The sequence below is a fragment of the Erpetoichthys calabaricus genome, chromosome 7 (genome assembly GCF_900747795.2).
Source record: "Erpetoichthys calabaricus chromosome 7, fErpCal1.3, whole genome shotgun sequence".
Lineage (NCBI taxonomy): Eukaryota > Metazoa > Chordata > Cladistia > Polypteriformes > Polypteridae > Erpetoichthys > Erpetoichthys calabaricus.
Genome location: NC_041400.2, coordinates 164,497,620 through 164,758,011, shown reverse-complemented (window position 1 = coordinate 164,758,011; position 260,392 = coordinate 164,497,620). Strand labels below are relative to the sequence as shown.

General features: G+C 37.9%; 4 protein-coding genes across 9 annotated transcripts in view; all 4 read right to left on the bottom strand.

The window, feature by feature from the left end:
* Positions 1-1,157, bottom strand: part of tmem174 (transmembrane protein 174) — an 8,308-nt gene extending 7,151 nt beyond the window's left edge. The window contains exon 1 of the mRNA XM_051929481.1: positions 463-1,157. Within this exon, the coding sequence (XP_051785441.1) occupies positions 463-1,106 (644 nt within the window). The 5' untranslated portion in view covers positions 1,107-1,157. The remainder of the gene's footprint in view (positions 1-462) is intronic.
* A 34,998-nt stretch (positions 1,158-36,155) lies between these two features.
* Positions 36,156-45,953, bottom strand: LOC114655152 (transmembrane protein 171-like). Of its 2 annotated transcripts, none has more exons than XM_028806013.2 (4): positions 45,837-45,953; positions 41,246-41,818; positions 38,399-38,531; positions 36,156-36,498 (listed from the first exon to the last, which is right to left on the bottom strand). In XM_028806013.2, exons 2-4 carry the CDS (start codon positions 41,634-41,636, stop codon positions 36,321-36,323), a joined length of 702 nt encoding a protein of 233 aa, XP_028661846.2. In that variant the 5' UTR covers positions 41,637-41,818; positions 45,837-45,953; the 3' UTR covers positions 36,156-36,320. The 2 variants fall into 2 exon arrangements, with proteins under 2 accessions (XP_028661846.2, XP_051786153.1); XM_051930193.1 differs by lacking the exon at positions 45,837-45,953 and adding an exon at positions 42,614-42,634.
* A 10,306-nt stretch (positions 45,954-56,259) lies between these two features.
* Positions 56,260-200,344, bottom strand: fcho2 (FCH and mu domain containing endocytic adaptor 2). 3 transcript variants are annotated; one of them, XM_028805664.2, is made up of 27 exons: positions 199,895-200,344; positions 160,727-160,818; positions 129,946-130,020; positions 129,708-129,849; positions 127,302-127,454; positions 116,973-117,077; positions 107,771-107,869; positions 106,051-106,147; positions 97,853-97,897; positions 93,078-93,147; positions 90,622-90,646; positions 90,229-90,282; positions 88,811-88,868; positions 87,272-87,450; positions 85,369-85,380; positions 82,524-82,548; positions 81,806-81,845; positions 81,573-81,667; positions 75,177-75,292; positions 72,294-72,423; positions 67,970-68,081; positions 67,557-67,712; positions 67,056-67,188; positions 64,562-64,761; positions 63,999-64,063; positions 59,227-59,391; positions 56,260-57,020 (listed from the first exon to the last, which is right to left on the bottom strand). In XM_028805664.2, the coding sequence occupies exons 1-27, from the start codon at positions 199,925-199,927 to the stop codon at positions 56,998-57,000; spliced, it is 2,499 nt and encodes an 832-aa protein (XP_028661497.2). In that variant the 5' UTR covers positions 199,928-200,344; the 3' UTR covers positions 56,260-56,997. The 3 variants fall into 3 exon arrangements, with proteins under 3 accessions (XP_028661497.2, XP_028661496.2, XP_028661498.2); XM_028805663.2 differs by having other exon boundaries at positions 90,229-90,285; positions 199,895-200,343; XM_028805665.2 differs by lacking the exon at positions 85,369-85,380 and having other exon boundaries at positions 90,229-90,285; positions 199,895-200,343.
* Positions 200,345-237,894: 37,550 nt separating this feature from the next.
* The window catches only part of tnpo1 (transportin 1), a 168,742-nt gene continuing 146,244 nt past the window's right edge, over positions 237,895-260,392 (bottom strand). Inside the window, exons 20-25 of one of the 3 annotated variants that reach the window (XM_028805662.2) lie at positions 257,431-257,526; positions 248,427-248,502; positions 247,306-247,405; positions 246,414-246,488; positions 245,157-245,296; positions 237,895-241,923 (exon numbers count right to left, since the gene is read on the bottom strand). In XM_028805662.2, coding sequence (XP_028661495.1) covers positions 245,189-245,296; positions 246,414-246,488; positions 247,306-247,405; positions 248,427-248,502; positions 257,431-257,526 — 455 coding nt within the window. In that variant the 3' untranslated portion in view covers positions 237,895-241,923; positions 245,157-245,188. Of the gene's footprint in view, positions 241,924-245,156; positions 245,297-246,413; positions 246,489-247,294; positions 247,406-248,426; positions 248,503-257,430; positions 257,527-260,392 lie in introns of those variants that run through there. The other 2 variants (XR_003716763.2, XM_051930192.1) reach the window with 2 other exon arrangements.

The window sequence follows — 260,392 nt, the reverse complement described above, 5'->3', positions numbered from 1 at the left end:
AAATTAGTTTAGCAAGAGAGCAGAAAAATGTATAGTCAAGATCTTTTGATAATTGTCCAACCAAGACTTTTGAAGATTTTGTTGAGTTTTCCATACAATGTGGATCTGTAGTCAGGTTGTCTGGGTCAGTCGGAGAGATGAATCGATTTTGCTTGTCATTTCACTTGACTTCTAACACGGTACAACACCCTAGTACTTTATGATATTTAAAAATGGTATTTAAAAAGTATTTTATAAACCCCACTAATACATGTATTTTTCAATATGACTTATTTTTACTAAAATACTGCATAAGCAAAAATATGATGTGCATGGTTTTGATGAAGTTAATAAGCAATAATTAAAAATGATCCAATTTTTCAAACAGTTAACAAAGTCCCTCAATGCATGTGAATGTTACATCAGTTCCTACCTTGGTTAAAAGAACATGACTAATTTAAATAATAAATAAAATGTACCTACCTGGTATCATCAGTGGTGGAGGCCTGATATGAGAAACAGTTTTCATCACCCAGAAAGGCAGGGTTATCCAGAGCATATATTGCACAGTATTGTGGGGGGCACACAATAGTCCCTACCGATCCATTTCGTTGACTAACATTTTGTGATGGGAGGCACGCTGGGCTCAGAGTAATGCCCTCTTGTGCTAGACTGGCAGCTGTAGTGGGTATGTATTGTACCAAAGTAGCCCCATGGAATGTGATTGGTTGATTAATGCCTGTAAAGACAAAGGACTGTCCATAAGGTGTTTGATCGGCCTCAGAGACTCTGTCCTCACTCTCCTTGCAAAACTTGCAGGTCAACATCCGAAATCTACACACAGCAATAAATACAAAGGTTACTCCCACTGAGAGCAGGATGGGACCCAGCAGTTGCGTCCACTCAAAATGTGAAACAGCATCGTATCTGATCCATCCCATAATAGTGAAAGTTATTCCAACTAAACTCAGAAAGACACCAGAGAATATCAAAGTGGCTCCTGCCTTGTCTCTGTCTGTTACTTCGGTATCATATCTATTAGGTGGGTAAGGACCCATGGAAAAAATGTTCATGGAGAAATCTCCACTGCTGCGATTGCTTCTGATGCCAGTATTGTCAGTAGCCATGGTGGAGTAGTAAAGCTGTAATTTCTTTGAATAATCCTGGCCCAACTTTTGTTTTTCAGTAAAAGGCACATAAAACTCCAGCTGTGGCTTATATATAGAGAATCAAGGTACAGTTTGCCAAAAAAGATTCATTTAAGCCTCATTAGTTTAACGATTAATTTACAGGGCTAAAAGATGGAACAACTTGTATGGGTGTCTGTTGCTATTCATGAAAGGTCACATCTTGTAAGTCATCCATGTATAAAATCTCTAAAATGACAAAGTTCACATTCCTCACAAAGCACAACGTAGAGGCGGCTGTTACTGAATTACTCATCGGTTTAGAGAGCAGTGGAGCAGCGCCTCTAACGCAAACATACAACGTCAAAGCTTTTGACTTCATAATACCACTTCTGTTTATATTATAATAAGCTGTTGTGGTAATATTAACAAGTAAAGCAAGAAGGCACACCAAGAAAAAAAAAAAAAAAACAACAGGGTTCAAAACATGTAACCACTTACTCAATACTCTGAGGAAAGAAACTCAATACATTTTTACAGAACCTATAACAGATCAAGAAAATTTGAGGAAAAACAAACAATTCATTCTAAGAAGTGACAATTGTGTAAAGAGTCCAAATGAAGTTCATGAGGAGCTAGTGCCCATCCCGGCAGCACTGGGGGGCAAGGCAGGATCAGATCCTGGACAGGTCACCTGTCTATCGCAGGGCACATTGAGTCACGTCTTTGAGATGTGGTGCTGTCCGTTTCATAGCATTCAGACATGCACACCTAAGTGTTACAGTCCACGCTGCCTCCTCATGGCATAGGGCTCTCAGCCTTTTGTCTTGGCATACCATCCACAACAATTTAAATGTTCTAAACTACCACCGTTTTATTTTTTGGTCTTAAAATGTTAAGTACTGAACTGTTATCAGGAAAACTAAAGGTGATATTTATCTGTTCAAAAATCTTGTATTTTTCTGCTGCTACTGCTGCTGCCGTGCCGTGTGATCGGCACTTCAAACTTTTAAAAGCCTGTACAGCAGCTGTCCTTTTGTCTCACTGCCTTGTCTCTCTTTTCCCCCAGACATCCTCTGCTCCTGATGGGGGTCCCACTCCCGAGACACATCCCTATGAAGAGAAAGATTTTCTTTTCTTTTAATTGAGAGATGGAACTGTCCCCTCTGACTATAGACGGAGATCGATTCACTCCTGAAAGAGACTTATGTTTATTTGAAGTGTTTGAGTAACAAACGTTTCTGTCTCTAAAATCTCCTGTGTATCTGTGCAACTCTGTGATCCAAGCATGACAGCGTATGTGGATTTCACTTTCACCAGACAACAAATCTTTTAATTCTCGCAGATACACCTCTTCATTGGGAAGAAACACTACTTTTCCCTGATGGCAACATTAATTAGCCGATCTATATGTCTTCAGCTTAAAGTTTAAATCCGAACAATATATTCGATCTCTTTTCGCTGTTCCATTATTTCATCGAGTAATAATTTTCATTTGTTTGGGCTAATGCAATCTTTACTATCATTTTTTGGAGATGGTCGAATTTTCGTACTTCCATTATATCTAACCTGCTATGCATGTGTATCGCACCAATGTTTTTGAATTCTTTACGACGTTCTACTTTGTCATCTATTCTTTGTCTCGCGGGACTTGAAAATGTCTCTCTGAGAAAGTCACGTCTCGTCTCTCTGAAAAAGTCTCGTCTCATCCCAAGATTTTTTTATATAATAGAGAGAGTTCCTAAAGTATGAACAATAGTGTGTTTTGATATTGAATTAAAGTTAGAAAGCCTGAAATTTTCATACTTTTAATATAGATAGATAGATAGATAGATAGATAGATAGATAGATAGATAGATAGATAGATAGATAGATACTATAGCCAACCCCTCAAGAAAATTGAGGTGTCCAATAGCACAAATACATCAATAAAAATTATTAAAAATTATTATAAAAGCAAGGAGAATAAACCTAATTAAATATATAATAAAAAGTACAAATGGGTCAGTTGTTACAGTGTTGGAAGGTAGAGAGGTGATCAAGTCATTCGTTACTTGTATTGACAACAACATTATAAAATCTCACAGCCTTGGAAACAAATGACCTTCTAAAGCATTCTGTTCTACACAGATTATTATACAGCTTGGTGATTGAATTTCATGCTTGGCACAGTGGTGGATTGTTTTCCACAGGGTAATAACAAATAGCATTTGTGGGATTTCAGTGCAAGTTTAATAAAGAATGATATGATCATCATGGGGCGGCACGGTGGTGCAGTGGGTAGCGCTGCTGCCTCACAGTTAGGAGACCCGGGTTCACTTCCCAGGTCCTCCCTGTGTGGAGTTTGCATGTTCTTCCCGGGTCTGTGTGGGTTTCCTCCCACAGTAGAAAGACATGCAGGTTAGGTGCATTGGCGTTTCTAAATTTTCCCTAGTGTGTGTCCTGGGGTGGGCTGGTGCCCTGCCTTGGGTTTGTTCCCTGCCTTGTGCCCTGTGTTAGCTGGGATTGGCTCCAGCAGACCCCTGTGTTAGGATATAGCAGGTTGGATAATGGATGGATGATCATCATGGACTATCTGATTTATCCTGCCATGTGTTCATACTAAATTTATTTCTTTGCAGTTTCTGTCCTTTAACTGAGAAACAGATAACTGTTTAATTCCAATGCTAAAAATTCAAACGTTATTACAGTGCTACATGAAAGGGTGGCCACCCTTCACACTGTGAACCTCTCCAAGTGATAATCTGCCAGTCTTTTATCAGCTGGGGAAGTTGTTGCACAATATATTTCTTTCATAACAAATATGTTTCTGCAGTTTGACTTCTCAGCAGTCTTTTTTTTTTTTTTTTGTTCTATATTTTAAAGGGCTTCCAGTGGTGCCAAAACTGGCATTCATGGCAACACTTAACATCCACCCTAGAATAATCGCAATAAATGATGTTCTATCAGACGGTTGTGGCGAGCGCCCTCTTCTATGTGGTGGTGTGCTGGGGAGGCAGCATTAAGAAGAAGGACGCTTCATGCCTGGACAAACTGGTGAGGAAGGCAGGCTCTATTGTTGGCATGGAGCTAGACAGTTTGACATCTGTGGCAGAGCGAAGGGCGCTCAGCAGGCTCCTATCAATTATGGAGAATCAACTGCATCCACTAAATAGTGTCATCTCCAGACAGAACAGCAGCTTCAGCAACAGACTGCTGTCACTGTCCTGCTCCACTGACAGACTGAGGAGATCGTTCCTCCCCCAAACTATGCGACTCTTCAATTCTACCCGGGGGGGTAAACGTTAACATTTAACATTATACAAAGTTATTGTCTGTTTTTACCTGCATTGTTATCAATCTTTAATTTAATATTGTTTTTTGTATCAGTATGCTGCTGCTGGAGTAAGTGAATTTCCCCTTGGGATTAATAAGGTATCTATCTATCTATCTATCTATCTATCTATCTAAAGGGCTGTTGTTAAGTGCTGCCCCACTTTCCATATATCAGAAAAATTAAACAAAACAACAAAACGGGTAACAGGAAAACAAAATGTACTATATGGCTATTATATAGTGAGAATGATATGTATGAACTGAGTCTTTCCCTTTTTTCAGACTTTGTCTTTTTGGTACTTTTCAAGTATACAGTATATTTTGTCTTAATGTTTTCTTTTGAGTATTTGTCAAAGAATGTAGTTTAGTAGCTAAAGTTTTATCAAACACCAAAAGGTTGACACTTAATGGACTGCACCCCCTAACAACCAGGAGTTACGTCCTGACAATGAAATTCAAGTAAAATATAATAAATTCTAACAACTTAAAACTAACCAAATAGTAATACCAAATTGTTACTTTACATTCAAAATGTAATAAAACTACATAAAGATCTCACAAAATATATTAAAGGCTTAACAAAATTTTAACAATGTCAGCCCAGTTACAAAAACAAGATGAAAGTAACCTTGTAGCAGCGATACATGAAAGAGATTTCATTTCACAACATGCAGTGGGATCCCTCCGCCACCTGATTGCTTCGGAGCTACTGGGGAGATGCCAGTGAAGGCACAAGATTTAAAAGTACGCTGGTTTAACAGAGGATGGCTCTCATTTTACACCTGTATATCAAACCTACAGCAAATTATTTTCCCTTCACTTTTCTTGGATTACAAAAACCACTTTACTGAAGATTAAAGTTCTTTCCTGTATTAATGTCATCATGTTAATTGGGTTTGTTTGGTTGGCATCATTGTCACACGGAGTTCACTAATTCCATCAAATCAACACTGAACATTTGACAATATGGTAGGACAAGATTAACATTGTTCCAAAAGGCTGTTTACTTGGGCATTTTTCCATACCTCACCATAAATTTCCTCTGGTAATCTGCACTGTGTTTGTGTTGTCTTAATGTTATATCTACAGGGCAGATGAGCTGTGGAGTAACCAGGAGCTGGACGTGAAAGCAGAACCATCCATCATAGCCAACAACAACAAAGAGGAAAGTTATACAGTCATATGAAAAAGTTTGGGAACCCTTCTCAGCCTGCATAATAATTTACTCTCCTTTCAACAAAAAAGATAACAGTGCTATGTCTTTCATTTCCTAGGAACATCTGAGTACTGGGGTGTTTTCCGAACAAAGATTTTTAGTCCAGCAGTATTTAGTTGTATGAAATTAAATCAAATGTGAAAAACTGGCTGTGCAAATATGTGGGTCCCCTTGTAATTTTGCTGATTTGAATGCCTGTCACTGCTCAATGCTGATTACTTGTAACACCAAATTGGTTGGATGAGCTCGTTACGCCTTGAACATCATAGACAGGTGTGTCCAATCATGAGATATAAAGGTATTTAAGGTGGTCAATTGCAAGTTATACTTCCCTTTGACTCTCCTCTGAAGAGTGACAGCATGGGATCCTCAAAGCAACTCTCAAAAGATCTGAAAACAAAGATTGTTGAGTCTCATGGTTTAATAGAAGGCTACAAAAAGCTATCTCAGAGGTTTAAACTGTCAGTTTCAACTGTAAGGAATGTAATCAGGAAATGGAAGGCCACAGGCACAGTTGCTGTTAAACCCAGCAGGTCTGGCAGGCCAAGAAAAATACAGGCGCGGCATTTGTGCAGGATTGGGAAAATGGTTACAGACAACCCACAGATCACCTCCAAAGACCTGCAAGAACATCTTGCTGCAGATGTTGTATCTGTACATCGTTCTACAATTCAGTGCAATTTGCACAAAGAATATCTGTATGGCAGGGTGATGAGAAAGAAGCCCTTTCTGCACTCACACCACAAACAGAGTCGCTTGTTGTATGCAAATGCTCATTTAGACAAGCCAGATTCATATTGGAACAAAGTGCTTTGGACTGATGAGACAAAAATTGAGTTATTTGGTCAGAACAAAAAGCGCTTTGCATGGCAGAAGAAGAACACCGCATTCTAAGAAAAACACCTGCTACCTACTGTCAAATTTGGTGGAGGTTCCATCATGCTGTGGGGCTGTGTGGCTAGTTCAGGGACTGGGGCCCTTGTTAAAGTCGGGGCTCGGATGAATTCAACCCAATATCAACACATTCTTCAGGATAATGTTCAAGCATCAGTCACAAAGCTGAAGTCACACAGGGGTTGGATATTCCAACAAGACAATGACTCAAAACACAGTTCAAAATCTACAAAGGCATTCATGCAGAGGGAGAAGTACAATGTTCTGGAATGGCCGTCACAGTCCCCTGACTTGAATATTATCGACAATCAATGGGATGATTTGAAGCAGGCTGTCCATACTCGGCAGCCATCAAATTTAACTGAACTGGAGAGATTTTGTATGGAAGAATGGTCAAAAATACCTCCATCCAGAATGCAGACACACATCAAAGGCTATAGGAGGTGTCTAGAGGCTGTTATATTTACAAAAGGAGGCTCAACTAAGTATTGATGTAATATATCTGTTGGGGTGCCCAAATTTATGCCCCTGTCTAATTTTGTTATGATGCATATTTCATATTTTCTGTTACTCCAATAGACTTAATGTCACTGCTGAAATACTACTTTTTCCATAATGTCATATATTAAAAGGAAGTTGCTACTTTGAAAGCTCAGCCAATGATAAACAAAAACCCAAAGAATTAAGAGGGGTTCCCAAACGTTTTCATATGACTGTATATAAAGGACAGAACTGAAAGGTTGCTACACAAAAGAACAAAGCACAAAAATGTTAGCAAGTAATTATTGAATAGGGCTTTTTTTAATCTGTATCTCAGATATGGAAGGATTTCCCCTGAAGACTTTTTATTCCACTGTTTCGTAATACCCAGGTCATGACCTCCAAGGACATACCCATAACAACCATTACTAGTCCTAACAGTGGTAGCCCAAAATCACAGCAAACATGAACAAAACAAAATGGCAATGAGAATGGCCAAAAATTAATATGTGATTCTTAAAGAGTAGAATAGCAAAATAATATCAAAGAAATGAATTCAGGGGCCCCAAAAAAAACACAAAATGAGTGATGGATCACGAAGTTTTGAGGCCAGTAAAAAAATAAAAATTGGATAATTTCTTAAAGCAATTTGTTGTGTGACATTTTATGACATGTTATTGGAGTGAGTATTTGTAAACAGCTGAAGGTTTGCTTTGGTTTGTAAATAGCTTGTTTAATTTATACTTTTGAATTATTTTACCTCAATGTGGTGTGCCTCTGTGGGAGGGATGTGCAAGTCAGACCAAGCTATGCCTATTGGTGGTGTCCTGGCATCCCACTTTAAATTAAGCACATCACTGTTAAATCAGTGTGAATCGCCTCAGAGCACTATAACCTAACCCAAATGCTAATCAGAAGCGGACTTCAAAACAAACTTGCCAGAAAGTTGCTGCCCTAGAGTCTTTTACAAAAAAACGATTACATTACAAGATTCTTTTAATTATTCACAAACTTTGATGAAAGGTAACATGTTTCGCTGCTCTAAATAGTTAAGCAATAATGATGTCAAATAATGTGTACTGAGACCGAATCACATGGCTGCAACACTGCACCATTGCTACAAAGAATCCGCAACAGCCGCTACCAAAACAAAATTCAGAACAGATTCTTAAGAATCCAACAGGAATAACTGATAAAGAATTTCATCACCCAGGAGACAGAAGTATCCAACTCCCTAGGTGTGAGATAGGGAACTGTGAGGTTCCAAAGTAGACCTCAAACTCAAGGTGAAGTTCAAATGTTTAAGAAATAAAATTGAAAAACAATTTACAAGAGCGACAAGCAGACTTCCTTTGCAACTGAGCAATCAAGACCTTGGTCAAAAAAGTACTCAAGAATTTCAAGTTGGCTTAGTAGCACTGTAGAGTTCCATGGCCGAGATGAGAAGGTCATGCACTGGTACAGAACATTGCCACACCCACAACACAACGAAACAGCTTGGGATCCTTGGTGGCAACCCTCAAAGCAGACACACTTTCCAGTCCCACCCTCCAGAAATGACCATCTGTGTGCTGCAGCCAGGTGTTATGTGGGTGTTCCCTTGGTCTTGTCCAGCTGCTGTGAGACGGATCAACCTTGGGGAATCGCGCCACATGCCCACAGTGCCATAACTGACGCTCCCTCACAATGTAGGTAATGTGCCTCATTTGGGACTCTGTGAGAAACCACTCATTTGACACAAAGTCAAACCAGCAATGCCCAAAGGTTCTCCAAAAAGACACGGTACAGAAGGAGTCCAGTCTTCATCTCAGGTCACTGGATAGCGTCCATGTCTCGCAACCATCTAGCTAAACAGGAAGCACCAGGATTCTAAAGACTTGGATCTTTGTCCTTTTGCACAGATATCGGGGAACGCCACACACCCCTTTCCAGCGACTTCATGACTCCCCATGCTCTCCCAATCCGTCTACTGACTTCATAGGAAAAGTCACCAGAGACGTCAATGTCACTGCCGAGGTAAGTAAACCTCTCGAAGAGGTCGACACTCTCTCTGCAGACACACACACTGCTGATGGCTGTTCTTAAGAGGTCATTAAAGGCTTGGATTTTGGTTTTTATCCAGGACATTCACAAACCCAGACACTCAGACTCCTTGCTCAGTCTCTCGAGAGCCCCAATCAGAGCCTCCATTGATTCCTCAAAGATTACAGCATTGCCAGCAAAGCATCAGGAACCGTGGACCCAGAGATTTCCAGCTTCCTAGCCGGAGGATCAGCTTTAAACAGCTGCTCAAAGTAGCCCACCAGGTCACAACTGCAGCCTTATCCATATGGACCATTCCATCACCTGCCCTGAGTGTGACTCTCAGAGAATCAGATTCTGATGTGCATAATCCTTTGATTCCTCTGTAAGCAGGATGCGGGTCACTAGACCAGAGTTGTGTGTCAGTAGATCACAGATTCCTCTAACAAACACCTCTTTATCTGCCCTCAGACCCCTCACAGCCATCCTTCTCAGTTTCCAGTACAGATCGGAGTTGACATCAAGCACTGTGACTCCTCTTGATGATATCCAGGGTGCCCTGCGAGATAAAACACCTCCTTCTGGTAACATCTGCAACACCAACACAACCCTCAGCAACCTTCAGGGTCTTGTCATGGAAGGCCTCTCACCCGGAATGTCTCCCACATCACATTAGAATCAGCAGTCACAGCCAACTCTGCAGGTTCCTCACACAAGACTCATTAGAAACAGCCTGATCTTTGAGTCTGGCCTGGTCCAGACTCATTCTCCTAGTAGGTAGAAGCGTACTGGACTTATGCTGGATCTTCAGAGTAGCAACACCAAGTCTGTGGTCAAAATTCACAAACTAGGCACTGCTGTAGACCTTGTAGCTCTGTAGGAGCCCTCAGCGTCTGCCAATGAGGATGTGATCGATCTCCTTCACCGCACCAGAAGTATTGGAGAATCAAGTCAAATGATGGCGGCTTAGAGTGCTGGAACCAGGATCCAGTGATATGCTGTCCCTGACCTTTTGCAAAGTCAAGGAATATGGAACCACTTTCACTACGGCTGCCAGACCCGTGGGGACCAACACAATCCTCATAACCAGCCCTGTCAGTGCCAGTGGTCACACCCATGACCAGAGGAGTGTCATCTTGCAGGCACCCATCAACCACTGAATGAAGCTGCGGATAGAATGTCTTCCTCACAGAGACATTACTCACCACTGTCAGAGCATACACTGAGATAACAGAAAAGACACTGAAAGAGTGCCTTAATCCAAGTCTCATAATATGCTCAGTGAAAGGAGTGATATTGGACACCATTGGAAGGAGCTGATCCTGCCACAGCAATAGCTACTCCCTGAGTATGACAGCCATCATTTCCCCTTGGGATTAATAAAGTATCTATCTATCTATCTATCTCTATCTATCAGAGCAACCAAACCAATAAAAGGTGGACCCACCTACACAGATCTGGCCAGTCCCAGGTCTGCACACCACAGAGAGTGCTGCCACTGAAATGTGGAGTTTGCAAAGCTCCTCTGACAGTAGAGGAAGTTGATCATCATATCAGAGAGACAAAACATTCCATGCACCTACCCAGATGGGCCGCCTCAAATTGGGACCCAAGTGCTTCTGTGCAGCAGGCAACTACTCAGCACCACACCAGTTCTAATTCCCAACAAGCCTGACCTCATAGGCTCTCCGGTGGTTTCAACTCTTCCAGAGATGAGGCTCCCAAGGGCTTTCTCCCATCCCCTTCATAATGCGAGCAGCCTTTCTTAGAGGCAGCTGCAGCAGAGCTACTACCACGGAGAGCATAAAGGAATCCTATCTGTCTGCCATCTTGGGAGTTGTGTGAAGTTTTTTACGATGACTGGAGTGCCAATCCTGCCACCAACTCACAAGTTTTCAATCCAAGTTGGAGGACCACTTGCAGGGCCAGATGCAGTATAACGTCATACCCAGGACTGATGCGAAGGCTTTCCTAGTAAATGGCATTGTTTACACTTCACACATGTAGCCCTTATCGAAATATGGTAGAATGAAAACAATTTGTGCCAAAATATGCTACACAATAGCACAATGGACTAGACACTTGTAAGGACTGGAGTTTTCTGTTAAATGTACAGAGAGAGACACATTTTGTTCCAGGAACTAGAAAATGAAAAATATCAAAATAACAAGCCAAAATTCATACTAGAAAATGAATAACAATGCCAAAACACTAACAAAAAATATGTAAAGAACATAACATAAGAATATTTAAGCAAGAAAAGTGTACACAACTTTTTTAGCCTATTCTCACTCTCAAATAGCAAGAAAGTGCACAGCTCCAGCCTTTTAAATGTTGCAATGGTGATGTTACACACCCGACACCTGCAATCAGTTTCTATGCCTATGTCATGGAAGCTGTTCCATAATATGGCAGGAACTAAGGAAAAGCAAAAATGGTGGAAATGATTTAAAATATTTGTACCTATTAGAAAACAATAACAGAAACAAAAACTAAAGTTCTAAATGAAATCAAAGACCCCAAAAGACTCTTATAAGCAACTAAAACATCAGAAAAAGCGGATATATTTATATTTATTATACGCCAAGATCTATCAGTCTGATTACTTGTAAAATATTGGGTCTTCATCGGAAGATTATGACCTGATACATTTTGGAAATTCAAAAAATTGGATGTAGCTGCTACCTCGGCAAAGTGATCCGTGCTTGTGTGTTTCTTACAGCAAAGTGATTGAGAAAGAGACATGGTAGAAAGATAAAGAAGATCAGCAATGTCTGATGAGTGTCAAGCAAATTACTGAAGCTGATTACGTGACAAAAAGCCATAATAGGAAGAAGAAGAATTGCAGCACTGCCTTCAAAGAGTCAAGCACATCACAGAAGGCGATTAAGTGACGAAGACACAAGAAAGAAGAAGCAGTCTAGATGCTGACACACACACACACAAGCAAGAAGTATGTCTGTATAATCATTTTTACAGCAATACTGTGAAGCAAAACCATTTAAGTAGTAAACATGCATTTAATGAACAACCATGGTTTTTTTTGTTGTCAGTTGAGATTACAGTATTTCTAGTTTCTTTGGCATTGTCCTCTGACACACACTTGCATTTTATAATTTTACAAGGGAGCTCCGCCCCCTGTTCGCTTCGCTCGCCTACCCCAGGCGTTGGGTATCCTGAAATACATTAGACGACCCAAGCAGCACATTATTCCTAACTTCACTCCGCAGTAGTGCCACTCATAATATGGTGGTGACGCCTGCGCCTTCCGTACTTTATGGACCCGTTGGGCCTCCGTAGCCTCTTCCGTTTGAATCTGGGCTGCAGTGCAGAGTCCTCTTTTTTGTGTGGCTGTCGGTAGTCGTTAGCCATGGGCGCGTTGTTGCTTCATTTCTCATTCACGTCAGTTGAGCTCTTTCGTTTTTGGGCCGTGACTCCTTCGTGCGCGGTGGATACAACTTCGCGTGCGGTTTATGAGATGCGCGCTGTACGCGCCTGCGCAGTACGTCTCATGGTCCCATCGCCGTGTACCTGCATCCATGCCATCCGGTTTACCATTCTCGGTTAGTAATATGGATGAGCAACCATGATTTTATCGATCCTCACAAAGCATGAAATAAGGAATAGCCACTTCTGTTGGGATTGAATTTTTCTTTTCGTGCATGACCAACTTCTGTTTATAGTCTTTTACATGCACCCAGCACTATAAATCATCCATCCATTTTCCAACCTGCTATATCCTAACTACAGGGTCACGGGGGTCTGCTGGAGCCAATCCCAGCCCACTGCATGGCGCACACACACACACACACACACACACACACACACCAAGCACACACTAGGGACAATTTAGGATCGCCAATGCACCTAACCTGCATGTCTTTGGACTATGGGAGGAAACCGGAGCACCTGGAGGAAACCCACGCAGACACGGGGAGAACATGCAAACTCCACGCATGAAGGACCTGGGAAGCGAACCCAGGTCTCCTTACTGCGCTACCCAATGCGCCACCGTGCCGCCCACTGTAAATCATGATGACGGGTAATATTGACCAATAAATGACAAAAGGGTACCATATTAGGAAAAAATGCACAGAACTGCAGGTCTAGTTTCATCATATCAATAATTCAATATAGTCTAAAGTAAAAATGTAATTTATCATGCAATATTGACTTCACATGGTTTACTGTATGTTCTTGAATCACTGTGTACAAGTACCTATGGGAGGTAGAACTCCAGATCCTTATTTAGTCCATCCATTATGAGTAAGATTTCACATTTATAGTTTATGTTTTTTGTTTTCTTAACTTAGTTGTTACATCCCTGCTTTCCTCCATATTTTTTTTGTACGAGACGTTGTTTACTTGCCTTGGTGGCATGTCTGCATTTGTGCCGCCTATACTGTGTGCATGTATCATTTTTTGATGTTTCTGAAAATGTTTGCACATTGAAGACTTTGTTTGCAGCAGGTAAGCTGTTGGCTCTTCTGATCTGTTTGAATTACTTCATGCTTTCTTCCCGTTGTGTTTTAAAAAGTCTGGATTTTGATTAGGGTCTCTATTTAGTTTGTCTTTGATACTTCTTATTTTTAATTGCTTCCATTCCTCAGTGTACTGCATCCCATCAGCTTGTTGTTTGCCTTTTATACCTTTGCTTTGTTCTGAGCTGTTGATTTTCTTAGATCGGGGTCTTAGATAGGCCTTAGGAATAAAAGTAGTTCTTGTAGGCAGTTCTGTAAGCTACAGTTAGCCCGAGCACTCAGGCTGGCGAGGCACCAACCACAGTAAGTGTCACACTGATCCATAACTGCTACAAGAATATTTTTCCTTTCCTCATGTCCGCTGTAATTGTGACATTATGTGGTTTCAAGAATTCACTTCTGCTTCACCTAGAACTTCATTATTAGCTCTTAATTATTAAATGATCCCAGGCAGCCGTGTAGATGGACCTGATATGGACCGCAGTTGGGCAACTGGGGGGTAGAATAATTTTCAAAATGACAGAAATTCCAGTGTTAGTATTCAGATTTTATGTAACCTGCCAAAACAAAAGATTCACTTTTTTAACAGAAAAGCAAGTGTTTATCAAGGAAGATTCACTGGGCCATTTCAAAATGTTTTTCTACTTGGTTATTCAATCTGGGACTCACATTTGAGAGAAAAGTAGAGCCACCTGCAACAATAAAACTTGAGAAAGACAAAAAAATGAAGGGGATTACAACCTCCTTGAAAGTGTGCAGAGGAGCCAAACTGAACACATTTCTAAAAGATGGCAAAGGCAGCTGTAATGTCCAACTAATCTGAATAAACTAAACACTGAAAAGTTCTCTGTTGCAAAATCTCAACCACAAGAAAGTATGTCAGTTTTTGTCCCAAGTAAGTTCAAGAGTCTCACAATCTGCCTCCAGTTTTCCCTTATAACAACCAGATCTTCAAAAATTGCAGCTGTGATATATATCTCTGTTAATATGTGACCCAAGCATAATGCTGCCAGACATCCTCTTCAAACGATGACCTAATCTGTTGTTTGCCAATTCCCTTCAACAGCACAGCACACTGTAATGCATGGGAAAGTAGATGAGTTGTATCTTAAAGGCGATCACTTGGTGTGTTTACACAGGCAAAAATAAAGAGAGAAAAGTCTCCCATAACAGAAAAATGAGCACATCCTATCTGTAATAATGTGGTGAATGTCTGCTTTTTCTTTCAGGTGATGACAGCTTTCTGACTAAAGATGGACTTCTTTCATTTGAATTATCTACATATCAAAAACAATCACTAATACAACGTGTAAAATCATTTCAAAGGATGTAAAGTGTGCTAATCTCTTGATACGTCTGTCTCTGGCTATCATAATGTTGAAATCACAACTAAGGATTTCCAAACTCTTTCCAGGATAAGATCAGATTTGTGTATTGTAATTCATTCTTGTTTATCATGCTGGCGATGTGCTGTATGTTGGTCAGACAGGCACATGCATGGTAAGTGCTGACATACTTTTGGTGAAATCTCGGCCAGCTCAATCACTTCCATTGTCTGTACTGTAGTTGTGATTTTTATTTAGTTGCAGGGATGTTCAAAAAAAGAAGTTTAAGTTTCAGCATATAAATGACTCTACAGTTGAACATTGTTGTATACCTTTATGACGAGCTTCCAGTAAGTACAAGAATGTACTTAGTTCTCATAAATTTCCCTCCGAAGCGGAAACCTGATTTAAATGGATCATCACTATCTGGAGAGAGAGAGAGCTTTACGGATCGTCCCCACACCTGAATTTGCAGTTGGAGTTTTAACAAATAGGATTTTTTGCAAGCCAGGGTCTGAGATAGGGTGGTGACTGTTGAAGAAGGGAGTTGTTCCTGCGTTGTTTGAGGGGAACAATTTCTCTGTTCCACTTTCAAGACTGGGGGTTTGGGAAAGGAGAAAGTGACCGATGGAAGATGATACACCGGGCAAGGAGGAAGATGATAAAATTCTCGAGAACCATGACTACGCTTCAACTCCGGATCCAGCACTTGTTGACCTAGCGCTTGATGAAAACATGTCTCTCACAGAGGAGATCCTCCAGCTGAGAAAACAAACTGAGACCCTTACAATGAAGTAGTGGTTTGGCATTCACCGTTTTGCTGGCTCAGGCACAGACATTCACTTTTTTTTTTACAAAGTAAGATGTCCAGCAGACTCATGTTGTTATGTATTAACCTTACATACATATTCACCTGTCCAAGAATAAAGTTTAATGACTAATTATTGAGATTCTGTTTTTTAAGGAAGTCTAATATAATCACATATTTGTCTCATGTAAGTTTACAGTAGACACAAGGTTTCAATATGTCCAGATCTTACTTTTGTAATTGTGGCTGTACCTTGAAACCTATAGTTTGAAGCCCTTTTCCTTTTTAGCTCCTGACGTTTGGCACAATGTTTGAATAATGAGGCTTAACGTTGTTTATTGTAAGTCTGGTCATCTTGAAGCTTTCGGGACAAAAACGCAATAGCTAGACTGCTTTAACACTAGAATTACCAACGCCTACAAAAAAATACGTAAACCCGGCCCACCTTAAATCCATTCACACCTCTCCATTCAGCGTCTTTTGTGTTGTAAATGTGTCGATAAGCCCAAGCAGCAAGCAGCCTGCTATCCCATCCCTCAAAAACCGCCACAGAAACGGCAAAAAGCTCTCCCAGCTCAAGCCTTGTTTATCAGGGAGTCAGGTACCCAGAACTGTATAGGCTAAATAATAGATTGTTATGTGGAACACATGCATTTCACGTGTGTTCCGTGTCTACAAAGATCTATGTAAGTGTAGGATGACAGGAAATGCAAGAAATGTTGAACACATACCTAAAAGACCAACTGTTTTTATGTTTAGTACTAACAACAAAATTTTGATATGAAGTGTATAATGTGTGAAGATTGAAGTCCAAATATCAAATAAGCTTTTATTCTAGTGATAATATCAGCACCGGAAGTGAAGAAGATGGCTGACACAGAATGCAGAATAAACTGTGCATATAGCCTATATTACTATTACTGAAACTATTAAAGACATCTTCAAGTGCCTGCCTCTCTTGACCACATATCCAGATATACTCTCAGCCTAGATCTTTCTAGACAAGAATATTTATTTAAGATGTCTTTTCCAACAATTTTCAGTCATAGCTTTCATTTACAATACTTTACCTATTCAGAAGCAGTCAAAGCTAGGAATAAGGAATGCAGGTGTTCTGGACCTCACAAACAGAAAAGACGCTTATTTGTCTAATGACTTGTTTTTTAAGAACAATGAAGAAGCAGAAAAAATAAAAAAGAGCCGGAGATTATGGCTGAAATCTTTGTACCTATTAACCCTTTGTACAGCACCAGTTTCATCAGACAACACATTATTGGCTATCACAAAAAGGAGTGGGCATGACTGAACTGGGAGAACAGTAGAACTGTAGACTTTCAGTTGTGTAAATTGACATGGTCTGACAATGAGATGAGCAACTACAAGTCTGACATACCCAACGACTAGAAATCATATAATGTAACTTTTGTTTTGCTTATCCAGCAGCTTTGGGGTTATCATAAATTTCCACCTTCCAGATTAACTTCAGCAGGGATATTACTGCAAGATAAGGAAACCTTATCATAACAGCCTTTAAAACACTATTAGTTATCTGCTTCTTCCTTTGCAATTGGAGAAGTGCTTCCATGAATTCACGCTGTATTGATAAAAACATGTATTGTATTACTTAAAATTAAATAAAATTAAATGGACTATACAAGAAAAAATGCACAATTTGCTTCTGCAGTTTAGCAGCCTTTTATTATTGCCACCTTAGGCTACCCTTTAAGGTCATCAAGGTAGTTCTTGGCCATCCTTAATTTGTTTGAGCATTACTTTGCACTTCTAATTGATTATAGTGTATTTATATATGTTTTTAAACTTAGGAGTTGAAAGTGACTTCTGGGTAGTAATACTCACTGATTATGGTGCTGGAAATATTGTGACATGTTGCATGTTAATGTGACAATACTGACACTAAGAATCTATGAACTATGAGCAGAGTATGTAATATGTAACTCTAACTGATTTTTGTGATTTTTAATAGTTTATTCACCATACACAATTTCTTGTATTAGGAATTTGTCATTTTTCACATACCTCAAGTTACTATCCAGAGAGTTTTGGAGTCAGAGCGTAGGGTCAGCTATTTATACAGTGCCCCAGGAGCAAATGCACGTTAAGGGCCTTGCATAGGGTTGCCAGATTAGAAAATCAGAAATACGGGACACTCTTAAAATCTCTCTCTATATTACTATATATATATATATATATATATATATATAAATGCCCCCTACACACCCAGACCAATATATTATTTAAAAGTAGAAACATAAGTTAAAAGCATAAAGCAAGGATTTTAATGGGTTATGAGGAAAACAAAAGTAAAATCATTTGAAAATTATTTAATACAAGCTAAAAAACACTAGTTTCCTTGTTATATTTGGGTTATTTTCATCAAGAGAATCTGAGAAAAGAAAGCATAATTACTTGTAAAGCTACAACTAAGTACCTTAAGAAGGTAGTAAAAATACATTTTTATTATGAAATATAAAGGAACGTCTGGAAACCCTAGCCTTGCTCAAGGGCCAATGGAGTAGCATTCCTTCTGTGATGGTGTGGGTTGGTTCCAATCTTCCAAAACCATAATGGGAGCCTCTGGAACCCACATTTGATGATAGTCATAACTGAGTATTGGGCCATAACAAGTAAGGGCGACTGCAAGGGATGGGTGTTAAAGTGAAAGAGTTTTTATTTCATGAGCGCTTTTAAGAGTAATTCAAAGAAAAACAAAACAGTGCATTTTCTCATATTAAATAAATAAATAATCCAATAAATAATTCTTGTGTTCAAGGTGAAGTTTAAAAACCAAATGAATAGTTCAATAAATAATTTAAATAACCCTAAGTTGAAAACAAAGTCAAGATCTACATTTTTTTAAAAATCCACAGACATAAGGCATCCATTCTGCACCTCCTCCTCTGCTCTGCTACAGCAACCATCCTTCCACTTATCACCTTCTCATCCTGCTTTACCTCCATCCGCTCTTTTCTTCTCTCCTTCAGCCCAGTACATCTCTGTTCACTTGTCTTGCTAACTAATTTTTCCAGGTCTCGCAGTTGGCCGAGATGTCAGCAGTTGCGGTCCCTCTCAAACACGGCTTAGAAGTGGTGAGGCGGCCTTCTGCTGTTATGCACCTAAAATCTGGAATAGCCTGCCAGTAGGAATTCGCCAGGCTAATACAGTGGAGCACTTTAAAAAACTACTGAAAACACATTACTTTAACATGGCCTTCTCATAACTTCACTGTAATTTAATCCTGACACTCTGTATATCCAATTCATTATAATAACTATTCATTCAAAATTTGTACTAACCCCTACTCTCTCTTCTGTTTCCTTTTCCGGTGTCCTATTGGTGGTGGCTTGTGCCACCACCATCTACCCAAAGCACCATGATGTTCCAACAATGATGGATGGATTAAAAGCCAGAAGTCTGTATAACCATCAGCATCAAGTGACTCCGTGAGAACCCTAACTACAAAGAGGACTATTTCATTTATGTTAGGTAGAATGCCCAAAGGGGACTGGGCGGTCTCGTGGCCTGGAACCCCTACAGATTTTATTTTTTTCTCCAGCTTTCTGGAGTTTTTTTTTGTTTTTTCTGTCCACCCTGGCCATCGGACCTTACTCCTTATTATGTTAACTAAGGTTGTCTTATTTTAATTTCTTTTTTTGTCTTTTATTCTTTTTTTCTTCATTATGTAAAGCACTTTGAGCTACTTTTTGTATGAAAATGTGCTATATAAATAAATGTTGTTGTTGTTGTAGTCACAAATGACTCCCCAAGCCATCTTTTCCCATCTTCTCCCATCTTCCTCTCACAAATATTGCCGCCTGTTGGATCCCTAGGGAGACCTCCTATTGTCCCTCGCAATCCCATTGCTGTTCAGCGGGAACTGATCCACCCCAAGAAATCATCTGGGCTGACTGCATATTAACTTCACCTACTTTTATCCGGGCTTTCTCTTGTTCACCCCCTCTCTCTGTTCCAGTTCGAGTTACTAGCCCAGATCCTTTAGCCAGAGAGCCACCACTCCGCCCTATAAAGCCATCACTCTGCTCTATTTGTATTGATCTCTCAATTTTGTAATCCACTTATCCAGTTTGGGGTCAGAGACATTCCAGCGAGCACTGGGCACAAAGAGAGTACCAACCCTGCATGGGACACCAGTCTATCAGAGGACACCTTCATGCACACATGTATATTACTAATGTGCACATCTCTAGGTATGGGTGCCAGCTCTGCGAGTGCCCTGAAACCCCACTAATATTTCCGACTTAAACATCTAAAAATACCACACAGCCTATTCACCATTTTCTATTTTTCCATGACTTTTAGAAACTTAGTTGCCAGATGAAGAAAATCTTACAATTCATCTCATAGCAAAGACACCACCTATCTACTAGTGTTATGTGTGATTAGTTTGGTCTTGTGCACTTTAGTTGGAGACAAGTACACTCAGAGTGTGACATTCATTTGTTAGTGAAAGGTTTTTTGTTTCACCTTACTCATTTGTTTAAATAAGTCGAGTCATTTGATTCTTTTGATTCTTCAACAGGATCTAGAGCCAGAACATGCAAATACTGTACATAACCAAATATTTCATATCTCTGCCATGGCTGATGAAAAATATATTACACAGTAGGGGCACAAGCATGACAATGCATAATGTAAATAAGAAAATTAGTTAACTTTGTAATTCTACTTAGATGTATTTAGTCTTTGGTGTGGGACTGTACCAAAGGTTTTTTGAAAGTCTATGTAAAATATGTTACATGCTTTGCTTTTGTCAACTATTCCAGTTGCCTGTTGAAAAAAATCTAAAAGATTGCTTTGGTAAGGTCTTCCTCACATACAACCATGCAGGCTGCTATTTGGCATGTTATTTTCATACAGGTACTTTTCTATTTTACTTGTTTTTATAAAATTCATAAAAGACACTTATATGGTCTTTAATTACCAGGTTCCATTTCATATCCCTCCTTGAAGATTGGAGTCACGTTTGCAACTTTCCAATCCTGAGATATTTCTCCTTTCTCAAGTTGCTGCTCAGACATTCCTAATAAGGGTTTATAGATGACATCTTTCATTTCTTTCAATAGAACTCTTAAAAATCCCATCAGGCCCAGTGATTTTATTAGTCTTCAACGTAGTGAGGCCTTGAAGCACTTCTGACTCCTCTGTTTTAAAATCTATGAACTCAAAGCTTGTTTTTAGTTCTGCATGGAGCATTCCATTTGTTTCTTCCTTTACAAATTATTGGATGAAATATTTGTTCACCTCAATTGCTATTTCTTTCTCATTTTCAATTATTTCTCCTCTTGTGTCCCTGTGGGTTCTTAAATTCTTTTTCATTAAGTCACAAAAATGCTTGCGGTTTATATTTTTTTACTTCACTACCAATTTTGGTTTTTTTTTACCTTTCAAATGCCTCTGAGTCATCCTGAGTTAGGGAGCAATGAACCAATAGAAGCATTAATGAGCAACAGATATCCAGGATTGAACAGTGGTAGACCAGACCTCAATAGTTTCCATAGATGCTTTGCTATTTTGTGATGAGGATAACTCCATATGTATTAAATAGTAAAATGTAGGTAACCAATTATCATTTGTGACAGTCACAAGGGGTATTCAACATGGAGCAAAGCAAAGTTTACCAGTAAGACTGCCTAAACAGATAGGGTTCTGCTGGTAAAAACCATGTCACATTAGACAACTTTACCAGCAATTTTCAGTCATAGCCTTCATATACATGATCATGGCAAGTCAGAGGCTGCTGGTGGAGCATTCTTGTGAAGATAGTTGTGTAATGTGACATACTCATTGACTCACTCCACTTAATCCACAACTTTCTCTGTTTGTCTTTAGTTATAAGGACAGGCCCTGTGTGCATGAGAGCTGACATGCAATGAACGCTCATTCAGAAGTACAATCTCACAAAACAGAAGAGAAGCTTGTCTGTCTGATGTCTCATGTTTTACGTTCCAACCCAGAATGAAAAAAGAAAAAAAAAAAAAAGGCTGAGATTGTAACTGTAACTGTAACCATATTGGTTAACTCTTCATACAGCACAATATTGGCTGACAGAAAAAGGGGAAAACACAACTGTGCTGGAAACTCAAAATGCTGTTGCTGAATTGAACATGCCCGGTAATTTTCATTCGTGTGAATTGACATGATCCAGTAAGGAGATCAGCAACAGAAGTCGACAGATCTGACATATCCCACAACTAGAAGTCATGAAATGTGATATCAGCTTAAGATGTGAGATGTTTAGAGCTTCAGGCAGTAGTGCGATATCAACAATGGAAAGAAGACAAAAAGCAAGATGCACAAATCAAAAAAAAACAGGAAGGCAGAAGCAGACCAAGTAGATAAAAGTGCCTGGGACATTCAGTGAGCAAAAGTGGCAAAGAAGATCTCAGATTGCGCTTGTGGAGTTGGGTAAAATCTGACATTGAACTTTAATTGGGGTTTTTGATAATTTGCATTTTGGTAACAGCATTTTCCATTATGAAATATGACCATTAAGGCAGGAAGAGAGGAGTGAGGAGAGAGGTCTCTAAGACAAACTGAAATTAACAGGATTAGCTTATAAAATGAGTTGCACAATACAGTACAGAGGCTGGAAACTAGACGAATAGAGGGGGAGAAAGCACAAGATAGAGTCAAGAGGATGAGTAGGAAAGACAGATAATGCATGTTCTTAATGATGAACGAATTTGTAAATTTAAGGAAAAGGATGAGGAAGGAAAAAAAATGAGACTGCAGAGTTTAGAACATCGGGAGATGAGCATCATTAAATCCTGCAGCCTGCCAAACAGGATAAACACATGGGTGGTCACTGATGTTAAGGGCCCTGTTATGAAAAACAAGAGTGTAATCATGCAGTTTCACTGCTGAACCGGTATGTCTTCAGACAATACCAACTATGAAGGGCACAGGAATTAAGACCAAGGGAAAGCCTATACGGCATCAGTGGGGCAAAGACAGTATCTGCTAGTCGATGACAACTCTATTAGAATTCATGAACTACAGATTTCAGACCCCTCAGTAAAGCCCTCCTCCCCGCTAGAGTGGAAGTAAAAATCTCTCACTAAAGGATATAATTCTTCTATGAGTAAGCAACACATCAAAATACATTTCCTTTTGTAAAAAAGACAATCCCCATATTAATATTTTCATTCCTTTTAAACTGTCAGATGATGTTACAGTGACTTAGCCATGCAGCATGTGTTTCTGATTGCTCCCTTCACATGCTGTCCACGAGCAGAAGATCAAAAGGAAGTGTTAGGGGGAGAAGACTGCTTTGTTTTACACTAAAAAAGTTTTTTTTTTCTGCTGCTAGAAAAACAAGATGCAAACACATCACAAAGATGTCTGAAAGCAAATCAAAAAAGACGTTTAGCAAAATTCTGCTATATAGAGGATTTACATATTAAAAGAAGCTGTGCTTTTACACAGTAAGCTGTGCTATTTAGATCACAAGTTCATAAATGAAAGGCAGCACATTATTTGGAGAGTAAATTCAGAAGCTCTGTTGAAAAGATTGTTTAAAAATCAAAGGTTCACCTCTATTAATAGAGAAAACTTATTTATCTCCATGTACTGAGTTATTCGCTTTTTTTGCTCTGTGGAAGATGATGTGAATTGGAATATCAATCGATACTGGGGGACAATCTGACACCCCACCAGCTATGCAAGGGTCTCAACAAGTTAAAGACGATGGACTGGTTTTAAGAATTGAATAGAGCACTGAGTATTCAAAAACATTAATGGATTTGCCCTCTGAGCGTGAAATGTCATTTTGTGGAAGATCACTTCATACTTATTTTATCTATTTCAATTATAGCATGTTGTAAAACAGGGCAGTGCAATGGTGAAGTGGTTACCACTTGTGACCTTAATAATAATAATTTGCATTTATATAGCACTTTTCTCACTACTCAAAGCACTTAGCAATTGCAGGTTAAGGGCCCAACAGAGCAAAGTCCCTTTTGGCATTTATGGGATTAGAACCGGCAACCTTCTGATTGCCAGTGCAGATCCCTAGCCTCAGAGCCACCACTCCGCCCGACCTTGGTTAATGCTGCCAGTGAGTTACAATAGTGGACGGACAATAACTACAATAATAATAAAAATAATAATAATACCTGCCCTTGAATTAAAAAAAAAACTAATATTATTGATTGGTGGGATGAAACAGACAGCAACAAAGCCCTGCCACTTTTTAACTCAGCAGGCTTTAACATTAATTTTATTGAATCAGAACACAACCTATTATGCCATTACACTACTCAACTTTGAATTATAGAGCATCTCATATTTAACAACTTCATTTACTGGATTTTGTTGCCTTGAGGATGTCAGACTTCATGACTATTTTTTTCCCTTTCTCCATTCTGTTGTGGTACAAGCATGTGAAATTGAACAAACAAGTCCCCCCTTCTGTTTGCACACTCCAAAATATCTCCTTTTATTTTCTCATGGCAGCATTTCAACTCAGCAATCACTGGTGTTCAACTTTCTCACTCATGTAAGAATACAGAACATAAGAAACTTGACAGAGAAGAGGGGACCATTGTCTCATCCAGATTCTTTCTAAAGGTTGTCAGTATCTCAGTAGTTTGTTCCAGATTCCCATAACTCCTTGCATAAAGTATTGCTTCCTGGACTTCAGTCCTAAATGCACTTCCCCTTAACTTCCACTTCCATCCACGCATACACGATTCACTGTTAAGTCGAAAGAATTCTGCTGGATCTGCTTTATCGATGCCTTTAAGAATATTGATGATCTGGATTAGGTCCCCACACATGCTGCTATGCTTGAAACTAAACAGGTTTAATTCTCTGAGTTTGGCATAGTAGGATAGGCCCTTAAGATTTAGGATGGACCTGGTTGCTCTCCTTTGCACTGCTTCAAGAGCTGCTGTCTTCTTTTCAGAACTGCACACAATACTTCACATGTAATCTCACTAACGCATTATATACATCCCTTGATTACCCTTTTTAATAACTTCAGGACACTTAGATGATGAAAATGTGGCAACACTAACCTCTAAATCCTTTTAAGATGTTGCTTCCTAAAGAACAGTGCATCCATCTTGTATATATAATTAATATACAGATACAAACTATTTCTGATTCATTTATAATTAATGTATCCTTTGCCCAAATGTGCACTCTTAACTGTTTTACATTAAACTGCATTTCCAAGTGTTTGCCCAGTTCTCAAGCTTGTCCAAGTCATCTTGAGTTGTTTTTGATGCCTCCTCAGTGTCTGACATTCTTCCAATTTTAGTATCATCTGCAAATTTCACAAGTTTACTAACTATACCAGAATTTATGCCATTAATACAAAATCATACAAAGTACTGATCCCAGGACAGACTCCACTTATAATCTCACTCCACGTGGAGCATTCTCCTCTTACCTGTACTCTTTGTCTTCTGCCATTTACTCAATTTCAGATCCAGTTTTGTAGATTACCATTAATGTCTACAGCTTCTAGTTTCAGAATTAACCTTCGGTGTGTAATATACTGTATGAGCTGAGCTCTACATCCTAAAGGAAAATCAAACCTGTGTGGTTTTGTCATGGCCTACCATAGAAGGCTATGTCCTAGTTGCCACACGAATGGAAGTCATGTGCATATGTCATGACTGCTCACAACTCTCCAAGAATATATAAATGACAACCATTATCAAAAATTGCTGTAAAGTTGTGCAGTGTGATGTTGGCCTTAGGAAGTTCCTTTAACGTGAGCCAGTCTTTTCAAACATTCACTATGACACTATCTAAAAACCTGCTTTTCCATCTTAGAAATGTTGAAGATTAAGATTTTCTAAGCATGTTGGATACCAAAAAGTTAATCCATGCATTTACTTCTAGTGCAACCTATTACTGTCATGTGTTATTCGATGGCATTTCAATTTCAATTTGGATTGTTCTTTTTGTAACTTTTAGTAAATTGAAAATGTTACTGCTGCGCAAATCGTTACTAAAACTAGGAAGTACAATCAGTAAAAATTCTGTTCTTGAGTCTATACACTGGCTTCCAGATAAGTTTAGGGCTGATTTCAAAACCCTTCCAAAGCATTAAATGGACAAAGTCCTACTTACCGATCATGTAAACCAGAGCCCACATTTGGTCTCAAGTTGTCCTACTTATTCCATAGGATTAATGAATCAACAGTGGGAGGTCACACTTTTAGTTACAAGGCTCCAAGCTGTGAATTGATCTGCCTAGTTGTAAAAGAGATACCCCTTTGGTCTCAGTACTTAAGTCCAGGCTGAAACCCCACTACTTTAGTTTAGCATACCCTGACTAGAGCTACAGAATTACTGTGGATATTGCATCACTGTTTGTTAGTCATTTGTACAAAAATACAAGCATTACCATTATTATGAACTGATACTGAAACCTCTCCTATTCTGTTTCTGTTCTTGGCATCCAGGCATAGCACTCAGTGCCACTGTAAATTTTAAAGTTCATGTAAGTACTGCCTAATCTATTGAGACCCTTGGAATCCATGGATGTAAGGATTTAATCTTTTTATTGGATTGTCCTACATTCATTTTTAAAACAGTAAAATGCCAGGAGGGTATGGGCATCCAGTTAGCACAGGGGTGGGCAAATTCATTCCTGGAGGGCCGCAGTGGCTGCAGGTTTTTGTTCCAACCCAATTGCTTAATAAGAAGCCCTTATTGCTCTAGAAACACTTCTGCTTCATTTTAGTTATCTCCCTCGTTAAGATTATGAACCCTTATTGCTTATTTAAGTCTTAAACAGCTGCATTCTTGGTTTTTAATGCTCCTTATTAGCAATAAGATGCAAATGACAAAAGAAACCAGCAGTTATCCATTTTGCTTGTTACCCTTTACACCTGTGTGTATTTATCGTGCACTATTTGGTTTAATTAAATACTTGGAAGGAAAGAGAAGAGAAAAAAGTGAAGGATTGAGAATTACCCATCCATTTTACACTTCAAAGTATTTGGATGATATCCTTAGAATGGAAAAAAAAAATCTAGGATATGAGAATGACTTGACATAGCAGAGTTAAAGCACTAACAAGCCATGAAATGTAATTATTGGCAAGGATTGTTTTCTAATTAAGCAACTGGGTTGGAACAAAAACCCGCAGCCACCGCGGCCCTCCAGGAATGACTTTGCCCACCCCTGAGTTAGCATATATCACCTCAACTGCAACTGCTGTCTGTCTTCATTTGGTATAACCCACTGTGAAGTCGCTAAAGGATGGTTTCCTCCAAAAATGCTGTCAACTGAAGTTGCTGTTTTTCCTTTCCTCAGTTTTCAGCCGGCCATTTCAAAATTATAACATAAATGGACTTATTTTCACTTGGCTTCAAATACACGTTTCAAAGGAAAACAGAACAAGCTAACCTTATTTTCAGATTGGGATCACATATTTCTCCATGTCTGGCTGGCTAACTTTTTGATCACTCCCTTCATCTTCTCTAATGGCAGCTTTTTCTCACCTTTCTCTTTTCATCTGCCCTGGCTTTGATTGCTCCTTCCCCTAAAGTTTATGTTATTCGCTTTTTCCTTTTAGGTTGTACACCTGATGTAGAGTATACAGCCAAAACTTTGTCTCTTTGACCTTTTTTTCCTTTTCAGTGAGGAAATAACCTTTAACCTTTTCTTTCTTTTAAATGGGCTTCATATTGCAATGATTTCTATTTTAATCAAACTGAACTTTATTTTACTGTGCATTTAAATTAATTTGAATTGTATGCATGTAAAAGATGTTTCAAATCTTTAAACTTATAGGGCTCTGACCCTGTACTCAGTAAAGACTGCTATACAAAAAATTGAATCTGGTGTCCTGGGTTTCAATCAGTGCTTGGTCACTGTCAGTCTGCAGTGCTCACATTCTTCCCATGTCTGCCTATGCTTTTCTCCCACAGTAATGGATGTTGAGTTAACTGGTGATTCTCCCTGTGACTCAGAGTTGGATTAAGTGGGTTTTAGAGGCTTTGCCATTTTGGTCTAGATCTAAATTATTTATCACACTCCAGTTCATCGAGCCACATTACCAATAGTAGGTTACACTCATTATGACCCAAATCAGCACACATTCATTACAGCATTAATTTAATGAATTATCAAAACTGAACATAGGTGTGCAGTTACATGTCAACTGCAACTGTTCTCATATTTAGTAACTGGCTACTGATGTATCTCTACTTTAAATAGCTTGTTAAGTTACATCCCTTGGGTGCTTGGCTGGTTAAAATTTGGTGACTGGGGAAGCCACAGCATTAAGATGAGTTTCTAAGTCTCGTAAGTCATTCCATGATGGTGTGGCACAGGAATTAGCATAAGGAAAAAGCATGCTTAAAAAAAACACATACAGCTGCCCTGAAGGGATGCATCTGATCTACAATATTTTGATCATCCTGCTGTATTCAAAATTTCCTCTACTCATAACATTGGACTTAGTGCTTAATGAAACCCTCCTTACCTTATTAGACAATTAAAACCATCAGCCTATATTGATTATACCTGGTAGAATGGATCGCATGGAGCTAAAAGCCTTTGATATGTCCTGGACCTCATATCAACTTTGAATCAGCAGAATCAGGCATTCATGAGATCAGGGATCTCATTTAAAAAACTTTGTTGTGAATGTAAGCACGAAAATATGTGCATGCCAAAAACAGGAAAGTGCATCTACTGAAAAATAATCTGATTTACAAAACCTGGCATGCTCACATTTCTAATCAATTAACCTTTATAAATCACAATCTGCTCTCTCTCTATATAAAATCCTAAGCCTAAAAGTGCAACAATTTTGTGCAATGATTTTATGTGATGTTTTTATGCCACATTTTTTGTCATGCTTTAAATTGGGCTTATTTTAAAACCTACATATATGTTTGGTATCATTCTTTTCAGAATTTATCGAACTTCAATGTGATGTTGTTAGATGTTCAGATTCTTATTCCATTTTTAAATTATAAACTAAAAAATATCAAGAACTCATGTCCCGCAAGATGAGACTTTGTGCCAAGAGATTTAACCACATCCGGGGCCGGAAATAAAAGACAAAGAGTAGGGCAGCTGCTGTACACGCTTTTAAATGTTTGAAGCGCCGCGTGAGATGCAGATCACGCAGCATGGCAGCTGCAGCAAGCCAGCAGCTGATTGAGCAAAGAGGAAGTAAAAAAAATAAATAAAATAAAACTGTATTTGTTTCCCATTGTATCACCATTTAAGAAGGGGTTTCGGAGGAGCAACTACGTCTCCTTGGGGTGCGTTCAGCCCTCCTCTTCACAATGCGAGCGGCAGAGACGTGAAGTGGCTGGCATGTAGTGCAGGCTGGTGGGGTTGTTGATCGAAGAGAGCAGGGGGCGAACCCCCTAGTCATGTTATAAATGTGTGTATGAGAATGCACCTCAAGCTCCACCCGGTTGTCTCCCTGAAACAACCATATATGGACTATGCTAATGAACCTCATGCATAAGCAGTCACAATGCTGCATGGATGGATGGATGAATGCGGCAAACCTCAGACCTTCCCACCTGACGCATCCAGCCACCACCAATTGCATTAGAGGAGTTCTATGGTGTTCAGCACATAGCATTGAAGTGCTTTTTCCTCATTCCTCTGCACTCAAGGCATCTAGAAAAAGTATAAGGCACCATTGTCTGAGAGGGTAGCCACTATCACTTGGCTCATGTAACTACAATTTACAGTGAATGTATATGCAATTTGTGCTCATTTCAATGAGTGCTGTTAATTGCTGCGATTATGTTAATGAAACCAGACACTGCTACAGATTTCCTCTTTACATTGGCATATACAACCAAACCAGAAAGAAAATGAATGTAGTGCCTTGTTAGTTGTTTATGGCTTACAGCAAAGCGGACATGATGGAGCTGAAGCTGTCTGAGACATTCCTGGCCTGTCGACCAATTATTTCTGGTAAGTGCCCGTTGACAGAAAGCCAGCCATTGTTAAAATCTGGATATGAACAGGTAGAGCCCAATTATAGTCACTTCTCTCTTTCTAAGTCAGGGTTCAACTCAGTACAAAGTTCCAAGAGAATGACTCTTTAAAGTCTACTCTGTTCAATAACCAGTCGTCATCATGCTGGGCAAAAAAATCCAACTGATCTCTAAAAGCTTGTTCCCTTCATATATAACCATTCACTCAGACTTCAAAGAGTGCCAAATAAGTTATGTTGTGTCAAACCATTAGACCAAGGGTGTCGAACTCCGGGCCTGGAGGGCCGCAGTGGCTACAGGTTTTCATTCTAACCCTTTTCCTAATCAGCGAGTAGTTTTTACTGCTAATTAACTCCTTTTCCCTTTATTTTAATAGCCCTGTTTTTAAGGATTCAGTCCTCTGAATTGATTTGTTTCTTCATTAAATGGCAGCCAAACAGAAATGAGACGTGAAACGAGCCAACAGATGACCAGCTAAACTGGGATTTCAAACTCCAACCAATTTCACTACAACCAGTCTCTTAATGAGAAGCTGATTCTTGCTTTTAATTAAGCCCATTATTTAATTCAATGGCTTGTTGCTGCTCTCATTCTGCCACAGCAGACATTTCCAAATCTGTTGAGTTTTCTGTTTTTCTGTCATATGGTGGCTTGTTTGATGTCTCATTATTGTTTGGCTACTAATTAAGGAAAAAGAGACAATTAAGGGGCCTGAGTCAAGTTAATTAAAACTAAAAGAAAAGAAGTTAATTAGCAGTAAAAACGGCTCACTACTGAAGAAGATGGTTAGAATGAAAACATGCAGCCACTGCGGCCCTCGAGGACCGGAGTTCAACACCTGTGCATTAGACTATAAATAGGCTGTAGAGTATGAGATCGAGAGCTTTCTTTATGCAGGGAGTGAATTATGTGTGTGTTTTTACTGTGCTTTGACTTCTAAACCTTAGAAGTGACAACAGGTAACTGATATAAATTTACGATAAAACAAAACACGTCTTCAGTGCAAATATGCAACATTAGCACTTTTAAAAGGGAACTAAAACAGTCTATAATATTCATCACTTTTTATGGTTTAATGCTTGTCATGTCAACGAATATTATGATAACAGTTCAGTAGTATAAATTATTACACACGTGAGATGTCATTTAGCTGGTTTGCTGCATTTTCCTACATGACCAAGAGTGTGGTCAATTCCCAATTTCTCCAAAATGTTGCATATGGATTGGTCAGAGTTGCCATAAATAGTTGCCACCTCAAGCCTTTTTATATGAATCATGATGTTTGCATGGGAAGTTCTGTACACACATTTCAAGCCTCTTTTTGTGTGTAAGTTTTATAATTCTGATCCTAGGTCGCTAGGATTATGCTCCTCACCCATTGAATCCACAACTTCTTACTTTTGACTGCCACAAGTTGCTGGATGCCAATGCCATACAAGGTGTAGCACAAACAGTTTTCCATTCTAGAATTCTATAGTTGTATTCAGTTGTTGGCACACTGATGGTAGCTTGTCCGATAACTTGTGCAGGATATGTCAGCCTCAATTGGCCCCTTTCATTAATGGCATTTCTTAATAAAAACCTGGGACATATCTGTGTTCAAAAAAAACAAGCAGGGTTGTGGTTGCAGACACTAATAACAGTGCTTGTGGCGCCCAACAAACCAAGTATTATTAAAAAACATTTTAGTTGTGTCAGTCTCATCTGTGCTCCCTTTTAATGTTGCGCACACACACTCTCAATCCCCTGGCACCTGTTTATCTGCTTTAAATAGAACTCTGCTAATGTGAGTTTATCACTGCCTGAGCAGTCAGTTAAACAAGAAGGGTAAGTGCACTTAGTAAAATTACCACTTGCTACATGTAACCTCTCTAAATACAACAAAGGCCCCCAAACATAGCAGCTATGGTTGAAATAGTGTTTGGGCTACAAATAGCAAAGTAGTATCTCTCTATTATATAAAAAAAATTCTGGGACGAGATGAGAGTTTTTAGCCTGGGGCGAGACAAGACTTTTTCAGAGATTTAATTTCATGTCCTGCAAGATGAGACTTTGAGCCAAGAGATTCAACCATGCCGGGGGCCGGAAATAAAATAAAAGTAGATGACAAAGTAGAACTTCGTAAAGAGGTTCAAAAACGTTGGAGCGATACACATGCAAAGCAGGTTAGAGATAATGAAAGTACTAAAATTCAAAAGTCTCAAAAAAACAATAGCAACCATCGTATTAGCGCAAACAAATGGAAATAACAGAACAGCGAAAAGAGATTGAATATATGGACATAGGTGATATGACTAAAGTACAGTGGAACCTCGAGTCACGAACATCTTGGACCATGTACAAATCGGGTTACGACCAAAAAGTTCGCCAAACTTTTGCATCTGTTCACAACCACACACTCAGGTGACGAACAAGCCAGTTTCACTTCCGGTTCGTACACACCAATGATTTCCGCACATGTTCATTCTCTCCCTGTGCAGTGAGCGAGCGAACGTATATATATTTACATACAGCTTGTACGGTCCGGAACGGATTAATTGTATTTACATACAATCCTATGGGGGAAATTACTTCGGGTCACGACCAAATCGGGTTGCGACCACAGTTTTGGAACGAATTACGGTCGTGACCTGAGGTTCCACTGTATGTAGATATTGTTCAGATTTAAACTTTAAGTCCGAGACTTGTAGATCTTCTAATTTGTGTTGCCATCAGGGAAAAGTAGTGTTTTTTCCCCAATGAAGAGGTGTATCTGCAAGAATTAAAAGATTTGTTCGTTTGGTGAAAGTGAAATCCACATATGCGAGTGGAATCTCGTAGCGCAGGATGGGGGGTTGCGAGAGAAATGAGCAGTGGGTGAAGCCCCCTAGTTTTTAAGACAACAACTTAAAAATCAATCCTTTTAGTTGCTGGGTTAAACCAGCTACAGTTCTCTACCCTTTATTTCTTAATTGGCATCCAGAAAGGGGAAGGGGGTCACCTCTCCACATTTTTTCTTCACAAATGGTGCTGTGTTATGCAAATAATGAACCCTAATTTACATGAAAAGTGGTGCAGTTATGTACCAATTAAACACAAAAACACATTTCATTGTAAAGGCATGGACACTATTACTTTAAAGGTTGTGAAAAAAAACTCACCTGAAATGTTTAAAAACAGATAAAATCAAAGCACTCCAAAACAAAATTGTTTAAAAAGCAAATCAATTATACAAAAAACATGCAATCTGACATCTCTATTTAAAATCAAACCCGTGTATAAAATTAATTTTTTGAATCTGAACATACTGCCCCTTGCAGAACAAACATTTTGTTTTCTGGAAGAAAATTCTGATGTGGGAGAAGATATTTTAAGACTGAATTTTTTGCTTTAGAGCCATCATGAGTTAAACTATCCAATTATCATCTCCTACTTAACAATAATACAAACTTAAAAGGGATAAGAAAATGAAATGGATGTGATAAGCTGAAGGCACAGACTATGCCCATTTAAATAAATGGAGAACTTTGTCAGAATTCATAAAGCACATTGCTCACCACCGAACAACGAGAGATGCACCTTTTACTTTTAATAGCTTTGTCATTAAAATGCTGGCAGCCTCTCCTGAGTGAGTGCCTTTCTTCAGAAAAATGCTGCCATTAATGATGTGAATAGAAAGACTGATGAATTGTGGAGGTAAACTGGTAGCTGCTAAATCCAGGATACTTTTCAAGACAAGATCTAGTCAAACACTGTCAGAATTGGTTCCAGCTTCCATTTATACCAAAGCTGAAAAAATAAGAATAGGAAGCAAATGAAGTGGATGACTAAATCTAACCTGCATTCAATTAAATGAACTAAAATTTTCACTCACTCAACAGGTCAGGGAGCATGTAAAGAGTGTTGCTACATCCACCATATGACAAAACATTTTGGGATCCTAGCTGGCAACTCCCCAGGCAGGCATGCGGTCCAGTTCCATCTTTTGGAAATGACTGTCTGCTGCAGCCAGGTGTTATGTGGGCATCCCCTTGGCCTGGGCCAGCCACTCGAGTCCCTTAGGGAATTGCACCAAATGGCTGTAGTATGCTTCCTCACAATGCAGGTAATATGCTCCATGTGGGACTCTGAGCAACTGCTCATGAGACACAAAGCCAAACAAGTAGAACCCAAAAATTCTCTGAATATACATGGTACCGGAGTCCAGTCTTTGTCTCAGGTCACTGGAAATTTTCCTTGTCTCGCAACCATATTGCAAAACAGGAAACACTAGAATTCTAAAGACTTTCGTCGTTTTGCAGAGATATTGAGAGAGCCACACACCCTTTTCTAGTGACCTCATGAACCCCCATGCTCTTCCAATCCATCTAGTGACTTCATAGGAAGACCCTCCAGAGACATGAATGTTGCTGCAGAGGTAAGTAAACCTCTTAAAGTCAACATTCTCTCTGTAGACAGACACACTGCTGATGGCTGTTCCCAAGAGGTCACTAAAAACATGGATCTTGTTTAACCAGGACACTCGCAAGCGCAGACACTCAAGACTTCTCAGTCAAGTCTGATAGCCCCGATTAGATCCTCCATGCAAGTACTGAAGAGAGTAGGAGCAAGAACACACCCCTGACAAAGCCCAGAAACGACTGGGTTAAACACAGGGGTTCTTCCTCCACTCTGCACAGCACTCACAGTACCGGTGTACAGGCTGGGCAGGACATCCAGCAACTTCAGGGCAGCTCAATCAACTGAGTCAAACACTTTATGAAAATGAACATCTACCTCTAAAAGTAGTATAGAAGGCAAAAATTATCTTGAAATTCTGTGTATTATATAATGTATTCATTTAGGATGCAAATGTTTATTTTTAATAGTTGAACTTTCCCAAAATCAGTTTTTGGGAAACTTGGGCCTTTTAAACAAATGCACAAAGGAAATATTACTTGTTCTGTCCAGTCAGGTACATAAAACAAACATACAGGTTACCCATACACAACAAAACAGGAGCAAGACTATACAAATACAACACTGCACACTTAAATGACTAGGTAGTATATTGATGGATTATTATTTTTTTTTAATGTACAGTTTGCTTATTTTGACTGTGGTGCACATTATTGAGAAGACAGACTTGAGAAGGGCTAAAACCGGTCCTTGAACCAAGAGATGCTAGCTTTATTACAAGCATACCTATGGTTTGACCTCAGTTTGGAAGACAGATTGTGACTACCCTGTGCAGAGAATTGCATCAGTCCTATTTCTGCAGCAGTTGGTATATATGTATTTGTGGGAATAGAGCCAGTGATAGGATGGTGAAGCAGGCATAACCTTTGTAGAGATTTGTGTTCCCAGGCTCTGGTATTCTCATACCTGACTGCGATCGCTCCTGTCAGGAAACTCAATTGTCCTGCAGTTGTGGTGGGTTGGCACCCTGCCCGGGATTGTTTCCTGCCTTGTGCCCTGCGTTTGCTGGGATTGGCTCCAGCAGACCCCCATGACCCTGTGTTCGTATTCAGCGGGTTGGATAATGGATGGATGGATAGAAGCTCATTAGTACAATAAACATTCTGGCACCAAATTATCATGCTATCGGGCATCAAACAAAGAAAAACAAAAAACATTTTTGAACAGTTGAGCCAAGACATACTACATGAAAAAGGTGAGTCTGCTACAAGCCAAGATTCAAGACAATTACACTTCATCATCACTATTTGCCACTAAATTCAGTTTTCCCTGAAGTTCAGCAAAAACAGAAAGGTTCACAAATTGACAAACTCTGCAAAATGAATGTGAACTAGTGAAGTTGATATTAATGCAATGGCCTAAAATTGTCTGAGGGCTAGGAAAGCCTGCATGAACCATACTTGGCTGATTATTGTAGCTAATAAATTTAACCGGAGAAGCAGCAGTGCTAACCACTGCACCACAATGCCTACCCGAGAAGAATAATCCAAGGTCTGTCTCTCCCCCAAAATTTCCTTGAGCTCCTATCACTACAACCAACACCCACAGAGCCAGGGATGCAAGGAATCCGCATTAGATACTGTATCAAGGTGGGTGTGGGGGAAAATTACTAGATAACAAGGAGCAGAACATTCTTAATCTTGTAGTGAAGACCCAACAAGTCTATGCAGGATGAAGTATTTTCTTAATATTCACTATAGTTAGCTAAATGTACCCTTCAAATGAAAATAGTGCAAGTTGAGCATCCACATGAGCAGTTCAGATCAGACCATGCCATAAAGTGCAATATTTCTTTGAACCACAGATGTGGCTCCAATTCCAGCTACAGTTCTGCTCAGGAAGAGACATCCACACACTGAATTGCTCACACATGCGCAAAGCAGATCAATCAACACTGTAAAGTGAGGTGGAATATGCTTACAGTACACAAGTTCTGTGCCTGTGTAATGCAAGATGTGCAGATTGGAAGGAGACATCCCCCTCATTCTACATTGACTGCTACGGCTTTGTGATGTTATGCTGCCCTGACAAAGTCTCATGGGTAGTGATACTCCACTTGTGAGAACATTATACAAAAAACCCACAAAGAACTGCAAGGTTTTTTTTTTTTTCTATAAATAGGATCTTTATTTTGAAACACTGTACAGAAGTTCAAGTGCAGATGCTTAGTGTAATTAAAGAAAAGGCAGAGCCACACAACATAAAATATACAAATCTTAAAAACAATGATATACAAAATATACTACTAAAACAGAAAAGTCTGTTATGAGATGGAAGTTCTTTGATCAAGATCACTCTTTTCATAAGCTGGTGGGGCCTCATAAAAGTCATTGAAGTGACACACACTATCCATGGATATACTTGGTATAGTAATAGTGAAAATGGAGCCTGCACCTGGGGAATAAGCAGATCTTCGCCCTTCAGACACAGGAACTTGAAGCCTGGAAAGGAAAAGCATAACATTGGGACTGAAATCCACTAGTATTTAGGTGGTAGAAGTTAGATGCCATTTTCTTCATACAAACCACAAAAAACAGCAAACTGGGTCATTGAATAGATTAATTTTTACGGAGGATTAGACTTCTAGCTTGTGTGTATAATAAAAGTAGCCTAAGTAAACTGTTTTGCTCCATTATAAATGCCTGAATTAAGAGAAAGTACATAAAAAAATGTTTAGTGTAATGCTATTGTCCAGCAGTTACTGCAGTACTGAGGTATTAATGTGGTTGCAAAATACTTTTGCTAAGATCCAAGTTACAAAAGTTTATGGCAGTATTGGTCACATGATCAGGGTTACAACAGTTACTCTGAATTTGCCATGGTTTGGAAATGTGATTATAGTTGCTCTGTTGGGCGAATGTCTGTCTTGTTACCATGGAAAGGTTAAACTTGCATAGGGTGCAATTTGTGGAACCACACACAGTTATTGGATTGGTTAGGCAGGATAACAAGAAGCTGAGAAAGAGGATAGATATGTGAAACAAAAACCACCCACGTTACTACCTAGACAGTCATTTCATTTTGAAACAGAACATTTGCTTTGCTTTTTCTTCACTGCACTCAGTCCTGTTTCAGCATAATCTGACTGAAGAGAACAATTAGACTCAAGTTGATTTTTGACTCCAAATTAGCTTCTTCCAACCAGTTATATGCAATCAACATTAAAATAAGTCAAGCTGTATGCAGGTTTAGTTTCACATTTTACTACTTAACCGATTTAAATTTTTTTTTTTTTTTTTTTTTTTTTTTTAATTGAGGGAGCTTGTGAACCTCAGACAACATACTGACACTGGAACACAATACAAAAAAAATCTGCTCAATGGGAGACAAGGTATGAAATTTGCCCAAAATTGAATACCTTCGACATTTCCCTATAACCTCATGTTAGACAATTCTCTATTTCAAATGTTGAATACATTTGCCTCTACTTATTTTTGGTGGCAAATAGCTCAGGCTAGTTTTTGGCAAGTCTAAAGAGCCATCCTTGTAATAAGAGGCAGACTACAGGCTATGCTACAGCTTAAGTATGAACTGCTGGTGTGCCTTGATGCAGATACCATATATTCATTGCAAGAATAAAACAGATTTCACAATAACTAATTATGTTACACCCCTCTTATGGGAGGGGGTACAGATCTCGGGAGAAAACCTGATTTGCAATATGTTTTGACGAGTTTCACCTCCAAATCTATGGACCTGAAGGATTTGAAATTTAGTGAAAACATTAAGCGCAAGTATATTTGAGGAAAGCTCATGCTTTCAATACGACTTCTCTGTTGAGTACCAAACTTTGAACATTAGACTACAGTGACATATCATCTGGTAGTCAAAAGATGAACATTGTTCAGCTGCCGTTAGAGCCTGGAGTTTAAACATTGATCAATCTGCTTAATGCAGCTGCCAGGTTGTGGAGTTTGCTAAAAATGTTCATTTATTTTAGCATTGTCCAAGTATTGCGGAAAGTATAACTTTAAAAGTGCAAGATTTACATTTCATCTCTTCAGTGATAAAAAAAAAAAAATCGAAAAGTATATAATCTATTTGCATGAAACACTAGACTTACACATTTTAAAATCACTTCACCTCAGAGCACAGAGCTTTTGAGTTCTGGTCTTTGACTGGGATTCACATACCTTATTCCCACAAAACATTAAAAGGACTGGACAAACTTTTCTGGAAAGTTTGTTAAATATGATAGGGAATTTATACTTTGAAAAACTAAAGCCAAAATTCTGCACAGCAAGAAAAAAAGGTTGGGCTCCATTACATTAAGTGTCTGGTTATGGTTAGAATAGGGCAACATACTATCAGGCATTGCATGGTTAATGTCATGGTTCCTACCTTTGATTGAATGTACTGTAATAAGATGGTGGGCTGCTATATGTAGACTGGGCACTGCCACCAACATTCCTTAAGGGTGGCGCATCAGGAAAGTACGCTGGGGGCGGAGGTGGAAAAATAACCACAGTCTCACCTAAGAGGAAAGTTTATTAAAAAAAAAAAAAAAAAAAAAAAAAAAATTTGAATGCAAACACATACAGTGACCACTTGGATGTACAGACCTGCTGTGAGCTATGAAGAAACCTTACTGGATGCCGTTTAGGACCTAAAACAAACAAGTGCATTTTTAAAAAACCTGCACCAGAAATACAAGATGAACAGATTTTGTCTAAGGAGGTACTGTAGCTTTGAAGGCACATGGAGTCGGGGGACGACCAACCCACACAAAACACCACGGAAAGTCATTAAGACTCACTTAAGGTTGCTAAACAGAGAAGGAGGTCCCTACACTTGGCTATCATGCTTGCACTGAACATGTATGAAGTAGTTATGTTACACTATAAACATCCTTGGCTGCATTATTTTTAGATTATGACTCAATATTTTACCGATGCTATAGTTTACCAGCCAAGTGCTGCAACATGCGATTGGTCAAGATCAACACTGGGCACTTTGTACTTCATATGCCATGGATGTAAAAATTAGTTACAGACCCTCCTCAGCCAACAACTAACAATAGTACAATATTTTTTATCACAAGCCTTTTTGGGCTTAATTTCTAACTAATAGCATTTTTTCAGTATACAGTTTTGCATAAGAGTAAAAAAAAAATTGCTCTCATTACACAGATTTTTTTTTTTTGACAGCTTAGAGTTCTATCACCCTCAAACAACCCCCCCCCCCCCCCTTGCTAGTTCCTGTCAGTTGTAGGTCTTTGCATTCCTCTTACTCTAACTTTATGATGGCGTATCTCAAACTCCGTCCTGGGGACCCCCTGGCAACAGGTTTTTTTTTTTTCCTCTCTCATTTAGTTAGCTGGTCTATTTTTCCTCTTATCTTGCATTCAGAAAAGCACAGCAGTGTGATTTTACATTTATTTTTTTGCTATAGCTTTAAAAGCTTAACATTGGTTTTCTTCATCCTCCCCCCCCCCCCCCCCCTTTTTTTGTGCAGTCTACTCCCTTCATTGTATTCCAACAGTGACAATTAAGAACAAGCAAAACACCGGGGAAGAACACTAAATGGTGAAAGGCTGCAACTGCATCAGCTTCAGACCCACTAATTATTCGGTAATGGGAATCAAGAATGGAAATCTGATGAACACAAGTTTATAAAAAAAAAAAAACATTGTAAAACAAATTTAAATTGAAATTAAGCATTTAACACACATTTGCAATTTCTTCATTGACACCAACACACAGAAATTGGGAAATAGTTCATTTAATTAGGCTATGAGTCAAATTAAAAACAGAAGTTGGAACAAAAAACCTGCAGCCCCAGGACCAAGTTTAGGAACCACTGCTTTATGATATTAGAACAGGCCATTACAGCCCAGAAAAGCACACCAATCTTATCCACATAATTATTCCATATCATTAAGTAACATCTATCACTCCTTATCCTCAAGGAGGAAGTTCTACAACATGAGATTGATTTGTTAAGGATATGGAGGCAACTTTGCGTCCAATGATCTTCCACGGTTTACTTGACTGGGACCAGAAGAATTTTACACTGATTCCAAAAAGCCAAAATTATCAATTGTCAATTTAAAGTGTACATTACCTATAACAACTCCATAAATTTGTTAGGCCTTTCCAAGGATTTTTAGTCCCCCCCCATGTTCCTTTGAAACACCTAGGCACACTCTTACATGCATACTGGAAAATTCCCATGGCTTTAGCCTTTTGGCAAGCCATGTCAGTTATCCCGGTCATCCTAAACATTGGCAGAAACTTGAAACATGAGCTCTGTACGGTTTGTGTTCCTTACATGAACACCCACGTCTTTAAATTTTTTTTTTTTCTACTATGGCAGCAGATTTGATATGCAGGCTACAAACATGGAGTACATAAAGTTTACAATGCTGCCTTAAGATTTCCTTTTTAGCTGGAACAACCAGAGTCCTACTGAAATGGAACTGGCTTTTCAAGCAGCATGTGCTCGTCTCAAACTTAATGCAAGGATGGGAAGTGGAACACCAGGTTCTGTCTCAATGGAATAGCAATGGCTCCTGGTCAGTATATAGAACTGAATGTAACTGCAGTGTGAATTTTCTGCCCAAGGCAGGAAGTAAACTCTCAGGCAACAAACATGGGGATGGGGGGGGGGGGGGAGAGAAACACACAGCAATATGAAAATTGTCCCTAGGTAAAATTACAGAATAACCATGTTTGACCTATATCTAAATTTATCTTGTTTATTCTATATACTACAGTATATAGCAGAAACTTAGCATACTGACAAAGTTAAAAATTTACCTTGATAATTATAAAGCATTTCCTTCACTAAGTTTATGTTCTTAACCTAGATTTTGATAAATGTAGTGTGTTTTTCAACACTTCTTGCATTGCAAAAACAGACGAAGTAAAAAAAGAACACAAACAATCATGATCCACTGCTGCCTATCTAAAAGGAAGTACCCACCAAGTTTTGTGACAAGGACTAACTGGCTTCTCCAATTACTTTCATGGAAAACTTTATTAAGGTGGCATAATGTAAATATACTGGATATACAAAAAAAAAAAAATGAATTTCAGGACAGAAAATTCCACTTTGATCAAAAGCATTAAGAACTCCCAGCATTTTTAGACTCTACAAATTAAATTTTTAGTGAGCCCTCTATTTTCAATTAGAAACAAGATAGAGGGCAGTCCTCACCGCTAATCCCCTTAAATATGCTACACTTACCTATTGTAATCTGACAGGGCTCCAAGGAGTCTGGCTGTTCAGCAGGCAAAGGTGCGTCCTCTTGTGATCCAATTAAATTCTGTTTTCTGCGAATGCAACCTATAACCAACAGGGCTATCCCTACCGCAGACACTAAAGGGCCAAGTATCTGCAAGGTCAAGAAGTTGCAGGTTTTGTTTTCAGTCGCAGGACTGGTGCCATCACCAGAGTGCTCACCACTTGCTTGTGTGTCACAAGGTGGGAACCAGAAGCCAATAACTGTGACCAAGAGTCCCACAGAAAGTAAAAGAAAACCAAATATTAAGAAACGAGCAAACCACTGCTTCTTATCACACATGAGAAGATCGAGCCAGCCCTCAGCACTCTGTAACCAGCTGTTCAGCCCCTTCATAGACTGGGTGGCAAATGAAGTACTGTAAATGATCAATCTCCACCACTAAACAAGCCTTGAGGTCAAACAAAAGGATATCACAAGAGTGGAAGCTCAAATTGGAACTTGGCAGAGATGTCACCTGAAGAGGCGTTAGGAAGGCTGCCCAAGATCACGGATTTAGTTCAATGCAATGTGGATATCTTTGGTGGGAGGAAAAAAGAAAAAGTAGTTAATAATCTACAAATAAAAGATCCACTGAATGGTAGACAGAGGAGTCAATAAGGAGATATTCAATTTAGAAACATTTGTTAAGTTAAAAGCTAAGCTGTCCCCAATATCTCATCCAGATGCTTCTTAAAAAGGACGTCAAGATGTCTGCTTTGACTACAAGGCTTGGTAGTTTGTTGCAGTAGTGTTATTAACCACTTTAATAAACTATTCAGCGATGGGAAAACCCAAGTAATTCTTATACAAACTATGTGGGAGTACGGTGAGGGCACAGTTCACAGAATTAATGAAAACTTTTTTATATGTAGTGTTTTTTGAACTGCCCAAAACTAAAACACATGGTACATTACCGTGAAGGTCTGTTTCCTTGAAGACAATTATATCAAACATTTAAAAAATGGAACTGGTAGTTCTTGGCACTACTACTTCCAGGATCCAGCAACCACCGGCTTAAGACCCATGCCAAATTGTTCTCTGTGAGGAGTTTGTATATTCCCACCCATCAAGGGGTGTCTTTATATATGGCAGGGTTCAGGACAGACCTGTCCTAAAGGGCCAATCCTCAGCTCCAGCCTCACGATGTATTAGCCCCAGGTACTAACAGATTATGGTGTATTTCAGAAGATTAAACCAAATGCAACACATTCTCAGCATGTCTAGTTTTGTAATTCAATACAAACACAAGATTAAAACCTAAAAAAAAGAAAGCAACAAAATCCTTTTGACATGTAAAACTAAGGTAAATAATTCAATTTTACTGCACTAACTTTAAACAATCCACCTTGAAGCTTTCAGCCACAAAATTCACTTCACACAAGTTCCTATTGGATGGGAAAAAAAAAAAAAAAAAAATTATACTTCGGTCGTTCATGGTACATTGCTACACAAGTAATTTCTTATGGATTTCAGACCACTATCTTTAAAAAGACCAGTCAGCCAGCAACTGTGGAATTGAATGGAAGTCTAGATGAGGTTGGTGGGGTAACCAGTTGCCCTGTGATTGGCATTAACACCACCCATTACTGCAGAATAGAAAGTGGCCATGATAACCACAGAGTTTTGTTCTCTGTAAACAACTTTAACCTGCACCTGGCTCATACTGACATAAAAGATGATGGCTTTAACATCTTTCCTTGTTTTCCCACTTCATCCGGTTCCTATTCTTAAAATTTTCACCAGTCACATCTGCATTTCTTTAAGACACATTTTGTAAGAGGAGGCTTACTACTGGTATACTGGGCCCCATCTCCACCACACTTCAATCCTGCTTTCATGCCATAATCCCAACTGTTACAACAATAACAAAATACATACTTTATTGCCAGCCATATTTAAAATCACTTCTGTTACCCCAAAGTTAAAGTCTGGTCTTGATGCCGACAATCTTAATTTTCAGCCAATTTCTCACTTACCTTTTCTGTCAAAAGTCCTTGAGTGTGTTGTGGCCTACCAAATACTTAACCTCTAAAACTGATGGAACCCTTTCAGTCTGGTTTCAGGGCACAGCACAGATGTGAAACTGGTCTGCTTTGAGTAAAGATTTGCTTACGGCAGCAGACTCTGGACAAACCAGTGTATTAAATTTTGTTAGATCTTCGTGCAGCATTTGACACTGTTAGACATGACACTCTACGGTCCAGAACGGCCGGTATCCCTGGCATTGCCCTCCAGTGGCTTATAGTTCTGACCGATAGGCAAAAGCTTGTTAGTCTTGGCAAGAGCAGATCCAGCTCAGCACCAGTCACACAAAAAGCTCCTTAGGGCTTTGTCATTGGCCCTCTGCTCTTATGTATTCATATGCTTCCCCTTGGCCATATTTTCATAACTTTGGACTGGGTTATTGTTAAGCAGATGAGTCATCTGTGTTCCAATGTTAAAAGCAAAACTTCAGAGCTTTCTCAGCTCACTGTGTGTCAATGAAATTAAAACCTGGATGGAGCAGAACTCAAACTGCAACAAAACTGAGTAACTGAAAACTGGCACTAAAACGCAACTTAAGAAAACGAGCTCCTTTTCAGTCAGTCACTCTGATGCCTGAATGCCGATTCATTTTCTAATGCAGAGAAACTTGACCATGCTTTTAATCACATCCCACATCAATTATTGTAACTTCATACTGGAAGATGTCCCTTCTAATCTTATCACACCTCCAGCAGATTCAAAATTCTGCTGCAAGAGTCCTTGTATGAACCAGCAACAGTGAGCACAAAACCCCCATCCTGCTTTACCATGACTAACTTACACATCTTTAAATGGCCTTGCACCAGACTACATCAGTGACCTTCTCCATTGCATGGCTGCCGCTCGCCCACTAAGGTGCACCGATTCTGGCAATCTTTGTGCCCCACACTAACCTGCACTCTATGAGTGACGGGGCCTTCACTTGTTTGGAATGACCACCCAAAATTAATTAGAACAGTCGACTCCATTCCTAAAAAAAAAAAAAAAAGTGCAGTACAAAATTTATTAAAACCGCCCCTTCGCCCCCAGCGTGTACGTTGTTACCGACAACAGCAAGCACCTCCAAGAGAGTAGACCTCCAGGTGTGACAGTATGAAGCCTCAGACCGATTCAGCGACCCGAGACATGCCGAGTCCCGTAAGATGACACTTGTCGCGGTATCTGACTCCGCCCACTTTCCAAGAGCCGTACCCGATGTTTCGGAGGTGAACTGACGCCTATACGGCATGCCCGTCATATCGATTTCAATTCCTTTAAGTTCCCGCTTTCAAACCTGTGGAATCGGTAGTTTGGATGCCGGTGTATTCAGCATTTATTAAACTTCAAAACTACGGAGTTCTCTCAGTTGTGCATCTGGAACAAAACGACTGAATGGAGGTGTCCTTTTTAATTGGTTATATATTATATACACACACACACACACACACACTTTTTTCCATAAATCAACGTAACTTGTGAAAAAAATAATTTTCTAGTAAAGCAACAGTAAGTTTAAAAATTTTACAAGTACAGAGGTTAGGAGCACGCGCTGATACGGCGCATTGCCGCACCCACCACATGACAAACCAACTCGGGATCGCAGATTAGGACCCAAGTGCAGCCATGCAACGGATGACACCTCAGCACCACACTAGATCAGATGAAATGGAACAGCGTTTTTTTTTGGCAATTCTGCTACAATCCCTCAGGTTTTTTCCCCTGCAGGTTGGATGGCCTACATGCAGAGCTGGATGCTGATTAACGTCATACCCAGGACGCGAAGGGCCTTGCTCACGGGCCCAACGAGGTAGAGTCACCTTTACGGGATTTGAACCAGCAACTTTACGCTTGCCAGTGCAAATCCCTAGCCTCAGAGCCACCACTCCGCCCTAACAGTTATACACGAGGTAAAAATAAACGTCGTCGTGTTTTTCACATAAATACAAGGAGGTTCCGGGCCCTCATAATGTGTGAAGTCCTCGGATCTGTCGGAGGCCTAAAACTGTCCCGACTGCAGCTGGATACTTCGCAGTATCTTCGCGAAAAAACGCATTAAAAAAGTATTGGCCGGAAACAGCTATTACTCACAAGTCGTCACTTCTATGTTAACAAAACAAAAAAAAAAAAAAAAAATAGAAAAAAGCGATTCCTTCAGCAAGTAGTCATCCACTACTTTTTTTACTATTGTATTTTGGCGCCGTTTACACATGTGCAAACGGAATTTTGCACCGTTTATTTGGCAAATTTGACGCGCTCTGGAATATTCGTATCTGCCCAAGAAAGTATTGATACATACAGTTAGCATTGTTTAAATTAAAGCCACTTTCCGGAAATTGCTTTATTGAGGCTGCGTTTAATGTTTTGCTTTCTCTGGGTAGGGGACCCAACGTCGAACGCAATCCACGTCCAATCGTTTCCAAGATTTTACATCACTGCATACGTCCAACTAGGAATCACCATAAAGTAGGTCTGGCGAATGGCTAACATACAAGAAGCTCCAAATCGAATGCACTGAATACTATAAAACAATAATAGAACGAGACGCCCTACCTGCACTGCCCTCAGACTCACTCCTGTTGCTCCGGGCTGCTGTGTGAAGGCGGGCCGCTCGCGCCGACTTAACTGCCACACGAGTACTTCGAGGCTCTTGATCTGCAGATTAGTCGCGTGCGGCTTTAATTGGCGTTTTAAAGATGTAGATTTAGTGATTCTTGCACCTGAATGGCAATTCCAGTCATTTAACATTTTATGTGGTGGTAATTTCGGTAGTTTTGGTAAGTAACCCTTTTTTATTAAATCAGGCGCGTTTTCAATGATGGTAGCGTTTATGCTTCTTGGGCACGTTAGTGTAAAGGTACTCTCTGTAGTTTCTTAAAATGGCACTCTATACACGCTTCAGTAAATTCTCCCCATTTATTCATCAGTTTTCCAGCTCGAGGTGTTGCATTTGATTCAACTTTTATTGTGCAATATGTTTGCCAGTTTCAGTCTGGAATAAACGAATTTGGAAGATTAATAAATATTAGCTTCATTACAAAATTATTTTGTTTAAGTGATCTGCACAATTATGTTTAACCACCGTGTAAACACCAATTAATCTGAAAAGACTCCCACATTGTTGATGCCCATACTACTGATTCCAATCACCCAAGCAAGCAGAAGGTAGTGATGGGAAAATAAAGCCTCCCTAAGCTTTGAGGCTTTCTTTCTATTTGTGCCCGAAAAAGATTCCAAGCTTTGAAGCCTCAGCCACAGTATGAACAGCGACATCTGGTGGTTAACTGAGGTCAAGGCAAGCTCTCAAGAGTGCAAGTGAAGCAGCACTCACTGTTTCAGTCTCATGTCACCAGTAGCAGGTCAGAAAAACCTAGGTTCATTTTATTCTGCTAAGGTCATTGTCCATTTATACATTTAACTTTTGAACGCCGTTTTCCACTGTTAGTCACCATCTGTCAGCAAAGCTCTCCAAATCTCTCTCTCCACACAACCCAACATTGTTGAATGAGAATGATGCATTTTATATAACCTACCTGTTAATTTAGCACCAAAGCTGTCAAACCAACAAAATGCTGTCAAACAAAAAAAGCGCGCTTTGAAGCACTGATGATGTTCAAAGTTTCAAACATCACGGGTTACGTGACAGCGGAGTTTTGTACTTGGACACTGATTCGACTCATTACGCTTCAGATTGACTGGCACAAGCTTTGACGCTTCTGTATCATTTTCCCATCTCTAGCAGAAAGGCAACAGGATTTGCAGGGGGGATGAAATTTATAAACCTTCTAAAATTAATGCAGGTCTCTTTGTTTCTGCTTCTAAATTAGCTTACTCCAGACTGACTGACATGTCTTTTTTTATGCATCACATTTGCTGCTAAATATTTCATGCTCTTATAGTTATTTTACCCATCTGTCAACCTTCTAAATTCATTTATTGTCCATCCATCCATTATCCAACCCGCTATATCCTAACTACAGAGTCACGGGAGTCTGCTGGAGCCAATCCCAGCTAGCAGAGCACAGGGCGCAAGGCAGGAAACAAACCCCGGGCAGGGCACCAGCCCACTGCAGGGTGCACACACACCAAGCACATACTAGGGACAATTTAGGATCGCCAATGCACCAAACCTGCATGTCTTTGGACTGTGGGAGGAAACCGGAGCACCCGGAGGAAACCCATGCAGACATGGGGAGAACATGCAATCTCCATGCAGGGAGGACCCGGGAAGCGAACCTAACTGCAAAGCAGCAGCACTACCACTGCGCCACCGTGCCGCCTCATTTATCGTGATTCCGGTTTTTTTCTTAAGGAATGTACGCAGTCGTTTAGATGATTTCTCTTATTCTGTATTCCATATGTGCAGAAAGGAAAGAAACTTCTTAAAAACTGATCTTAACCTTAAACACACACACACACACAAAAGAAAAAGGTTGACAAGTTCAGCCAAGTTTGGGTGAAGTATCTGTACAATTGCATCCAGGATGATAAAATGATAAAAAAAACTGCAAGTTTCATTAAGTAAACTTAAGTAATCTGAACTCCCTTTTTAAGTTTTTAAGAACTTAAGCAATTAATCAGTTTTATCAAACAGATACAAAAATGCTTTTAAACTATACAATGTGAAACAGTTAATTTATGTTTTTTGTATGCACGGCCAACTGTGTATCAGTATGAGTATACGTATATCTTAGGCACTTTAGATAATTCACAAAAATATTTGCCTTGGACTGTTATTTTATGCCTTCTAGATCATTGTGTTTATAGAAAAGTGGACAATTTAGATTTGTATGCATTCCATTTACAAAAAGTGAAGCTATACAATAAGATAATAGATTTCTTAAAGAAAGAAGCTAACATAGTAATTTAGCACATTACACTTAAAAAACACAAGGCCGTCAGATAGATGTTATAGGCATTGATTAAGGGGCTAATGATCAGTGGCATTAAGTGATGATGGATAAACTGAAACAGAAACATTTGTGCAGCGGAAATAAAGAGTGGGCCAGGGACAGCCATACTAAAACGGGGAGGTTGTGGCAAATCTTAGACCATGGCTAAAATTAGCATAATGACAAGATATAAGGTGCTCATCCCGTGTCATCAACGTCTCTCCCAAGCAGAACATTTGTAGCAGACAGGCATTTCTAGATGTGCTCTCCAGGCTCTTCTACAGAAGCATTAATAAATGGCCAAGGTAGAGGACCAGAAATACAGCGGTTAGCCATGGAAACTGAGAGCAGCAAATGAGAAACACACAAAGCTTGCTTCCCTTTGACATCGGAACATATCTAGCACAGAACTGGCAGAAACCACCGGAACCCTGGTACACCCGTCTACATTATGGAGTCTTACCAGAGGTAATCTTCATGAAAGTGTTGCAACCAAAGAGCCACTCCTCTAAGGTGGAAATAAAGCCAAATGACTCACAAGAACTGGGGTGCAGAAAAACAGTAGCAGGTGCCCTGGAGTGACAAGTCAAAATTTCCCAGTTTTGCTCTTATCCATCTTGCTGTATCATCAGGGAGGCACCTGATCTGTGCCAGTTTAATTCTAGCAGCATGACAAGGACCTCACAGACAAGGCCAAAATCAATTAAAACTGTCTGAAGTGAAAAGAGGAACAAGGAATACAGTAACAGATGGCATGGCAACCACAGAACCCAGATCTTAAGGCATGCTTGGGATTAGCTGCAAAAACAGAAGCAAACAAGATGGCCAGAGTCTGCAGCTGAACTGTGGTAAGGTCTCCAAGAGGCTTAGAACAACTGAGCATGTGAGGACCTTCACAAAATGAATGCAAGTATACTTAAACAGAATTGCTACTGCTTCTAAGGCAAAGTCTACTCACACCAAGTATTGATTTCATTTTTCTTTTTGTTTACGACACTTTTTTGTGATGTTTAAAGATTAATAAAACTATGGCATTGACAGCATTTTTTCACCATTGTCCAAGTCTTTTCATATACATACAGTACATACATATGTACTAGAATTTTTGACTGGTGGGGCTGCTGAATTAACTGCTGCTGAATTAACTGTCACTTTTATTTAATTATTCTAGAACACTCCTAGCCTTAAGGAACAAGCAATATCTTTTTGGAAATGCCCATCTGCAGACTCCTGAAGGGATATACACCTGATTTACAGTGCCATTCAGGTATGTTGTTATCATTCAAGTATTGCTGTACTCATATTTTATGGAAACAAGCTCCACTCTACTCAGTTATGTAGCAATCCAGTGGAGAAGTACAAGAGAAGGAGAGATGGGCCTAGTAAAGTGGTCAGTTGTCAGTCTACATTAGTAGTGTTTTATAACAGAAGCACTGGCAGGCTAGATCATATGCTCAAGGCAAAACAACCTAAGCAGTACCCTTTTCCGTGCCACTCTTGTGTCCTCCCACCAATACTGCAGCAACACAAAACGTCTTAATCCGGTACGGGGTCATCAGGGGCCAAACTACATTCTGGAAATTTTAGATGCAAGGCAGGAAGTAACCCTGGAAGGAGAGGCTGTTTATCATAGGACCCACTTGCACATGCAGTCTAATGTACAGTGAGGAACATAAGTATTTGAACACCCTGCGATTTTGCAAGTTCTCCCACTTAGAAATCCTGGAGGGGTCTGAAATTCACATTGTAGGTGCATTCCCACTGTGAGAGACAGAATGTAAAAAAAAAAAAATTCAGGAAATCACATTGTATGATTTGTACAGAATTTATTTGTATTGCACTGCTGCACATAAGTATTTGAACACCTGAGAAAATCAGTGTTATATATATTTGGTACAGAAGCCTTTGTTTGCAATTACAGAGGTCAAACGTTTCCTGTAGTTCTTGACCAGGTTTGCACACACTGCAACAGGGATTTTGGCCCACTCCTCCACACAGATCTCCACTAGATCTGTCAGGTTCCGGGGCTGGCGGTGAGCAACATGGAGTTTCAGCTCCCTCCAAAGATTTTCGATTGGATTTAGGTCTGGAGACTGGCTAGGCCACTCCAGAACCTTGATATGTTTCTTACAGAGCCACTCCTTGGTTATCCTGGCTGTGTGCTTCGGGTCATTGTCATGTTGGAAGACCCAGCCACGACCCATCTTTAGTGCTCTTTTGTTGCTCGAAATCTCACAATACATGGCCCCATTCATCCTCTCCTTAATACAGTGCAGTTGTCCTGTCCCCTTTGCAGAAAAGCACCCCCAAAGCATGATGTTTCCACCCCCATGCTTCACAGTAGAGATGGTGTTCTTGGGATGCAACTCCTCGTTCTTTTTCCTCCAAACACGGAGAGTGAAGATTAGACCAAAAAGTTCTATTTTGGTCTTATCTGACCACATGACTTTCTCCCATGCCTCCTCTGGATCATCCAGATGGTCATTGGCAAACTTCAGACGGGCCTGGACATGTGATGACTTGAGCAGGGGAACCTTCCTTGCAATGCGTGATTTGAAACTATGACGGCATAATGTTCGACCGACAGTGACCTTTGAAACTGTGTTCCCAGCTCTCTTCATGTCATTGACCAGCTCCTCCCGTGTAGTTCTGGGCTGATTCCTCACCATCTGTGATACCCTACGAGGTGAGATCTTGCATGGAGCCCCAGTCCGAGGGAGACTGACAGTCGTCTTTAGCCTCTTCCATTTTCTGACAATTGCTCCAACAGTTGATCTATTTTCACCAAGCTGCTTGGCAATTGCCCCGTAGCCCTTTCCAGCCTTGCGGAGGTCCACAATTTTGCCTCTGGTGTCTTCCCCATGGTAGTAGTTGGAGTCTGACTGACTGTGGGGTGGACAGGTGTCTTTAAAGAGCTCAGACAGGTGCTACTAATTAAGATTACTAAGTGGAGTAGAGGTGCACTTCTTAAAGGCAGAGTAACAGGTCTTTGAGAGCCAGAATTCTTGCTGATTGCCAGGTGTTCAAATACTTATGTGCAGCAGTGCAATACAAATACATTCTGTACAAATCATACAATGTGATTTCCTGAATTGATTTTTACATTCTGTCTCTCACAGTGGGAATGCACCTACAATGTGAATTTCAGACCCCTCCATGATTTCTAAGTGGGAGAACTTGCAAAATCACAGGGTGTTCAAATACTTATGTTCCTCACTGTAGGTCTGAGTGAAAAACAGGTACCATATACATTGCTATAATAGAGATGAAAAAATGAGCACATTACCATTTTATCAGGATAACGTGTTTATTGGAATACTCAGCATGTTTAACAAATACATTTTTCCCCTGCTGGTGAAGTGATCCCAAAACCTTTTATACTATGGAGCTTTAGTACAATTATTTTGCATATACAGTGGAACCTCGGGTCACGAACGTCTCGGACCACGTACAAATTGGGTTACGACCAAAAAGTTCGCCAAACTTTTGCATCTGTTCACGACCACACACTCAGGTGACGAACAAGCCAGTTTCCCTTCCGGTTTGTACGCACTGATGATTTCCACGCGTGTTCAGTCTCACCCTGTGCATTCCCTGTGCAGTGAGCGAGCGAGCATATATATATTTACATACAGCTCGTATGGTCTGGAATGGATTCATTGTATTGTACAAACCATATGTTTATATGGTTATTTTTATATTGTCATGCTTGGGTCACAGATTTGCAGCAGAAACACAGGAGGTTGTAGAGAGACAGGAACGTTATTCAAACACTGCAAACAAACATTTGTCTCTTTTTCAAAAGTTTAAACTGTGCTCCAAGACAAGACAGAGATGACAGTTCAGTCTCACAATTAAAAGAATGCAAACATATCTTCCTCTTCAAAGGAGCACACAAATCAATAGGGCTGTTTGCTTTTAAGTATGCGAAGCACCACGGCACAAAGCTGTTGAAGGCGGCAGCTCACACCCCCTCCGTCAGGAGCAGAGAGAGAGAGAGAGACAGATTAAAAAAATCAATACTTGCCCGTCGTGCTTTTAAGTATGCGAAGCACCGTTCAGCATGTCATTTTAGGAAGCAGCTGCAGCTGCACAAAAGATACCAACGTGAAGATAATCTTTCAGCATTTTTAGACGAGTCCGTATCGTCTAGGTGGGGGAAATTACTTCGGGTCACGACCAAATCGGGTTGCGACCAGAGTTTTGGAACGAATTACGGTCATGACCCTAGGTTCCACTGTATATTTTATATATATATATATATATATATATATATATATATATATATATATATATATACACACCTTTGAGTAATACCATCTGTGCAATATTCTACTCACATAATTGACACATTGTGTCATTGTGACCAAGCTGCACTCAAGTAACTGAATATACCTTTTGATATCTTGTGGTTGGGGCAGGGTGTGCAGTTGGGTGCTGGTGGAACTGGGTGGGTGATATCCATTGTAGACATTAATTACAGATTATTTAGAGGCTACTCTGTATTTTTGATATAAAATATTTGTGCAATGATGATGCTGAAAATGAGTGAATACATATGAAAAGCATCCCATCACTAAATGGAGGATAAATAGTAATGTGTAATTAGAAATAAGATACCGCATATTAGAGAAGCGCGAGCCGGTTAAGGGGGAGAAGAAGAGAGAGAGAGAGAGAGAGAGAAAGAGAGAGAGAGAGAGAGAGAGAGAGAGAGAGAGAGTGAGTGAGTGGGCGGTCAGGAGAGCAGGCTTGCGTGTAGCTGAACAGTGAGCTGAACAGGCGAGCCAAACAGCTGAAGCAGGACGGTGTAGAGAAGGTCAGCTGCATTAAGAGTATCTCGCCTGTTGCAGAGCCCGCAGGTGAGATGCTAACAGAGAAGAAGCACCGGGGATTGTCGTCTGTTTTTTAAAGACTGCATCCTTTTGACGTTTTAACCTCGTGTTAAAGGATTGTTATTCTTGTGTATTTTAAACCTCCACTTCACAACTGTTTTAAGGATTATTTATTTAAACATTTATTGAATGCTCTACTGCACTTTGGACACCTGTTTTGATTCTTTTAATAATCAGTTATATTATTTACCAGTGTTATTTATTAAAGGTAGACTACAGTATAAAGAAATGCAAGCTATTTGGAGATCTCAAGTAAAGGTCTTTAGTAAAGAGAAAGGGCCACCTTGTGCACAATATGCAAGCATTTTCAGTAGTTGGAATGGTGACATATGGCATACATTCAACATTTTGTGAAAGGATTACAGAAGCTGGAACCCATCCTACCCACACAGGGTACAAGTGAGAAACCAGCCCTGGAGTGGGTACCAGTCAATTGGCAGGGCACTCTCACGTACCCAAAAGAGGGCAAAGTTAGAGTCCATCATCAACCTGCAAATCTTTAGTAGAAGGGAAGCCATTCACACTGCACAGAGATGGTGAATATGTGCCAAATTCAAACCTGCACCACATTACTACTCTGGCCAGAAACATAATAATGTATGCTTTTTAAATCCCATAACACCCTCCTTGAATTTAACACGTGAGGTCCATAGAACATTTTCATAGGACTTTTATTGTCACTAGAACGTTTACCTAATAAAGACAAACAAAATTTTAAATGGATTTTATATTTTTATTACATTATGCATATATGTATGCATATATATGCAAACATACATACAGACATACATATATAGCATGTATATATTATACATTTATTACAGGCACAATGAATTATAAAGTGAAGACAGGTGACAAGATTCAGAAAAAAATTTACATTTCAATAAATTGTATTTACAAAATTTTTTGTTTTGCTTTTGGTTAGAAAACAAAGTGTTTGCTAAATTTTTAACATTCACCAAGAAACATCTTACAATGTTAATTTCTAAGTGAAATTTAATGATGTTTGTGAGGTGCATACAAATAATGTGTAAGAAAGCAAAGACCAGCTTGCTTAATATATTCAGTTCTCTTAGGTATTTATATTTAATTGTGCACAAAAATGGTTGGGTTCCCAGTTGTAAACATATGATCAAATTGATCATTTTACAAGAAAAACATTAAAACATACATTTCCAAAGCCAGTCTGATTGACTAAAATGGACATATACTGTAAGGTCATTCTGTAGCATACAAATGCAGATAACTGATCGGGATCCAATAGTGTTTCCAGTTAAACTGACCTTTTTTATCATTTATCCTTTTTTTTTTTTTTTTAACATTTTTTTCTCTTGGCCTTTTTACCATTATTCTATTAGTAACTGTTAGCAAAACACAGGCCAAACATTTTATTGCTAAATTAGATTTTTAATTTGTCCCTGATGACCATTGCTAACAAATATCAAAGAATATTGCTGTTATATAAATCTAATTCTTGCATTGTGTACTTGATGTAAAACATATGGAGCTAGGTATTCAAATATAAAATTATCTATAAAAAATTCTAGTTAACTGTTCTCTGCACAATATTACCGTGACAGGGGAGATAGAAGCCCTTCTAGTCAGACAGTACTGCATTCATTCAGACTATTTGATGTCATATGAAAAAAGACAAAAAAAAAAAAAAAGATCTTTTCAGAGGCACTGCCTCAAACAGTCTTTCACATGTATTTGCATTTTCTTAACAAAAAAAAAAAAAAAAAAAAAAAAAAAAAAAAAAAAAAAAAAAATATATATATATATATATATATATATATATATATATATATATAAAACATGACTATTTTCTAGCATTTATGTTAATGCCTACCTTGAATTAATACAACATGCATTATCCTACTCCAGCCTCCCTTCGAGCTGCATAATTACATTATAATATTGTTGCTCAATAAGAATGCAATGCAACAGCAACAATATTACATAGTGGCTTATTCGCCCAAAAATATTTCCCATGCAGTCTGCTTTAAAAAACAGGACGGGCAAACTTGTAACAATATTTGCAACTAACATTTAAAAATCCATTTTTACACATGGCAGTGCTAAAGTACTGTTTAAAAATTTGAAAATTAGTCTTTTACAAATTTCTCTTCCAAAGGTATACAGACTATATATGTGAAATTAATCAATCTATACCCCTATTCCCCCTACCAATAAAAGATGTTTACATCCATTGCTCCCTTTAAAATGCTTTGGAAGATAACACAATTTATTATTATTGTTTTATTTTCCCCATTCAAAGATCTGAAATTTTGGTGTTTGTAGACCTCTTAAAGGGGAAGTGTTGCAGTATATTCATTTACAAAGATATTTAATAAAACGAAGGTCAATTCTTGGACTTTCTTTGTTAGAAACTACCAGCATTTAAACTGTAAATGACGTGTATGCTCCTCTTTGTTATGTGTATTGCATATGATGAAATGCAGTCTGCACACAGAAAACTGCAAGTAGCATAGATTATGTGCTTGAGTTAATACTTGTTTTAATCTAGCTTGGTCTCTCATTTAAATACCCACACATGTGAGTATAGTTAATAAAAGTGCATTTAGATTTCAAGATAGCCCTCAGATCTAAACGTGTAGGACCGTCACCACTTAAACATTTCCTACAGCAACAAAAATTATTACAGTGACAGGAAGGACTACTGAAATAAAAGAAGGAAAATGTGCACAATCAATGCATATAAAGAAAACCAGAACAGTTCTGACGTTAACTATACTGTAACCTTCCAAAATGCTGACCAGGAGTAGAAAAAATTAACAGTCTTTGCACAAATCATTTACTAAAAGTTACATTTCAGTGGCACTTGATATGGTGCACTACACACTGCTGACTACTAGACAACTATTAATAGAAATGTCTCTTGTAGTGGAAACCTGAAGGATAGAATACATGTTTAAAACCCGATGCTGACAGTGAAGAGCACACCAACATAGTTGATATAATCCTTGCTGTGTCATTCCTTATTTCCCTTCAAAATCCAGTTTTTCACCATAACAGGTACAGTATGTTTTATCAAAACTGAATCAAGGTTTAAAGCTAAAGAAATTGTAAAATCTATAAAGTACTAAAAGAAAATCAAGTTAGGCACATTTTAGACACAGGTAAAGAGACATAAAAATGTATTAAAAAAAAAAAAAACACAGAGGCACCAATTTGACAATCTAGTCAAGAAAAAAATAACTGACCAAGACTTCTCTAAATTTGAACTTTCAAATGCCACATCTTATGTCACAGACATTGCACATTAAACAATTACATCTGAAATTTTACTGGTATCAGAGATGCCAAACATATTCCAAAGATGTTGCATTTGCCAAACTCGTATGATTGCACAATAAAGAATGACACTTGGGAAGAACAAAATATTTCATTCTATTCAAATATTTACAAACAAGCTTGCAGTTATCTTCTTGTTAAATTTAGTAAAATTGTCTTTTGCAAAGTTATACAAATTAAGAAGTTTACATATTTTATTACATTGTAGCAAAGATGGTTAGTGCCAGTTTTCTTTAATAGCAGAACATAATATAATTACAATACATATTAATATCTATACAGATTTGACTACATAGTACAGGTCTGACTTTATAAAAGTCTAAGTTAAAAAAATACAAATACAATTTTGAATTTTTAGAAATCTCCTGAAAGCCATTTTAAAAAGTGTTCAAAATCACTTCAGTGCTAATTTCATGTGGTAAAAATATTTTTTCTTCCAGAAAACGGTGCATTTACATTAATGTAAATTTCCTTTAGCAAATGTTTTTGAAATAATGTTATTGCATAAAAATTGACAGATTTTAGAAACTATTTTCCCAATCATAACCATAAACAAATCAAAGTTACAGGTGCTACAGTGACTTGTGCTTTTCAGAATCCATGCTTTCAGTTACATCAAGAGTCAGCCATATACCGCCCTAAAAATAAGTACAAAGAAAAATAATGTTCATTATAGGTAAGCAGGCAGACTGAAATGTAAAATAATGATTCTGTATATTATTACACACTTAAAATGTCATAAGTACATCCTTTTCCATTCTCTTGTGCTATTCAATATAGGTTACAACCCCACTAAGGCGTTTTTAAACAAGAACAATTTCCATTCTTACTAAAATGACCAAAAGTGCATATGATCTAGATGTTCTCCTACATGAGCATATCTTTGGAAAAATATTCTTGAATGGACAATAATGCTGCCAGCTACAGAATTTATCTATAGAACTGTAGTGACTGATGATCATTAGCCTTTTGCGTATGTATGCAGCATTCAAACTGTACTGAACTTAGATGGATACATGTAAGCAACACAAGTGCTATGGAAAGCAACACCTCAATGCCTGTTATGTAGGGATAAGGTTTTGTTCCATGAAGGATGACTGACTAGGGAAAGAGACATTGTAATGGACAGAATCCAAACAGAAAAGTGCTATGTAATAAGCATGAACAAATCAGTGGGAGATTAGAGTCTGCGACTGTCCACACTAAAATGACGAGTAGGAGTTTTCAGAATTATACGGCCCTGGAGTTTCTGTTTTTGGGGAGTAAAAACACCGGGGGAAGTGTGAACGAAAGATAAAAATGGAGACTAATGTCTGCATTTTTAAACGAAAAAGCAGTAGTGTGGATAAATCCCTAGGATTGTGGCCTTTGCATGGTGGAAAGGCTTAGTGCCCCAATAATTCTTAAAAGCGCATTTCTGGAACATTGTGGTATTTGCAAAATAATATTTAGAAACAGCTTTAAGGAGAAAGGCTAAGGAAAAATATTTCTACAACAGACTCTCATTATGGTTCAAATGAGAAAATGCAAAATTTCATTCAGAGAAGGGGCGCCAGGGCACAGTGCCAGAAGTAGGTCTGGGGTAGCTGTTCACTAAAGGCACAGTGAGCTGCCTTGCATGCTTGGAATTGAAGAGTTGAGGTTAAGTGCAGTGCTCCTTAGGTATTAGGGATACGGGCAGAGCAGAGCAGAACTTGTCAGGCAGAGTGTCACATTTCACCATCAGTGGTGTACCAGTAATGACCAACTGCAAAGAGACCTAAATGTAGATTTGGGCCATGCTATTGAACTGTATCACTGAATTGACAAATTCCCAGAAGAACATACAAACTACTGTATGGAACATGAAAGTCTTACTTAACTTTTAATGGGCTGGAAAAAAAGACAAGACATACTAGGCACTTTATGCTTGCAATGTCCTGAGATGAAAGAGGGCATGTGGGTTACAATAGGACTGTTCAAAATGCATGTTTTTCAAAAAGCTGCATCTTGTTTCATTTATTTAAGTTACCATTTGATGCAATTGATTTTCACATCCTAATCTAAAGGACATTAGTTTTTATATGTGAACAATTTTGAAATGTATGTTTTAAAATTATGAAGTTATTTATGACAGTTTACAATAACCTGTTGTTGGTAGTTGAATAACAATGGCTTATCATAATATTTTCTGTAACTCTCTGCAAGTGTCCAACATGTAGAGTAAACTTGGCAAAGTCTGGACTGATTTTTCTACAGCTCTCTTCCCTGTGGCTAATGTTTCATAACAAGTGATATCTGCCAATATTCCCAGAGTTTCTTCAGTAACAGTGAGTCAGTTTCAATGTGTTCTGCCCTGGATCTTCATTTGTCTTTGTTGCTGCAGAGCAATGGGAAGCTTAGAAATGGTATTGACAAACAACAGTGCATACTTGGTTAATTTGTGCAGCAGAACAGAATAGAAATGTAGGGCGGTGCCTTTGATGTTCTGCCTCAAACAGTACATTTGTTTCATATATGGCACAACCTTACTGATACATAGCATAGTATGCTACTCCCACTCAGACTTTGGACCATCTCTGCAGCAATATATATGGATTCCTTTCATGCAAGAAAACTTATTTGCTAGTAATCTAATGCACCACGATTCCCAACATCCATTTAGTAGGTTCATTTCATGAAATAAATGTATATGTATGCTAAGCACTAATGTAAAACATAAACATGTTGATTTTTAGAATGCGCATCTGTTTTCAGTATAATATTAAAAACTACATATGTATTTTAAATGAAATCATGCATCAAATATATAGATTTCATGATTATTTCTGCAAAGATCGGTATAATTTGTACAATTATTCCTACCTGTTGCAAATCTTTTCTTAGTTAAGGAAAGTCTGTAGCCAGTACCTACAAGTTCTATATCCAGCCCTGACAGTGTACTCCCTTCACTTAAAAATTGCACTGCAAGAGTTGATGGGTTAGAAGGTCCCTCAGTAATGTCAAATTTTGCCCTGAGGCTTCCTGAACCTAAAAGAAACAGAGGGTAAAAAAAATCAACATAATATGAATAATTACAACACATATAGACATATATCACAAATGCTAATGATCTAACGCATCCAAATGAGTCTTCCCTAAAAACATAAGGTGCACCGAACACAGGTGGCGCAGTGGTAGTGCTGCTGCTTTGCAGTAAGGAGACTGTGGAAGATTGTGGGTTCGCCTCCCGGTTCCTCCCTGTGTGGATAGCGCTTTGAGTACTGAGAAAAGCGCTATATAAATGTAATGAATTATTATTATTATTAAGGTGTGGCACTATAAATATTAAAAGATGGTAGTAACTAATGCCACAGTCATCACCAATTGGCATTGTTGATTATTATGGGAAAAGTTCATTTGCAATGGTCAGAAAGCACATTTAACTGAAATAAACACAACAAAAGTAAATTAAAAAGGGTAAGACAAGGAAAATTCATTTCAGGTTAATGCAAGAGTTATTTTATTGACAGCCAGTCTAGAAATACTGAGATTCCTACTACTCCAACTGTTCTGTGACAATTGAAACTTTAAAAACTTCAGAAAAAAGAAAACACAATTGAAATATATTGCATCAAAACCATGTGCACACACTAAAGGCTGTAGGCAAGCATTCCTGCCATACATTTTATGTGTGTGTGTGTGTGTGTGTGTGTGTGTGTGTGTAATATACACACATACAGTGGAACCTCGGTTCACGAACGTCTCGGTACACATACAAATCAGTTTACGACCAAAAAGTTCGCCAAACTTTTGCCTCGGTTCACGACCACACACTCGGTATACGAACAAGCCAGGTTCCTTTCGGTTTATACATGTTCAGTCTCTCCCTGTGCATTTTCTGTGCAGCTTGCAAGAGAGAGCGAGACAGAGCCTGAGACACACACACAGGCAGCGTGAGAGAGAGAGCCGCACACACACACATAGGCAGCGGGCGCAGAGCCACGCACCCACACAGGCAGAGAGAGAGAGAGAGCCGCGCGCACACACACACAGGCAGCGCCAGACGCACACACACAGGAGCACGAGAGAGGCACGCACACACACAGGAGCGTGCTAGAGAGACACACACACACACACAGGCACTCCAGGCTCCCAAGAGAGAGAGCGAGTGAGAGAGGGAGGGACACATAAGGTAGAGAAGGCTTGTTTTTGTTTTCAGTTATTTACAGTGATCGGTTTGTAGCCTGCATTGTTGCAATGTTACTTTTCTTGGTGGTTTATTAAATTACGGATTTTTCAAATGTTCATTTTTTTCCCCTGTGCTTAAAACTCATTAAAAAAGTGTGTTTTTAGTGAGTGGTTCCTAGCACTATAGCACAAACTATTGCAGTGTTAGTTTTCTCTGTTGTTCAAGGTTTTCTCAGTGTTATTCAATGTTTTTACATTTAGTTTACTGTTACGCTGTGCATTCTATGGTATGATTAACTATACTTGTGCTTAAAAATTAAAAAAAAAAAAAAAAGATTTACTTACAGTTCTTATGGTCTGGAACGGATTAATTGTATTTACATACAATCCTATGGGGGAAATTGCTTCGGTCCACGACCAAATCAGTTTATGACCAGAGTTTTGGAACGAATTATGGTTGTGAACCGAGGTTCCACTGTATACGTACATATTCAGTCTTGTGAGTCAGGCTTGACTCACTGGAGAAGCGGGGGAACAGAGATCTCTCAGGAAGGTGCTTACTGCATTGCTCAAAAGAACACTATGTGAGGCTGTCTGTACCCTCGGCCATCAAGCTGTATAATGAGTCACCCCATTACCGAGGTGGTCTCGTTTCCTGTATCCTAAATGGTACTTTATAAACACTTTGACAACATATGTACAGATAATTCTTGTTACATGTTTATTTATCTCTTGTTAACATATGCAACGTTATGATAATATTGTTGTATTTATATTTGCACCTTTTTCTGTCTGTTGCTGTAACCCTGCCATTTCCTTGGGGATTGCTAAAGTATATAGTCCCGAAGAAAAGTGCCCCTACAGAAAAGGTTAACTTTTCTGAATGAAACCATATTACATTTTTTTCTTTTATGCATATATTGACTGCCTTGATTTGGGGGTCAAACAATACATACAAACTTTCTTTAGGCAAAGGAATGCAGAATAACATATTGATGGTATGCTTACAGTGCCTTTGCAGCGGTAACTCTAGAAACTTTGTTTTACTAAAAACATCAACCAATTCTGAATACCACATTGGTGTATTCAGTACTAATTAACAGGGTGAAAAACAAAGTGAGGACTGCCTTTTTAATATTTTAAAGGCAATAACAAATGCAATTTTCACTCTGTGGCCACATTTCTTTCTGTTCTTAGTTTGTCTTGGTAGTTGATGAAATGATTATGAGGAAAGAAACTTCTTCATGAGAAATACATGGAATTACTAGTAAAGGAGTGGGGTCGCAATGTACCCACAACTGAAAGGACCACCATCATTCCCATTCAGGTTTTGATTTTGTATTTGGGCAATATTTTATTCAAGCATAGTAGATGAAAAAGTAAATACTTAAATGTGTATGCACTACCAAAATCAACAACTGCCTAGGTATGAAGGAGACTGACAATTTTGAGTGGAACTTAAAATCTGGATGGGACATTGGTGTTGAAAACAGCCAGAACATTTTAAGAAACTTTGTATTAGTATGAGTTGAATAGGTTCCCTGGAGCTTCGGACTTTCTCTGAATAAATGACTTGAATCATCAGAATAAAAACACAAACCTTCCTGTATTATACACCCTATTTCTTACATTACCTTCCTATATCCATAGGAGCTTCAGTGTTTATTGTCAGGAAGCGATTTTTTACTGGACAAGCCTACTAGCTGTAGCTCTTTACACTTTTTTTTCTGTTATTAGGGTTCAAAACCAAAAAAAAAAATCTTCCTAATTATGTCATTTCAACTGTTCCCCATTATCATATTGTAACTTTCCAGATTCTGTTTTTCTAAATGCAGAAAATGGTGCTGTCTCATTGCAGCCTAAGTCTGCTATTACAGGCTTAAAAGTTACTGTGTCATCCTTCACTGATCATTTACCCTGTTGTATGTATAATAATGCCATGGTGGATAATAGTTTTCTTTCAAGATCTTTGAATACTAAAGGAAATTCCCATAAGAAGTATTCCTTGTTGCTACAACATTTACCAATAAGGATGCAAATAGTAAAAGTGATATTGTATTTTTCCATATCAGGACTACTGGGTTAGAGATCAAATATTAGTCTGCACGGATTTAAAAATCCTCATCTGCCATTGGAATCCTCTGACTAACATTTTGGGTGGTCAATCTATAATTCACACAAGCATAGTTACTGGCATATGTGTAGCTTTTTCCACTAAATATTGCTGCAAGTTCCAAGTTCCTCAATAAATTGTTGCATGGTAGTGCATAACTCAGAAACCTGATCTTGTAGTGATTTAAAGTCACAATTTTTGAGAATGCATACATAACTCCGAGTTGCTTATTTTTAATGATGCAAACTTTTCTTGTGCTTGAGTAGGGCAGGGAAATGTATCCTCTTAGACAGTTTCATTATTAAAGATATACACGTTTCTTTTAAGGGCTAGGTAAGTCATTGCAAAGGTCTTCCAAAACTGTAGTCAAAACCAAAAAAAACTTTTCAAAACAAAAACTATATTTTTTTAAAAATGATATGCATTGTATTAAAATAAATCAAAAGGCTGATTGATACATCCTACTTTTCTTTCAGTAAATGATCTTTTTATTTAAGTAAAAAATTTATGTATAGTAAATGGGATTAAGATGGCTATATGTAAGGAAGCACTCGCTTGATCTTTGCACTGGACAGTATAACTGAAGCAACAATAGCTGAAACTGCGGTCCAGGGGAGTAACAGTTACTAATTTGTATGTTTTATGTAAATTTAGTAGTACAGAACATGTGTAAATAATAAAATACTATAGATGTAGTTGTGATGGGTATTATAATTAATAAAAATTAATAAAATTACAGTTATGTGTGTATAGTACTAGATGTGACAGAGACACAGTAGTACTGGTCAAAGATATCTGACCAAAGCTTGGGAAACCAAATTAAGAGAGAAAATCCCATTATGTGGGCTATAGTAAGACTGATAGTGTTATATGCATTAAACTCTTTGGGTCATCAAAACAAAATACAGGTACAATATATAGGACTCAATAAAAATCTGGAGGTGAAATTATGAGGCCATGCAAAATAACTTCCTTGGAAGGTAACGAATAAAGACTGGGAATGAATGAATTATGGAATTGATTCTTAGAGACCATAAATGCAAGCATTGATAGACATGAGGAAGGTAGATGTTAAGTGTGTACAAGGCATTTGGTATATGAATGTGTAGTGTAATGTTGATGTATTTAAAATACTTTTATACAAAACAGGCATTTTTATGACTCATACTTCATGGCCAAATAAAGCTACAGGTAAATTCCTACTCTTTACAGCAAGACATGTAACTATCACAACAAACGTAACTTTTTCTTTTGTACAATATAAACATTATTAATGTTACCTGAAATCTGTGGTTACATTAATTCAATTTTACCTAAATCAGTTACACCATTTACTTCTAGATGTCTAGCATACCTCCATTATCGGATTTCTCTGAGACATCTGATAACTTCCATAAAGCTTTCTTCTGGTCCGCATTCCTACAATAAATTATAAACAACACAAATGTATTTAAAATTCCTAAAAGTAAACTGAAGCTCGTATGACATACGGTATAAAAGAAATGGCTTCTCTTATAATAAGCAAGCTAATTCAGCAGTTATAACTGATTATAAATGTAAATGTGAATTAAGAATAAACATTTTTCAACACAAGAGAAATTCCTTTTTTTTTTACTTTTCAAGAATAACTATGAAAAGGCTATAGAAATAATGCACATTAATTACAACTAGATGCTTTAAAGTTATGTATAAAAAAAACCTAATGAACCCGGGGTGCATAATATATTTTGTATCAGTGTTTCGCTTATTTAAGGTAGTAGTCCAATTAAAATGTGAGGTTGGCGCAAAGAAAATCTGCAACAACAGGCCAATTCTGAATAAAACTTGAGAATCAAAGTTGTATATTTTTATTATATCATCAAATTAACATGCAATTATAATCAAAAATAATTAACAGTTTTTAAGAAAAGGACTTACCAAATTGCTGCTGGAAGAGATTGCATATTCATTACTCCACCATCAACTGGTACCAGCACTTGGACATTGTTTAGGACTGCAGACGTCACCATTGACTCTGGATTGTATCTGTAATCAACTCTTACATCAGTAGAACTTTGAGAACACTTCCAGTATGTTGCCAGATTGAGAGGAGTGGATTGGATACCATTGGAAGAAACCTATAAGGCAAAGGTTCAACGAACATGGTGGGTCTCACAGTACCAAACATTAATTTTAAAAATGTAATTTTTGAAAGCTTACTGAAAAACAACAATCATTAATCCAGTCTCTGTATGGAAACAACATTTGTCCTAGATGTTTTCAGCATGCTCCCTGTGTAGATTTAACATGAGAACATAAAGCTGACTGAATTGACTTTTGAGCACTAAAGATCCAAGGTATGCTTCTTCCCAGGGTAACCCATACCTAACACAATTAAGAAGCAGCAATGATACAAAACAGTGTTTTATAAAACTGATAATATTAAAATATTTTTAAAGTTTTAGACTATGGAAAAATGTAGAATACAGAAGTGTTAAGATTCGTCCTACTCTGTACTAATTTTCACTTGCAGCAAATATTTTTCACAGTAAAAGAATGACAGAGACCAATGCTCTGTATTTGTTTATAGTTGTATAGTCATATACAGTGCCTTGCTGTAAGATCAAAATTTCTATTTAATTTATTTTTTACACAATTAATTTAGATTCCAGATAATGCTTTATCTCTGCGCATTTCTGTACATATGCTCAATGACTCACCTTTTTATCATTTATTTCATTAACTGCAGAAGCAGAGTCAAAAGACAAACCATCATTAAATTAAATTATGATTTTCCACAGTAATCAAAAAAAAATACCAATTTCAAAACAAACATGCCAAAAACTTTGAATAATTTGAAAATGAAAGTGAAAATGAAAAAGTGGAAATCATCACATTAAAAGTATTTTTCCTCTTGTCTGGTTACTGTACCAATAAACTTGTTCAGACACAATGTTTTACTTGCAACACTACTTGCTGACAGAATCTACCTGTGTGAAAATTAATGAAACATCTCTTTTACATTTACCCATTAAAGATAAAACTGCAGCCTTCGAGTGTAATGTCACACGATATGGCAGAGGTGTTTAAAGGAGGCAAATATGCTGAAAATAAAGCACACATCTAGAAAACTGTATAAAACATTTTAAAGGCATTGAACATCTCTTGAAGTCAATGCTATTCATTGCATAAAGTTGACAATATACACAACTACTGCCTCAGTTCCTGGAAAAACAAGGACACTACTGTTGGTCAGAATTGCAAGATGAGTAGTGACTCTGAAGGATATAGAAATTAGTGTCTTTAAGTACTGATTATAAGAATACCACACAAAAGGCACTTATGAGAAAGCAGCAGAAGTAAAATGAATAAAACAGATTAATTTCAGTGGCAACATCAGTGTTCTTACCTAAATGCTAACCAAAAACCAATCATTGTCCACCACTCATTCCCCGTTAAGTTTACATAGTGCAACTCTTTTAAAAGGGGGGAATGGGCTAGTATTACTTTAAAACAATGCATGCAATTAGTACGAGTTTTATCCAAACATTTACTGTTACAACTGTTAGCAATGGTTCAGAACGTAAAGGTTATGTTGTTACACATTTTTGTATTTACAGGCAAGGCTGGTGCCACCGTTAAGGCAAAGTAGGCATTCGCCTAGGGCACATATCTTAAGGGGTGGGTTGGGTAGAACCCACCCGCATGTGTTAGCTACTGAACAGTCGGTTGGTGCAGTAATCAGCTTGGCCAAGGGCACAAAATAACCTAGCACCAGCACTGTTTACAGGATTATATTGATTACTCTCTTCATTTTTGGAAAGGTTCTGTAAAGAAGAATGTTTAATTTACAAATATACATTCTAAATCAAATGCATCAAAACCTCAGCCTGTCAGACTGTGAAATAAATTGTTAAGAGCTGAATGCTTCTTCAAGACACTGTATAGTTATAAAAGGAATGCAACAGCATCATTTCAGCTATCACAAATGCCTTTTTGACCCTCAACTTATATTTGTGTGAAACTAGCTAGCATAATAAAAAATTGTTTTGTAATAATTCCAATATCCAAAAATGGAAGACAATTGTCTGTACTATTCTGACATATGAAACTTCGATTTAAAATCACAAACACACAAATAAACAATAAAAATGTGACTTTACTATACTTACTTTTTATCTAAACTGTCAACTATATATTGCACAATTATGGAAAGCAGTGAGATACAGTGAAATGGAACTATTCAAACAAAAAGACTCAAAGGTTTAAATAAAAAAATAATAATAAAAGAGCCAAAAATTTACTCTTGAGCCTGTTATGTTATTTGCTCCATTTAATTAATGCATGGCGCAATTAGTTAAAAATGACATTTTTTGCTATTAATGAATTGTTTTTATCTTGCAATAAAGTTAATAGCTATGCAGTATATTACCTGATATTTTAGAATGTCGACATTATAGTAGGATGCAGTGGGATTTTGTTCTGACATTTTTCTGAGGTAGGCAGTAAGGGCTTGCATGTTCATCCAGAAATCCTTGTTGTTTGAGTCACTTTGTGACAGATCACTAATTACAGAAAAAACAAATGTATGACTAAGTGGTTTTATTTTCCAGAAACAACACAAGTGGTTATTGAGATATTCTGTTTTCAAAATACTTTCTGTCAATATGAAAAATATGGTTACACAAAAAATCAAAGAAACAAATTTGAAAATGAACACCTCAACATTATTTACTTCTTTATCATGTACTCATTTCAAAAGTATATGCAACTCATGTCTTAGTTAAAAGATGCCACACTGTACTATACATATACAAGCACCAATGGAAATACAATTTCAGACTCTCTTTCAACACATTTTCATTTATTTACTTAATCTAAAGGGATTCAATTAATAAAGCAGTTTGCATATTGATTAATTTAAATAATCTACCTGGAAAGAAGCTGAGGATTTGGAAGAATCTGCTCAATCTTGCTGGTGTTTTTTAATTTAAAACTTAGTACTGCAGGTGATGGATTATTTGTAAATATTTTTATAACTCCACTTGGGAAGGATAGAGTCATGTCTCCAGTTATCTTTACAATGCATCTAAAAACAAAAAAAGCATCTGGTTTCATTGCTGCATTAAGTGCTAACAATTATTACCATTTAGACCATCATATGTGTCAAAGATGTACAACATTTATAATATATAGGTACACTATGTATTCTGGGTTCACCAATACACATATACAGTATAATTTGAAGGACAAAAAGGACTAGAATTAAATGGCTTAATTAGATGCAGTAATGCAGTTTTTTCTTAAAAATAAATAATAGTAAATGAATAGTTTAATGAAACTAACTTAGTGGGATCGGCTCCTTTGAAATAGGCATTAACAGATTCTGTAAAGGCAGCAGCAACTGGTAGAGAGTCCTGAGAACCCAGACTGACAGGACTGGGGCCACGAGATATTCCTGTAAAATAAATATTAGTAAAATATGGAACTTAATCTAAGTAAAATTATCAAAAAGTACAAAAAGGCTAAAGTCATATTAATGTAATAAAAAATGAAATACAGGAACAAGAGACAAATGGAAAACTTAAAAACAAAAAAAAGTAGTACATTCAAGCTGTTTGTGGAGACACATAATCCATGTAATTGAATATACTATATGTACTACCAAGCTTGTTGACCAAGTACTGTAATGTAAATATAAAATGTAATATAAACTCAAGAGAAAATGTGGTTATTTTATCAACATTGTACATTATGGAAAGCTGCTGGAAATACTATTTTGATCATTATGTGAGAGGAACGTAATGAATATTCTGCCATAACAGAACATTTATGTCTAAATGCTCTATTTTTAACATTAAAAACATTTCCAGTAGAGTTTTTCACAACATTTCAAGTGTCTGCTAGAATACAACAAGAAAAATATTTGTTAAATATTACCAACAATTACCTTTTCAGTTGCCTACGTCAATAAGCATTTTCAAAGCATTATAACATTTTTCACATAAAATCTTTTGGATGGAAACCTGGCTATTGAAGAGGTTTAAGTGAATAAGAAACTATATCTATTTCTCATATTTCTATTTCTATTTTTAATGGTAGTCGTTGGTTGTGTAGGGTTGTCTAAGCGATTGGCATGACCACGCAATATATTTCCACTCCCCACTTTGACGATTAGATTCATCAGCAGGCAAATTCCAAACATCCCCCCACCCCAACCCACCCCACTCTTTCATTCACTAACAAGGAGACTGAGGATTGTCTTAGCTTCACCAGGGTGGATAAAGTGGGTCACAAAGACACTTAAATATGAAAAAGTGGGTCAAAGATCAATAAAATAGGTGAGAAAAATTAACTAATCAAAAGATAGGCAGCATGATGTACAAAAATCATTATAGTGAGATTCTGTAATTATAATTTAATTTATTTATTGAAAGCAGTAGAAAAAATGTTAAAGAAACAAGTTGAATGACAGAAAAAATATGAATTACTACTTATCATTTCCAAAAATCCTAATGAGTTTTGCATGACTTTCTAAATGTATTTCAATGCATAAGTTAACATTCTCAGACAAGCTTAATTCAACTGAGAGTCTTGGGGGAGCCAAAGCCTTTTCTAGGAACACCTGCTACAAGATTGGAAAAAGCCCTGTACAAGGCAGTAGTCCTTTGCACGGCCTAATGTTAATGAAATTGAAAGGAATAATTTAATGCATTTTGTGTTTATTTTACAAAAAATTAAAGTCTGTATTAAAACATAAATGGTTATAAATACAGAAACTGTAAATATTAAAAAAGCAACTTCAGACCTGAACTCATTTTATTTACGTTTTGTGTTTTAAGAAGAGAATCAAAAGGCTTTGCCAGAAGGAAATAACAATCCTGATTTTCAAAGAATAATTAAGTGTAAAAGCTATTTACACTCTGGTTATAAAAAGTACACATTTAAAACAAATGTGAAACCAATATAGAATATCATGGTAACTTATATGGGGGGGGGGGGGGCGGCGAACGTTCAGTCAATAGCACAGGTGTTGGGTATGGTATTGTTTATAATCTTCTTAATCAGTTCATCAAGTGCAACTATTTTACGATGACTCGATGAGATTTTTTTGTGACATTTATTCTAAAATTGTGCACTTGACTTTGGCGAAAAGGATGTCAGGCCATTTTAAATATCAAAACAATGATAATTGTGTTTTTCAACATTAAAGTACTTGTTAATGAAGAGTTTCCCTTTGAAACAGAATGTTAAACAGCAACATTACATTAAACTGCAGACGCATTGTGACACAGTGTGGGTCAGCGCCACACTCCCAGTTGCTCTAAGGAGCCTCTTGAACCCGACACGGTCTGTAACGTTATCAAAGGATGAGCCTAGCCAATGAAAATGCATACAGCCAGATAAGGAGTCAAAACAATCAGTATTCAAAACAAAATGCAATGCTCAAAAACTCAAATAAATAAATAAATCTAATAAAACAAGTGAAAATCTGTGAGATTAAAAATCCAGTGTAAAGCGAGATTAAAACGATCAGCCATCGGGTCCTTAATATGTTGTCGGACATGCACAGCACCTCTCCAATTCCGTTTCCTTGCCTAACCCATTGCTCGTTCAGCCGACAGAGACACAAGCAGCCACAGTCCTCACCTTCCAAACCCCGACTTAGGTGCCTCGAGTGGCATCAGCCAGACTGCTCAGGGTCGTGTTTGCCTTCCCATCTTCCTTCTTGCTCCCCTCATGTACTTTGGAGCCCTGGGGTAGGACTCCCACTGGATCACACCCACTTTTCACCAATATTCAGTGGAATAGATCCTCCTCTAGAGCGCTGATCCTTCACTCCTTCGTGGGGCTCACACCCATGCCGCCCTTCACTACATTAGCTGGCTGGCTGGTCCTGCCTCTTCCCCCAAGATGCTGTTCTCATGGTTCTCTGCACTGTTCTCTTAGTTCTTTTTTCTTCCTCTCCTTTTTCTTGTGCTGGCTCCCCCTTATATACTTCCGTGGGTGCAGCGCCTCAATCACACACCACAGAAGGCAGATGAAGCAACTGAGATGGACTGCACCCTCACGTGCAGGTACATCTTGCCTCAATTACCTCACCAACCTCCCACAGCTGCACATGCATGCACATCCACAGAGATTGAGCCGGCCATTCAATAATTTATTTATTTAAAAACAGGCCACTAAAATGTTAAGCACAGACGCATTATACCATAGGCATCAGCAGGAAAGCATCAGGAAAAAACATCTGGAGCGGCAGCATTTTTTTGGAAACTGCATTTTTCAACAGATTTTGGCCAAAAACAATGTTGTTGCTTCAAAACCTCCCATATTAGCTAAATCTCACTCCCTGTGACGTTATCTTATGCCTAAATTACATCTGTGACTGAAATTGATTTGCTACCATTTTGGCAGGGGCAAATGAACCAACTTGGGCCCAGCCTCTTCCGCCCTTTAGACCTTTCTGTTAATATAAACGTCCCACCTCTCTGTACTTTACCTTCAGGCAGTGACCCATTGAAAGAATAAAATGGAAAGCACTGCGTAGTATTTGATGAGTTGTCCTGTTACGCAATGTAAAGTACATCTGTAAACTAAACAATATTTTAAAATTCCTAAGAAGTTATAGAAATGCCATTAAAGAAATGAAACCAGTGACTCCCTCCCCACATCATCACGTGGCAGAATCTTACAGTCAGTCAGGGTACCTAGGCTGCAGACTAGGGTAGCCTATTCATTAATTTGGCCCTGTGTTTTGGAAATCCAGGAAAATAAATTGCAGGAGGCTCTGGACACTTTAACAAAACAGGAGTTCTAGGAATGGAAGAAGCACTAGGACAAGTCTATTGCATCTCAAGAGGTTTATATTGATAGTATGGAAAAGTGAATTACTGCAAGTTGTATAATAAAGTATTTTTTTTAACAATTATGGGAGTTTTTTATAATCCCCCTCATATAAAAAGATCAAGAAATGCTAAAATGCTACTCAATTGTTTATGTGTTGCTTGTCATATATGGAATTCTAACAGTTCAAAAAAAGTTTGCAATTCCAGAATAAACAATGTCAAATTGTGGTCACACACTCATTTGTGCAATATGAAGTATGCAAGTAAATGCAAAACAAATAAATGCTGTTTTACCAGGTGTAACAAAAAGGCTCAGTTGATGGGACTGCTGAGTCATAGATCCTGAATGCAAGGTTCAAATGCCATCCCGACCACTGTCTGTATGGATTTTTCCCTCCAGATACACTGGTTTCATTCTCAAATTCCAACAACATATAAAAGCTTAATTGGCAACTCTAGTTTGGCCCTTTATGAGTAAGAGTGTGCATGCCGATGGATTGGTATCTAACACAGAGGTTGTACCTGCCTTCCTCCGTTGGCCTTGGCATCATCTTCCATAAAATGGATCAATCAGGTGAGAAAATGAATAAAAGTAAAGATGAATGTCATATCTGGACTTAGCTTTGTGTTATGAATAATAGGCAGCTAGACATGCTGGGAGGTGTTCCCCTGTTTCTAAAGACCCAATGGACATATTACAGATATTTAATCACTGTCTGAAAGTTACATCACAAATGTTTTACATTATAACAGTAAGATATCACTAAATATGACCACAAACTTAAAAGGAGCATCATAGAAAAATTGAAGAACACACTCACCAATTGTAGGTGTATTTGCAGCACTGAGAGACGCAGCTGAAGATATTGAAGATGTGCTTTCTGCACGAGCCAAAGGTGCAGATGGGGGTGGACTCGAATTTGAAATTTTTGGTGGACTGAATGGTCTAGCCTAAAAAGAAATGTAATAGTATTTAATTCATCCAGAAAGTACATTAATAATTTCACAAAACTAACATGAATACAAAATACTGACAAAATACAAGTTCTTTGGGCAAAAGGAAAATATTGCATTACCAATTAGCCATAATCATAACATCAAGAACTATCTGTAAAATAAGCATCCACCTTCTTAAAAATGTAAATGCAAATTAAACAATGCAAGAAGCCTAAATGAACGCAGGACTTAAAAGATGGTATTTTTAATTTTTTTTGTAGTCCTTAATCAGTAGACCTCAGCATGTAAAGTTTTGCATCATTATATTCTCCATGCTGGCAACCAACACAGCTCATCCATAGAGTTGTTTGCTTACCCCACTTCTGAACTCCACGTTCAATCACAGCTCCAGCTCTTACCATTACATTTGTTGATGGCACCACTATCATAGACCTTATCGTCAACAGTGAAGAGACAACTAATAGAGGAGAGGTTTACTGCCAGAACAACAATTGGATTCTTAATGTTAGAAGAACCAATGAGCTGGTCATAGATTTCAGGAAGTAGAAGGCAGACTACACTTCCATCTACATTGGAGGGGATGCTGTTGAAAGGGTGAGCAGCTTTACATTCCTTGGAATGACCAACAAAGAAGAACTGAAGAGGGAACACCACATTATAGGCTTTTGTCAAAAAGGCTCACTAGCACCACTCCTTCCTCAAACATCCAAGGACAGCTGGTATTTCTCTTATCTATTCTCACACACTTCTACAGGTACCCAGTGGGGTCCTTCCTCACTGGCTACATCATATTTCAGTGTGGCAAAGGCCTGTGTAAGATTGTAATGCACTATAGAGGATAGTGAAGGCGGACAGAATATTAACTGGTGCCCAGTTGCCTTATATTCATGACATATACAACACTTGCTGCCTTAGAAAGGCTAACATTTTAATTAAAGACCTACACCATCTTGCATAGCTTTTTTTCCCCCACATCTACCTTTTGGCAACTGGTACAGGAACATTGGCACCATTGGTATTTGCACCAGTAGATTCTGGGATGGTTTCTACCCACAAGTTGTAAGGCTGCTGAACATTTAATCATAAGAATACTGTAACATAACAAAAGCAGCAATCCCTGAAATCTCTCTACAGTGTCTAAACTCACTGTTTTAAGATAAATCATCTTTAACCCTTGTAGAGACTTTCAACAAACAAACAATCTTACATACCTAGGCATATATTTATATTTAAATCAAGCCACAAATAACCGTAACTGTTGAGGCATTTATTGAAAGACACGGGCACTTCAAGGGCTTCTTGTTGTGCTGATAAGCATCTTTGCATTTATTTTGTTCTTACCTCACTAACTAGTAAATGCTTACATAAACAGTAACAAAATATCATGAACACATATAGATACAAATAAATTCTGAAAAAAAGTTTTCTTTTTGTGCTGCTTTATATATGTAAACAGCACTTAAAAGTGCAGGAAAAATACTGTCACTTTACCACACATTTTAGGAAAATAAATGATCATAATAAAAACTATTTTTGCATATTTTTGGCATTAAACTGTTACAGTTAAATAACAGAGGCATATCTGGGGAAATGGCGGCATGGTGCTGCAGTGGTAGCGCTGCTGCCTCACAGTAAGGAGACCTGGGTTCGCTTCCCGGGTCCACCCTGTGTGGAGTTTGCATGTTCTCCCCGTGTCTGCATGGCTTTCCTCTGACAGTCCAAAGACATGTAGGTTAGGTGCATTCGCGATCCTAAATTGTCCCTAGTGTGTGCTTCATGTGTGTGTGTGTCCTGCCCGGGGTTTGTTCCTGCCTTGAGCCCAGTGTTGGCAGGGATTGGCTCCAGCAGACCCCCCGTGACCCTGTATTAGGATTCAGTGGGTTGGATAATGGATGGATGGATATCTGGGGAAATGTGTCTACACTTTATCATATGATCTCTTGAGAGCTGTAAACATGAAATTACAGTTTGCTAGAGACCCAAGGTATGTATACAAGACTCAAATATCCTTCACTATTACTTTAACATTAAGATCATATGCCTTAGTTCATTGATGTGTTTTATGAGGAACACAATTTCCCTTTTGCATAGTCCTTCCAAATCACTGTCAACAGTAGGATAGTGTGAATACCACTGACATGTTCTATCATCCAGTGAAAGCTCAGTCCATATACAGTAGTGAGATTGGAGAAATCATACTGAAATGGAAATACAACTGTATAAAACAGTAAAGCGAGTTAAAAATGTTAGATCAAACCAAACCCAAGCTATTTCACTAATAAATTGTTCCTTTTATGAAACACTGATTTGGAAAGAATGGCAGAGAACAGTGAGTAAATGCACTTTTGTTGACTATTGCATGGCATGAATAATAAACTGCTTTGGTTACATTTAATCTCACAGAGAAAATGTGAAAAGTGGAAAACAAGTATTTAAAAGGGAAATCAACTGCAGCCAAGATTAAAAAAACTGATTCCAAAGAAATCTTTAAGAGTGTGTGGCCCATCACTTATACCGATGAAAACCACTTTGCATTGGGGGGGGCAGGGTTTTTGTTACATAATGAATGTAATTTTAAGATTTAAAAAAACATTTTTTAAGTGTCTTGAGTATGGGAAAGGTATTATATAAATGTATTATTCTTATTCTTCTTATTATTATTATAAACTCTTTTAAGGAATTAAGGTTAAATAAATATGGAGATGTTAAGTGCTGATGCTAGGTTTTAATCGAGTATTTGTGCTTACTATTTCATTAATGCCACAAAGTTTTCCCGCAGAGAGCTTTGGTCTTGAAGATGGTCGTGGAGGTGGTACAATTCCCCCAGAGGCAAGTGGAGTGGTGGGTCTTGCTGGCTGTGTTACTAAAAGAAAGCAAGAAAATAGAAAATCATAAACTCAAAATTATTTTTTTAAATATATATGTGTAAATGCAAAACCATAAAAGACAACAAGCAAATCATGCCCAAAAAACACAAACCTGTGCAAAATACAGGAATGAAACATTTATTTTGAAAAAATTCAGACAATTTGTAATATATAATTCCCATGCCCTATGGAAAATATATTAAGAAAAAAAAAAAAAAAAAGTAAAAAAAAAATTCCAAGTATAATAGCACTAGACACAAGAAAAAAAAACCTACCATATACTGCATTTTTTTAACTATGATTATTAACATGCACACGTCTCATGCTTTTGCTATAGCTCCTACTAAAATGAACAGCATCGCACATTGCATGCTTTTTGTTACCATCATGTATGTGATTAAGAGCAGGCGTTGAAGTTTGAGATGAACGACTGACGTGTTCTTCAACCAACAACTTGGAATTGCATGTGGGATTGTTAAGGTCACTTGGGTCATCAGAAAAAAATTTAGTAGAAGAAAAGGCCGTTGGAGATGGAAAGTTTATGTTATGTTTAGACTGAAGTCTTTGGCGTTCTTTCAGAGTTTTCAGGTGTTTACAAGAGATCATTTCGTCATTAAATGATATCCATTGGCTCTGAGACCAACACACTGAAGACAGAAAATCCACACTTTCAGAAGGGGGTTTACTAACAGTGTTGAGATCAGGGCAGTCAAGTTGCTCTGTGGAAGGGCTGCTAGGCCCTACACCTGGACAAGATCCAGAGAATACTTCATCAACTGCACCCCAAGGTGAAGGATTGGGAGAACTTGAGAGAGAAGAGTTCTCCTTAGGTACCACTAGGTCAGCTGAAGGAAAAGGGAATAGTGGAAAGAGGAACAATGTAACAGTTGAAAAAAATGCATTAAGAACATAACATTTGCAAACTCCAGGACATCTAGTTTTAAATTATGCCATGTATATTATTCAAGCAATTAAACAGAAAGCAGTACATTTAAATTTAAAAATTTGTATAAATAAAACCAAGCAAACTGCTTTTGTACTTTGTATTAAAATACAAATAAGAAAAAAATATGGTCTTTTAAGCAGTTTGTAGCCAAAAAAAAAAAAAAAAAAAAACTATGTAAACCAATCAGTCAAACAAAGAAACACAATTAATATGTCAGGATAATGCGGGCCGTCAGAATGTTAGTGTCACAGATAGGACATGGCAACAATCCAGCAATTAATTTCAATTACTTTGGCAGAATACAACACCATTTGTTATTGATTACTGGGTCCAATTTTAAGTGTGCATCAAAGACAAGTTTCCATAAAATCACTTCTGGTGGTCCTTGCAAATTCTCTACTCTTCCAAAAATTATAAATTGCAATCAAATGGCTCCACTGAAAGGCTGGAACCAGTGTTCGCATTGGCAGTTGCTCTTTCAGGGATGAAGAGATAATCAGAGTTTGCCTTAGTTACGCTTTCCCTAAAAGACTAGCCAAAATTGTTTTTTTTCCCTTTTCCACTTCATTTACAGTATGAGTACACTGAAATGGTTTCTAACATAAAAACATTACTATATAAAGCAATGAAAATAATCAATTTGCTCATAAGTAAAGCAGCATGAGTTCACACTTTGCAAGAGGAAATCTACCATATTGCGATATCCCTCTAATCAACTGTAAAGCAAAATTAAATTAGTAAACATGTCCTCTGCAATTTTTATAAACAGTCAATACCTTAGGAAAACTGTCTTAAAAACATTATTTTCTATTAAAAACGCACACACACACAACTGGTAAGAATATTCATAGAACTGTTCCTTAATACTACATCTCAATTTTATTCACAAAATTAAGATATCCAGAGTTCCAGATAGAAATACATCTCATACTTATCTATCACAATAATGGCTGTACCGAAAGCTTTGCTTTATTTAATTATATTGTGTTCGTAAGAATAATTTAAGAATGATTTGAAATTACTTGTTATTTTTGTCTGGTGTTTCCTGACTCATAGGTTCTAGAAAACCCCCATAAAATATACTGTTTGACTCGTCTTAATGCCTAATTAGGCAAGGTTTCTAGCCTCTTGTGGTTATCCCTTATTTTTTTGGGCCTTTAGGCCATTTTTAGACTATATTTTGTGCAATACCATCAGGAAACAAGTAACTGGTGTTTTTTTTACCTCCTCTTTGCTCGAGAAGCTGTTGGCTTGCTACTGCTGCCTGCCACGTGATCTGCATTTTGTGTGGAGTTTTGAACATTTAAAAGCCATACAGCACCTGAATATTCAATCTCTTTTCAGTGTTCTGTTATTTCCCCAAGTAATATTTTCAGATTATTTACGCTAATGTGATCTTTTCTCTCATTTTTTGAGATTTTCACATTTTCCTACTTCCATTATCTCTAACCTGCTCTGCACATGTATCACGGGACTTGCGTCTGAAGGTTGTAAGTATGACGTGACTTGTCCATCTTGCGAGAAGTGAATGTGTCTCTGTCTCTTCAAAAGATCACGTCTCGTCCCTGGGAAAAAATCTTGTCTCGTCGCAAGTTCTTTTGTTTTTTTTTTAATAATAGAGAGATGAAAATTTTTAAGCTTTAAACATTTAAATCAAAGCACATATTTCAAATGTTTGATGCAGCTATTCTTGTTTATTATGTACTTCGACCTCAGAAGTAAATCATTACATTTCTTTGAACACCTCGATTAGGGCAGCTTACACAAATTCATACTTTTTATTACTTCAGCAGCAAGATTTCTTTATGAAATGGTAAAGGTTAAAGTATGGCACAGTAAAATCAAAATGTTTGTACTCTGTATTGTTGTAGTTAGCCTATTTATAAATCTTGTGGCTGTTTGTGTAAACCTTTCAACTGCATATTAAATAGATATACTGCAGAGAAGCTGATTCTTCCTCATGGGTCCAGAGTCCTGGGTTTGAATCACACTCCCATTCATAACCTGTGTTGAATTTCCATATTCTTCTTGTGTCTGTGTGAGTTTTTCTCGAAGTGTTTTATTTTTTTCTCCACAAACACAAATATGTTTATTAGAAACTACAAATTAGTCTTGTGTATCAGAGAATGTGGGTGTTCACACAAGTGGGTCCTCTAATGGACGAATATCCTCTGCCAGATTAATTCTTGCCTTGCACAGGATGTTGCAGAGATAAGGTTTAGCCTTGTGCAAATCGGTTTTGGATTATGCAGGTTTCAGAATGTTATGTGAAATTTGTTCTTATATGGTATTTATGGCATTAAAGTGGAACAATACTGCCTCAAAGTATTGAGACCATGGTTCACATCCTGGGTACTTCTTTGCATGGAGTTTGCATATTTTCTCCATGTCACTGTGGGTTTTCTCCTGATATTTCATTTCCTCTTAAAGTCTAAACACATGCAGGTTAGATGAACTGGTGTTGCTAAATTGTCATTAGTATATATGTGACTTTAGCTCTGCAGTGGACTGGCTTCCCTTTGATCCTGTCCTGCATATCTGGGTTAACACTAGAATCCCTGAAGCCTACAAAAAAGTCATAATGTCGGGCCACCTTAAATTCCTTCGCAGCTCTTCATCAGTGTCTTTGTTTTGCAAATGTGTTGATCAGCACTGGCAGCAGGCAGCCTGCTATCCCATCCCCCACTGAAAGAGCTGAAATCGGATTCAAAGTTCTCCCAGCATAGGTCTGTTTATCTGAGTGTGAGGTGTCTGGAACTGTAAAGGGTAAATAATATATCATTATTTGGAATAAATGCATTTCATGTGTGTTCCGTGTCTACAACAATATTGGTAAATGTAGGATGACAGGAAATTAGAGGCAAGAAATGTTGAACACAACTAAAACAGAAACATTTTCATGTTATAGTAATAATCACAGTACACGGGATACTGTATATTGCAAAAACTTAATATGAAGATCACTAAGAGCTCTGACTGTACAACCATTTTAGATATAAAAAAATAAATAAAAAATGGCCAAATCAGCACGAGTGTGTTAGGTTTTCTGATCTTATTTATTACTATATTTCAACAAACTAAAGTTCATCACATTTCTACCTGTGTTTGAGAACTTGCAGAATGTGCTCTGTACATAGCATATAGAGGAGCCCACAGGAAATGAGGAAGAAGAAGGTAACTTTGGCTGATGAGCAAATGCATTTCAGCACATGTTCATGATTTCAAGAGCACTCACTTATACCACAGCAATATAAAATCACATATTAATCTAACATGCAGATATGTAGGACGTGAAAGGAAACTGTAACACAATAGAAAAAAACTAAAGAGTAAGAGAATGTGAAAAGTCAACATAGAAAAAGTATATTTATTAAAATTATTACATACTAGCTGAAATACCCAACGTTGCCCGGGAGGAAAATAAAGTGTTTTTTTTTTTTAATTGTTTGAGAAAAACATAATTTAAAAAAAAAAACACAACTTTAAAAATAAAAATAAATTAAACAATAAAGACTCACTTGTTTTGTGGTCTTGTATGTATGTTATCATCCAGTTAACACTTGGAACCGGCCAACACTATTTAATTTGAAAAGCAACAGGGGCGCAGTGGTGCTCAAACATAAAGAATGCTGGCAGTTGCCTGCTATATACTAACTGTGGGATCCTAGAAAGTACTGAAATCGTCAGAACTATTCTGGGCATCTCTCTGCTATGAGGATTCGTATTGCTGACATGCTCGCATCGTTTGTGCATTAGCAGCTAAGCGACTATCTTTCTTAGGAGGTTTCCTTTTGCTGGGTGTGCTGGCTTCACTTGTGTATCCTCGGAGCTGGAGCCCTCACCCTGACTCTACGTCTCACTTCCAGGCTGGACAGACACACACACATTTGCACGTGTAGAACTCTATTTAATTTCAAAAGCAACAGGGGTGCGGTGGTGCTCAAACATAAAGAATGCTGGCATTCACCTCCATTATGCCCTCTGGTGGTCGTTTGGAGTGTCAACTGGATGATAACATGTATGTGTACATGACCGCAAGTTCACCCCCCCCAACCCTTCCCAGAAGGGGGTAGGTTAGGATTGATTTCACCCTAGAGTATTTTTAGTCGACCATTGAGAAACTTGTACCAAGTTTCATGAAAAACGCTCCAGCCGTTCAGAAGTGATGCTGGAACATACATACATACACACATTGACTTTTATATATATAGACGTTACTAATTTGATGCATTACAACACTTCCAACTATCCACTTTCTTACCCCAATCAGTTCAATTCAGAATCCCAGGTAGCAAGGGCTATCCCAGGTGCTCTGGATGCAAGTCATGAGTACATCTTGGATGGAATATAACACTATCATAAGGCACACTGATTCATATTGTATCATCTTACAAATAACAATTACAGTCACACAAATGAAACTGGAATGTTGGAAAAAACTACAGTATCAAAAGAAAGCCCATGCAGACACAGATAAAGTGAACAAAAAAAAAAAAAACAAATAGCCATTAGTTGTGCCAGGAGTTGAATTTTTAAGAAATGTCATGGAGGTACTGCTTTCATTTACACTTTGTTCTCCCAAATATTTGTGTGTAAAGTTTAAGCACTGAAGTCATAAAAATAAACTCCAAAAAAAAAAAATTCTCATATTCATTATGTGATCTCTTTCAATCTGAGTTTACAAATAAACAGTATCACATGCATGCTTCCTATAGATCCTTATCAAGTGGAGTAGTCTATCACAGTACAGTTAAAATAATGAATGGTTACTGTCACTTATGCTTAAAAAAATGTACAAATTTACATTACAGTGAAATCAATATCAATATTTTTAATTTTAGCTCCATAATTATAATTTGTTCCTGTGAATTAAATACACTGGGTAATGAAAACAGGATAATAGCTATACTATTTATCAGCTGGATACTTTTAATTACTGAAATGGAACTTTTTTGAAAAAGCATTCACTTTTCTTCACCATTTATGTTTTGCAGTGTTTAGCTATCTACAGTTTGCCAAGTATTGTTTTTGTATACTGTACATACTCACAGTGATTAGCTGGGGAAATTGTAAAATATACATAATAGTGCCCTTGATATTGCACAAAACACTACGACAAGAATACTTCACCTGAAGATTGCCCAACACTTCTAGTAGAGCATTTAAGAACTGAGCTATCTGATGTATGGTGAAGAACAGTATTTTTTAAACTTTGGTTTCTCTTTCATGAAACAAATAATTACTTTCACAGTATTATTATTATTACAATTGTGTATATAAAATCTTAAAATTGAACAGTTCAATAAAATCATATAATTAAATGTATTAACCTGTTGATGATGCAGAAGCAGACGAGGATGAAGACTCAAGTGGAGGACCAAATAACGGATCCAAAGACAGGAGGTCATTGTTGACTCGCTTGGTTCTACATATGTGTCAGAAAAGAAGAAGGTGAAAAAGGACTCTTCAAATTATTCTGCAACATATACAACATTTGGCCATGTACAAATCCTTCAATAAGTTCTTACAGACAGGTTAAAAAGGTATAAATTCTTTAACTTACTCATTATATGTTCCAGTGAGTCGAGACTTCAATTCTTCAGCTAAATAAGAAAAAAAAAAAGTATGTATGTCAACAGCCATAAAATACTCTGATGGGAACTGAAGCAGGTTCAGTAAATTATTAGACAGCTGGATGAATATTATTGTTGCTTGAAAGTAAGGGTAGAATTGCACTGTAAGCTGTTTATCATAATAAGCCTGTGTTCACACTGTACGTCCATATTTTTTATTTGGGTTGTAATTATCATTAAAAAAACCAAACTCCTCATAAAATAATCTAAAAAGTCTTACCACATTTTTAGAGCATTTGTGAAAAAAATATCATTACTTAATGGCTTCATCATGTAGGAAGGCAATCACGGTCCATACTTTCAAGACTACTGTCATCTTCCTAACAGTAAGTACACCTTTAGATGTTGCAAGTTTAATGAATTACTTCAGAGAAGCTCAGTGACACAGTTGTTTTGTAATGTCTCTCTTTGTCTGTTTCACTTTTAGATAATTCAATATCCCCGTATTTCTTATTTTTTACATTGTTTCATGTATACACTTCAGTCTTTCATCTCAGACAATCATTAAATTTACTACAAACAACTATCTACCAAATCAGGTGAATAAAATGCTGATAGTCACGCTTGCATTCATTGACACATCAGTTTTGCAATGTACAAGACTCATATACACTAGAGAATATAACAACAAACAACACTTATACTTACTAGATAAATTTCTTTTCATCTGAGCCTGGAATGCATTAAAAGCAATTAGTATATAAAGGACAGAACAGAAACTCAAGATATTTTTACAAACACAAGGAAACATTTCAAAATGTAATACCCCAACATATACTAAACTCCATAATTATTGCATAAAAAGGAAAGATTCAACTTTCTCCATACTTTAGTAAAAATCAATGTGAGCATCATTCATCGTTCAACAAATATCAAGTCAACATTCTATTTTACATGGTCTAGGCATCTCATCTAATGAAACTGCTAAATTGGCAACATTAATTATATCTTAAGAGATTGTTAAGTCCCTTTATTTTTAAGACTTTGTCGTATTTCCATATAAAATAACCCAGTATTATTTAGACTTCTGGACAGCAATACAGTATAATTGTTTTACATCATTTATAGCCCCACATGGGAAAACTTTCTTTTAGCAAAAATTGTACACATTGACTAATGTGATACTGGACAATATTTAATTGAAAAGCAATGGTGCCTTCATTTTTCACTAAATGTGAATTTGGCAAAATGCAAATTGTGCTACCAAATTATAGTTATTATTCTTGATGGTTGCTGAGAAAAACAAGGGAAAAAGAATGCAGTCTTGTATCAGTGTATACTACTCACACATACTGGTAATTTCAGTTAGCCATTTAGATTCTAAAATTTTGCAGCCATGGCAAAGTGGCAGCACAGTGGTTGAATGATTATTATTATTACAGCATATTTGGCAGACACATTTATGGATGGCAACTTCAAAAAATTCATTATGTATTAAATTGTTTATAATATGTGACTATTTTGTAAAGGACAGTACGAATGGTTGGTTTGCGTTAGATAAGAATTAATAGTAGTCAGAAAATTAATCAATGTAGTTTATTTATCTCATCTAACTGAAATGCTTAATGCTATTAACTAATGTCATGCTGAGAACTCCGTTCTAAAAACATTTCTCCCTTACAATATTTTCTAGCATTCTTGCAGTTCTCAATGGTCTAACAAATACCGTATGTCCATGAACTATCAGCAGACTATAATTTACCAAACCACTTTAAAATAGTGTTAGACTGGCCGCTGGAACTGCTATTTAGTATACAACACTGCCACGGCACTACATATACATACTCACCACCTACAACACCCTGAAAATTGTAACATCCTCATGTCTCCCTGCTATATACATGTGCATTAATTTATTGGAGAACAGGATGGTTTATAACTTGCACAGGGTTAACACTGACAACCCTGTGATTTAACGTTCAGTGCTTGAGCTACTACATTACACTGCCCCCTTGATCAGCGCTGCTGCCTTAGAATTCCAAAATGCATTATTTGAATTATGGCCCAGTGTACATTTTGCACATTTTTTTTTTGTTTTTCTTCTCCAGTTTGTTTTCCCCCCAAATATGCCAAACACATGCAGGTTAACTGGCAATATTAAATATACCCATTGTGAGTGATTGTGAGTGATTATGGATATGTGCAGGCATTGTTTCTACATTACTCCCAGTGCTGATGACAGTATTGACACTAACTTCATGACTTAGATTGAGTGTGCAGGCACTGACTAGATAGATTGATAGTAATTACAGTGTTTTCTTATGTAGCATGTACTGTCTATTCATCCTGTAAAAAGTAACATCACAAAATGAAATTGCTGCAAACTGCCTTAAAATGTTAGTTTATGAAATGGCTTTACAGTACTAGTGTCAAATAGTGTAACACCTCACATGACAAACAAAACTAGTCAAAAAGCATATGGAAGGGGTTTGCTTTTAAATCACTCCTCATTTTAATCAATTACTAGGAACATTACTGTGGTATGCATCATATGATATTTTCTATAGCAAATCTACTACAGTAGTTTCAACTCAGCACCTTCAATCAATGTGATGGTGACTTTATTAATAACACATAAAAGGGAATCATCTTATCTAATAAATCTTTTTCTTGGTTTAATTGTAAAAATCCCTGGAACTATCAGGTTATTTATTCGGCCACTTTCTGGGTGTTAAGAGTATATACTGTTGCAAAATCTGTGTTAAATATGGTAAGCATTTTAAGTAGTCTTTCATAATAAAAGCATTACTTAAAGAATAAATAAATAAAAAGGAAATTCTGATTTTTTTTCCCCAGTCACATTTCCTATAAAACATGGACATTTGACAGAAGTGGAATTGGCAAAGAAAGTGGATATTATTAAGGTTACATTATCATTCATCTTTTTTTCTTATCTACGTTTGAAAACTATTGAATGCAAGAAAGGTAAAATAAATCAATCTGTAAGTCTATGTATGTTTTTGCAGATCTGCAGAATTTGCAGTTTGTAACAAATGTCAATAAAACAGTGAGGATGGCATAATAATCAGAAACACAAACTTAAACTATTACTTTAGTTTTATTGTTGAAAAACTATACTCAGGTTAATGTTTAGGATGACATATATGTAGACATTTAAATATGTGTAACAATAACACTGCAATATTTTTTTTTTTTTTTGAAAAATGATTAAAAACAGAAGCCTCATATAGTTTTATGGTAGTCAGGGAGAAACTGATAGTTATCTTTCATCGCAAAATGTGAGCTTCATTAAGCAGAGCAAAGCCTTGCAACACAAAAAGCAGCTACACCATTTAAGTTAAAGAATTTTAAGGAGTAAATTGTCATAATAAGAAACACTTGAATGAAATGCAAAAAAATACATAAAGATGTAAAAAATAAAACTGCTTGGCATTAAAACTAAGAATATGGTCAAAAGATACAGTACATCAATGACGGCAAAAAAAGCTTTCATCATGCAAAAGCATCATAGATACAAACTATTTTCACTTACAGGGCTACTTCTCTGATTTTTGGCATGTAGGGAAAGAAGAAAAAAAATAAATTGTAAATCTTCAAATACCATTTATTTTTACATCATTTGATCAACAATTTGATCATTTCTAACCTGTGAGCAGTGTTGGCTCTAGTAACATGCATTTAGACTACACAGTATTAAAGTCACAAGTGACAGATACCCTGTGCATTTAAATACAATATCAAAAACAAAATTAATTCTGAAGCAGACTGTCCACTTCAGAAGTACAGAAGTCCTTGAAAGTCACAGCATTGTCTGGTTTTCATTTCAGATTAATCAACTTAATTGGTCTAATATTTGGTCACATACAGTAGGTATACTTGGCATGTTTGATCATTTTGTGTATTTGATGATGTAATACATTTACTAAAATAAAAACAACATGGTTTTCATTAGTGGCATAAATTGATGATTTAATACTGTCAGTAACTGTATAGCTTTCAAAACTATAATTATGCAAAGTATTTAAAATTTTCTGTAAACTGCAAAGTGCTGAAATGCGTAACCACAAATGTTAACATTTTAGTAATATAACACTGTTTTTGGGAATTCAGTATTATATAACAATATATATAAAAATATTTATCACTGTTTTTATTCAAGCATGATTGTAAAAATGAACAGACATTAGCTATTCTCTTTTGCTGTGACATGCTGAAACATTTCACTAGTACTCAGATAAATTCATCCCTTCATAGATGGTAAAATTATGTGCGCAAACATGTTCATCCTGTTAAAATAGCTGTATGCATTGAAAAACTCAGTACCAAAATTATCAGAAATGTAAATGTTTAGATTTTGGAAATCTTGCAGCACAAAAGCACTACGAAAGGTTATATACCTGCCACTCAAAAAAAGCTTGCATTACTTTGTAAAAGATATTGCCAGGTATGGTCAGTATCATTATGCTTGCGCTTGATTCAGACATCCTGTGATGGCTACCGTGCTTACCTAATACAAAGTTACTAATGGTGATTGTTTTGATTTCTGACTAATACATTTTTAATTTGGATTTACAAACTTTCTGTTAATATTGTTTGTACATGACTTTGCCTCATCAGGGCAGATCTGTTTGTTATCATGTTTGTTTTGTCCCAGCTTCGCCCAAGTCATTTTTTGTAAACTCTCATCTATGAGAAATAGATTTTAATGTGACATTTTAGATTTAGATCCAATATAATCCAGAACTCTAATTAATTTCAAGTCTGATATGTAAATTAGCCATCTAAGTATTTTTAAAATAACTAAGATTAAGATATTTGTTGAGAAAAGAAGAAAAAAAAACACATTAAAAAGTATTATAATCTAAAGATGTTAAAGAAAAAATTATTCTGTGTAAAGGGAGCTTTAATCTTTTTAACATGTAAGTTGATCCTACCACAATACCAGAACTTGTAACAATACCTCAAAGTGTTTTTTATATCTGAAGTCTGGATTTGTCCCAAGTGCTAAATTTTAAAGTGAGTTAATATGTGTACAAATATCATTGACTTACTGTGCTATTAACATTGTGCCAAACATTTGACATTATATTTTCATATTATGTGTTTATGGTCAACATTTAAAATAAATAAATAAAATTTTAAAGGTGTGTGTTTGGTAGCAAACCAATATTACCTTTTAGACATTTTCCATCTTACATTCTTTTTTTTTAATCTTTGTTTTCACCCACAACTGAAAAATTATTATTGTTTCCCAAATGATTTCAAAAACTATAGTATCTTTAACAATTACTTTTGTATTAAAGGTTAACACAAATCCTGCAGGGATTTATTAATTCTCAATTCATTAAAATAATAGTGCAAGTCAATTATTTATCCTAAATTCAAATATTTTTTAAAAATACTAAGTGCAATGTATATGAATTAAACCTCCTTACTGAGACAGAAGGGGAGAGTGTAATGGCTCCTATGGAGGCTTTTAGTTCATCTATTGAAGACAAACTCTGATGGTTGCCATTATTGGGCTGTACAGGTTTGATTTCCACATGGAACTTTCTTGGTTCATCTTCATCTTCAGAATCACTGGATGAATAGAAATTGTTGCCTTTTTCATGCTGTTTAAAAAAGTTAAGGGTCCTGGCTAGTTTTGATAAATAAGGGAACAGTCTAATTGATTCCTTACAGAATGCTTTGAGTTTAACCATAGATTGTCCTGCTGTAGAGCAATTTATGAGATTTCAACTTTCATACATACACTGACACCTAGTGGTATAGCAAGAAAATGGAAGTGCTATCAATGAAAAAGGAGGCGATGGTAGCATGCATCTCTTTCATTTTAGGCATTTCTTTCATTTATACAAAATTAACTTTAAATTAAAGGAAAGCAAACTAATATATTGTGTGAAGAGCAGTACTATGTAAAAATTATACAACCAAAATATTATGAAAGTCAGTAAAGCAATATAAAACCAGGTGTCCAAAGTACATTTCCTCCAATCAAACAAGATGATTTTGCACATATTTATTACACACTAAATAAATTATAAAAATCTTGCACAGCTGTAACTGGATGGGGGAAATAAGGTTCAACTGAAAATGTAATCTTAATTCTAAATATTATTCACAAACACACACTTATTCATATACATATAAAACTCATCTCTACTTTAAAATATCTGTTCAATAGTACTAGGGTGTTGTACCGTGTTAGCCATTATGAATGTAGAGAAAAGCCAAGTAAAATGACACCTTTTATTGGCTAACTAAAAAGATTACAATATGCAAGCTTTCGAGGCAACTCAGGCCCCTTCTTCAGGCAAGTCTTGCCTGAAGAAGGGGCCTGAGTTGCCTCGAAAGCTTGCCTGAAGAAGGGGCCTGAGTTGCCTCAAAAGCTTGCATATTGTAATCTTTTTAGTTAGCCAATAAAAGGTGTCATTTTGCTTGGCTTTTCTCTAATATCTGTTCAATAAATTAATATATAATTCATAAATTTTAAATGCCTCATAATATAAAAGATACTGGCTTTTTGTCATGGTGTTTGACGCTTTCCTCATTTAGTTAATTGAAACTGTGAAGTTTCATACTTAATACCGGAAGGCATAAGGGGGGGGGGGGGGGGAAAGTCTTTATACTCATTCCTAAAAATACTTGCTAAGAATAGTATAAAGTTATTTAAAAATTAAATGTTTTCCGAAGCATGTTCCATGTGAGTAATAATTTCGTTTCTTTATTTTATTTGTACTGTAGAATTTTCGCTGCTGTAGCATACAGAAACAAAATATAAAACTTAATTTGCTGTTTTTCTGAAATAATATATATACCTACAATTGAAATGTACACAATATTAAAATTTAAGAACAACAATTTATAATGAAATAAAATTGCTGCACTTTTAGAATACAAAACATTTATCCTAAAACAATTTGAAATTACAATTGAAGTTATTTTCTCTATTTAAAATTCAAAATAAAGGATATCATTTTCATTCAGTTCTGGACGGATGCAATATCCTTCCTCATCTACCTCTGGAATATTCTGCAAGCAAAAGGAAATAGTTATTGAGCACTTTTTTTTTGGAAAAATTGTCACATTCTTAATTGCCAATTCCTTTTCAACTTAAAGCATGCAGAACATATCCTTTTAAATAAAAGCCAAAAAGTTCCAGAACACCCATGTCTTAAGATTAGAAATAATTCTTATTTTTTTTAGCTGACGAGTTTAGAAAAAGAACAAATGTTTATATCTGAAAGTAAGTTTCAACTACTAAAAGTCACAACAAAAAGCATGTGATGAGCAAGCAAGAGAAGCTGATAGTTTTCAATGGTTGAGACCAGCATCACATACAAGTAACAGGAAACTGAACTGAAGCATACGCACTCACTATTTGCTTAATAAAGTCCAAATTATTTTAAATCTGCATTAAGCACTTGGTGGTCTGAAGAATGTAAGATTAATATTCTACTGCATTTAAGCTGAAAATAAAAATGCTTTGTATATTTACATTAACATATTAGAACATAGTTTAAATGGTCAGATATAAAAGGTATTTTTTATACAGGATATTTTATGTCATTTTAAACTCGGGAGATATTCGGTATCTGCGATTTTACCTGTATCAAAATATATTTACTCATGTGTTAAGTGCACAATAGTGGCTAAAAAAACAAAACTGCTGGTAAGGACAGATTTAAAATGTTACCAAATAGTGCAGTATGGTTTTAGAAGATATAAAAGCAATTATACCCAAATATTTGTATTCTTCATTTTGCTAATCCATTGACAGTATTCCAAATTTCTGCTAATATTAGAGTAAATTATTAGTGAACTGAAAAATCTGAAATGTAAAAACAATAGTATTTGCCATATTTTTAACAAATAAAAATAAAAACTTGTTTCACGTTTAATGACTGAGACTGTTGTTTTACAGCACATCTGGGCTAGCCATACAATAACAAAACAGTTTTTTAAGTTCATAGAATGACAATGAAGAATCAGGTGTATTTATAGACACTTAAACTTATTAAAGATAGAAGATTTCAATTGTTTTCACAATTGTGGTTTAATAACTTTTGACAAAATTGGCCCCTGTGAAAAACCATCAAAATCATAACTTGCTGATTCATCAAGAATGACACGCTACTTTACAACTTAAAGTCTGTGTGACAATTCATGGTGACATTCTACAATTTATACTACTATTAAGGACTTATTAGAATATCTGAAGACAAGGGTGTGTTGGTAAATGAAACATAATTCTAATGATTTGCTGTTCATTAACATAAACCATAACGTCTCTAATTTCAAGCAACTGATTACAAAAGAGAAAGCAGAAGTGAAATAATGACAAGAAGTTCGCTAATAAGAGAAGCTGATGGCACCTAAAGAGTTTACTTACGGCATTCTGTATATCTATTCTCCCATAGTACCCAGATGGTGTTCCATTTGATGTCTTCTTGATTAAGAACATAGAGCAATACAGATTTAGAAATAGACGCAAAACATATGAAGAGATATTTAAAGTGACAGAACACGCATAAAAACATGAAAAAGAAATCTGTTTAAGTATGTGATCATGCACCTCAAAGGTTATAAATGATATTTAGTTTTAAAATTTACAAATCAAATAATTTATTCATATTATTATACAGAATTCAAACACATCAAGTGATTTTTCCTTTTTTTAAACACAGCATGAAAGCTAGGACAGTACATTTTCTTTTAATTTAAAGAAAACAGCAGCAGCACATGGCACATTTTTTATGTTATTGGTATAATTAAATGTACTTACTATATTATCAGACTCTGGAGACTCACTGAAAAAAATATATTTCAAGAAATGTGTGTGAATGTTACAGAAAGCATAAAATGGTTTCTTAGGGTTTAAAGAAATGTTGAACACACAATTAAAAATGCAGATGAATCAATAACTGCTGCAACAGGGAACGAAAAGAATTGAATATATACTGCAAATATTCACAGTGAAGGTATTATACATTCCTTTTCATTTCAAAAAAGCATACTGGTAAAATGCACATAAAAATGTAAACTTCAAGAAAAAAAATGGTGATGATCACAGTTCATGCCTTTTTAATAGAGGAAACAGAAAATATTACCTTACTAAATAACTGAGGCTGGATGATGTGTTTTGAATTTCACTAAAACAATCCTGTACGCACATTTAGTTGTATGTAAAGCTAAAGATGAGACTATGATATTACACTCTGCAGGCAATGTGGGACAGTGGTTAAGGTTTTGAACTTCAAACCCTGAGATTCATACACCATTACTGACACTGTGTGACCATGAGCATGTTACTTCACTTGCCAGTGCTTGGAAAAACAAAAGAAATGCAGCCAGTTGTATCTCAAATGTTGTAAGTCACCCTGGATAAAGGTTTCAGTCAAAGAACTAAATGTACCACCCTGTGCTTGCCATAATCCACATAGATTTTAGAGGTTGATTGCAATTTATAGCATATAGGGATGTAAATTCATAGTTCATTCAAATTTACAAATTATAGTAATTATATTTCTTAATTATTGAGTAAAAATAATGTTATTACATTGAAACCCACAAAACACAGTGGGCTCTGGGTCAAAAATTATGAATGGCCCATGATATTCTAATTTTGTAGACAGCATGCACACTTGTGATGTAACATGTAGTAAGTTGAGTAGTTCTGGAACAAGGGGAAACAAGCCTGACACTATGCCAATCATTTAAGGGAGATATTTCAAAAACAGATCTTTGAAGACTGTAGTATTATGTGGGTTTTTATTCTATAAGCACTTGTAATGATGAACATTTAACATTTTTAATGAAAAGCTTTACTTAAGTAGGGATCTAAATGTTATTTAAAAACAAAAATGTCTTATTTCATAAAATGTGTATAGGTACATTATTATATAGTGTGTATAATTTATATATATTATAGACACACATTCTCTCTCTCACCGGCCATTTTATTAGGTACACCTTGCTAGTTCTGGGTTGGACCCCCTTTTTGCCTTCAGAACTGCTGTTAATTCTCCATGGTATAAATTCAACAAGGTGCTGGAAACATTCCACAGGGATTGTGGTCCATACAGACACAACAGCATCTTGCAGTTGCTGCTAATTTGTTGGCTGCACATCAATGATGCAAATCTCCCGTTCCACCACATCCCAAAAATGCTGTACTGGATTGAGATGTGGTGACTATGTGGGCCATTTGAGTACAGTGAACTCATTATCATGTTTAAGAAACCAGTTTCAGATGATTTGTGCCTTATGACAATGGGGGATTATCCTGCTGGAATTAACCATCAGAAGATGGGTACACTGCAGTCACAAAAGGGATGGCAATGGTCAGCAACTCAGGTAGGCTGTAGCATTTAAAATAAATCTCAGTTGCTACTAAGGGGCTCAAAGTGTGCCAAGAAACTATTCCCACACCATTCCAACACCACTATCAGCCTGATCTGTTGATACATGGCAGGATACATCCATGCTTTCATGTTTTTGATGCCAAATTCTGACGCTGCAGTCTGAATGTCGCAGCAAAAATCAAGACTCTTCACACCAGGCAACAGGTTTGCAATCTTCTATTGTTCAATTTTGGTGAGCCCTTATGAATAGTAGCCTTAGTTGCCTGTTCTTAGCTGACAGCAGTGGCACCCGATGTGGTCTCCTGCTGCTGTAGCCCATCTGCTTCAAGGTTCAATGTGTTGTGCCTTCAGAGATGCTCTTCTACTTATCTTGGTTGTAACGAGTGATCATTTGAGTTACTGTTGCCTTTCTATCAATTCAAACCAGTCTGACCATTCTCCTCTTACTTCTGGCATCAACAAGACATTTTCACTCAAATAACTGCCACTCACTGAATATTTTCCTTTTTCGGACCATTCTCAGTAAACCATAGAGATGGTTGTGTGTAAATGTCCAGGTGGAGCAGCAGTTTCTGAAATACTCAGACTAGCCTGTCTGGCACCAACAAGTATGTCACGTTCAAAAATCACTTAAATCACCTTTCTTGTCCATTCTGATACTTGGTTTGAACTGCAGCAGGTTGTCTTGACAATGTTGTCATGCCTATATGGACTGAGTTGCTGCCATGTGATTGACTGAACAGATATCTGCATTAAGAAGCAGTTCAACATGTGTACCTAATAAAGTGGCCAGTAAGTGAGTGTGAGTGTGTGTGTATGTATATTATATTATATACACGCATACACTTACAAAATATCACCTGTTCATTACGCTTACTTTGAATCAGTATCCTTCTCTTTTCTTCGACCTGGTATTCCAAAAGTTTTTCTTTTACGTGGCTTTGCTCCTGAAATATAATATCATTTTCATTATTTCAATATACATTCATACAAAAATCTTCCTAAAAACTGCAAAATTTGTTAGCATAAAATATAAACCTAATTTCCAAAAAAAGTTGGGGCATTTTCTAAAAATACAATAAAAACTAAAATCTGTAATTGGGTAATTCACTTGAACCTTTAACAGGCAAAAGGGCAAAGATAAGATTTTCAGTATTTTCACTGACAAACGTAATTCTATATGTTAAACAAAAATAAATGGTTTTGGATTGTTTTAATGCTTTAGGATTTTAGTTTAACAATAAAAGTACTACTTGTAAAAGAAATCAATCTCAATCTAATGGATAATAAAACTCACTATTTCTAACATAATGTAAGCAAAAATATATTTACAGTACCTAGCATGAAAATATTTAAAGTCTAAATAAACAGTAGGGAGTTTAATACAATTAATAATCAAATACAATGTTCAGATTCTAGAAAATTTTTTATAAAGCAAGCTAACAATTTTAATGTTGCTGACAATATTTGCACACTACAGACTAAATGCAATTTTGTGTCCATGCAAAAGGCTGAAGAACAAGTTTTATATTACATTTCTACAACAACAAACATTACTCATGCATTGAAACTAAACAACATATCTGCGAAGTCGGAGGTAAAGAATTTAGGAGTAATTATTGACTCTGACCTAAACTTTAAATCAAATATTAACCAGATTACTAGGACTTCATTTTTCACTTAAGGAATAAAGCAAAAGTTAAAACTTTTGTAACTTTACAAGACACTGAAAATTTAATTCATGCTTTTGTTTTTAGTTGACTAGATTACTCTAATGCAAACCTAATAGGACTACCTAAGAAAGACATAAATTGGTTGCAGTTAGTGCAGAATGCAGCAGCCAGAATCTTAACTAGAAAATTTGAGCACATCACAGTACTTTTAACATTGTTACATTAGTTACCTGTGTAGTTCAGAATTGACATTAAAATACTAATGGTTTATAAAGAATTAAATAATCTTGCACTGCTGTATATTTTGGAATGCCTGTTCCAAGTTCTTTGAATGGAGGTCTGCTTACAATTCCAAGAGCCAAGCTTAAAAGAAGTGGTGAGGTGGCCTTTTGCTGTTATGGACCTAAAGTCTAGAATACTTTACCTGTAGAAATTCTCTAGGTAAATACTGTATACCATTTAAAAAAACTACTAAAAACCCAGTTATTTTAATATGGCTTTTTTTGTAGCTACATTTAAGTTGCATTCCTAATAGACTATATCGGTACAAAATTATCATACTCGATAGCAATTACCAAATGGAACACCAATAACCTGCCTTGAAATATGACCAGTTTGTTTTCATTGATTTCCAGTCAGGTTTATTATACCTTAACCTGTGAATTAGTATTTGTTAGCAATGGCTAATGGATGGTAGAACAACAAAAGCATGCAGGACAAAAATGCACTGACAGAATAATGAAATGATAAATGGAGAGGCTACAATTACAGGCAGAAATAAATGTGCACTACTAGTACAGCTCATTTTATTTATTGGAAAAATATATAAACTAAGTTAAATACAAATCTGGACAAACAAAATTTAACTCTTTATACAGAAATGAATAGCAAAATGATGTAAATAGAAAGGTATCTGTACAATTCATGTGTAAATCCTTTGCAACAAAAGTGGCAAATGTCCATGTGTTGTTAGTAACTGTTGCAAGTGGCAATTAAGCTGAACATACCTTAATTTGGACTTTGGAGTGGGTGGTATGGCCAAAAGTTCAAATCACACTTCAATACAGTCTACAAAACAGTTTTGCTTGATATTGATAAACTGCAAACTTGTTAATGCTTTGTAATTCAAATGGGTTTAATAACAGGTATTCACCTCTCTAGCTTGAACTGATGAAAGTGCATCTTCTTTCTCTTATAATTATGTCACTGCCAAGGAAACAAAGGACAAGACAACTTTTTCTTGTTCCCTCTCCCTTTTTCAAATCGCTGGTTTTAAATATGAATACATTGTCTAACCAGATTAACCCAATGCAGTTTCAGAGGGCTGGAGCCAGCATTGATTCACCCATCATTCTGAACCATAGGTAATAATTTTTTTAATTTTAGTTTTTTAATAGCAATTTAAGCATGGGAAATGTGCTACATAAATAAAATGTATTATTATTATTATGATTATTAATAATAATTTTTAAAGGATTTGGCTCACATACAAGACCATACATTAAGATATAATCTTTAAGATGCTAATATACCAACAAAAATCACATTTAGTGACAGGACATCTTTATGTTTAAAATGTGTTCATAAGTTTCCATTAATTTTTAAGCCTATCAGTAAAATGTCTTTTTTCTAAATCCATCTATACACTGTATCAATTGGTTTATCATCCAGTTCAATATGGACATCTCTGGCTCTGGAGGCAAAGTATTCACAGGCACTTCAAAAGCAGCATGCATGTTATCACAAGGCCCAGAATGTGAAGCTAATGACATTTAAATATGCAGTGGAACCTCCTTGTCATTTTTGTACAAGTCCACTAAATTAAATGCCTGTACTTTTCTCCAGAGCAACTGTCTGAAACAGAAAGCTGTGTGAGTTTATAGCTGCACAAATTTGCCAACTCTCACTTTTTTCAATACACCCTAATAGACTATGGAAATTCATTGCATGCAGTTCGGCTTTTGTTAAAGAAATACTTAATTGCCTATGGATACACAGTGACAACATTATTTTCTAGGGTAGGGTTGTCAAATCATCATTTGTTCTAATCAATTCCCTAAATAAGCTTTTTTTTTTTATTTATGAAACATAACATTTTAATTAAATATGCCGCCCCTATACAGGCAGTCCCCGGGTTACGTACAAGATAGGGACTGTAGGTTTGTTGAATTTGTATGTAAGTCGGAACAGGTACATTATTTTAATAAATGCTGTTGTTGACCGACTGTAACCAAGTGCTCTGTCAATGAACGAGAGTTTCACCTCTCTCTGAACTTTTTATTATTTCTACCTTATTTTCCATGGTGATGTTTTTTCTCTTCTTTACTGTATCACCAGTACTTGCATCAAATTTCTGTTTCAGAGACATTGTTGAAGGGCGAAGACAAAAGGTTAAGCACTGTACACACTATCACAGTAGGAAGGCACCCCTTGTCAGAACGTCTGGCGTACTGAACGAGAGACAACTTCCAGCTATGTACGTAACTGTACAAGCAGGCTTTCTATTGAGAATGAATGGGGGCGGTGAGGGCGATTCACCATTTACCCACCACACAGTCACCTCCACTTGCATACATTATGCTGTCTGCAGTGTCTGCCCACTGAGAACGAACAGGGTGCGGCCAAAGGCGGGTAGTGAATCGGCCACCACCGCCCCCATTTAACAGGCAGCCACCTGAGGGACACTATACAATGCTGCCCCCTTCTGCCCCATTCACCCTCGATGGCCTCCATTCAGCCACAGCCGGGTCACCGCTTGCAGCATCACCAGCCACCCACCGAGAACGAATGGGGCAGTCAGGAGCAGTAGCTGCGGCAGCATGGTGGGCGGGTAGCGTACTGCCCCATCAAGCCTCCGTCCTGCACACGAGCGGTAGCTGTGGCCCCGGCGGCTATGGACCCTGAGTCACCGCTTGCCGCGTACCCAGCCGCCCACTGAGAATGAATGGGGTGCGGCTCCCACCCCCCCATTCATCAACCGGAGCCGCTCAAGGGACGCTACACTGCGCAAGCAGTGAAACCGCCCCCTCCAGCCACCGCTTGCAGAATCCCCAGGCCAAAGATGACAGAGCGGCAGTTACTGAGGAGCCTACGTTGCGTCCCCCAGACAGGTGAAGGAGCAGCTGTAGCCCCGTTCATAAGTCGTATGTCCGTAACTTGGGGACTACCTGTACTTTACTTTTTGATGACAAAAACAATAAAATAGGCAGAGTAGTATCCAAACCACTCAATTCCTAGTAAAAACAATATTATTAACTGTGAAGACAGCTAGTGTGTATTGTCGGATTAAACAAAGAGGTTAATTAACTGCAAAATTGACACTGAATTATGAAACTGGTTTGAGCAAGAGCCTACAGCCACTACAACAATCCGAGACCAGGATTACTTTATCTTCCTTTAGAGCACCATAATAAGAAGAGACTCTCACAACTTGCCTTCTAACACTCATTGTTATGGATCTACCTAAATGTTTTTTGAAGACATTGGCAACCTTTATTAAACCTTTAGAATTTTTGCACAATAGTATTCTTGAAACTTAATCCAAGCTAAATCCAATTAGGTTCTCCAGGCTCTTTTCATGTACTTATTTTGCAGTATGCATGTTCAAAATTATTTCAGACCTAACTGAGGAATTCCACATTCCACAAACCCATTTTACTGCCACCAAAGAGGCATCCTAATGTCTTGGTAGGATATTGTATATATTAACCTTTCAGATGTTGAATGAGGTAATCAGTGTAGTGATGTAATGAAGATCCTAATGTGTATTTTGTGCTCTTTTTTCCTTGTTAATTGTGCAGAAGTAAAGCATAATGATAAAAATTATTAACCAAAGATGAGTAAATGTAATGAATTACCAAAACAAGAAAATTTAACAATTGAAATTTAGCAGTTCAGACTTAGATATATATGATGTAAAAAGAAGTCAGTATGCATGTACAGTATAAATAAAATACCATTTCATACATATTGTACATACCTTCTACTGCGTTAGCCGTGTTGCACTCTTCAAACTCAATGGGTCCTATACAGAACATGAAAGACAGTGATTATAAAACATCAGTTGTTATGCTAGTTCCATTTTCCCAGCCATAAAAACATATTGACCTTCTAATGAATTTATCATGTAATATGAGGGATTACAAAGAGCAGTAACCTAGTTTCACAGCTTGTCACTAAACATTTTGGAACTATAGGATGCTGTGACCTCGACATTCACTTTATTGTACCATAGGACAATCAAACTCCACTAGTGAAAAAACAAGAATGATTTTAAATACCTTGTTAAAACTATCTAAATCACTCATTGCTACATAATTGACATTCATTTTCATGATCATTAAAATGTAAGAACATTTTAAGAAAACAAATGTAAACATTTTAATTGTATATATGAAAAATAATTATAAATCAAAAAATTGCTATGGTGCACAATTTAAGCTAATAAAAAATGTATTAATTAGGTGAACCAAGTAATTTACCAGTCAGTCAGTACCAATGTTTGCAAAATTTTATATTTTCAGGATGTTTGCTGATGGAAAAATTGTCATCATTACATTAATCTGTACTGCTATTATTGCTAAATATTCAATAGCAGAAATCATTTGAACTTCATAACCCCTCAGACCTGTCAGATTGTGCTTTTTGCAGGTTTATAATGTTGCTGTCTACTGTAACTAATGTTTTTTAATTATTACCAAAGCTCAAATGTGAACCTTATGAGAAGGACTAAGGAATCATAGTGAACTCATCACTGTCCACATTCAGAAAGGGTACAGATATGTTAAAAGAAGGGAAATTGTATGCTAGATTACATAACACACTACATATAGGACAAATCTACATCTTTCTGCAAGTCTACAAAGTTTAAACAAATATATTCTGAGGGCTCATCTGGAATATTCTTTGCAGGTTTTCTTATTACAAAAAACACTAGAGAAACTCCAGAAAAGAGCAACTACACTAATTCTAGGACCTGGGGGTATATACTATGAAACAAACAGAACAATTTTGAGGTGATGCAAATGGAGATTAGGAGGAGAGAAGAAAAAAGTTATAAATTATGAAGGCAAATAGTATGGTCAATTCCAGCTGTTACTTTAAAATGAGTTCAAAGGGCACAGATGGGTGAAGGCTGCATTTCACACAAAATGTTGTAAGTTTTTTTAATGCACCAAGAACCACGTATATGGAATAAATGATAGTATATTGGAGCATTTTCAAAATTCAGCGGAATAATATTTTCCAAAAGTTACTTTAATACAGATTTGTGAGCTATGCCGGACTGAATGGCCTATTCTTATTTAGTATGTAAACAGTAGACTAACTATACTAAACAAGTGCTAACTAAAACATGGTATAAATAATACTCAAGTACAAATTAACAACTTCGGAAAAAACTTAATATCACAATTTGCATGACAACATTTGCACCTATGTGAATGTGGGTGTTTGCGTGAGTGGGCCCACTGATGAATCAGCTTCTTGTCTAGAACTGGTTCCTGCTTTGCACCCACTGCTATTAAGACAGGTACTGGCTCCCCAAGAGCTAAATTCAGTGGGTTTATGGTATTATGTTTAGGTTACTTTTAGCAACTATGACATTACACTTTCACTGAGAAATAAATCCCTACATTTACAGATTGTGGCTAAACACTTCACCTTATTTATACAAAATTCAGTAAAATTATTTATCAATCCAAAACAGTACAAAAAAAAAAAAATCAGTCATCAAGGACCTTCTATCAATTAGTTTGTGTGGGTGGATGTTTAAACTGGGTTCTGCATTATGTGGTTTCTAAACTTTTAAAAATATCTGCATGTCTGAAACCAAAAGGCAGTTCCAATACTTAGAAGCAGGGTTAGAATTTACCAATTGATGGTATCCCATTGTGCACATTAGATATAAGAACTAAAAGATAATTATTTTAAGCCTACTTATCAATATGAAAGAGGAAAGACTGCTAATCCCACTTACTGCATAATTTTCATCATACAAGCAGAAGAAATTATTCAGCAAATGGTACAGTTTCTGGTAAGACAAACACACTGCCTTAAGGCAACATTCTTGATTTATAAACTGACCTGACCTGAAAAAATTAAACTGACTTCTGTACTGGAAAAAGAATACAACAGCAGTTCAATATGGCTTCCCTTGAGGATCATAGTGAAATGTAGAATTAATGCATTGTTCAAAGAGCTATTCTAGGGCAATAAGCACAAGAGACAGGCATCGTCAAGTGAAGTGCATGATGCAAGGCAATGTACAGTGCGTCTCTCCCATACAAAATGAGACCTTTGTATTTCTTCCCACAAACTCTTAAACACTGTAAATAGTTTCACAGTTTCTGATGTAAATTCTACTGTAAAAATACCTGTAATATTTAATTAATATGCTCATCAACAACATGAAAAATAATGTTCAAACATCAAAGTCTTCTCTGTACAAAAACTTCAACTGCTGAATGTTGAGATTTTCATCTTAATTCTCTGTTCTAAGTATTATTAACTGCCACTATATTAAAATCAATGTATAAAGACATACAATCAGTTTTATATGACTAAAAAATACATGTGTACATATGTACATTTGCACACACACACATACACATTATATATACACATACACAAATTCACACACTTACATGTAAACTAGTCAACTCTACCTTCTACCTTATACAAAGTGCAAGTTGACAATTAAATTAGAAATTTTGTTGAAAGGCACGAAATTGTGCATGAAAGAAGGACATTTTTTTTAATTGCATATGCTTCACATGGTGCTTGGAGCGACTAAGGATTTGCGTGCCTGGCTCTGAGCCAGTTGACAGCTCTGCTGGATATCAATGCACATTCTGACCCCCCTTGCAGTGTGTCACTTTGGAATTGTTTCTGCAGTAGAAAGTTTATTCAACCTCTCTCTCAAAAGCACTGGACCAGCCATCATTCTGCTATTTAATCATAGTAGAAGAGGTTATTTTTCTGACAGCACTGAGGCCTGAGTGCAATTTCTAATGAACAGCTTGATACATGTGGAATTTCGACTGTTTTAGCCTCAATTAATTCTGCTGTCAAAACAAATGATCAGTCCTGGTGCTTGGATGCTGAGCCTGAACACAAAGGTCAACTTATGTGTGCATACAAACATGCTTTATTTTCAGTGCCTTATGCAAAGTAAGTCAAGGGCTGGCAAACCACAAGTGACTATTTGATTGCTAGAATACTGATCAAAACTAGAACTAATGCAAAAATGTATGTACTAATATACTGAATGCTTTGACTGGCCTTAGACATTTATTTAGATGCTTATGTAACATTTCTGTTATGTTGAACAGTTAAAATCATATCTTTTTAGTAAGTAAATTCAATTAAATGCTGTAAATTGACTGAAAAGCAAAAAAACAAGCAACAAGATATCCTTGAGAGATACTGGATAGTATATTACTAAAAACGTTTACCTTGGCATTTTGGTATAGACTTTTGCACTATTCTATATACCCTGTAAGCACTATACAGACAGCTTACAGACTTTAACAGAAGACGTTAACAAAGAGGGGTACTATTCTCACAGCACATCGGGACTACACAGAAAACTGCTTACAATGTATACAAAACAATCACTTTATACGCACACTGAAAAAAAAATAGTAAACTCCCCTGTGGACCTGAGTTGAAATCAAACATGTAGTTAATCAGCTGCAACAAATTAATGAAATCAAATCAAACCTCAAACACACAAAAGAAGTGACTTAAACTGCAGAAGCATATTAATGGTATAAACTATTTAATATAATACAGGGTGGGGTAGAAATAACTCCCACATTTCGAAAAATCACTATGGGGTCCCCAAAGCAGGTAGAGGGGTGCGGTCCGTTCTGTTAGGTAGGGTACATAATAAAGTTTTCAGTCGTCACCATGCCGTGGTCGGGTGAGCATCGAGGCTTTGTAGTGGAGGGTTTTTTCAAAAATGGCGAATCTGTAACTGCGCTGCAGAGGGTGTTTCGCACGCGGTTCAGTTTACGTACTAATGAAAGTGTTCCAGACCGGAAAACGATTTTGCTGTGAGTTCAAAGAGTAAGGGCAACAGGATCTGCACTGAAGGGAGTACCTCAAGGCCGAGGTTTTCAAACATCGTTCTCGGTCCTTGGACCAACTAAAGGAGGCCATTAAAGAAGAAATTGAAGGAATTTCATGACATGCTAGTGAGAGTGATGGAAAACCTCCAAGAATGGCTCCAAATGTGTATCAGCCGTCAAGACCACCATTTGGATGATATAATTTTTAAAACTTAAAGTAAAAAAACTTTTTTATATCTACATTTGGGAAATAAAAAGTTTTTGGTGATACCTCGTACCGTTTTTTTCCAATCCCCCTTTGAAATGAGGGCGTTATTTCTGCCCCACCCTGTATATTGCAAATGTGTTAAGCATCTTTAAACTTTACAATGTAGGTAAAAATTATATTGGAGTAACATATATAAAAAAATAGGATAAGCCTATCTACTAACAATCTTTCATAAGGTAATCATTAACTAAACAGTTACATTTAATCTGTATCTACATGACCACATACTGTACTACTTGTTCCCTGATACCTCGGAAAATCTGATTTCCCCTGTCCAGAGCTAAACAAACTTACTAGTCAGTTTACTTATAAATGTGTTTATCGCTATCAAAGGATTCATCACAAGAAAGTGTTCCCAAGCATACCTCTTCATATTAAAATATGGCTACAGATGAAAGCAATTTCAGCCACCAAAAGTCAAACATCAAAATATTGTAAATTACTATTAAAAATCATTGATGTACTCTGCTAATAAGTGTATTTACATTCCATTGTTACTGTTAATTTGAGATATGATTCAGTGTTACAAAATATGTGATATATATCTTTGATATAGTAAATAAAAAATTTAAATGTTCCAACTTTGAAAATGAATATTATACGCCATGTGTACATTTTCTAACTTTCTAACTAGCAGACTGATGAAGGTCAAGATACATGTTATGGTTAAAATCATAAATTTCATTAATATTTATGCAGGCTTTCTAGCAAAAGTACCCTTACGTAAAACCATAGTAAGTGGAATATTTATATCAATTACCGATGACAAATCTTAAAACTCACAGATTCACTCAAATGATGAATGAAATGGTTGAGTAATTTCTACCTAAAATAGAAGCATGAATAGGAAAAAAATAAACCTATCAGCTTCAATAGGTTTAATCTCCTCACAGGGCAGGCAGCTTTGACATTCCATTTACCATGTGACAAGAAATATAGCTTTGCCTGAGTGCTACATTAATGCGGTCAAAACTAGCTTTATGGGGTCATGGCAAAATAATTACACTTGTGTAAACTTTGCTATGGCATGGAAATCAAGAGACTTACAGGAGTATGTCATTACATTTTATAGACCATAAGCATGTTCCTTATGACTTATATTCAAGTAAGCAGCTCCTTAATCTGTGGTTGCACAATTTGCCAATTTTATAGCTATTATAACCGTGTGTGTGTGTGTAAGTGTAGGGGTTTACCAGTGGTCATTAATAATAATGGTAAATAATAAATCGTTATTTGGAACACATGCATCTCAACTCAGGCAAAAAGTTCTCCCTGCACAAGTCTGTTTATCTCAGACTTATTTGGAACACATGCATTTCATGTGTGTTCCATGTCTACAATGATCTAGGTAAATGTAAATGTGTTCCAAATAACGATTTATTATTTACCCTATACAACTCCACACACCTCACACACAGATAAACAGACTTGAGCTGGCAGAACTTTTTGTCTGAGTTGAGCTGCGGCATTGGGGGAATGGGATAGCAGTCTGCTTGCTGCTTGCTCTGATCGACACATTGGAAAACAAAAGATGCTAATGGAGAGCTGTGAAGGAATTTAAGGTGGCCTGGGATTGTTTTATTATAGGCTTCAGGGATTCTAGTGTTAATAGAAGTAAAAACAGGAAAGAAGCTGTACACATGCTGAAGAAAAAACAATATAAGAAGGTTTGATACACAACATTTTGGCAAGTGTATTCCCTTGATTAATATATATATATATATATATATATATATATATATATATATATATATATATATATATATATATATATTTATATACACACACACACACACACACACACACACACACACACACACACACACACACACAGTACTGTGCAAAAGTTTTAGGCAGGTGTGAAAAAATGCTGTAAACAAAGAATGCTTTCAAAAATGGAAGTGTTAATCATTTATTTTCAATCAGTCAACAAAATGCAGTGAATGAACAAAAGAGAAATCTAAATCAAATCAATATTTGGTGTGACCACCCTTTCCCTTCAAAACAGCATCAATTCTTCTAGGTACACTTGCACACAGTTTTTGAAGGAACTCGGCTGGCATGTTGTTCCAAACATCTTGGAGAACCAACCACAGATCTTCTGTGGATGTAGGCTTCCTCACATCCTTCTGTCTCTTCATGTAATCCCAGACACACTCGATGATGTTGAGATCAGGGCTCTGTGGGGGCCATACCATCACTTCCACGACTTCTTGTTCTTCTTTACGCTGAAGATAGTTCTTAATGACTTTGGCAGTATGTTTGGGGTCGTTGTCTTGCTGCAGAATAAATTTGGGGCCAATCATACGCCTCCCTGATGGTATTGCATGATGGATAAGTATCTGCCTGTATTTCTCAGCATTGAGAACACCATTAATCCTGACCAAATCTCCAAGTCCATTTGCAGAAATGCAGCCCCAAACGTTCAAGGAACCTCCACCATGCTTCAATGTTGCCTGCAGACACTCATTACTATACCGCTCTCCAGCCCTTCGACGAACAAACTGCCTTCTGCTACGGCCAAATATTTCAGATTTTGACTCATCAGTCCAGAGTACCTGCTGCCATTTTTCTGCACCCCAGTTCCTATGTTTTCATGCATACTTGAGTCGCTTGGCCTTGTTTCCACGTCGGAGGTATGGCTTTTTGGCTGCAACTCTTCCATGAAGACCACTTCTGGCTAGACTTCTCCAGACAGTAGATGGGTGTACCTGGGTTCCACTGGTTTCTGCCAGTTCTGAGCTGATGGCACTGCTGGACATCTTCTATTTCGAAGGGTAATAAGTTTGATGTGTCTTTCATCTGCTGCACTAAGTTTCCTTGACTGACCACTGCGCCTACGACCCTCAACGTAGCCCGTTTGTTTGTTCTTCTTCAAAAGAGCTTGAACAGCACATCTTGAAACCCCAGTCTGCTTTTAAATCTTTGTCTGGGAGAGACCTTGCTGATGCAGCATAACTACCTTGTGTCTTGTTGCTGTGCTCAATCTTGCCACAACATGAAACTGTCTTCCACAACCTCACCTTGGTAGCAGAGTTTGGCTGTTCCTCACCCAGTTTTAAGCCTCCTACACAGCTGTTTCTGTTTCAGTTAATGACTGTGTTTCAACCTACGTGTGACATTGATGATCATTAGTGCCTGTTTGGTATAATTGGTTGATTATACATCTGACTATAATCCTACAAAATCCCTGACTTTGTGCAAGTGTACCTATAAGAATTGATGCTGGTTTGAAGGCAAAAGGTAGTAACACCAAATATTGATTTGATTTAGATTTTTCTTTTGTTCGCTCACTTTGCATTTTGTAAATTGATAACAATAAACAATCATTATTTATATTTCTGAAAGCATTCTTTGTTTACAGCATTTTTTCACACCTGCCTAAAACTTTTGCACAGTACTGTATATATCTATATATCTATATATATATCTATATATCTATATATCTATATATATCTATATATATATATATATATATATATATATATATATACACATACATACATACATACATACATACATACATACATACATACATACACATACACACACACACATACTAGGAGGCTCTGCACCCTGTTCACTTCGCTCGCCCACCCCCTACCCCCAAAGCGGATGCGCTACACGCCAGCCACTTCGCGTCTCTGCCACTCATGTTGCTTCGAACATTTAAAAGCCTGTACAGCGGCTGTCCTTTTCTCTCACTACCTTGTCTCGCGGGACGTTGAAGTGTCTCAGAGAAAATCACGTCTCGTCTCCTTCCAAGATTTTTTTTAGATAGATAGATAAAGGATTTTTTTCTCTCAAAATACTACCTTAATCAACAAAGTGGCTTACCAGGTCTTTCTTTTCCCGTCCCTTTAGTCTCTGCAAATTTCTGTATTAAGTTTTCAACTGTAGTGTTTTCCATATTATTTACAAACTCATTGTGAACCTAAAACAAATAATATGCAACTTTCATTATATTGATTTTATACTTTAATTATATCATTCAATTATTCAAAGTAATGGAATTTAATTTCTACTTTTTTCATTAAATGTTTGGTTATGCAAGGTCTCAAAAACTGTTTATTAGTTATCACAACTAATTGTTTTTTCCAAACTACCATGATTAAAAACACAAATATAGTAGCAGATTAATTATAATAAAGTTTTCAGAGTTCATTATTAAAAATGGAAAACCTTCAGGATTCTCTTCTTTTTGTATGTCCATATTTTGAATTGAATTAAATAACTTAGCAGCACACCAGAATATTTTATCTAACATTTACATCAATAGCTTGAGGATGGCATAGTGAGTACAAGAGTGATTGTGCCTGTGAGTGGGCTTTGCAATAGATCTGTGCCATTTTCAATTTTGTCTCCTGATCTGGGACTAATGATGCCCCCATAACCCAAGTTAAGCAAGTATAAAAATATGTTATAAATATCAAGAATCATATTTAAAAAAGAGACAGAATTACACTTGTCTTCCAACAGTATTTCTTCATGCAGAAGTAACAAGAAATCTTCTTTCTTTTATATTATTTTACTAGATTTGATTAATGTTTAACATGTATACCATATATTATTATTTTCATTAAAGAGGTATCTTATAAACTTGAAAATAAATATTAGCTCCTTTTTAAAAAAGAGACAGAATTACACTTGTCTTCCAACAGTATTTCTTCATGCAGAAGTAACAAGAAATTTTCTTTCTTTTATATTATTTTACTAGATTTGATTAATGTTTAACATGTATACCATATATTATTATTTTCATTAAAGAGGTATCTTATAAACTTGAAAATAAATATTAGCTCCTTTTTTCCACACCTTATTCAATCTATGATAGTTTACCAATAAAATAAATTTCTTTCAACTTTAATAAACTTTGCTTTAGCTGCACTTTCTGACAGCTATAAACTGATAACAAACACAAGCATGTGTTTAAGAGCTCTTGTGGAGTGGTTTTACTTCTTCCTTCTGTTCGTCTATAACCCTGTTGTATACGCTTTCTTAATCCCTTCCTTGTCACCTGCAAAGTGGGAAGGAAGCTAGCATAATATGAAGGTTTTTCAAAGAAAGAGGGATTTTTTTTTATTGTATGAGCAAACCCATCTGTTTTACAAGGTTCTGTTAAACTTTGCAACAGTTGAAAACTATTCTTTAATGTGGAAGTCTCTTTTGATGGTGTGGAAAAAGTACTGCTTCCGAGGCTCAGGTTCACTCCACTCCACAGTGGAAGTGGGGTCACAAATGTATGTAAAGAACATCTTTACACTGGTGCTTGGTACAAAAATTACATCAGAATTTTTAGCAATTGCTACAGTGTGAAGGAAAATTTATAAATAGGCATTGCTGTAATAAACAAAATTATCAGCATCATAAAATAAGAAAAAAAGAAAAGCCTGCTGAAAAACAGACAAGGTGGAACACAAGTACCATTATGGTCTCCAACAAGAATGAAATATAATTTTGATTGTAAAGTCTTTAAAATCAGCCAAAGAAGCTTCTTGAATATTACTAGCTAGTTGCAAACTATGAAACATAAGCAAAATGATTAAAATGTACTCACCTGACTGATTTGTAAATGTGTTTCCTCTATTGCTACTGAATAGCACTGTATTATTTCCTTCATCTGTAGAACATGGGCTTCTTCAATATCTTGGAATTTCTAATAATAAACAATACAAATATTCGAAAATTCCATCATTAATTGTATTAAATAGATCCTCCATAAAATTAAAGCATCTTACAAAATATTTAGTTAATAATTCTGCAAAATAATAGGATCAAGATTTTGGTTTGTTTTGGCCAAATGCTGTATAATAAATGTACAGTACAAAATGTCCTGAAGAACAGATGAGCAATTTAAGAACAGATTTAAAGCAATTCAGAACTTATTTTAATCAATCATTAATTATTAATTACTGAAGGAGAAAAGCAAAATAGTTTTAAGTTTCCAGTAAATCTGAAACATACATAAAACTGAAAGGATTATATTATGCAACTATCTGTATGATCTTTGTGTAGATTACATTAATATCAAGTACAACAGAAAGGATCAATTATTTGTGAGTGGTCCGTGTATCATAAAAAAAAAAATGAAGAAATAGACTGTGCTTTCAGAAGGAAAAACCAAAACAAAAAATGTAAGCAAAAAGTAAATTGTTTTTCAGAAGGAATTAAAGAAGAACTGCAATAACATAATATCCATTTAAGTCTGATATGACCTGTTAACTTCTATTTATGAATTTATTTAATACATTGTACACAGTTAAAACATTTAAAACATATATATACTAGGGGGCTTCTCCCCCTGCTCGCTTCGCTCGCCAACCCCCTGTGTTCGGTTTTCCGGATACACACTTAAGATTTTTCCTATTTCATTAATTTCACTTTTATTTCAGAACTTACGTAAAAACAATATTTGGAATCCTTCGAGTTCCAATGTGCTGAATCCTTTAAATGAGGTCCGTGAGACCTGTGTTTAATGACTTTGTACCATAATTCAGGATAGGTTTTGGAATTTCAGCACATACAAAGCGATCTACATCATCAGCAATTAATAATTTTTTTTGGAAAGTAAGCAATAAATGCATGTGAGGTAAAACAGCCTTACAATATTTACATACTTCTGACATATCACCTGTGTCCATATATTCGATCACTATTCGCCTTTTAGTTATTTCTTGGAGTAATAATTTCTCTTTTTTTGCGCTAATGCAATGTTTACTTTCTTTTTTTGACACTGTCGTTTTTTTCTGCTTTCATATTCTGTATCTTGCTCTGAATGTGTTTCGTGCCTACGTTTTTTTTTTGAGTCTTTTGAATTCCAGTTTTCATTCTCTGTAACCTTCTCTGCATGTGTTTGGCATCCTTGCATTATAACCTCTTTATGACGTTTTACTTTGTTTTCTACTATGTCTTTCGCCTACCCCCGGCGTTTTGAACCCGTGCCTGCTGTTTACCGTTAGTAATATGGGTAAGTAATATGGATGATTGCACGTACTGTTAATATGGAGCGTTTTCTGTGGCTGTACTGTTAATAATGCATCACTGTAATGAGATTCACCTATGCTGTATAGTTTATACGTGTGAGGGTGACGTACGTTTAATACGGATCGTTCGTTAATTCTTATTACCCATCAGGTGTTGCGCCTGTGTTATCTGTGGTTGTACTGTTAATATTGTATTACTGTAATGTGATTCAAATATGTTGTTTTGTCCGTATTTGTGGGGTTTCTGTATGATGTCGGGTGTTTGCCTGCAGTTTTTTAGAAGTGCGTGGATTCTGCTGTGTAGTGTTCACGTTTATTTCAGTTGTGCGTTGTAGGCGAATACGCCTTTTGTAGTTTCTGGCGATTTCCGTACTACAATTCGCTTTCCGTACTATCTCGGGCTTGATTTGTGAAACTTTGTGGAGTCCGTAGTCTATCCCGTAATACTCTGGGGAGGGGATAATGTGATTCAAATATGTTGTTTTGTCCGTATTTGTGGGGTTTCTGTATGATGTCGGGTGTTTGCTTGCGGTTTTTTAGAAGTGCGTGGATTCTGCTGTGTAGTGTGTACGTTTATTTCAGTTGCGCGTTGTAGGGGAATACACCTTTCGTAGTATGTGGCGATTTCCGTACTACAATTCGCTTTCCGTACTATCACGGGCTTGATTTGTGAACCTTTGTGGACACCGTAGTCTGTCCAGTTTCACTCTGGGGCGGGGATAATGCGATTCAAAAATGTCGTTTTGTCCGTATTTGTGGGGTTTCTGTATGATGTCGGGTGTTTGCTTGCGGTTTTTTAGAAGTCCGTGGATTCTGCTGTGTAGTGTGGAAGTTTATTTCAGTTGCGCGTTGTAGGCAAATGCGCCTTTCGTCGGTGGATCGCGCTGTTTCGTTTTTGAGTTTGAGCCGTGACTGTTGGCGCCTGCGCACTATGTCTCCTGCGTCCATATCCGGTTTACCATTCTCGGTTAGTAATCGTAGTCTCTCCCGTTTCACTCTGGGGAGGGGGGCTTTGTGTGGCGCCTGTGCACTATGTCTCCTGCGTCCACGGGCAGGTCCCTGCGTCCATATCCGGTTTACCATTCTCGTTTAGTAATATGGATACTGTTGTATTATATTGTACCTACAGTATATACAATGTTTTGATAGGATGGTACATCTAGGACAGTAGATATCTACTATATCTACTAAGAAAGAACATTTTTAAATATCAATATTAAGGGTTTTACAATAAATAAAACAACCTAAATACTTCAAAATTTCAAATATTGCCTTGATGGATTTGATGGAAATTTGGTGGCCTTGTAGAACAATGAAAATTAGATATGTTTTTTTTTTGGTTAATATTTCATTAATAATGCTTTAACAAGTGGGACATTCTAACACACCATGTTCCCAGATTTGCAACAGCGCTGACAGGGTTTGGACAGAGAAATGGGGCATGCTGGTTTATGCAAATGTTGTACAACACTATATACAACTTAAAAATCATTCCACTTTGGGTTCTGCCTTTGAAAGCTAATTTCCTCCACGTAAATCTGTTTACAAGATTTCTTAGGTATGCATGCTGATGCCACTCCCTAATTCAATCTGTGGACTAGTGTGCTAATTTAAGTTCTAACTAGTATTACTATGCTGAGAGTTCAAATGAGTCTTTCTGTTAAAAAACAGTGTATAACAGCTTTTTTGGATAAAAGCCCTAATAATACTTTTCCACTGCTCTTTTAATGGTTACAACCTCCTATACCCATTTAATAAAGCAGTCATTAAATACTGTAAATCTATATTAAGTCTGCCTCTATATAAGTGGCACATTATGCATTACAAAATTGTGCTTAATGCTCTTCTCAAGTAAACAGAGCAGTAGCATCTATTCAGTGTAATTTAAGAGCTGTTAGAGTCATGACTGGTAACTCCACATGGCTTTTCAAAGCTGTGGTCCATAGAAAGTATACTAAATCCCACTGAAAAGGAAAACATTTCTATTTCTGTTTTACCATTACTATTTTTTTCAAAGTGGGTATTTTCAAGAAAACTGCACTCTTTTAATTATGCAGTCAGTCAAGTTTATTAAAAAAAATTTTAAGTGTTTTTATTTTTTTTTATTCCTTTTTTGTTTTTCTCAATGAGACTGTAACATTAAAAATTATATACTCACAAAAGTCTTGGCAGAATTCTACAAAGCTGTACAGAAGCAAGTCCTCATATTTAAACACTTGAAAGCCTCAGATGTTTATAATTTACTGCCCAGACTTAACTACTATCTCTAAAATAATAATTTAATGCATGCTGTCATCACTATGCTGAGGCTACTGTAAAAGCATCTGAATGGTCTGGCATAATCTCAAAAGGATTCCAAATTTTAAATTACTGGTAAGTTAAATACTAGCTTAAGTGAAGATTTGCATTTCATAACCTTGTATTTAAATGTACAGACAGTATCTGAAACACTTCTGTATATGCTATATGGATTTAAATACTAATATTATAGCTAGTTTTTAAATTAATCATTATAGATATTCAGATAGGAATGGCTTACTGTTTACAGACAGAACATTCACCATTCATGGTACTACTTAAATAAAAAATAAATACATTTCTTAGCCAGTCTGAATGCCTTCAATGTGGATGGACAGGGGGAGGCAGCATGCACAGGGCACTGTCACTAGATGGTTGCCCCCTGGGTTGCAATAGCACCCCAGATTCCGACAGGGTATCATGGGAACTGGAGTTCTTTGGCTCAGCCCTGTTGGGTTCTGTGGGTGCTGTGGGGACTACCAAACCCTATTTTGTGGGGCTGCCGCCTTACCTGGAAGTACTCCCAGGCCAAGCCTTTGGGATGTCTGAAAGTACTTCTAGGGATAGCATAAAAGGAACTACCTTTAATAACTCTGTGAGCCAGAGCCATTAACAGGTGGACAAAGCTTGCTGGGCGAAGCAGAGAAAAAGGCAGTGGAGTGAGAGAGAAACAGAAGAAGACACAGTGTTGTTGTTCTGCGTCATATTGTGGTTGGGCCATGGGAAATGCTTATAGGAATAGATTCCCACAATAAAAACCTATTTGTGCTTGCAGAACATGTGTCCATACCTTTGTGTGGGTGATTGATGAGCTTCCCCCGGGTGACCTATATATATAGTCATATGAAAAAGTTTGGGAACCCCTCTCAGCCTGCATAATAATTTACTGTACTTTCAGCAAAAAAGATAACAGTGGTATGTCTTTCATTTCCTAGGAACACCTGAGTACTGGGGTGTTTTCCGAACAATGATTTTTAGTGAAGTAGTATTTATTTGCATGACATTAAATCAAATGTGAAAAACTTGCTGTGCAAAAATTTGGGTCCCCTTGTAATTTTGCTGATTTGAATGCATGCAACTGCTCAATGCTGATTACTTGCAACACCAAACTGGTTGGATTAGCTTGTTAAGCCTTGAACTTCATAGACAGGTGTGTCCAATCATGAGAAAATGTATTTAAGGTGGTCAACTGCAAGTTGTGCTTCCCTTTGACTCTCCTCTGAAGAGCGACAGCATGGGATCCTCAAAGCAACTCTCAAAAGATCTGAAAACAAAGATTGTTCAGTATCATGGTTTAGGGGAAGGCTACAAAAAGCTATCTCAGAGGTTTAAATGGTCAGTTTCAACTGTAAGGAATGTAATCAGGAAATGGAAGGACACAAGCACAGTTGCTGTTAAACCCAGGCCTGGCAGGCCAAGAAAAATACAGGAGCGGCATATGTGCAGGATTGTGAGAATGGTTACAGACAACCCACAGATCACCTCCAAAGACCTGCAAGAACATCTTGCTGCAGATGGTGTATTTGTACATCGTTCTACAATTCAGCACAATTTGCACAGAGAACATCTGTATGGCAGGGTGATGAGAAAGAAGCCCTTTCTGCACTCACGTCACAAACAGAGTCGCTTGTTGTATGCAAATGCTCATTTAGACAAGCCAGATTCATTTTGGGACAAAGTGCTTTGGACTGATGAGACAAAAATTGAGTTATTTGGTCATGACAAATTGCACTTTGCATGGCAGAAGAAGAGCACTGCATTCCAAGAAAAACACCTGCTACCTACTGTCAAATTTGGTGGAGGTTCCATCATGCTATGTGGCTGTGTGGCTAGTTCAGGGACTGGGGCCCTTGTTAAAGTCGAGGGTCAGATGAATTCAACCCAATATCAACAAATTCTTCAGGATAATGTTCAACCATCAGTCACAAAGTTGAAGTTACGCAGGGGTTGGATATTCCAACAAGACAATGACCCAAAACACAGTTCGAAATCCACAAAGGCATTCATGCAGAGGGAGAAGTACAATGTTCTGGAATGACCGTCACAGTCAAGAAGATCATCGAAAATCTATGGGATGATTTGAAGCAGGCTGTCCATGCTTGGCAGCCATCAAATTTAACTGAACTGGAGAGATTTTGTATGGAAGAATGGTCAAAAATACCACCATCCAGAATCCAGACACTCATCAAATGCTATAGGAGGCGTCTAGAGGCTGTTATATTTGCAAAAGAAGGCTCAACTAAGTATTGATGTAATATCTCTGTTGGGGTGCCCAAATTTATGCACCTGTCTAATTTTGTTATGATGCATATTGCATATTTTCTGTTAATCCAATAAACTTAATGTCACTGCTGAAATACTACTGTCTCCATAAAGGCATGTCATATATTAAAAGGAAGTTGCTACTTTGAAAGCTCAGCCAATGATAAACAAAAATCCAAAGATTTAAGAGGGGTTCCCAATATTATATATATATATATATATATATATATATATATATGGAAAACATTAAATATATGGGGTAGATCCCCCCCAAATCTTTATCTTTTGTTCTCATCTTTCTACTATATTATATATATATACTGACTAAGTCAGTATGATCAAGGGGGGGTGGGGTGGGTGTATTGTTTAATTAAAGTGCATATGTCCTTCTTAAGTTGGCATATGCTGGGTTTATGTCCAAGTGTCTGTTGATGGCGTTTTCATCTGATAGCCAAGACTCGGCCAACTCTCTGGCACTTTTAGTACTGGCCTTAAATTTTACTTTTACGTTGTCCCAGTTGAATGTGTGTCCTGTCGATTTAGTATGTGCATATATCAAGGATAGTGCGTCCTTTCTTCTGACGGCGTTGCGATGTTCCTGTACATGTGTTGAGATTTTTTTTGATGTTTGTCCTATGTATACAGCTGAGCAAGAATTGCATGGAATACTATAAACTGCGTTTCGTGTTTCGGCTGTCGATTTCTTGTTTTTAGCATTAAACAGGACCATGCGCAGATTGTTGGTGGGTTTATGTGCTATTTTGATGCCCCACTTGGTCAGGGTGCGTGCCGTGCCTTCTGACACATTATGGTGGTACGGGAGTGAATGCCAGGTGGGGTGGGGGTTCTGATTTACGTCGCTTGTATGCTGATTCCTTTGGCGTCTGCTGTGTAGACTCCGATTAATGAATGATTTTGAGTATCCGTTCGAGGTGAAAAGTTGAAACAGATAGCGTCTCTCATTAATTTTTGTTTCCTTGGTATTACAATGCGTGTGGACTCGTTTAAATAGGGTTTTCACGCAGCTCCGTTTATGAGATACCGGGTGGTTGCTGGCGTAGTGTAGGATCTTGTCTGCGTAGCATTGTTTGCGGTAAACACTTGTGGTCAGGGTGGCGTCACTATTTCTTTTGATGTAAATGTCCAGGAAGTTGATGTGTCGATTGTTTTCTTTTTCCATTGTGAATTGGATTGCAGGGAATATTGTGTTAATATGATTGAAGAACTCATTCAGCTGGTTCTTTCTTAATATGACGAATGTGTCGTCTACATAGCGTATCCAAATTTTGGGTGTAATCTGGGATAAAGCTATGTTTTCATATCGTTGCATTACCAGTTCCGCTAGGAGTCCAGATAACGGTGATCCCATTGGCATGCCTTCTTTCTGTGTGTAATACTTGCCGTTGAAATGAAAGTGCGTTTTTTGGCAAAGTGATATTAGGTGCATTATGTCTTTGATGGACAGTTTGGTTCTTGTCTCTATGGTGGGGTCACTATCCAGTTTCATTAATAATGTTTCTGTGGCCAGTTGGATCGGGATCGTGGTGTATAGCGATGTAACATCAAACGAGACCATGATCTCGTCCTCGGCGATGGATACGTCATTCAAGTGCTGTAATGCCGACTCCGCGTTGTTGACGGAATAATCTGAGTCGTCCGTTAAATGTTTAAGTAGTTGGAAAAGTCTTTTTGACAAGTTGTATGATGGTCCGCATATTAGGCTAACCACTGGTCTGTATTTTAGTGGTGTTTTGTGTATTTTTGGGAGTCCATAAAATTCCGGGCAGTTAGCATCATTGGATTTCATTTTGTGAAAGTTCTGTACATCCAGGCGGTTACCATTTCGGAGTTTGGTCAGAGTATAGTTTATTTTATTCTGTGTGGTTTTTGTTGGGTCGTTATTTAGCTGTTGATACGTATTAGTGTCCGAAAGCATTTCTTCCATAGCTGTGGAGTATTGTTCTCTGTCTAGGATAACAGTTGCGCCTCCTTTGTCAGCTGGTGTAATAATAATGCTGTTGTCATTCCGTAAAGATCTTAGAGCTTTCTGTTCACTTGCTGCATACGTGTGGTTGGTTGCCTTGTGTGTAGCTGGCTGGCGACGTTGCATCTTATTTCTTGTGCCTGTTCTGTTGGTATTTTTTTTCAGTTGCTAAGATATGTTCTAACGAACCGAGGAAGTTCATGTTAGATGCGTCCTTATAATTGAATTTTAATCCTCTGGAGAGAATATTGTGTTCTGTGGTGGAGAGCCGTCTTTTGGATAGGTTGTGTACTCCGGATTGGGGGTTGTTCATATATTGATTTTCAGTGAGTTTACCCCATTTTTTGTTGAGTGTATATATATATATATATATATATATATATATATATATATATATATATATATATATATATATATATTGTGATGGACGACCGGCTATGGACTCCGGTCGCCACCCCCAGGCCGCTAGGAGGAGCCCTCCGGACAGCATGATGGTGCCCCGACTTCCAGCAGGGCCTCATGGACTCTGTAGTTTATACACACAGCCCTGCTGGATACCTTGGGGGCCACCGGGAGTCGCTGTAGGGGGGCTAGTGGGCTCTTGCGTGCCCTATAACCCGGGAGTGCGTCACAGTCACGTGACTGGAGGAAGCGACGTGCTCCCGGGGTGAAGAAAAGGACTGTTTACCCTGACCCGGAAGGAAAACGGACTTGTGGGTTTGGCCAGGAACCATTTCCGGGTCAGGGTGTATAAAAGGACTGTGGGAAGCCCAGAACACTGAGCTGAGCTGGGAGGTAGGGTGGCAAAGTGTCTGGGCGAGGAGGATTGGTTTGTTTAGAGAGAGAAGTATTGTTATATGAGTGTGGAGTGGAGGGTGCTTGGTGCACTGTGTGACAACAAAATAAAAGGTTGTTATACTTTTACCTGGTGTCTAGAGTGGTACCTGAGGGTTCAAGAGGTGGACAAAAGCCTCTACTGCTACAATATATATATACACACACACACACACACACACACACACACACACATAGTATATTTCTGCCTTTCCTTCAAAATGCATCATAGTTAACTAAGGAGAATGATTCCTTTCAGCTTCAGCAGATTCTTAAACTGCTGGTCTACAAATGTTTTGCCCCAAAGAAAAAAGCTAATTAAAATAACTACATACTGTATATGCACTAATAGAAAACAAGGTCTTTGTAAAAGATTACATAGCTTTGTAAAAAAATACCTGTGCAGTTTCTGTCATCTTCTGTTCAAAATCTATTTTTGCTGAAGCATACTTTTCTACAAATGCCTTGTATGTTTCTGTGGCTTTTTTTGTTTTGATTCCTGCCTGTATGTGAAGAGGAACAAAAAAAAAAAAAGCTTAAATACACAATCATACAATATAATGGCGTTATACATTGTACTTAATTTCCTCTAAAATCTAATTTCGTTTATCACATGACATTTATATTCAACTTTGCTGCTCTATTCCACAGAGTTTTATAATGCTGAATTAAACGTTTCCCTATTCAATCATGCTGCTTGTACTGTGAAGTTACACACAACTGTTATTTATTGCCCACACGAAACATTATTATAAATAAATTCAATACATAAAAATGATACACTTCATAGTTTAACATGAGTGACATTGTAGCTCAGTGATTAGTGCTGTTACTTCAGGGATCCAGCATCCTATGCAAAAATTCCTCACCCAAATGTTTCAGTGGAGTTTGCATTATAATCATTCCTTCTTCAGATACATAACCAGGACAAGTTAAGTTAACCTGATTAAGGCACAAACCTGGTTTCTTAAAAACCTCCATTTATATGTAGGACTAAACCTATGGAGTGCTCCCTTGGGCAAACACTCCTCTCCGAGCAGTGTGTGGAATGTTGCTTTTAAAAGTAACGTAGTCATATTACTCATTACTTACAAAAAATGAAATTAAACATGTTATATTACTTATTATAAAATGTACTGTGTACAAAATACATTATGTTTGTAGTAATTTTTTTTTTTTGTATGAAAAAACGCGCAGTTGACTGGCCAGTAATTTTTTATTTATAAATAACAACCATCGCCTTTTCACCTCTCCGGTCTAAGCTACTGATGATTGATAGTATGGACACTGGTGGCTGAGTCACCCGGTCATTCGGTTTTAACATCTTTAAAAAACAGCTAGATTAAAACTAAACTAACAACTTTATTAATATATTTTCTGTTACCAAATTGCATTCAGCACATTCTTTTCTGCTTGGCTGTGCAATTGAGTCCTGCCAAGGAGTGGTGTACATGTACATATGCTTCTTGCCTTACACCCAGTGATACTAGGATAATAAAAAAGCAGGTATTGTCACTTCAATAAAATAAGTATTGTATTAGGTTACTTGCTACTTTAAAAAGTATCTGGACTATATAATGCTAGTTTCTTTTAATGTGCTACTTCAAGACTGCCCCAAAGATTGTGCTGCCAAGCTTAGGTATGTTCAGCTCATCATCATAAATTTAGTGATTTCTGGAATGTTGAGAAAGGTTATTTAAACCAGGAGAAGGAATAATGCGATCACCCAAGCATTTGCCTCAAGAAATGCTTCTACCCTTGTCTATTGAAAAGTGTATGCAAAGCTAAGCAGGGAACAGTGTGCAGCAGACATATGCAGACTCTGAAGTCTTTAACTGTAAGCTGGTTATGGGTTTTCATGGCCAAAAAACGGACTTACTTCAGGAGGAGTCTGCATATGTTTACCAGGTTTCTCAGTGACCAATAACCCAGTTTCTGTAACTGGTATAAGGTTTACAAGGAAGTAACCAGGTTTCTGCAAATAACTGGGTTATTAAATTGCATATAAACACATTTCATGTTGGGCAAATTGGTGATTTAAATTTTCCCTGTGTGAGTGTGAATATTTGCAGGTGTGTACCATGCAATGGACTGGTCCATGATCTAGGACCATGCAATTAGTGCTGCCAAGAATTATGGAAACCCACAGATACTAAATTTTATTAAATGGATTAGAAAATGTTGTTGTACATTGACACTTTTACATTGGATACTATATGACAGCAGATGGTACAAATATTAAAAGGGACAAACAGCTGCTGTTCTGAGTACAGTATTTTCTTTTTGCCATTTTGCAGTCTATGTCATACTGCTGTGTAGTAAGTATATCTAAATAGCTATCATCCATTTTCTGGACCCCTGTATTCCATTAAAGGGCCACAAGGTCTTGAAGCATTTCCCAAGCATGAAGTAAGAAACATGTACATTTTAGGTGTTTTTCCTTTTTTTAAGCATATTATATATATATATGAAAATATATGAAATTTATATATATAAAAATATATAATAAAAATATAAATGTGTGTGTGTGTGTATATATATATATAAATATATATATGGAAGAGAAGGTCTGTGATACAGTTTGCATATTTGCAGCTGGAGATTCAGTAAGGGAGAAAATGAGTCACGTATCAGAAGGAAGGACGGACTCACGATCACTGATCTATACGCATACAAAATTAACAGGACCTACATTTAACTGGGACAATGTACAAGTAAGATTTAAGACCAGTACTAAAAGTGCCAGAGAGCTGGCCGAATCTTGGCTATCAAACGAGAACGCCATTAACAGACATTTGGACATAAACCCAGCATATGCAAACTTAAGAAGAACATGTTCATAATAAATAAAACTTTACGACCAATACCCGCAACCCCGCCCCCACACCTAATTTTTTGATATATATTATATTGCCTTTGATTCTTGTAAGTCCAAGCATTATCCTCCGATGAAGGCCCCTGGCAGGGGCTGAAAGCTCAGGAATAAAAACTACTTTATGATACGTGATTCATTTTCTCCCTTTGTGGATCTCCAGCTGCAAATATATATATATTATAGCATTAACAATTTATTTTACACTGCACCTAAAATTTTAAGCAATGCATGTTTATGATATGATTTTTGATTTTAGGACACTTCTATTTACATTTATTATGGGAAAGAAGAATTACAGAATCAAACACAACACGCTCCCAAATGCAACTATGGAGAGATTGTCATTATTTTAAATGTGGAAATGTAAAAGTGTGTAGAAGATTAGTTACATGAATTATTAATCTCATCAGTTCAGGGTAAGATAAAAAAGTTATGGACAAAGCAAATAGCACCAAAAAGACAGTGATATAAGCTAATGAGAAGCAAATGTAAACAACAAAACTAAAGAAAACATTTGAGAAGCATATTTGTCACATTGCTGAAATTTAGAATTTGCACAGATTGCTTTCAGATTTAACATTTAACAATAGAACATTGCTGTACTGTTGGTATTATTGTGAACACAAACAGTGTGTTGGCAAGCATTTGCTAGCCAGAGGACCAACATAGCCTGACAGGATTCAGTTTGAATGAACCACTAAGCATGGATGAGACAGCTCTACACATGCAGTACAAGACTTGGGTTCTCAGATACAGTCCTGGAGAGACGCACTGGCTACAGATTTTCAGTTCAATCTGTTTCCTAATTAAAAACCAGTCCTTGCTGATAATGAAACCTGATTTTTTCATTACATGGCTTGTTAAAGCTTTCGCTCTGCCAAATCAAATATTTTTTTTATCATACTGTAGATGTTCATTTTTAGAGAAAATTATATACATATCTTGCTGACCAGAACAGACTTTTTCATCCTTTCACTTTCTCTTTTATTGATTTCTAAATATTTTACTAGCACATATACTTCATGATGCATATACACAGGTGTACATGGGACCAATTTGGCTGGAAAGCTGGTGGTTTCCTTGTCATTTGCATCTCATTATTAACTGTTGGCTGGTTAATAAAAATAGGAAACACTTAAGACCTAAATACAGCTGTTTAAAATTAAAATAAAAAATTAAGGATTCCTAATCATAACAAGTGAGTTATCTAAAATTAAACCCAAAAAAGTAGATTGCATTAGCAGCAAATACATGGATTCTAATTAATTAATTAATTGATTAAAAATGTAATGGGTTCTAATGCAGCCACTGCAGAACATATGTTTCTGGCAAAAGTGAATGAGTGAGACCTCATTCAAGAAGATAAAAAAATAAAAGGCTGATATAGTCAAAGTCACCTCTATAAAAAAGCATTAGCTTTTTCCTTAATCAAAGTCAGTCTCTCTCCTGCTCTAGACTTTTCCAACAGGAGAAGTCTTGTGTAGGAATACCCAGCTACCTTGGTGAGCGCCAAATACTTGAAGTTTGTACAAGTGAATGGGAGGATCACCTAAATATGAGTCTGAGTCACAGAAGGGAAAAGTGACTTGTTGTGTATATATTCAGACCTTTAAGAAACAGCTGATTCAGTCTTTCAAAGAATGCATTTATAAAAAGAATTTATAAAAACGCAGCAGTGCAAGATTAACATCTGTAAGAAATTAATAAATTGTATTTTTATTCTTGTCTTAACTTTTAATGCATAACACTCCTGTATCATTTTAATATTAATTTGCCTTGTTTTGCAGAGTTTGTCCCATAATGACAGGTAAGGTAGACACAAGAGCAAACAACATTGATGGCTGAAATGATCCAACTACTTCAGTGTCAGACACACGAACATGTTCTTTAGTAAATACCAGTTTGACTAACAAGAACCAACAAAACCTTTGCAAACCCAGTTTTTTAATTTCTGAATGACACCGAAATGTAGAAACTGGGAAATTACAGTTTGATTAATTAATGTACATTTTCTGGGATGAAAACATGTACCCACATAGGCCTCCATGATTGAACTATTTAAGCAATGGACACGTGGACACCAACACTTAATGTGTTGAATGACATGAGTTCCTTTAATGTGTGTGATAAGGAGGCCTACTTGATCTAAATCGGAGATGTTAATTGTTTTGGATTTCTGTAGTATTCAAGAACTGTTTGCACACAAACATATTGGGTGCCAGAAGGTGCTAATGTCATTGATTGATTTACTTTGGAACTATGTTGTCTGATCTGAGGGTGTATTTTGAGAATATGGGAAAAGGCACCAAATGATGGTGAGGTGGCTCAGATGGACAAAGTGTCTGCTAGAATGTCCTGAAAAGACAAAAAAAAACATGTTGTGAGCATGTACAAGTAATGGCTAAATGTTCAACCTTCACCTCTGGAATAACTTCTCATGCATCTTGGTGTAGGTCAAGAGCAAGAAGTCCTAACTGGTCCCGTCTAAGACCACAACAGTTGGCCATCTACAAGGAGCTCTAGCCAAAAGGTGGTTGGTCCTTTTACAAAACAGCAGGTGAGGGGACGCTGGCACACGCATGTTGTTGCCACTCCTCCCTGTTAACAACACTTTTCGCAAAATTCGCCTTAATTCTACACTTTCTTACGCTTGTTTTATTTATTTTATTGTACGTATAGTTCGTGGATACTGCTGACTCGAATTGTATGGATTTGGCTTAATATTTACAGATTTTATGGACTCTACTTTGACTGGGAACAGCTGAGTCTGTGGATCACGGGACGAGAACCTACGAACATTTCTTTGTACCTGGCAATCTAGGACCTCGGGATGATCTGTCTCCGTGATTATATTAAATTCGCTTTGCTGATCTGCTCCCATTTCATCTTACAGTACTCTATGACTGGGAACTGATCAGATGTTCATACTAATCTGGCTTTTGGCTCTGGGGCGATCATGCCTGAAAATACCAAGCGTTACTGTTTGTGGCTGTGTATTGGAACCTCCAAATCCTGCTACCTCCTCCTGCTATGCTTTCTGCTGCTTGCTATCGCCGCTCACCAATGCTACCACACCCGCCTGTCCTACCGGTTCCACTGTGCTGTGCTGCTTCTCCACTGCTTTTCAGATAAGTATTGCCCAGTATCATGCTAAAATACTCTCATGACAAACTCCTTCTTATTAAACAGTTTGCCCAGAGCAAATAGTCTGACTGGAACATCCTAAAGGACGCCGGTATTTTGCAACGGCCGAAATATATACATCGCGGGTCAGGTCGCTGCCACCGCCAGGCTGCGAATGAAAAGACCAATGGCAGCATTTGCTCAGGAATACGCCGTCCTTCCCATGACCCTGGAAATAGAAGTGTCAGTGTGCCAAATTGGCATTATGTGGAAATAAACCCTGATTGCGGCTCTGTGCAGAAAGAAGCCTCATTAACTACTATTGCACTGTTTAACTCGAGGTCTCTTAATGGAAAAGCATTGGTGCTGTCAGAACTCATCACTGACACCAAACTTGATATTCTGTGTTTAACTGAGACTTGGCAAAAACCAAACGAATTTGCGTCTCTCACAGAGGCGACTCCAATTGGTTTCACTTTCCACACAGAGCCTCGCAGCTCAAGACAAGGCGGTGGGCTTGCAGTAATTGTCAGAGCAGACTTAAACATTAAACGAATCCCAATTGACTGTCCATTGTATTTTGAGTGCCTGGCTCTTAAACTAATAACGAAATCAGGTCCTGTCTCACTCATTGTTCTTTATCGTCCCCCAAAATACAATGCATCCTTCTTATCCGATCTGATTGAACTTTTGACCCACCTAAGCTCTTACTCTCAGAGAATTATCCTACTTGGTGATTTCAACATCCATATTGACACCCCACATCTAAAGTGAGAAATGAATTCCTATCCTTACTGGACTGTTTTGACTTGACACAACATGTTGATTTTCTAACCCACTCTGGCGGTCATATATTGGATCTGATCTGCACTTCTGGACTATCTGTTGCCAACATTTACAGCACTGATTTGGGACTCTCTGACCATAAAGCAGTATTTTTCACTGTTTCACTGCCTCTCCCTCCTCTTACCTGTAAAAGACAAATTTCTTACAGAAACCTTGAAAATATCTGTCCCTCTATCCTTTCTGGATCCATTTCTGATCTTTTACTGTCTGCACCTATTCCATCAACACTAGATAGTCTTGTTGACCACTATAACTCAGCCCTTCATTCAGCATTAGATAAAACAGCTCCTTTAAAACATAAGGAGGTTTCCTTTAAACGCTCAGCTCCTTGGTATAACTCAGAATTGCGATCTATGAAAGCAGCTGGCCGACGCCTTGAGAGAATGTCACGTAAGACTGGCCTCACTGTGCACATCCAGGCTTTCTCTGACCACCAAAGAGCTTACAGAGAAGCACTAACTTCTGCCAAGAACACCCATTACGGCAGAATAATAGAAAGTGGCCACAATAACCCAAGGGTTTTGTTCTCTGTAGTTAATAAACTACTCGAACCCGCATCTGGTCCAACTACCTCTTCTAGTGAAGTCTGTGAGGAATTCCTCCACTTTTTCCGTAACAAAATTAAAGATCTAAATAAGTCAACTAACATAAATACATCATCTGTTTATATCTCTCCCTGTTTTCCCACTCCATCCAGCTCCTTCTCTAAGTTCTCACCAGTCACATCTGTGTTTGTTAATAACCTGCTTTGTAAGATGAGGCCGACTACTTGTGTACTGGACTCCATCCCCAGCACACTACTTAAATCCTGCCTTCATGCCATAATCCCAACTGTTACAACAATAATAAACTCATCCCTTGACACTGGCTCTGTGCCGCTCACTTTTAAAATTGCTTCTGTAACCCCAATGTTAAAAAAGTCTGGCCTTGATGCTGACAATCTCAACAATTTCCGGCCTATTTCCCATTTACCTTTCCTGTCAAAAGTTCTTGAGCGTGTTGTAGCTTCCCAACTCACCAATTACCTAACCTCTAATAATTTGATGGAACCCTTTCGGTCTGGTTTCAGGGCGGGGCACAGCTGTGAAACTGCTCTGTTACGGGTAACCAATGATTTGCTTATGGCAGCAGACTCTGGACAAACCAGCATATTAATTCTGTTAGACCTCAGTGCAGCATTTGACACTGTTAAGACATGACATCCTACTGTCCAGAATGGAGAACATGCTGGGTATCTCTGGCACTGCCCTCCAGTGGTTCAAGTCCTATCTGACTGATAGGCTAGAGTTTGTTAGTCTTGGCAACAGCAGATCCAGCTCAGCGCCAGTCACACAAGGAGTCCCTCGGGGCTCTGTCCTCGGTCCTCTGCTTTTCTGTATTTACATGCTTCCCCTTGGCCATATTATCCATAGCTATGGACTGAGTTATCATTTTTATGCAGATGATACTCAACTCTACTTCAATGTTAAAAGTGGAACTTCATTAGAGCTTTCTCAGCTCACAACCTACCTTAGTGAAATTAAAACCTGGATGGAGCAGAATTCTTTAAAATTAAACTGCAATAAAACTGAACTCCTGCAAATTGGGACTAAAATGCAACTTAATAAAATGAGCTCCTTCCCAGTCCATCTTGGCGGTGATCTCATCAGACCTGCCTCTACTGTAAAAAATCTTGGTGTCATTTTTGATTCCTCTCTCTTTTATTCCGCCCACATAAATCACATTAAGAAACTTTCTTACTTTCACCTCCGTAACATATCCCGTGTTCGCTCCTTCCTCTCCTTCTCTAATGCTGAGAAACTTGTCCATGGTTTTATCACATCCTGCATCAATTATTGTAATTCCCTACTGGCAGATGCCCCTTCTAATCTTATGTCACAGCTCCAGCTTATTCAAAACTCAGCTGCAAGAGTCCTTACTCGAACCAACAGCAGCGAGCATATCACACCCATCCTGCTCCATCTCCACTGGCTCCCTGTGTCTTACAGAATCGAATATAAAATCCTACTAATAACCTACAAAGCTTTACATAACCTCACACCAAACTACATCAGTGACCTACTCCATCACTATGTGCCTGCCCGCCCACTAAGGTCCTCTGATTCTGGCAATCTTGTTCTACCCCACACTAATCTACACTCCATGGGTGACTGGGCCTTCAGCTGTATAGCGCCTAGACTCTGGAATGACCTACCGAAATTAATCAGATCAGCTGACTCCATGAATTCTTTTAAAAAACAACTCAAAACTAATCTGTTCAGGAAGGCTTTTAGCTCTACTTGACTTTATTACACTTCTCTCAGTTTACTTCTCTGTCAAGATGCTAATGTAACCTGTGTGTGTGTGTGCTAGACCATCAATTATGTTGTCTGTTTTTTTTCAGAATTCACTGTCTTAATCTTCTTTATTTTTTTATCTGGTTTGTACAATGCTATATACTGTATACGCTGCCGTTCTTTATTATATTCTGTAAGTGCCTTGAGCATGGGAAAGGCGCTATATAAATAAAAAGTATTATTATTATTTATTATTAATGGCAGCAATGAGAGTGCTCACTGGTGGACATCAATTGTGAGCAAAACCATTAAAGAATAAAGCCTTCAGTGCAATCTTATCTCTTTGTAGTACTAAAAGGCACTAGCATATCAAGGAAGTAGCAGAAGCAAAGGACCATTTATGAAACAGACTGAATGAGGCCACAAAAAGCTGACTTTGAGACAGCCTCAGACACATTAGGGAAAACCATTTAAAAACACGGGTAGAGAATAGGTATAGCGTCACTAAGGCGGTTCTTTGCCGCAGCATGGCAGCGTTGACACTGGTGAGAATATCTCATCACAAGGTGGAAGGAGCACTTTAAGGAGCTCACAAACTACGTGAATACAGCTTCCATTTTAGATAGCAGTGCCAGAATTACTGGTGGGAAATGGATTTGTTTCTGTTGCTGAAGTAACTGCAGGGGTTAAAAGGCTACAGAATGGGAAGGGCAAAAAATAAAGCTGGACGGTATCCACTTGAAAATATTACAAGCATTGAATATTATGGGATATCTTGTTTAACAAATCTCTTCAGTTCTGTGTGGAAGACTGGCTGACTACGGTGGTGGTACCCCACATTGCTCTTAGATTTGCAAGGGGTAAAGGATTTTATTGTTTAGAGCCAAGCTAGGATACATAACCACCAATTCCACACTTTAATTACTGTTAACCTTTTCTCAATAATTACCCCTTTATAGTTCAGCTGGTTCCTTGCTGCAGTGTAAATGTTTTAGGCACAATAAATTGTTTAACACAATGGAAAAGGTGGCTGTGTCTGTCAAATTTGACATATAGTCACTGTAACTCTTAACCAAATCTAGCTTGTGGTAAAACAATCCTGACGTCAAAGATATTAATTAGTCTAAGTTATAACGTACAAGCAACAAGATAACAATAATAAAAAAAATAGTCAATGATTTGACCTGAGATTCCACACACAGTTCTATGAAAAGGTTTTGCCTACTTCCTGATACCCTTTATTTTTGTATATTTGTCACAATTAATGTTTTCATATCATTAGATAAAATGTAATATTAGATAACAGGAATCAGTGTAAACATTTAACACCATTTCTAAATTACCACTTAACATACTATATTTAAATAGTAAAGTTATCCAGCATACATATTACCTGTGGGAAAAATAAATAGCTCTGTTAGTTACTCACTTAGACAGCTGACCAAATTAAACTGTTGAGTAAATGAACATATTTCACACTAAAATTAAAAATAAAAAAAAAATAAAAAAGCCTACAACTTTAGCAGGCTTCAATAATTAAATTGTATATATAACTCTTAAAACCTGTACCATTTCATGTATATCAATTAAGCTCATATGGTTTTTACCTTTTCAATTTCTTTTTGCGTGGCTCCTTCTTTCTTCAGTCTTTCCTGCTCTACACTCTTTACATTATAATTTTCCTTGGATTTTTGTAATGCCTGAGTGATGCTCTGTATATTCTGCACAGATTCCAGAGTGCTTGATACTTCTTCCTTTGTCTGTTAGCAAAGTTTAAATAAAAAGGTAGACATAACATAAAATATTTTCTCTCCATTTTGGATCAAAATATGTCATGGGAATATAAACATTATGCATTGTGTTGTACCTGTAAACTAACAATAAGAAAAACTGCTAAATAAAAATACAATAACTGTATTAAAAATAATTCTGAACATTAAAAATTAAAATCAGTTTGCCATTAAGTCTATAAGCTCTTTCGCTTGGCCTAACGATATTATTCAATCTCAGTATTAGACAGCGGTTATCAAGGTCTCCATTTCAAGTGCATGACTTTGACGCTTGCTCTGCTATGTGAAGAAGTCCTTACTTCCATGCAGAAAACAATTTTTCTATTACATTTCAAAAGATATCTTCTATCTCACAGATAACACCATAACTATTTCAACTACATGAACTTTTATGAACAACCAATTTAGTTGTCTGGAATGATTTTGTTTAGTGTAAGGCTTTCTTTTTTAATTAAGTTACAGTTATTAAATGTAGATTGGAATCAAAGCAAAGCCTATACAGTAACAGAAAAAACACTATTTTCTGTGTGGTTAAGTATACAAAAATTTGTCAATAATGTTTGGTATAATTAATGTCCAAAAGAATGCTTCTTTTAGAGCTCTTGCTTATGCTGAAAAAACACATGAAATCAGTCTGCCAGAATGGCCCTTGTTCCTAGCAATGGAAATGGAGCATGTTTCTTTTTTTCTTGATCAGAACTGCATGTAGCATGCAGAACTATACACACACACACACATTTATATATATATATATTTATATATATATATATCTCTATTATAAAAAAAATCGAGACATGAAAAAAAAAAATCGGGAGATGAGACATGACCTTCACGTCACTTAAAAGACCCGCAAGAGGAAAGAGATTGGCCACGGAACGTCTCGCGGGGACCTTAAACATGAGACTTTGTGCCAAGAGATTGACCCAGGACCGTCACGGGGACATAGAACATGAGATTCTTGCAAGACACGCCCTACTTACAACCAATATCAAATAAGACCACGGGCAGCAAAACACTCAGTCATGTCAAGGCTTTGAGCACATACAGATCCATGGCTCTCAGCGCATATAAAGCGTTTAAGGACAATACGTTATAGATGAAACGTCAACGGCTAAGTGAAGAAGAAAGAGCAGTGCGGAGAAAAGAGACTCAAAAGCGTTGGAGAGAAAAAAATGCGAAAAAGAAAAAGAATAATCTAGGTGCAAATTCAGAAAATAAGGAAAGTAATAATCAGTCCGGAACAAGTGGAACTGAAAAAAAAGCAAGTCCAATCGGGCTCAGAATTAAAAGACAAAGTATAACTTCATAAAGACGTTCAAAAATGCTGCCGCTATACACATGCAGAGCAGGTTAGAGATTATGAAAGCAGTGGAATTCGAAAGTCTCAAAAAAAAAAAACGATGGCGCAATACACATGCAGAGAAAGGTAAAGAATATGAAAGCAGGAAAATTTGAAAGTATTGTAGCATCCCTTCCAGGTTGAAGCCTTTTTTTTTTTGGAGTGACTATTAGGTTCGATTGAGGAAGGGCGGAGTACAGCAAGGAAAAATGACAGCATGGTATTGATTGATGCAGTAGATGGGTCCCAGGATAGGAGGAGGGGGTTGGACAGGGTGCTAGAAGGTTGTGTTTGGGGTTACGAAGTCGGCATTCTTTTTCTTGATTGTTCAAGTAAAACTTTTGTGAGACTTTACTACGTCTGTCTGTTTTTTGTTTTTTTTTTACTTCTCTTTTCGCGCCGGACACGGATGTCGCTACAGTATCAAAAAAGATAGTAAAGATTGCATTAGCACAAATAAAAGGAAGTTATTACTCGAAAAAAGGGAAAATAATCATCACGGACCAGTAGTAATTGAAAAAATAGCAGGACAAAGCGAGGTCAGAAATAGAAGACAAAGAGTAGAAAACAAAGTAAAACATCATAAAGAGGTTTAAAAACATGGGGGCCAAACACATGCAGAGCAGGTTAGAGATAATGAAAACAGTGGAATTCAAAAGACTCAAAAAACGTAGGCGTGAAACACGTGCAGAGCAAGATACAGAATATGAAAGCAGAAAAAAACGAAATTGTCAAAACATATAAAGTAAACATCGCATTAGTGCAAACAGAAATTATTACTCGGAGAAATAACGAAAAGGCGAACAAAGATTGAATATATGGACATAGGTGATTTGTCTGAAGTATGTAAATATTTTAAAGTTTAAGTCGTGTAAAAAACATACCTTTTTGTGTGTTTTTATTTGTTCATCTGAATACTTCTGAGCATCTTTTATTAATTCTTGAAGCTTCCTGACTAATTCTAAATGGCAGCTTGCCAATTTTTCTGTAGATGTTTTAAAAACCTCCCATACTGGTGCAAATGTCCTAATGAAAATATAAAAACATTATTCTCAAAGGGTTAAACAGATTAAAGAAAATCTACATACAATGTATGAATTAGAATGTATGAAAACTACTCACCCTAACTGAGAATAGTTGCTAGCTGTTTTGGCCAGTTTAGCCATAGACCGTGCATATGTTTCTTCTATGGTAGCCCTGCAAAAATAAAAGGTATTCTGATATGTCATCTCAATATGATGTGCAACATAAACATATAGTACATTTTTAAAGTCAGTTAGGTTTAAATAACATCTATAAAGGTACAGGGCATAATTTAAATCTAATATGATAAATACAAAGCAATTACAAATATCCCATCATCCAATAGCCATTTCCATGTCAGTCACAAGGACTCAAAGCTTTGCTTGGCTTCATATTGCAGATAGAAGTTTTTATGTATGTATTAAAATAAAATTTTACATAATGGTAGTATTAAATCAGCACTAACTGCTGTGTCATCCATATCCATATTACTAAACGAGAATGGTAAACCGGATATGGATGCAGGGACCTGCCCGTGGACGCAGGAGACATAGTGCGCAGGCGCCACACAAAGCCCCCCTCCCCAGAGTGAAACGGGAGAGACTACGAATGTGCGCAGGCGCCACACAAAGCCCCCCCGCCCCAGAGCAAAACGGGAGAGACTATGAACCGTCTGACATGCCGCAAGCAGGATAAAGCGAGGTCAGAAATAAAAGACAGAGTAGGAAACAAAGTAAAACGTCATAAAGAGGTTAAAGAATGGGGCCAAACACATGGAGAGCAGGTTACAGATGATGAAAACTGGAATGCAACAGCTTCAAAAAAACCTAGGCACGAAACACATGCACAGCGAAGGACAGAATATAAAGGCGGAAACAATGACAGTTAAACGTCCATACCACACAGCGGAGGCAGACCCGGAAGGTGCAGGCGCCTACATCGCGTATAGGAAGGCGCGGGAAAGTACGAAAGACAAAGGCGCCTACACATCATGGTGAAACCCGACATAATACGGAAGGCGCAGGCGTTGCCGCCATATTGTGAGTGGCACTAATGCGTAGTGAAGGTGCAGGCGTCACCGCCATATTGTGCGTGGAACTACTGTTGAGTGAAGTTAGGAATAATGTGCTGCTTGGTGTGCCACACAAACCCCCCCACAGACTACGGAGTCCATAGAGACTACAAACGACATAACCACACAAACAACAGGAGTCAGCGCCCAACCCCAGAGTAAAACGGGACAGAATACGGAGTCGAGAAAGGTTCACAAATCAAACCCGACATAATACGGCACCCCAGAGTAAAACGGGACAGACTACGGAGTCCAGAAAGGGTCACAAATCAATTGGAGTACGGGAAGCGCAAGATAGTATGCAAACACACTACACAGCATGATCCACGCACCTCTAATGACCCGCAAGCAAAAACACGATATAGTACAGAAACCCAACAAATACAGACTCCACAACATATTTGAATCACATTACAGTGATACAATCACACAGACAACAGGAGTCAGCGCCCCACCCCAGAGTAAAATGGGACAGAATACGGAGTCGAGAAAGGTTCACAAATCAAACCCAACATAATACGCCACCCCAGAGTAAAACGGGACAGACTACGGAGTCCAGAAAGGGTCACAAATCAATTAGAGTACGGAAAGCGCAAGATAGTACGCAAACACACTACACAGCATGATCCACGCACCTCTAATAACCCGCAAGCAAAAACATGATATAGTACAGAAACCCCACAAATACGGACTCCACAACATATTTGAATCACATTACAGTGATACAATATTAACAGTGCAACCACACAAAACACAGGCACATCACCTGATGGGTAATAAGAATAAACGGACACTCCGTATTAAAGGTTCGTCATCCTCACACGTGAAAACTATACAGCATAAGTGAATCATCACATTACAATCATACATTATTAACAATTCAACCACAGAAAACGCTACGTATTAACAGTAAGTGCAATCCATTATCCATATTACTAACGCTAAACAAGGAAGAACTAATGGAGTTACGCTCACGGCTCCAAAACAATAGACCAGATACCACTGTTAACGCAACGGGTTATATTATGTCCAAAGAATACTGATATTGATCACATAAATAACCAAGTCATTGCATTACTTCCTGGAGAAAGCCGCCTCTTTCTAAGTACTGACAAAGTTGATTCTGAAGATGAGATTGAACATCTTAATTTCCCCTTAGAATATCTGAACACTATTAACCCAGCCGGATTACCACAACACAATCTTAACCTTAAAATCGGAACAATTGTCATGCTATTGAGAAACCTTAATACTAAACAAGGTTTATGCAACGGTACACGTTTAGTCATCAACACCATGACAAACAATGTTATTGAAGCAAAAATACTTACAGGATCACATACTAACAATACTGTTTTAATTCCTAGAATTGACCTTACAAGTTCTGCCCTTGAATTACCATTTACACTTAGGCAACGCCAATTTCCCATTAAACCTGCATTTGCCATGACAATCAACAAATCCCAAGGACAGACCATGGACAAAGTTGGCATATACCTCTCTGAGCCCGTATTTGAACATGGACAACTTTATGTAGCCTTCTCATGAGTTCGGCGTTCATCTGACATTAAAGTTAAAGTTATAAATACTCCAAACCAAGGAAAACTCATTCAAGGACAACAAACCATCTTTACTACAAATATTGTATATAAAGAGATATTCCAATAAATCTTTGTGATTTACCATACAATACGTTCTTTACTTCCTATATGCATCATCAACACCTTTACACTCTAATGTATCTCATGCATACATCGAACGATTTGATAGATAGATAGATAGATAGATAGATAGATAGATAGATAGATAGATAGATAGATAGATAGATAGATAGATAGATAGATAGATAGATAGATAGATAGATAGATAGATAGATAGATAGATAGATTTCGCGTTACCCAACACCAGGGGTTGGCGAGCGAAGCCCCCTAGTTTTATAGATAAGGAAGATTAGGTTGGAATGCAGGCCCAATCCCTGTCTGTGTGCCATTTACACTCACCAGCCACTTTATTAGGTACACCTTGCTAGTTCCTGGTTGGACCCCCCTTTTGCCTTCAGAATTGCTGTTAATTCTCCATGGTATAGATTCAACAAGATGCTGGAAACATTCCTCAGGGATTTTGGTCCATATTAACATGATAGCATCAAGCAGTTGCTGCATATATGTCAGCTGCACATCCGTGATGTCAATCTCCGTTCTACCACATCCAAAAGGTGCTCTATTGGACTGAGATCTGGTGACTGTGGAGGCCATTTGAGTACAGTAAACTTATTATCATGTTCAAGGAACCAGTTTGAGATGATTTGAGCTTTCTGACTTTGCACGTTATCCGGTTGGAAGTAGCCATCAGAAAATGAGTACACTGCAGTCATAAAGGGATGGACATGGTCAACAATAATACTCAGGTAGGCTGTGGCATTTAAATGATGCTCCATTGGTACTAAGGCGCCCAAAGTGTGCCAAGAAAATATCCCCCATACCTTTACACCACCACCACCACCACCACCACCACCAGCCTGAACTGTTGATTCATGGCAGGATGGATCCATGCTTTCATGTTAATGACAACAAATTCTAACCCTAATATCTGAATGCCACAACAGAAATCGAGACTAATCAGACCAGGAAATGTTTTTCCAATCCTCCGGTGTTCAATTTTGGCAAGTCAGTGCCAATTGTAGCTTCAGTTGCCTGTTCTTAGCTGACAGGAGTGGCACCCAGTGTGGTCTCGGTCTCCTGCTGCTGTAGACCATCTGCTTCAAGGTTCGATGTGTTGTGCATTCAGAGATGTTCTTCTGCATACTTCACTTGTAACAAGTGGTTATCTGAATTACTGTTGCCTTTCTATCAGTTCAAACCAGTTCGGTCATTCTCCTGTGACCTCTGGTAGCAACAAAGCATTTTTGCACAGAGAACTGATGCTCACTGGATATCTTCCCTTTTTCGGACCATTCTCTGTAAACTGAAGAAATGGTTGTGCGTGAATATCCCAGTAGATCAGCAGACCGTGCCATCTGACACCAACAACCATGCCACATTTGAAGTCACTAAAATTAGCTTTCTTCCCCATTCTGATGCTTAGATTAAACTTTGTCTTGACAATGTCTACATGCCTAAATGCAATGTGTTACTGCCAATGCAACTGGCTGATTAGACCAGGCAGGTGAACAGGTGTACCTAATAATGTGTCCGGTGAATGTACATATTCTTCACGTCTGTTTTCTTTTTCTCCAGATGCTGTGGTTTTCCTACCCGCAACTAAATTTTGTGCATGCTAAATTAAAATGCTGCCTTGAAATTAACTGTGTTAGCAAGGATGCATATAATATACATTAGCAAGAATAATAGATACAAAAACCAAGATACTGGTTAACAGAGCAAAATTAGTATCTTGAGGCAAAAAGTAACTTTTGCTTTTTGTTACATTATGTGCTTTTAATTAACAGGCCTATTGTTTGACTATCATTATTTTTCTGCTCTTATAAATCTGTTAATGAGACACAAGCGTCTGAAATAAAAAAACAAATACTGTATATGAATTTTTGAAGCAACTGACTGGTAAAAAATCAAGTATGAAAGGCAATTCTAAAAGTGATGAACCTACAATACATAATCAATGTGTTATCAGCTTAGAACATTCTTTTTTGTTTTGCTTTCTATAAATAGTACATGGAACTATAATGAAATTAACAAATAATTACAAGAATCCCATCAATTCTTGCATCTTCTGCTGAAATACATCAGAAAGTAAGTTAGCTCTCTCTGCAGGGTATTATTCTCTCTTAGTATGATTTGGTCACATGAGTAAGCTGGGCATAGTTCCATTGTTATGGAAAAATTGTACTCCTTTGCTATATAGATGCAAACCATCTGGCTGCAAATTTATATTTTATATATATATATATATATATATATATATATATATATATATATATATATATATATATATATATGGAAAGTCACAGAACACAAAGATCTTTTCCAAGAAAGTGTGCTCAAAAATTGTAAACATAAAGAAAATATTCTTTACATAATTCAAAGCTGCTCTTCTGTAGGATTGGCTAGGCAATTTGCACTCTCTCCTGGCATCTGCGTAGGTTTTCTCAAGTACTCCAGTATCCACACAAATTCCAAAAGATTTACAGTTTAGGTTTATTGGTAAAACTAAACAAGCCCTGGAAAAGGTAGTGTGGGTGTGTGGAATAGTGTGTACTGTGCTGGACAGATGCCTAATCCAGTGATGCTTTCTGACTTGTACTAGATGTTGTTGGAGTAGATTCTAAACATCTACAGTCCTGTAATAATGGGAAAAAAAAAAAATAAAAAAATAATAATCAGAATCAGAATCATGTTTTTGGTATGCAGAAGCAATAATATGTGTGATGCATATTAAACTATAGCAGATAGCCACAGTTCAGTTCTAGTTGATTCTAGGCAAATTCTTTTCCATCTCATCCACTATAAAATGCAGTATACAGTACTCCACAAGTTGTGACTCATCTTATGGCGATATCACATCTAATTTAAATCATTCTGTGCAGTGTCTATGGGCCATTGTACGAAGAACAATGCATGTCCTTCATTTAAAAGGAATGAGTGAGAGCTGCCCCAGCCACATAGAGAGTGACTTTTTGGCACAAAGATACAATACACGGAATACAAATAGTAATAGAGTAAACAATGAAAGAAGACACATACCAAATGGAAAAAAAAGCTTATGAATTAACATACTTTTTGTTTCACGTTACAATTTACCACAGAATACATGGTTTGTAACAAATTAAATCTACTGTATAATGTCTTCTATCCTTTCCTAGCTTAAGCTGTAGAGAGCCACTGTCTTTTAGCTTATTGAGCATGTGATGGTTAATGGACCGTGTTCTGATAAGGCTAACTGCTGTCTCATTCTCAATTTATGTTAAACTAGCCACCAAAACTTTCAAAGACAGGCAACAGAATAATTAAAAAATATCTGCTACCTCCTGCCCCTTTCCCTTGTATTTGCACGTATGTGAACATCTCTTCTCTCAAGCACATTCTGGTAAAACCTGCATCTCAAACTCTCATTATTTTCAAGGTGCCTTTCATATATCCTGTTTGGTTTTACACTTGCTGTCTTTGAAGGCAACTCTCTCAACACGATTTATGTGCCTTTACTCCTCCTTGCGCATTTCACATTCGCACTTCCTCTTTTCTTGCGTCACTAAAGTCAAACTGACCAATCAGCTTATTCTGAGGGACTGGACACTCTGACCTTAGTGTTTCATTATATAGAAAATTAGTTTAACATCAGTTTTGTCATTGTTAGCACATTCTGTAGTTATATATGCCCCGGTATTCTCTAATTTGACAGATTCCAATGGTAAGTGTTTGCATCATCATTAAAATTTTACAGTTTAAAGATATACTAACAAACCTATTGATTGCAAGTTTTATATATGCAACGTATGCTTGTTAGTATTGCAACTTTGACACACAGACATGAAAAAGTTCTATTTTAAATATACTGCCTAGGCAAAAAAAAAAGGTTGCTGTTTGAATTTTAATGTGCAAATACTTAAAGTAAGAGTCAATAATGGTATCTTTACTGCAGTGATTATGGGTTTTATCTAGTAATAATTCCTTTAACTGTAACCGATAAAGTGTGTGGCTTCTCAATTCTTAAACAGCCATATTTGAAGATGTTTCCTGTGGTTGCAGAAAAGATTATGCTGCATTTACAAAGGGGAAAATTATTGGCCTGCATCAAACAAAGAAAACAAGTAAGTAAATTGCTGAAGTTAATGGAACCGAGTTAAGAACTGTCCAACTCATTATTAAAACCTGGAAGGATAATGGTGAACCATCAACTTTGCAGAAGAAATGTGGTCAGAAAAAAATCTTGAATGATTGCAGCTGGAGATCACTAGATGGTGAATTCAAATCATAACTCATGACTAATGTTTAATAGTGAAAGTAACAGCATTTCCACACGCACAATGTGACAAGAACTTGCAGGATTAGGACTAATCGGCAGTGTGGCCACAAGAAAACCACTTTTTAGTTAGGCTACATTGAGGATGAAGTAAATAACAGTTTGCTAGAGAGCACACAGATTGGACTGTGGAACAATGAAAAAATGTTAACATTGGTCTGACGAGCCCATATATACCCTATTCCAGAGTGATGGCTGCATCAAGATAAGGAGGGAAGCACAAAAAGCAATCGGCCCATTATACATAGTGCTCACTGTGCAAGCCTCTGGGGCAGTATTATGATCTGAGGTTGCTTTAATTGGTCTTGTCTAGGCCCAGCAACATTATGCAGCAATAAAATTAAGTCAGCTGAGTACCTGAATCTACTGAATGACCAGGTTATCCTATCAATAGATATTTTTCCACAATAACATCGCAGGAATACCAATGCCAAGAGCGCAAATTGTGAAAGAATGCTTCAGAGAGCATGAAGAATCATTTTCACACATGAATTGGCCAGCAGAGAGTCATGATCTTAACACACCAAATGTCTTTGGGTTGTGGTGGAGAAGACTTTACAGAAAGGTTTGACTTTCCTGTCACCAATCCAGGATCCTAGGGAAAAAATAATGTAAAGATGGATGAAAATAATTGTTGATATGTTGCATAAGCTCATCGAAACAACACCATAATGAATTCACGCCATAATCAAACCTAAAGGCAGTTCAACAAAATATTAAAGTATTTGACTTTTTTTGGCCAGGCTGTGTGTACTTTGGGGAAAAATGCCATTAAGTGAAAGACACATTCATAATTACAAGCTATAAACAAGGGGCTTTGGAACTAAATTAATTATTTCATCTATAACATTTATTTAAATTTTTTTTCATATATTGGTTACTTTTCGTGCATATTTGCATGGTTTGTCTAGCAGCATTTTAGCAAGATTTAGCCATAGAAAGACACACTAAGTGCCCCCACTGCTTCTGTTTGTGGATCTAACAGAGTAAAAATTCTGACAGCCTAGTACCACTGGGTACCACAGTGCTGAAATAATTAAAAATACTGAATCACCAGTTATAAGCTGGTTGAGTATACTCAGCATGGAGCAAATTGGAACAGAATAAAACAATTCTTATTTCCACACTTAAGGTTGCTCTGCTACCCAGCTTTGGAACTCATTACCATCCAAGCTTGGAAATAATGATTCATTCTCACTTTTCAAATCTAAACTTAAAACTCATCTGTTTAAGACTGCTTTTTCTCTTTGATTATGATTGCTCTGTCTGATTTTAGTTTTTGTATTTTTAGTTTTTTTTTATAATATAGTTTTTATTTACTCTTTGTTCAGTGTCCTTGAGTGTTTAGAAAGGCGCCTACGATTAAATCTCTGTCATTGTAAACTTTTTCTTTAATTTCTTGACAAAGCACTTTAAGCTATAGGTTTTTCATGAAAATGTGGTATAGAAATAAATGTTGTGGTTGTGCCAGTCTCACATATTTAGGCTTTTAAATAATGACCACATGAGCAAGTCATATTAATGGAAAACTCCACCCAAACATTTTTTATGTTACTTGCATGTTTTGTAGTGATGACTGACAAGAACTTTTAATCTCATGTTTTCATGGAGAATGAACTTTTACAATATAATACAAGCCAAGGTGACTAATGCTGTACAACAGCAAACAATAATAAATGTGGATTAAGAAACATGAGTAATGACAGATATCTTTATTCCCCTTGGATATTTTTCATATCTTTTGCCATTGTACAGAATTGGCTTGTATTATATCACAAACTTTATCGTCATCCTTTAAACACACTAAGTAAATAACATAAAAAATACATTTTTGAGTAGAATATTCCTTTAGGGGAAAGGTCCTAAAAAAACATTAAGAAAGGCATCAAGTTTGGTCGGTTGGTCGATAAGAGAGATTTTTTTTAAATAAACTTTATTTTGCTCAATAATAGAAAACACGACACATCAATATTATACAGTTAATAAAAAAGCAACAATTTCACAAAAAAATGACTCCACCACTACTCCCCCAGTACACTTCTCCTACACTAAACATACAGTCAAGTCAAGTCAAGTTGGGGAGCATGCACTGGTACAGTGCGTTGCAACACCCCCTACATGACAAAACAACTCGGAATCCCGGTTTGCAACCAACCAGGCAGACACGCAGTCCAGTCCCACCCTCCGGAAATGACCCTCTATGTGCCGCAGCCAGGTGTTACGTGGGCGACTCCTTGGCCTGGTCCAGCCACTCGGGTCCCCAACAATGAGGATCTTATGAGCAGAATCACCTTTGGGGAAACGTGCCACATGGCCATAGTGCCGTAACTGATGCTCCCTCACAATGCAGGTAATGTGCCTCATTCGGGACTCCATGAGCAACCGCTCATTTGACAGAAAGTCAATTCAGGTCACTGGATAGAATCCATGTCTCATAACCACATAGCAAGACAGGAAGCACCAGGACTCTAAAGACTTGGACCTTCGTCCTTTTGCATAGATATCGGGAGCGCCACACACCCCTTTCCAGTGACCTCATGACCCCCCCATGCTCTCCCAATCCGTCTACTGACTTCGTAGGAAGAGTCACCATAGACATGAATGTCACTGCCAAGGTAAGTGAACCACTCAACAAGGTCGACACTCTTTCCGCACACAGACACATTGCTGATGGCTGTGCCCAAGAGGTTATTAAAGGCCTGGATCTTTGTTTTTATCCAGGACACTCACAAGCCCAGACACTTAGATTCCTCACTCAGTCTCTTAAGCGCCCCGAACAGAGCCTCCATTGACTCCGCGAAGATCACAGCATTGTAAGCAAAGTCAAGATCCATGAAAATTTCTTCACCTACAGATGCCCCACAGCCGCTGGACCCCACGACCTTGCTCAACACCCAGTCTATACAAGCATTGAACACAGTAGGAGCAAGAACACACCCCTGACGAACCCCAGAATCAACTGGGAAAAACGCAGAGGTCCTGACTCCACTCTGCACAGCACTCACAGTACAAGTGTACAGGATGGCCATGATATCCAGCAACCTCGAGGGGATCCTGCAAGCCCTCAGGATGTCCCACACGGCAGCTCGATCAATTGAGTCGAACACTTTGTGAAAATCAACAAAACTGCAAAGAAAATCTGCTGATATTCGCATCTGCGCTCCATGAGAACCCTCAGTGTCAGGATGCGGTCGATGGTAGACTTCTTAGGCGTAAAACCAGACTGTTCTGGTCTAGGGTAGGTGAGCAAGTGACCACGGATCCTATTGAGGACAACCCTAGCAAGGACCTTACCCAGCACCGTAAGCAGTGTTATCCCCTTGTAGTTGCTGCAATCTAGGCAATCACCCTTCCCTTTCCAGATAGGGACGACAAGTCCCGTTTACCAGTCAGCTGGGATAATGCCAGTCTCCCAAATGGAAGCAAAGATTGCTTGAAATGCCAGGAGGACAGCCTTACCACCAGCCTGGGGAAGTTCACCCCGGATACCACAGATCCATGCAGCCTCCCCCCCAGACAGCTGGTTCACCACCTGTGCAATCTCAGTGAGATTGGGTGGTTCACAGCTAATTGGAGGATCAGCCTCAAGAACTGTGGACCCAGAGATATCCAACGTCCTAGCCGGAGGATCAGCTTTGAACAACTGCTCAAAGTAGCCAGTCCAGCGGGTCACAACTGCAGTGTCATCCGGAAGGACCGTTCCATCAGCTGCCCTGACTGCGACTCTCCGAGGAACAGATTCAGATGTGAATTCCTCTGTAAGCATGATGTGGGTCGCTACACCACAGATGGTGTGTCACTTGCTCACAGATTCCTCTAACAAATGCCTCTTCATCTGCCCTCAGAGCTCTCGCAGCCATCCTTCTCAGTTCCCAGTACAGACCAGAGTTGCCATTGAGCCATGCGCTGCGACTCCTCTCGATAATATCCAGGGTGCCCTGCAAAATGAAACACCTCCTTCTGGGAACACCGGTAACACCAACACAACCCTCAACAACCTTCAGGGTCTGGTCATGGAAGGTTTCCCACAACACATTAGGATCGGCAGTTATACCCAAATCTGAAAGTTCCTCACACAAACTACGTGCAAACTCATTAGAAACAGCCTGGTCTTGGAGTCTGGCCAAGTCCAGGCTTATTTTCCTAGTAGGTGGTAACCTACTGGACCTAAGCTGGATCCTAAGAATAGCAACAACAAATGTGTGGTCAGAATTCACAAACTGGGCACTTCTGTAGATCCTGCAGTTTTGCAAGAGCCTCCACAAATACATTCAAATAATTATCTCTGATAAATAAATAGATAGGCACATTTATAACAAGAAAGAAACCATTCATACTTAGTTAATTAGACAGGCAGACAGATGGAGCTTTATTTGTCCCCATTTTTTTAAATTTATGTACAGTAATCCCTCCTCCATCGCGGGGGTTGCGTTCCAGAGCCACCCACGAAATAAGAAAATCCACGAAGTAGAAACCATATGTTTATATGGTTATTTTTATATTGTCATGCTTGGGTCACAGATTTGCGCAGAAACACAGGAGGTTGTAGAGAGACATGAACTTTATTCAAACACTGCAAACAAACATTTGTCTCTTTTTCAAAAGTTTAAACTGTGCTCCATGACAAGACAGAGATGACAGTTCCGTCTCACAATTAAAAGAATGCAAACATATCTTCCTCTTCAAAGGAGTGCTTGTCAGGTGCAGTGACTGTCACAGAGATAGAGAGAAAAGAAAACAGATCAATAGGGCTGTTTTTCTTTTAAGTATGCGAAGCACCGTGGCACAAAGCTGTTGAAGGTGGCAGCTCACACCCCCTCCGTCAGGAGCAGACAAAGTGAGACAGAGTTTGTTTTTCAATCAAAAATCAATACGTGCCCTTCGAGCTTTTAAGTATGCGAAGCTCCGCGCAGCATGTCGTTTCAGGAAGAAGCTGCACAAAAGATCACAACGTGAAGATAATCTTTCAGCATTTTTAGACGAGCGTCCGTATCGTCTAGGTGTGCGAACAGCCCCCCTGCTCAATCCCCCTACGTCAGGATCAGAAAAAGTCAGCGCAAAAGAAAGAGAAAAGTAAGCTGGGTAGCTTCTCAGCCATCTGCCAATAGCGTCCCTTGTATGAAATCAACTGGGCAAACCAACTGAGGAAGCATGTACCAGAAATTAAAAGACTCATTGTCCGCAGAAACCCGCGAAGCAGCGAAAAATCCGCGATATATATTTAAATATGCTTACATATAAAATCCGCGATGGAGTGAAGCCACGAAAGGCGAAGCGCGATATAGCGAGGGATTACTGTATTTATTTAGTTATTTGTCTGCTCCCATTTATTGTTCCCCCTCCCCAAATAAAACAGAAGGGGAAAAAAGAAGAACCCTTTTATGGAAAAGGAAAAAGTTTTTGATAGCTTATCACATCCACGTGTACTAAATGCATTCTACAAAATTTTTGACTCAAGATTAACCTAAATATGGCCATATTATTTCCTGTGAATAGCTATGTGTGTCATCTTAAACATGAACAATCTTCTTTAACTGTATCACAACAGTTCACATACCAAAGAATCACAGCTAAGAAATTATGTCAAGCCCTATTCAAATATAACTTTGGTAACCTGCCTAAATGAGTCAACCAACACATCATCAACTGGCTACGTATTCATCTCACATTACCTGGCAGAATTAACACTGTTAAAACTAATACCTTCCTGAAATTGTAATATATTTTGTCAGTGCATTCCAATATACATTATATTAAGAAACTGACATTTAAGATACTGGACACAATAGAAACATTGATTATTTGGTATGCAAAAAGGCAATGGACAAAATAAAACTAACAATAGTTCTTCAAAGAGCTACAGCAGAGAGAAAAGTTCAATACACTACCAAACTTTAGATTTCATTGTGTTGCAAACATATGTATTATGAGACTATAGTAGGAATCAGAAAGAGACAAAACTTGCACTGGTTTGTTTAGCCATGCAGAGGAAATCCTGTATGAATTCCTACCTCTATACCTTGAGCTGTTCATCAGTTACTATTAATTACTGACAACTATGTGGAAATCTGAAGGCAAAGGTTTTACTATCAATTCCACCCTTATAATTAAGGCAAATATATATATTTCATCTATTCATAAAGTACATATTATTTAACATATGGAATATTGTCAGTATTTCAACATTTAGAGATTTGCATAATAATAAATAAATTTACATGTTTTGAACAGCTTAGCATTAAATATAACCTCTTATCAAAACATGTAATTTACTTTATTCTAATTAGAGATATTGCTTGGAAAAAAGAAAGACCTTGTCAAAATCCCTCAGTTTGGATTTTGTAGTTGCTATAAAGATATACAGTGCATCCGGAAAGTATTCACAGCGCATCACTTTTTCCACATTTTGTTATGTTACAGCCTTATTCCAAAATGGATTAAATTCATTTTTTTCCCTAGAATTCTACACACAACACCCCATAATGACAACGTGAAAAAAGTTGAGATTTTTGCAAATTTATTAAAAATAAAAAAATTGAGAAAGCACATGTACGTAAGTATTCACAGCCTTTGCCATGAAGCTCAAAATTGAGCTCAGGTGCATTCTGTTTCCCCTGATCATCTTGGAGATGTTTCTACAGCTTAATTGGAGTCCACCTGTGGTAAATTCAATTGATTGGACATGATTTGGAAAGGCGCACACCTGTCTATATAAGGTCCCACAGTTGACAGTTCATGTCGGAGCACAAACCAAGCATGAAGTCAAAGGAATTGTCTGTAGACCTCCGAGACAGGATTGTCTCGAGGCACAAATCTGGGGAAGGTTACAGAAACATTTCTGCTGCTTTGAAGGTCCCAATGAGCACAGTGGCCTCCAACATCCGTAAGTGGAAGAAGTTCAAAACCACCAGGACTCTTCCTAGAGCTGGCCGGCCATCTAAACTGTGCGATCGAGGGAGAAGGGCCTTACTCAGGGAGGTGACCAAGAACCCAATGGTCACTCTGTCAGAGCTCCAGAGGTCCTCTGTGGAGAGAGGAGAACCTTCCAGAAGGACAACCATCTCTGCAGCAATCCACCAAACAGGCCTGTATGGTAGAGTGGCCAGACGGAAGCCACTCCTTAGTAAAAGGCACATGGTACATGGCAGCCCGCCTGGAGTTTGCCAAAAGGCACCTGAAGGACTTTCACACCATGAGAAAGAAAATTCTCTGGTCTGATAAGACAAAAATTGAACTCTTTGGTGTGAATGCTAGGCGTCACGTTTGGAGGAAACCAGGCACCGCTCATCACCAGGCCAATACCATCCCTACAGTGAAGCATGGTGGTGGCAGCATCATGCTGTGGGGATGTTTTTCAGTGGCAGGGACTGGGAGACTAGTCAGGATAAAGTGAAAGAAGACTGCAGCAAAGTACAGAGACATCCTGGATGAAAACCTGCTCCAGAGCGCTCTCGACCTCAGACTGGGGCGACGGTTCATCTTTCAGCAGGACAACGACCCTAAGCACACAGTCAAGATATCAAAGGAGTGGCTTCAGGACAACTCTGTGAATGTCTTTGAGTGGCCCAGCCAGAGCCTAGACTTGAATCCGATTGAACATCTTTGTAGAGATCTTAAAATGGCTGTGCACCGACGCTTCCCATCCAACCTGATAGAGCTTGAGAGGTGCTGCAAAGAGGAATGGGTGAAACTGGCCAAGGATACAGTGGTGTAAAAAACTATTTGCCCCCTTCCTGATTTCTTATTCTTTTGCATGTTTGTCACACAAAATGTTTCTGATCATCAAACACATTTAACCATTAGTCAAATATAACACAAGTAAACACAAAATGCAGTTTGTAAATGGTGGTTTTTATTATTTAGGGAGAAAAAAAAATCCAAACCTACATGGCCCTGTGTGAAAAAGTAATTGCCCCCTGAACCTAATAACTGGTTGGGCCACCCTTAGCAGCAATAACTGCAATCAAGCATTTGCGATAACTTGCAATGAGTCTATTACAGCGCTCTGGAGGAATTTTGGCCCACTCATCTTTGCAAAATTGTTGTAATTCAGCTTTATTTGAGGGTTTTCTAGCATGAACCGCCTTTTTAAGGTCATGCCATAGCATCTCAATTGGATTCAGGTCAGGACTTTGACTAGGCCACTCCAAAGTCTTCATTTTGTTTTTCTTCAGCCATTCCGAGGTGGATTTGCTGGTGTGTTTTGGGTCATTGTCCTGTTGCAGCACCCAAGATCGCTTCAGCTTGAGTTGATGAACAGATGGCCGGACATTCTCCTTCAGGATTTTTTGGTAGACAGTAGAATTCATGGTTCCATCTATCACAGCAAGCCTTCCAGGTCCTGAAGCAGCAAAACAACCCCAGACCATCACACTACCACCACCATATTTTACTGTTGGTATGATGTTCTTTTTCTGAAATGCTGTGTTCCTTTTACGCCAGATGTAACGGGACATTTGCCTTCCAAAAAGTTCAACTTTTGTCTCATCAGTCCACAAGGTATTTTCCCAAAAGTCTTGGCAATCATTGAGATGTTTCTTAGCAAAATTGAGACGAGCCCTAATGTTCTTTTTGCTTAACAGTGGTTTGTGTCTTGGAAATCTGCCATGCAGGCCGTTTTTGCCCAGTCTCTTTCTTATGGTGGAGTCATGAACACTGACCTTAATTGAGGCAAGTGAGGCCTGCAGTTCTTTAGACGTTGTCCTGGGGTCTTTTGTGACCTCTCGGATGAGTCGTCTCTGCGCTCTTGGGGTAATTTTGGTCGGCCGGCCACTCCTGGGAAGGTTCACCACTATTCCATGTTTTTGCCATTTGTGGATAATGGCTCTCACTGTGGTTCGCTGGAGTCCCAAAGCTTTAGAAATGGCTTTATAACCTTTACCAGACTGATAGATCTCAATTACTTCTGTTCTTATTTGTTCCTGAATTTCTTTGGATCTTGGCATGATGTCTAGCTTTTGAGGTGCTTTTGGTCTACTTCTCTGTGTCAGGCAGCTCCTATTTAAGTGATTTCTTGATTGAAACAGGTGTGGCAGTAATCAGGCCTGGGGGTGGCTACGGAAATTGAACTCAGGTGTGATACACCACAGTTAGGTTATTTTTTAACAAGGGGGCAATTACTTTTTCACACAGGGCCATGTAGGTTTGGATTTTTTTTCTCCCTAAATAATAAAAACCACCATTTAAAAACTGCATTTTGTGTTTACTTGTGTTATATTTGACTAATGGTTAAATATGTTTGATGATCAGAAACATTTTGTGTGACAAACATGCAAAAGAATAAGAAATCAGGAAGGGGGCAAATAGTTTTTCACACCACTGTAGGTGTGCCAAGCTTGTGGCATCATATTCAACAAGACTTGAGGCTGGAATTGCTGCCAAAGGTGCATCGACAAAGTATTGAGCAAAGGCTGTGAATACTTATGTACATGTGATTTCTCAGTTTTCTTATTTCAAGTAAACTTTTTTCATGTTGTCATTATGGGGTGTTGTGTGTAGAATTCTGAGGAAAAAAATAAGTTTAATCCATTTTGGAATAAGGCTGTAACATAACAAAATGTGGAAAAAGTGATGCGCTGTGAATACTTTCCGGATGCACTGTAGGTAGTATCTTAAGAATATACTGTACATAATCGGAGATATATTTCAATTACATTTTCAGACAATGAATGGAAGTCATCTCATGGTAAAATGTACTACTTTTCAATTTGTATGAAACTTTGTTTCAACTCTGCTCAAAATACACTGCACATCTTTGCCGAGTCATCCCATTTAAAAATGAATCTCCGTGTAGAACCTAATTATTAGTAATGCTATCAGGCCCCTGCTTCACATAGTTTATATATTTTGAGATTACAGCCTGCACAGATCTTACTAGAATGAAACTATTGCTTATTTAGCAGGGAGTCCTGTATTCACAATATTTCCTCTTCTTCCAACCATAAATCTGTTCGGGGTACATCCAATTATAAACAATCTATTGTGACCAATTACACAATACTGCTAAGCATGCTGTCTTATTCTTGATAAACTGCAGTACTAGGGTGTTGTGCCATGTTAGCCTTTATGAATGTAGTGAGAAGTCAAGAAAAATGACACCTTTTATTGGCTAACTAAAAAGATTACAATATGCAAGCTTTTGAGGCAACTCATGCCCCTTCATCTTGCATGAAGAAGGGGCATGAGTTGCCTTGAAAGCTTGCATTTTGTAATCTTTTTAGTTAGCCCAGGGGTGGTGAACTCCAGGCCTCAAGTGCCGCAGTGGCTGCAGGTTTTCATTCTTACCAACTTCTTAATTAGTGACCAGTTTTTGCTGCTAATTACTTCTTTTAATTAACTTGACTCAGGCCCCATAATTGTTTCTTTTTCTTTAATTAGCAGCCAAACAATAATGAGACACAAAACAAGCCACCACATGACCAGCTCCCCTGTGCCCATTACACAATATCTGAAATTAAAGAGAGGTGATGTTCTTGGTAAGGTTGATCTCTCAGGTCACCAAAACATTTTGACGGTGTTCTTAAAAAGAACAGAAAAACAACAGTTTTCGAAATGTGTGCTGTGGCAGAATGAGAGCAGCAACAAGCCATGGAATTATGTAACAGGTTTAATTAACAGCAAGAATTGGCTTATCATTAAGAAAGTGATTGGAGAGAAATTGGTTGGAGTTTGAAGCCCCAATTTAGCTGGTCATCTGTTAGCTCGTTTCACATCTCATTTCTGCTTGGCTGTCATTCAATGAAGGAAGGAATCAATTCAGAGGGCTGAACTCTTCTAACAGGGCTATTAAAGTGATGGGGAAAAATTAATTAGCAGTGAAAACTGGTCACTGATTAGGAAAAGGGTTAGAATGAAAACCTGTAGCCACTGCGGCCTTCCAGGCCTGGAGTTCGCCACCCCTGTTAGTCAATAAAAGGTGTCATTTTGCTTGACTTCTTGATAAACTGCACACGTTCTCACTAAACTACTATACACAATAGGAATTTTTACTTTAACTATTTTTTTAAATCTCTTTAAAATTGCTACAAATTTCTTTAACAGAAACAGTTTGAATTTAATTTAGAATCGGATGTTCATTTATTAAAGCTTTCCTCAATTAATTCATTTGGATGTTTCAGTATTTCTGAGTTAATACTTTGCATTAGATTTTTTTGTATGATCTGATTTTATCTGAATAATAGGTGCTGCTGTATGTCTCACTTATTAGCAATTTATTAATTCTAAGTCAAACCTTAAATTTAGCAAAATATATCTTAAAAAGACAGCAAATAACAAAAATGCCTCAAGAAATATCTATAAATTGATCATAGAATGAAATTCTATTGTAAAGAGGTAATGGCTTAGATAACTGAAAAGGCAAAACTTAGTTTACTCTGCATTTTCTCTTAATTTCTAGCACTAACAGAGAGAAAAAATATTAGGTAACACTTTACATTAAGTGTCCATAATTACACTGTAACTACTATGTAATTACCTGTATAAGTACAGTGTAACTACGAGTTATTACTCTGTACTTACTGTGTAATACAAAGTAACACTATAGTTAGTTACTCAGTTGTCATTGTTATTCCACTGTTTATATAATTACAATGTAACAATTTATCACTGATCCAAAAACAAGTGTACTTGCATAGTTACATTGTATCTATACTTTCAAAATGTAATAAAAACATGAGGGTATGTAACTACTGCTATGTAACAGATGTTACATGGTCTAGGCAGTTGTAATGGAGAATTGAATTGAATTACAGTCGACCCTTGATATACGACCGGCCTGACATGCGAACAACTTGCTTTACGACCAAAATTTTTGTTTTGAATTACGACCAACATCTTGCGTTACGACCCGAATGCGGTCACGTGTATCCACTTGTGCGATTGTAAACAAACAGCCGAGATTGTTTGTGGACGTAACTTCGGTCAGTGCAGTGATTTATAGAATTTATTTCGATAATTGCTAAGGAAGGAAGCGAAGGTAAAGAAAGCAATCACAATCGAAACGAAGAAGAAAATTGTGTGGAAATATGAGAGTGGCGTTCAAGTGACCGATCTCGCTAATATGTACAGCATGTCGAAATCGACCATCTCGACAATTTTACAAAGAAAAGATTTGTATAAGGAAACTCCTTCCAAACAATAATCACGTTCCATTTCATTTTCCTCCTCCTTCCTTCCTGCAAGCCAAAGATGTCAACTTAAACGGTGAGTACAGTATGAAATTGTTGTTTTTGGTAGGCTAGGCACTTTTTATAACTTTTTGGTTACTACATTAGAAAAATTATTGGTGTTTTTGGTAAATTATGCACATTATACAACCCTTTTCTATTAAAAAAAGTTAAGTAAGTGTTGCTGTGGGTGGTTCAGAACACATTAAGGGAATTTCCATTATTTCTTATGGGAAAAATAGTCTTGACTTGCAACCAACTTGAGTTACAACCAGCCCTCGCGAATGAATTTAGTTCGTAAGTCAAGGGTCCACTGTATTATACTCATCACTAACATTATACTGCCAGACTTGCATCATTCAATCAAGGTAAACAGGGTCGCAGAGCAATTCCAAGCATCACCGGGCACAAAGCAGGAAATAGCCCAGGATGTGGAGCCATCACATTGCAGGGCCCACTGACAAACATACCAGCACTCACGCTCACACACATATGGCCACGTAACCCAACCTACATGTCCATGGGATGTGGCAGTAAAACCCATGAAGAAGACATAGGGAGACATGGGTAGAACGTACAAATTTTACACACATATCTCCAGACAGAATTCCATCTCAGGATAATGGATCCGTGAATGCAGGTTCTGCTGACATTTATATACAAATTACAGAAAATGTAGTAAGGATTTTCTTATGTGTTTATTAGCACATCTCATCAATGCTTAACGTAAAAGCTACAATGATTCAGCTGTTCAGTAAAATAACACTGCAAAGTGTTCATATATTTTAGAAACTTCAATTGTAAAGTAATATAACTTACTGCTTTGATGCCATGTTTAGATGCACATAATTCTTGACTGCCACAAGATATATGCATAATGTACCATAAATATATAATAATGGCAGACAAGCATCTTAAATTCATGCTACTCCTGTTATGGCGCTGTCATGCATTTATCTTCTTTAGGAAATGTTAAAATAAACCCTCTCACTTGGCACATTAGATGTGTGCATTGAATGGTATATGAGGGGGCACTCAGAAATTCCTGGAATGGCTTAAAAAAACAAAACAAAAATCTTATTACACAACCTACAACATTTCCATTTTATTCAGTATCTTTGTTCCAGTGCTTCTTCAATTCCTGGAAACACTTCCTGTACTCATCTCTTTGTTGCCTTGTCTAGTACTTCCCCTGTGATTGTTTGTTTTTTTTTTTGTTTTTTTTTTACCAGTAGGAAATTGTCTTCCCTCTAGTCTCAATTTTAATTTTAGGAACAAAAAGAAGTCACAGGAAGCAAAATCTGGCAACTTCAGGGACTGCATAGCAACAACCACTTTTTTTTTTTTTTTTTTTTGTCAAATCTCTGACTGACAAAGAGGTGTGTGCAGGTTTCACGGTCATTGAGGAAAAATGTATATTTGCCAGCAACGCTGCTTCTGGACATTTTATTCCCAATGTTTTCCTACAGATGCCTCAGCATTTCCCTGTAATTTTGTGGATTAAGAGTCTATTCATGCAGAACAAACTCTTTATTAACATGTCTGTTAATGTTGAAAAAATGCAATCATTGTCTTTATATTCTCCGACCTTTTGTAAATACTGTTTCTTTTTGCTGTGTCTTGTGCAATAATTTATTTCATTTTTTAGTGTGCTTGTATTTTTAATGGATAGTCAAAATTTTCTGTTTTTTTGGAGAATCCATTGTAGATGGAAGTTTTTAAGCAAAATTCTTAGTGTTTTGTAACTTTAGACAGACTATTGTTTCATGGCCATTACAGACTGGGCAGAACAAGTAGCTTAAAAAGCTAAAACAATACCCATTAATGTGGTAGAAAAGTATACTTAATTTGAGAAAAAAAAAGCCTTTGTTTCAGGGTAACTCTGCAATTGCTCTTTCTTTTTTAGTATTTGGTTGTCAGAAAGAAGGGCATACAGTAAAATTTAGTTAAATGTGTATTTGTTGTGATGTTTCCTTATGTCTGTTTTGTGATGGTACTTTTTCTGTGCTGACATAATCAAATTGCTTTAAATTATGAAGAGAATTAGTATGGTGGATCCAGGCTGATTCTTTAAAATAAAACTTTTAACAAAAGCACGGGGATGCAGATAGAAACTTAGTAAGGGAAAATTGTACACAGACCTTAGACAGCTTTTCTTAAAGACAGAGAACTAAACACATAAGAAATATATTACTGTGTAATGTGGTAGGCAGTAGGACTTTAGTGTTCTTCAAAACCTGACCTGATGTCATTTGAAGAAATTAGGCCAATGGGATTAACAAGCTTTCTGGGCTGTATGACCTGTTCTCATCTGAGTTTTTCTATGTTCTAAAGACAGTTATTTACAAAAACTACATTGGTACTGGATTAAAACATTAAAATGGTCTTAAATATCAGATAATGGGAAAGCATGTTTATTGTATTAAAAGATGCACAATACTTTCTGGTCATGAAAGGAGCTGTAAAAGTCTGTTGGTCTAATGTTACAGTCTTTTAGCACAGCCAAGACACTACCTCACTCTGGCCATCTCTCCAAACTCACTGACTATGCATTATACCAGAACCATGTTGGTGCTAAATGGTCTCTACTTGTGTTACACAATATGGACAAAAATGTATCTTGTAACTGTATTACAGTGTATACTGATTACCATGCTTCCAGTAGAAGCAGTTCAAGGATGATCAACTATGATTAATTCAGTGCTTTTTATTAATCTGTCCATCCATCCATCCATCCATATTTCCAAGCCCTCTTATCCAAAGAGGGTTGCTATAAGGGGAAATTAATTTCTTCTAGTAGCAACACAGAATATATTGACATAGTGCACTAAAAACTAATAAAAAATTGCAAAAACAAGACGTGTTTCATATTAAATTTTATCTGCTAGAAATTTGCCAAAGCCTGTATACTATCCAAGTCCCTCTATAGATAGATAGATAGATAGATATAACAATTTAGCTGATTCTACATCATATACTGTATCCTTCCACCTAGTTTGTTCTCATCTGCAAATGGAATCAACTTACTGAGGGATCAGACTTCTGAAAATCAAGATAAGTAATATTATATGCACCTCTCTGATCATGATCTTTTGAAGTTTCCTTACAGAATTCCACCATATTAGTGAAAAATGATCTTCCTCATCTGAACCCACGTTTAGTATTTTCTAACACTCCCTATAGATTTTTTCCTAAATAGTTCTTTCATTAATTTGCATGCTAACGTATCTCCTATAACTGGCAAGGGTGGCACAATGAGAAGAGGTATTGTGCAGTCTAATGGTTATAGGCAAGAAATCTGCCCAAGCAGTACCTCTTAACATACCATAGCGAAAAAAAAAAGCCAGTAGCAAATATAATCTAGTGCAGTATATTTATGGTGATCATGGTCATGATGGTTTCTAATTTTAAATCCAAGTACAGAATGTCAGTAATCAAGTCATGCCATGCATGCAAAAGTTTGGGAACCCTGGCTTAAAATGTCTGTTACTGTGTATAGTTAAGTGAACAGAACATGTTCATCAAGAGGCATAAAGTTAAAGATGAAAGATTTCTTTAATATTTTAAGCAAGATTACATTCTTATTTTCATAATTAACAGGTACAAAATACCAAAAAAATGACAAGAACCTGCATCAAAGGTTTGGGCATCCAGCATGGTCTGTATTTAGTAACACACCCTTATAAATGCTTTTTGTAGCCAGCTATGAGTCTTTCAGTTCTACTGTGGGTATTTTTGCCCATTCATCCTTGCAAAATGCTTCTGATTCTGCAAGATTCTTGAGCCGTCTTACACGCACTACTCTTTTAAGGTCTATCCACAGATTTTCAATGATGTTTAGATTGGGGGGACAGTGAGGGCCATGGCAAAACTGTGAGCTTGCGCCTCTTGAGATATTCCAATGTAGCTTTTGAGGTGTGTTTCGGATCATTATCACATTGTTGGATCCTCTTTTTAACTTTAATATTTTTACAGATGGTGTGATGTTTACTTCCAGAACTTGCTGATATTTATTTGAATCTTCCCTCTATGAATGACATGTTCTGTATGCCACCACCATGCTTAATAGTTGGAGGGATGTTCTTTTCCTGGAATTGGGCACATTTTTTCTCCAAACATACCTTTGCACTTCTAGCAATCCAACGAGCAGTTCTTTCAGAAAGTTTTCTTGGTCTTCCAGACCTCAACTTGACGTTCACCGTTCCTGTTAACTGCCATTTCTTAATAACATTATAAATTGAGACCTTGAGAAAAGATATTTGAGGCCTCAAATATCTTATGGTGCCCAAACCTTTGCATGTGTGTATATGTGTGTATATATATGTATATATATATATATATATATATATATATATATATATATATATATATATATATATATATATATATATATATATATATATATAGATATATACACACACACACACACACACATATACACACACAGTGGAACCTCGGTTTGCAAGCATAATTCATTCCGGAAACATGCTTGTAATCCAAAGCACTCGTATATCAAAGTGAATTTCCCCATAAGAAATAATGGAAACTCGGATAATTAATTTCACACCCACAAATATTTATATAAAAATAATTAATACAAAATCTTCACTCTAACGGAATCACTGCTATCTGTTCACTCATTGGAGTCTTTTTCTTTTTTTGCGACTTTAACAAGAAAACCTATCCAATGACAGTTGCTTCTGCCTGAAAAGTCACTACACTTGGACACAAAATAAAAAAAATGCTTTACGCACTGTAAGGTTTATAAACTCTTTTGGGATTCCCCCCTTGCATAACAACATGTGAGCGTCCCAAAGCAAGCAACCGCAGGCTCCCAGCGCTATAGCAGTTCGCCGTAAAAGAGAATCAGAAAAGATCACGGTCAAGCTATAAGCGCTTGCCGTCGATGGGTGATGCAAGGAACATTATAAATGCAAGAGCACAGAATTACTTAGTAATCAGGCAGGGTCGTGACCAGGTTAGTGGCTGTCTCTCTGCATAGGAGAGCGGTAGATCCCGCTACAATAAATAACCGTGCTGTTCCTGTTTCACACTGAATAAAGCTGGTTTTGCTAAAGTACTGACACTCAGCCTCGTGGTTTGGGGTGCATGACAGGGACTCGCACGTTACAGCACACATACACGTGGTCACCATGCTATAGTAAACAGTATACGCTCATATGGATGTTGACTATATGAGTGAGGCACGCCTACTGAGAATGAGTATGGGAGACAATTACCCACAATCCCCACGTGACGCTCGGCAGACAGAGTAGCATATACATACTACTCATATTGCAAGACCTCGCTTGTTTATCAAGTTAAAATTTATTAAAAATTTTAGCTTGTCTTGTAAAACACTTGCAAACCAAGTTACACGCAATCCAAGGTTTCACTGTGTACACATATATACACACACACACACACACACACACACACACACACATTATATATATATATATATATATATATATATATATATATATATATATATATATATATATACACACATACATATACACTAACTGTCCCCCGCGGCTCTGCCCACGTAGTAGTGAATCAGGACAAATTTTAAAAATCAATACAAAAAATAAAAAGAAATGTAATTCTAGCCAAGCGGAAGGTAGGTACACTCCAACGTCAAACTGTTTCTGATTGTGTTCAACTCTGATGGGACAGAGACCCCCACGTAGGGAGAAGAGCACATGGTCGTGATATCTCTGCCAATCAGCAGCTACCCTCTAAAACACAAGTAGCTCTAATCTCTCTCTCAATAACGTCAAATGTTACTCCTTAACAATCCGTAGATAATAATGTCTGTTGAACAAACAGGTATCACTAGCTAAGCAGAGGCAAGATACGCTCCAGCATGTCAAATATTAGTATGAGATTGCCTATTTCTTTCTGTTTTTGACTTTTTATTTTATTCCTTTTTATTTATTTAAACAACTTCTGTAAAAAGCCAAATTCCAAACATCCTGGGACAAATAAAGTTAGTTTGTTCATTCATTCCATTCAAACATTCTTTTTAGCTATCTAGTGTGAAGAGAAGACTTGAAATGCCTTTTATTGCCTTGCACTCAGTTCACAATGCCTATAAGGCAGCAAAATGTAGTAAGACACCAAGTAACACCATACCAGAGTGAGCACAAGGGTTGTTAATGTAAATAGTGCTGTGTTTGCAAGTACACAAGAAAGATATAGTAACCTATTACAAAACGAGAAATTCTCATAGTTGAGTACAGATTGGTTTGATGGATGCACAGCAATGCATTTACAGTGAGCTCTGTACTATACTTTTTTTAGGCAATGCAGTTAAACATTCCCAAACTGCAAAGATCAGAAGCACAATCTGAGTTAAAGTTTCACACAGATGTTGCTTTGGATGCAAGACAATGTACAATAGTTAAAGTAAAAATTGCTGTTGCTTGTTCTGCAGTTACTTTGAGTTAACAGTGAAGGACAAATGGTGAATGCCAAAAGTATATATGCTTTGCATTCTACTAGTTTCTTTCACAGTGATGTACCACATCACAAAGACGCGAAGCTCTGTAGATGGAGCTCTCCAAAATATAAATCTTTCATATAAATATCTTAATGCAATAACAACAGCTCCAAAATTTCTTAATGGTTTATTAACGAAGAAAATGAATGGTGAAATATTCCTATCTTCAACCAAGTAGACACTGCATTAGAGGTAAGGTGCTCACGTTTAGACACAAGAAGCTCCTGAATATTTTGCATGCTAGGTATAGCAGTTATTTTAATCCAAAACAATTTTGTCCAACTTAGAAGAAATAAATGCTCAAGTTATAACAGAATCTTGATGTTCTCAGATGCCTAGGACACAAATGTTCTATAAGCAATGATGTAGCAAATACCTAACCTTCACTGACTTTCAAAAATGTTGTTTCATTTATGATTCTTGAATTAACAAACACCTAACCTAAAAACACAATGAATGTCCTATCTTAATGCAGTGCGGTGTCTTTGTCCAGCCAACATATCTTCCCAAATGTTCAACATGAAACAGACATACTCTGCATTTTTCAATCAATAAGAATTCAATACAAAGTGATTTGATATTACAAAACAAAGTTGAAGACTGAAAATTATTTAAAGAGCACATTTATATAAAGAAATATTGCATGTGTGCTAAGTGCATTATTATTCCACATTCGTAATAATGCCATTTGATACATTACAGACAATGTAATAATATTATTGTGAGCCTCAGAGTAACTTAAACGTCTTAAGATAATATCAGAAATGTCCTATACTTTGTTAAAACTATTTTCATGCTCAATAAATATATGCCACCAAGAAAATCTAACTTTTTAAACTTGGCCACCACCTTTATACAGTATTGTGACAGTGTAAGTGAGGTTTGTGAAATTTGATAGCAACTTTTCTTATTCTAAACAATTTTTAAATTTTTTTTTTTATAAAGATAAGGGTAACAACCAATTAAGAAAAGTTCATCATCAAAAAAAGAATAAGGACCCTAGCCCACCAGCACCCACCTCACCCCATTCAGAGATGGCTGAAAAAAAAAAAAAAAAAACACTGTGCTAAAAGCATGCCATACTCATCCAGGTTAGAACAAAATTAGTTTTAATAAGTACTAGGGGGCTCTGCCTCCTGCTCACTTTGCTCGCCAACCCCCAGGTGGGTGCTATGCGTCAGCCACTTCGCATCTCTGCTGCTCGCATATGTGGATTTCACTTTCACCAAACAACAAATCTTTTAATTCTCAAGGATACGCCTCTTCATTGGGAAGAAACGCTACTTTTCCCAGATGTCAACATGAATTAGACAATCTACAAGTTTCCGACTTAAAATTTAAAGCTGAACAATATCTACATATTTCTGTCATATCACCTATGTCCATATATTCGATCTCTTTTCGCTGTTCCGCTATTTCACTGAGTAATAATTTCCGTTTATTAGCGCTAATGCGATCTTTACTATCAGCTCTTTGAGACTTTCGAATTTTAATACTTTCATAATCTCTAACCTGCTCCGCATGTGTATCACTGCAACGTTTTTGAACCTCTTTATGACGTTCTACTTTGTCTTCTATTCTTTGTCTTTTATTTCTGACCCCGCTTGCGAGCTGAGTGTGCAGGAACTGTGTCCGACGATAGCATTCACACAAATGAGAAGTGACTGGACCATGGGCGTGGTTGTACATGTTTGAGAGGAGGGCGGGACTTGTCAAAATCTCTTGGCAAACAGTCTTGTCTCACGGGACATGAAATTCTCTCTCGCAGGACTTGAAATTATCTCTGAGAAAGTCTTGTCCCTTTTATAATAGAGAGAAAATTCCTTTTTCTAAAGAAGATATAGTGGATGGAGAAGAGAAATTAATGCAAGCAGCTGAAACTTCAAAAGGAAATAAGTTATAAAATAATGACTAGGATAAGAGAAGAAGAAAAAAATTTAAGAAGTAAAAAAGACTGTCAAGAACAAGGAACAAAAACATCCAAAATGAGCAAAAAGGAGGGGATAATGGAATCCACAAAGATGCAGCAGGAGGGCAGAATAAAAACATAAGAAAAAAAGAACCAGGCTCTTTAAGGGAGCATTAATTACAAACTGGGTCAGGGGGCCATTAAAAATCATTTTAAAGAAGTTGTACAAATCCAGTGGAAAATGTTATATTGAATAAACTGGTGATTAGAATTTTTAGAGCGATTTTTGACTTAATTGAAGACTGAATCCCAGTTCAAGGCTGAAGAGGGATGCAGATCTGAAATCCACTTAACTGAAATAGGAAGAGGCCTTTTATATGCTGTCATGCATGGACTTTAGAGGACTTCCTCGCAGGCTCAGTCAAGGTATGTAGTAACCCACCGAGACGAGAGGGGACGCTGCTGCTAATGCTGGCATCTCCTTCTTTCCCCAGAATGCTGAGAAGTTGCTTAGTGAAGGCATCTGTCCCATGCCCCTTCCAGTCCAGATGCCATAAAACCCTGGGCATCCGAGAAGGAGGTATCATTACTGGCTAGAGCTACACACCGGACAGTGCATTGCTAGAAGCGGCTGCAACCCTGCAACTCTTTGTTTCCTGAATTCTTGCATATGGAACACACAAAAAAGAGCATTATTTCTTTTGTTTCGTTTTTATCGCTGTCCATGGACAATAAAAGGGATGACATGTTGGCACCCCAAAATTTCCTCACTGTTTTTTTCAAGCCCCTTCATTCCTGCACCCAACCACAATGTATCATGGAGACATGCATAAATCATGGACACTGGTTTGACTAGTAAACAAAATTGAAAAAAGGATAATATAAGATAGGAGAGGATAGAGATATGCCACGTTTTGAGGTCTGACTTTACGTGCAGGAAAAAGAAAAAAGTGAAGGGAGGTACTAAAAATGAAGAGAAGAAAGTGTGGGATGAAAGGAACTCCAACTCCCCACAATGATCGCAAAGTGCATGAATACCCAAAGTTGACCACCACAGAACAGAAATTGGAAGCCTAGCAATATTAACAGACTTATTATGAAAGTTATAGGTTTGTGAACACCATTTCAGAATCAGAATATCTTTATTGTCATTTTAACAAATACAACGAAATTAGGTGCAGTCCTCTGCACAACCTAAGTTGTATATGAAGAAGGTGAAGAGAAGGGACAAAAAGAAAAAACAAATAGGTAAGTATCAAATAGCTCTGGAGAATTCAGCTTAATGGACCTTTTCTGTGCTTAAGTGCAAAATACTGCAGTGTCATTTTTGCACAACATTGGACATATCAGAAAGAAATGAGAACAATCTACTACTTGCAGTGTTCAAATGAGCTGGAAATGGAGCTGAGACGCTACATCAGTGACTATGTGTATGTGATAAATAATGTATGGGATGGACTGAAATAGCTGGATTGGGTAAGTCTAAGCTACTTTGTAACAGCAATTCTAAATAAGACCAGGTGTCTTTAAATTTATACATCAAGTTATTTGGTCACCTGTGTAAAATTTTCAATTCCATTAACTCCTGGAAAATTGCAGGGGTTGCTATTGGACTCCTCTGTTGAATATGACTCAGAAAAAATTAACTAGGAGCATTGAAGTGTGCTGAAAATAGCTTTAAGAATAAATTTTAAAAAATAAAAACACAGCAGTTCACCTTTTTCTAAGACACTTTAAAATGACCAGGATAGAGTCACATTTTTACATATATATATATATATATATATATATTTTTTTTTTTTTTACAAACAAATGGAGTACAAAGTATGTTTAGTGACTTGTTCAGTGTCGTAGAATAAGCTGTAAGTGGTAATGAAGTGAACTAACGTGCTGTAAGGACTATCATATTATGGGACTGCTGACAAAGGGCATTTATGAAGTCAGAAAAGAAATTAAATGATTGAAAATTTCTTGAGGAAAAATAGAGCCATGAAGTAGTTGAAATAGGATTCAACAGTCAGCACAATAATGACCAAATAAAGGTAAAACCAACTCCTAGGCAGCCTAATCACACTCCACATCTGAAATATCCATTGTATTTTGCACAATGTTCTGCTTTTAACCAGCTAATAAAACAACGCTAGAGTAAATAATTTCTACCATTACCTTGTTATAATTATGTTTTAGGGAGTAAATGTTCTGAATCATAAGCATAGTCATAAGCAAAAGAATAAAACTAAAAATATTACCACAGGTCTACTTATATACCTGCATATTCCTGTTTTCATGAATAAAAAGTGCAAATACATCATTCATTCTTGCTATACAAGGACAAATTATACAAATAAAACATATGCAGTATACACAGTATGATATATACACTGTATACATATCCATTTTGTGTTTATATGAAATGAGTATGATAGAACACTATGCTTTCACTATATATGATAAATACCGGTAATAAACACTTACATGTGTTAATTATCCAGAGTCAGATTTCTACCACAGCTCGTAAATATTTTCTTCTCACTGCTTACAGTGTTTTTATTCCAATAATACATTAGTAAAATGTAGTTGTTTAGGTACTCCGTTGATCGGCTTACTTGTGCTACATAAGAGTGTGTGCATTCCAATCAGTCAATTAAATAAAATAAATATTATAGTGAATATTTATATGCATTTCACTATTATCTGCTTTGATGATTTGGATGGTTAACTGCAGCATATCAATCTTCATTCAATATGCTGTTGCACCTGTTAGACTCAGCACTATGGAAAATATGAATAAGAATAAAAGTAGGTTCTTATTTATTTACATAGCTGCCTACATTAAAAATTACAATTCAAGTAAGAAGAATTCTACTTTACAGTCCATGCCAATATCATTCTGTATATTGTAAGAGCAGATCTGTGTTTCCCCTCGTCGATGATGAACATTCAACTACAGGACTTTCTTTATTAAAATCAATCAAACTCTGCTGAGCTACTGATTGCCTTTCAAGTCTGTTACAGTTTAAGAATGTTAGAATTTCATTTTCAGCTCTTAGTTTTAACTGAACATTTGGAATAATCAAGGAGGTTACTGTAAAGCTCCATTTTCCACAGAAAAAAGCCAATATGAAAACTGATAAACAAATATTTTAGAATGTTACACACTCACTAATTAAAAAAAATATAATAGCACACATTTACATAAAATATGTAATGAAAGGTACTGAAGTAGCTTTCAACAGTTTGAATATGAAGCTTACCTTTCCCTAATAAAATCAGATAACTCCTTGGAAGAAATTTGCCCATACTTCATATTATGGTAAAGCACATCAAAGCCACTGTTCTTTTCCCCCTGAAACAAAAAAGAAAAAATATGAGAGATGGAAGTGAACAATACGGTGCAAATAACAATACATACATCTGCTAGTTTTAATACAATAAAATAAGTTACCATTCGAGACTTGTTTATAATGAAAAAATGCATTGTCCGTAATACTGACAGTTGGGAAGTAAAGAGGCCTTTATCAGTAGTTTTCATTCTGGCCATGGTGGTTCTTGAAAAACACCTTGTGGTACATTCTCCAAAGGGATACTAGAATGAAGTAGAGTAACAGAAGCTGCTGCACTCTTTTACACTCTCTAGTTCGCAGGATTTGAATAATTCATTAAAGCATTAAATAATTTAAGGAGGCCTTTATCATTTATGAATCTTTAAAAATAACAATTGAATTTTCCCTTCAATTTTCCATAACAATATAAATGGCTTTCTGTATAGTCTATGCCTATTCTAATTTTAAAAATGTTGATTCAACCTTTAATTCATTTTAATGTCTTTCAGGTATGAAAAACAACACTGTTAAACCTGCTTAATCGAAATCATGTCACTGGAGGAGAAGCATATGCTGGTAGCACCAGGATCCAGTAAGGAAATGGCTCTGGACACAGTTTCAGTCCATTAAAGGGTTCCCTCATGGACACACACACACACAATCACAATCACAGTGGCGTTTTGGAATTGCCAGCTGACAAGTCAAACACACCTTTGGGGATACAAAAAGATAACCCACATAAACAATGACTGGGCATGGGATTCAAACCCAAGATGCTGAATCTGTGAGACAGCAGCATTACCCAATGTGTTAAGGTTCCACCTATAAAAAAATTAAAATGATAAAAGGATTTTGACAAATAATGTGCTATGCTTAAAATAATAATAATAATTCATTACATTTATATAGCGCTTTTCTCAATACTCAAAGCGCTCGCTATCCACACAGGGAGGAACCAGGAAGCAAACCCACAATCTTCCACAGTCTCCTTACTGCAAAGCAGCAGCACTACCACTGCACCACCTGTGAGGACGAAACAACTTAGCATCCTAAGTAAGCACTGGAAGATAATAACTTGCAATGCAGGAGAGTCAGCAATCACTGAGGTGTTGTCCTACCATTTCCCAGACAAGCATTCTTGATGCCAACTAATTTTCTCCAAATGTGACTGCTACATGCCTTACTATTGAGCAAGATTTCTTCAACTGTTGAACGAGGCTCAAATTCACATAGTTTAAACTGTAAAACAGGAGGAAATAAGGTCCAGGATGGAAGAGTTTTTTTCTGTTGATAGTCTATATTCCTGCAATTTCTTTGTCTTCCTCTAAAGCTGTAATACCATTCTTGTTTTCCCGAGATGAAAATTACATTTTAAATGTGGTCTAGTAAGTACATTATATAGTTTAAATACAACTCCTCTATAAACTTAACGTCTGTACTTGTGAAGACGTGTAGTTGAGCATGTTGTTTAATTCTCTTTTAAATTGTACCTGCACATTCACAGTAAGTACTGTATATTTAGAATGAACGTACAAACCTTATAATTTACCTGCACTAAATCAGAAAGAATGGTGTTGTGGATAAAGAAACAGACTGGAAGCCACAAGTCTTTTGATTCCATTCCAAAGTCAAACACATCGTGTGACCCCAAGCAAGTCACATAACCTACCATTGCTATAACTATAAAAAAAATATACGTAGACGGTTATGCAATATATACGGTACTCTTAAAGTACCTTGAAGTGATGTTCACAATAGAGAAGGTCCATATAAAATAAAGGTGGGCTGTCTTTACATTCTTTTAGCGTGCATTATATTTACAATTCTGAAAAATATAATTCAAGTTGACACTGATCATCACTTGCAAACACTACCTAATTCCCAAAATCAAAATTACATGTTAAAGACACTACACTGGAGTTTGTAAGGGAATTCTGAAGTATACCTTATACCTAGCTAATTATCTTTTCAGGAGATTCCTCTGCAAATAAGGGAAACACCAGTAATTACCTGAAATGTAAAACAGATGCAATGTAGCATTTTTTAATTAAAAGGGACTGCTAAATTCTCAGTATGTAATTAGTATTTCAGACAGACAATGAGGTTTAAACCATGACATTGCTCAATCAATCCTCACCTCTGACTTAGTGTGAACAAGTTACTTAACATGCTTCTCCTAAAAGTGTGGAAATATATTGGAAATAAACTGTGTAACAGCGTCAATAGCACATTGCAAAGGCGTTGTCTTTGACTTGACCATTTCATATCCCTCCATTTTTTCTTTCTGAGTCATTCTTTGGTGGATTTGCTTGAATATTTATGATCACTATTTTGTTGTTAGGGTAGCTTCAGTTTTCTAAGGGTTGCTTTACCATTCTCATCAAATATTCCCTAACACAATGTGGAATTCACAGCTGGCCATTCAATTAGTCAAAAAAATTAGCTTCTCACCAGAATGCTTCTGCTGCCATGAATAACAGTTGACATGAGGTTCTTTAGGTCAAAAGCTGTTTTTGGTTTTCACCAAACAGCAGCACTTTTGTCTAGAGGACATGCTTCCAAGAGTTCTAGTCTTCACCTAGTTGTTGTCTGGCAAACTACATTCCAGCATTTACAATCTTTTTTAAGAACAGAGGCTTCATCCTTCCTGACCTCACATGTATGGCGAAATTGTTCAACCAGCTGAAAGAGACTGCACAAGTCACTTGGCCTGCTTCTTCTAAAAAGGATAAAAATAAATGGAAAAAACTGCTATTAGGCAAGACTTGCCTGTTAATCAACTGAGGGTATTCCAAGGTTAAACTAATTCAAACGTTATTGTGCAAAACAAATAAATGGTTTTAAAAAAACAAAAAAGGCTTAAATATTTTCCACGTAATTAATAGTTAACATCTTGTATCAATTTAAACCCTACTGAATACAATTGACAATCACAGGCGACCAGAGCCTTTCCCCAGCAGCAGCAATAAGTGCAAGGCAGGATTTAGCCCCAGAAGGGGTAAAACGTCTTTGTAAAGCCCTCTAATGCATATATCCACATTCTCTGTGAATAGTGAAATTTAGAATCATCAGTTATTTAATTTAACATGAATGTGAGAGGAAAAGCTGGAACCCAGTGAAAAACCAAACCTGACACAAAGAGAGTGTAGAAACTCCTCAGAGGACAACCTGAAGCAGAGTTCAAAACTGGGGTTCCCGGAACGAGTGGCAGAGCAGGGTTAATCACTGCATTACTGTGTTGGTAACGGTGAAATGTTTAACAAAAAAAACCATATGAGAAGATAAAATGAGTTCAGCCTCACCAGCTATATGTGTATTTATACCTTTATAAAAAAATTAATTGATTAAAAACTATATAACTAACCTTTCAATAGCAATAAAAATATCTGGCAGACTTGCTAAAGAATCCTTTATGAACTGTTGTTTCCTTTTTTTTAGCATACGTGCAACTCTTCAATATATATCTCCTGTACTTGCATATTTTATATACATATGTACTTGTAATTTTGCAGAGGGTGGCAGACCTATAAATACATGGGAGTGCAGCTGGATGATAAATTGGACTGGACTGCCAATACTGATGTCGCCTCTTTCCTCTCTTGCACAGAACTATACTTCCTTAGAAGGCTGGCGTCTTTCAACATCTGCAATAAGATGCTTCAGATGTTCTATCAGACGGTTGTGGTGAGAGCCCTCTTCTATGTGGTGGTGTGCTGGTGAGGCTGCATAAAGAATAGGGATGCCTCATGCCTAGACAAACTGGTTAGGAAGGCAGGCTCTATTGTAGGCACGGAGCTGGACAGTTTGACATCCGTGGCAGAGTGACGGGCACTCAGCAGGCTCCTGTCAATCATGGAGAATCCACTGCATCCACTAAACAGTGCCATCTCCAGACAGAGGAGTAGCTTCAGCAACAGACTGCTGTCACTGTCCTGCTCCACTGACACACTGAGGAGATCATTCCTCCCCCACACTATGCAACTCTTTAATTTACTCAGGGGGGTAAATGTTAACATTATACACAGTTATTGCCTGTTGTACCTTCATTTTTATCACTATTTAATTTAATATTGTTTTTTATCAATATGCTGCTGCTGGAGTATGTGAATTTCCCCTTGGGATTAATAAAGTATCTATCTATCTACTTTACTTTCTTAAATAGATAAACCCAAATGGAACAATTGCACCCAATTTTAAAATCTCTATTGTATACTTCTGAGATTCTGGCTAACATATTTTTAACTTTGTGATACATTTTTAACAACATAAACTTCATTGGTGCATTTACAATGAACCAATACTTGTCATTTTTACATATTCTTAACAATAATATTGTCAACTAGCCAATATCAAGTCATATTATAGGCAGTGGTTGTCATCAATATGGAGCATGACTTGCCAACTCTGACTCCAATCAGCTGCAAGAAACTGACTGCCATCACCTATGGTACTAGTAGGACATAGTGCCAAATATTGGAAGAAATAAAATATAGCACTACAGCTTTATAAGGAAATTAAGTAATAAAAATCTAGCATTATGTTATACAAGGTATTGTTCACAAAAACACATGTTTAATTAGTAAGAGATAAAGGTTCCTTTGTTTAATATAATTTTAACTTTATTTGATAATTTTTTTTTTTTTTTTTGAGATTCTGTAAAATTTTAATTTCCCCTTGGGGATAAATAAAGTATAATCTATTTATCTTTCTGTCTGTCTATCTATATGGTCTTTTATGTTTAGTACTATCTCTCTGGGGCTAAACATTATAAAACAGCTAAAATTCAACCATCCTGGCTGTTACTTTCATTCTTATCAGCTACTGCCAGTTCACTCTGGCATTTGAGGTACTATTTATCTCTAACCAGGGCTCCATGGAGAACAGTACTCTCACCCCTTTTGATCTTTGTGTTCCCACCCTCTACTGTGACTACTGCACTGCTCTACTCCCTCACACACTGCCAAGACAACACAGTAATCACTCATTCAATTTCTCACCATCTTTTTCAATTCAAAATGCCCTCGAGGCAAAACATATTCTGGAATCACTGGGTGTAAGGATGGACACAACAGCGGATGGGATACTGCCAGCACACTTCTGGGCACATTCATGCAAATGTCCACACTCACTCAGATTCTACTGTACCTATTTAGAGTGAGCCTGACTGTGTACATGCCCTTGGAGTGTGGAACTAAAAACGTATTCACATACAGGGAAAACGTGCAAACAAGGCACAAGGAACTGTGCTACTGTGGTGCCTCAGTATAAAACATCAACGTTTGTATTTTCTGGTATGAGAATAAATCAGCTGGAAGTGTAAAACGGTATATGTTGCAACTTATTTTATAAATCAGTAATAAATCAATACTATACTATTATCATTTCTAATATGCACAGGGGTTGGTTTAGGAAACAGCCATAGGTTAATCTGATTAACTGTGTAATGTTGTTTAATGATGTGATTAATACAGTTAAACAGTTTAGCCTACTAACTATTCTTGCTTTTAAAAAGTCCACAGAGAGCAATGGCTATGTGTGTGAAATATAGTATTTTTGTTTTGTTCTAGTGGGTGTACGTAGCATTTGGCACAAAACAGAACTGGCTTTTACATAGCATTGCAGCATTACTTGATCCACTTTCTTTTCTTGTGGAATTGACTGCTCTCAACCAGTGCCATTATTATTTGTGAAGACAACACTGTTTATAGTTGGCTATAGGTGCCAACCTATTGCTATTAGTCCAACAAAAGAGTAAGAAAAGGCGAGGCTTACATTTGGGGTTGTGGGAACCAGCCCGGACACCGATGGTTTAGTCACCAACACACGTTTATTCGTCATATGTACAATATTTACAGTTACCGCAGACAACCCAGTGCCCCTGCACCACACACTCTCAGTCCAGGCCTCTCACAATCTTGCCTTCCTTCACCGCCTCCACCCCTCTCCTCTGAGCTACATCCACTTCCACCCGATACCAGCAGACGAATGGGGGGAGACGGCTCCTTTTAAGTCCACCCGGCCGTGCTACAAGTGCCTCCTGATGAGCTTCCTGCGGCACTTCCTGGTGTCGCGGAAGTGCTGCATGCGCACCCGGAAGCATTCCCGTGGCTCCCATACCAACCAGGGCGGCTGCCCTCTCATGGTCCGGAGTAGGCGTAGTCCCTCTCCCGGTCCTTCCAGGCGTCCTAGCTGGGTATCACCCCCAGCCGCTCACCACAGGGTATAATGATGCACACAATTATTTATATGAAGTGTCTTGATCTTAGTATAAGCTAGATATCTATATTAGGTTCTTAATACAATTAGTATTTGATGTATTTCACTCATCATTATGGTAATTAAAAAGAAAACCATCTTTTTAAGGATAATCTACTTATACCTGCTTGCCAAAAGTTTTAATTGTATCATTGTCTTTAAATGACAACAAACTCTTTCATTCATTACCATTACTGTGGAGAATCTTCCCTGAACACTCTGAGCATGCTAGGCTCTGATCCATCAGTGGGATAAGGGTAACATCATACAGTTTTGCAATATGGCATAGAAATAATCAACAATTGATATTGTTTTGGGAAAATTCAGTGCTTTCTAGATTAAAATGGGGCAAGCTATTCTGGGTTATAACTAATTTACAGCAAACTCTGGACACAATGGAGAAAACAAGGGAAAGCTTAACCATGCCACACTTTTGACACCTCACTGAGTTGATTCCACAATTAATTCAGGATATTCCAAGGGCACACGGGTGGCTAATTTGTTCTGAAGTACTAATAAAATGGCCACTTAACAATTAACAATCTATGCTATATACTAAGTGCTTTTCAGTGGTACAAAAAGGTGTGTTAAAAACAAATTACACATTTAAGAAATTGATTTCTTATAATATATATTTCATTTTTCCTTTCTCTGTCTGTCAGATGCAGATAATCTTAAGGAGACAGAGAGAGTTAACCTGTGTCTGTCTGTCAGATGCATGAACTTATTCAATTACTTTTAGCGTAATCTATTTGTTATTGATGTGTAAAAATAAAACTAGCATTAACACTACTTTGAGTCTTTGAAAGCTTTTATTCTGCTAAAAGTCTTTTTAAAACAAATAATGCAAAACTCCATAGGCCACATTTTTCTATCCAGTAATTTAGTAAGCTTCCTCCTTATGATCGAATTAGTATCTTACTTTACCTAACTAAACCTGATTTGTAAATGACTTGCTGTACTTGAAGAGAACCAGAGTGCAACCTCACTGTAGCAGGGACAGAGGAAGCCATTGCATTCCTAGGCATTGACTTAAACATGGGTAATTTACAATTAAAAGGACGTCTTTACAACATGGGAGAAAAATGGAGGTACTGAACAAAACAAGCAAGCACACATGCACATTGTTTAAAGATAATGAACTTGTTGGCTGGCTTTCCTCTCTTTCTTTTGGTTGGGGTTTGAATTTTAATTTTGTTAAGTTTGATTATATGGATTGTTATTTGCTTTCAATTAAAATTAAAATAAAAAAAAGATAATCTGTATGTTATGAACCTTAGCCTCTCAAACTGTAGGCAGCACCACTGTATTACTCATCACATTTGAAGAGTGAAATGAAAACAAGAGGAAATGAAGACAGTTTTCAATTACAAACTCCTCTGTTCTGCTGTCTGCACTGTGATAAATATGCAAGAAAGAAAGATCTGTATAATGACAATTCACAGTATTCTAAATATTAGACCAAGAAGATGTTAGATACGAATTTCCAAATTGCTACCATGTTAAAATGAAAGAAAAGATATCTTTCAAATTCGTGAAAACCTTACTTTAATATAAAAACATTTTTCTACTTGTATGTGTTTATGCATTATTATAATTTTTCATGTTGTGTACAGAAGATTACCCAAGAGGAAGAAAAATGACACCCAAGGAGTTTCTTTAATTTGTTTGCAGGTTCAAACATGCACTATTTGTAAATGAAAAAATGACGCACCCCCATTGCCAAGGTAATAAAAAGTACAATTAAGGCCAACAATCTGAACACGTTAGTTATAAAACAACCTTTATACAAGTTGGCTTTACCCAGTACAGATCTAAAACGTGCCCTTATTATCAGAGTAGGAGGGAAGTATGTCGTATTCAAAATAATTTACAGAAAATCTTAGGAGAAAATGTATTTAATGACCATCAGTTTGGACAGAGTTACAATGTCATTTTAAATTAGTGGGGGAACCTTCGAAATAAGTAAGAGTCATATTGTTAAAATGGAGAATGTCTGTATACAGCAGTCAGTCTTCTTGCACAATATCCTTAAGAGTAAGGTAGATAAAATTCCATCAAATCACACAGAGTCCAAGAACATCACCTAGGCATTCACTGGCCTCTTATGTTAGTTCAGTTTATTTTTGTATAATACTGATTTTAGCTTCTACCCTAGGCTAAAATGCTATAAACCATACATCATTTACAAACATAAGCACACAAATCAAGTTGAACATAGAATAACAGAACAAAGTTCAATCCAATTAACACAGAATCATTAAAATTGCCAGATGACAACATAGGAGAAGAAAACAAAAACTCCAGACAAGTGCACTCCTGAAGAAAATAAATGTCTGAGGGGAACATGGTTGGTTTTATCATTAAGCCAGACAAAAATCACCATTGTTGTGATATACAGTGCATCCGGAAAGTATTCACAGCGCATCACTTTTTCCACATTTTGTTATATTACAGCCTTATTCCAAAATGGATTAAATTCATTTTTTTCCTCAGAATTCTACACACAACACCCCATAATGACAACGTGAAAAAAGTTTACTTGAGGTTTTTGCAAATTTATTAAAAATAAAAAAATTGAGAACACACATGTACATAAGTATTCACAGCCTTTGCCATGAAGCTCAAAATTGAGCTCAGGTGCATCCTGTTTCCCCTGATCATCCTTGAGATGTTTCTGCAGCTTAATTGGAGTCCACCTGTGGTAAATTCAGTTGATTGGACATGATTTGGAAAGGCACACACCTGTCTATATAAGGTCCCACAGTTGACAGTTCATGTCAGAGCACAAACCAAGCATGAAGTCAAAGCAATTGTCTGTAGACCTCCGAGACAGGATTGTCTCGAGGCACAAATCTGGGGAAGGTTAAGGAAACATTTCTGCTGCTTTGAAGGTCTCAATGAGCACAGTGGCCTCCATCATCCGTAAGTGGAAGAAGTTCAAAACCACCAGGACTCTTCCTAGAGCTGGCCGGCCATCTAAACTGAGTGATCAGGGGAGAAGGGCCTTAGTCAAGGAGGTGACCAAGAACCCGATGGTCACTCTGTCAGAGCTCCAGAGGTCCTCTGTGGAGAGAGGAGAACCTTCCAGAAGGACAACCATCTCTGCAGCAATCCACCAATCAGGCCTGTATGGTAGAGTGGCCAGACGGAAGCCACTCCTTAGTAAAAGGCACATGGCAGCCCACCTGGAGTTTGCCAAAAGGCACCTGAAGGACTTTCAGACCATGAGAAAGAAAATTCTCTGGTCTGATGAGACAAAGATTGAACTCTTTGGTGTGAATGCTAGGCGTCACGTTTGGAGGAAACCAGGCACAGCTCATCACCAGGCCAATACCATCCCTACAGTGAAGCATGATGGTGGCAGCATCATGCTGTGGGGATGTTTTTCAGTGGCAGGGACTGGGAGACTAGTCAGGATAAAGTGAAAGATGACTGCAGCAATGTACAGAGACATCCTGGATGAAAACCTGCTCCAGAGCGCTCTTGACCTCAGCTTGGTGCGATGGTTCATCTTTCAGCAGGACAACAACCCTAAGCACACAGCCAAGATATCAAAGGAGTGGCTTCAGGACAACTCTGTGAATGTTCTTGAGTGGCCCAGCCAGAGCCCAGACTTGAATCCGATTGAACATCTCTGGAGAGATCTTAAAATGGCTGTGCACCAACGCTTCCAATCCAACCTGATGGAGCTTGAGAGGTGCTGCAAAGAGGAATGGGCGAAACTGGCCAAGGATAGGTGTGCCAAGCTTGTGGCATCATATTCAACAAGACTTGAGGCTGTAATTGCTGCCAAAGGTGCATCGACAAAGTATTGAGCAAAGGCTGTGAATACTTATGTACATGTGATTTCTCAATTTTTTTATTTTTAATAAATTTGTAAAAACCTCAAGTAAACTTTTTTCACGTTGTCATTATGGGGTGTTGTGTGTAGAATTCTGAGGAAAAAAATTAATTTTATCCATTTTGGAATAAGTCTGTAACATAACAAAAAGTGTGAATACTTTCCGGATGCACTGTATATATAGTATTTTTGTAAACAGATAATAATATAAAATATTTAAACTGAACAGTGCTGAGATTTCAATCGGTTTTAAGTTTGCATAGGCTATTGATGTGGTGAAGTAAAAATAGGATCTGAAAATGTAGTGGTTACTGTTTGTGGAACTGCCAGGACCCAACATTAAAAAACACTGTAGGTGGTGATCATCAGCAATGACGACACTCAGCAACACCTCACAGAAACTCAACAGCAAGTTGCATTTGAATGGTGTGGACTCACAGCACATTTCCACAAAATTAATTTCAAGCTAATAACACAATTATGTACTATTTAGCTTGACTGCTGACTTTAAATTGAGTTGCTGCAATTATGTGAATGTGCCCAGTTCAGGCTTGGTCCCTGCCATGAACCAGCATTGGAATTCGTGGGCTCTGAAAATTTTTAAATTAAATTGGATGTCGTTATCAGCTCAGCCTCTTTTTCCTAAGGAAAGCTTAACTGAAAATACCCTTTGTGCTTTTTTTTTCTTTCTCTTGTTCAAACACCCCTAAAAGATTGGAGTGTGCAGGTTGTGCAGTCTATCAGTAGACACAGAATTCTAAAAGTTCAAGTAAACCTTGTCACTTTGATTAAACTGTTGCAGTTACAGAGAAAACAAAAATATTGTGTAAGGGTATCCTATGAAGGCTTATATTTACATACTTGTAGATTGCTCAATATAATAATTTTATGAAGAATCTATATTTTCTACAAAATAAAACAAACAAATGTGACAGATTCACATACTGACATTTTTTCTTCTTGTAATTGTGTGTACTGTAGTTAAAATCCATTGCTGACATTGTTTACAATTCAGTGGGCTGCTCCATGGCCTAGTCAAAATTTCTTGCAGCGTCCAACTTCACACATCCAAATTTTTTTTTTTTTTTTTTGAAAGTTGTAGTTGAAGGTATAAGTTGGTCTCATGACAGTTATGTGCATAATATCTTCTACGAAATTACTTTCTTTTTGACCAACAGAGTTCCTCTCTCTTTATAATATGATAATCATATGACTGATTTATGTTAATATATGCTCCTGTCAAATGTATTCAATAACTTTTTCTGTTCAGTACTTGAAAAATAAAGAAATGCTTGGAAAATGTGAAGGTATTAAAATACTGAAAACAGAGCAGACCACAGGTACACAAATAACGACCCAGCTAGAAAGTTATCTGCCATGTCTTTTCCAATGAATTCTTTTTCAAGTCAGATAAGGCTCAATATCTTTTTACTGAATATATCAGAATCATTTAAATACTTGGGTACCCTGCCTACTGATTGTTTCTGCCTTGGGTTTTATGCTTGCTGGGATAGGCTCCAGCTCCCCAACAACACTGCTCAGGACAAGGCAGGTTTAGAAAATAGATTAATGGATGGATGGAATAATTATTAACAGGAAACAAAGATCTCCTTAAATAAAATGTTGGTAGAACAACTTTAAAAAATTATAAATGGTCCTCCCTTGTTCTTAATTTAGCCAGGCGAATCAGTATTGTCAAAATTAATCTGCAGATTCAATGTACATAAACAAATCTTTCTTAAAGAAGTTAGATTCAACTGTAACATCATTTACTAGGAACTCAGGCAGTCACACATCAAAAAGGCAACTCTACAGAGATTTAAGCAGAAGGTGGCATTGCTCTAAATAACCTTCAGTTCTATTACAGAGATACAAATATTTGTTCAACAAAAGGAAACTGGAACAAGACCCCGAATCAAAATCTGGCTAGTTTGCAATGGAAACAAAACAAAGTACAAGTCAAGTTTATCATTATGTGTAAATATCCATCCATCCATCCATTTTCCAACCCGCCGAATCCGAACACAGGGTCACGGGGGTCTGCTGGAGCCAATCCCAGCCAACACAGGGCACAAGGCAGGGAACCAATCCTGGGCAGGGTGCCAACCCACTGCAGTATGTGTAAATATTAAAATGAAATTTTTAGCTGCATGTCTTCTTAGAATAGTCGATGGTAATATAAAATCCTATTCTAAATCATCTTTGTATGAATTCGGCTCAGTGCTTCAATCAAAGCTGTCTATCGTTCATTTTCCAGTAATCCATTCACAAAAAAATTAAACCAATGTAGGGCACATTTTAAAGCAGAAATGCTCTTATCTGCGGCCCCTATACATGATCTGTATTGATATTAATCTATTTGCATCTTTTGAACGATTAAGCTCCAAATGTAATCTTCCACCTACAAACTTTTTCTTGTATGTACAGATTAGAAATTTTGTTGAAGTAACTAATCCAACTTCCCAAACCTTTCATCATTATCTATCACTATGGCAATACTGGCAAGTGTGGGTGCATTTTTAACACGGCATCTTCAGAGTATATAAAAAATTCTATGAATCTACCCTGATCTAAAGGAACAGTGAGAAAAGATAGTTAGGAAAAGGAATGGCAGCTATGTCATTCATAAAATACATTCTCCGTCAATATGCAATAAGTATTCTATAACAGATAACTACAAAAAACACTTACTCCAGCCTCCCTGGTGCACTGTACCATCGGTAGACACTAAGGAGTTGAAGCTTAAAGGTAACGTTTACTTCCATTAACGAAAATCCCGAAATGCTGGTACTGCACCATTTTAATTTGGTTTTTTTTCATTACTTTTCCTGTACCAATATCCATTGCAACAAAAGGTGAGAGAGACAGCCAATAAGAGGCCGGGGGTGATTGACATCCAGAAAGTCATGGTAGGCAGTTTAACCAAGGCATTTTGCTACATTCTATTTTGACAGATAACACAGCATCCTTTATAGCCACAGTGAGTCAGGACCTCATTTTTTTTTTTTTTTTTGGTTAATCCATTTTTACAGCACAGTGTCCCCACAATTACACTGGTCCACTGGAATCCACACAGACCACACGGTAGGCATCCTCCACTGCCTTCACAAAGACTTCTTTCAGCAGCAATCCAAGCTTTTCCTACCAAGATGGTTTCCCATCCAAGTACTGACCAGGCCCAAACATACTTAGCCTCAGGTAGATTATATGTTCTGAAGTTAAGGCGGCATAGATGCTGGCATACAGTATACCAAATAATTACTTGAAAGAGGTGAATACTTGTGAAATCAATTATTTAGTGTTTTATTTATGTAATCAAATTAGATAACTTTGCAGAGATCTGTTTTCACTTTGACATTAAAGAGTCTTTTTCTGTTGACCAGTTTAAAAAAAAAAAAAAAAAAAAATGCTGTTTAACAAAGTGTGAAAACGTCCAAGATGGTTGAATACTTTTTAATAGGCACTGCATGCAAATCTAATCTTTGCTGTTTTTTGACACTGAGAAGTATAGCTTGCCTTGCACAAACATTTTGTATTTGCTTTACTTCTCTATTAGAAATGAGTTCTATAAATATTTTTCAAAGGTTACTGTATTGTTAACATTATGCTGGCTTTTTGTCATTCCTTAGCACTATTTATCTTGCGTAATCAAATTCTTTGGCTGGCCTGGTATCTCTTGAAATTCTTCATTCCACCTTATGCTAGTGTTGCTTTTGCACACAAATAAAAATATTCCTTCTTCAAAAGTGGAGTCCGCTGATCTTTTGTAGTAATTCACACTGCAGCAGATATTTCACATGCAGTCCTGCATTTTTTAAGGTTGTAATTTTTTTCCACCCTTCCATCATGTGCTTCTTAAGTCCCTTACTATGTGAAGCTCAGTGATACAGCAACACTTTTCTGTCATTTTGCACCCAGCAAGTTTCAAGAATTTAACTAAGTACAAAAACTACTAACATATTTATGGGGTTGTTGTGCAGCGACTCAAAGCTTTAGACACTTGTTTCTTGGAGTATAACATCCACTCTTATGTGAAAAAAATTGCTTATATATAAGCCTTTCAGGTAGCTTCACAGCATATTAGTTTCTCTCTATAACATGATTTTTTCTGTTTAGAAACCAAGTATCCAAATGCAAAAATGATCATCAATTTATTTTAAAACAAAAATATTTACCTAAAGGTCAATAGTAGCACAATTAGTTTTTATGTTTAGAATTGCTCAAAAAGGTATAGGGAATTTGTATATAGCCACTGTCTGGCACCTTCCTTTATATACTAAGATTTTATGTCTTGCTGCATAATGCAATTTCCCTTCAGTTTATAGTTTAATGAAATTATATCCTCTTCAAAAATTCTCCAATACAGAGAAGAAGTCGTAATTGAATCAGTCCTGATAAAGCGAAGAAATTTCTAAGCTTTAACTTTACAAACATTATGCTTGCTGGTATGAGCTTTCAACTATGAAATCATGTGTTAGTATTTTATCAGATATATTGGATTCCACGTTGGAAAAAAGTTCCACTTTCCACTCTTCTGTCCACAGAACATTTTCCATAACTTCTGAATATCATCTATGTTCATTCTGAGCAAATCTGAGGCTCTCTTTACTACAGAGTGTGAACACAAAGTAGAGTCTACTTTTCATTATATTTTCTCTGAGTGTTATGTTAATGGTAGAGTCATGAATGGTGATGTCAAATGTGTGCTAGTGTGTACAAATGTGTAAATAATTTAAGACCAGTTTTGGGAAAATCCTAAGTTTTTTTAAGACAGATGGTCTTCATCTTAACTGAAGTGGATATTTTACTTTAACAAAAATATGACAGCAAAATGTACTTTTTGACTAACCAGAGCACCATCCAAGCTGTACCCTTATGATCTTAAGGGTGTTTTCTATTCCACATAGAAGAAGCTGCTGCTGAAAATCCCAGTAACTGGGGCATCTTAGAAACTGAACTATGCAACAAAATCTAGTTTAGTTTAGACCAAATTGCTGTACATTAAAATACATATGATAAAAGAATTATATTCTAAGACAGGATAAAGTTAAACAAAAGACATAAAATATTAAAAACACAGTGAAAACATTAAAGAAACCAATTCAGTTAAAAGCCAAAGAGAAAAGAAGCATTTTCAACCTGGATTTAAAAGAGGTCACAGTTATAGCACACATGACATGAGCAGGTAGATTGTTCTAAAACCTAGGAATGGCTGCTGCAAAAGTACGCTCACTTTTAAATTTTAGCCAAGCCTCCAGTACTATTAAGGCCACATCCACACTACCACATTTTTATTCAGAAACCGAGTTTTTAAACGAAAATGAGCTCTGTCCACACTGGAATTTTGGCATAATTTACAGAAGGATCCTTGGCCATACTGAAGCGCTCAAAAGTGCATATGACGTAGACCTTCACCTACACTGGACATGCGCATATTGGGAGGAAAAACCTAGGAGGGTCTGTGCAGTGAAAATTTTGTGAAAATAAGATTCCCATGTGCTTTATGCGCTTTGATAACTATCAGCACACGCAAGACTCTGATAGAGAACTCACAACATAGAAAAAGAAAGAAAATCTTCAAGTAGCCGCAGTGAACTGCCCTAATGTCCTGTTAAGGCACTAATTACAGTTGAAAGTAACAGTCTTCAGAACTGGAAATGGCCATACTGAATTATATTTTCTTGATCACCAGACATAATTCTACATTATATTTATTTTCCACTCTTTCTCTGTCTCTAACCTTCTGGATCCTAATTACATGAACTGCCAATCTAATGATTTAACCTAATGTTTTAAAACATTTGTCCATTTTCCACAACATTCGTTCATAAACATCAAGTTCAGCAAAATATGGTTCTATGCACAGAGATGGCAGTTTCTGAACACACAAGTGTAGCAACTATGGAGGTGTTCTTCAAAAACATAAGATTATTCGTGATGTCTGACACTATCCAGCGAAGTTGCAATGATAAGCTTGGCTTTGTCAATCGGGATATCATGAACTTCAAGGGGGAGCAAAAGAAACTTCACAGGACTGTTGAAAGTTGAAAAACACCTCGAGCTATTATAATAAGCAGAAGAACCAAACACTGGAGAACCATGTAGCATCCCTTAGTGCAAAGACCATGTGTTACACAGAGAAAAAAAAAAAGCACAGAAGAGTGGCAATGCTAATCCATCCATCCATTATCCAACCCGTGATATCCTAACTACAGGGTCACAGGGGTCTGCTGGAGCCAATCCCAGCCAACACAGGGTGCAAGGCAGGAAACAAAACCCGGGCAGGGCACCAGCCCACCGCAGGGCACACACACACGCCCACACTAGGGACAATATAGGATTGCCAATGCACCTAACCTGCATGTCTTTGGACTGGGAGGAAACCGGAGAAGCAATGCTAATGAACTTTTTAAAATGCTTTGGCTGCCGCTTTCTGCTTCCTAGCACAGCTGTCGTCACTCATTCAGGCACATCAACACAATAAACACTTCTTGCCAAGTGACATCATGACTGAGATTCATAATTAAACAACACTGACCATCCGACCGTTCTCTAGGAGGCTTTGAAAATCCACAAATTTTCCTAGAAGGTCAGCATATAAATCTTTTCTGCTAGAGAAAGGCTCAACTACGGCACAAGCCAAAAGGTAATGAAGAACGTGTTGTAATGATTCTTCCTTTACTGTACTTATTTTAAACTGACTCATACCTCAGAGAACATGGGAGTTTAAAATTTTTCATGATGAATTGGGGTTCAATATAGAGAACGACACAATTCAATGAAGATTATTCAACAAACCGTCCAGTTGATTAATATGAAATTAAACAGATATTCATTAAACCACACTAAATCTGGGTATACAAAGAAGTCGCATTCATAGTTCCAACCCAGCAAGAAGTTACACAGATATAGAATCCAGTTATACACAAAATGAACAAATACTCAACTCACGAGAGCAGAGATGATGACAGTTGTCAAAGAGCTAGTGTAGATTACTGATGGGGCACTTGCATTTCACTGCGGTGGGCTGGCGCCCTGCCTGGGGTTTGTTTCCTGCCTTGCGCCCTGTGTTGGCTGGGATTGGCTCCAGCAGACCCCCCGTGACCCTGTACTTAGGATATAGTGGGTTGGATAATGGATGGATGGACTTGCATTTCAACCACTAATGACGAAAGGGTCGACATATTTGCTTTTTTACCATAACCCATTACACAATTATACTCAGACAATGCTGCAACTTTGGCTAGTTGAGAATAATGTATGTTGCCTTCTCCCTGTACTCTAATTTCCCACTTATATCACAAGCACTTGCATATTAGAGCATTTACCAACAAATGGAGGCCTTCCAGTCCATCATGCTCTTTTCATTAGATAACAGCTTCCTAGATTCCATCTTAATTTGGTATTTAATTAAATGAAATCTGATGCATCAGTTTTATGGATGCTACTGAAAATTAGGTTAGGCTGTCAACTCTAAATTGACATATTATAAGTGGGCACTCTGGTCACCTTGCTACAGAAAAGGGGCCACAGTATTTGCAGCTATGCAAAGAAAAACAACATGATGCATTCAAGGACTAAAAGGCATGTCATATTTTGACAAGTGACGTAACTTAAACCGTTTTACATTCTTGGAGGTGAATGGCAGGTTTTCGAATCTCATAAGGGTATCGATAAAGTTTGTAAGAGGTATTTTTTCTGTTAAGCAGGGACTCAAGTGGAAACTGTTTCACACAAAGGGTCGTGGGGGTCTGTAACAAACTACACTCATAGAGGCTTGCACAGACTAGTTTCTACTGGGATGGGCAGTGTGATAGGGACAGGAAAGGATGGATGAAACATCTATATATATATATCTATATATATATATCTATATATCTATATATAAATATATCTATATATATATATATATATATATATATATATAATTCACTAAGCCACCGCCAAGTAGCCACCCATGGAAAGCACGCCCACCAACTTTAAGACCATTGGATAAGACGACAACTCACAGAGCCACGCCCACCAACTCAGACGCGACGCCTCGGAAAACACGCCGTCATTTATGTTCGTCTGTGCTACAGTCCACATGCACCTCTGAGCCACGTTGACTTTTCGGTTATGACGCACCACCGCGTGCACCATCGCAAACTGTTTTACACACTACATACAGCAATTCGCATCCGCGACAAACATGCGTCTTCTTAGATGGTCCTGCAGGAACACGGAAAACGTTTCCCTGCCCACCAACACTCCTTATTCCCCGGCCCGTGTCCACTCTCGCTCTCTAGGCATTCCACTGCCTGCTCATGTGCCCGGACGCTACAACTCACCGACCACCCCGTAAGTCGCTTTCGTCTGTGCTAGGAGTCCACATGCACCTCTGAGCCACGTTGACTTTTCATTATTCTTTTCGGTTACGACACCCGACTGCGTCCACCATTGAAAACCATGGGAAAGGAACAACGAAGCCCCGCCCAGAAACTCTACTCCTCCTCCCACGTGATAGGGAACGCACCTCAGAGCACTGCCTGCCAACTCGAACAGCTCATCAAACAGATACTCACTCGCTTTGGTCTGTGCTGTGGTCCAAATCCAGCTGTGAGCCACGTTGACTGTTCATTTGCCCTCCATGGCTACCATTACAAATGTTTTTCATGGAAACAAGACTTCTTTCAATGTTATACAGATTCCTCCATCAGGTAACTGCACACGCTACACTGAGTGGATCAACGTGTGTCTACCTGGTGCAAAGAGGCGTGAGTAAGCCATTGAACCCCATTCGTGATGGAAACCGAGGCTTGCAATTGTTCCCCACGAACGAGGAATTCCCAGTAAGTGCGGGTCATACGCTCGCACTGATTACATCCCTGCCCTTTGTACACACACACACCCCCACCCGCTACTACCATGGTCGGGTGACACAAAACATGGCGTCAGTCCAGCTGTAAGCCGCGTTGACTGTTCATTTGCCTTCCATGGCCACCGCTTCAAATGTATTTCATGGAAACAACACTTCTTTCAATGTTATACAGATTCCTGCATCAGGTAACTGCACGCGCGCTACACTGAATGGATCAATGTGTGTCTACCCGGCGCAGAGAGGCGTGGGTAAGCCGTTGAACCCCATTCATGCTGGACACCGGGGCTTGCAATTGTTCCCCACGAACGAGGAATTCCCAGTAAGTGCAGGTCATACGCTCGCACTGATTACGTCCCTGCCCTTTGTACACCACCCCCCAACTCGCTACTACCATGGTTGGGTGACTTGGTGGATTATATATAGAAAAGCAGCCAGAACCGCAAGGAAAAATGAAAAGTCTACGTGACTCAGAGGTGCATTTGGACTGTATCAGAGACAAAAGCGAATGAGGTGCTGTTTGGAAATTGAACAGTCAACATGACTCACAGGTGCATGTAGACTGTGCAAAGACGAAAACGACTCAGGTGACGAGTTGTGGGTGGGCACATGAGCAGGCAGTGCATACTGAACGAGAAATCAGCAGACTAGCATGACGAAGGGGGCGGAATAGCCGTCCTTCCCCTCTCCTCCCGTTCCGCCCTCCGCGCCGTCCACCCCCGTCCCCTCGCTCTGGGAGGAGAAGGCGTGACGGCGGTCCTCCAGTTTTCAGTCACGGACAATTGTATGTTGGTTCGTACCGTGCATTGTTACAATGTTACTTTTCTTGGTGGTTTATTAAATTACGGATTTTTCAAATGTTAATTTTTTCCCTGTGCTTAAAAATCATTAAAAAAGCGGTCCGATTATGCGGCGGCTAGTTGTTCATGTTCTGTCAAAATGCATGGTAAGCACTGGTGGACTGTTCTCTTCAAGGCATTCCAAACATTTTCAATGAGATTTAGACCAGTAAAGGACATTTACTCTATCTTTTAACGACTGTACAGTTAATTTTAGTTGTCATGTTAAAAAGGCAATCATTTTCACCTTCCTAGATGCAGGTTATCTTTAAGAATTTAACAGTTTTCTGTACCATTCATTGTCCCTTCTTTCCTGACATAGTTGCTGCCACATTGCTTTATTGTAGGAATGGTGTTCTTTGGACAATAAGATGTAGGGTTTTAAACAGACGTAACCTTTTGCATTCCAAGCTTAAGTTTTAATTTTAGACTCACAGCAACTGATGCCACGTAGCCACACAATCTTTAAGGTGCTTTATTAGCAAAGCATGTGGCTTCTAATTAGGAATAGCTTTTTTCTTGCCACCCTCATATACTGTCCAGATTTCTGGAGAACTAGTGATATTGTTATCACGTGTACACATTCCCGGTCTTTACCATAAAGGCCTAATGTTTCATCACATTTGCCATTGGCCTCTCTAATCAGTCACCTATTTGCATATTCATCCAGTTTTAGATGGGATGCTTAAAGCCTTTAAAATCTTTATATTCCCATCTCCAGACTTTTGTGTTTCCACTAATTGATCTCTAAGCACTTACCCACTGACAGTGGATTATTTACTTTGAAATCAATTTCCAAGTAGTGGAATCCTGTACAAACGGCTGCAATTATTTTAAACTAAGAAGAAAAGCCAGAACTGCTTGCTGGCAGGGGACAATTAGTTTGGGGTATGATCTATAAGGTTACTGGTTATCTGTGTCTCCGTATGCTGCTGTAACTAATCCCTCATTCATCTTATCTAAACCAGTCTTAAAATATTTTTATAAACCTTCCTTTTCTTTGAACACCATACACTACATTCCCTGGAGCTGTGTTGCACACCTCTTCCAGTGATAAAACTCTATAATTTAATCCAAGACTTTAATTTCATTCTAACCTCTTCTCCTGAAGTTATTACACAACAAATGCTACATCTACTGTTCCTTTAACTTTAATGATACAATGTCATCTATCATCTTTCCTTTGAAGTTCTCTTAATGTATAATCTTTTATCTTTTCTAACACTTTCATTAAGTATTCCATTAATTTAATTCCTTGAGGGGCGGCACAGAGGCGCAGTGGTAGCGCTGCTTCCATCTAGAACTAGTCCCTACCTCACACACAGTACTTCCCAGAAGAGGCTGCAGCCTCCAGAAGCACTAAGTGTATACGAGTACTAACCAAGTTAATTAAATAGTAAAAATGATTTGCAATGCATGCCTAAGTCAGAAGGTGTTTAAAAAGTTAATCATATTAAGGTGGGGAGTACTGTAGTGCTACTGGATTGTTTTTCTTAGGGGCGTCTGGTGTTCTTTACTTCTGCTAAGAGTAGCAGAGTTGTTTGTTTAGTGAAGAGCTAATATGAGAAAGACAAATTAAACTGCAGTTAATAACTTAATAATACTTGCACTGTCAACATGAATATCACTACCACAGTATGACGCAAGAAATCAAATGTTGGTTAATTAATAAGCTAAAATAATACATACAAACATTCATACATACTGTATTTTTTTCACATACATATACACAAACATATATATATGCCTTGGAGTTAGGAGACCCGGGTTCGCTTCCCGGGTCCTCCCTGCGTGGAGTTTGAATGTTCTCCCCGTGTCTGCGTGGGTTTCCTCTGGGTACTCCGGTTTCCTCCCACAGTCCAAAGACATGCAGGTTAGGTGCATTGGCAATTCTAAATTGTCCCTAGTGTGTGTGCGCGTGTGCCCTGCGGTGGGCTGGCGCCGTGCCTGGGGTTTGTTTCCTGCCTTGCACCCTGTGTTGGCTGGGATTGGCTCCAGCAGTAGTTAGGATATAGCGGGTTGGATAATGGATGGATGGATGCTTAGCACAGAAGTTGTGTGTTGTGCAGTGGAAATGTGTTGAGTGCTCATATTAACTTTAAAACGTCTCACATTTGCTCTAATTAACTTTCTGGCAGTTGACTATGTTGCCGCTTTGAATACGATATTTGAAAAGTGCTGGTTAGTGGGAGACAGGGTGAAGATGCCCCAGAGGCACACGTCATATATATATATATATATATATATATATATATATATATATATATATATATATATATATATATATATATATATATATATATATATATAATATTACATAGTTTACTGTCAAAGTGTGTACGCCTGATGAGCCCAAATAAGGGCAAAACACGTGTCACATACTCTTTGCATTATTTGACAGTAAACTATGTAACATTCTATGATCTGCTTCTCGCAACTGAGAGGGCATGGCAGATGTTTGCCGACTTGCAGACCAACCACATGCGTTACCTGGTAGGTAACCACCCATACAATCAGATCATGATTCAGACTATGAATGCCGTGAATATATATATATATATATATATATATATATATATATATATATATATATATATATATACATATATACACACCCAGCACTAAGTTTAAAAAAAAAAAAAGGTTTATTAATAGAACTTCAGCTTTAGTACTTTTTTGTATGAAAGGCAATCTAGTGTTTTATTCACTTTGAGAACCGAGATTCTTTCAACAAACACACTAGTGCAAAAATGGCAATACTTTGTCACTTTTTTTTTTAATCCTATCTAGCAGTGTACTGCTAATTCAATCCACAAAATGGTTCCATGCAATAATTCAGCAAATTTTTTGACAAAGAACTGATTTTTCCATTGTTCCTTCCTGCACATCTTAAGCAACTTCATATTTCTTTATAGTTTAGCAGGTAGTTTGAGGGCATGTCTTTGTTATATATTCAGGAAAAATATTTCCCAAATTAATATATGTATATGGTCGCATCCAGCTGATAAGATCCACTTTGAAAAGTAAAATGAAGTCATGATCATTTGTGTAGGTATTCAAAAATAATGGAAAATCCAAATTGCTTATGTGATAATATAATGTAAACAAGAACACTGGGCTGCACGGCACTGCATTAACAATCCAAATACCCCAAATACACTAGAAGATGCAGACAGTAAAATATGTTTATCCTACTACCATTTCAAATTAACTCAACAGCTTCAAACGAATAGATTTAAAAGGGGTGGATGAGTTAATAAATATGTCAGAAGAAAAAAAAAAACAATAGGATGCTGTCAAAGATGCCTAAAGTTTATAATCTAAATTTGCAATATACAGTATATCAATGAGAATAATTGTGTTTTTTAAATGAATATGGTTTTTGCTTCATATTGTTCAGAGATTATGTGAAGAACACTCCTAAGAAATGGAGCTGTGAAGAATAATTTATACATAATAATTCACTGCAAGTTCACATTATAAAAAGGGTTGTCTTCAGAGTTGTTGCTTTCATCACATTTCTTAAATTGAAATGTATAAGGTTTTTCTAAATCCTAAACGTGTCTTATTGTAACAACTTTTTTCTGTTTAATAAATTTGATATAGATTAATGTACAGGTGTTTGGGGTAGTAGGATATGTGTCAGTGGTGAAAGCAGCCATAATATACTCCAAGTTCACTATCACACAAACGTATAAATTGTAACTACAATAAGCAAAAAGCTGGCAGCGGTAAGCACACGCTGGGCTAGCTTGGCTTAATGTATGTGCAAAATACACTGAAACACTCTTAAAAGTATAATGAAAGCTTGTGGCACTTTTGGATATGCCTTTATTGTTGCATTTATGTTCTATTTATTTTTATGAATACTACTTTCATGTATGTCATAAAGGACTTTTTGTACTAAAAGCAAAATGTCAGCTATAAACACAAATAATGTCACATTAATTGTGATGAGACGTTGATAACAGAATCTGCTGCTGAACATGAATGACAAAGTCGCTTTGTAACCTTTGCCCATTATCTCTTTACTACAGGAAAAAAGTCTGAACTTCCAAGAACTTAACTTTACACTGCCAAAGTGGCAAGAATTGGTAACACCCATGCTAACATCCCTATCTGCAGACAATTTATGATTCATGCTGGCATAGATAATATTCATTTTGCTTATAGCTCTACATAATTCACCTAATCCTTAGGCATGCTAAAACAAAATACTGTGCCTTTACAGAGAAAGACGAACCTTACCATACAAAGTGTCCACACAATCACAAAATAAATAAATAACAAAAGAGAATGAAGCCAGAGGGCAAATATTAGCAGCTTTAAAAAAAAAAAAAACACTCTGGGCAAATATTAGCAGCTTTAAAAAAAAAAAACAATCCAAAACCCTAGAAGGTAAAGATTAATTAGAACATTAGAACACTCTAGATGAGAACAGGCCATTCAGCCCAACAAATGACTGTGACAATAATACAACACAGCACATAACTCAAAATAGTACACTAGGCTCTGGCCGTAGATGCATAGTATTTAAAGAACTGAGGGAATAAATCAGGTTCTTAAAAGTAAAAGAATATTACAACCAGCAGTCCACTCACTGTGCAAATTATTATACCTATACACCTACTGATCTATGCAATTACCTAATCAGCCAATCATGTGGTAGTAGCATAATGCATAAAATCATGCAGATGCAGGTCAGGAGCTTCAGTTAATGCTCACATCAAGAAGAAGAAGACGACATTGCATTTATATAGTGCTTTTCCAGACACTCAAAGTGCTTTACAAAGAGATGGAGAAGCCACTTCAACCATCACCAATGTGAAAAATCCCACTGGATGATGTGAATGCAACCATTTTGTGCCAGTATGCTCACTGCACATAAGTTATCAGGTAGTGAACAAATGGGAGAGATAGTTAGAGATTAGAGAAATTAGAGAAAGGGGATGATTAGGAGACCAGATTGACTCGGCCATGATAATCAATTTAGCCAGGACATCAGGAAACACCGTGCTCTTTGCAAAAGTTGTCCACTGATCTTTTATGAATAGAGTCAGGACCTCAGTTATACATCTCATCTGAAGCACTGCACATTTTTGCACCACTGTGTCTCCGTCACTGCACTGGGGCATTAGGATCCACACACAGACCACAGGGTAAGCACCCCTGTTGGCCTCAACAACACATCTTCCAGTAGCAACCCAAGCTTTATCCTATATGTTCTCCCATCCAAGTACTGACTGGGCCAAAATATTCTTTGCTTCTGGTGGATTTCCTGTTCTGAAGAGCATGTGGCATGGCTACTGGCATACCAACACCAGTATGGGGTAAAATGTAATCTCAGCGATTCTGACCATGATGAAACTGTTATTGCCAAACAGGCTGGTTTGAGTATTTCTGTAATTGCTGATCTACTGGGAATTTCATACACAATTGTCTCTAGAATTTACTCAAAATGATGTGGGAAAAAAAAAAATCAGGACAGCTGCAGTCCTGTTTTTGGAAATGTATTGTTTGTTGATGAGAGATGTCAGAGGAGAGTGGCTAGACTGGTTCAAGTTGATGGGCAGCAGAAGACAACGTCAGGTTCCACTCCAGTCAGCCAACAATAGAAAGCTGAGGCTGCAGTGGGTGAAACTGTACAGTTAAAGATTGAAAAATAACGTAACCTGGACTGATGAATCTCGATTTCTGCTGAGGCACATAGATGGCAGGGTCAGAATACAGTGCCAACAGCATGACACCATGCTCCTAACCTTCCTTGTGTCAACAGTCCAAACTGGTGATTGTGGTGTAATGGTGTATGGAATATTTTCTTGGCACACTTTGGGCCCATTAATACCAATCAATCATTGCTTGAATGCCACTGCTTATTTTAATATTGCTGCACACCATGTGTATACCTTCATGGCCACAATTTATCCATCTCCTAATGGCTACTTCCAGTATTATAATGCACCATGCCACAAAGCAGAAGTTGTCTCAAACTGGTTACTTGAACATGACAATATGCTCAGTGTTCTTCATTGGCCTTCCATGTAACCAGATCTGAATCCAATAAATAAAAAACAATCTACAGAAATATTTCCAACATCTTGGTGAATACAAGAACATTTTGAAAGCAAAAGGAAGTCTTACCATGTAATAGTATAGCGGGCCTAATAACTTGCTTAGTGAGTGCGTATTGCATAGTGGTCCACATGAGTCTATTAATGTCTAGACAGACACTATTTAATTAAATAGTAGGCACATTTCCATATCTTTTGGAATAGCTAAAACATTTTGTGGGGGTGGATATGCGTGTGTGTGAGATAGAACTTTACTGAAGTGCTACTCATATGGTATAGTTCAACATATAACACATATGGGCACCTGTTCTAACTCATGCTTTCTGAAAATGTCAACATATCATATAACAAGCCTTAATACTGGGAACTGCTGTTACATCAGTAATAATGCATTAAAGAATATCACCAGAGTAAAATAAACATGTTATGGATATTGAAATGTTTATAGAACATGTTGTTTGTTTACAGCAGTAAGAGAACAAAGTGGCAATTCTTTCATGAACACTGAAATTGCTTTATTCTAAATCAGCTAATCGCTCCATCCCCCATACATAAACACCACCAATACTATAACCACAATTTGTAAAGCATCAAACTAGGGACTGTTAACATAAGGCAAAGTGCTTTACTTCAACCACTGAAACCAGAACCACAAGAAGCAGAAAGCCATGCTCTCATGTCAGCAAACACTCTACAGAAGAACACTTCAAAAAATGCTGTGCACTTAAACCTGGGGACTAAACCTGAAGAGTGATTATTTAGTATCAAATGAAAACAGTCATTATAAGATGCAGAAAAGAGTTGTAAACTGTGGTTGTAAGTAGGGGGTAAATGCATGATACACAGTGCAAATGAATTAATTGCTACTGAAACACTGTGATTATGAGGTCATGGCAGCTACAACATTACCACACTGTCTCAGTTTTTACAAATAAACTATTATCGTCTGTCTGCAAGAGGATTAAATCTTGTTTTACTGTAAAACTTTGAAAATAAACATGACAACAAAACCAAAGCCCACACATTGCTAGAGCTCCTGAGAAACGGAGAAAGATGCAAATATTAACTGCTCTTCATTCACTTTTGTACTATGCAGCAGAAATCAGAAATATAGAAACAAGAGAATTTATATCCAAAACTGTAGAAACAACAGTTAATAATAATTTTACTAGTATATGAATATGACAAAGTTTAAATGAAATGGGTGTATTTCCTTTACTCTCAGACTCACTTTGGTTTAAACAAGTACATTTTCTTGAACAAGTAAAAAGACGAGGAACCTGCAGTAAGCCTATTTCTTTTTCTCATTAGGAAATGGCTCTGGTAAACAAGGTTTATCATTTGAAGACACCCTTGTCGGCATGAAGCATAAAGCAAAGCCAATCCTTAGCCATTTCCTGATTCCAGGGTGTGTGCTAGTCAGTTCTGGTATACAAACAGACGGAGTTTAAACACTTGGGCACAGGCCTCCAGATGTGGATCAAGGAGGCTGGCTGTAGTGACTTGCACAAAACCTTTATATATAAAACATGTATATTATTCTCCCTTAATTCTTTAAATGTATTAATAATTATCTTCCTCCAAGAGCTACTACCTCAGATCTAACCTCCAGTTTTTGTCAGAATGGAGTTTCCATGTTATGAATTTGAGTGTATTTGATTTCATATACATTAACTCCTACTGACATTTAACTGTGAAAGTTTCTATTTCCTCGTAACACAGAAGACTAGGTTCAACATGCAGCCTGAGTATGAAATGCCATAAAATAAGTAGATTTAAATTTCTATTTTTTTTTTCCTATTCCATTATCAAACATGCTTAAGCAAATTAAGGATCACAGGGTGTGGGGTTGTTCTGGTGCAGCCTACTGCAGCAGCACTGGATGCAAGAGAGACTATAAACTGTTCCAATTTTTTAGTTGTATGGCCTATGTAATGCATTTTTTGTTCTTTTTTATTTGTTGTTGTTTTTTAAACAATTATGTCCTAACAAGCACTTCTTAGCTATACAGTACTGCAAGCATACATGTCACCAACCTGTCCCTTCTTGATCCTTACACTGAGAATTTGTCTGACACTACCTATATAATATATGCAAATGATTGCGTTTGAAGTATTATTTTTTTCCTTCCACATTCACCGTTTCACTATCCAATGGGCTTCTGTTTGAAGATGGATGAAAAAGCCTTTTCAGGTGTGGATCTGAAGTGCAGAAACAAGTAGAAAAGAATAGGTGTAGCCAGTAAAACCAAGAGCCTCTGCCATCAAGCAGCACAAAAACTCAAATGAGAAAAACAACACTGTGAGTCAAAATGTTAAGGGTCAAAAGCACTAGAGGTCACAACAGAGAAAATGGCAAAATAGAATGACTGAGAAAAATCTTGATGAACCAGCACAGGTCAGCAAAAACAGCCTACTTAAAATGTCCACCTAATTAGGAGAACTCAGATGTCACAGAAACAAAAGGGGGCGTGGCTATGGAAACACCTTACGAAAAGAGCACAGTTAATAAAAAATAAGACAAACAACAACAGCAGAAGACTGAGCATGGAAGCAAATGTATCTTCTCAGGATTAAAAATGTTCACTTTTAGACTGAATGTGGCAAAATGTCCCGCTATTGTTTTATATTTAAAAATTATCCATTGTTATCATAGCAAACAGCGTTTCATAGGAATAAAAATCTGGACATCACATAATGTAATACAATGCATGCTACTGTTTAATTTATCGAACAAGCATTTGGACTTAAGGCCATAACACTGCTCACAGCTTCTGTCGTTTTTAAGTCTTCAACAATAAACATACATTTCTGTAGCCTTAGCCTTTTACTGCTTTAATGTCTTTTTTAGTTTCCTGCATCTTCCACATTAGTTTTCCACAACCACAAAAATTTGCACTGATGTCCTGATTTGATTCGATTTACAATGTCACTGATTCGATTACATTTTGATTTTATTTTGACTGAATTAGTGTGTAAATATATTTGATGTGGTGCCTTTTTAGAGATTACTTAACCATGCATAGAGAACATTAATATAATGTGACAAATTTCAGTAATACTTTAGATAGATAGATAGATAGATAGATAGATAGATAGATAGATAGATAGATAGATAGATAGATAGATAGATAGATAGATAGATAGATACTTTATTAATCCCAGGGGGAAATTCACATACTCCAGCAGCAAAAAAATATTAATATTTATTTTCAAGTTTTTACTGAAGAGTATTTATTTGAAGAGTGTCTACATAGTGACTTCATAACATATGTATAAGCATGGAGTGACATTTAAGAAGAAATACTTGATTAGCAATGAACAGTTAACATCATTCAAAATTCACCATAATTTGTATGGAAGTCACTTGGATGAGTGATGTAACGTATCTCCCTGGAAAAAAAATATGTCCAGATGAACTGAATCAACTTTCTAGAATGTGCTAATGTGGGTTTACAATTCCAACCAGGCAGCAGGAGTGCACTGGAGAACATCATTATTAGTGCGCATAAACTTTTGAATCAGCCGAAGAGGAATCTCGTCTAAGACTATAGACGCAGTATTTTCCACTCAACCAATTTTGAGAAACAATTGTTTGACTGGATTACAGCTTTTAGGTAACAACAACATTTATTTATATAGCACATTTTCATACAAAAAAGTATCTCAAAGTGCTTTACAAAATTAAGAAAAAAAAAATAAAAGACAAAGTAAGAAATTAAAATAAGGCAACATTAGTTAACATAGGAGTATGTCTTGTGTCTCATCATGGGTTGTGTTTAGCCATGATGAATTTCCCAAAAAAAGTTTTCCCCCATTTATGTACCCCCATTCAATTTCAGGCACTTTAGCTAGAACTTCATAACATTCTCTTATATTCTAAATTCTTCCAGTTAACGAATGCTTCCACACAACAATATGTGATTAAATACCTGCTTGCAAAAAAATGAAAAAAAAATGTTTAAAATAAAAAAAAATTAAATTGTTCAAAAATGCACAGTATGAGAGGCAAAAACCACACATTCATGTATACAGTGAAATAAATAAATAACCCAGCCATCCACAAAAATCATAACAGCACCCAGGTTGCATGAAAAAGCCAAAGAAAAGCCTGTCCATTCTGTCAGGCAGAAGGGCATCCACACTTCTTGCCATATCCCCTATCTATTTATCTAGGATGGCATAGCAGTGTCATGAGTGTTATCTGTCTATGGGATTGTTTTGCTCACATTGAGTTTCAAATGATTGGCATTAGTAGTAAAAAATAAACCAACAAGCAAATCTCTGAATAAAATTCCTTATCATAGTGCAAAATACAACAGAGTAGGGAGCCTCTGCACAATCTATTAAACCATGGGTGGTACTGCACCTTGGACTCTTTTAATGGTTACAATAAATGTGTGTGTTTGCTCTCTCAAGACTGATTCAGTGGGCCCAAGACACGCACAGCAGTTGGGGAAGGGCTCTGTGTGACAGTATATAACATGCTATGGTTCACAGAGAATATTTCAAAGTGAATAAGTTAAATATGCTGTTTAATATCAATGTCAAAATTCAAAATGTATCTCTGTTTAGGTGTGGGTTTTTGAACCTTTTCTCCCAGCTTCTACAAATTAACAGGTTCTCACTGTACTGTCAGCGTATAGCAAGAAGTTAATTCAAAGCTGTATTACAGCAGGGCAGAAAGGACTCAAACATTAAACACTGGGAAGAAAAGTGTAGGCAAAGTTATGGATTTACAACTCATTTTCTGTGCTTTATAACATTTTCTTTTTACATCTAGAGTGTCTTGGTCTGTCTTGCTATAGTTCTGCCCGTACATTTTATTTGAGGTTTTTGTACTTGTGTACTGGTGCATGGGAAGAAAAATATAGACCCAGCAGTGGATTTTCAATTCACTCTCTATGCTTTGCAACATTTCCTTTTCTCATATAGAAGGTCTTGGTCTGTATTGCTATAGTTCTGCCTTTACTGTTCTTTACTATTCATGGTTTCTGTACTTGTGCACTTCTGCTATTTCAGTAAAAACTTGAAACAGAAGGTCTTGGTCAATCCTTAGTATACAAGAAACAGTTAAAATACATCCGTAGCACAGATGTAACAGACAGAGTTATAATATGCCCAGTTATGCTAAGCTACACATTTTCAGAAGAAGTAACACAACCAATTACTGCATCACCACAACCAAAACCTATAAAAAAAAAACAACTAAACTCAAGGAGAACAAACCAAGTAAAACCACAGCCATGGGGACTTCTACATACCAAAAGTAGATAGAAATTGTACCCAGGCCTAAAACATCATCTTCTTCTTCTTCTTTTATGCTGCTCCCATTAGGGGTTGCCACAGCAGATCATCTTCTTCCATATCTTTCTGTCCTCTGCATCTTGTTCTTTAACACCCATCACCTGCGTGTCCTCTCTCACCACATCCATAAACCTCCTCTTAGGCCTTCCCCTTACCATAAATTTAAATTGTGTGTTTTTAATATTATCATATCATTTACTAAATAAATATTTAAAAAACACATAAGTGTACCAAATATTTTTTACACTAGTTTTGTGAGTGTGCCAGGAAAAAACCCTTATAATAATGGCTGGCTTTTCATTTTGTGGGGGAGCAGACAGGATTTGTGGTGCTATATTCAGGAAAGGCAGTAGAAAAAAGTGAATCTTGTGGGCTTTTTATTAATGCATGCAGGAATCTACATATAAATGGTAGTCTTGCAAAAATTAATGCTATGTTATAATTGATTTTTTGATGACTCATGCCTCTGAGTAACACTCAAATAGTACTGCAAAATCCTTTTCAGTCGCTCAACTGTATGTAAGAGGTAGGAAACTAAGCACTTTTGTGTGTGTGTGTTTTTTTTTTTTTTTTCTTTTAAACAGAAGTGAAATGAACTGAGTACATTATTATACATTTTGTGGGAAAGATGACATGGTGAGGGCAGGTGGCTACAACATAAAATGACTACTGTCCACTCCCTCCAGGCAACAAATAATAGACCATTCCACATCAGCAACTTTAAAAACTTTCAGAAATTTATTTTTCATCCTGCCTTTCTTATAGTTTAAATACCATGTCATAACACCTGAACACAATGATTATTCAAAATACATACCATTTTGAAAAATATAGTGCCTTAACTTGGTACTGGCATGACAAAGACAAATCTGAAACTTCTGCTAGATACTCCGATTTGATGTAAAAGGATGAATATGAAATTTAAGTGCATTTATTTTCCTCAGGATTGCTTCTGTGAATGTATGCTTTATATTTTACAATAATATCAACTTTGTGTTCCATCCCACCATAAGTGCTGTGACAGCTGTCTATCAGTTGTCTCCTTTTGCACTGATGCGTAGGAAGTCACATGAGGTATTATGTTTAGCATTTGCTCTTCCATTTGGAGTCAAAAGGCCTGGAAGAACATTAAAACTACAGGACAGTCAAGGCAATTACTGTAAATATTCGCACATAAGTCGGGTCTTGAAACCTGAAAAATCGATCACCGTTCAAAAAAATACTACACTTATTTATTTTAACATCTTTTTGCTTCCTCCAATCTCACACCAGTTTCTCAGACACATCGAATTTTGCTGCAGCAGCTCAGTTACCAATTTCTTTCGCCACTTCAACAACTTTTAATTTAAAACCAGCTTCATATTTTCTTCTGATTGAAGGCTTCATCGTAGATAAGGGATGCTCTTATGATAAAGGTGTATGAGGGTGTGAGATACAAAAAACTCAAAACAGTGCAAACATCGCTTCGGAATAGTTTGGGTATTACCGTGTGGTCACGTAGGCACAATAAACAGAAAAAAGAGGCAGTGTGCTCTGTGGTTACTCTCTCAGATGGGCGTTAGCTTATCATAATCTCTTGGACCAATAGCATGAGTTTTCCGCATTCGACTTATATGACCGACATTATAAAATACTGGAAATTATACAGTACAATCAGGCCCCGACTTATCCACGGGAGAACTTAAATGCGAGTATATATAGTATAGTGCTAAAAGTGGAATTCAATCTAGACCACAGTAATGCTGAATGTTTTATCATGAAACACAAAGAAATCAATGTTGTACTTAGTAGTCTTTGGTGAGCAGCTAAGCTAATGAAAACAACTGTAGCTAATGAAAAAAAGAAGAATATTCAAACCAGTGACTAAAAACTCTAAAACAAGTGCCACTGTAATCATCAACAACCTCCTCAGAGCAGGAGTGAAGAAGGTATCACAAACTTTTCACAGAAAACTTCATGATCAGAATTACTAAACTGAGTTAGTTGAGGCAGTAGAGTTGTGGAACAAAGGGTTATGGACAGCCAATACAAAGAAAGATGTCCGATAAATTAAGGGGAAGTTAAAAACGTGCATAGAGTTCACATAATGCCACTTCACCTATAAAAATGGTGGAGATGATGTCATGACTTGGGCACGAATGGCTGCCTTGCCTATTTAATCATTATTGCCTTCTGTGAATCGTTTTGTTTGCTTGTACTGTCTCCAGCCCATAAACTTTGAAGTAAGGGAGTTTAAAAATTGGTGCATGAATGACGATGTTGCACTCCCTAGATCTCTGTATTGGAATAAGCAAATTTAGAAATGAGTGAAATTTAAATAAAAATTCATATTTGCACAAAAATAAATGAAACCTGACTCAGATCAAGTTCCATCAAAAAAAAGTGTCATTTATAGTAAAAATGCATTATTTTCTCACTATCGCTCCCCTCAAAAGTACTGTAGCAATACAGTATATATATTTCTCAGACCTCTTATTACTAATCCTCAAGTTAATAAATGAACCAACACTTTGTTGTTAACCTGGCCAGGAAATAACAGAATTTTAGGCCGGTCACTCAATATATAGTGGAAAACTATATCTCCATTTTTATTTGATGATCTGACCGTTCAGCAAAATATTGATCTGGTTATGTAATTCTCTAATATAAGGTTTCCCACTATACTGTATAATGCAGATGTCTCACTATAATGTTATTTTTTCACATTTGCTGACCTTCAAAAAAGGATGGGGATGTCCCACAGTAAAACACATCTAAGAACCTTTCTTGCATTTGGCACTACACAATAAAAATATTCTCTTCCATTGTTACATTTTCTTCACTAAAGCGAGAACAACCACACAACCAAATGCACTTTCAGCTATTACAAAAATGTAATGTTAATGATAAAAAGGAAACATGTTATTGTACTGAATAATAAAGTAAAAAATGGAACTAAGTGCACAATCTGATGCTGCATGTATGGGATATTAAACACACAGAGTCTTGCACAGTTCAGCACTACTCCAGTCAGTTACTGATAAAGTGTTAATGAGAGTTTTGTTTTCACAGAACAAGGAAAAACCCGATTATAGACCACTTTCACAGGGTATCTATGATGACTTCCTGTTGGTCGGCAAATACAATGGAGCAATTGGGACTACTGTTCAGTTGTTCTTTCAAAAATCTTCCCAAACTGACCATGGCGTATGTTACACTATTAGTGGGGCACAACATTTCATCTAAAAAACTTGAAATGGGATACAAACATTTTCATGAAAATTATCTTTTCAACAGTGAAGGTAAGTGCTTTCTTGTTAATGCTGTTTTGATAGCTAGCATCATATGCCATGACAATTTATGAATGGAGCAATTTTCATTTTCTTGTGTATTTTGTATGTGATTAGTATAAAGCATGTTGAATGTGGAGGTTGCGGTAAGATTCAGGTGTCATAGATCATAGTACAGTACTTTGATATTTATTCACTGCAGTTGCAGATCTCTATACTGAATGTTTCGGTACTGGTTATTTCCCCACCAAAGCAACTTCATTCAGCTACAATGTTTGTGTTTATTGCATTACATTAAAAATCACTATATCAAAACATGTAAGCATACCGATGAAGAAGGGCACACATAATCATGGTCTGTCAATAATACATCAAGTGTCACCCACTTTTTTCGTGTCCGTCTCTTGCATTTCGAGTGGCACATCAGAAACAACATGCTGAAGTCATCTCCTAGATGGCTCTCTGCTCAGTTATAAACAGAATGCCATCCTTGTTTCACATCTCCTCAGCTGTTCCACTTAAAGTGGGATGGGACAGCGCCAATTTTGAGCCGCTTATGATGTACAGACAGTCATTCTCTGTAAAATGCAGACTACATGTAGAAAAGCTACCTTAATTAACACAAAACGCTGAGATATGGTTGTTTTTGATTTGAAACAGAACAAAAAAGGAACACTACAGAAACTCTTCAACTTGGTTTCAGAAACTGTTATGATATAATCAGATATGCCAAATCCCAGCAAACAAACGCTTCTGAGTTTATGAACCTGGAAATGTGAAAGTGGTCTGTCTTTATTATTACTCATCCACCTCTTTGAAGTAAAATAAAAATACAGTCAACCTCTAAATCTATATCGACAATAAACAAGACTTTTTCTACATTAACTTTTTTTATTTTGTTTTTAAAGTTACTATTTTATTAGGGGAACATACTGTTACTACCTTTGATTTTTAAGATAAGTTGTATTAAGGAGAAAATTATTTGGTAAATTATTCCATGTGTCTATGGCTCTCTGCATTAAGAAAAGCTTCCTAATGTTTGTGCAAAATTTACCATTAACAATTTACCAACTGCGTCCCCACAATCTTGTGAACTAATTTTAAAGTAACAGTCTAGATCCACTGTACTAATTTTCACAAGTGTAAACACTTTGATCGTCGCTTTTTAATCTCCTTTGGCTTAAAATGAGAAGTTTCAACTCCTTTAATCATTCCTCGTAATTCATATGCAGAAGTCCTGTAATCACAGCCTAATGACTCTTCTCTGGACTTTTTCTAGCGCTGCTGTGTCTTTTTTGTAGCCCAGAGACCAAAACTGTGCACAGGACTCCAGGTGAGACCTCAATAGTGCATTAAAAAGCTTAAGCATAACCTCCTTTGACTTGTACTCCATACATTGTGGCATATTACTGTAACCTAACATTATTTTAGTCTTCTTATTGGCTTCAAAACACTGCCTGGAAGATGATAGTGAAATGTCCACTACAACTCCTAAACTTTTTTTATAAGTAGCACTTTCAGTTTTCAGACCTCCCACTGTGTACTCAGATCTAACATTTCTACCCTGTATGTTTGTAATTTTTATATTTACTTACAATTAACTTCATCTGCCACATAACAGCCCAAGCCTGTATGCTGTCCCAGTCCCCCTGTAATGATTTAATGGATTCTAGATTATCTGTCATTCCACCCAGCTTGGTATCTTCTGCAAACTTAACCAGCATGTTGTTTTTATTCCAATCAGGATCATTTTTATATAGACGTGGACCCAGCACTGACTTCTAAGGAACACCACTCTTAACAACGCCCAATTCTAATAAGGTCCTACACACCATAACACTTGTCTCCTGTGTTTTCTGCACCTAACTCCACACTACACCCTAAATTCCCACGTCTTTTAGTTTCTTGCCCATCCTCTCATGCGGAACCTTTTTACATACTTTCTGTAAATCAAGATAAATCCATCATATGCAACACTCTGTATCCTTTTGTTGCTTCCTCATAGAATTCTAGCATGTAAGTAAAACACAACATTCCTCATAGAACTTGTGCTGTTTATTAAAAGTCCCGTACTTGCTATGTGTTGCTCAATCTTTTCCTTAATAATTCCTTCCATTAATGTACCTGTGATACACGTTAAACTTACTGGACTATTGTTCCTTGAATGAACCCAATCACACTTTTTTATATAACACGATACTGTTTGCTGTTTTTTGATTTTCATCTATTATATTTGTACTCACTAACCTCCTTAAGAACTCAAGGATAAATGTTACCTGGTTCTGGTGATTTGTTTCTCTTCAGCCTACTTGATCTGAGCAGTACTTCTCTTGCTACAATTTCCAAATCACTCAGTATCACCTTAGTAGTCCGTGTTACTGCCAAGAGGTTATCCAATTCCATATATGTGAAAATTTCAAGTTTAGACCATTTGCTGTTTTACTACCTGTGCATTTAATTCTCCTTTTTTGTTCCTGGTATGTGTCATCTCCTCCTTGACTCTTCTTTTACTACTAAAATACTGAAAGAACCTCTTTGGGCCATCTTTCATCTTATCTGCCTTTTAACTTTCCTAATATGCTTCTTAATGGTTACTCTTGTGCTTTCAAATGCCCTATGGTTAGAACTGATTTTATTAGTCCTGTTTATCTCATACAGCTGTTTTTTTTTCTTCTTTGCATTTTCTTTTTTTATCTCCTTATTTAACCATTGAAAGATTTATTATTTTTTTTAATATCCTATTAATTCCAAATTTTGGTGTGAACTTGTCTTGCATTATATGTAAAGCATTTTTAAACCTGTTCCAATTCACCTTGACAGTCTCCGCAAATAAAAGCGTATCCCTTTGAGATTTGGCCACATCTGTTCAAAATTTGTTGCACCAAAGTTAAAGTTAGCAGTTTAGTCTTTGCACCTGTGCTGTGAAGAACTGTATTATATTATGGTCACTTGACCATAGTGGTTTAAACACCTCTGCATGCTGAAAGCTAAAATGGTTATTACAAAATAATAAATCTAGACAGGCTTCTCTCCACATTGGTGCTTTAAGATACTGTGTTAAAAAACAGTCACTAATTACATCTAAAACTGCCTGCTCTTGTACCCTGATATTTACAGGACTAGTCCAGTTAATTTTCAGGTATTCAAGATCCCATGACTATAAAATCCCTCTCTAAACTTGTGTTTTTAATATTATTAAAAACCATGTGCACTGACATTACTGTCTGAATTGTAGGAGTCTATAACACACTCCTAAAATAAGGTCTCCATCCCGAATACTTTGAAGCCGCATCTACACATCCTCACAAAGATGTGGCTCATCATCCAACTGAAGAAAACATGCATTTAAATTAAGTTTTATGTAAACGGCAACCACCCTCTTTATCTTTAATGTCTATCCCTCTTTTTTAAAAAAAGTTGTAACTACCTATATTATACACAATGCCAACCTTGTTATTTAGCCAGGTTCCTTTTATTTATGTAACATCACAATTATACTCAGCTACATAAAACTCCATCTCACTTATTTGATTTTTGATATTTCTAGCAATAAGACAATCAAATTTTAATGTAGTGACTTATTTTGCTTTTGCACTTTAACTTTGGACTAGAATTTAAGTTACAGGACTTTGCAAGCTTGTACTGTTCGTCCCATCATGTACAGTTCTAAAGCCGGCCTTTCCTAAACTCTCTTCCCGATATGACTTGCGGCTTTTTATTTTTAATCAATCACTTAAATATTTCCACGTAAAAATGTAAGACAGCAATCTTGACAACGCTACACATTGCACTCTTTTTAGATTTGTATTTTTTCCAAATTGGTTACCACAGATCTAATTCTATTTGGCCAATAAAACTCCTCGTCAAACAGGAAAATGTACTTCTTTTAATGGATGTCTAAGGAACCCACTAAAGCTGCCATTGTGTCTATAGTTTAAACGGTTTGATTTCAAAAGATATATTTCAGACCCGGACATTTCTCTAATAATCTCCGAAGTGAACAAGGAATAAGCAGGCAGATCTCTTTTTATTTTGGGCGCTGGTGTGGTTAACATTTCCCTGAAAGCTCGCACGACAGGACGCACAGGTACCGTGAGTTTACTGAACTCCCACTACGCTACACTACACCCCGACACCACCTGATGCCGATTTTTTTCTTTTGGTTTCTGTCAGATGAACCAGACGCCCCGAAGTCGTCTCCTTAAAGTACTTGTGTTAATAATGTGATAAAGATCTTAAGGTTAAGGCTCTTTCACTGGACATTATTCGCAAGCCTCATCTAACTTGACCCTGACTCACATGACAATTTGAACTGACATGGAAGGCGTCCAATCAACAGTGCCAGCGAACAGCCCTTCGCTTACGGTGCGCCTCGATTGGGCGGGTCTTGTCAGCAATCAAGGTAAACGACTCGGCTGAGGCCGCGATCCACGAAGTCGCGTAATCTCCGGTTGCCGGAAAAAGCTATAGGGCCGCGGTCGGGAACACCGAGGCAGGTCGGTAATGTATGGGCAAACTTTGAACTCGTCTGCAAATCATATTACAACATCCAGCTTCCTTTTCAAGCACACGGCGACCATCAATGAGAGCCGTGCCATAAACGGCTGCAAACAGTGTATGTGCAAGAAAAAAGCAAGAATAACAACGCCTGCACGTACCCAAAAATTCTCTGCGAAATAAACCGTGATCATCTTCAGTCCGTGTCCTCCGTCCTCCTTTGTAAATCCCGCGATATGTTGGCGAATGCGTGGTTGTAATTGTGTTTCCCACCGTCCGCTTCTTCCTCCTCTCAATTTCTGTTGTGTCTGCTTTTTTTCCCTTCTTACTTTCTCTAACTGTCTTTTCCCTCCCCACCTCCGAGACTCCACCTCCTGCGCGAGAGCAGACCGACTCTTTGGTCAGCGGTATTCGGTAGCGGATGCCCGTCTCTGCTGTCCCAACGCGTGGACTCTCCTCATAATCGGCTCAGTGGGTAAGCTTAGCTCGTGCCAGTTTCGGCTCATCTCGGCCGGGATGAGCTGCATCCACCTGTGGCTTCGGGGTGTGTACGCACCCTTCCTTCCATTAGGTTCAGGTTGGAATTGTGTATAAACATCGGTTCGCTTTCAAGGACGGTGCAGGGCGCTCCCGACGTAAGGAGGCGCAGGTTTAAGAACGTTTTGTTATAAATAATTTAAAGCCAGACTTTTAACTTCCGGCAAGATCGGGGCTGCTTAAATTTAAAAGAAATACATCTGGGTAACTTTAATGTTTGGGGCGAAGGGCAGCCCAAGACAGCGGACATATTACGACATACAAGGTAATCAAGTCATTTTATTGTCAGATCATTTAGCACGAATGTACAGGTGTGTGAATAACGTTTGTGCAAGTTCCAAAGCAGTATAGTAATATTAATTTGAGAGCAAATTTACATACTACAGTATACACAATACATTTAAATAACAATTCCACAGTCACACACTATACAAAACAAACTTATTACCGACATAAACAATTAGTCCTTTCAACAAATTGTACACTGTATAAGGCGCACTTATAACGCAAGACTGTTCAAGTCAAGTGGCTATATTGTCATACCTGCCATACATGGTATTGCAGCATACGGTGGCACAGAATAATGTCCCCCAGGACTGCGGTGCAGTATATACTTGTGAAGAACTATAATAAAATAAATGTTGCACTGTAATATAAATTAAAGAAATTAATGATAAATGAGCAAATAGTAGGGAGATCAGAGTTAGTGTCCCAGGTCATTTCTGTGTAGAGTTTGCATATTTTCCCTGTGTCTGCGTGGGTTTCCTCCCCCTGTTCAATGACATGCAGGTTAGCACCACTAAATTGGCCCTAGCGTGTGTTTGCCCTGCAATGGACTGGCACCCTGTCCAGGTTTTGTTCTTGCCTGGCACCTTATCCTAGTTGGAATTGGCCGCAGACCCCATAACCCTGGTCTGAATTAAATGGGTTAGATAATGACATGGCATAAGCAGACAGTAGTAAGTTGAAATAAATACTAATAACAGCAACAACTAAAAATAAAAACAAAAGTTGTGTTAAAAAAAGGAATGTAGAAGTGAAGGAAGAGCAACAGCAATGTAGGGATGGATGTTAGTAGGGTTTAGTATTAAGACACTATGCAGAGTTCAGTATCTTTTACAGTTATATTTATTTGCTTAGCAGTTACTATTAACCAAAGTGACTTACAAAAGAGGTCAGCGTAATCGAGTAAACATCAGTCAGGAAGGACTGTGTTACAAATTTGACCATCACAAGTGAAGAGCTCAGAACAAAATAGAAGCTCATTACAATTCCTAAACAGCTAAATCCACAGAACAAGAGAACCTTCAAGTGCTTCTTATACACATTGAGGAAGTTAGAATTCCAAATGAAGATGGGAAGCTCGTTCCATTAAATAGGAGCTACACATGAAAAGAGTCTGGCCTGAGATTTGACACCATTCAGAGGTGGCATCACCAGGCGCCTTTCATCGGCAGACCTGAGTGGTTCGAGAAGGTGCACATAGAACCTCACGAGTTACTCCATATGTAGAGGTGCTGACCCACTGACTACCATGTAGGCAAGCACCAAGGATTTGAACTCAATGCCAGTGTAGTGATGTGAAGAGAGGAGTGACATGTACCCACCTTGGCTGGTTGAATAACAGACGTGTCTCTGAAATTTGAGTCATCAGCAGTGGCTTGGTGACACGTGCTGATACTCCTGCCAGCAGAGAGTTGTAGTAGTCCAGACATGACAAGACCAAAACCTGGACCAGGAGTTGTGCTACATACTCTGTTAGATATGGTCTGATCTTGCAGATAGATAGATAGAACTTTATTTGTCCCCAGGGGAAAATTTGCCTTTTTACAGGAGCTCTTTAAATACATAAATAGGTAGATAAATAAGTAAATAAATAAATATACATACACACTTTGGTCTGAACACACACTAGAATGACTATACAGCAAGAAAATTCAAAAGAAATAAAAACTTATGACTTGGTGATTCCAGTCACACTGAGGTATTATGCAAATATATTGCTGTTGGTATAAAGGAGCTCCAGTAGCGTTTCTTCACACACTTTGTTGGCTGAAAGTCCTCAGTTAGAGTGTGCTAGAGAGAGGATGTGCAGCATTGTTCATAATAGCACTCATTTTGTTTTCTTTTTCTCTTACACTACTTCCAGGGGATCGAGAGTGAGTCCCATAACTTAGCCTGCCCTTTTAATTATCTTGTTGATTCATTGGGCCTCTCTTGAAGTGATGTTACCAAACCAGCACACCACAGTGTAGAAAACTGCACCAGTATAGTATGTATTGAATCTTCAAGACTGAGAGACCATAGCCACGTGGTCTCTGAAAGACAGCTGGCCATTGATCACCTCCCCAAGGCTGTGTTACCCACAAGATGGGTGTTGGTGGTAATGCACCAAGCTGAGCAGAGATGGGGTACTGAACAGAAGGACGAGCTGAGAAGATCTGTTTTTGTCAGTTTGAGCTGGAGATGGGGTTCCTTCATCCAGGTTGCAATATCAGTGAGACTTGCAGATTCTAGCTGATACTATGTGGTCTTTTCGAGGGAATGATGAATGGAAGAAGTACTTTATGAGCCTGCTGGTTTGGGACCTGGTGCTATGTTATTATCTGCCTGAAGGTAATAATGTGAACAGTTCATGACTCAGACAACTGGGTCCATTGATAATTTTTCTGGTTGCTGAGCATATATACTGTATATGTCTTACAGGTTAGTAATATTACCTCCAATGATTTATTGTAATATCTGAGAGGACTCTAGGTAAGTGTTGCATTTATAACTAACAAAGTGTGGCGGATGGCCGGAATTCTTACTTGACCAGGACGCCCAAAGTTTGGAAGGATCGGGGAAAAGAGGATTATCGGGACAGGTTCTCCCCTGGAACAATAGAGGGCAGCCCCATTGGTTTCCAGTGGGGCCATGGGTTATTAGCATGAGAGGTCAAACCTGTTGGGGCCCGTGGCCACTACCAGGGGGCGCATGGACCTTTCCATGGCCTTTTTAAGCCACACTCCCACCACACTCAGAGGTGTGGCAGAAAGAGGCTCATTAGGCACCTGGATTCCTTCCAGGTGCCCTACCAGGTGCCCTATAAAAAGGGGCCAGTCTCACCATTTGATGGCCAGTGTCAGGAGGAAGGTGATAGAAAGCCTGAGGAAGAGTGGAGGCGGATGGACTGGCGGCAACGAAGGAAATGACTGTGTATTGAAGCATTGGTAATTGGTGCACTTAGATGGTAAATAAACCCGGGTGTTGAATTGAACCTGTGTCCTGCCTGTCTGTGTCGGGTGTTAAGGTGTCAGTACACCCCATAGTGGCTCACATAGGTTACAACTTTATTGCCATATGCCTTTACTACACGGTGAAGCACTTCATAAAAAATGTATTATTTTGCCCTGTCTGCGTAGAGTTTCCACCATTCTGTCCATATCTGAATGGATTTTCTCCAGATATTCTGATTTTCCCCAGCTAAAGACACGCAGGCGAGTATGACTGGTGACGATGTAAACGAATGTGCCCCATGACAACCTGTCCACCCTAATGCTGCCACCCTGTTTATGAATAAGAGAGTTCAGAAAATGAATGAATACATTAATTTGTTTTGATCAGTACTGCCATATTTAACTTTACCAGTGCACATTACAATATTTGAACATAACATTGTGAAATCCATCTATTCAAATTCAGGGCCAAATGGGGTCATCCCAGAAGCATTTGACAGATGATAAGGGTCAGCCCTAGATAAATTATCAGTCATGCACATTGTCACAAATAAACACACCAGACATCACAAACTTTTGGGGCATCCACCCGTATAATGTGTCCTGGCTGCAAATGTAGAAATTTTTGAAGAGTTATTGACAAGACTGAGTCCAAAACAGAGCTGATCACATATAGTAAAGATGGCGGATTTAAAGGCCCGTTCAGGAAGTGATGTCATCTTTAGAGCCGGAAGCAGAAGTGATGTCCTCGGGACCAGAAGTGACATCATCTTTGGGGGGGTGGATCCGGAAGTGACGTCGTCTCTGGGCGCAGGCCTGGAAGTGGTGTCTTCAGGACCAGAAGTGACGTCATCGAGGGTGCGAGAACCTGGCGGGATTTCCCAGGAATGGTGTGCAAGTAACTGAGAAAGAGAGTCAGTACACTCTGCCACCCCATGGTCAGTGGTGGTATTACAACTACTCAGTTCCTTTAGCTGCCTCCTACTCGCATGTGTGTGACAACACACAACATAAACATAAGGCTACAATGAAATTATACATTAAACTAACATGCATGTCTTTGGGATGTTGAAGAAGAAATGGAGTACCCAGAGAATATCCCAGGCAGAATGCACTGTCTCACCCTTTTATTTAATGATTTTTTGTATTATATTCTTGTGAACGACTCTGAGGAGACATGCAAGCACTAATTTCATTGTATTATGTACACATAACCATAAACATGACTCCCCAAGGATAGCAACATGGCCTTTAGATAGATAGATAATAAACCCAAAAGCCATACTCACCACTGTGCCACCATGTGGCCCCTAAAGTATACTGTAGTATAAGTAAGTATAACACATGACTTGGAATGAATTGTTTGCATTTAAAGGAATGCTCCATCCAAAAATGATATATTTTTTAATTACCCCATGTATTTCATAGAGGTGGCCGAGAAAATATTTTAATCTTATGTTTTCAGACAGAATGAAGAGAAAAACAGTTTATGCCATAATTGAAGACAATAGTGACCAATGCTGTACAATGGCAAATGATGTGAAAAACGTATATGGGAAAAAGAACCTTGTCTTGCATAATCCCGATCAGTTATCCAGTCATATGGGCAAAAACTGCAAAACACATGCCTTTATTTGTTAAACAGCTACTTTGGGAATACTCATAAACATGAAATTAAAGCCTCATGGGACTGACATTTTAAATTGAAGACCCACATCTGCCTCTCATTGATTGGTCAAGAGTCAGTCGGTCATTTTCGAACCTGCTCAGTCCTGAACAGTGTTTTGGGGGTGCTGGAGCCAATCCCAGCTAGCACAAGGCAGGAACAAGCCCTGGACAGTGTGCCAGTCCATGACAGGGCAACACACACTTCAGGCCGATTTAGTATCGCCAGTCCACCTAACCTGCATGTCTTTGGAATGTGGGAGGAAACCCAGGCAGACACAGGGAGAACATGTAAACTCCATGCAATGAGGACCTGGGATGTGAACCACAGAGGTCTGTCTTCAGTTCAAAAAGTGACAAAAGGAGCAGCGCAGAGGAGGACTGAATGTAAGGCAGCAGCCCACCTGCAATAGGAAGCTTGTGTGTGTGTAGGGGGGGGGGGGGGGGTCTCAAAATTAATGTACTCATAAGCTTTCTAAGTTTGTGGATTTTTAATGCAATGCATTATATCAGCATTTCTCAACCTTTAAGTATTTACGACCCGAGTTTTCATAACGGTTTTAATCGCGCCCCCCTAACGTTTTTTTGAAAGGAGCCCACTAATACCAATTTGTTCTTTTTTAATTAATGATATATCATAGATGCATATTTTATTATACCTACTTAACTTTTATCGACATTTATCTAACTCTATATTTATTTTTCTAGTATCAGAATGTAGTTTTAAGTTAATTTGTTTTGGTTTCAATAGATGTATTTTTCATATTTTCGATTCTTGTTTTCTTTTTTCACATCTTCGCGCCCCCTTTTTTGTTACTTTGCGCCCCCACAGTTTGAGAACCGCTGCATTATATATAGTATTAGAAACTAAAATAGGGAATAGCTTATACTCTATGTGAAGAATGAGAGTAACATAAAGGATTTCTCTCTGATGTGTCATATGATTCTGAAATGTGCTCAATACAAGTCTGGGTTGAGGACAGGCAGGAGTTTATCAGGCAACACTGGCCGCTAAGCAGGAACCAACCCTAGACGGAACACTAGTCCATCTCAGAGTCTGCTCATTTGTGGCCAATGCACAATTAAAAATGAACCAAACCTTCACATCTTTGGGACGTGGGAAAGGGAAGATGGGAGTACCCTTAGAAAGGCCAAAGCAGAAATGGGTAGATGGTAGAAACTTCTTAGACAGCAATTAAGCATGGATTTCAAACCCTGGTGGCTGGATCCATGTGGTAGCACTTTAATGGCAATGTTGTGCCATTAAATATTGACCTCAATTGTAATGTGGAGAAGGCAATAACATTATAGAAACCAAAGGCTTCATTTCTGTGTGAACAAATTTTGCTATTTTTAAAAATTACGATGTGATGGCACAGCAGGTGGCACTGATGCCATACAACTAAAGGGCACCAAATACAGTCTGCGTGCAGATAGGATGTTCTCATTTTGAATTTCTTCAATATAAGTTGTAATCCCTGCAACACTGAAGTGAACGAAGTGACTTTCATTAGAGATATTCAAATTGCAAATGTGTGGCAAGTCTTACTGTGATATTACCATAATAATAATTGATTGGCTTCGTTATTGTTTGACACATTCTGGTCATTGTGTTGCTGTGACTAATTTTAAATTGGAATACATTTTCTGGCTTACTGCAAAAGGTTCATTTCTTGGCTGTAATGGATCTGCAGTTCTTGGCAGCATTATGTTTGGTTTAGTGTAGGCGTTAGTTCTCAATTGCATATTAATGATAGTCCATGAGATTTATGTTGAAAATTTTGAAGCATGTAGAATTGTGTAAAATTTCAAGCCTGGACGAATCATCATTTTCTCAGAGTTTGTGTGACTATGACTGAGGTTATGTTTGTTCATTCAACTAAAATGTTACTTCCCATTAATTCTTTGTCTTTGGGTAATGTCTGTTTATTGAAACGTTATTCAGATTTTTGACCTTTTCTGGGCTTAAGTGTTGCTGAATTTCTTATTCTGTCTTATGGTACTTGTAGATTGGTCTATTTTAATGGTCGGCTGTGAGGGTTCGCTCCTCTTTTATTAGCTGATGAATGAGGTAGTGCCATTGCTGAGTGACACCAGAACCTCTGTGTGCAGGTCATCGACCAGTTCTCTGACGTTTCTCTAGATATTAAGAAGTGCACTGGTAGGAGCTTAGTGCCCAGGTAGCTTAAGTCTGCCAAGTGTGTGTTTTATGCTGGAGTTGTGAGAACATAAAGGTTTGTTTAATTCAGTAATCTTTCCATTTCTACATCTATTTTCAGGCTTCTCCCAAAGATGTGCATGTTAGATCGATTGGCATCTGTAAATTGGCCCCAGTACAGAGGCACCTCAGAAAATTAGAATATTGCGAAAGAGGTCATTTGTTTTCATAATTTATTTCAAAAAAGTAAACTTTCATATATGCTATATTCATTACACGTAAGGTGAAATATTTCAAGCATTTTTTCATTTTAATGTTGATGATTATGGCAGATATCTCAAGAAAATCAGAAATCCAGAATCTCAGATTAGTAGAATATTACCCAAGATCAATCAAAAAGGAATTCACAATACAGAAATGTCCAACTTCTGAAAGTAAAATATTTGGTTGGGGTACCTTGACTACAAATTACTGCATCAGTGCGGCGTGGCAAGGAGGCGATCAGCTTGTGGCACTGCTGAGGTGTTATTGAAGCTCAGGTTGCTTTGACAGCGGCCTTCAGCTTGTCTGTATTTTTGGGTCAGGTGTATCTCATCTTCCTCTTCATAATACCCCATAGATTCTCTATGGTATTCAGGTCAGGTGAGTTGGCTGGCCAATCAAGCACAGCAATACCATGGTCAGCAAACCACCTAGTAGTACTTTTGACACTGTGGGTAGGTGCTAAGTCCTGCTGGAGAAGGAAACCAGCATCTCCATAAAACCTGTCAGGAGATGGAAGCATGAAGTGCTCTAAAATCTCATGGTAGATGGTCGTGTTTACTTTGGACTTGATAAAAAACACAGTTGACCAGCAGCAACAGATGGCAACAGATAGCGTCTTAAATCATCACAGGCTTCAGACACCATGGGCAGGGCCGTTCTTAGGTTTTTGGGGGCCCTAGGCATGGAGCCTAGGTCCACCAGAGCTGAGGATAAAACTGAATTGTGAAGTTGCAAAATGGACCTCAGATGAGAGATGTATGTCCCTGCCACTAGTGTTAAGGCTAGAACCTTCATCTTTGCGAGCGACAAAGTTCAACAGAGCTCCTCTTTGCGAAGCAATAAAAGCCTGTTCAGCGGCTTTTTACTTATGTTTAGCAGCACCAGACTGATGAGCTCGCTTCATTTTCCAACAAGGAGGACAAAATCAAGTTGCGTTATTAGCTAATGATTACTCACTTGTACATACAAAAATACTGATGGTACAGTAGACCATAGACCAATGTTCTTGATTATATTAGTGCCAGATAGAACTCGTGAACATGTATACATAGACCAATGATAATGCGACTAGTCGACGGAAAAGATAGCCTACATGTATAATTATAGGAGAGCAGACAGAGGGACGGAGCAAACCACCCACTGTCGAGTCGCTTTGTGGAATGGTTTTTATCTTCCCGCTATCCACTATTTATAGCGTGATCGATTTGTTGCGCAGACGCTTGGAGGCAGGCGAGGTGGATGATCAGTGCCCTCCCACTGGGGCCCCACCCACCACTCTGTCACGTTGTCACTGTTTCCTCTTTGCTCTCGTGTAACCATATTGATAATTCCGCCACCAGAGAAAATTTGTACTTCTGAAAAATATGGACCTGTAAGTTGTAGGCTATTTGGATAAAAAAAAGTGCCCAGCAGGGCCCCCTTGGCAGTAGGTGCCCTAGGCGGTCTGCCTATGCCTAAGAATGGTCCTGCCATGAGTTCTGTGCCTCCCCTCTTTCCCTCCAGACTCTGGGGCTTTGATTTCCAAATGAAATGCAAAATTTGAAAGTGGACTGTGGGCCACTGAGCAACAGTCCAGTTCTTTTCTTCCTTAGCTCAGGTAAGACGCTTCTGGCATTGTCTCTGGTTCAGGAGTGGCTTGATATTAGGAATGTGACAGTTGTAGCCCCTTTTTTGAAGATGTCTGTGCTTGGTGGCTCTTGATGCACTGACACCAGCCTCACTCCACTCCTTGTGAAGCTCTCCTAAGTTCTTGAATTGACTTTTCTTGACAGTCCTCTGAAGGCTGCACTAATCCTAGTTGCTTGTGCACCTTTTACTACCACACCTTTCTCTTCCAGTTGATTTTCCATTAATATGTTTCGATATAGCACTCTGCAGACCTTCTGTGGCTTACCCTCATGGTGGAGGGTGTCGATGACTGTTGTCCAGAGGACGATCAAGTCGGCAGTCTTCCCCATGATTGCGGTTGCATGTACTGACCTAGACTGAGAGATACGTGTTATTTACACTTTTGAAACATCAATTTACTCAAACTCGAAATGAGATATTCTGATAATCTGAGATACTGGATTACCAATTTTCATGAACTATCTGTCATAGTCATCAACATTGAATCAATAAAAAAGGCTTGAAATATTTCACTTTACATGTAATGAATATAGCGTTTATGAAGGTTTACCTTTTTGAAATAAATTAGGAAATCAAATGACGACTTTTCATGATATTCTAGTTTTTTGAGTTGCACCTGTATAAGTGAGTGTGACTTGCAGTGGAGTGAAGGTCTGAACTGTCAGACACTAGCAACCCTGAATTAGACTAAGAAGGTTAAAAATGTAACTGTTGTGCCTACTTCTGTCTGAGGATGACACGGCGTTACAGTTGCTGCCTCACTGCTACAGAGTCCTCAGTTCAAATCTTGCCCTGGGCACTTCCTCTTCTTCTCAGGTATGTCCAGCAGGGAGCAATTAGCTCCACAAACAGATCGGTTTACTTTTGGGAAATGCACTCAGTAGGGCACAATAGTGGCAAAACCAAATTATTTTATAATTGCTTTATAATGAATCATTCCACATATTATCTACATCAGTCTCTTCCACAATGAGGGCAGCAGACAGAATGCATGCAGAAGTTTGGAGTGTGGAAGGTTATTGAGGTCTGCAATTCAAAAGGTGCAGGTAATGCAGTATGTCTGGTGCTCAGCAGTTGTGCGGTCCTCAAGGACTAGGATGTGGTAATGCTTCTTTATATCCTTTAAGAAAGTAATGTATTGGTAGAGGAAACCAATCAGTGCTTTACTAGTTTCTTTGCTCCCTTTGCTGGAAATCGGTGGAAACAAAGACCTTTCCTCCGCCTTTCTCCGAGCAGAGCCAAATAAATACTGTTGTTATAGACTGATACAGCATAATAATGAAAAGGAAAAGCAAGACTGCACAATCTATAATATACAATGCCTTTATGTGATAGGAGGTCCCTTGCGCAGTGCAGGTTTTAAATAATAATTGTGTCTCGAGAGCATGCCGGCTCAGAACGGGTGTAGGTGTGCACTTGATGGCGGCACTCCAGGGTTGATTGCAGTGCTTGGCTGATTGCGCACTCGTGTGCAAATGTGAGCGGATCAGTCAGGTGCCTCACAGTTGGCGGAGGGTCACATCTGCATCCGATCAGGTGTATAAAGGAGCCTGCATGGCAGAGGGAAGGAGAGAACATGAAAAGAGACAAGAACAGAAAGATCAAAATGGAGTGAATGGAGGGTTAAGTCTGCGGTGGGTTGGCGCCCTGTCCGGGATTGGTTCCTGCCTTGCGCCCTGTGTTGGCTGGGATTGGCTCCAGCAGACCCCCATGATGCTGTGTTTGGATTCAGCGGGTTGGAAAACGGATGGATGAATGGAGGTTAAAGTGAAAGAAAGAATCCCAGTGCTGAAGAGGATTGGAGGCGAGTCTGTGGGAGAGGGGCCTGGAGCTGAAGAAGGGGTGCTCTGGGGAGTAGGGGTGGCCCATTATGCGGTGTATCCCACAGACGCCAAGGGACTCGCAGCATGGTGCCTCATGGATGTCGAAGGACTGGCAATGGGGACCTGAGCCAGGTATTTATGGTTGACTGCACCTGTTGGCAGGCGGCTCCAATGTCTGGATAGGATAAGCAGTGGTGACATTAGGTTGTAGAAGGAGGCATTGAGGCTCATATTTTCAAAAGAACTGTCTCTGGATTTTAACCTTTTTTTATTTAATGACTTTTTAACTTCCACATATTTATCACTGGTTTTATGCTGGATTATTTATTTATTTGGACTATTTGATGGAGCACTGCACTATTGGACACTTTGCTGTTTATTTGATTTTAATAAAAGCACTGACACTTTTTGCACGAACCCTTTGTGTAATGTATGCGTCCTCATTTGCCCGACTCAATTCAGTTCATGACTATCGATGTTTCCAGGTTGAAGAGGCTCCTGGGTGCGACAAGTGGAGCCAATCTGGACCATCACACAATATAAAAAATATTCAACACTTTGTTATTATACAAAATTAAATCACAATAGGTTTATTGTTTGTGTTAATGTCAAAGTGAAAAATTATCTGTGGACAGTGGACTAAATTAATTTCAAACTAGGGGGCTTTGCCCCCTGCTCACTTCGCTTGCCAACCCTCGTGCTTGCACTACGCACAAGCATCTTTGCGGTTCTGCTGCTTGCGTATGGGGATGCGGATGTACAATTTACTATTTTTAATTACAGCAAGTAATTAACCATATTAAAAAATAGTAAAACGTAACAATTTGAAAGTAAATTATGTTTCACGTTGCGTTTGGAGTTATTTGTTGCGTAATAGAATTTTGTTCTGTTTGGCTTTTTAAACTTGCTCTTTTACTGCAAAACTTAAATAAAAGCAATTTTTTGAATTAAATTTTTGTCCATATCGCTTTGAATTTTGATTCTGTGTTTGGACTTTCATCGTGACAACAATGTATAACTGCTGGTGATTGAATTTCGTTTGTTTCTCTCTATCAAATAAAACGACTTTTTCGAATGTTTGGCTCTGAGATTTGTTGTCTTTGCACAAGCTATTCTAATGGGAAACTGTTAACATTTTAATACGAATGGCATATCAAGATCTCCTTAGTTGTCTAATGTTATCCACGGGAGATGTACTACATTACCTTTCTTGGATACATCCTTCTTTCTACAGTAATTCGTGCAGAGGAAGACCGGATGGTGTTAACGGTTGTAGATATTCTTTGGAATATTGTAAGTTCATGTTTTCATCTTCCACATGATCATCACCAACTGTTTCAGCATAGTCTCTTAATACGCATTTAACCAATTTGCTGTGTAACCGATCGACATTTTTGGCATTAATTTGTTTGACTTCATCGTTTCTCGGTGCTAGGACTGCCCGTGTGCTCATTTTTTCTGTTGATAACCCTTTGTGATGAAATTCTTCAATAAGATTTGGACATAATACGTCTTCTTTAATTGGGAACTTAAAGTGGGGGAAATGTTTAAATTTATAAGAGCTGAGAGAGCAAGAACTGTGTCTGTCAAAAGCATTCACACGAATGAGAGGTGAGAGGACCGTGGGCTTGATTTTCTATGGTTGAGAGGAGGGTGGGACTTGAAAACATCTCATGGCCAAAGTCTCGACTCGCAGGACTTGAAAAAATCTTCCAAAAATTCTCATCTCGTCACAGGATTTTTTTATTTGATAGAGAGATGTAAAACATAAAATAACCACATAAGTGTTCACCCTATTAAAGTAGATGCACCTTTGGCAGCCATAACAACACAGAGTCTTTGTGCACAGATCTCTGCCAGCTTTGCACAACTGGACACTGCAACATTTCCTCATTCTTCTTTGCAAGAAGGCGGCATCAGGTCTGTGAGTGAACAGCGTTTTACAAGTCCTGCCACAAGTTCTCAGTTGGGTTGCAATCTGAACTCTGACTCGTCTACTCCAGGACATTAATATTGTTGCTTTCAAGCCATTCCTGTGTAGATTAGACTTTATTCTTGGGGTTCTCATCTTCCTAGTAATCAAATCTTCTCCCAAGGCGCAGGTTTGTTTTTGGCACTGACATCAAGTTTTACACTCAATTGAAACTCCTGACTACACACAGCTGATCTCCATTGAACTACCTATACTGTAAATGTGGCTTCTAAAACAATGTGGCTGCACTGGTGATGATTTATCTGTGTCATATGAAAGGTAGTGGGTGCTTATGTGATCATGTATCTTGTATTTTATATTTGCAATAAATGTAGACCACTTTATAGACATCTATCAGTTGCAAAAAAGCCAAATTAAATCCATTGGGATTCACTGTTACATAACAATAAATTATGAACACTTCCATTGGGGGTGGGTGTGAATGCTTTTAAAGACACTGTAAAAAGAGGGAAAAGTAAGAAATGCAACATAACAATAAGTAGAAATAAAACATATACCGTACTACTGTACATAAAAGAATAGTATTATTTATATGGGTGAAAAACTGATTGACTACAAAGACCAGCACAGTGACATATTGAACCCTGTTGTAACTTCATTGGTGCTTTCACCACGTACAGTATGTGTGAGTTCTCCTCTTACATGTATTTTAGGTTAATTGGTGACTCTAAACTGGCATTTGAATGAAGGCTGGTGTGTATTGAACTGGTGTCCCATTCATTGCTGGTTTCTGTTTGTCCTCGTTCTTTGCAAATCCTCCTTCCCATGATCCTTAACTAGAACAACAGGATAGAAAATGCATGGATGAGTCGTTGCTTGTGTTTATTTAGCCAAGAAAGCAGAATAGGCAACAGCAGGGTAGGTGGCATTGGTGAAGCTGTGAGATGTTTATTTAATAAGTGGGGTCGGCCACAAACTTTATTGACAACAATAATGTGTCAGGTTGAATTCAGAAATGAAGTGATTCTACATTTTTAGGTAAAAAATGTGAGGATATCTTCGTTCCATTTTGCAAACCTTATGAATTAAGGGTTGCAATCATCCAGAACAAATCCTACAGTCACTCGTAGCAGACCAGTTTAGAATCCAGGACAAAGCACTAGGACAGAAATTCTTTACCTTGCAGCAATTTGTTTTTTAGAAAAGAAAAGAAAGAAAGTAAGTATTGGGAGACCCAGTGCAGTCTTTCATTTAAGGGTATTTGCACTTATGTCGGTCACACCATGTAGAGATGACAACACGTTTTCCTACATGGTCTCCCCATTACAGGACAGAGCAATGGCAGGTCTGTTAAAGCTGTCATATTTAGGACTTTGTCGCATATCCCTTTGCATGCAATGACTGCTTGAAGTCTGCAATTCATAGACACCTCCAGGTGCTAAGGATCTTCTCTGGTGATGATTAGCCAAGGCTCTTAAGCAGCCATCTTCAGCTCCTGCATATTTCAGGGGCTTGTCCCCTAAAGTTTTCTCTTCAGCATATCAAAGCCATGCTCAATCGAATTTAAATCAGGTAACTGACTTGGCCATCCGTTTTTTAGCTTTGAAAATGTCCTGTTTTGCCTTAGCAGTCTATTTGGGGTCATTATCTTGTGACCAATGAGTTTGGAAGCATTTCTGGAACTTGAGAAGATCAGATGTTTTTAAACACCTCAGAATTAATTACGCCACCTCCATCAGCACTTTCATCATCAATGAAGAGAAGTGTGGCGGTACCTGTGGCAGCCATACATGCCCAAGCCATAACCCCCCCCCCCCCCCCCCGACATGGGTTCACCTTTATCTCATCTGTGCTGGGCTGTCTTCAAGTATGGGCACTGGCTGAGGCCGACACTGTTTCTGATGCCAATGTATGTTTCTGTTCTGCTATCAATACAGGGTCCCAGTGCTTTACTTTGCCTATGATGCTGTTAAGATGGCCCTGCGTCTCAGCACAAGAATTCTGCAGGCTGTTTTAAGTACTTTTTTGCAAACTGCAATCTGGCCATCCTGATTTTGTGGCTAACCAGTGGTCTGCATTGTGTAGTGTGGCCGCTGTATTTCTGTTCATGAGGTCTTCTGCTGATAGTCGTCTCTGACACAAACACATTTGCTTCCTGAAGACTGGTTCTGGTCTGTTGACAGGAGTTTGGGACGTTTTCTTTACCATGGTGAGGATCCTTCTGTCATCGGCAGTGCAGGTCTTCCTTGGCCTACCAGTCTCTTTGCTATTAGTTAACTCAACCGTTGATTTGGGTAATCCTAAGGTGTACCAATGTTTTTTAACGGTTTTATTCTTGTGTTTCAGCCTTATAATGGCTTCATTGACTTTCATTGGCACAGCTCTTGTCCTCGTGTTGAACAAAGACAACTGCAGACTCCAAAGGGTAGAAGCAAGCCAAGGTATCTTATCACTAATGAAGCAATGAAACCCATCTGAGTAATCACACACACACACCTGTGATGCCAATTGTCGAGGGATATGCAACAAAATACTATCTGACGCCTTTAACAAACCTGCCACTGCTGTGTCCCAAACATAATGGTGCCCTAAAATGGCGGGACCGTGTAGAAAAACAGCTGTAATTTCTACATAGTGTGACCGAAATGAATGACCGAAAGTGTGCAATGTGCACTTTAATCACATCGCCTTTGTTTGATTTGTAATTTTAAATTGTGTGAGCAGAGGAGTATGGAGGGCACTGTATGATGTTCCTAGAGACAGCACATTTTCGATGAGTGGAGGGAATATCAGGTAAAATGCTGTCATCGAGACCTGTGTACACTCTTCAGGAACGTTTTTAGGAAATAAGTGGTCTGACCGAAACAGAAAAAAAAACTAAAATTCTGTGGTTATGCAAACAATATGAAGGAGAAGCCACTAATTAAGGAACAGGGCACTGCTTTTGGAGTCTTTTGGCCCTCCATATGTTATGTGGGTGGATGTAACTGAGCTGTCTCACGGTTCACAGACAGGGCAGAATGGTTAACACATGGCAGGAGGTGCCACGCTTAGGCTGCTCTATTAGAGAGCTGTCAATACTGTGCATGACCTGTAATTACAAACCTTCCTGTATGTGTGTGTGTGTGAGGAAACATACCATAGTATGCTCAGACTGTAAGAAACAATGTTGTTTTCTGAAGGTCCTTATACTGTATAACCCCTAGCAAAACCTGAAAAAGCAGCAAAAATAATAATAAGAAGAAAATTAAGCAATTAAAAAGAGGAAACAAGCCATGTCATCAATTTGGATGCAGCGGTTAAGCAATGAAGTAATTTAGTAAAAATGGAATGTAGCCATTTGCTGCACAGTAGTCTTCGTTGTCAGTTCCACCCATCTAAAGCTGCACTTTTATGTAAAGTTCAGATGATTTGCTTTTCTCTGTTGCTCACTTCCCTTTATGGTACAGCTGTGCAGAGCAAGAGGAAGGTCTTCTCTATCTGTGACTCTTATTTTGCATTTGTGAGCACAAATTTCCTTTTCTGACCGACACACTTGGTTAGTGGGAAAGTTCATTAATACCTAACAATCTTTATCTCATAAGCACATTTCTGAAGATGAATTACCGTTCAAGCCATCCTTCCAATATCAAACTCACTTAGTTTACTTCATGTTCTCAGGCTGAATGTACAACAGAAGCCAACCCTGGATGAGACACACAGCGTTATCACATAAGATTCTTTGGTAGAAATGCACATGGGAAATCTTACTCCACCTGTTCAGTCAGGTAGATGAAACATACTGTGAGGTTTCTAAACTCTTTTGGGACTCCCCCCTAACGGGACGACACGCTGAAGTGCGTCCCAAAGTGCGATCACCATGTCTGTGGACAGCTGCTTATCCATTGCCGGTGCAACCGCAGGCTCCCAGTGTTGTAACGGCTTGCCGCAAAAGCCAATCTGAGCCGACGGCAGTCGCGCTATAAGCGCCTGTCATCGATGGGTGATGCACGGAATATTACAAATGCAGGGAACAGTATTATTTGGCCACGACTCTGCCCGATTGCTGTGTCTGTGTATAGGAGAGTGGTAGGTCCCGCTATAATAGATAACCGTGCTGTTCCTGTTTCAAGCTGAATAAAGCTGGTTTTACTAAAGTACTGAGAGCCTTTTTTTTTGGGATGCAAGACAGGGACTCACATATCACAATACACTGTCTGCTCAAAGAAAACGATGTTTGAATTTAAATAACCAAATAGTTAAGAGCCAATGATTGGGTCATTACTACAGTGATTAATATGTGTCAGCTGGCAATAATTTCTTTACCTTTAACTGATGCAGTGCGTAGCTTCTCATTTCTTAGACAGCCATGTCTGAAGACATTTCCCTTGGTTATGGAAAACATGTTAGTGCATTCAGAAAAGTCCAATTATTTCCCGCATCAAGCAAAGAAAACAACTAAGGGGATTGCTGAAACAGATGAAACTGTCCAACACATTATTAAAACCTTGAAATATTGTGGTGATCCATCAACTTCATGGAGGAAATGTGGTTGGGGAAAAAAAGCTTGAATTATTGTGATTGGAGATCACTAAAACCCTTGGTGAAGCCAAATTGTAGAAAATGAACAGCAGAACACATGACCGTGTTTAATAGTGAAAAGAAGAACATTTCCACACACACACAACATGAAGACAACTTACAGGATTGGGACTAAACAGCTGTGTGGCGACGAGAACACAACTTGTTAGTTAGGCTACATTAGGAAAAAAAAAACAACTTCAGTTTGCTAGAGAGAATAAAAATTGGACTGTTGGACAATGAAAAGACGTCTTGTGGTCTGATGAGTCCAGATTTATGTTATTCCAGAGTGATGGGCACATCATGGTAAGAAGGGAAGAGAACAAAGTGATGGACCTACCATGCATAGTGCCCACTGTACAAGCCACCGGGGCAATGTGATGATCTGAGGTTGCTACAGCTGGTCTTGTCCTGGCTCAGCAACGTTGTGCAGCAATAAAGGGTAGTCAACTGAATACCTGAATCTACTGAATGACCAGGGGCCTAATGTATAAACGGTGCGTACGCACAGAAATGTTGCGTACAAACGTTTCCACGCTCAAATCGCAATGTATAAAACCTAAACTTGCCGTAAAGCCACGCACATTTCCACGGTACCTCATACCCTGGTGTACGCAATTTCTCCGCTCAATTTTGCAGACTGGCGGCACCCAGCGTTCCTGTGTGGTTACCCTTTCTTTCTTAGACCCACATTCCTGACACGGCTTTATAAATACACTGAAATTAACTGCATATTGTTTATTAGTGTAATGCATCTGATTGTAATTAACCTGTAGCAATATAATGGTCCAGGGAATAGCCATAGTATTCCAAATACCGTAACTGCTTTAGCGTTGTAACTCTCACTGCATCTTGTTCTTCTTTCAGCTGCTCCCATTAAGGGTTGCCACAGCGGATCATCTTCTTCCATATTACTCTCACTGCACCACTTGGAGTATTTATATCACTGTATCTGAGTGGGGAATCACAGCAGCAGCTGATCGGAAAGAGAATTATCGGTACACAGCATGAAGCAGACGCTGCCTGAGCCACGGCATAACGCTTCAAAGCCTTTCCTGTACAGACCTCGCGTTTCAGAAACAGTTTCATCCCAAGAACTATAAATGTACTCAATCAGTCCATCAAGTGCTCCTTGTAGAACTGTTTGGACTTATAAGTACAATCACCCCATTATAAACTTGCACTACAGTTATAATATTGCACAACCTGCGCCACTTTATAAAGCGCGTATGATGACAATATCATTTTTAAGATGAAATGCAGCAAAATATGTTGCTTATAGTATACAGATAAAACTAACTTCATTTAAATAATCAGTATTGTTAATAATTAAACATGTGAGGACACGGTGCCGCAGCGCTAGCTAGTTCACGGATAGCTCCTGACTTGCGCTGTGTTATTGCTGGTGCTGATGCGACACTGGAAGGATAGACGGATAGAATAATTAAACATGTACTACGAAGATATTTCAATGTTCCTTAAAAGTTTTGAAGAATCGCCGTTCTAAGCTTACAGATGGCTTCACGTCTATTACAGCTGATTGTGTGGCGATTGGGTATTTGGAGAAAGAAAAGTAAGGACAGGAATTGGAGGTTAGTACGTTTGAAAGAGACAGTACTGCTGTGATAAATTATTTCATCGAAGGTTGCGCATGGCGCAGCAAGCCTCTTACGTGAGATATGAACAATCACTGCGCCACCGTGTTCCCATGTTTAATAACATGCTTTCATTCCTATCATCATGAAAAAGATATCACGTATACATCTCAGTATTTTAATTATTCAGAGAGCTGTAATATCACGAATATAATGAATTCTGTGTCCTGTCGGAGAAAGAGAAAGAACGGAAGCACATAGTGATTAACACATATAGAGCACATAGGAAATCAAACACAGAACAAAGCATTTAATGTCCTACTTTAGTTATGATGGGATTTGAGAAACTAGTAAAATAAACAATTTTAAGATGAAGTTTATGATGTTCTACTTTAATGACAAAATAAACTACGTGATTAAAGTGGAAATTTCAAGATTAAAGTTGACATTTCGTGCTTTTTTCCTCACTGTGTGCCAATTTTTTTTCTCTGTACCCTAATAAGCTTTCATATGACACTCAGACGGTCCGCTACGAGTCGCCTTTTCACGCCGACTTTGATATGTGATTTCTTTTTTATTTCGGGCACTGTGCGACTTTGTGAACTTGAGCTTTCGAGTTTCTCCGACACTATGTCACTCGATCAACTTTCTTTTTGTTGATTATACCACTGTTTAAACCAACAAATAGTACGTTTTTCCTTTGCCTCCACTTGGTATTCACTGAAATTCTTATATTTTCCCCTGTGATTTTACCATTGTCTTTTCACAGAAGGCTATTTATATAGATTTGCATATTCAAAGAGGCGTAATTCTGGGAGGAGTGGGGTGGGACAGAAGACGCGTGCACGTGTGTTACTTTTCACGCTGATTGGGATTTATGTAGTGGAAGAACGTGAAAGTTTGCGTACGCACAGATTCTTGCATCTGGATTTTTCTGTGCGTACGCACATTCCCGCTTTTGTGCTTACGCCATGTTATAGTGTGTTATATGCACGGCGTTATGCATGAGGCCCCAGGTCATCCCATCAATGGACTTTTTTCTTGACTTTGTTACATCAACAACCTAACCTCAAACATAAACACATAATTTAGTGAATGTGGACTTCATGATTGGAGAAATGAATCTTTCCCCAGTCTGCACTCTATTATAGCATTGGCATATTCCAGCACGACAATGCCAAGATTCATCGGGTTCAGATTGTGAAGGGAGGGTTCAGAGAACATGAAGAATCCTTCTCAGACATGAATCAGCCTTGGGATCAGTCTTTGGGATGTGGTGGAGAAGACTTTACAGAGTGGTTTAGATCTTTCATTGTCCATACAAGATCTCAGTGAAAAATCAATGCAAATGTGGATGAACATAAATGTTAAGCCATTGCATAAGCTCGTCCAACAATGTAATGGGGAATGCGTACCGTAATCAAAGCTAAAGGCAGTCCAATAAAAAATGAAAAGTGTGCCCAGGCAGTGTAGTACAAGTCACCCAATACACGACACCATACCAGACAAAACAAACACAAGACTATACAAATAAAATACACAACACTTACATGACTGGTTAGCTTTCTGATGGACATTTAATGCACAGTTTGCTTATTCTGACTGTGGTACACATTATTGAGCAGATGGACTGCAGAGGGGTAATATTGTTTTTGAACTGAGAGGTGGTAGCTTTCATACCGGCATACCTATGGCCTGACCTCAATTTGGAAGGCAGACTGTGCACAGGGTGAGTGGGGTCACAGAGAATGGCATCTGTCATATTTCTGCTGCATTTGATATATATGGACTCGTGGGAAGAATAGAGCCGGTGATATGTTGTGTCCACTTCACCATCCTTTGTAGAGACTTCTGTTCCTGGGTTCTGGTGTTCCCATATCCGATTGTGATCCCTCCTGTCAGGACCGTCTCAGTTACGCTGTGGTAGAAGCTCACCATTATTTGCTTCGGCATAACACATTTCCTCAGGCAAGGCACTGCTGTGCTCTTTTGATGATGGCAGTGGTGTTGCGTGACCAATTAAGTGTCTCCAAGAGGTGCAGATCAAGAAATCTGAAATTGACAACACTCTCAACCACTCCTCCGTCAATGCAGACTGGTGAGAGATTCACATGTCCAACAGCACAGTCCAGATTCAGTTCAAGGTAAGGTTGTTGGCGTGACACCCGTCACCAGACTGTTAATCTCCTGATGATCTCATCGTTCTTCTTAATGAGACCCATGACTGTGGTGTCGTGATCAAATGTAATTTGCCATAAGTGAATAGCGAGTACAGCTGTGGGCACAGACAGCAGTCTGGTGGAGCTCTAATGGTTACTATTCTACCTGTCAAGCATTCTACCTGTTAAAACATCCAATGTCCAGTTACAGATTGAAGTTCATAAGAGGGTTTTTGTGGAGTACAAATTCATGAGTCATTAGCCTGCTTACCACATGCGACTGGTGAAATGATTGGGCACAGTGTGCAGTTCAGTGAAAATCTACATTGCACTTTGTCATGGAGTATCATTATGCATCTAGACTTTGGGAATGTCTCATCTGATGTTATCATGTAATTTGTGCCATTTTTATTTCTCCATCCATTCATTATCCAACCCGCTGAATCCGAACACAGGGTCACGGGGGTCTGCTGGAGTCAATCCCAGCCAACACAGGGCACAAGGCAGGAACAAATCCTGGGCAGGGTGCCAACTCACCGCAGGACACACACAAACACACCCACACACACACCAAGCACACACTAGGGACAATTTAGAATCGCCAATCCACCTAACCTGCAGGTCTTTGGACTGTGGGAGGAAATGGGAGCGCCCGGAGGAAACCCACGCAGACACGGGGAGAACATGCAAACTCCACGCAGGGAGGACGCGGGAAGCGAACCCGGGTCTCCCAACTGCGAGGCAGCAGTGCTACCCACTGCGCCACCATGTAATATGAAATATTTTTTTATTAAAACCATACACAATTTTCCTAAAACTCTGAATTGCAATACACAGGTTCACAAAATAATTATATAGACAGATGAATGTTCTCCTAGGCCTTGTGTAATTCTTGGTTTAAGTCCATCCATTCATTCATTTTGAAGTGAGTGCAAGTCCCAGCAGCACTGGCTGACTTGTGGGAGCCAAGACCAGATGAGTTGCCGGTCCATCACAAGACATGCACACGTACCCATGCCCATACCTGGTGATGTTCTGCTTGTAAATTGCCCTCACAATATCTAAACACCTACAGGGAAAAACTGGAACAGAGTGCATGGGAGAAGTTTTGGAGTAGACATCAGTTCTGCATTTTCAGATATGCATTCATTAAAAATGAATAGTTTCATTTATTATTCCTGCTTCATCTTAGTCATGGTTGTAGAGAACACAGGTTGACCAACATCCTCGCTGGAATGGATTGTCCTTTTATTGAAGAACATGGATGGATAAACATCCCAGCCAGCAGGCCATAATAACAGAAGGACAGAGGGAGAAATCCCTCTGGTGGGACACCCAGTTCTACACCTACAGGGCATATTGGTAGCTGTAGTCCTGATGGGCAAGCCTGTTGGGGTACTTGGGTGCTGCCAGTAGAGCTATAAGGGAGGGCTATCCCTGCTTTGAAGTGCTTCTGTCATGCAATGATGTGGAACTGGAAGTACTTCTGAGTCCAGCATAAAAGAAGCTGTTTCACCTCAATCTGGGACTTGGAGTCAGGAGGTGGTGGACAAGGCAAGATTGGTGGGGTGTGGAACAAGATACAAGGAATAGGAATTGTGCCTGGCACTGTGATTGTGGTAGTTGGGAGGTGAGCCTATAAAAAGGTACTTCATTCAATAAAAATGCCATGTTGTGTCTGAGGTGTTGGGGCTCAGTGACAACTCTCATGCGCCACTATATTATATCTATATATATCTATATATATATATATGTACAGTGCATCCAGAAAGTATTCACAGCGCATCACTTTTTCCACATTTTGTTATGTTACAGCCTTATTCCAAAATGGATTAAATTCATTTTTTTCCTCAGAATTCTACACACAACACCCCATAATGACAATGTGAAAAAAGTTTACTTGAGTTTTTTGCAAATTTATTAAAAATAAAAAAAGTGAGAAAGCACAGCCTTTGCCATGAAGCTCAAAATTGAGCTCAGGTGCATCCTGTTTCCCCTGATCATCCTTGAGATGTTTCTGCAGCTTAATTGGAGTCCACCTGTGGTAAATTCAGTTGATTGGACATGATTTGGAAAGGCACACACCTGACTATATAAGGTCCCACAGTTCATGTCAGAGCACAAACCAAGCATGAAGTCAAAGGAATTGTCTGTAGACCTCCGAGACAGGATTGTCTCAAGGCACAAATCTGGGGAAGGTTACAGAAACATTTCTGCTGCTTTGAAGGTCCCAATGAGCACAGTGGCCTCCATCATCCGTAAGTGGAAGAAGTTCGAAACCACCAGGACTCTTCCTAGAGCTGGCCAGCCATCTAAACTGAGCGATCAGGGGAGAAGGGCCTTAGTCAGGGAGGTGACCAAGAACCCGATGGTCACTCTGTCAGAGCTCCAGAGGTCCACTGTGGAGAGAGGAGAACCTTCCAGAAGGACAACCATCTCTGCAGCAATACACCAATCAGGCCTGTATGGTAGAGTGGCCAGACGGAAGCCACTCCTTAGTAAAAGGCACATGGTAGCCCGCCTGGAGTTTGCCAAAAGGCACCTGAAGGACTCTCAGACCATGAGAAAGAAAATTCTCTGGTCTGATGAGACAAAGATTGAACTCTTTGGTGTGAATGCCAGGCGTCAAGTTTGGAGGAAACCAGGCGCCGCTCATCACCAGGACAATACCATCCCTACAGTGAAGCATGGTGGTGGCAGCATCATGCTGTGGGGATGTTTTTCAGCAGCAGGAACTGGGAGACTAGTCAGGATAAAGGGAAAGATGACTGCAGCAAAGTACAGAGACATCCTGGATGAAAACCTGCTCCAGAGCGCTCTTGACCTCAGACTGGGGTGATGGTTCATCTTTCAGCAGGACAACGACCCTAAGCACACAGCCAAGATATCAAAGGAGTGGCTTCAGGACAACTCTGTGAATGTCCTTGAGTGGCCCAGCCAGAGCCCAGACTTGAATCCGATTGAACATCTCTGGAGAGATCTTAAAATGGCTGTGCACCGACGCTTCCCATCCAACCTGATGGAGCTTGAGAGGTGCTGCAAAGAGGAATGGGCGAAACTGGCCAAGGATAGGTGTGCCAAGCTTGTGGCATCATATTCAAAAAGACTTGAGGCTGTAATTGCTGCCAAAGGTGCATCGACAAAGTATTGAGCAAAGGCTGTGAATACTGTACATGGGATTTCTCAGTTTTTTTATTTTTAATAAATTTGCAAAAAGCTCAAGTAAACTTTTTCATGTTGTCATTATGGGGTGTTGTGTGTAGAATTCTGAGGAAAAAAATGAATTTAATCCATTTTGGAATAAGTCTGTAACATAACAAAATGTGGAAAAAGTGATGTGCTGTGAATACTTTCCAGATGCACTGTATATATATATATATATATATATACACACACATATATATTTTTTATATATATATACACACACACACACACACATGTGCCACCCAACCCGACACAGACAGATGCTAGAGGCACACTGTTAAGATAAAGATACTTTTATTTTTGTTCTCCACGTGGGAAACACCCGCCACAACTCAGTCCCAGAAGCACAATATCAATACTTCCTTTTCTTCTCTCTTTACTCCTCCTCTACGAGCTTTGTCCACCTTCCACCCAACTCTGGCTCACTGAGTACTGTCCACTCGTCCCTTATATAAGGCACCCAGAAGTGCTTCAGATGCTCGTTGCCCTACTTCCCGTAGCACCTCCAGGTGTGGCGGAAGAACCGCCCACATGGGCTCAGGAACAGCTGAAGTGCCCCCAGATCCCAACAGGGCTACATCGGACTCCAGCTCCCATGAAGCCCTGCAGGAGTCCGAGGTATGGCTGCAACCTAGCGTTTCGGAGGAGGTAGTGTTCTGTCCACACTGGCTCCCCCGGTCATTCCATAGCAGAGGTGTCCCTGGCCATCTATGACAATTATATATTTTTATATACAGTATTTATATATTTTATATAATTTATACTGATGGGGAAAAAAAAAAAGTCAAGGCTGTCTTACTGCAGGTCAAACGGGTGGTTTGCATTATGAAATGTTTGTAAAGTTCAAGTACACAAAGTACTTGGCGGTGCCACAGAGGAAGTCTGCATGGGTGGCGGTGATTCGGTTGAATACTCTGCGCAATACAGCGTGAAGAGGCTACAGCAGTCTCGGCAACAGACATGGCAGACTGGTGGAGCTGTGGTTAGTTTGAAGATCTGGCCATAGAAAAACAAACACTTAAATGAGGTGGTGAATATCCAAGAGAAACGAGTTCGATGTGGCCAAGGCAGAAGTGGGTACTTTCACAGTAAATCATTACTGAAATTTCAAGCTAGCGTATTGCACAGACTTCGCCAAACACTGAAACTGGACATGACTGACCTTTTAAGAGAAGCTTGGACGGTTCAAAGAATCAAAGAAGTGGGAGGTGTGAGACACAAATGTGAGGAGAGATGGAGAAAATATTAAAAAGACATTAAGGGTACAAAAATAATTTTAATCACTCTAGTGATTTATGATTGAACAGAAGTCTGGAGGCAGCAGGTCTCTTCCTAGAGTTGGCCGGCTGGTAAGCCAATTAACCATGGAAGAAAGGCCTCAGTCAGGAGGACCACAAAGAGTCCAATGGTCACTCCAACCGAGCTTCAGAAGTCCTGCCGAGATTTTGGCAGATCAGCGACCTCAGCGGCACTTGATAGAAGCCACTCTTGGCTAACAGGCTATAGGACAGCTTAAAGGACTCTGAGAGCAGAAGGAAGAAGATTCTCTGATCTGAGGAGAGAAAAGTTGAACTGTTTGGGCAGAACTGCAACCATCATGTCTGACGAAGATCACCATCTCTACGGTGAAACATGGGGGTGGGCAGCATCATGGAACAGGGGGGGCTTCTCAGTGGTGGGGACAGGAAGACTGGAGAGAATTGAGGGAAGGATGAATTTGGCCAAATGCTAAGTGGTCTTTGGGGGATTTAATGTGCTCCAGACAGAGGTGACAGTTCACCCTTCAGCACCTCAGTGTCCCAAAGCACACACACTGGAGTGGCTACAAGACAAACCTCCGACTCCGCTAAAGCCCAGCCTTAAGCTGATGGAGAGACCCCTGAAGATGGCAGTTTACAGATGCTTACCATCCAATTGATCGGGGCTTGAGAGGAACTGCCAGGAAATACGAGATAAAAATCACACAAATCCAGTGTGCAATGCTGGTAGACTTCCCACCACCATATGAAGACTGAATACTCGGACAAATGAGAGATTTTAGTTTTTAAATTCTTTTTTTAATATAAACATGCAAATCTTTTTGAAAACACGTTTTCACTTTGTCATTATGGGTTATCGAGTGTAGAGAGATGGACAAAAATGGCAAATGTATCCATTTAAAATTAAATCTACCGTGCAATAAAGTGGGCAGAAATGCTGACCAGCACAGTAGTTTCATCTCACAGCAAGATGCTGCCATGAAAACTGGGCTACATTTCTGATACTTTCTGAAGCCGTGTTTCAAGATGGCACAGAATTTAGTGATAAATACACCGACTGCCCAAGCTCGCTATAGCGAAGTGAGCAAAGGCACACGGCGAGCAGGGGGTCCTCACAAAGCACGTGGGTACCAACATCAAGCACTCACACATAACAAGTTTCAATGTATTTATATTTCATCTTGCATGTCTCAAAAAATAAAGTTAAAAAATGGCCTGGATAACAAATTTGTGGTTTAAAAAAAAAAAAAAAACCAATAAAATAAAACAACACAGGAGTCATTATAGCAAAAATAAAATCCCAAGCCCAATAAAGAAGGATGACTTTTTATTTATATATATATATATATATGTGTATATATATATATATATATATATATATATATATATATATATATACAGTGGTGTGAAAAACTATTTGCCCCCTTCCTGATTTCTTGTTCTTTTGCATGTTTGTCACACAAAATGTTTCTGATCATCAAACACATTTAACCATTAGTCAAATATAACACAAGTAAACACAAAATGCAGTTTTTAAATGATGGTTTTTATTATTTAGGGAGAAAAAAAATCCAAACCTACATGGCCCTGTGTGAAAAAGTAATTGCCCCCTTGTTAAAAAATAACCTAACTGTGGTGTATCACACCTGAGTTCAATTTCCGTAGCCACCCCCAGGCCTGATTACTGCCACAGCTGTTTCAATCAAGAAATCACTTAAATAGGAGCTGCCTGACACAGAGAAGTAGACCAAAAGCACCTCAAAAGCTAGACATCATGCCAAGATCCAAAGAAATTCAGGAACAAATGAGAACAGCAGTAATTGAGATCTATCAGTCTGGTAAAGGTTATAAAGCCATTTCTAAAGCTTTGGGACTCCAGCGAACCACAGTGAGAGCCATTATCCACAAATGGCAAAAACATGGAACAGTGGTGAACCTTCCCAGGAGTGGCCGGCCGACCAAAATTACCCCAAGAGCGCAGAGACGACTCATCCGAGAGGTCACAAAAGACCCCAGGACAACGTCTAAAGAACTGCAGGCCTCACTTGCCTCAATTAAGGTCAGTGTTCACGACTCCACCATAAGAAAGAGACTGGGCAAAAACGGCCTGCATGGCAGATTTCCAAGACGCAAACCACTGTTAAGCAAAAAGAACATTAGGGCTCGTCTCAATTTTGCTAAGAAACATCTCAATGATTGCCAAGACTTTTGGGAAAATACCTTGTGGACTGATGAGTCAAAAGTTGAACTTTTTGGAAGGCAAATGTCCCGTTACATCTGGCGTAAAAGGAACACAGCATTTCAGAAAAAGAACATCATACCAACAGTAAAATATGGTGGTGGTAGTGTGATGGTCTGGGGTTGTTTTGCTGCTTCAGGACCTGGAAGCCTTGCTGTGATAGATGGAACCATGAATTCTACTGTCTACCAAAAAATCCTGAAGGAGAATGTCCGGCCATCTGTTCGTCAACTCAAGCTGAAGCGATCTTGGGTGCTGCAACAGGACAATGACCCAAAACACACCAGCAAATCCACCTCTGAATGGCTGAAGAAAAACAAAATGAAGACTTTGGAGTGGCCTAGTCAAAGTCCTGACCTGAATCCAATTGAGATGCTATGGCATGACCTTAAAAAGGCGGTTCATGCTAGAAAACCCTCAAATAAAGCTGAATTACAACAATTTTGCAAAGATGAGTGGGCCAAAATTCCTCCAGAGCGCTGTGAAAGACTCATTGCAAGTTATCGCAAACTCTTGATTGCAGTTATTGCTGCTAAGGGTGGCCCAACCAGTTATTAGGTTCAGGGGGCAATTACTTTTTCACACAGGGCCATGTAGGTTTGGATTTTTTTTTCTCCCTAAATAATAAAAACCACCATTTACAAACTGCATTTTGTGTTTACTTGTGTTATATTTGACTAATGGTTAAATGTGTTTGATGATCAGAAACATTTTGTGTGACAAACATGCAAAAGAATAAGAAATCAGGAAGGGGGCAAATAGTTTTTCACACCACTGTATATATATATATATATATATATATATATATATGGTTGAAATAGTATACTGTCAAATAAATGCAAAGAGTACACGACACGTGTTTCGCCCTCATTCTGGGCTCATCAGGTGTACACACTCCACTGCACTCCCTCTCGGGAATCGAACCTCGGACGTCAGCGATCTACATGCTGTCAAATAAACGAACCACACGCCGTGGCGCAACGTTAGGGAGTGCAGTGGAGTGTGTACACCTGATGAGCCCAGAATGAGGGCGAAACACGTGTCGTGTACTCTTTGCATTTATTTGACAGTAAACTATTTCAACCATTCTATGATCTGCTCCTCACAAACTGAGGGCACCGTGGCGGATGTTAGCAGATTGCTGGCCAACCACAAGCGTTACCTGGTAGGTAACCACCCATACAATCAGATTGTGACACAGACTTCGAATGCCGTGAATATATATATATATATATATACTAGGGGGCTCCGCTCGCCATCCCGTGTTTGGTTTACCGAATATACAATACAATTTATTTTTCTGTAGCCCAAAATCACACAAGAAGTGCCGCAATGGGCTTTAACAGCCCCTGCCTCTTGACAGCCCCCCAGCCTTGACCCTCAAAGAAGACCAGAAATAACTCCCAAAAAAAAAAAACCCTTGTAGGGGAAAAAATGGAAGAAACCTTAGAAAAGGCAGTTGAAAGAGAGACCCCTTTCCAGGTAGGTTGGGCATGCAGTGGGTATCAAAAAGATGGGGGGCAATACAATACAGTGCAATACACAGAACAGAATAAATCCTCAATACGACATAAAAATAAAAATTCTAGAAGTACGGAGTAGAATTTCACATTAGATGATGTCACATAGGGTGGCACGGTGGCACAGTGGGTAGCGCTGCTGCCTCGCAGTTGGGAGACCTGGGGACCTGAGTTTGCATGTTCTCCCCGTGTCTGCGTGGGTTTCCTCCCACAGTCCAAAGACATGCAGGTTAGGTGGATTGGCGGTTCTAAATTGGCCCTAGCGTGTGCTTGGTGTGTGGGTGTGTCCTGCAGTGGGTTGGCACCCTGCCCAGGATTGGTTCCTGTCTTGTGCCCTGTGTTGGCTGGGATTGGCTCCAGCAGACCCTGTGTTCGGATTCAGCGGGTTGGAAAATGGATGGATGGATGGAATCACATCACATAATATGATTTGGATTTGTTTTAAGTCCTGGAGACCTCACTCATCAAGCTGCCTCCCCCTTTTTGCCATTCCACATCTGAAATGGCGCTAATCCAATTAAAGGACCCCTCACTCCCACGTCCCCATTCATCAGGGATGACTTTACCTTAGGCAGGCAATCTACAATTTAAAGAGATTGTTATTTTCTTGTGAATTGTTACATATGCATTATTTTCACTTTAAAAACTTTTGTAAAAACAATACTTGTTTCTTTATTTCCTGCCCCTCACGAGGTTACATCTCTTTCTTCCCAGACGTATAATACTGCTCGTGTTGTGAAGGGTGTTGCGGCTGAACGTACGCTAAGGATATGCCTTTGGATCATTTGCTGTCTTTTTGCTGCTTGCTAGCTGCCTCTTCTGCCTGTCGCATGTCGTTGTTTGAAGAGCTCCGAGCACATGATGCTTGCCTGCCAAAAGCAATCCAACAACTGCTAGCTTAGAGGTCTGTTGACTTGTTTTAAATGATGGCTCACTGCCTGGTCTCGCGTGACGTTGTAAAAGCAATACCTGTCTTTTATTTCTGGCCCCGGGTGTGGTTGAATTCTTTCTTGCAGGATGTATAATGCTGCTCACGTTCGGTTGGGGTAGCTGCTGTCGCGCTGCCCTTCGATCTTTTTAAAGCCTGTAGAGCCGCTGTCCTTTTTGCTACAGCCCTGGGACAATCTGTTGGCACCAAGCCTCATGTTTACGGTCCCTGCAAGACACACCGTGGCAAGTCTCCTTGGTCTCGCGGGTCTTTAAAATGTCTTTCGATATTTGTGCTAAAATCAATTAAGTTCATTTTTTAGCATATCAAGCAAAACAACACCCCAGAATGACAAAATGAACACAGGATTGTAATCATTTTTTTTACATGTTCACCAAAAATAAAGTGAAATCTAACAGTGACACGTTTTCGGATCCTTTACTCAGCAGTTAGTTGAAGCCCCTTTGCCTGTGATTACAGCCCGGCGTCGTCTTGGGTTTAATGCGACAAGCTTTGCACACCTGGATTTCACATTTTTCTGTCATTCTTCTCAGCCGATCCTCTCAAGCTCTGCTATGGTGGATGGAGCTGTCAGTGCCGGACAGCTGTTTTCAGGTCTCTCCAGAGATGTTGAATGAGGTTCAAGACCAGGCTCTGGTCACTCTTGTGTTGTCTTGTCTTTGTGCTTAGGGTCACCGTCCTGTTGGAAGATGGACCTTTGGTCTGGTCTGAGGTTCAGAGCACACTGGAGCAGGTTTTCATTAAGGATATTTCTGTACTTTGCTCCATTCCCTCATCCCTGTTTAGTCTCCCAGTCCTTGCCACTGAGAAACAATCCCCCAGTATGATGCCAACACCACCATGTTTCACCATTACAGGTGATGAGCAGCGCCTGGTCTTCTCCAGACATGACACCAGGCTTGAGCCCAAACAGTTTAGTGTTGATTTCATCCAATCAGAGAATTCTGTTTCTATTTGCAATTTAGCAAACTCCATGTAGACTTTCATTTATCATCTGGACACTTTGCCCAATTTGAGGACGTGTCATACTATTGCCAAGTAAGATCAGTAGAGTCTTGCAGTGGTGGTTGTCCCTCTGGAAGGTTCTCCAATCCCCTCAGTAGTTCTCTGCCAGGGTAACCATCGGGCTCTTTGTCACCTCTCTTACCAAGGACCTTCTCCTTGAATTGCCAGCTCTAGGAACAGTCATGGTTGTTCAAAATGTTTTCCATTTAAAACGATGGAGGCCTCTGTGCTCTTGGACACCTTCAATGTTGCAGACATTTTTTGTAGCCTTCTCTAGGATCTGCACCTCGATATAATCCGGTCTCTTAAGCTCCGCAGGCGATTGTTTTCATCTCGACGTTTGGCCTTTGCTGTCATACACATTGTCACCTGTAGGACCCTCTATAGACAGGTGGTGTTTGCTTTTCCTAATCAGGTCCAATCAAGTGACCTGACCACAGGTGGACCCCAAACATCAACGTCGATCAACAGAACGGGACACACCTAAGCAAAATTTCAAGTGTCATAGCAAAGGGTGTGAAGACCTGTGTCAATGCAAGATTTCAGTTTTTTATTTTTAATCAACTTGGCACAATTCTTCAAATCTTCTTTTTGCTTTTGTCATTCTGGGGTATCGAGTAAAATGATGACAGAAAAAAAAAAACTAACAGCATAGTAAAATGTGAAAAAGGTGAAGGGGTCTGAACACTTTCTGAAGCCACAGTATACAGTGCAGATACACTAGCCATGTATAGAATAACGACGACTAAAGCTTACGCCTTTACATTCAAAAGCCACCCTACACCTGCGGATGTGAACCCCACTTCTGCAATGTCCTCTCGGCCTCTGCTGCTTCTCAGCTCACATTTAATGGACTTCACAGCCTGCTGCAGTTTATTTGCATGTACTTTCAAAATTCCCCCAGTCGATGGCAAACTACTCCCGCCACACAGACTCATCCATCTTGCTCAATTACAAAATGTACAATATGACGTGTGCCTCCGGGGCATCTTCACCCTGTCACCCACTAACCAGCACTTTTCAAAGCGGAAACATCGTCAACTGCCAGAAACTTAATTAGAGCAAATGTGAAATGTTTTAAAGTTAATATGAGCACTCAACACATTTCCACTGCACAACACACAACTTCTGTGCTAAGCATCCATCCATCCCTCCATTATCCAACCCGCTATATCCTAACTACAGGGTCACGGGGGGTCTTGCTGGAGCCAATCCCAGCCAACACAGGGCGCAAGGCAGGAAACAAACCCCAGGCACGGCGCCAGCCCACCGCAGGGCACACACATACGCCCACACTAGGGACAATTTAGGATCGCGAATGCACCTAACCTGCATGTCTTTGGACTGTGGGAGGAAACCCACGCAGACACGGGGAGAACATGCAAACTCCACACAGGGAGGACCCGGGAAGCGAACCTAACTGCGAGGCAGCAGCGCTACCCACTGCGCCACCGTGCCACCCCCTGTGCTAAGCATTCCATATTAATTTCCACAAAATCCTCATAGGACATTGGCAACTTCTGATGAAATGTCTTTTAGTAGCTTCTGTCTTCATAGGACTCTCACTTCTAGACCTGAATATTGGCACCGTTTCAGTGAATGCGATATTTAAAATCATGTCACATTGAAGGAAAACAAAAAACGACTTGGTGTTGTCTTTGTCTTTTAGTAGCAAAATGACATTTTTCATGATACTCGAGTCTTCTTAAAGAGTAAAATGCTGCCATCTTTTCTAATGCCGTTGCTCTGACTCACATTTTCAAAAGTGGCAATTAGCAGCAGCACAATTTTATCCATCCATCCACCCATTTTCCAACCCGCTGAATCCGAACACAGGGTCACGGGGGTCTGCTGGAGCCAATCCCAGCCAACACAGGGCACAAGGCAGGAACCAATCCCGGGCAGGGTGCCAACCCACCACAGGACACACACAAACACACAACAAGCACACACTAGGGCCAATTTAGAATCGCCAATCCACCTAACCAGCATGTCTTTGGACTGTGGGAGGAAACCGGAGCGCCCGGAGGAAACCCACGCAGACACGGGGAGAACATGCAAACTCCACGCAGGGAGGACCCGGGAAGCGAACCCAGGTCCCCAGGTCTCCTAACTGCGAGACAGCAGCGCTACCCACTGCGCCACCGTGCCGCCGCACAATTTTATAAAGAACTATATTTCGATTTAAAACAAAGTCTAAAATAGCATAAGCCACCCTAATTCAGAAATGTAATGATTTACTTCATGAGGTAGAGAACATAACAAACCAGAATAGTTGTGTCAAATATTTAAAGTATTAAAATGTTTGTTTCAATGTTAATGTTTGAATACAAATTTGACATTTTTCACAATCGGATTGGGATCCACAGAGGGCTAAGATCACCAGTAAAGGATAGAAAAAAATCAAAAATAATATCACACTTGTAATCACTGGCCCTGAAACAGTCAAGACCAGTGTTTCTCAAACTCGGTCCTGGGGACACCCTGTGGCTGCAGCTTTTTGTTCCAAAACAGATTCCAAATCAGTGACAACACCTGATAACACGGAGCTCACTTAATTAGCTCGTATAGCACAGCAGTGTGATTTTTACATTTATAAGACATTTACAAATATTTCTGCTTTTGCTAGAGATTTAAATGCTTAACTCTCTTTTGTTGATTTCATTATATTTTGCTCTTTCTCTGTGCAGTTTTCCCCCTTCATTGTATCTTATTAATGACAATTAAAAATGAGCAGCGCAGACACCCAGGCAAACAACACTGAACCATCAAAGGCTGCAAGTACTTTAGCGTCAGACCCACTAATCAGTAAATAATGGATTAAATAAACAATTAGAACACCTAGAAAAGGAGAATGAAAATCAAGACATTGTTAAAAAGAAAAAAGTACATTATTCCCATATAACTGCTTGATAAATTTTTATATATTTTTTTTTAGCAAACTTACTTTTCAAATTTCTATATTATTCCCAAAACACAGAACCTAGGAAATCACACATCACGTAATTAGCCCAGGAGTCCAATTAAAAACAGAAGTTGGTTGGAACAAAAACCTGCAGGGACAGGGGGGCCACAGGACCGAGTTTGGGAAACACTGCACACATACCCCAGATGCTTATGTTTGAAATTTTTCAATTTTAACCTTCTGGGAGTTGCTCTTAAGAGGGCTAAAAATGGTTTTCTATGTTATAGAAATGCTGTCCGAGTCCTCAAGACTGATCAATATTTCTTCAGAGATAGAAGTAGGTGGGAGGTGAGGAAAATTAGGCAGGTTTCATTTATACTGCATGGTGAAAGTTCTGTCAGGAAACGCTCAATTAAGAACTTGTATTAAATTTGAACAGTATTACCAGAATGGTAAGAGGTACACAAAAACAGACCGCACTTCTATGTATTTGCTTGCACTTCAAGCAGTTTATGGAATCATATGTATTAATTTGTGTTATCCAACCCATGCCCTGATCCCTCTCAGATAATGAGATACAGTAAATCAGACATTAAACAAGTCAGTCATGTTGTGTATGGGCATTTGAGACATTGACAATCTGGTCACACTATAATTTACCATCCATGTGCCAATTTCACTGGATATCCATAATGGTCATTCACTGTAATAAAGTTTGCCTTTCATATCTGTTATTCCCTAACATATTGTCGTAACTGCAACTGCAGAGCTTTGGAAGTTCTATATTATGTATATTACATGGCCAGACAAAAGGGTTTTATTTATTTGTTATTGTCACTGTTATGAATTTGTGTGTGTGTGTGTATATAAGTAAGAGTGGTCCCTTTGATGGACTAGAAACCAGACTGTCTGCTCAATCATCGTGAGATAGCCTCTGGCCTCCACAATCCTAAAATAGATTAAGAAGGTTGTCGAGTCTACCTGCTGAACTCCATCGATTGTGGTCTACACAGTCTTCGTCTGTTACCTGTTTCACCAAACGTACATTTTTTAAGTTGTGAAGTTATTGTGTCCAAGGACTCACTCACATTTAGTCACACAGACAAAACTCTTGACAGTAGTCAAACAGTGTTCAGGATACCTACAACCATTTTGTACGGTGAATTTTCAATAAATGAAGAGATAATTATTATATTAAAAGGAAATAAATGTACTTTTTCATTGCCCAAAGAAGACCCCCAACTTTTGCTCAAATAACAGTAAAATACTGACAGAGCTAATACATTATATTAATAAAATCAGTTGATAAATCAAACCCAATTGGGACTTTCTTTTTTCATTTAATAAGTCTGTTTACTTACCCTTTACTACTTTGAGTTTCATTTTCAAAGGAATGACCTTTTAATCATTCATGGGATTGCCCAACTTAAAGCAATGTGAGAAGACATGTGAGGAACTCTGACAAGAAGCTGACTGAACCACAGAAATCTAGCCCTACTTCAAACATCCAGACCCACCTATGCCAAGCACCCACAATGGCCCCAAACATCCTACCTAACTCCATTCTGTTGTCTGCACTGAGGGGCATTTGGAATTACCGCGAAGATGATCAGGTACAAGAACCAGTGGTTTGTGTCCAGAAATAATCCAAGACCTGACCTTCATAAATGCAAATCAGCTTCATTGTGGTTCACTGGCATTTACAGTGGGTTATGAAGCAACCTGAACAAAATATTCCTCCATTACAACATTTGAGATAATATGAGACCACCAATACTGCTAGAGGGCTTTGTAATAATTACAGGAAAGCCCATACACATACATAATAAAGGCATTAATCTTTACTAAAACCCATGCCAACAATCACAGAGTAGAATGCAGTGTACTGTATACAGAATTAAATTGCTATTAATAAGTAAAAATTCAAAGTATTTGAAATAAATTATTAAAAATGTATCAGCAAGCACCAGCCAAGAGGTGTCATGACTTGGGGGGGGGACAGTAAAACTTATCTAAGTTGTGCCCCTCGCAGATGTGCACCAATCTCCATATGGTGTGTCTGTGTGTCGATTTGAATGCAGTTGTGAATTTGCCAATCTCCAAAGGGGATGTGCTCTTTCCTGTCATTTATGAATCTTTGCCGCTTGCACCCAAAACTGCCTGGGGTTGCCATGTACCCTGGAGTCAGCCCTGTGTATCTGGTATATCTGTTTTAATACTGGTCATGTTACCTGTGCTGCACAGGAGCAAACTCCTAACCCAAAAGCAGTGAGTGTTAAGGACTCATTGCTTAACTTTGGATTTTGAGTCTACTGTGGTGTTCACACATCTCAATTATTAAACAGCAGTACCACATTGTTTTTTACATGAGAAATAACCCAGAGATTCTATGAAGGAAGGCATTTCATTTCAGAGAATGGAGAAAAAACTAAAGGTTAAAAAAACACTCAAATTGAACCTGCACCAAACAATACAAATCCGTTTTCCATATGTCATTATTTATGAAAACCTGCTATAGGGAGACCACATCTAGAGTATTGTCTGCAGTTCTGGTGACCACACTACAAAAAAGACATAACAGCACTTGAACCTGTGCAGAGGAGAGCAACCAAGTTATGGACATGTCATATTCTGAAGGACCTGTTTAGTTTCAAACAGAGAACGCTGTATGGGGATATAATGCAGGTATTCAAAGTTCTCAAATACACTGTGTAATGGACAGCCGGGTCCCATGCCCGGCAGGGACGCCTCTGCTACATCTGTTCCAGGGGAGCAGCTATGGACAGTTCAATACCTCCCCCGGGACGCTTGGTGGAAGCCTCCCTGGCGGACGACTCCTCAACCTAGCGCACGGCTTCATGGGAGATTGTGTCCTCCACAGCCTGGTTGGGGGCTCGGATGGCCGCTAGGGGGAGTTGCAGGGAGTCAGCAGCCCAGTTGGATGTATTTTCAGTCCCACCCAGAAGGGCAATTAGGACCAGGTGGTCAAGAACCTGGAACGCTTCTGGGTGGGGTATACAAAGGGCCAGCCACCACCACTTGAGGAGCCAGAGTCGGGAGGAGGAGGACTAAGCTGAGAAGGAGTGGTGGTAAAGAAAAAGAGTGTTGTATTGTGTGGGATTGGTGTTTTATGGACTGTGTATTGCCTGTGGGTCACGAGGAAGACGTACGCCCACGGGTGAAGAAAAATAAAAGTATTGGAGTGTTTATACGTGTCTCGGTGTCCAACTGTGTTGGGTCGGGCGCCTGTATAGCACCTTTTGTTACAACTGATAAAGTAGATCCAGTCAAAATATTTCAACTAAATGGTGGAGCCAGGAAATACTTCTTTACTTAAAGAGTTGTGGGAATCTTAAACTATTAAGACATTTAGTTGAAGCAGAAACCCTGACTGCCTTTAAGAAATATCTGGATGAGATGTTGGGAAAGCTAAACAAACAAGCTTGATGGACTGAAGGGTCTTCTTTTGTTTGTCGAATTTCTTATTTTCTTACTCATTTTAATAATTCAATATAAATAATAAACAGCCAGATTCACAATTTCAAAGCTTTATGTAAACAATTTATTACCAACATTGTACATATCCAAGCAGTGATTAACATTCACAACTAATATCTCACTACATCATACAAATGTCATTACAAAATTACTACAGTACAATATATATTCTTTGCATGATCCAAAATATTTGGTGGCCCCAAAAAACTCTTTAAAATTCAGCAGCTTATCAAAAATTAAAACCATTATTTCTATTTAAAATGAAGATCTCTCATGTTTAGCGTAAGTGTGAAGGCAGACTTCAAGAAATATTAGTCAAGTATACACAGCTGAGAGAGGTTGCTGGAGAATGGTTTGAAGGAAACAATTCTAACATTATACAGTAGTAGATGCCATTATGTTGTTCAGAAACACAGTTTCTGGAAGCATTTTTCTCATCTATGGAAAACCCTTCTGCATCCCAAGTTGTAGCAGAAAGCAAACAATTACTCTGTCAGATTAGCAGTATCTATATCTGCCGTTTTCCCCTGTTATTTTGCAAGATTTAGCAGCAGGTTTCTAGTAGAGGAAAAGGCAGAGGAAATGCCTCAGTCTGCAGAAATACTTTTATCAACTTGTATAGAGGAAGCAGCTTGTGGTCCACTCCTAACTCTAACAGCCTGCACCCCATGGACAAGAGGAGCTTCCACTTGCAACATTTTTTTTTTTTTTTTTACTTCTATTACTACTTTAACACAATCAGTAGAATTAATGGCATAAATGTTATGCTTTTCTCAGGAAAGTGAAAGGTAGAGTGCCATTTTTCAAATTAAATTGTTCTCTACATCCCGCAAAGGACTATACATTTATTTAGATGAACTGCTTTTGCTGCACCAGTTATTTGACTGTGACTTGGGTACAGAAGTGTTTTATCCATTGTTAGAATCCTTCAAATGGGAAGCTCAAATGGAAAAGGCATATATAAACAGTAAACACTGACCTCCTGAGGTTTCTACAACATAAAAATATTCAAGTAGAAAACTACATCACGTAGCAGCGGCCATATCTGTAGCATTGTACACAAACAGCACTTAATTCAGTGTGTAAGGAGCAGACAAATTAAGCCGTGCTTTTTAGCATGCTTGGGGAGGGACGGAGGGGACAAACAAAATCAAAAACAACAACAACAACAATAAAATGTTGGAATGTGACAAGACAAAGCATTACAATTTCAGGCACGTCTACACGACATTCAGAATCATTAGAAACATGTAAACCACAGTTAAATAAACAGTATATATCCCATGATGTTGATGACTCCAAAAGCTGAAATAAATGCATGACACAACTTTAATCTGAAATGGGATTTGAAAATGAAATGTTATGTTTCCTATTCATTTTTCTACAATGTGGAACAAATAATGCAGATGCTCAGAAATTCTTTTTTTTTTTTTCCCTTACTTAAATGGCTTCCAAACAGATGAATAGTGTCCACCTCTCTAGTGAAAGATAAAGTGAGAGCGGCAGGGTGAATCTGCAGTAATGCCTATTGGATCGTGTCTAACTGTTTGGAGCCAAAGCAGCACCTCCCTTCCTGTTAAAGGAAAGTACATGTTCAGTGTTCCAAAGGGGAAAAAACAATCTTTCCTCAAATGTAGTTCAATAAAAAAAAAATTAATAATAACAAAAACATGTGTAGATAAAGCAATAGCAATTTGATTATAAAGCAGTGGGGAGCACATCCTGAGAAAATAATGTGAAGCCAAAATAGCACTGAAGTCAAAGTATTTCATTAAGATTAAAGCTTTGTTTAGAAGTGTTTCAAATGCTGCTAGCAAGCAATATGAAAATGTGCAAAGTAGGTAGGAAGGTGAATATGGAAAATAAAAATGTGCATGCAGGCAAAATTAAGAAATTGAACACTCAGACGCAAACAAAAGCAACAGCTCAGCTGAAATGAAATGCAAACATCATATCTAACATGCACAGGTAGGCCAAAGACATCAGTGCAGCATGTTATACTATTTATCTATCACTCGCTCATTCAACAAACATGCAATCATTCAAGAACATCAACATATGATGCAAATGTAGGTCCTTCAGTTGCAATAAGCTGCTATGGCTTTAGGGTTTTTTTTTTTTGTTTGTTTTTTTTTATCCCACCCCACCCCATCTCCCCATGCCCCCTTTAAATGGGTTAACACAGTTTGAAAAAGAACAGGAAAGAATTACATGTTCGGCTCTGACCAGCAGAGTCATCTTATGGATTCCACAGCTAATCCTCAGCCTCTGCAATGTTCATCATGGGACAGGCTCAGGATAACACAACAACTTCAACTTTAGAGAGAGACTAAAGACCATAGTACCAGTTCAGCTTTTAGATTCACAGTTGTTAAACAAAAAAACAAAAAAACAAAAAAAAAAACCAACAACGACAACAAAAAACCCAACAACAAAATACACAGTAAGGGAAGGGAAAGGCTAAATAGAATTCAGGGTTTATTTAACATAAAAAAAGGCTAAGGAAAGCAAAAGGAAGAGCAGCAAAACAGACGAAACTATAATAATCCAACTTTTTCTCATATAGCTTGAAACTTGCACCCTTTCATATCTCACTAGGGTATGAAGGGCCACCAACATGCGCAGATGAAGTTTAGTACCCTGCTTATTAACAACCATAAGCAACTTTAAGATCATGCTTTGAACAGGAAAAAATAAACAAAACGGAGTGGGAATAAACATTTATGTATAGCAAACAGTTCATGTCAACTTGTACATTTGTCCTCTGATGCAATCTATTTTTTCTTGTTTAAAACACAGCCCTTAACACAATGACCAACCACATAGCTCTTTGAAGTCTTAGAACCTCTGGTAAATTCACTAGTATTATGTCCATGCAGAGAGCACAACACATTGACAGCACAGAAGCAAGGTTTTCACACAAATATCTGCTTTCCACAATGTGCAGGTTACACACATCACTACTAAATAACCTTAGTCCTAATGTATCCTAAAGATATTCCAAGGCCTTAGAACAAAGGGACTGAAAACTATGTTAAGAGGAAAAAAATGTTCAATATAAAAACAAAATACCCAGACTTCTTAATGTTGGGCTATGCATCATTTAACCTTAACACAAAAATTGGTGCAATATAAATGTATAGGTAGACAATCCCCACTCTGATTTAATATCAGGTTTCCCTTAATAAAAAAGTTCAAATCAATTAAATTAAAAAAAAATGTATGTGAATACCTCAAACTGCACATGTTGACAAATGGTTTGGCATTTATGTATGCTTTTAAGATAACCATGTTAACCTCCCTTTACTAATATCTTCAGTATTTAAAAAAAAAAAAGAAAAAAAAAGATATGCATATGCTTTGATATGCAACAGACAGATGTATAACTGACTAAGTAGGCTGCTTGCCAAGGTCTTGGTCTTGAAATATTACTTCTACATTTTTCCCCATTTTGGTTGCCTACAGCTAATATTTGCCTACTGAAAATGTAAGCAACACAGTGTTTTTTTTTGTTTAAACTTCATTGAGTATTATTCTTCATTGCATGCAATTATCTGACCTTTCCCCATGTTCTTATACATTTAATTTTTATATATCCACATTTTAAACTTAGTTCACTAATACTGCTTTTTAACCCATCTTTAATTTTCTGTGCAATAATTTCTTTGTCTGTAATTAACTCTTTAAAGCCAATATTTTATAGAAAATATATATTTTCTCCCCGAGGTTTGCTCAAAGGTTTTATATATACATATATATAGTAAAATATATATGTATATGTATACTTTTTTTTTCTCTAACAATGTGCTGTTGTACTGGACAAAAATCTCCTTTGCTTGTAGCTACTGAGTTGTTAAGAGACAAAAAATTCTGCCCTCAAAGGCTCCAGGTGTTCAAACATTTTCCCCCCTTCAGCTGAACAGCTCGATGACTTACACCTCCCTCCCACCCCCCCAGTAGGGTTGGGATTGTACTGAATGTCCCCACTGATCTACCCTTCCCCCCAGCAAAAGGGTAACATTTTTTTCCCTGGGTGCAGAGGCTCCCCGTTGTCTCCCACAGTGAAAGACCTACAAAACAAAACAAAAAAAAAAAAAAAAAAAAGAGTAGGTTACCTCACTGTACACCACAAGTAATAACAGCTTTGTCCATACTGCTACATTTTTCATTTAAAAACAGCATCTACAGTATCAACATCTCCGTCCACATTGTATTTTCATAGCATTTCCAAAAATTATCTTCATCCATACAAAAACAACTGTAAATGGATATGATGTAGATGTTCGCTTACATGGGGAATGCATGCACCGGCAATTTATCACAAAACTGTAGGAACTGGTAAACTGTATGTGTACACAATTCAAACTGTACAAAGCACAATTTGGATGTATACAGATAAGCAACAAAACATGTGCAATGGAAAGCAACTTTGCCATTTATGCTATGTCAGAATATGACTTTCTTCCATGAGGAGTAACCAGTAAGGGAATAGGATATTGTAATGAGCAGAATTCAATCAAGGAAGGGCTATGTAATAAAGCATGAACAAACCAGAGCATGATTAGAGCCTGTATTTTCAAAAGTGTATGTTTTCACCCATCCAAAATGAAATGCTAGTCTGGTGTTTTCAGATGTATGCAGAGTCTTTAGAAGTCTATGTTTTCAGGAGTTAAAAAGGATGAATGGTGAAAATGCATTTTTAAACGAAAACATAATAGTGTGGATGTAGCCAATGTGACTGTTAACTTACAACTTCTTTAAAGCAAGACCGTTCAATCACATTATACATGTTTCACCATATTTAAGAAACCAGTTAATATTTTTGTACGCCTAGGTCATAGGCCTATGTTGAAATGTTGATGCATCATTTAGCGTGTTAAACTGCTAAATGCTACAAGGCCAACTCTGTCCAGTGATTCAATGACACTCAATGAAAATGTGTATACTTATTGAACAAAATCAAAGATAGCATCTAGAAATTCAGAGGTGTGCATCATCTGCCAATTTTGAATAAAAAGTACAGTGCCGTGTATATCCAGAGATGGATGTACACTTCAAAAATAATGTCTGGTATTCAAGAAAAAAAAAAAAAAAAAAAAGATACCTTGGATTTAACTGTTAAACGTAAAAAAAACTTTAAGACATGTAAAAGATTTTTGTATCTAACTACACTCCCATCAAGGTGCAATAACTTCTGTCATGTTTTGTATTGGAAGTTCACCTTCTGAGAGATGGCTTATGGTCCAAAAGCAATGGGCATGATACTTCTAAGTCAACAGTATGTACAAAATATGAATACTGACTTCAAAAAACAAACAAAAAAATTTGTTTCACTGATTAATTCATTCCAGTTAAAAGGAACCAATGAGTTTTCAGAGGCAACATTAACCAGAAAACTGAGGACCGAATCAGCAAATGATGCCCAGGGATCTTAAACTGAATTTAATTAATCACAGTGTGGCTTTAGTAAGGGTTGAATTGTTTTGCATTTTTTTTTGTATTTCTATTTTTCCTTTGTTTTTTCCATATTGATTATGAAGTAAATGATTGCACAAATGGTTGCTATATAGCACATTACACAACTTGCATTTAGAGAGGATGTCAAACTTGATGGCTATTTTTGCAGATCTTGTTGCCTTAGTATGTCAGATTAAATGACTAGTATTTGGAGTAAACAACAAATTACACAACCCCCTGGACAATACATTCAACACAGTTTCACATTCCCAAAGTATCGTCCTTTTCTCTGACAGCCTATAATGTGCTGCCCGACAAAGCTGGTGATGTAGATTCAGCTGCAAATCTTGGCCTTTTCTTCTTCCGTCATGGTATGTAAAACACAATACATCAGACAGAGAAGCCACTCTTGTTTACGAGATCTAAAATATCCGTTTTCCTCATTTTGTTGCAGCTGCATTATATGCATTTTATTCCCAGATGAGTGCTGATTTGTTCTCAGCTCTCACACACAGAGCCCACCCTCTACGACTTAACACAAAATCATGTTTTGATTTTGTTGGGGAGAGTCACAGACTGGTTGAAATGAGTTACGTATGTCACACTACACAACTAAAGGTCAAGCGAGTACACCGCAACTATGTACACAATTCAGCTAAGACGTTAAATTCATGAACATCTCAAATGTGTCAGGATGTGCTTACGAAAGATCAAGCATAATGAAAACCTTTTATAAACAGAGAGAGACAGATAGCTACCTTTGACATCAACAGCTGCAAAATTTGGGAGATAAGAAAATGAAATACATTTTAAAGATTGCTTAAACTTCGTGACACCCACAAGATGCATGTGCACTCCAGACCAAAATGAAAGATAGAAAAAAAAAAAAATTGACATATACAAGTTGTAGGAATGAACCTATGCATGCCATACATGCTTCACCACATCTGGTTACAGACGGAGTATTACCTAGATGTCTGAGGAGCTACATACGGTCTGAACTTTAAATCCTACTTTGGTGGGGGGAAAAAATAAAAAATAAAACACACATCTGACCAAACATAGCACTGTTATATTTCATTATAGTATCTCGCATAGGTGACACTAGGCCTGCTTAAGTATCCACCGCAAAAGCCTACGTTTTCCAAGTATGCTTCTCAAGAACGTGTATAGAGTATATTATTTAACGGGTATAAGAACTTGAGGATGAAGTATGATTGCAGCTAGTAAACTGAATTAGTCAAAGATACAGAAAACAAACAAAGGAGAAATATCAGAGATTCATCAGTAAGATGGTAACTGTGATTGACAGTCATTTCAAGGTAGAATCACATGAACATCCACACTCACAATGGGCCACTTGGGAGCCACCAATCAAATCAATGGATTCGTTACTGCTATAATATATGAAAAGAAAGCACAGGTACCATGAAAATCTGATAAAGATCCAAGGAGAACATATGAACTGCAGTGACTGTGTTGGGTTTCAAACATAGCCTCCTGTAGCAGTGAGGCAGTAGTGGTTCCACGATTGTATTACTGTTCAGTAATACGAATGAACATCACAAAAATTGTATTATACAATAGGTTAAAGTCTGTCAAATGTGGTTAAATGATTAAACCAAGAAAGTTTGTGGTGTGTTTTGTTTTTGATGGGGTCGCTCCCTTGTTTTGGTTCAGATATTTTACATTAATGCATTTGTTTACATTATTTTAATAACCAGGAGTTTTTAACTTAATGTAAACAGTTGAATACAAGTAAACAAATTATTTTCCAATAACCAGAGATGTTAAGTAACTGCTTCAATCGGTTAATATAACTCACCATGTTTCCTTATATACTTACCGATAACAGGACTGCCACTACAGACTATGTTGTTATACTCCATAGTATGCTGCAAGGCGCTCCTTCAGAGGAACTGGAAACTGGTCAGAAAATTGTCTCCAGTTTTCATCCCCAACCTGATTTTTAAATCCATGTAAAATCTGAAGAAAAAATAAACATCCAAAACATAGTGAGAATATGGAAACTACTTAAAAAGTCACAGTCAGTAATGCAACATATATTACATCGCACAGAACACTTTTATTAATGCTTGTATGAAATTGGTGCAATTAAAGCATTTAATCAAAACAGCTACAAGCATAAATTATTGGCTTGAACCAACCTGTATTCATAGAAAGATACTTTAATTACAAAAATTCTCTTAGTTGCTATTTGTCTTCTGAAACATTTTTATGAGGAGAAATTGTCTAAAATTCCTCCTAACTGTTGTATCAACCTGATCAGCAGGTAAGGGAAATATCTGCTGGTGGCTACTGCTGCTAAAAGCGGTTCTCCAGTTACTGAATACAAGGGTTCAGATATTTATTTCCAGCCTAGAATGTGAATGTTTAAACAACTTATATGACAATTTGTTGGAGAATGTGTGTTATTATGGATTTGTGAACACTCAGGCTTTCACAAATGGTTCTGTAGCTTCCTCCAGCTTTATGTATAACCATAGTTCTTCTTCTAAGGTCCTCTGATATTTGCTCTTCATCAGATGATGACTCACAAGAAAAGATCCTCAGTCAGAAACCAAACTGTGTGTGCCATTTTATAAGACAGAGCAACTACAATGGAAAAGTCATTAGTATTCACATACTGTAGTTTTTCTAGCCTACACTGTAAATGTTTAAACGATGGATTCAATACTGAGAAAAAGAAGTACTACCGTTTGAGTGTTATCGGAGTGTTATTATTTTAAGCATATTGGGTACCACTTTATAACAACTTTCATTAATAGGTTAACAGAATATAATGCTTGTTTATGTCTCTACACATAATTTATTCATTCATTTTGCATTACCTAATTAAAAGCTGAAACTATTCATCCATTGTAAAGGTTTATCAATGAAACTAATGCAAATTATTTTAAAGTTTTTCCGCAGACTGTGTTTGTCTATTGTAGTGACTAAGTTGAAAAATTAGACAATATTGTTATAATAGTTAATGGAGAAATCAACATAATTCTAACTATACTTCTTCCAATTCCTTAGTGCATTTTACACATTAAATTAGACACTGGAAAACTCATAACAAAAAATTAGTTGCATTTACCTTATAGAACATATCACGTAGGTCTTCTTTTGGACTAACCCATGATGCTACAGCATCACAGAAAAATATGAAATCCTAAAAGATAAAGTATTTCCATTTGAGGGAAGAATTTGACCAACACAAAACACTGGGTGTTTTAAGACTTAAATTATAATAAATACAGTACTTCCTAATAATCACACTGCAAACTCCTGTGGGCCTGCTTCCATCGTCATAGTTCAGTACAATAAATTAAATCAAAAACACCTGGAAGCAAGTAAAGTAAGTATAAATCATTTTTCTCTATGAAATATTGTCATCAGATTGAAAGTTGAAATTACCATAATGCATCATCTGCAAATATGTGAGCACTGGAAACAAGTATACAATATTAATGAAAGATCAAGAAGTATAAACCATCACAGGATTTTTTAAATTTAATAACAGGAGTTACTTTGTTTGCCAATTGCTACATTTGCCATGATGATTACAGGTGTCTTTAATCTTTGCATACAAAAACAACTTTTTCATTTAATTTTACATCATGACTGAAGTTAATTGCTTATAAGTTTTCAGAATTAGAAAACTGCCCCATCATATTTGCAGTAAAAATTTGGGGTACAAGATTAAGTTACATAAAAGACACCAGAAAAACTTTTGGTACTTCAACACTAGTAGGAAAACCTTATTACAAGCTCACTGCAGCCATTTAAAATTATAGGCCTCTGAAGGTATGTGGTAGATATATATGTGCAGTTTCAACACAACTTTCAAATTTTTTGTTCTAGAATATGTGGACTTCTATATTCTGTAGTGTGGGCGGATACTAAAACAGATTTAACCTTTAATTTCTCTTCCAGCACAGCCCCTAACTACCATTTAAATGAGAAACATTAAGAAATTATCACCTGACCTGCACAACTCCTCCTGGATTTACACTAATCATTGTACAGATTCCTCGAAAGGCCGAGTCCTTTTCCTCATTGTCCCTTATGTTCCGCAAAGATGTACACCTATATTTGGAAATGAATGAATTTAACTGTATGGATCATGTCCTTCTAAACTCACACAGAAATGCCATTAAAATTACCACCAGGGAGATATATACATACAGTATGTATATATAAAAATAAACTATTTTAAACATTAAAATTAATTTATTTTTCCATCAAACCAAGAGTAATTAAGAACACATCAACAGCACCCTCCACAATTCACTGAGATTAGCAATATCAAGAAATATACTCTCAAGCAAAATTTATTAATAAACATTATAGACTTATTTATATTTTAAAGAAATGTCAATAAAAAAAAAACCTGTGTTGGAACAACACACAATCTTGATTCTTGAAGTAGTTGCATGATTTGTGATTTTATTTTTTTTAACGGAACAACAAAGAATACACTTGATTGTCATGAGAATCAACATAAAATCAAAAGCTTACCAAATACATGGAAGCCATAAAACATTTACATATTAAGGAGAAAAGCAAGTACATTCATGAATATCACTATTGTTTCATTATGGAGTAGGTATGGAGAAGACCTCAATATAGACACAGATTATTCGTTTAACCCAGAAAATGATTATAATTTATGTTTTGGTAACTTTTTTTTTTCTTTCTCTCTCTCTTATACGAGGTAAAAACATTGAAGGTCTGGAGCATTCAAAGATAAGACACATGCATCAGGTAATTGTTCCTTTGGATTGTAATACTCTCTATATGCCATTTTATTAGGCCTTTCGTACCAGCAAGCATGTGACCATTTTTATTCCATGCATTAGTTGTTAGCAACAAATACAACAACAAAAATAAATATATACATGAGGGTGCTACTGAAGTGGGGGAGAAAAATAATCACAGACCTAAAAAGGACAAGATTAGTAACATGGTTGGCAATGATCAAGGACTGTGATACTGTAATTAACTGAAAATTTTCTCAAATAGAGACAGAAAGGAGAAGAGAAAGAAGGAAAGAGAATGAAAGAGTGAATAGGAAAATGATTTAAATAAAAGATTGAATAATACACACCAGGGTCTTATAAACTGCTGTATCATGGGAGCCACCTCTTGAGGACAAACGTAACCAAGACGACCAATTGTTATTGCTAAGGTAACGCAATCACGGTTATACACCACCAAACGCCAACCAAGACATGAGCAAATGAGGGGGAGGAGAAAAAAATAAAGAAAAAAACAACAAATAACTCAGAAACAGAAATCAACAGAATTTGTGTATGATAATAAACATAAGATTTCACTAGTGCTGATTACCACTGCCCCAGACAGAGGGGAGTGTTATATATGGTACAATTTAAAAAAAGAAACAAAACATTTAAAAGAGGAGACTGTAAAGCCTGATTTAGAGAAGATGGATCTATTTCATCTGTATAATCAATGGTTTAAAATTAAGCCATACTTGAAAATTTGGCCATCAATAACATTCTTGGCACTCCACTACAATCTTTACTTTTTACCCTAAAAAATTTGTTCAGGAAAAGAATTACTGGCAAAAAAATGTAAAATTCTCTTTAGATTGTCAACAAAAAGTCTTGATTAATGTATTTTTAGCTCTAAAAAAGTTCATGGTGCTTTCTCAGTCTTCTCCCTTAAACTTACAGAACGGTAACTGTTTTATAAGAAAAAAATAAATGGTTTAAGGATTACTCCAAGCCAGCTATATGGAGGACAATAAAATCCAGCCGATTCATATGAAGCAGAGTAGGGAAACCTAGGTTTAAAAGACACAAACTATGCAACATTCTCATTAAAAACAGGCATTTTATGAACAATCCAATGAAACATGCAAAAAAAGCAGATGAATGCTCATTAGAATTAAGTTCACTGCAGGATATGCTGATCCCAAAATCTGTAAATGTATAAGCACTATGATGTTTCAGTATTACATTGGTTGCAAAAAAATATATATTATAGGGCCAAAATGTATTACTGTGTAAAATTAAGGGGTTCTTGTTATAGGGCTTTTATCTAAAATCACTTTATTTATAAATCGATTGTGCTCTCTTTCATCTAATACAGTACATATAATACACTTCAGCCCCAGCTATTACTAAATATGCTGTCAAAGAAAATGTAAAATCTCAGAAATCCAAAGTAAGAGTGAGGAAGTGTTAGAGAGAAATGAGGCAGCAAATTTAAGTGGGACCACAGGAGTTGGGAAGGGAAGGGGCCCTTTGAATTTTTATATGAAAATAACAATATTGACTGAATATCTACAAATGAGCTATGCTGGATTATTAGTCTTATATTGCAAAAACATATTCTTGTATTTTTAAATGTACCATGATATTTGACAACTTTAAAGTCGAAATCATCTGGATATACCACATTATATTATATTATATAATATATATATATATATATATATATATATATATATATATATATATACACACACACACACACATACACACACAGAGTAGGGGGCTTTGCCCCCTGCTCGCTTCGCTCGCCAACCCCCGTGTTTGGTTTTCCGGATACACATTTTTTAGATTTTTTTTTTCTTTGAATTGTTGCTATTTCATTAGTTTCACTTTTACTTCAAAACTTATGTAAAAACAATATTTGGAATGTTTCTCGAGTCCCATTTTATGAATCTTTTAAATGAGATCAGTGAGACATGTGTTTAATGACTTTGTATCATAATTCAGGATAGGTTTCTCTGTTTTGAATTTCAGCACAGACAAAGCGATCTACGTCATCAGCAGTTAATAATTTTTTTTTTTGCAAAGTAACCAATAAATGTATGTGAGGTAAACCCCGTGTTTAAAATTCTATGACTTAAACTTCAAAGCCTTACAAAACTTACATACTGTACTTCTTACATATCACCTGTGTCCATATATTCGATCTCTATTCGCCTTTTAGTTATTTCTCCAAGTAATAATTTCTCTTTTTTTGCGCTAATGCTATGTTTCCTTTCTTTTTTTGACACTGTCCTTTTTTTCTGCTTTCATATTCTGTATCTTGCTCTGCATGTGTTTTGCAGCTACTTTTTTTTGATTCTTTTGAATTCCAGTTTTCATTATCTCTAACCTGCTCTGCATGTGTTTGGCCCCCTTTTTTTAACCTCTTTATGACGTTTTACTTTGTTTTCTACTCTGTCTTTTATTTCTGACCTCGTTTTGTCCCGATTTTTTTTTTTTTTCCCAATGACACCTGGTTCGTGGTGATTATTTTCCCTTTTTCGAGTAATAATTTCCATTTTTTTGAGCTACTGCAATCTTTAATTTCTTTTTTTATACTTTCTAATTTTCCTACTTTCATATTCTTTAACTTTCTCCACATTTGTATCGCGTCATAATCTGCTCTGCATGTGTATAGCGCCGTTTGTGAACATGTTTTTGAAGTTGTGAAGGTCAAAAGACTTTATTTTTTACTCTTTGCCTTTTATTTCTGACCTCGATTTGTCCTGCTATTTTCTCAATTACACCTGGTTCTGATGATTAATTACCTTCTGTTTGCGCTAATGTGATCTTTAATATCTTTTTTTTTTTATATACTGTAGTGTCGCAAAAGTTCTACTTGAACAATGGCTGACTTCGTAACCCCAAACACAACTTTCTAGCACCCTCTCTGACCCCTCCTCCCCCGGGTCTCCCCCCTTTACCACATCAATCAATACCCCACTGTCAGTCTTCCGTGCTGTACTCCGCCCTCCCTCAATCGGACCTAACAGTCACTTAAAACAAAAAAGGCTTCAAAACCTGGCTGGGACGCTACAATACTTTCGAATTTTACTGCTTTCATATTCTGTACCTTTCTCTGCATGAGTATCGAACCATTGTTTGTTTGAGTCTTTCGAATTCCACTGCTTTCATAATCTCTTATCTGCCTTTTTTTCTCTCCAACGCTTCTGGGTCTCTTTTCTCAGTGCTGCTCTTTCTTCTTTGCTTTTAGTTGTTGACGTTTCATCTAAAGTGTATTGTCCTTATATGCTTTATGTGTGCTGAGAGCACAGGATCTGTGTGTGCTATGTGCCTTTCCACGACTGAGTGTTTTGATGGCAGTGCTCTTATTTGATATTGTTTGAAAGTAGGGTGTGTCTTGCAAGAATCTCATGTTCCACGACCCCATGAGACGGCCCTGGGACAATCTCTTGGCACCAAGTCTCATGTTTACGGTCCCCGCGAGACGCTCCTTGGCCAATCTTTTTTTTCTTGCGGGTCTTTTAAATGTCTTCCGAGAAGATCACGTATCGTCACCCTACTTTTTTCTTTCCAGGATTTTTTTTTTATAATAGAGAGATATGGGGTGTGTGTGTGTATATATAGATAATAAAAAAAATCTTAGGGAAGGAGACTAGTCCCGTGAGAGACACTAGCTTGCTCCCAGCTCTTAAAACAACGACAAGCGACAAGCAAAACATGCAGCTTGCAAGCGGCAGAGACAAGAAGTGGCAAAAGGACAGCTGCTGTACAGGCTTTTAAATGATCGACATCCAGCGCGACAGCAGCAGCAGAAAGATAGCAGATGATCCGACGACATCTTCTCAGCATGTGTTCAGCCGCCTCCCGTTCACAATGCAAGCAGCTTTCTACATCCTGTGAGAAAGAGATTTAACCATGCCCGGGGCAGGAAATAAAGGACAAGTATTGTTTTTACAACGTCACAATAGACAAGGCAGTGAGACATCATTTAAAAAAAGTTTACGGACATCTAACCTAGCAGTTGTTGGATTGCTTTTGGCAGAAACGCTTAATGTACTCCCAGCTCTTAAAACAACGATAAGCGACAAGCAAAACATGCAGCTTGCCAGCAGCAAAAAGCCAGCAGATTATCCGCCCACTTCTCCTTAGCGTGCGTTCAGCCAAGCGAGCGGCAGAGATGCGAAGTGGCAAAAGGACAGTTACTGTACAGGCTTTGAAATGATCGGGCAGCGAGACAAGCAGAAAAGGCAGCGCGCCAGCAGCAGAAAGACAGCAGATGATCCGACGGCATCTACTTAGCGTGTGTTCAGCCGCACCCCCTTCACAACGCGAGCAGCGTTATACGTCCTGCGAGAAAAAGATGTAACAACGCCTGGGGTCGGAAATAAAGGACAAGTATTGTTTTTACAAAAGTTTTAAAGTAAAAGTGAAAATAATGCATATGTAACAATTCCCATGAAAATAATCTCTTTAAATTGTATATCCAGTAAACCAAACCCAGGGGTGGGCGAGCAAAGCCCCCTTTATATATATATATATATATATATATATATATATATATATATATATATATATATATATATATATATATATACACATACACACACACACACACACACAAACAAACAAACAAACACATATACTGTATATATACACACACACACAATATAAAAATATTTAAGTTTTTATATGTACATAAAAGATTTGAACAATGACCCTGCACCATGTTTTAAAACCATTAAGACTTTTATACTAAACAATTGACTAGTTAATATAAACATCTACCATTCTTATATTTTACATGGGGTATTTAGGGTGATGGATGCCTTTTTCTGCCTATGTAAGTTTACAAAAACAAGTTTTACGTGGAATTTAGAAACTATTTGCACTTTTAACTGATATGATTACTGGAATGGTCAGTGATTACGAAGACAAAGAATCCTGCAGCAAAATTAAATAAAAATTGCTTCAGTTGTTGCTATCTCCCACTTCCAGGAGAAAAAGCAAACATTCTAAAAAACTTTACAAGTAATACTTTCTTTTACATTTAGTAGTGTCACTCTAGTGTTTGGTAATCTGAGAAATGCAGTACATTAAGTAGATATGTAAACAGCCTTTGTTAAATTAGGGGATCTTACTGTATACTTCGGTGTCCTGGTACGACATGATTTCACAGAAATAAATTACAGTCTATTTCAAAACTGATCACAAACATGGATGCTTTTGTAAAGTAAAACCCTTTATTATTACACCCTATATATACACATATATATATATAAACATATACACATACAGTGCATCCGGAAAGTATTAACAGCGCATCACTTTTTCCACATTTTGTTATGTTACAGCCTTATTCCAAAATGGATTAAATTCATTTTTTTCCTCAGAATTCTACACACAACACCCCATAATGACAACATGAAAAACTTTACTTGAGGTTTTTGCAAATTTATTAAAAATAAAAAACTTGAGAAAGCACATGTACATAAGTATTCACAGCCTTTGCCGTGAAGCTTGAAATTGAGCTCAGGTGCATCCTGTATCCCCCGATCATCCTTGAGATGTTTCTGCAGCTTAATTGGAGTCCACCTGTGGTAAATTCAGTTGACTGGACATGATTTAGAAAGGCACACACCTGTCTATATAAGGTCCCACAGTTGACAGTTCATGTCAGAGCACAAACCAAGCATGAAGTCAAAGGAATTGTCTGTAGACCTCCGAGACAGGATTGTCTCGAGGCACATATCTGGGGAAGGTTACAGAAAAATTTCTGCTGCTTTGAAGGTCCCAATGAGCACAGTGGCCTCCATCAACCGTAAATGGAAGAAGTTCGAAACCACCAGGACTCTTCCTAGAGCTGGCCGGCCATCTAAACTGAGCGATCGAGGGAGAAGGGCCTTAGTCAGGGAGGTGACCAAGAACCCGATGGTCACTCTGTCAGAGCTCCAGAGGTCCTCTGTGGAGAGAGGAGAACCTTCCAGAAGGACAACCATCTCTGCAGCAATTCACCAATCAGGCCTGTATGGTAGAGTGGCCAGACGGAAGCCACTCCTTAGTAAAAGGCACATGGCAGCCCACCTGGAGTTTGCCAAAAGGCACCTGAAGGACTCTCAGACCATGAGAAAGAAAATTCTCTGGTCTGATGAGACAAAGATTGAACTCTTTGGTGTGAATGCCAGGCGTCACGTATGGAGGAAACCTTGCACCATCCCTACAGTGAAGCATGGTGGTGGCAGCATCATGCTGTGGGGATGCTTTTCAGCAGCAGGAACTGGGAAACTAGTCAGGATAAAGGGAAAGATGACTGCAGCAATGTACAGAGACATCCTGGATGAAAACCTGCTCCAGAGCGCTTTTGACCTCAGACTGGGGCGACGGTTCATCTTTCAGCAGGACAACGACCCTAAGCACACAGCCAAGATATCAAAGGAGTGGCTTCAGGACAACTCTGTGAATGTCCTTGAGTGGCCCAGCCAGAGCCCAGACTTGAATCCAATTGAACATCTGTGGAGAGATCTTAAAATGGCTGTGCACCGACGCTTCCCATCCAACCTGATGGAGCTTGAGAGGTGCTGCAAAGAGGAATGGGCGAAACTGGCCAAGGATAGGTGTGCCAAGCTTGTGGCATCATATTCAAAAGACTTGAGGCTGTAATTGCTGCCAAAGGTGCATCGACAAAGTATTGAGCAAAGGCTGTGAATACTTATGTACATGTGATTTCTCAGTTTTTTTTATTTTTAATAAATTTGTAAAAACCTCAAGTAAACGTTTTTCATGTTGTCATTATGGGGTGTTGTGTGTAGAATTCTGAGGAAAAAAATGAATTTAATCCATTTTGGAATAAGGCTGTAACATAACAAAAGGTGGAAAAAGTGATGCGCTGTGAATACTTTCTAGATGTACTGTATGTGTGTGTGTGTGTGTCTATATATATATATACATATATATATATATATATATATATATACACATATATATACATATACACACACACACACACGGACAAATAATTTTTTTTCTTTTGCAAAGAAAAAACTGAAGAGCAATCAAGTGCATCACACCTCTGCTGTTGACACCAAAACATATTTTCCATTTTCATTATAGTCATTAATGACTAATAAATGGAATCAAAACAGCTGGTTGGTTTTCATGTTTATCTAGTGCTGTTGGTTGTTTACTCATCATTAGATAAGTTGATTAAAAGAAAAAAGGTGATAGTCTCTCCAAAGCATGGAAATCGCTCCCCAGAGTCATACATTTTTTTAAATTCTGGGTCGGTGTTTTAATGTATATATGTGAAAACAAAGACATTTAAAAATGTAGACTGTAATCACTCTGTGATTTGCTTGTGTGTATTATGTAGCTTTTTCCTGATTGGATCACTGAATATTTTGCAATAAATTCCATGGCCGGCGGCATTACCACCCTTTCTTGTATGGATTTTTTCACCGATGCGCACATGCCCAATGCAGGCAAACATCCACGTTATATCGGTTTTCAGCTGTTTTAGTGTGGACAGAGATACTTCTGTAAATGATGTGAAAATGTGGGCATGGATAGAGATTGTGTTTATTATTACTGTGATATACCATGAAAACAAACAGAAACAAATCATACACTGCGCTGACTTCTTAACATACAAATATCTGATATTTTAATTAATAAATTTAGGCATTTAGCTATTTTTAGGCTTCAATCTCTTAAAACAAATGTAAAGTTCAGTGCTTTAAAGATGGACATTAAAGATAAATTCCACACTTCACTACAAGTTTCCACCATGCAGTACAGAATGTGATAGGTCTCCTATTTTCTGTTGGGCAGACTTTGTTTTACACAGGGAAAGGGTAGAAAATTAAACCCACATCAAATACTCTTAAATGTATATTTTATTCAGTAAAACAAAACTTTAAAAGGAAACAATGTCAGTATTTTGTTCATAAAAAAGTGTAAAAGATGATAAAATTGGAATAATTTTCTTTTTAACTTTTGAATTAGAGATGCCAAAGAAGATTTTAACCTTTTTAAAATTACCACCAGTACTGTGAATTATTAATTTAAGATGATTGTGACTGTCCATAATTGTGGCTCAGTTTGAAGATCAAATCACCTTTATAAGTAATTAATGCAGAAATGCAGGTAATTCCAAGGGATTCATAAAAATTTTCTTGCCACTGTATTTATTACCTACATAAATACAAATAAATACCATTCCAATCATCTCTTGTGCATACTGCCTAAATCAATGAAGACAAAATCCATCAGATCCCAAATATTTTAAATGGCTTTTCCCTCACATGTGGTATGTACAAATTTCATTTTGCTGCATTTAAGTCAGTTTCTCTTAGTTTTATGCTTGATTTTTTAAAGAAAAAAATATTTAATAAAGATATTGCAAGTGGAAATCAGAACCCCATTCCATACTTTAAGCAGTTGATAATAAATGTAGCAGATATTGAACAAACTGCCTGTTGGGTGAAAAATTTGTCTTAATCAATTTTCTTTTCCCTATATTGTGGGATCAGATATCCTACATTAAACATTTTGCCACCCTTACAGTAACTGAATAACATTCAACATCTATTTGCAGAAAAAAAAAGCATTCACATTTACAACAGTAAAATAAAAAGAAACAAACATCACCACATCTAGATGCCTTACAATAAGCCTAGCTTAACTTACAATGTGGAATAACAAAATGTACCCAACTTTTTCTTCCAAAAACCCCTATGGGGCACTAGATATTTACATTGCAATTGACAAGAAAACAGATGGAAATGAAGGCACAAACAGGTTCTAATTGGAACTGCTTGCGACACTAAGGCCTTCTCATTTGTGTAAAATGTATTAGAAACGTTTGTCCCAGGATATGTAAGTACTTGCATCCAAAATGTGTTATTTACTTGTCAATGCTGAAAATAAATCTTACTCATAAATCCTATTTAGTGTGGTTTACGACGTATACAACATTGAAAACATAAGCAATAGCTTATGAAAAATAAAAAAAAGTATTGACAATGACATTCAATCATTAATAACCAATTAAAATTATTTCTCATAACAGTAACTGATTTGTATCTCATTCACATTGTGCTTGCTTTGTGAGGATCAAACTGATGCAGTTACAAGCCTCAACTGAGCACAGAGTCTTTGTTTATGTTTCGATCAAAACTGAAAAGTTACCCAAGGAAACTAAATAGTTTGTATATTTCTTAAAGATCCTTACAATTATGATTCGCAAACTAAGAAGTTTGTAAGCATATCTTACCAATGTAACCAAACTGAATTCTTATTTTCAGTACTCTTAACATGTTTAACATTTCCAAATTTTAAGTTTTCTTTTTAGTATTTCCAGTGGTATGGTACCTGTATTCTCCAATAATGTCTTTGGTGTATTGGGTCTGTTTATAATCTCCACCAACTGATGCAGAACCATAGGAATATAGGGCTGCATTTCCGTACCTGGTAAAAGAAGAACTACTATTAGAAGTACAATAGATTACATAAGTTTAAATTTTTTCCAAAAAATAAATAAATAAATAAATCCAAGTCTGCAGCAGACAGAGTGGACATCCAGAAAAGTCACCTGATAAAAAGAAGTACCGTGCAATAAGACACAGTAGACATTTAATACAGTATAAATCTTTAAATGGTTGAGAAGAATGTTCTCAAATAATTTTTAACATTTATAACTGCCTTTTAGGTAACAATTAATAATGTTTACCTTAACTTTAAATTCTTTGAAGAAACTGTTTATTCAACATGCTTTTAATCTTACCAATATATGCACATACCTTACAAGTTTTCCTTGCTTTATCAGTGAGGAGCCTTTCACACACACAATAATGCCCTTCTTTCTCAATTAAGCTACACAATTAAACGACTTGATGTTACAACATGGTTGCAATGCACCTGAAAGCACTAGATAATTCTTAGTGCTAATGGATTTCCTTAGCTTTGTGACTCCATTGCAGTAATTTTTGCCTTCCACAAGATGGAGCAAAGAGCAATAGAATTTTGAAGAGTACATGGATCAACATTCTTACCTAAAGAGGCTGCCCATAGGCAAAAGCTTTTCTGTGTCAGAGTTTGAATTTTTTACACAGTTCACACTCCCCATATGCATGACAAAAATAAATTTGATATAAAGCACCACATTAAAGTCTTTGTTTCCTAAAAATATACACTGCGACAGAATTTCACCGCCTTACCAAATCTGTATTACTGTATAACAGGTCCATCCTGTACACTGTATAATTACACTCATTCTGGGAAGACACCTGCAATTGGGCTCTTTTGTACAGAAATAAGGCAGCCTTATAGTTTTTAAAAAAACATCAGGCAACCACTCTACTTTACTGCAGATACTTTTATGGAAAAGACAGAAACTAAATAAGAATCCGAAGACATACACACTCAAGAGTTTTTAGTAAAATGGTAAATTGGCTGCATGGTAATGAAGAGGTTACAGCTCTGCCTTACAGATCAGTGTCCTATGTTTTAAATCTCACATTTTGTTTTCTGTATAAAGTTCTTCTTGTGTCTACATGAGTTTTTCTCCCAATACTATTGTTTTTCTCCCACATTCCTAAAGATGTGCAGGTTGCATTAACTGGTGTGTGAATATGCATCCTGTGATGGACTGGTGCTTTGTCCAAAGTTGTTTGCGGTCTTGTTCCCACTATTGCTAGAGCAGATGCTGATCACCCATGACCGTGAAATGGATTGGGTAGATTTGAGAATATATGTGTGTATATATGTAATAAAAAGAAATGGCTCATTTAACATTTAAGATATGTTCAAATCAGACGAAGAAAGACAATAAACATTTCTACATTGCTTTTTTGCATGTTACTCTTTTATAAGCGTGTTTAACCAGACAAACTAAAAACTATTAAACTAATAAAGTTTTTATTCATAATGCTATTTAAAGTGCCATATTAATAAACACAATTGTTTTTAAAATAAACTGAAGCTGTAAGCAGAATATAGTCTTCAATTAAAATTATTGGTCTAGTCTAATGGTAAAAAGACTTAAAAGAAAAGCAATTAGTTCAACGTACCATTTTTGTTTTTTGTGATCAAATTTGTATTTGAATTTAATAAAAAAAAACAACAATCAAAGCTTTGAATGTACCTTTGCCAAGTTATTTTAGGCTACAAGTTGCACTGGAGGAAAATAATCACTCAATGCTTCCTAGATGATGCTGTGGCCATCCATAACAAAGCAGCACTTTTTAACAAATCTGGGCACATCTTTGGCCAATAATCAGGATTCCTAAATAAAACATGCCTTTCACCAAAAGTGATCAACTACACCAAAACGTTTGGTACTCACACTAAATTCTCAAGATGTTCCAAGAAGTAACTAGCCATGGGCAGAGCAAAGAGAAGAAACCAAGAGATCCAGCAGAATACAGTATGTAAGAAGGTAGGATATTTTGACATGAATGCTAGCAGACAAACAGAACAGCTTAATCATTCACCATCACAGCCACAAAGTCCACTTACCACATATCCCAGCTCTGCAGCAACTGACTACTGGTAGCAATTCCATCACTTCACAAAAAATAAAAACATAGTGATACTATCCCCCACGTAACCAGTATGATAGGCAGAGTAAAATTAACAGAACACTAGTAATCAAGTCTCTGTATTAGAAATACTTTGGAATAAGCAAAAATTTCAAGATGCTTGGCACCAGTTTTAGACTGAAAAAATAGAAAGCATACATGGGAATGTGTCCATCGCTTGAAATTCACTGATGGCCTCTGAAGCTACATTAGGGCTGACAAAAATTACAGATCTAGAAGTATGTAAAATCTAGAGACAGGCTGCATACAAGAGAAAAGGCTAAAAGACTGGTCCTCACTGAAGCTACAGTCTTCGTAGCTTGAGCTATTGCCATACTGGCGTCCTTCAACATCTGCAATAAGATGCTGCAGATGTTCTATCAGATGGTTGTGGCGAGCGCCCTCTTCTACGCAGTGGTAAAATCAGGAAAAAATAAAATTTGCTTGCATTTGTAGGACATTTTTGGTATCCTTCACGGACTCTTCAGAATATCACGGCAGCCAATAATGTTGAAGGTATATAATTGTGGAGGTTTGGAAACAAAGTTGAAGAAAGCTTATTCAGAAATTCAGTGGCATTTACTATACATTTGCACCATTTTCTTTAATTCCCAAACTCTGAACATTGCTTTTTAGATCTTTATCTTCTAGTTCCATAAGCTTAGTACTTAGATGCCAACAGACCTTCTACTGAAGTAATCTGTTCATCATGAGCGCAGACAGTTTCCATCAGAGTTTTAAACCATGAAAAAATC

Bases quoted from the DNA above. Each gene is read 5' to 3' on its own strand.
- LOC114655152 (XM_028806013.2), bottom strand. From the start codon at position 41,636: ATGAAGGGGCTGAACAGCTGGTTACAGAGTGCTGAGGGCTGGCTCGAT. The intron at 38,532-41,245 runs GTAAGTGTAGCA...CTTTCCTCTTAG, and splicing joins GCCCTGTCAGATTACAATAG to GTGAGACTGTGGTTATTTTT. The intron at 36,499-38,398 runs GTAGGAACCATG...TTTCCTTTCCAG, and splicing joins TACAGTACATTCAATCAAAG to GCTTCAAGTTCCTGTGTCTG.
- fcho2 (XM_028805663.2), bottom strand. From the start codon at position 199,927: ATGATCACGGTTTATTTCGCAGAGAATTTTTGG. The intron at 107,870-116,972 runs GTATTTTTTTAC...GTTTATTATTAG, and splicing joins AGATGACAGAAACTGCACAG to AAATTCCAAGATATTGAAGA. The intron at 90,647-93,077 runs GTAAGCGTAATG...TATTTTTTTCAG, and splicing joins GAGAAGGATACTGATTCAAA to TGAGTCTCCAGAGTCTGATA.